The sequence below is a fragment of the Pieris napi genome, chromosome 16 (assembly GCF_905475465.1).
Source record: "Pieris napi chromosome 16, ilPieNapi1.2, whole genome shotgun sequence".
Classification (NCBI taxonomy): domain Eukaryota; kingdom Metazoa; phylum Arthropoda; class Insecta; order Lepidoptera; family Pieridae; genus Pieris; species Pieris napi.
The window spans coordinates 5,369,808-5,658,165 of NC_062249.1; the positions used below are offsets into that span (position 1 = coordinate 5,369,808).

The following is a 288,358-nucleotide window of genomic DNA, read 5'->3' on the forward strand; positions in this document are numbered from 1 at the left end:
ACACAACACGTCAGATAAATGTAAATGCGGCTTTAGATTTACAAGGAATCGCTTAAGTACAAAGCGTATTTTTAATATTCTTAGCTCGTAACCACCGGGCGCTTCAAATTTTTGATACACATATTTGACACTACAAGCAGTGTTGGCCTAGTGGCTTCAGCGTGCGACTCTCATACCCGAGGTCGTAGGTTCGATCCCCGGCTGTGCACCAATGACCTTTCTTTCTATGTGCGCATGTTAAATGCTCGAACGGTGAAGGAAAACATCGTGAGGAAACCGACATGACTTAGACCCAAAAAGTCGACGGCGTGTGTCAGGGACTGGAGGCTGATCACCTACTTGCCTATTAGATATAAACATGATCATGAAACATATTCAGAAATCTGAGCCAAGACCTTAAGAGGTTGTAGCGCCACTGATTATTATTTTTTGACACTAATTTATTTTGCGTAATAAAGTAGAAAAGTCGAGTTTAATTTTGAGCTAGCGTTAAGTACTGTTAAATCTTCATCAAATATTATATTTATTTATATTATAGAAACAGTGTGTAGAAAGAAGTGTTTTCATAAAATCCTGTTAGAAATTCGTAAATACATATATATTTGTAGATTCGAAGCTAACAAGAATTACATTTATTTAATCATTACATGGTTTTAATCCCGCTACTTACTAATAATTTTCGTGTTAAAAGATATTTGAAATGAGACTAAGCTACTTGTAAGAAATATTAAATTAAGGCGTATAAGATCTTGTTAGACCTATCTAATTCGACAAAAACGTTTTTTTAAGTAAGAAAAAGTGACCTAAAAAGCACACTTGAAATGTAAATCTACAACAACAATATGCCTACCGCGTTGTAACAAGATTCAAGCGTAAAAAAACATCAGCCAAGCACGTATCGGTCTCTAAGAATGTCAACAATTTCCAACTAGCTTTGCTTTGAATAGATTTTTTTTTAAAGACAGTTCACACCAATTGACCTATTCCCATGCTAAGCTGGTGAAGCTTGTGTTATGGGTACTAGGCAATGGATATACATACATATTATAGATAGATAGACATATAAATACATATTTAAACACCCAAGACCTAAGCACAACACCAAATGCTCATCACATCGATGTTCGTCTCAGCCTTCGCAGTCAGGGGTACTAACCACTAGACCAATGAGTCGTCTAATAATAATAATCTAAAATTGTATTTTAGATTGATATACGTTTTTTTTATTTAGACTAGGTTTCCTATCCTTAGTACCATTTCAAAGCAAACAAACGTACCAATCATATCGGCAATTATTCCAGGCTATTTACAGAAAAATTTGAGTGCATGAAGTGCAAAATACTTTTATAGAATGATCTTTAACAAATTTAATATAAATAACTTAAGTTAATTTAACTCATGATCGTAATATAATTGTTGAACCATGAACGGATCTCTAAAACTGTGCAGAATTTAAATATCTCGGCCCAAAGAAGAATTATTGTTACATCGTTAGTGGCTCATTTCAATCCAAAATACAGTTTTTATATTCTAATGAAGTTCTTATTGAATTTTTTACGTTTTCATCGGGTTTTTTGAATGATGCAAATAAGTCGGAACTTTGAGGATCGGAAGTGGATAATTTGTGTCACATGTGATATGTTATAGTGAAACAGGTGTTGCGCTTTTTTATTTACACAAAAATTATATTAAAAATGTATTTTCAACATTCTTTGGTATGACGATGTTTTATGTTATCGCTTCACTTATGTATTGGTACATTTATTGACTTTCTCCGTGATAAGCGTGATTATTACCAATTGCTAATGTTGTGCAAGTATGTATGTGTGGCAAGGTATGTTTGTTGGTCCTAGGTATCATTATATGATGATACAATAGATTACATACAGCCTTGCGATTCTGTCACTCACTTCGAACCTCGAACTCTCACAGCGGTTTTCGCAGTGGCGGTCGCGCTCAAATCAGTCGTGAAGCAGTTATTTTATGATTTGGCATTCTGATAAGGATAGGCTAATCATTTACTTCCCAAGATCACACACACGCGAAAAAAATGTATCTGAGCTTTATCAGTAATAAAATTGACTAATTTGCTAGTATTATTTCTTCATTACCCGATAACAGAGACAAAATCTTCTACACATTCATTCAACATCTTTGGTATACCTTAAGTAATATACAATCAGAAACCTGTAACACTTGCTTCTTTACAGGTGAATACCGTGTCGGCCTTAAGTTCAACGAGCAACACATCCCAGACTCACCTTTCAAGGTCTACATCAGTCCAGCAGTGGGTGACGCCCACCTGTTGGAGGTGGCCCAATTCCCTGATTCAGCACAAGTGGACAAACCTACCCAGTTCTACATCAGACTCAATGGGGCCAAGGGACAGCTCAATGGCACTGTGAGTAAACTGTCTTGTTTAGTTAGAATTTACTATGAAAAAGAGTTCCGGTTTTTTCATACATATAAGATAACAGTTGTGTTATTGTGTTAGTTAGGCTGTAGATTTGTTCCCCAGTATACTTTGTATAACAAAACTTACTTATTAGGAGTATCTGTAAAGTATAATATAACTAAAATGTGGATATTAACAGAACCTAAACGTCTTCTGTATGTAAAAATGTCTGATATATCATTGCAAAAAGACGATGAAAAATTCTTGACTATAAAGTTTAACTCTTACGTAGTAAGTTGAAATTTAAAAAAAAAATGTTCCTATTGTAACGGATAGGATTTTTATTGATAGCATTGGTAGCTGGAAAACACAGTAGTAAAGTGCTCGTGGTTTACCTTAGTTGCTCGGTAAATGTCTGAATAATTCTCTGTAAACTGTACACGAATAAAGCTCCCAGGATTTGCTATGTATAGGGATTAACACGTGTATCGCCACATTAAAAATGTATGCGGTTTCAAATATTCTTTCCGCAATTCCGCGATTGTTCGCCCAAAGTAGGGGTCAGTTGATTTATCGTGGGAACATGCAATGTTGTATTAAAGATACAGCTTAGTATACTGTAAAGCAGCTTTGCTTGCTTAGGTCGCTAGTTCCTAAACAATTACGGTCTCAGTACAATCCTCAATATCTACTGAATAGCCTTATCATTATCGTGTTCAAAATTAAAAGTATTAGTAAGTACAAGTAAGTATACAAGTTTTAGAAACTAGTTGAACCATAAATAACGTTTATAAAGTATGATTGTCTTTGTATATATAATTCTACTGTACGTGTTTATGTAACTAAACTCCTCTTAAACGGCTGGACCGATTTGAATGAATGTTTGTATGCGTTTTGGTCAGCCCGGCAGATGGCGCTGCAGTCGGTACTTTCATACTTTGTTTAATATCCTAATCACTTGATCGTCTGTCGGGTACTCTAGTAGTCTAGTATAATTTTAATATTAAAAAACCAAATCATTTATTTATAAATTCCTATTGACTGAAGGATATCGCTCAATAGCGTTAAAGCTGAAGGTACGTAATGTTCAAAACTATAGTTGGTATATATATTTTACTTTCTTATATGTGAAAATAGTTAAACATTTTAAAATAATTATTTTTAATCATCAACACTGAAATGTTCCATCCTATGGCCCATTGTCGGTTATCGGACCAATTTTCCGATTATACAACAATATATCACGGGTATTGCAAAAAAATGTAATAAAACATCGGCCGCACGTGACCACAATATTTCATATAATATTTTATGAGTTGCCCGATGAATATATGAAAGTTTCGTGATGCGTTATTTAATATGGTAACACTTGTGACTGGCCAGTTACTTGATTTATTTCTTTCTAAGGGTCGCAGGTTTGATAAAAATTTTCGCCATTTGAAAAAAACATGCGACCTCTAAAACAAATGAACATATAAATCCTCATAGAAAAAAAAATGTAGAGGAAATTATATTTCTTTTCATTACAATTTTATTGCTTTACGAGTAACATAAGCAACTTACAATAAATAAAACTGCTGCAAAATAGAAATTATGGTTAAATAAATTCTTCACGCCCATTGAATGTTTAAAGTCCATACAATAAATTTAAGTGTTTGTTGAATACATTGGACGTCAGTTTAGAGTGATTTGATGTTCAATTATCTAAACTAAAATGAAAATTTTCACTTAGTAATTGGTGGAAAGTTGTAGAAGAATTTGTATAAAAAATGAATATTACACAATTTCATTCGGTCAAATTAAAATATTTTTATTGCAGCAATGAAAATATTAACTTCGTGTTTTTAACATATCTAATAAGTTTATATTTTTAACTTTAATATTATAAAAAGTGTACTAGCATTAAATGTATCTAATATTACCGTACCGAATTTAAAATTATACATTTTAATAAAAAATCGGATAATTTTATGTGCCATGTCTCAATTCACTTCAACCTATGCCATTATTATTAGCCAGATTGCTTTATAGCACTTTTAGTTTCCGTAAATAGTTATAGTGTCTTCATTAATTATCAAATGTGCACAAATATTATGTTTTTGGCTAGACGGCCACGGTACGGTCACCACCTATGAGTTATTAAATGTAAAGGTACTTTATCTACAATTATCTTTATACATTTTCATACTATAAAAAGTATTTTAGAACCGACAGAGACCTTATGTTTTATTTCTTATATATATATATATATATTAAGTATATTATTACAGTAATCTCCCAGGCCAATAGAATCAAAAAATAATAAGTTCAGTTATATTCTTAGGATATCTTCGATTGGTATATGACGCATAATTCTAACTTAAAGCGAATTATATTTATATTATTTAATAGAAAATTAACCTATATTTCCGAAAAAGTAGGTTAATAATCAGAATAAAAGATGTTTTATTGCGTAATTTTAACCTTCAAAAGTTAAATGCATAGTGATGGCTATTAATAATTATGATAATTATAATTTATTACGATAATTAATAAGCATTTAAGCGTATAAGAAGGTCGAAGTCTAATGCTTTATAATTGTAATATTTAATATTTATTACGTCATGGTATCGAATATTTTATTTAATATCTGGGTTTAGAACTGAAAAAGGTGATATATGAGAAAATATCACCATTTTCTGTAATAACCTGGGAGTCCAAGTCTAAAGAAAACTAGAGTGTGGTATAAAGAAGAGAAGTCTTTTTCGATGCAGAATAATAGATAAATTTATTTTCATTTAAAGAAATCTATTAAGCCGTTTTTGATTGTTTTTTTTTTATATATAAATTAATATCCCCTCTCTTGTGGTGCGGGACCTTATTTTATACATATATTTTGTACTAACATATTTCCTAATATATATATCCAAACATAAAAATACATATATTACTACATATTTATATTTTATATTCATGGGTGTTATCACCTCTGCTACGCTCTTGTTGCAGTGAGTGACACATCTCACTACCCTACTGCAGAAATCTTCCAGTTGCGATCTGAAGTTTCTTAATATATTCGGTAAATGCTCGGTTGTTACCTTTATATCTATTTGTTGCTCGAGATCGCACCTGGAGGCTCCAAATACAGGACATTCTATATTGAGATGTATCACTGTCTGACTTGTTTCTGAGTCACACGTACACGACGGATCTGACTTCAAGCCAAATCTGTGCACGACGCAGATATTCAGTAAACGCCCCATATCCTGTTAAGATCTGCATCATTTGTAGGCTAGGTCTTTTTTTTTGTTTTTTTTTTATTGTTGCAGCTTTCAAAATAACTTACCCATTTATCACAAAGTAATCTAGACTCCTCGAACGATTTGTTTTAGGTGGTCTCCCCGTCAGGCAAGACGGATGACTGCTTCATCCAAAACATTGATGGGGACCAGTACTCCATCAGGTTCATGCCAAGAGAGAATGGAGTTCATAACATCAACGTGAAGTTTAACGGAGTTCACATACCAGCCTCGCCATTACGGATAAAGGTAATAAACATATTGTGCTCACTTTCGTTTTAAAGAGTCAGTGTTGCTAGGAAGAAACTCCATCACTTATACGCTTAATTCACAAATGTATAATGCAACAATAAGAAAATTCTATATTTAAAATAAGATTAACATAATGGAATATACTTTTTATACGTTTTTAGTTTGTTATTAATATTTTTTTTGTAGATATTACTTTAGATTAAGGTTCTATATATATTTTTTTTATATAACATTTGGTTCTGCACTTCTCGCTCGCATCATGTTTCTGTTTTTTTTTAGTTTTTCTCTTTAACTAGGGTTACCTGGAAGAGATCGCTTATTAGCGATAAGGCCGCCCGTTGCATCCCTTATAATTTTTATGTATTGTGTTATTTGTGTTTCTTTTATTTTTATTGCAACGAAGTGTAAATAAATAAATCAATAAAAATAAAATATAAATAATAATTGCAGATAACTGTATTTTAATAATGCAGAAACTAATCTAAGTATTCTGTTTTGATATTCCGCGGCCCTGTAGACATCAGGGAGCTAGAACAAAAAGAAAGAACATTTCTACGTCTATTATGAAAATTATTACGTTTCCCTAATAAAATAACAATATTTTCTTAAAAGAAACACATTCTTTTATTTTTATTGCAACGAAGTGTAAATAAATACTTGATAATTAATATGTTTTTTTTTATTGTGACAGGTCGGCAAAGACGACGCTGACCCCGCTGCAGTCCATGCTCACGGCACTGGTTTGGGATCAGTTAAAACTGGTACGGGTTGATTTTCATTAAAAATTGTTAATGCAAATATACCCCAACAAATCTTCTTGTTAGTTGCGATTGCAGATATACCACTTATAGAAAATTACCTATCAATTGTTAAATACATTTTTGTCGAAATGAATGAATAAATAATACCTCAATTGGTATCCAAACAATTGTACTTTACCGCCGGGAATTGAACCTCCGACATCAGTACTTATAAAGACTGTGTGTATGACATGTTAAAACTTATCCTTTTTGGCTTTTAACTCCTGTATTATTTAGTTGCCCAATCATATAAATGAAATCTTTGATATCATATAATTTTAAGAATATCTTGACTTGGTCAATTGTCAATTAATATTTCCTATCAGGTGCCAAGACCGACCTGATAATCGACACATGCAACGCTGGAGCTGGTATCCTCGCTGTCACCATGGACGGACCTTCACGTGTGGCCATGGATTGTACTGAGGTGGAAGAGGGCTACAAGGCAAGTCATAGTTTATTCATGAAATTTATCATTTTAAAAAGAAAACTGACATTAAATTACAATACGATTTTTAATTTTAAAATGCAAATGTGGGTTGATTGATGACATTTGCCGTGGATGCCCCGGAATAGGTCGATAAGGTTGGGAAATACCTTTGTCGTTTACTTTGACTATATGGACTATATGTAGACTTCATATATTTCGTACAATTTTTTTTTTCTTTTGTTGGACAAAATCTTTGCCTTTGCCGTAGGAGCAAGGGTGAATTGCGCACAAAATCTATTGGTCCACAGCCGTGATTACTTGTGTCTTCAACTATTAGGCCGAGAATGCTCCTGCTCCATTTTATTGGATTATTATTATAAGGTAAACCACAAAATTATCTACATATTCCGGGGCCTCGACGCAAAATTAATTGGATTTGAACTACAAAAAATCTAAGTAAATAATTGGTTGTAAAGTCTAATGTATGTATTTATCTATTTTACTGCTTGGCGAGGATAAACGGAATAACGGTAAGAAATAAATACTAGTTTACTTAGTTTTAAATAATTCACAATTAACGGTAGTTAAAAATTGGTTCTATTTTGAATGAATGATTATTTTGACCCTGACTACTGGTGAGAATTGAATGTATAATGTATATGATTATGATTTTTTTTTTAATTTATCAGGTGAGGTATACGCCATTGGCTCCCGGATTCTACTACATGAGCATAAAATACAATGGACATCACATTGTGGGGTCACCATTCAAGATCGAAGCTTCAGGTATCTTAACTTTAAATAACGCTATTATTTGCAGATATTAGTATTCTTATAGCTCATATTTATTATTAGTATTGACAGCCCGCCGCAAGGTACCGCATGTATTAGTTCACATACATATATGTATAGAGGATGTATGATTTTTCTATAATCTTACTACATATTTAAATAATAATAAATGTTTAGCGGCGTAGTAAAAGTCTAGGTCTCATCTAAACAAAACCAATTCGTTGTTTTTAGTTCATCTGTACTTTTAGGCAATTTAATTAGACGAATATATAAACCTATATTTGATCCAGTAGGATTACGATTACGATATAAGTTACTAGTTATATCTTTCTTTTAGGTGAAAACCTAGCAGAAATCGGCGCTCAAGAGACATCATCAGTAACAGTAGAAACGGTTAACAAAGTAGCTAAGGCTGGACAGAAACAAGGTCCGGTTCTGCCACACTTCAAATCTGACGCAACCAAAGTTACTAGCAAGGGTATGGGGCTAAAGAAGGCGTACTTAAACAAGCACAACCAGTTCACCGTGCACGCTGGCGACGCGGGTAAGAATATTGATAATTTTTTACAAGTTTTTATTTGTTGAAGTCTCCATAACAGAGGAGATTGTAATTTCGTTCAATCTGAGCTTTAGAAACTTGAAACAGTTATTAGTTCGCCGGGTTCAAAATGTGATTTTTCAGTTCTTTTTGATATCATTTGTTTATATCGTCAAAGTCAAATACCCATTCAGAATAATGCTTAAGACTAAACGTGTAAACATGTTAATCTTCCACTCAGTGGCGTCACTATACCATCTGAGGCCCATGGCAAATTCTTTTGATGGAGCCCTATCAATAAAAATCGACACGTTGTACTCAGTTTAATTTTAATAAACTTCGAGAATTTCAGCGTACGCAATTACACGTTGTATATGTCCCACTAATGGCCAAAGGCCTCCTCTCTTAGGCGAGAGGGAACGGACTGTAGCTAGCCCAATACGTATTGGAGACTTCACATTCATCCTTAGAACATAATATCTCTTGGTCAAGGGCCCTCTTGGGTCGGGGGCCCTAGCATTTTGCCAGCCCTGCCACCCTATTGTTACGCCACTGGCGACAGCGATCCCGATGCCGACGTCTTTTGTATGCAATTTCCAATGATTGTAGTATCAATGTTGCAACCCTGGAATTGCGTGAAAAAAAATTGGGATAAGGATCGCTGTCGGTTTCGCTCTGGGAAGTAACAAAATAAGGGATCTTTCTGGGCTGGTTTGAACAATTGATCTCCATACTAAAATACTGTCGGATATAAATCAATTTTCATATAATAAGATTAACTTACTGCTGCATTTTTTGTTATTACCACACATTACATTTGAGTAGGTAATACTTATTCTATAAAATCTTTACAGGTAACAACATTCTATACGTCGGTATCTACGGCCCCAAGGGTCCATGCGATGAAGTCCAATTGAAGCATAAGGGAAAGAATAACTATGAGTGCTGGTACGTGGTCAGAGACAGAGGAGAATACATAGTAATTGTCAAGTGGGGAGATGACCATATTCCTGGTTCACCCTACAAGGTAGAGGTCTAATACACAGAATATTCAAAAGGGCTACTTGAAAATGTAGCTTTTTGTGTACTAAGGTTTAAAAGTCTTTTTTAAGATGGCATTAAGATATGGCTACAGTTTTAGGTAGCTCTTAAATTTGATTGTTGTGTATTTTGACATGTATTGACGTATGTAGATTTTTCCAAACAATTGTATATCAGCGAAATTTAAAATTAAAAGTACTTACCAAAAGTAATTGAGGCCAACATCACGCGGTGTTCCCAGGCGGTCACCCATCCAAGTACTGACCGCGCCCGACGTTGCTTAACTACGGTGATCGGACGAGAACCGGTGTATTCAACGTGGTATGGACGTTGGCAAATGTATTGTTGATTATAATATTTATAATATAAGATTTAACTACTCAAGGTATTATTCTAATTTGAATATCCTTTTCGGGAAAAATCTGCGCACGTCAATAATATTCATTAGATTTTTTTATAATTTTTGTTATCCTATGTTTTTTGCATAATTATATTCAAATATAGCTCTTTATTTATTAGTACATTCGAAAATGCTATTATTACCGCTTATTTTATTACTTATTTTTTGTATTCAATTGATTATAATTAAGATTGTATTTTATGCTATTTTAGCCAAATACGCGAGTCTTTAAAATTTTAATTTATATGATTCTCGTTTAGTATTAGGGCGACTAAATGACAATACATATAAAGTATTATAAATATTCCTTTTATACGTAAGGTAAGAGATACAATAATTTATTAAAAACTCTATTCCAATTTCAAAACAGATTTTCTATGGATTTTTCTTTAAAAATCCTTTGAGAGAACTGGAAATTCGTTTATTGTTTTTGCTAGAGGTCGTTTCCCATTTTAATAATTACTAACAAACTATTGTTATATGACCTTATATCATGACCTTAAGTTATTGTGTCCTTTTTAAGTTAATTGATGCTTTCTTGAATGGTGTGTGAGTTACCTACGTAGGTAGAACCCTTATTGTAAATACCTACTTTAAGTTCTATTTAATATTTTGCGACTGTTAACTAAATAAATAGATAAATTTCAATTATGGTTTTATTAAACTTTCATGATAGTAATAAAATAGTAAGCAAAACTTCCGCCCGACTGTCGATTCAATCCCCCAAATACAACGTGGTCAAAAAATTATCAATAAAGGAGACGTAAAAATATTACTTTTATTTAATAGAATTAACTATTTTTAATAATTGTTCCAAGTAATTATTTCACTATTAATTATAAGATGGCGTTAGTTGTATTTCAAACTCGTTACACGTTGTACGATTGTTGTACATTCTTCTCAACAGGTGGCGTTAATTCAAATTAGTTTAATTCATCAATTTCTTCTAATGGACAGTTTGTCATTACATTCCAACTAAGTAAAGTAATAATATTTGAGTACATATTATTCCGATTATGTACTGCTAATTTCAAAATCAGACATAAAGATGAATTTAAATAAGAATTTATATATATTTAAACTAGTGGCAGGGGTGCTAAAAGGTTGGTTGAAATAAAATCACTGACGTCTTGGCATAATTGTATTTAATTTTTATTTGATTTTAAGTAACAAAAAATTTCGTCCACTTTCATCTATAATCATAAACGGGAACGCTAGACAAAGCGAATTTCTATCATAAACGAACTTACAAAAATATGTAATTAATAATAATAAGTTTACACTTAACTAAAAAAATCAAATACAATATCACATTTCTACTTACAATAGAGAGATATTGGCGATGTTTCCCTTAAACCGATTATAAAAACGAAAAAAAATTTATATAACTCTTGGTTTAATGTCATGTACTTCTATACATAAGGAGTGCTGCGCTTACTTATAACAATTCGGAAGAAACATATTGCTGCAGTTAACAATAATAATTTGTACAAGAACTTAACATTAGCATTTGGCTAAATTTGTGACATCGACAGCGCAAGATTCCCAAGGAATAAGCCTGATCACAAAAAACCACAACCTAATCTAAAATAGCAAACCAATTAGACGATTTTCAAAAATACTCCCCAACCTTCACATTTCCTATCACATTTTCTTTACCTACTACTTGATTCACAATTCAAAAATCAACAATTTCCTCGTATACGTCAAATTAATCTAAACATCAACCTCGAATATTAGACAAAGTATCTCAATACCTTGTCTAATGGACAGAGTCGAATTATCAACTGAAAGATACCAACATTAAGTACGAAAACTAAACAATTTGAACAAATACAACCATGTCAAAACCAAATGTTAATGACACTGAAGTAATATACAAATCATTGATCTTAATATATCGTCTAATATAATTGAGCATAAGCATTTTAGACTTAAAAGTGTCAAAATGTTAAGTCTCCTCAAAAAATTACCTCGTATTTACAAAATATATACAAATTGCGGTCACAAAGGTGAAAAATCAAATGTTTTGGCAACCTGTCAGATCACATATCATACAACGCAATTAGAAAATGTATTCAGCCTTCAGTAAATTCAACTATCTGTAAATTCATTTAAAGTACCTTCAAATTAAAGAGAATATAAAATTAATCCTTGTCAAGTAACCTTGACTAACATTAATTATGACGAAAATAATTCTGTATTAAATTTAATAAAATCTTTAATTTCTACGGATACATAACACTGAGCTGAAGGAAGAATACATTTTCTTAAATAAACTAAAGTGCGAAAGAAGAAAAATAAAGCTAAATAAGATTATGATCGATCATAGTAGGAACTGAGTGCAGAAGTGATGTCTAGAGAGATCTGTACGGCTTGAGAGCCATAAAATGCAATAACGCCCCAGTAAGGTCTATAATATACTCGATACCTATTGTTACAGGAACTCTGAGATTTTGTTGATAACATTAAACGTTCTTAATATAGAACCAGAATTGTGCATTAGATTTCTATTGTACACAATAAAATAAAATTTGTATAATAATAATCAGTACGAATCGTAAGACTACAGGACAAAATGTGATTATAATTCACAGGACACCTAGAGACAAGAATATTATTATGCTCTTTAAGCAATTTTATTATGCGTTTATATTAATTTGATTCTATTATAATATACTTTTGCATGTGGTATTTCTGATCTACCTTTGTTAAAGATTAGTTTTCCTTTAAGCATCAGTGCATACTAAAGTGCTTCTTGATTTTTGCTTTTTGAAGTGAATTAGTTGATTTTGGTCTGATATTTCATATTTAAAATCGACAAAAAACTTAATAAAGAAGCACCCTAGCCTTTTCCCCCTTTCTTCAAATTACTTACAACATAACTAAGTACAACCATAGACTCTGTATAGATCTGTGCTTTGACGAGAACTAATCATTAATCAACAAAACTGATTCAAATGACGAAATCGAATCCCATAACCGTGTTATCTACACAAATTCCAGAGTATTTATACAATATCGATATAAGTCTAAAATTGAATTCCGCCTCACTAACAACACGTTTCCGTATTTTATACATAATACCACTGTCATGGAGAGCGTGATTCTAAATACTTTTAATAAGATTTTGTTTATCTCTAATAATACCGTCATAAGTATTAAATAGTACCTACTAGGAAATCGGCAAGATCTACTGTTTATCTTTGTGAGAGAGGGCGTGAGGAAGAATGTGTTCCGCTGGCAAGAGAGAAGGTTGATGTGCGTAATTTCTGATCTGGTGTAGAGATATCAATTGGTTAGGGAATGAATTGGGCTGTTGTTTGCCCTGCTGGAAATGGAGGGGGTCGTATAAGTAAGGTCGTGTCTGCAAGGCGCTATGATGAGACAATCCATTCAAATGCGGGGCCATAGAGTTAATCGGGGTAAACGCGGAATTAGCTGCAGAGACAGGAGGTTGAATACGATCGTCTTGGCTCTCGTGTTGAGCGAACAAGGCCCTCTGCTGCTGCAGCTGATGCTCATGGTGCTCCTCGGCTTCTCTTTGCTGATGATAACCACCTTCATCAGACATGTGCGCCGCTGAATCCGGGCTAACTTTCGGCCAGTATGGATGATCAGCGAATGGAGCCGCTGTCGGTGCAGCCGCTGCTAGGGATCTATTGAGCCCGCTCAGACCCAAAGCAGATATAGGTGGCCGCTTATCAGCCCTTTCGGCATGTTTGTTCATGTGCTTACTTAAGTAAGTTTCTTGCGTGTAACTCTTTCCGCAATACTGGCAAATATGTGTCTTGAGATGTTTAGACTCTTTGTGCTTAGGAATGTGCTCGAGGAGGTCCTTCTCATGGGTGAAGCACTTGTAACATGAGTTACATTTGAAAGGCTTATCTGTTTGGTGGCAACGGCTGTGGCTTTGTAAATTGGAGAGCTGAGAGAACGCTTTGGTGCATCCAATTTGAGTGCACCTGTAGGGCTTATCGCCAGTGTGGGTACGAATATGTTGTTGTAGGTGAGAGAGCTGAGTAAATTTACGTTGACATATTTCGCATCTGTATGGTTTGATACCCAGATGGATACGCGAATGCTGCGCAAGATACGAGGAGTTAGCGAAAGCTTTAGGGCACTGGGTGCAGCGGTAAGGCTTTGCCTCTCGGAGATGTATCTGAGTGTGAAGCTGCAGGTCCGCCTTTGAGCCGAACACCTGAAATAAATGAAAAAAACAACGTTAGAGCTTTTAAAGTAAACAGATAAAAGACTACGTTAAAATAAATTTTGTTTACATGCAGAATAGAATTACATCAGTTGTGATACGAAAATATACAATTACATCATGCATGGCTACTAGTGTATAATATTGTCACGTTCAAAGATTTTAAAAATTCATCATTGGATTCATCAGAAAGTGAATTGTGCCCTTGAACGACATCCGCGGGGAACCGGAACCAATTGTACTTGTTTTGAGACTTTTTATTTACTCAATTAACTAACGCGGCAATAAACTCAGGATGCCACCTTCACGGAGTTTTTCACGCACCTTGATTAACGTTTTCAATGTTAATAATCATCTAAGCAATTTACGTTTCATCTTACGTAATTCATATAACATTTTAAGTTTTGAATCCATACAATATATTATTACTAATCAGTATCTCCTTGAATGCTTTTAATGTTATACCGCTGAACGTTTTCACTTTGTGTATGTTATAATATCGGAACTCTGCTGATTCAAAAGGTTGTTTAGGTATGCCATCGATACTTATTGTGATATTTCAAATTAGTTTCTAAGTTAAAAGTGGTGCGTCATCCTATCGATGCTCTGTTCGTTGGCCGACAATGAAACTGTGGACCACGTTCCTTAGAACGTCGCTGCCAAAACAAGAGGAATTTAAACGTATTAACTCTCTCACTAAAAACCAATCCTTATTCAATTTACGAATAGAAGTTAAATTAGAATATCAAATCTAAGTGCACTTTATTGATATTTGTTGAGCAGTCCGCAGTTTAAACGTTGCTTGATAGACTAAAGACTGCTACAGACTTTGAGTTCTAATCTTCTATCGTTAAAGGACATTATTGAGAATTTAGTTAGTTTCACTAATGCGTCTGTTTACTGGAGCTGTAGGATTCGGTAGCACGTTGAATGACTCGTCAAAATACGAGACACGATCGCGATTGGTCACACCCTGAACATAATTAAAGTTTGGAGCACTATTTAATGGCATGAGGCTTGAAATTCGAGGTGGTGGCTGACTTTTAATGGGACTTCGTGAAGGATTCATTCTAGAGGAATCTGTGTTAAATCGATCTACACTTCCGCTCGATTCGAAATTGTTTCGGTTAGAAATTGTCGATTCGATAAAACGAAATGAAGTTGTTGTGTGCAAAATTAAATAAGCAAAAAATAGCAGACAAGTTCGATAATGTTTAATAAGTTTTGGTGCACATTAAACACTTATTACGACAGGACAAAAACATTTAAGCGTCAAAATAATAAAACTCGAGGAGGTGTTAGAGTAGACACATGATTTGCTAATGATTTAAAGACAATCAATAATTCACCTTAAGTTATAAAAATATTAAAAAATCTACCAATTTGAATCCTACTCTCTACTCAAGTTATAGTTACTTAAATATACCAATTTACTAAGCTTGCTAATAGCTAATATTCACATTTTCATTGAGTAAGAGTAGTTTGAGTGGTTGCAGGATTTTAGATGACTAAAGATTGTCTTTAGATCCAAATCACCAACCTCATGATCTGAGGAAGCCAACAAGCCCCACTCAGTGGGATTGGTAGCACTCCTTGGGATTCCATAACCAGTTTCTGACTCCGAAGAGTCGGAAATTGTCTTTTTCCGTCCACGTCTTTCGCCTGGTACCTGATTGATGAAGTAAATTTTGGAATATCTTGCCAATCGTTTGTGATAATGATGTATGGAGAAAGGCAACATGATATGTATGAAACGCAATATTCTAATAGAAATTGTTCGTCCTAAGCTGTTTTGAAACAATACATCCCATATGCAATAAACAAACGTATACTAAGTCCATTTTTTGTTGACGTCCTTAGTCACCCCCAAGCAGTGCTTTAACCGTGACAAGAGTAATCTGAGGGCGGGCGGATAGAGGATCTCAGGGCGGGCGGAAAGATTGCGACCCTCGGTCAGGGCACGGATTAATGTTAATATTAAGCACTAGTCATTCATTATGACACTTTAAAGTGACAGGAAAAATGGACATCGGTTGGCCCTTTGAGAAATGAAGGGAAGATATGTCCTGAAGAGATTATAAAATTAAATAATATAATATGCAGATTACGTTATTCTAGGTTATTTCGAATAATTGTTTTTGATTAATTTTAAACACAACAACTAATAATTAATCATATCCAGTCCGGTAACATTTAAACACACAGAGGATTAAAAAAAAATTCACTTATATACTGACGTTTATAATAATTACAATAGATTTTAAAAACTGCATTAGAGATTTTTAATCCAGTTTCGAGAGTTGCACGTCTCATTTCGCACCACAGTTTACAAGTAAAGAAACAAAATTAGCAACACATTTCGTTAACAAATTGTCTAAGCTTTTTTTGCCAGATTTTGTTTGAGAATTATTAATAGTCAGACATACATTTTGTTTATCTCAGAGGGTCAGATTCCCTCTAATAAGGACTTTTTGCGGATTTCAACAAATTTCGCGGCTTCGTTTGTTTTATCTCTTACGCTTTCCCCAGCTTGAATAAAGCGTAAAAGCCTAACGTTTTATGTATTTTTGGCTGTTACTTTTTAATTATAATTTTAAAAATACTTTAGAGCAAGAAAATATACATAGAAAATATGTAAAATAAACTACAGCAACCAAATCCAGATTAAGAAGAATAGATACTAGAATAATTATTTTTTTAGATTTTCTCTTTAACTAGGGTTGCCTGGAAGAGATCGCTTATTAGCGATAAGGCCACCCGTTGCATCCCTTATAATTTTTATGTATTGTGTTATTTGTGTTTCTTTTATTTTTATTGCAACGAAGTGTAAATAAATAAAAATAAATAATAATTGCACATTACTGTATTTTAATAATATAATTGCAGAAACTAATCTCAGTAGTTGATATTCCGCAGCCCTGTAGACATCAGGGAGCTAAAACAAAAAGAAAGAACATTTCTACGTCTATTATGAAAATTATTACGTTTCCCTAATAAAATAACAACATTTTCTAGGATTTATTACAACTTTATTAGGAGAATTGTACCTGTGTTGTTTTTAAATGTTAATTTAACAAAAATATTTGCAAAACATATTATTTGTTTCAAAACCAGTTGCATTAGAAATTGTTAAGTGCTTTTTTTACTAAAATAGTTTAAACTGGATTGATGTTATAATTTAAATTAAACATTTTTAATTATGATAACAACTACCCTACATATATTGTCTATGCTAATTTAGTAATTAAAAGATAACAAAACAGTAAGTTGCTATCCAGAACAAATAATTAACAGATACAACATATTTACTACAATTTTTCATTTTAAAAGTTAACAGTGAAAAAGTTAAATAACATTTAGATTAATATTTTTATAGAACAGTGGGCAAAGGGGCAGGAGGTTCACCTGATGTTAAGTAATACTGACGCCACCCATGGACACTATCAATGTCAGAAGGCTCGCGTGTGTTGCTGGCCTTTTAAGAATAAAAGAAAAAAATCTAACCATAACTACGAAGTTTTTCAAATTTTTCACGTTAATAACTTTTTTATTTTATGTATGTTTGTCTAAGTTCCTGATTTGTTGGAGTTTCAGTTGCTTCAGTTTTAGAAGATAGGGTTTTCGTACTAACTACTAGTCTATCACTATTTTATATTGTTTAAAGTACATTTTACATAATAGCTTATTTTAATGCATATTAAATATCTAATAACTACCTCAATTATACAGTTGTAATCAGGCGATAATAAATGCAGAAGACGAATTGAAAAATGTATTAAAACGACAAGACAGGAAATAAAGTGAAAATTCAATGTTCTATTTGAATATTTTAATTGGAAAACGAACATAACATCGTTTATTATGTATTATTTCACCTATTTGTTTTAAGGATAGCTAGCAAAAAACTGCATTTAACAAAGTACATAATAAAGAACCATTTATGTTACCATCATAAATTGTACTTAGTCTCCAATATCTGCATTGTTTCAATTTCTGGGTCTATTACTAAATATTTATACACATCTATATCTCGAACTAAACTTATAAAATATTTTTGAAGTTATACTTTTTTAGGTGCGTTATGAAAAATTGATGAGAGTGAAATTTTACGATGCGCGGGCACCGTGACACAAAATTAACAGAATGAAGTAGCCCACGGAAGATGCTACGGCATTGGACATAATTTAAAAACAACATTCGAATAATAATAGAATTTAATGTAAGAGAATAATAATAAATATTTATATATTTAATTTTTCAAATGTAAACTGAACTTTATTGACTATAATGACTCCTTTTCTAATCTTTGATTATTTAATTGTAATTAATTATTTGCATGCAATCAAAAACTATTTTTAATAATTCCAAAGAAGTATAACTTCTTACGCGCGTACATAAGTACACGCACCCTTTTTTTCATAGAGAAGAGTTGGTCGGTGACACATATAGATTTTTATGAGATACCGGTTCGTCCTTTTTGCTATTAGCGAAGAAGCAAGTGCTAATTACACAGATAGAAAAACGTAGGACCAAAAGTTTGAGGGCTTATATCGTTTGAATAAAACAAAAGTTGGAAAGAAAAATCAACAACCGTCATCCGCCTACACCAGGACAGCGTGGTTCATCATTCACATCCTAGGTTAAGTCTAGTTGATTTAAATAAACAAGAAACCTTATACCACATTAATTTTCAACGGATGTATTTTAACTGCTAACCTTAACCTACAACCTTTCCAACCTTGAAATTAATTTAAAAATAAATAGACATCTTCAAATTCATAACCAACAATTACATTTTAGTGCTATTGTGTTCAAGTAATTAACTTTGAAAATCCGGTTTTAAATATTCAAGTTAATTATATTTTCGATGATTTTTCGTTTAATTCAAGTACGTAGTGAGTTTGTGAGATAATGCTCGAAACATTTTCAAACTTCCACACCTACTTAAAGTTATTTACCGATTATAACAGGGGGCAAATGGGCAGGAGGCTCATCTGATGTTAAGTGATACCGCCGCCCATGGACACTCAATGTCAGAAGAGCTCGCGAGTGCGTTGCTAGCCTTTTAAGAGTTGGTACGCTCTTTTCTTGAAGGACCCTAAGTCGAATTTAATTAACGAATGCTAAACATAAAATAATTAATTTGAAATTAATTAATTATTTGCGTTATTGTAGACAGGGTTATTTATTTGCAAACAGCAACCTGTGTTATTTATTTACTGTAGAACAATTAGAGCACGGTTGGCCTAGTGGCTTTAGGGTCCGACTCTCATCCCTGAAGTCGTAGGTTTGATCCCCGGCTGTGCACCGATGGACTTTCTTTCTATGTGCGCATTTTAAATTAGCTCGAACGGTGAAAGAAAACATCGTGAGGAAACCGGCTTGCCTTAGACCGAAAACGTCGACGGCGTGTCAGGCACAGGAGGCTGATCACATACTTGCCTATTAGATTAACAAATGATCATGAAACAGATACAGAAATCTGAGATCCAGACCTAAAAAGGTTGTAGCGCCACTGATTTATTTAGTAGCACAATCAAAAATTTGCATAATTATGCGCTAACTCAAAAAAACATTTTATCCAACTAAAATGCTTTATAGTCACATTATAAGCCCCTAATGGTTTTAGCCTTCATTAGATTTCTATAACCCTTATTATATCATAAATAAAAGTAAAGGCCTTAAATACGACAAAAACGCCAATGTCACCAACCATGCGTTAAATATTGTCGCAATTCAAAAAACCGAATAATCTAGGTAAATAGCGAGAAATCGGTCGATTACTTAATCGCAAAACTATCGATTCGATATACAATAATCGAGTTAGGGAAATAATTAAGAAATATGTGTCGTAGTCTTTGATGCACATTTATTTTGAAAATTATCAACGTTCAGTTTCGTGTGTAACGAGAGTTTAAATTAATATACACCTATATCACACAAAAATTAAGTAAAATCTTTTAGTTGTAGCAATAAAAATTAGAAACGTTCATTGTTTAACAATCTTTGTGTTCTTGTGTTTAGTTACATACTATACAGTCCCTACGCAGTTGCACTTTGTGATTTTGCGATACATGCTGTCATTTCTAGTACGGGATTTCGTGTTATATGCAGATGCAGAGAGAATAGACAACATAAGAATGTCTTTAATAGTTCGAGTAGTCTATGACACCACACGTCAAACTCGGAACTTGGAATGTTCTCAATTCAAATTTTTAAATCGAACGCCACGGGCGGGAAGCACGTGTCAAATGAAAAAACGTTATTATAAAGTAACCGTTTTCCGCCACTTTGCTGTAGAGAAGAAATGACCAAGACCCACTTCAAATCCATGAAATCTACAAACTAGGCATGCGATAATAATCTCTATTGCTCAGATATAAGATCTGTATTAGCCGCAAATAGTTCAATCAGTTTTTTCCGCTTTTGTCACCCAAGCGTCGGATAAAAAGTTTTGAAATCGTGCACCAGAATAAAAAACCCGTTTAATATTGGCATTGACGCCGTACTGCGGATTTAAGCGTGAAAATTAGTTTTAAAACGTTAATTTTACGTCGCGAAGTGCAACACGTTTCATCTTTTGACTAAATTCGTGAAAGAATGTTTTAATCTATAACCAATACCTTCTGATGGCGGCTTCGATAAAAAGACACGAAAACAACGAATAAGAATTCTGTCCCTGCTTTGATGTCTGTAGATTTAACACTGTATTTACATATTCGAAGATACATAAAAAAAGGAAAACTACAAAAAAAATGCTGTATCTGATATGTTGTCTTATGCCTTTACTTTGTATCTACATATCCGTAGAGATATTAATATTAAATTACAAATATGTATGTTTATGGTTAAAAAAAATTGTGTTTGTAATATATTATTTCTAAATTACTAACCATAAATATTAAGGGAAATTATAACACAAAACAAAATTGGATCGATGGATCCCATCGTTAGTTTCGGTTCCAGGATCCATTAAGATTTCCGCCCGGTGTCCTGAGATGCGCGGGAGCACTGAACTCATCAAAAACGAGAGAGCTTTAGCGCCAATCATCGATCAACGTATTTTGCACTTTAATACAATAAACGACGGTACATATTTGCATATTTTTGTAATAAAGGCTTCTTTTTTGTATGAAAACAATATTGATTTTAAAACCAGGAGCATATAGTTGAAAATTGCTTGACGAGTTTCCTATAATTGTACGAGATATCCATTAAAAGCGGGTCAAACGAATTTGATATCAATGTGTATGAAAATATGGTCTTCAATCCCAATTAAATTATATAATTTTCGCAGAATGTGTTGAGATTGTTTGGTATCACTCATTTTTATAGTGGTTTCGAGATAATGGTATTGATTTACCACTAGGGTATCTTTAGAAATCTGTTATAGTCAGCATGATCCCAGGGCTATGCTATTACAAGTTTAAAACTAAAGTATGAAGCTGGCTATATTGGAGTAAGAATATCTTTATGCATTTTTATATTAGCCAAAACTAATTATTATCGCATAATAATGGAAGTAGTATTTTTATTTGTGTTGTTTTGGTACCTATTATGACTCTCGGGGACTACAAATAATTTATTACTCGTGTTTTGGTTCAGCTGATAGCCAAAGAGCATAATGGTCTCGTCTAAAAGGTTTTCAAAAACGAAACGAAAAATAATATAGTTTATTAATCTATTATATATATAATCTGTTATTAGAAAATTATATAATATACGATATAATAAGTATTACAGTCGAAAGTTGAACTTGACAATTTAATATTATATTAAAGAAAATAAATAGGTATTTATAACAATACGTATAAGATGAATCTCATATAGAAAGCTAAATGATACGGACATGTTGTGTTATTTTTATTATAAATATTTTTTTAAATCTCATTATATAATTAATCGAATTTCGTTCAGTTTTAATAATTCAATTTTCTTGTACCATTGTATCTGTGTACCTAGCGTTGGCAAGCTTTCATAAAAAATATATTTGTTAATAACCTAAAACGTATATTATGCAAATTTTAATAACACAATGAGAACAATATTTTATTGTGTCAAGGTATTAAATAATAGTATATTTATATAGATAGTATATAACAGTGTAAAAAGTTGGGGTATGAAGATTGGGGAGTGGACAAGGGGCAGAGGGTGACCGATGCAGATGCTGTGATGCACACCTGCCGTTGGGCGATCGCTAATACGAATATTTAGAAGCTGTATTTAAAAGTGTTAACTTTTTATGCTTGCCGAAACTCATGTGGGGTTGTAGCGTCACTGGTTTATTTGTATTTTAAAACTATGCTGTGATCGCATTCGCAAAATGTCATGGAAAAAACGGGCAGACTTAAAAAAAATATTTTTGATGTAACTAAGTTGGTAACTGTTCAAAATTTGACCTCAAAGGTTTTAGGTTCAAAGTAATAATTAAACTAATATATATGTAGGTTTAAGATTTAAGTTTAATTCATAAAAATAAATGTTAATTAAGTAGAACATTTTCCAGCCAAAGTCTATAAAGAGTGAAATCCCACGGATATTAAATATTTTTCATAGCATTCATGAAGATACTAACAATAGCATCATAGTCCAGTACATGAATAGCGAAACACCCCCTAAACAGATGCACAGAATCAACTAAGCCAATATATAGAAATCGATAAATCATCGAATTTCAAAAGCGTTGCACAATTTGAAGGAAATCACAAAAAGTTTCCGTGGATCCGTAAAAATCGTTCCCACGGGATGTTAAATAATTCTACCGTTGAAATACACACTCTATTTCTATTATTTATAGTTCAATATTGCTTTGCGCAAACTAGAATCTTTTGAGATAAACCATTTTAGTATGCAGTTGGCTTGAACGATATGCCGTCGAGGTAAGGTCGTATTTTGTTTGGTTCCTCGTCTGTTTTGTCAGGTGTCACCTGCAGGGTCGTGAGACAGGTCATAACATCCCTCTTAGGACATCCTGTTCGAATTTCTTTGACATTTCGCGGGAGTTTTTTGGCTTATGCAATTTTAACTTCCTGCTAAAGTTACGCCCGAACGCAATAATCAATCCACAATCTCAGATTGAAATAAATCTGAGATCAGACCGTGACAGTCGATCGATTTCCTATCATCATTTTGAAGGTATCTTTGAGTACACAAACTAAATAATAGGTGATATTTACAAAAGCCCTGACCCTAAGAATTTGATCGCGATCCTTCGGTTCGTATCGCAGTGCTATAACCCCCGAACCCAACAATCAATCCACAATCTCAGATTAAATTAATCTGAGATCAGACCGTGACATTCGATCGATCTCCTATCTGCATGCCAATAACCAAACCCTACGAAGACAATCCATTTTTGGCGACGGATAAAATTCTCTTTGTCGTCCCAAAGGAAAGAATGTTCAACATTAGGTTAAGATCTTTCTGGAATTTGCTGTAAAGGCCATACTGAAAGTTAAGTAAATAGGTAGTAGTGTTTAATCACCCGGGTTACCAATACCATATCCGTAAGTTATTTAATACCTCCGACGACAACATAGTCGGGGAATTTTATAGAAAATATTTATAATAAAAATAAAGTATTATAAAAAATTTACTTAAAGAAGCATCTAGATTATTTAATTTGAATAACTTTTTGTGAAAGTGTATGTTATTGTTATTATTTTTATATTATAAATTGCACAGCATTTTTCGGATCAGAAATGTAAATGCTAATTCTCATAAAACACTATACAATTCAGTTCACAATCATGGCATACTAAAGCCTGAATCTTCTCCTCCCCACTCTAGTAGAAGAAAACATTTTGACTTAAGCATGACCTTGTCTTTAGTACTAGACCAGATGTTGAGAGCTAATAAGGTTTCCGAACAGGTGACATTAATATGGGTCAAGATGTGCAAATGGTTGGACCACCGTGATAAAGGATGCGCAATTTCATGGGAGACTGCTTAGTGTTGAGCTTTTGGCAGGATACTGTAGTTCTAGATTTACAGATGTTTAAAAGGCTTCTATCACATCTGGATAACCTTTTTTAGTTAATAATAACAGATGTATTAATTGGCTTCCTTAACATTTGGTGTTTGGGCCGATGATTTGAGGTTTTCAAGTTAAACGAGCTGTGGATAGTTTTAGTAATAAATAACACACTCTCTTTACTTATTAGTACTTAATAGACTTAAAACATATATTGAGAACTCATTTTAGATTGGACGATTGTATGTTGTCAATGTTTTATAAATACTTTTATATTATTAACTAGCTGATCCGGCAACGTCGTTTTGCCATGATTATCATTTATAATAAAAAAATAGGGGTTGATCGTAGAGGGATGAAAGTTAGGGGTTGTATGTATTAAATAAAAACAGAAAAGAATATCTAAAAATAAAAATAAAAATTTTAGGGGTGGACTACCCTTAACATCTAGGGGGATGAAAAATAGATGTTGTCCGATTCTCAGACATACCCAATATGCACACAAAATTTCAATAGAATCGATCAAGCCATTTCGGAGGAGTTTAACCACAAACAGAATTTTATATATTAGATATATAATAAAAGTTATAGTTTTTAATATTATACGTAAATTTCTTTTGCAAATATTGGTAACAACAACATAGAAATTAAAAAAAAAATACTTTTAATATATTTTTTTATTACTAAGACAGCAATATAAATAATTTATTATATCGTTACTCTATTACCCCATGTGGTTAATGCTGCGGAACGAAAAGCTTCTTTAAGTTTAAATATATCACAAATAATATTGATATTATAGTGAATTTTGAAATATGTGATATTTACGTAATTTATATTTTAATGTAGTATTTGTTAATTTTCAATTACTTTTCGAAAAAACTCGTCACAACGTTTCGCGAGCTGATTAAAATTGTAAATTTAAAATAAATTACTGTAAAACTGCATTATTTATTACAGTGTTTATTTAAAAAAACACTTTTCACATTGTAATAAACACTGTAAATGTCGAATTACCTATATTTACCCCATTTACATTACATAGAAGTAAGAATATAACTGTCACTTATGTCCTAAGTTTAAGTTTTTGTGAGAAAATAAATAAATAAAGAATTTACATTACATACCCATCGTTATTATATATTATGTAGACTGTGACTATCATCTGAACTTGTAACATAGACTACAATTGTACGTCTTTCGACTTTGAAAATGGAATACAACCGTCCATCCCCAAGCCTTTTCTAGAATGTATAAATCCTTAATATGTTTTTATTATACAAAACATTGTCATAATCTAAGGATTATATACAGAGCTACTATGATATATCATTATAAATGTATGTAGAATGAATTTCCAGGTACTGAACTATCAATAAATTAAAGGATAGATAAACGTCTTGGTGTCCGAATGCTTATCTATGCTAATTAAGGATTGAGGGTACAAATTTATATGTTACCCTTTAGTTTTGACCTGAGAAATGCTAGGAGAAGACATCACTTATGACGATTTAACAATATATACAGATGTCGCACGAAAATATTTATTATAATTCAACATCTCAAAAATGCAGACTACAAAATATAATGACCGATTAGTTAAGAAGTGTTTTGAGGTAAATAAACGAAATTTTTAGGTAGGTAACGATTGGATCTAAAGTTGGTATGTATTTAATTCTTTAACTAAAAAGTTTCGACTATAACTCTGAGTAAGATTAGCTTTGTAAACGTATACATTTGAATAACGGCCAAAACTATGTTAAAATTGTTTAAATATAAGTGTTATTGTCATCCCCGAAATCGATCCTGCGACCCTAAAATTATAATTTATAGTTCAAACTAACCCTTTGGCGTAATTAATTTAACCCTAATGGCAAGTGCAGGTCTCGCCTACAAACCACCAAGTCATCGGCTCTGATGAATTTATCGAACTTTCGGGGTTCTTATGTATCATTTACATTTACTATATTATAATCTCACATCGACTTTTTAATCACGAATCGAACTAAGATCGAACGAGGCGATCACCGAGGCGGGGAAGTTACTGATAAAAATATTTGATGATCTCATTACACTTCAGCTACTTATATGATTATTTCTTATTCTTACAGCTAACATAAATTATATATATAATATATATGGATGGAAAACATAATATATACAAAAAGGTTTATTTATTTATTTACACTTCGTTACCATAATATAAAAAATCATACATATAAAAAACGAAAAAAGCAGGTTACATTAGTGATTAGGCAACGGGCGGCCTTATCGCTAAGAAGCAATTTTTTCCAGGCAACCCAAAGGTTCAAACATTTACAAAAGGAAATATCAATAAAAAATATTTTTTAAATTAAATACTAAGTAATAACAAATTCGGCTGTTTTGTGTGTTTTACTTAGTTATTCAACGTTTATAGTTATTTAGGTACACACACAGTCTTATCATATAGGAAATAATCCTAGACGTAAGTAAAGTTAATGGAATCTCAGTTAATTCTCTACGTTTTATATTAAATGCAGCAAGTGTAAACTATTTTAATGCATTCGAGATTTATTACCGCGTTATATAACGTATGCTTGACGTAAGATGATGCGCGCACGCCGCGACCGGTACCAAAACTGCTTGGCATTGAATTTTACAAGGTCACGCTAAAACGGCACGTCACAAATGCGTTGATTTTAAATTAAATTTATGGTAAATCTCTGAGACAACTGACACAATGAAATAATTACATTATTTTATTTATTTTTTTAGCTATTTGATTAATTTGTATAATAGGTTATGTTTATAAAAAATCAAATGGTTCTACGTCTACACCTTAGACTGTTGCAGTTATATTATAAAGGTTATGTAGCAATCTGCTACGGCGTAGCACAGTGTTATCATAAATATACGTATATGTAAATAAATCTATATAAAATTAAATATGTTGTTAAGCAAAAAACTCAAAGACGGCTGGACAAATTACAGTTATTTTTATATATTCCTTCAACGCTGAGAAAGGTTTTTAAGGACGTTATAATTGGAATAAATACACGGAAAAACCTAAAAACCCGTTTTTATTCCGGAAAAGGGAACAGTCTCTATGCATAGAAAGATGTTCCATATGTTGGTTCGTAGCTACCAACTAAAAAGGTAGGCTAAAAATCATATTAATGGAAAACGAAGTTCTCAAGGGCGCAGAGGCAGCTTGCTTATAAACTGAACAACCGACTATTTTCTCTCTGTATAGTATGACTGTCTAATATTTAGTCTTGACTATGACTTGTAGTCAAGTTACTAGAAATATTAATACGAGTTAAGTTATTTCCCGTTATTCACTATAATTAGATTACTCATTATTAACATATATATCTTAATCAATGTAGCAGTGGAAATTTCCACTCTGAATGATTTTTTTAAAATTATGTATAAAACTAAGATTGCACCATTTTTGGAAGCAAAATATATGTAGATAAGTTAAATAATTTATTAGAAATATTTATTCATCGTGTTTCTGCAAATATTTTAATATGGTAGATAAAGTAAAGTATATATTAAAACATTGGCAAATGCTTCATGTTTATTTCATCATAAGAAGAAACTGGCTTTTGGGTTTCTAGTTTCTAACAACTATATTATAAATTAGGTTTTGGTCTAGGTAGATTAGGTAATGAAAGACAATGACATATCCATAAAACTAAAAAGAAAGGATTACAAGTCATGAGTTCTATCATGCTAGCATATGCCTACTAAACATGGGGTTTAATTAACACTCTTTACAAAATAAAATAAGTGTATTTATAAGTCAAATTAAATTCAACGCAAAAATGCCATTTAAAAGACTGAAATGGAAACATAATAAGAGAACAAAGGGAAAAATGGACATAGAAAGAAAGGGATATGTTTCTGTTTGTTGCCTTGTCTTACCTTGCTTCTCTTCTCCTTCCCAAGGATACTAGGGAAGCAAGGGAAGACAGGTGAGGCGTTGGGAGGACGACATAAGAAGGATAGCTGGGGTAAATGGTATGGAATGGAAACATCAACATGGCGATATTTGGAGTAGGCCTTTGTCGAGAGACAAGCTCATTAGTTGTAAAAGTGAAGGAATTTTTGCACCTTTGTCTTTTTATTACCCAAATGAGTCGAAACCATTTCGGTACAGAGAGATAAAATGGAAAGATCGCTTTAAAATCTATCAAACGATCATCGTGTACAATCATCAACTAAATCAACAAGTAATATTGAAAACCCAATCTTAAATAGATACCTTTTTATTTAGTGGGCTACTCATATAAAAGCAGATTAATTTAAGAATGATTAGAATCGTTCAAAGTGACACTAGACAAAACAGTATATTATGGTGATAATGCTCAATATTTTCTTGGCCAAATATACAAGTTCTTTTGACTTCATGACAAGAAACCGCAGTAACTTAATATCGTAAAACGATAATATGGTTAGAAGAATGTATCTACGAAATGTGTTGTTTGACCAACAGTCATTACGTTTGTATTTCTTTATTAACAAAAAAAGTGAAATACAGGACAGGAAGCGAATCAACCTCAAAACCTCGCTGTCATCAATATTTTTTCTCTGTTTGACAGTTTCGTTAACAAAGACTGGGCTTGGTTGTGAATGACTTTATACTATGCATTATTTTTTAAGTTTTTTAGTTTAATTGAAGTGTAAACTTCTTTAGCGGCGTTGTACACTTTTTTTTTGGAATGGGTAAAAATTTTTAAACTCGCGTCAGGACACGTGACCTGATAGAAAATTCGTAAGACGGATGGAAAGTAGATAGCTGGCGCGGCGTATTAAAAAAAATATAAATTGTCATGTTTGTGTACGATAGCGCAATAAATAAATATTGTATTCTACCATATAAATGATAGTATGTACTTTTATACTGATAATTCTTTAATTATCAGTATAAAATTCGTGCAAAATTATTCCCTAACCATTCCAAAATATCAAAAATGCACAACGTTAATATTCAAGTTTTCACTTCTGCCGGCAATCCCGGAGTGCAACCCGTCGTTTTTTTTGTGTAAATTATTTTGACATATGTGTCAGAATTGAAAATTGATAATATTTCAAATAATATTATTGAATAAACATTTATAGATATATGTAAACATATACATTTTCATTTAAATTCGACTAAAGAATATGATATATAATGACCAAAGTAATGGTTGCCCGGAAGATACCGCTTGAAAACGATAGGCCCGTTGCCCTCCAATTATTTAAGTGTTCTTATTTTAAATAAACCTCCTGTTGTACGACACAAAGAGAAAAACCGCTTGTACAACTACTGAGCGCAGATATCTGTGCGCTTTAGTTTTACATAATTTTTGACAGGTTATCCAGCAATAGGCCCGGTTAGTTTAAGGAACACGAAAACACCAAGTCACTCGGCCCCGGAATGCCGTGAGTAGCCCACGGCGTCTCAATAATTATATCACGAATATGAGATAGGGGAATCGCGTGACCAGGCCACGATTAGTATAATTACGTTACGGCCCAAAATGGTGCATTATTTCAATTGTTTGTGTATTATGATTGCTGTGGAGATGTCAGATTTTTAGTCTCCGATACAAAATGTTAAGTCATACCACAAAATGATTTGCGTATTTTATAGGCATTTGAATTTGTGGTATTTAGATGAACGTTCTAAGATTATTGAAGATATAGCACCGCGGGAATGATTATTATAGTCTTTTTTTAATGCTCACAAAGATTATTTTATCCATCATTATTTTTTATTAATTATTTTATTTTTGATTAATACTTCTTTTTGATACATGTGTCTTTACTAAGACATGGAACATTACGACCTAGCCTAACTTAGTGTCCAATAACGCTACTAACAGTCTCTATTAAAGGCAAGACACCTTGTTCTTGTGTTTTATAAATTAATATGATGATTCAAACAATAATAAAATGACAAATCTGGTGCACGGTGTGAAATACGTGCAAGATTGTCATATCAATATGTTAAAAGAATAACAACGTTAAATCCATAAAAGTCAACTGTTTTTCCAAAAACAAAAATGAGAACCAAAATGTTGTTCAAAGAAAAAAGTCGTTGATATTTCTTTAATAATAAAAATATTGCATTTATAATGTACGTACACAAATATGATATGCCCGAGAAATATCAACGTAACGTAATAAAACTTTTGACAATCGCGTATTATATTTCTCTATTAAACTAAAAATATTATTAAGGCACTTAAACGGCTACGTTGCTTTATATAAAATACTTGGAAGATTTAATTTGTATTACGCAATCATATTTATAAATCCAAACTGCCAAAACGACTATGTTTATAACTACTTTTGACTAATTACAGACAATATAATAACAAACAATTTGTTTTAAACTTTGATACAGCCTTACACTATACCTGTGGGCAAACAAACTTACATAAATATTGCTTTATGGAAAATTAACTTTATGCCTTGAACTTACAGATCAATTTCGGTTTGAGCAACTTCAAAGATATTTTGGTAAAAAAATCTACGTCCGTAGATGACGCAATACCTAACATGCTAGTAATGGTTGGTGTCAATCAAAATTACAGAGTAAATTCGGTTGTACGTATACTCCGAGAAATGCCAAACCATTCTCGACCTTATCCCTATCAACTCAGGGACAAAGTACTGGATTTGGCAGCAAAAAATAATATGAGATTCTAAGAAACTCGCATCAAGACGTTAGCTAAAGTATTATTATCTTGTTTTATTTTTATAATTTTCGATATGATTTGCTTTACTACTAAATTTAAATTTCGAATTTTTAAAATATTCATAAGTACCAAATACAGATTAATCATAAGCGATTATTCAAAGCGTTATAACCTAAGATTATAACATTGAAAAGGCCAAAGAAGATTAATTACGGAACATAAAATTGCTATTCATTATCATATTAGTAATAAAAAACCTAAATTACGAAAAACAACGTGTACCTGTTATGTAACTATTAATTTCGTAAATAAAATACCTATCTACTCCTTTTTAATTTTGCAATCGATACTAGATTTTATTACTCTTTAAATACTTATTTGTTTTTCATTCGAAAAGTCAATGAACTCATAAAAAAACTCTAATTAGATTAATATGTTGATACAAAAAATATTCAAATGACAAATCTGGTGCACGGTGTGAAGGCCAGTTACGTTTTAGATTGTCATATCAATATGTTAAAAGAATAAGAACGTTAATTTTGTAAGTCAACTGTTTTTTTTTTTTTCAAAAAAAAAATGGACCCAAAATGTTATGAAAAGAAAAAAGTAAGTAGTTGATATTATTTTAAAAATCCTTGATAACAATATACGTACGTACACAAATATGCCAAAAAAAGAAATTAGAACAGTTATCTTTTCCCTACGTCAATATATAATAAAAACTACTAAAAATTAATTGCAATAATTAAAATGTGACTAACCAAGTAAAAAACACGATTTCGCGCGCAAATCGGTTGCGCTGAGCGTCCGTCGAGAAGCCGAATTCGATTCAAGGCCGCATTCCAATTTCAAACCATTGTCAATGTCACCATTCGGAGCACATGACAGATGTTGTTTTTGGCGCGTAAGCGTAATTTTTAAAAAGTCTAGCGCTAATATTATGAAATATGCAATAGGTGTATCATATAATAGTCAAAATCTTATTAGTTTTTACAAGTATTCTCTTTTAGGTAAAATTATGTATGTAATATTCAAAATTTGTATTTCAACTGGTTGTGACACAATTTTGTTATCTAAAAGTCGGCTGCTGAACGGAAAAATCAGAAATTTAAATCATACGTATAAAAACAAAGAAAATTCAGATTTATGATAATTTGGGAGCATCAATTTTAAGGTCATATTTTTCTGTTACAATAAAAATCTTTTTTCTTCGTGCGAGTAATTTTTGTATCATAAACTAATCACGTTATATAAAAATGATACTGTTTATTATTTTATCATAACCCACTGTAGTTAGGGAGTTTTATCGAGACCTTGCTAATAGGTCGTGGTCTCAACTTATCGGTAGAACTATTCGTATAAGACACGGAAGGGTATATTATTTGATAGCTTAAATGTTTAGGTAACAGAACCCTTATCATTTAAGCATTTGTTGTAACACAACCTCTTTAGTCATGTCTTATTTTTTTTTTATAAACCCTCATCTTCAGTAACTGAAGATAACAGGAAAACCGCGTAATCAAAGCCAAATTTAATTTTAATTAATAACTCGAAAATTACCATAATTAACAAGCTTTACGATAAGCATCGTCCCGGAACAGCGAAGCATCATTCAATCCCAAACGGCGCAGACGCTAGGTATTGTCCTATACAACCTCCAAACGACCTGCCACGTGACCTTCAATTGCAAGGTCTATCGAAGTTAGGTATGATGAAGAAAATATATTTATAATTTAAGAAGAAAAAAGTGAATTCTAAACAGCGCCAAATCAAATAGATCATTCAACTTAATACAGTACTGATAAGATCTTATTAGATGATCTGTTTAGGAATCATTTATTGTTGCAATAAATAAAATAAATATGTTCATGATACAATTTTAAAGGTCAAACTAAATATTAAAAAGTTGTATTAAACAAATAAATTATCTACACAAACAGTCACACCTAACACTCGAAAATCGTTGAATTATTTTGATAGTGCGCCTGAGCACTCTCGAACATAAAGTGGATATTCAAATTAACTTTAAAGTTCGTACAGCGTATAATGATGTCTAGTTAGAAATAAGTGTGGAATAAGGAAGTACTCGACACGAATACATTAGGTTTGTTGCCGAAATAAAGAGAATGATTTGATGATAAAGCGCTACACGGAACCACGTTTGCGTCGTGATCTTCACAAAGATTAATAACGAACAATGCTAAGCCGAATATTAAAGATGACGTCAAGATGAAACTTCCGAAGTGTTCAAGGATGGTTTTCATTAACTCTAATTGTAACTAACCTTCTCTTCTTGAAGACTCTGACCCCCATTTTCTGATAGCGGCGTTGATGGAGCACTGTACCCTTTCGGTCCCTCGTCGTGCGGTGTCATGTGTCGCTGGATGTCATTCTCCTGGTCGTTATGACCTCTTAAGTCTTGAAGACCATTTTTGAATTCAGATAATCTTAAAACGGACGGTTTAATTTCTGGCATGTCATCGGGATGTTCGTATCTTCTTAAGTCTGTTAGGTTCGCTGCTAAATGTCTGTGCGTGTCTAGAGGTGGAGGCACTCCTATAGATCTCAGGTGTTCTATACTTCTATGGATATGCGAATAATTATCGACAGGAATTTCCGCCATTAGAGGCGAGTTATGATAGTCCAGTCCGCCATCAGTCCTGTAGTCGATTGTCCTTCCTTCCATCATCTTTTTGGCTTTTTATTTCTATCTAAGTACTTTAAATTTTCAGTATCTACGTATTTGGCACTATCTTATAAATATAATCTGTCACAAAATCCTGGTACGTTTGTTTGTCATGGAATATTTCGAGATCTTCCGTTTAACTGCAAAAATATTACGTATTTTCTTTAATAATATAAAATTCAAATTAGGAATAATTTATTCGAAATGTTGACTATTTTTGAATATGCAAACTGTAGGTACAATTGCGGAGGAAATGTTTTAGAATAATTGCGATTTAATTTGAAAAGTTGTCGGACGACTCTGTCCGGTTGTTTGTCTATTTAAAACTAGATTTGAAGAGTAAAAAACTTAGTTTTTTTCTGAAGCAGGTGACGAGCAGTCGCGTAGGTTGTGTCAATGATCTAGCTCCTAGCCCACATGCCATATCGAATAAGGCTTTGATAATCACATTGCATGTACAGACGCGATTATATGAAACTATATTATTTTTCAATGGTGTGATTTTATAGTCTTATTATTTATTAGGGGTATGAAATGAAATTTAAAACTTTGTTAGCTATACTGGATTGATTTGAAATAAATAGTTTTGATATAACTTAAAGGTTTTTATTATTTAGAATTAGAATTCAATGTTACTTTTTTTTCAAAGAATAATTAAAAAAAAAATACTTTTTTTCAACGACATTTTTTAAAATACATTTTGTTCGTATTTTTTTTATTTAGGCACACTTTTCTTTATGCCTGTACTTTGAATGTCCGCCATACACGCCTGTCAAAGATAATAATTGCGCGCATAGAATACAACAACGCGTTGTCTTTAATATAATCCTTTAAGCGATTTTTGACCTTATTTTCAAAATGATAAAGGACTCTTTTCTTTTATAGCAAGTAACATGATATTAGAGGTAATTTGGTGATGCTTTGTACTTGGGGGCCATAGATTAGACTTAGATTTGTATACAGGTTTCGTAGGAAGTTCTTAAGTTATAATGGGCACTTTGAGTAGTAGGCACCTTCTAGATATGAATTTCAGATAAGAGTAATTTAGCGAATAACTTAAGTACTATGTTGGGGTTTGTATTAATTTAAGTTGGCTAAGACACTGCTTATTACAATATAATATACCGATTTATTTTAAGATTTAAAATATTACTTTGGAAACTAAAAAGAAGAATAATAAAGAATTTATTCATGTATTTTTCATTGTTGGCCACTTTAAATGCATTTGGAAGATTTCGCGTCAACTGAAGCGACAAGGTTATCTGACAATAAGTTTTTGTGGGATTTAAGTAACTTTGTCGCGATTTGTCATTCAATGAAACATTTAAAGATTTATCGACAACTTAAAATAGTTTTGCTGCCACTAAATTTTGCTTATTAAATTACTATAAAATCACACCAAATTACAGTTTTCTTTTTAAACTACTTAGCTAAAACGTTGATACAATTTCTTTTCATTCTACATATATAATGTAGTATCAACAACATTTCGAATAAATCAAAAGTACAAATTAATAAAGCAGTAATCGGTTCCCCCTTTATTATTATATCTACCGTTATCTCTAAACAAATAAACTTTGAAGTAACATAAAATACATTGCAGTGTATTTCCGTATTAAGTCTGGGTCTCAAGGTCAGACAACCGGGGACTCGAAGTTACATTCGTCTTATCGAGGGAGATAGGTATTACGTAAAAATTCCCTCTCCCCATGCCACCCTCAGAAGGGGAACCGACAACCACTAATTAAAAAAAACTAACATACCTCTTATTTCTATCAAAAAATCTTCAAAACACCAACTTTATCACCATAATAAATCACAGTTTGTTCCTATCTAAAATGTCACTAAATATCACATTAAATACAGGTAACACTAATGTCACAACACGTAAGGCAACTGTCCAGCGATATCGCCAAAATATCTATAAAAATCCACGTGTTCCCGGAAAATAAACATTTAAAAAAAGCCGGCACAAAAACGTCCTGCCTAGCCCCGACGAGAAATTATGAATGCCGAGCGTCGTTGCTAGGATCCAAATTACGAGATTTTTTTTCGCTTTCAATATTTTTGTGTGCTGTGTTTTTATTTGGTTTATATGTGGGTAAATCCACACGTGATTGATGCTGTCCCTGTCCCACGCACCGATTTGCGCGTGCACCGGCTTGCAGTTGAGATAACTCAAGACATGTGCTTCTACTAGCCGGCGTTTCTGAATATACTTCGAAAATAAAAATTAAATACAAAACAGCCGCTCGACCGACTTTAGAGCGACGCGGCAAAAACGAGACTGAAATTCAGATCTATAGTAGAAAAAGTGAACTACACCGAACGAGGGGTACACTAACACATAAAATGAAAAAAATTACACGGACGCTAACATCGGCACAGGAGCTTAAAAAATCCGGAGTGGGGATCCGTCTATTCTATTCGCTTGAATAGCGGCGTCTCGTTCTAGCGGCGTGAGGCCGCACGCACACAGAGACACGGTGGTTAAGCGAAAAAAATGTGTACACATTTTTTTATAATTCACGATTTTTATGTGTGTAAGTGGGCTCGGCGCAAGCGAGATGGCAGCCGTCCTGCGCCCCGAGGCTCTAAGTGGGAGCGGGAGGGAAGACGTCGCCACGTGCTCGTCCCTTGGTATTAAATAATAATTAAAATGGCTACAAGACCGGCGATACGAGATACTGTTCGGTAGACGATTTTTTGGCAGAGCTTTTGCCTTTTTTGTTGAGCTTTTTGCGGAATCACCGCGAACGAGGTAATCCGCGATATAAACGGCTAAATGAAAAAATATTCGGCTGATTGACACATAATTTAGTGAGAAATGCGCGCGGAAACTCGCGCCGAATAAAAAAACCAAGGACGCCGCGCGAAAAAGAAGTTATTGATTAAAACAGAGCTTGTCATTGACCAGACGCAAATGAGGGTTGTTAATATTATGCAGCGGTAGCTAAGGCGGGAATCGATCTTGCTTTTTTAACTCTCCGTGACATTAAAGACGCTGCGAAGATATACGACTATGATAATCGAATCTTTATTACGGCATGAGTAGTGACAACTTTTTGAAAAACTTAAATGATAATCGTTAAAAGTTGTTTACGAATATTTCGTTCTAAAAATAATATTACATGTTTAATTGGATGTCATTCGAAATGTCAATTTTAAATTGTATTTGCCTACACAGTAAATATATATATTTTAACAAATTTAAATGTAAAACGCCTAGAAAAATCACAAAGCCGCTTAATGAGAATTTTGTTCAATTGGGTTGGGTCACGCACTTGGTTTAGTTAATACGTTTAGCTTGAAGCTTTTAGCTTTGATTCCCGGAAAGATAAAATATATTTTAGTAAGACCTAGAAGGTCTAAAGAGGTACTAAAATAGACAGAAACGTGTCTATTATGGACTAGTTGATATGATTTCTTTTTCATTTTCTCAAGTATTAACACTTGTAAAAAACAGTTCCACCGGTTTTAAACAGCTTTAATTATCACAATTACGGAGTGTACAAGATTATAGGTGTCGCGATGTTTCGCGTGCTGTACAGTATGGTCACGAGATGATTAAACTAAAAAATATTTAAGAGTATTATAACTTTAAGCCCGAAAAAGGAGAACATTACGGCAATAATTTTTTAAGATTAATATATGATTTTCCCTACCACGGTTGCCTGGAAGGAACGCTGGATTGCTATCCATTGCCCTGTTAATTATTAGTTTCTGGTTTACTTTTGTTACAACGAAGTGTAAAAATAATAATACCTAATACTATATATAGTAAACTAGCTGCCCCCGCGGACTTCGTTTCTCCTTAATGCCAGCCTGGCCTACCTTTTTAGTATATACCAACATGGAACATTTTGCGATGCTACCCCAGATACTGTTTGGTTTTCCAGAATGACAACTTTTTAGGTTCTTCTGTGATTTTTCTCTGTATAAACCTCAGAGTTGAATCATAAGTTTTAAATTAACAAATAAAAAATACGGGTTGATGGTAGAGGGGTGAAAATTAAGGGTTGTATGGATTTTTATATGTTGTATCATAACACCCCGGACACCCCTTATCACTTAGGGATTTGAAAGATTTTTATTTAGCCGATACCCAGACTTACTGAGAATTCATAAGAATCAGTCGAGCCGTTTCGGAGCAGTATGAGAACGAACATTGTGACACGAGAATTTTATATATTAGATAAAGATTCACAAACTTAACTTCTTAACAAATTCACGACCTTCCCTCCCATATGTCAAAATCTAATATTTTTAGATATATCCGCGGGATTGAAAATTAGCGCTAAGTTTCTGTACTTAAGTACAGAAGTAAATTCAATAGCTTATCGTTACATGAAACAGGTGGACAGTTAAGATAATGTATAAAATTATGAATATAATAGAAAATGCACGTAATTATACACAACCTATCAACGGGCAGATGTCCAGGCTATTGAACTGGGGACAACGATAGGGTTAAGAATAAAAGATTGACATTGACACTTATATTATGTAGCTAAAGAATGGTTGTGGTTCGAATTGAAAATGATTTATCGAATAAAAGGAATTGACCACGGGGCACTTGTTCAGCACTACATACGATTTTAGCAAGTGAAACGTTGGTAAAAGAAAGAGTAGTTCTTAGATCTTGATTCGATTCAGAAAAAATTATAATTGTTTCAGGTTGAATTTATTTTATTCTTAAAAGGATTGTTAGAATGTAGTATTTTTATGCAGACTTATGTATTGTTATTTTAAACTTTTTATGGATATAAAAATACTTGCGTATTATAGAGAAACAAACCCACGAAACTGTCACCAATGACATATTGAAGATTATGCACTAAGCATAACAGTTGAATATTGATCAATCTCATGACAGTTGTTATAATGTTTTAATTTAAAAAAATGTTATTAATGCGCTCTCATTCAGTAAATATGCAGTGGAAAACTTATATCTATTTAACAATAAGCAATAAGTGTCATATCAAAAAGGATTTTATAGGCATATACAGTCAAAACCGCTTACGACGACATCGTTTGGAACAACATACCAGTTATATTGACAAAAATCAAAGGTCCCGGCTGAATTCTATAATCTATTGTATTAGATTCTGACTAAAACGTCATCGGCTGTTACGACTATCGGTATTTACGACCACTATGAGTAGTCCCTTCGATGTTGTTATAACAGATTTTGACTGTACTTATAATTAATTTATTTGCACCGACTATTAACAACACAAAGACAAGATAAAATAATCATTACCATGGTTTATCTTATTTTAATAGAGGAAACGGACAGGAGGATCATCTGATGTTAAGTGGTACCGTCGAACATAGACACTCAATGCTAGAGAGCTCGCGAGAGCATTGCCGGTAAGTTTCTTTTAACGTTTAAAGTGACGATTGTTTAATCCTAAAATATAAAATGTTTAATATTAACTACGGTAACAACCAACAACACTTACCGATTTCCAAAAAGCCATTAAACTATACGAAGCAATAAAATAATTTGTTCTATTTCACTTATTCCTTAACAATACTAAAACAGAAGTAATAAAAGATAAAGGTGCCGTGACATCAAAATGGCCGACAGAAACGTGTTTTAAGTAATAAAATCGAAAGTCAAACTTTTGCTTTTTAATGTTTTATGATAGTTACATTTATTGTTTACTACATGTTAAAAAAAAAGTCTTACTTAATATGTTCGACCGTTTAAAAACAAAATTGAAATAAAGATACATTTATTTGATTAAAGAACACAACATATAAAAGAAATACAAACACAATCACTTTAATCAAAATTGGGCCCAACTTAGTTGCTGAAACCAGCAATACCTACTGATTTTCACTACAAGATAGTGACAGCTTTATACACTGAACAAAACAAAAATTTAATAATTTAAATAAAAAATGAAATTATTTAAAACAGACTATAAAAATTATTTTAATTAAAATTTAAAAATATAGAAAAATATTTATACCACTCAGTTTTTTTTAACGGTAAAAAATTAACTTGAATTTCATCTTAATATTTACCATTTATAGTTGTCAAGTGAGAGGAAAATAGTAATTCGTGAAACTTTAATAAAATATGTGTTCTCGTCTGAATCTGCGCTATAAATTCTTTTATTAATCTTAAATAATCATAACGTATACGTACGTATACGTATAGTAACATATAATTTATGATCCTAATGATGAGCTAAAACAATTGTTACGTACTGATAATTTGCATTATCAACGGTGGTCAAGAAAAAAATTAAAAATGTCTTTAAAAATCAATTCAGGATAAATGCTCAAATTAAATTTAATTTTCACTGTAGTCAATAAACACTTATTCAAATAATGCATACAATATTAAAAAACGGAATATAATCATTTTTATCATCTCAAAAATCACAAAAAACAATGACATTTTTTTTTAAATCATAAAGGGTTGTCAAAACTCAATTTCATTCGTCCTTCAACAATTGTATGAAATTATAAGTAGGGTTGACGACAATAAGTTTTTTATAATCACCTGTTTTGGGTGCGGAAGTAGGAAGATAAGAGTAGGTATTGTATTTGGGAGCAAGTGTTCAATCAAAATAGATATTTGAATAATGAGATCTTCTTGTAAGATTTAAAAAACTGTTGAATTCGGATGCCTCCCACACTGAACGCGGAAGTGTATGAGTAACGAATATTAATAAAAAAAATAACATTGTTTCATATTTGCGTTATAAATTTGGTTTGCTTTGATTTTCAGTTGTGGAATGTTTTATTATAATTGCCTCACACTTAGATTATAATATTAGGTATATTATACTTATTCCTATTAACTGGTTTTATGGATTTTTGTGTTTGAAAGGCCGCTAATAAATATCATAAATCTAGGCAACTGAATTCTTATTTATTATAAAAATTATTTATATAACTAACTTCAACAAAAAAATTCATGTTTCGTGCACCTCTTATGCTAGTTAGGCTAAGTATGATAAACGTTGATAGAGCCCATATATGCCCACAAATTGCGCAATCGCACTCCTTTTGTTCAAAAGTCCTTTAGAAAACACCTATATTTTGTTTGTATTAAAAATAAAAATGATGTAGTGATATAATAAAAGAAGGACCTCAATACCATCGTAAAATTATACCATGGGATGGCTATTTTACAGCCAGCAAGAAAAGCCACGTGTCTAACTTGTTCTATTAAAAAACTGGTCTAAAACACCACCATTCGGTAGCATTTGATGGACCCTTACAAAAGTGAACAAAAAAGCAATTGCACGAAAAAACTTTATTGCATGTTTCATAGAAACTTTCTCTTTCAAATTTTTTGAGACAAAAACCTCTTTTTATCTGCCGAATTAAAAAAAACTATAAAATCCTTTTGCGTTAAATGAAAGGGTATACAAAACAAATAGAAAAACGCCGCACCAGCTGTTTTAATATTTTTTATTTAATAATCTATGCTCTTCCTGCCGGAACTGGGCGCTTTTTAAACAAAAAACCGGCTAAGTGCGAGTTTGAAGGAATCATTATATTCTCTAATGTTCTATATTCAAAATATTACCAATATTACGTATACGTATAATACGAATTATCTACGTAATTAGTACGAGAAAGAACAACAATTTTAATATGATTTTTATAATATTTTGTACGACATAGAGAATCGAACATTATTTGGAGTTAATAAATTAATACTATATTTAATTATGATATGTATAATTTTATCACTAATTAGGATACTCTTTTACTGTAATAAAACTTGTGATCAGGCAGAAAGTAAACACGAAATGTCGCTACTTAGGATTAAAATAAAATAAATTTAAAAATTTGAGAATTGAACGCCTTAATCTAGTAAAATTTAATTTCTTTCTAAGACTGCTTTGTTTACTAGATCACAAATTTGAATATGAAAGTATTTGTGTGGGTTACAAATTATAAATTAATATGAATAGTAATAATAATGTGTTTTTAGGAGTCTCTTTATAAGGTAGCAGAAATTTTAACTACATTTCAATAGAAATTCATAATCTCCGCAAAAATCTCCAAGTGGTCATATTCAATTAACTGTCTCGAAGTTAATTTTGAAATCGTCATAAAATCTAAAACAGCATCCGTCCATACACAGCTTGACGCCAACGCCAAGCGAACCCTTATTTTTTTCGTCATCCCTTAGAAATCTTCAAATTTCTTTACCTGCGTATCTCCATAGCATTAATTACTTTACAACCCTTGTCTTAGATATTTAAACTTCGACCATACAGCCGTCATATAAGGTTCAATTTTCGTTTAAGGCTAATTTCAATACGACATTATAGAACTCAATGTGGCATATAACATCTTGTACACTACCCCCTAATGTTTCAACGCATTTTTCGCGTAATTAGCTAAAGAATTATTAATTCTAACTCCTGTTAAATAAGACTTATTTTTCCGTAAAGTGTTTGTGCATTTAATTTTGCCATAAGTTGGGATTTTGTTTCCCGTAGATTTGGAATTTATTAGATTGATGGTCGACTTGTGACTTCAAGAACAATGGATAGTACAGATGTTTGACATGTTAGTGTTATTTATTTAAAACGTAGACCAAAAGAAAAAAATACTGCGATACTTATTTAAAATCCCAATGGCACGATTTAAGTAAATAATTTTACAATGATATATTTTAAGGTATAAATTACATACAACATTAAGGTACACCTGTGTAAATGTATTGGAGGTTCTAGATTCGACTCCCAGCAAAATAATGGTTTCGAATTGGCACAGAAGGCTATGTATTATGTATTTGCTCACACACCAACCATAAATGCCAATGCCGTGTGAATTGTAAAAAAACAGAGATATTGGTTAGAACACAATGCGTAATCAAAAATCGGCTTTTGTCAAAAAACGCTTCTTCTACCAAGCACTTGTGTGCACTTTTTAAATGGTCCGTTTTGTATAGAATTCGTGTAACGTCGCGAATAATAAAATCTATTATATTTTTAACAATTCCATGATAGTGATGTAATAAGGGAATCGGGAAACTATTATCACATATAAGCTATATTTTATGTCAAATTTGTCTCTATATTGTACTTTTTAAATAAGCTGATTTAAGTGTGTTTTCTTTAAATCAATACAGAATCATATTATCTAAACCTGCTCCAGCGCGCTCCAATTCAATCTTTTGGTCTAATCTTGTGTAGGCTATAGTAGGTATGGGCTGCTAATTTGAGCCTATATTAGTCAAATTTAATTTAGATTCGTTTAGTATTATAATATCAATGATAAAGCTATAACAATTTTATAGCCACGGTTTCTGTTATTGAATTATTAATGTAAGAAAACCAAAGAAATTAGACACTAGAAAATAATAATAATTAAAAGAATTACTTATAAGATTTATGGTTTACCATGACAGTTTTTTTACTCATAAGTTAATAGTGTTATTTTTCAGAACGTGTTTACTGTTATGGTACATAGTTCAATACATAGAAATTCTTTAAAATAATTTATCGGTTCAGTAGTTTCGAAGATTACTAACATCGAAATATCTATACTTATCTATTGTAGCGTTCGTAAACTAGTTTGTATATGAAAGTCACGGTCACTGACAAACAGACCTCCACATCGCACTCATGTTACTAACCGCTTTTGCTACTGCTAGCCAAATATTTATTTCGTATATAGGAACTTGCGTAGGTACGTTAGCTGCTCATGAGGAGCATAACATTTGTAATAAAATCATTAATATATTATAATTACGTACTCGAATTAAATTGTTCAAAAGTTAGCTGAGATTTAAGACAATGGAATAACTATGTACATACTGATTAATTACAGAAGATTCTCAAAATTGAATTATTTAATATTTAAAAGTCTTGTAATAAAGTGTGTGAAATGATATTTATAGTTGCGACTTGGTATGATTTCCGCGTGCCATAAATGTGTCAAAATTGAATATGGGAGTCACTTAGGGCTAAGTACCGACTCTGGATCACACCCTAAACTATCAGGTTGTCTTAGGTACCAAACGGGTCCTTATATAACTTTCGGGTATTGTATTAAGGATAGGATAAATAACATATTGAATAATATCCGCGTCCCTTATATTCTAGAAGATATTTGAAGTTGGTTAGATTCAACAAGTAACAAATAATTACTGTGCACAAAAAATCGTCCATGATTCAATGATCAGAGCCTCCAAGGTCGTCAAGATTCGGTGCTGGGTGAATATAATTACTTTGATGTATAGTTTATATCTTTAAAGTACTGTACGTACATAGCTCAGACAAAATTAATTTGAAAGGTACATCGAAGACATATTTGTAAATTTAGAACATGTTACCTTGGGTATACGATAAATTACTTTGTATATACAAATTACAAAACCGACTGCATAGTCTATGATGGGGCATTGATTAAATTTTAGATAGTATTAATTTACCAATTTTTAGTAGCATTATTAAGTATACTATAATTGGTAAAACATGAAAAAAATTAAATCGCAGGTTAGTTTGTCTATGCCCTAAGGGACATGCTGATCGCAACATATTTTTAATATTTACTGCTTGAAGTAGAAATATTTAATTTTGTTAGGTATATTTGACTTTCGTTACATTTTCTATCATAACTTTGAATTGGTTGTGCATATTTGGATGTCCCAGTTAGGAAAATGGCTAAGACTAGATTAAGTTGTATTCATATTTTTTGGAATTTGTTTTTAATATTTTAATTTCAATCTCTAATGATAAGAAATTTTTCTATTGTTTAAATTAAATAATTTTGACATTAACAGGTTTTTATATTTCACCCTTTACGCAAAAATTAATGAAAAAGTGTAAACATTATAAAAACACCTTACATTTTGAAGCAAGTCTGTAAAAAATACAGCAAAAACCCCCCTCACAATACTAATGTATAAATTTTTTACATTTACAAAAATGCTAGATTCTGCGCGCACGCACAGGCAGGTAGACGATTTCGGGGTTCGCAGGTAGAAAAAATCTTTTGATCTTTTGAAAAAAGGTTCTTTTATACAACCCACCCTCAATACTCCTACAATTCCTTGACTATGATTTAAAAACAATCTTGATACTTTAGATATTATTAAAGTAAATATAATTATATATAATATATATATATATATATAATAAAATAAAGATTTTTTCTCTTAAATAATTTAGGGAATCTCCTATGCTATGTAGCTATCCTACTAAAGTTTATCACAATCCGTTCACTCGTTTAGAAATGCAACATCTATTTGTGTACTAACGATAGTCTGATGTAAAAATATAGTGTATTATTTAGGGCAAACTTTTTTTAGGTTAAGTTATACCGCCGCCTATGGACACTCACATTGCTAGAAGGTTCGCATTCACGTGGCCGGCCGTTTAAAAATTGGTACGCTCTTTTCTTGAAGGACTTTAAGGCGAATTAGTTCGGAAATACTTCAGTGGCCAGCTGGTTCCTTAAAGTGTATATTATTTTCAAGAAATACTGCTTTTTTTAAAGTCTTTATCTTGCAGTCAGTCAGCTAGATTAGAAATACTGCTAACATAATAAATAGAAACAGATCGTGATAAGAAATATGAATTTTTATAAGAGTTTAATTTTAAAAGTATCAATATTACCAGCTCCCACTGATTTTGCGAGGGTGGGAACAGTATGAAACATCGCATCCCCTGCGCGCGCGCATTAACGCACACATACGCACGAGATTTATCGTCGGACACATTGTCAGTTGTAGGTGCGGTAAAATTGCATTCTCGAGAATAGACACGCATTTTAGATAACTTGTTACGATGCTGCGGACCTTATAGTTATCAACAATCATTCCACTCTTAAAAATAAGAAATAAGTAGTACGAGTATGGCAACACGCACTAGAAATACACAAAGAAGTGGGACAAGCTCAGGAAGTAATTAAACTTGCCTAGACAATGAATAAAATATCATTTCCCTAATTAATGCGAAGTAAGATACAATATATTTACCAGCCAAGATTTCGTCGAGTTATATGTTTAACTGCTCAGTAATCAGCCCAGCAAACACCCGTTTGCTAACATATTAGCAATTAAAAAATAATTGCTAAAGAACACATATTATATTACACGAAGACTATAACACTAATCAATCATCAATTTTCATGCTTTGTTTAATTCAGTAGGTACAAAAAATGTTTTTTTGCACGTGTTTAGGCTCTACATATGAACTGCTTTTATATGTTACGTATACATATTTACATATTAAAATAATTTTTTGTAATATCAATGTTATATCTTCTATTGTTATTTCAAATATTTTTTTTATTATTCATAAACATGCAACCTGTAAGTAATTCTTATTTTGTTAAATATAAAAATATTCAGTTACTATTATTTTTGTATGGACTAGCTGCCCCCGCGAACTTCGTTTCGCCATAATAAGAGAAAAGTATTTTTTATTTTACCTTTTTTAGTAGCAACATACCAACATATAATTTTGTTATGCTAGCTACCCCATAGAAACTCAAACTCCGTAATTAAAACTAAGTATTTACAACAACGTTAAAAAAATATTTTTCCAATTTTTCTATTCATAAAATTTAAAAAAAAAGTACTCGTATCTGTTCATCCATCTTCGAGTTTTGCTTTTAGCCATATACTTTCTGTATTCTAACATATAAACAAATTTAGTCTTAATACATGTAAACCATTAATTAATCGCTTAAAATTTTATTGATACCTAGAATAAGCTAATAAGCATGTTTTAAAAACAATGTGCTTCTTTCCTCTCAAAAGAGTCGAATTATTAACCGTGACCTTAATCACGCTATAAAACTTCATCAAACGCCATAATTTATTGACACATAATGAATTCAAATATTCAACATTTGCGTAAACGTGTGTAGAATACATGACCATAACCTGACCCAATACATTGACAAAAACAACTAAACAATCACAAAAACGGACGTTTAAAATTCAAACGCGTGCCAAGAAAAAGTCGCTTTGCAAAAACGCTCATTGTAGACTTTTTGTTATGTCTTTTTGCCCCCGTTCCTCAAAAAAGATGAGTATACTATAGAACCCGTTAGGAGTTTTTGTCTTTCCGCGGGTTTTTTTTTATTATTTCGATTGCATAACGCCAGGTCAATCGATATCGGTCAGTATTCAGATGTTCCGCTCTGAATTAATGCCATATCATGAGAGTCTTGGCTGTTCGATAAATAAGCTGTGATTTTGAACGTGACTCTCATCCCTGAGGTCGTTGGTTCGATGCCCGTCTGTACGCCAATGGACTCTCCGTCTATGTGCGCATTTAACATTCTCTCGAACGGTGAAGAAAAGAAGGTGTGTCAGGCACAGGAGACTGATCACGAAACATACATAAATCTGAGGACCAGACCTAAAACGGTCGTAGAGCCACTGGTTTCTTTTTTTTCTTAAGTAACGACGTATAGAATCATATAAATAAATTGGTAAGTATTATTATTAACCTATTATACTACTAGCCGACTTGTAGGGTTAGTATGTTTCGTTGTCCCTCCCTCCTCTTAATCTTGCAATTCGACTACTTATACTAGTAAGCTACAACCTAAAAAAGAAAAAGATGAAGCCTAATACAACTGTTGCTATATAATATTAACTATTATTTTTCGCAGTAATAAAAAAAGAATTAATAAAATATTTAATAGCAGTAAATACATTGTAAAAGTCTATAAAAATCATGATATCGGGTTTCATGAATCGATTACCTATACTAATAGAAAAATAGAAGCTAGAACTTTACTGTCTTACTCTCTGGCCCTTAGATAGAAAAACTCATGAGAATTCATGACGTCGTCTGAATTAATGTACTTAAAAGTAAGTACTAAAGCCACGTTGCTATGATTTTGAATATAGAACTAAGTGTTCGAAAATCGAATGTGAATTTTGACAGATGGGCTAACATCACGGTTCTAAGATGGCGAGCGGATGCGTGGGCGCAACAGGTGTTGCCATGTGAACGTTTTTGAGAGATTTTTTATATCAGGTAATCTGGCATTGCGCTATTTGAGAGCAATGGGAAGATTTTGATTATATACGTAGTATTAATTTAATATGAAGAATAATTTAGGAGATTGCGTATTGCTGTTAGTAAATAAATTACTAGGTATACCTATGAATATACACTTCATTATAATCAATTAAAATTTAGCGTCTTAAGAGTAAAACAAATGGCTATATGAATAAATTAATACTATTCTTTGGCAACCTATGAGCCGAAATTTACATACACTTAAATTTGTAAACGATTTTTAAAAATTAATTTACAGAAATAATATTAATTAATCTTAGTAAATTATATTAGTAACTGTGGTGTGAAATCTAAACTTAAGATTATGATGTTAAAGAAGATAAGCGATTAAACGCGCGAATCTCAAGAACTGGTGTAAATTGTTAAAATGCGATACCTATACCTATGTCTATATCATATATACAATCAAATTAAGTAAATTTCGTGTAATAATAAAATGAAATAGTGGGGATTCGAGCTATTTTATAGTCCAAGACTGTCAAAAGTTGAAAAGTCTGTGTAAAAGTTTTGATATTTGATTCATATGCAGTGAAAGATCCTGCAGTGATCTGAATCAAATTTTTAAGTAAAATGACGTTTTCCAAAGCGAATAGTTAATGTGTGCGACACATCTGGTCGACACTTGCCTAGTCTGCACCTTATTTACGAATGTATAGACTAATATGGGTAAGCTTATGTCCATAAGGGTTTTAAAAATTAGCCAAAGAGGTTTTGTGTAAAACTTATGCTTTATGAAACCATATTTTATAATCTGAATTGTATTGTAATATTTGGTCACAAAAGTAACACGAGTTTGTTTATTTTAGACTCAAGCACACAACTTACAACTTCAACATTCATAATCAATAAAAAAAATATCTGTGTTATGAAAATATAACTTCTGGGAATCAATTATAGAAAGTCACAAGAACTTTGGTTTTAAACGTTTCCAATACTCGTACATACAGTATTTGCAATATTCTTAACCTATATAATAATTAAAAATGTATAATTAGAAAATTAAAACTAATTTAACAAGTTCCTACCTTGTTGTTAAATTATATTAAAAAAACGTTATTTAAAGGTTTAATTTAATTTGTGATAGGTATAGTTTTGACATGTTACAAGTTTTAAAAGTTCTTTGCATGTAGGGACTCTTGCCAACTTCTGAGTCCCTTGAGTTCATATTCTTATTACTAAGCAGTGTTGATAGCTACGGTTTAATTTACTTGAATATTTTTTTATAGAACAGGGGGCAAACGGGCAGGAGGCTCATCTGATGTTAAGAGATACCGCCCGCCATGGACACTCTCAATTCCAGAGGGCTCGCTAGTATTTTTTAATTGGTACGCTCTTTTCTTAATGGACAATGACTTCAATTGGTTCGGAAATACTTCAGTGGATTGGTGGTGCGCGGCAAAACATGCCTTAAAAAACGCTCAGTTGTGGAACAACTGTATTAGGATAGATAGGTAACGTATCCACACTAAAATAACGTAAATAAATATGGAAGCAGTTAATCAACGCACAAAATTGACGGCAAAGATTTGGTGCATTTCTATAGGGGCAGGAAATTTAAAAAAATGTGATTCTCGTTAGTTGAAAGCATAGAAATCGGAATATTTTAAATAAATTATTAATACAATTGTATAGTCATAGTATATGATTATAACAAATTATTAAAGACGTATTAAGTATATAACATTTAATGCGTCAACATAATGAATACATTATTCTTGAAATTTTAAAATTGTTAATTTTCTTATTTTAATTCAAGGCTAGCAGTACAAAGAGCCTTTGAAAAATTTATTCAAAATTTATGAATTTAATTATTTTAGACAAAATTTTCAAACTATGTATATTGTATATCTGCTTTCTTTTACATTACTTGACTTTCTTATACATTATTGATTAATAGACATGTAGTATCCTAAATTTTTTTTCGAATCGAGTTAAATTAATGGCAATAAATAAACAATGGTTGCACCAACCACTACCTTTTAAATAAGGGCCTCAGATTTGTTTTTGAATGCAACGGCGCAAACAGGCATGAGACTCACCCGATGATAAGAGATAGCCCATAAACGGCATAAACACTTACACTGACACAAGTGCGTTGCCGGCCCTTGCCTTTCTGTATCTGTTTCGTCAACTTGTTTTTTTTAACATTCAGGATGATGATCAGCCTTCTATTCGTGGGACACAACATATTTCCTTCTTGCAATGTGTTAATTAGACAGTAACAATATTGTGCGTGGCCGGGATTCGAACCTACCACGTCAGGCATAAGAGCCGCACGCTGAAGCCACAAGGCCAACAAGCTCTAACAAAATTGAAGCCGCTGGAAACAAAGTGCTACCTTATCAAGGGCATAGAGGTTATAAATAATATTAGAAGGTTAATTAATATCAAAATTACATAGCGCAATTTATTTAAAAGATTTATATGATGATGTCATAACTCGATACAAGAGTTACGATCATGATTAAACGCCTCTTGACTTGAAAATGTTTTGAAGACTACTGGCACCCTGTTACACAGTAACGTAACAATCATTGTTCATCTACGTTTCCTATATAAGAAATCAGGTATTAAGTAATAATAGTTGGAAAACGAGTAAGGTTTGTATGTCATGTTGGTATTTTTAGCTCGGCCTTTTTTGTTTTAAATTAATAATAATAATAATGACACTTTATTCAAATTAGAAATAAGGTTGTGACAAAATTGATCTAATCCTACTGTCCACATTTTGAAGCTATGTTTATTTGGGCAATGAACAAGACACGCTTTTCGAGAATGACCTTCAGTAATGGAGAGGCATCAAAAGAAGAAGAGGGAATAATATATAGGCTACTGCAAACCTGACAGACGTTGTCCTGTACACACGTCAAATACTCACACAAACAATTTCATTGAAATCGGTTAGTGGATTTTAATTACAAACACACGCACAGAATATTTATATAAATAAAGATTTATTGAAGCTCGATGTCTTAATTCAGTTGTACCTATCAGTATTTTACTAAGCCAAGAAATACAATTTCCGAAATGTTAGCTTTTACATGTTTCAAGACAGTGTAACCAATTCTTAAACGTCAGTCCAACGTAAATCTAGCTGTCAAACCATTTTTTCTGTATAAAGTTTGACATTTTTGACAGCGCTTAAGACGTGATGTGTCTTGAGATACGAATTAGAATAAGAACCTTAATATTTTATACTTCGGTGTGATAAGGTTTGAGTGCTGATGACAGACACTTGTAGTAGAATATTATTTAGTGTTAGTACACGCATACATATAGATCGTGAGCTCAGACTCGATTTAGCCAAAAACCTGCCAATAGAGTGACCACATATAGCTATATTATAATAGCTACATTTTATTTAAAAGATGGCGGTTGGGTCACATGAATCATTTATAAAAAAAACTTTGAATTAATTTATTTTTTATTTATACATGTCAATGCTTCAATCTTTTAGGTATGGGCCTCAGATTTTTGCACCTGTACCTACCGTCATCATTTCTAATAGGCAAGTAGGTAATCAAACTTGTGACACACGCCGTCGACTTTTTTAATTAAAGGCCAGTTTCCTCACGAAGTTTTCCTTCACCGTACGATCTATTGTTAAATACGAATACAGAAAGTCTATTGGTACACAGCCGGAAATTTTATCTACGACCTCCTTGTAGCCACTCCGCCAACACGAATCTTTTGATAAGTAGAGTCGAGTAGGCGGTTATTAAAAAACATATTTTTCTTAAACAAGTAATAGAATATAAATGATAAATGGTCACCCTACATAAACACCTAGCATGGAAGCACATATTATACTAATGCCTACACGTCAATCACTTTGATTGGACTCGCAAAAACATTATATTATTAGTTCAAATGAGAATGCTGTCGGAAAATTCTATTGCAAATTAGATTTCGACTTCGGCATCCTGTCTTTTGATGATAATTCTTAATTTTAACTTAAACTGCAACATCATAGAATTATATATGATGAACAGAAGTATTCACTAACACATGTGTGTGACGTGCATGTGTGTAGCAGAACTTAGAAAAATAATACGGGTAATTATTAATACTTAGTATTCCAAATAAATAGTTTAACGATATTTTTACTAATACCATAGAGATTTTTAAATCCAATAATAAGTAACGTCTTATGTAGCGTCAAAGTCAAGGCCGTCGTAGATTAAAAATGTTCACGCAAATTAAGATTCCAAATTCGAATGTTGTTCTCTATGATTTATGATTTTGTACAGATTAAAATCTGTCGAAATATGAAGATTTCGTTATTAAATTTGGGAAAATATTCGGCATTTTTTTAATGTCTTAATGACGGCCATCGTGGTTAGTTAGGATAATTTTATTGTAAATAAATCATATTATTAGATAATATGTGTTTCGTAGAAAAAACTTTTTTTGTTCAGATATTGAATCGTCAAAACGGGACGGTTGATACATCGCAAATTATGTTTATGTCTCAAGCTCCATTGGACTATGGGAGTTCACTATTTTATTCATAAAGGTAAATCACTAATAAAAAATAGATGCTGGCGATTTAAATCCAATGACAATTAAAATCAAATAGACATTAAATGTTTTGTCTCTATCACTCTCACACATGCGATCACACTTAAACTACTTATACTTGAACGTTGATTTAGACTGACTTAAAAATAAATGACTTTATTAAATAATAGACGTTTATTATACTTAATTAATAATACGTGCGAACAGTCGGAAAAAGCGATAGAAAAACCATGTAAACCAATTGCGTGAAAACGAGTTAAATATTAGTCATTTATGTTAAAAAACCAGTCAAAGGACATTGTATAGGCACAGTGACCCAGAAATTTGTAAAAAGTGCAAGAACACGTTGTGTAAATAAAAACTATGTATTGTTTTACGATTTAGTAAAGGAGCGTTTTTGTATGTCAATCATTTTAAGTAGTGTCTGTAGTGTAATAAGCATTCAATTTTAAGGAAACTTTTTTAAATCAATAAATCACAATATTGCCTCTCCATTATTGAAATTCAATAGTTTCAAACAATACTTATCTAATTAGTCTAGCTATTCAAAGGGGGAACGCTGCCAGTATCTTCGGAACCTTGCCTAAATGACTCCTTTTAATAATATATTTTAGTTTATGTTAAGGTTAGTTATATATGTATTACAGTACATTATGTTCCTATGTTTCTAATTTGGAATGTGAAAGAACCATTAAATATGTGCTTATCTAATATTAATACACAGACTTATTTCTTATTTTTGATAGTGTAAAAAAGTAGCTTCCTACTCTTAAATCACGCAACGGATTTTAATGCGGTTTTCATTAAGATTGTATTTATAACAGAAAGTTACTTAAAACCTTTATCTAAGATGGGTGATAATATTATAAATTCCATAGAAATATTATTTGTTTCTATGTGCTAAGTAATAACGTAAATCATGCATTTAATAGTGATGCGATTTTGAAAGAGTTCTTTAAATCTAATGCAAAGTAATTGTAAATGATTATTGCTTTCTTAAACTAAATCCTATTTTTTTGTAATATATCTTATATATATATTATAATGAATTGCGTTTGTTTCGCTAAAACTCGAAAATCATAGGACAGATTTGGCTAATTATGATCTTGAAATATTAGTAGAAGTTCAGGAAAGGTTTAAACGATGGGAAACATAAATAATAAGGAAAGAAAAATTCTGAAAATGTCAATTAAATTTTTCAATAAAAACTTCTTAGCTGGGATAATTGATGTCTTTTTAGCAATAAAAAACTGTCATATATATATGTTTGCGTACGCCTTCAGAAATTTGTGTTTCATAGCTGTAGTATGAGCTCCGATGTCTTTGGTCTGTTTTAAAATATGTATATATTCTATATATTTCGTTGAAAGTAGCGTAAAAAACCGAAGTAAATATAAAGGAAACTTTGCCTAGTTTTATATGTTTGCTTTGAGAAAGTTTTAATATGGCTTAATTCACGATGGACCAAAAAAAATCACGAAGAAGAAACTTAGGATAGAACATTGGAATATAGTATATTTTTTATATATAAGTATATAACCTATACCAATAGAAATTGGTTAAAACCTGTCCACATTAAATAAGCACCAAACTTGCAAAGTGCTAATAACAAATGCGGAAAGCAGAAGCCGGAAAACCTCTAAGCTAACCAAAAGCTAAAAAAATATACTTAAAAATGCACCTTATGTCAATGAGCTAAGTTCTAAAATACTCTAAGCTTGTAATGCAACACTGCGTAATGAGAAATGTTTTTATATATCAAAACGTAGTAAGCGACGTCAAGTGTTATTAGATCAAAATTTTCTTTAATCTCATAGTAATTGAGTTTAGAATACATTTTATAGTGGCGTAAAATCTGTGATGTAACGTGTCCGTTTCAAGGTCAGAATAGACCGAAAATCAGGTTTTGCCTCCCTCCCCTCTAACGTCGGCTGCGCATGCGCAGCGTCACTTGTGTGTGTTGGTGTGGCAGGAACGTCTATTGTTTAAATATATTAAAATTAGAGATAACATATTCTATAAATACATATTATTTATTCATAGCAAGATTTACGAATAATTTAGATTATGCTCGAAAGAGTTTTATTCTATAATATTTAGTATTTAAAGCAATTAACACTTGTTATTGTTTCTATAGCTATTACAACACGATTTAGGTCTACCACTGCCAAGTTATCCTGTCTCACCAAGAACGGCAACTGCGGTGTGACTAACTATACCAAAGACAATGAAAGATGAGAAATAACAGAAAATAATTAAAATGCTTCTATTTAAAAAAAACACTTCATACTCATTTGACTTTCCTGTATATAATTAAATATAATAAAAGTAAAATATATTAAAAATCCTTAGAAAAATGTACATTTAATAAGCCAGAATCAAAAGAATCATTATTCGTGGCGTGCAACAAAGTAGAAGAATCGCGTCTTGACGCACACAGATCTATTTGGAATTCGTCAAAATATTCGAGCCGTCGCGGCCACATGGCTCATACATCATACTACCGTGTGTGTGTGGGTGATGTTATGCGTGTGTGTGTAGAGGCTATTATTCTTCAAGCGCGCTGATAGTTATCAATATTATGCCAATAAAATTTAATTCTATTATGTAATTCATGTTATGTGTATGATACTGATTTTCTATTATTTGAATTCAGACCAGGCAAATTAAATTTTTTTCTTGATAGACATTTTAAAAGTGGCATTTTAAATTTAAAAAATCTTACATAACAGGTTTCTATTTCCCTGGAGATTTTTTCAAAACTAATCTAATGTTATAAATCTAAAATACCTCTATCTTTATTTTACATGTATAACCAAAAATATACAATCGATAATAAGGTTTATAAATATTGTACATATTAGATTTATTTGAAGGGTTATAATGAAGTAATCTGTGTAATTAAAAACGATATATAAAATAAAGTTAAAATATCCTCGATCACATTATAAATTTGATTTTGTACAGCTCCTAGTACATACTTTCTATTTTGTATAAATTACACTTTGAGAGAACAATGTTCAGTTTCGTTGCTTTTTCTATAAAAAGTTATTACGGATTTCGATTGGAAGATTTTAATACCGGAAATATTTTTTTAACTTACAACTATGTATGAAAGAATTGAATAAGGTTCCTATGGAAACTATTCGTCTATGTAGCGCCATCTATGATAAAACGTTGGCATTAAAATATTAAGTTCCGAAGCTCGCCAGCAGATGTCGTTTTACGTAGATCGTTTCATGCATAGATCAATAATTAAGTCTAAATACTTACTGAACTCGCCATTTAGGATTTTTAACATACCTGTAAAAAGAAATAAAATATATATAAAAAATATGATATTATTTTAAATATTCTTCATATAAACTAGATAATTTTTTATATTGAATTGCAAGGAAAAATAATTTATCGACAGCCAACAGCGCAGATAAATTCGTTTTTTTGTAATACAGTTAAAGGTTTTATTACCATACCATAATATTTATTGGTATGTATATGATATTAATGATATACATACCAATAAATATTCAAATATTATTATTTATATGTAAAAACTATTAAATGCTCTGTACTCGCATGTCATATATTCCCTGAAATGCTAATGCTCTTTTTTATGATGCCAAAGAAATACGTTAAATTTCGTTGTATACTTATAAAAGTATACATATATATAGTATACATTATAATATGTTGTATGGCCAACTGTGAAAATGGCATGAGTAGGAAATATTTAATATTTATAAAGCGTTAAGTAAAATATGCCTTGTGTACTCAATTGATTAATGACCTGTTTATGCATACCTAGATTAAATGCGAACTCGATATTATAACATCGATTAATTACACCGGGTGTACCCCGGAAACACAGCATTCCCACATATTAAAAGGGCCTAGATTTGCATACGTTGAATCATTAATTTTTTCCTCTCATTTTTTATCTCTATTCACCCCACAACCTGAATTGATCTAACACAATAAGACGCTATTAAAATAAAAGATTAAGTAGTATCACTAATTTGCATACTCCGAACCTGTGAGAAAGGAGTACCACAGGGGAAGACAGTGGGACCACCACTTTTTAATGTATGCAAAAACGGGGAGACAATGCAAAAATTGTTTTTATGTTTATCAGTCACCCATAGAAGCGGTTTTTTCACTATTTGTCTTTTACTTTAACTTCGCACGGAGATTTGCATATCCAGTTCCGTCCACCCTTCCGCTTCGCGACTGTTTTGCATATTAAAATTTAAGACTGTCTTTTCGAGTGTGTGTGTTTACTTTGAGCTTTATTTTAAGTAAAGCGGAATTTTTAATTTATTTCATAGAACATATGGGGTCAGGTTTTTTCTTTAGTGTATTGTGAGTGTCATTAGCGATGCTTTTGCAATCGTGTGAGACGTTTTTGGATGAATCTTTAGTGAATAATTGTCTTGAACAAGGAGTTGGTCCCCACAAACAATTCTTTTGTATGTCTAATTGAATTCCGGTTTTGATGCTCGTCATCGTTGATTATTCTTTGTTTGATGAATATTTAGTCGGAGTTTTTTACCTGGTGCTTTATTTTTTATTACGGAACAAAACATCTGCTTGATCGTAATTAAAAAAAATCGTGAGAATCGGGGTGAGGATGTCCGTTTGCATTAATTATAAAATCTTTTATGAGATGATTGTTCTTTTTAACCGTCACATATAGTGTTACACTTTTGTATTGATTGTAATTGTGAAAATTTGAAATTTTTGTTTCCGAATTTCTTAAAAATTTTAAATAGCAAGTTTCACTGGCAGGGTACGTATTTTACATTAAGTGCATTTAATAATTACGTAGTAAAAATAGTTCATAAATTTTCATTAAAAATAAACGACAATAAAGATGAGTTTTATGCGTAATAAAATATTAATTTATGATTTCATTAGGAAAACATTTAAAGGTGACAGGTGTCCGGACTTATAAACTATAATTAAGTGACATTCAATTAACAGGACAATAACGTTAGTATTCTTCGTGTTATAACCGTTTTAACTGTTACGGGTTTACTGATAATTAATACTGGATATAGTCATAACCTGAAGGTCCTGTGTTCATTAACCGGTGAAACAATAATTGGTAAGCACGGAAGTCTAATTTCAGCCGAAACATTGTTAAGGATAGATATAGAAATGAGCCACATGCGCCTTTGGAGTCTAAAGTGACTTAATCACAAATTAGTAAATTATTGCAAAATCGTACTATTATCGTATTATGGGAATTGATAAAGTTTTATATTTTTTATTCAATGTCACCGAAGTCTTACTAATGTTCTACCTTAGATAAAAGCATAAAAGTATATTTTTTTGGATCACATTTCTACAAGTGAAAACAGTAGAAAAAATCCTAAAGTCATTAAATAAACTCCGTAACTCGTTTCCAGTAGCAAGAATATTTGAATCATGAAATGAGATGCAGACAAAGCCAGACCGGAAACAAATCTTGTTACTCAAATAAAACCACATTTTTTCATTGTGGTCAATACAAAAACTTCAATCATACTAATCGCTCCCCGATCGATATCTGAGCACGCGTCGATAGATCAATAACTTTATGAAACCCTTTCTATTGTGAAATATAATATTTTATAGAGCAATTGTTACACAATGTAATTGTACTAATGTGCGTATTGATTGTGTTGTCAAGATTTATACTTTTGTAAGTTTGTAACGAATATATGCGTTAGACCATTAATATTATGCATTAGACCGATTGATTTTAACGGCATACAATTTTAAAATATTTTTTAATCTCATATTTATAATGTTTTGACTTAAAAGAAATTCAAGTTAAACTTGTTTGATAAGTTTTTTTCTGAATGTCTAAAGTGCTTTTTAAAATATATCATACATGAAAAAATCGTGCCATTATTTTTTCTATTAATTAAAATTATAATATATTTTATTATTAAGTAGGCAAGTGTACAAATAGTAGATGTTTAGTTACGAATATATTATCAATCGTAATAATTAAAAAAATAGATTTTGGTATTTAATTGAATAACGATTTAAAAATTATACGATTTCGGTTCGGGGTGTATATGGTCTTCAGAATAGTTCAGATTTTAAGTTTCGTATTGAATTTTAATTAAGTATTGGGCATTTTGAGAAAGCTAGAAGTACTCTACGTACTTCCAAGCTCTATAGGCCCCAATCATTTGCTGATAATTTTGTTTGAAGTCATGGGCTCGCTAGTTTGATAACACTTCACGCCTAAGGCAATTAAAAGCTAGACTTCCCATGCAATAAATCTACAGCTGTTCCGCAAAATCGGATTATAATCTTTGGATTTCTTAACCCTTCGATAGATCTCAATAGATCGTTTTGTACCTTCACCTATTATAAGATTATTGAGTATTGATGTATTGTGGAGGGCGCGAAATGGTTTAAGTACCTCTTGTAACCCTTTATTGTGCCGAAATGTTTGGACAATTGTTGTTTAGATCACATTCGCGGAGATAACTTGAGATGAATTAGTAGGAAGTATTCCGTCAAAGTCTATCTTAAAAATAATTAAAAGTGATAAATAATTTCACTTATTAAAATTTGTTTCAGTTTCTTAATTATAATTATAGTTACTATGAGTATTGAGTAAGTTATATTGTAAATTATTGATATTTGTGTGTATTTAAGATTTTCGGTGACCTAAACAAATTTAAGTCCTAAACAAATGAACGCTAACTCTATATTATCTACAAGGCTCTGTAGTCTGCAAACTTTTACGGGACCTACACTGGTTTTGGATTAGGAATTTATAATACATTATGAGTAATATTAAGGCTTTTAATCAACTAGAGTTAAGTCATAGTGATGACAAGTTCATGTTACCAATGTGCGTCATATTCATATATATCTATAGATTTATTAAACTTCGTACTTTTCCACCACATTATTAATTGTCTATATTAGAAATTGACTATAGAAGAAGCATCTGTCTCTAAATCGTCTTTCCCATACCACTAGATGTTAATCCATATTTCCATATTCCGTGCCAAGTTTTACCAATGACAAATTACTATTTTAGGTTCTCACAAACCATCTGCACATATAGGTAATGTTTTATTCAATAATTGACAAGCATTACAATTATTATGCAAAGTAATGCATTATGATTGTGCATGTTGACATAATACCATCAATCTGTTGTTTGATTTATCTTTAGGGATGTTGGAAGTCGATAACATTGTATCGATATGGAGGCTGATGTGAGTTTAGAACCTCATTTAATTTGTGTAAGAACTGTTTATATAGCAATATATACGAGTAAGTAGAGTGGGAATAGGCTTCATACAGATGACTTGGTGAGGGTGGAGGGAAGGGGTTCGGATCCAAAGCGCGGGGATCCGGCCATACTGGCTATTTAGGGGAGAGGTCTATTGCCAGCAGTGGACGTCAACAGGCTGAAATAAACGAACAAACAGTGGCAATTGCAAGCATCTATATTATATTCTGATGAAACTTTGCCGAAATCGTACTGGAGCTACTAAAGCCCTTTTTTCATTTGTCAAGGGCCAAGTAAATATTTTTTTGTAGTCTTGTAAGTATATTAAAATTTTCTTATCAATTCGTTATTCTATCGACTTTTTATTTATCGTACTAGAACATCACTGGGATCTGTATTATAATGATGGATTGGCCTCACAAAGACGGATTCGCACCGCAACGCCTATTAGCGAACAAAGGTATTGTCATTTAGATTCTGTGTTTAACCTGCACCCTTCGAGGGACGAGAATAGAATCTTAAGCTTTTAAAGACGTTGGCTCAGTGGTTAACGACGGGGATTACCCGGCTGATTATAACCTGTCCGTAAAAGTCCCAACCATATTTAAAGCTAATTACGGTTATTATCTTATGATCTCCCAATTAGGGAGGCTTTATTCAATGGTATATATATATATATATATATATGTAAATATATGTTTTGTATTACATTTATAAAGTATCGGGACCTACTATTATAAAAATGTTTCAAAAATATCTTCTATTGGAAATTAAAAAATATATATATTCCAAAATGAAGTAAGTGCGTGTTTTTATAAAGGCATATAGTGCCTAGTAGTCAGATTTCCCAAGACCGTATGGTCTAGAAGTAAATGTATATTTATTTTTAAATTAATATGATTTAATAAATTTTGTTCCCTTTTTATTCATAGGACTCACTACTAGCGCCTAACAAAGAAAAGTAAGTCTTAATTTACTTCTTCAAAAAAGTTTGCAAGCAAACATTATAAATATTTATTTAACAAACAGCTAATTGTACAAATTAATAGGTACTTGAGCATGAAACAATTTTGTAACATAATAATACATTTCGTAACATTTTAATATGTTACGTAATAGGAGGCAAACGGGCAGGAGGCTCACCTGATGTTAAGTGCTAAGTAAGTAAGCCGCCCATCGACACTCACATTGTCAAAAGGCTCGCAAGTGCGTTGCCGGCCTTTTAAAGTTTTATACGCTATTTTTTTGAAGTACCCTAAGCTGCAGGTTTTAGTCCCAACAACTCTGTACAAAAACGCATTACGCTTATTACGTAGTGGTTGTGATGCAAAAATTTGACACCTACCTTCTTACTAGTTAAACACTGACGGCTGTAAGAACGTAATGGAAACGTAAAAAAAAACCATAAATTTTTTTAATGAAAATATCTTAAAGAATATTTATTTTAAATTAATATTGTTTACAAATTCAATTTGATTTCATTGTGATGGCCACCTAAAACAAAAATATATGTCACAATGTAAACACCGTCGTAAATTGTTGATATAGAAGTTAGGAATAACATTGTTTTGCAATCTGATCTTCAAATTTCTACGAAAATTACAAGGAAATAAACCCCTTAAAGTCTTCACGTGGTTAAATAAGAGACCGCAGGAGACCCAAGGGACTTAGTGGTTTGTAAGTAGGTCGAAGAAAATACACTGAGAAATCATATCGTACAAGAGGGATTTGAAATAACAACGAATTTTGATTCTCTTTTACTGTACTGTTTATAGAATACGCATTAAAAATAATGCCAATCTGGAGATAGGTGTTTTCGTCGCTAAAGCTCGATTGGAGCAAGTCACGCTTTTTAAGAAAACTATAGCAGCTATAGGATAATTTGCGTAAAGGTTTCAAAGTGTATATATTCATTAGTACATACATAATAAGTAAAATTATAATTATAAAACTAATATCGACCAATTAATTTAAAGTTATGTATGTAGCTAACATAACAATAATAGATAAAACAGTACGGAACTGTCAAACTGTTTTATCGACATTTGCGTAACATTAAACAGCTTCAGATGTTTTAATATTGACGTTACTGAAAAACGCACCAATTGTAGTACAGGTTTCATTTGTATTCTAGACGCATTTTTGTTTTGTTGAACAACTATTCATTTTTACCAATGATTTATATGCTTAGTCGGTTTATTCTGTTCTAAATTATGATATTATCAATCGGGTTATAGGATCATTTAGCCAAAAGGTGGCGCTAGCAACATTTTAGACAAAGCAGTGAGCACTGCATTGACACGTTACAATTCAAAGTAACTGAAACCTTGAATATTAAGCTTATTAAAACCAGTTATAATTTATTTTTGGTTAGTTCATAGCTAAATTGTACAATAATTGAATTGATTGAATGTGCCTTTTATATCTTAGAAAGCCGAAATAATTTGTATTTCGCTGAGAATCGAATATAGTTGTAACTTATGCGTTACTGCTTAGCCAGTAAGGTGGTGTTAATAGATAGATATAACAAACTATATACATTTCATATTTTAATTTTTAAATAATAATTAAATGTTAAGTGTCTCATTGTTTATCAGTGCATCTAGATAGACTGTAACGGTCTTGAATACAGATTAAATGAATATTTTCAATTGCATGCGCTGTCTAACGCTTGCTTGGTTTCTGCGGCCAGGGAACAAGCGATTTGTTTATTAAAAACTAAACACTAAAAAAATATATTAATAAAAGAGTCATAGTACATTATAAAGATGTTGAAACACCATACAAACGTTTAAAATATGATAGAGAAGAAAATATTTTCTTGATGAATTCGCGTTTTCTCAAATACACAATTGTATCGGGTTTCATATACAATACTTCTATATAGGTAAATAGAGATGGATAAGTAATGAGTGCACTACGTACCACATGGCTATATGACACATTATAGATTTTGCATGACTGAAAAGAAATGCTTCAAGTCGAAGAGACGACACTGATACAAGTAAGAAATTCGACCAAAGGTTGTTCCAATCTGTAATTTTTACTATATATTACACGGATAAGGTCCAGTCAAACCACAAAATTATTTCAATAATTGGAAAAGATTAAGTTTCAATAAGCCCTTTGCGATGATATTTAATTGTTTCGCAGGGCATCATTCATCATGGCATTACTTATTACATCAAATATATAAAATTCTCGTGCCACAATGTTTGTTCTCATTCTCCTCCGAAACGGCTCTTATGAAAAATCTTTTTATGCATATTCAGTAAGTATGAGAATCGGCTACTATCTATCATTCAAACTAGGGGTATGAAAGTGATAAGGGGTGTCCACCCAAAAAAAAATGTTATTATGTGGCATTAAAAATACATACAACCCCTAATTTTAAACACTCTACGATTATCCCCTATTTTTGTTTTTAGATTAGATTTAGATGGTTATTTTTATTGATCTAAAAAATGTTTCCTGGAAATAATACACATGGCAAAACAACGTTTGCAGGGTGAGCTAATTGTTTATAAAAATATACAATTATATTAGGTATAATCTGTAGACACCACACTACACAACTTATGAGCAATGTGTATTAAAATCGCCATTTTAATGCCCACATCAAGTACTTTCCGTGTCAAGTCTTAATTGCGAATGTGCGTGCATCTCCCACCTGCCAACACATCGACTTTTATATTTTTAATTATTATTTTTGTATTCGATTATGAATAAAATGTGCACTGTAGGGCTCATATTTTTTAAGTTCATTAAGCATTATCGAATAAAAGATAAGGAAATATTATTAATTTATTTTGCGAAATCGTATCAACCGTATAGCTTTGGTTCAGATAAACGGTGTTTTAGTCTATGTGTATACATTTATTATTTTGTTTTAATGAAATATCTTGAAATTGTTCTTTGTTTAATATATTCCAAGGAAATTTTTGAAAAACCCAATATGAAACATTTTAAATTTTCCAGATGTAAACGGTCACTTCGAATTAAGTGCTTACCGCCGCTTGTGCGTGGTGGTACACCTGCAACACCAGGAGGCTTGCATGTTGGTACGCTCTATCTTGAAGAACCCAAAGTAGCTTGGAAATACCTGGATTGCTAGTTCCATAAAACGGTGATGCGCGGCAAGAAGTGTCTTTAAAGCGCTCTGTTATCTCACATTCGTAATATCACACGAACACCGGTTAAAAGAACACTACCTATATGACAAATCAGTCAACGCTTTTGTAGGTGCTAGTTGGAGAATTCATAAGTATATATGTTGCAGCCAACTAGCTTAATTAGCCGTTCAATAAACAGCCTAGTCTCTTTACTAAACAGCGCTTTTTAACTAGCGGCCTGAATTATATTCAGCCGTAGCATTTGATACAACTTTTGAATTGATTTGATTGAACGTCTTATTAAGCTAGTTGGCTACGACATATACACAACGCAGAATACGTTTTCTAATACGTGGGCCAAAGGGTGGTCAAAGTACATAAAATAATTATATTTTAAACTACGCAGGCCTTATCAAGGTCGCTGACAACCTTTAAATAAAACCTATTAGAATCAAGAAATCACAGTAAGCAATATTTTCAGAGATTGGTGGTCCTAAATCGAGGATAAGCAGACGGTAATCACTAGGTATTTGTCTTGTCTCATACTGTCCGGACAAATCTAAAATAGCCATCAACACCCTAAGACCATCGCCTAAAGCACTTCAATCTACTAAGATTCAATGGAAAAAATCCTTATTTCCTTACTGTAAGGTTCATGTTAACGGGCATTGGAGGTTTATAAAAAAAACCTTTATTCAAAGACAATAAGGTGTATTATTGATTGTAAATGTCAAGTGTGACTAGGGGTGATTGCTGTCAATTTGTTACGAAATAAAATACGCATCATATGTTCGTTTCCGAAACATATGACATTTTATGGTGGTCATTTGCAGATTCTGGAGTTAATTTATGTTGAGATAGACAAGAATGTTTCTAGAAATTGTACATTTACTTTTATAAGAAACAGATTGCATAATAATAACATTCAATTAATGTATATATCAATGGTGTAAATACGTTATACAGCTTGATGTAAGGATACAACCTTGTTTATTTTCAGAAATTAGGAGCGTAGGAAAAATTATATTTACTAATCGCCTGCGTGACTATATGCCCGAATCAGATAATTGTTTCATTAGGGCACGGAAAGTTTCATATTGAAAAAAAAACCAATGGCGTTACAACCTTTTAGGTCTGAGCCTCAGATTGCTCATTTGTTTTTCTTAATAGGCTAGTAGATAATCAGCATTATATGCCATTGATTTTTGGGTCTAGGGCATGCCGATTTCCTCGCGATGTTTTCCCTGTACCAGCGAGTGTTAAATGCGCACATATACTAAAAAGTCAATTGGTGCGCAGCCGTGATTTGAACGCACGACCTCATGGTTGAGAGGAAGGCGCTCAAAGCAGTAGGCCAATATATATCGCTATAGAAAAAAAATACAATACACCCACACATTCGAGCCATAATGCCCATCTATAAGTGTTACGAGCAAGACACCACATACAAATTTATAATAATATTTGGTTCAATAAAACTGTCTCCTATCGGCGTCCATCAATCGACTCCTCAAAGGGCATCAACGCAAGCGCCGAAGACGAAATGAGGAAGAATTTTGGGCGACGGGACATGATAATTAAAAAACAGTTAGTTCTTAGGGCTACATTTTTGGCGACCGTCGGCCATTTCTAAAGCAGACCAGGCGTTGCAAACAATTTAGAATTCGTTTTTATATAAAATTGTCTAGGTTTTCCAGACTTTTATAATTAGTGTAACGTATTTTAATTTGATTGTTATTTATGAAGGCAAACTTGTTAAACAGTTAAAAAAATAGGTTATTTAGTAAAGGACGGACTACACCGTATTATTTAAGAATATTTTTTTAAAGAATAATTAGGAACAGAAATTTCCTTAGGTTCTTTGGTTTGATAACTCAAACATATGAAAAGAAATTAATTTCAAAAGGGCACCCATTATTCGTTGTGAGTCAACAAATTACATAAGTTAACGGACCTTTTTTATCGTCCGAACTGACAAAAGTAAAATATTCTTCAACTAATCTCCTAATAAATCTCTTATGTTTGTTTTATTTAGTTTGTGAAGACAATATCGTGTTTTAGTAATAAAGTAAATTTAATATAATTGTTAATAGAAGATACTAGGTAAGCAATAATTCTAGTTCATTTTTTTATGTCGTAACAAATCAGTATTTTATTCGCGGATATTCGTACTTCCAAAAGTTGCTAACCCCTGATTCGGCAGTGCCAAAGCGGGAGCCCGTCTCTGGAATGCGAAAATTTACACAAACGCAATAAGTATTAGCCGATGCGACTTTTTGTCGGCCGACCGACTTTCGTTTCGGTATTCGACATTTTTGCGATGACATTCCAGTGCTACCGTTTTGATTAAGCGTGATTGTTTTTTTAACGTTAGAAGGTCATTTTATGGCATAACTAGCTGATACGCGCGTGGTTTTATTTATTTAATTTGAGTGTAACGACGGAAAACTTCAGGCGTAAGATGCAGCCATTGTTGTTCCGTCACCAATAATAATTGCAAAGAAGAAATATATTACATTTTTAAATTCTTAATCTAGTTTATTTTCGTTTATTATTATTGTATTTTTCATTGATGCGTATTGTGTTTTTGTATGTATGTCGTGTGTTCTCTGTATGTGTCTGTATATGTTTCGTTAATGTGCATTTTGAAACATATAAAAAAATCTTATGATTTTTTTTCTGAATTAATAAACGTACTAAATCTAATTATTTTTTTTTTATTATGAAGCAGGGTGTCTAAAACTTTTGCAAAAACTTTTAGATTTATATATATTTTTGTAAAGAGTGCGTTAGACAGCCCTTCGCGATCTACAATTTTTTTATTATGAATATCGATAATCGGGAAACAAATGCACTGATGCTTAACTAACCGTCAACACAAATGTAGACATGATATCGTGTAATTAATAAACATAATTTAGAAATACTGATTTGTATGAAAATCGTAATATAATGAACTAAGTTTCGTGCCGGTACTACGGTATATTTTCATTTAAAAGATACTAGAATACTGTTTAAAAAACTTTATTCGTAACAGTATTGATTTGATTGATAGATGCAGATTATTAAGATTTTAAATTTGGAACGTTAAATTTATAAAGAATGTTTGAAATTCCCTAAAATCCCTATTTAATTAATAAGATCAACTTAGGTTTTGAAAATGTGGCGATGAGCAAAAACGTAATAGAGAATTAATAATTGCGAATGTGCAGGATTAAGTACAGACAGAATAACCTAATGCTCACTTCAAACATAAGTTGTTATATCGTTATGTTCTATAGCCATTATTGTTTGTTTTATTAGATAATTATCACAAGCGACATTTATTGTTTATTTTAAATTTCGAATTGAATCGTTTATAAACTAAGTTTTGTGCCCTATTGTATAAATAACCAATCGCTAAACAGCCGCTGCCAAAAATGTTCCAACAAATTCAATAATATTATAGAAAAACAAATGACTAACGTTTCTTTTATCCATACGTGGCAGATATTTGAATTAAGAATGCTTATTTTAACCCATTAAATATATATACCATTTAAAATAATTTAATTTCACCCGGTGAAAGATACAATCAATATAAAAAGTTAACGTATAATCAGATAATATCGTATTGTTTCACTCGGGAAATGTAATTAAATAAAATTAAAAAATTATATTCAATCGTTTCTGCGAACCGTACAGTTGACGAATTGAATTTTGATGAGTGACAGCCGGCCGGCTCATTATCATTTTGCCATCGCCGCCATCTTGCGTTAAAGCATTTACGATTGTTTATAATTTATTTGTTGATACTTATATTTTATACTTTTAGCGGCATGTTTTTTTATTCCAATATAGCAGCAGTGTCGGACTTGTGGCATCGGCGTGCAACTCCCCATCCCTGAGGTCATAAGTTCGATCCCCGGCTGTGCACCAATGGATTTCTTTCTATTCTTTCTATGTGCGCATTTAACATTCGCTCGAACGGTGAAGGAAAACATCGTGAGGTAGCCGGCTTGCCTTAGACCCAAAAAGTCGACGGCCAAAGACCTACTTGCCTATTAGATTGACAAATAATCATGAAACAGATGCAGAAAGCTGAGGTCCAGACCTAAAAATGTTGAAGTGCTACTGATTAATATTCCAATATAGCGAGTTTTATTTATGTAATACAAATAATAATAGTTTAAGATTAGGATGTTAATAAATATTTGTATGGTATTTTTCTAGTTTATATAAAAATTATATGGTTTGGACGCATGTTGGAACCAGTTGAGTTTACAAGAAGCTAGCTTTACGGGGGAGCTTTCTCAAACTTACATTGTTAATTACATAATAACGATCGGATGACTTTTTGAGTTAACTAAGAAGTAGCTTTGGTTTACAATATATCATCTCTGGGCTAAAGTATATTTAGGTCGAAGTATCCATACAACGCCATCTTGTTTTATGCTTAGACATCAGGAGATAAGTAACATTCACCTAAAGAAACGCAAATATTTTTCGACTTGACTTTGGAAAAATTGGCGTAATTTGCCACTCTTATGTAATTATGTCTTCAAAAGCATGAAAAATTCTCTAAATCTTAGCATTAATCACACACCTGAGGACACATTTTGCAGTGATACTTCCGCGCATGTGCATGTAAGGGCTGTAACTTTGTTGGCCCTTTTCCCAGGGGTTGTGGGACTACAAGAAGACCGCTCCCCGTATTCGTGCCCCCCACGGGAGAAGACGAAGATGACCCTGAAATTTAAGGTATATGTGTTTTAATGTTATATCCATTATCATACTGTTTATATTTAAAGTGCTTACACGTTTTGTTTATAAATAAAGTCAAAAATAAAGGCCTTAAGATGTTAGGCTAGCATTAAATAATTCAGCAGTAAATAGAAGTTCATTAAACTTTATGGATTTATTCACAACACAAAAACGTTTTACTAAATTTTTTAAAAAAGTTACACAATGCGACGGTCTCTAATTAGCTATCTTTTTCAGGAAACTTTAATTACAAGGATAATTTTTTTACTAGTGTAGAGCTAGCCGCTATGAATTGAACCCAATACTTTTGTATATTAACAACTAAGTCACAGTACAGCGAGGAAATGCTGCCAGTATTAAAGGTTTGCCACAGGGACCAAACATTTTGAATTTGTTTTATTTATTTTTAATTATTATTACTATATAGGTTAAGAATATTATAAATACTGTATGTCTGTGTTGGAAATCAATATTTATCATAAAGTCACGGTAAGGTAACATAATGATCTATTAGGCAAATCAGTTTTCTTATTCGTTTTGAATTTGGTCCGTATGTAGTATGACAAACGTTAACGTAATAATATAAGTTCAATCTTACCTGATCGTCCAGGCCCCAACCCAGTTCCATACAGCATCTGGCTCATAGACTGGTGATGTCCCAATCTGTCATCAGTCTTCTGGTGCACAGTTCCGTCACCTGTCGTCATTTTGGCCTGGAATAGGAGGAAAATAAGGTTACGTGGGAAGCATTACACATGTTAAAAATAAATATAGTAAAATATAACATCATAGAACCCGAACGTGTTGAAACATGTCATTCCTTAAATAAAATATTTAATACTTGAAATTAAATTACTTTAATTCAGTTTATAGGTAAGTCAAGCAATGCCTATCTGTCCTAAAGACATGAAAGCGATAAGAATTATCCAGCAGGTTTCGGTCCTTTTCCACTGATGGACTGAGTGGGTCATAAATAAAACTAAGCATAACATATTGTAGCAGTTGAAAATTTAAGAAAAAATCATGTCATGTTGTGTCATCATAAAGAAAGCTTAGCGGAAGCTGTCCTGCGATTCTGTACTGCACAGCGGTTTTCGCAGCGGCGGTCGCGCTCAAATCAGTCGTGAAGCAGTCATTTTACGATTTGGCAATCTGATAAGGAGGGAGCTTGTAGTTTATTGTTTAGTTCGAAAAGTGAGTTACAGAATCGCAAGGCTGTGCGTCAAATCAAGTAAGTATTCCATTACATCAAAATCAGTAGTTTAGTATCTGTTATGTTCCAAGCCAATCCGCTGTTTTACACTGTCACACAGTAAAGCACTCGTGCTGCTGTTACAATAGAAAATCACTCAGCACCAAAGTAATCGTCTCAATTTGGAACAAAATGTCAAAATTATCTTTGTCTCCCTCTCATTGAAAGTACGCGGTTGTACAAGTAAGTAGCATCACAGCATCTTTTCCGTATACTTTATTATATTTCATAACAAAAACAATTATTTTTACGTGCTAATTATATGTAAAATGAAAGATATATACAATTAAACTTAAATTACAAATAATTCAATTATTTTAGCACGACTTCGTGTTATAATTATTGATCGGTCGTCAAACAACGGACGAGGTTTAGAATATATTACAAAATGTTTACTATCTGCCTGTATTTGACTTACATGTATCTAAACATAGCTAATCTAATTTGTTCTGAATTACATATCTCAGGCCCTATACCTGGGATTATTCCCTTTCCAACTACAGCGCCGTGACTTCTGTTTTTATCATCAATATATATACCTACCTACCTATGCATAGTCTTAGGCCTACAACGCACTAGCGGCTGGCCGTGATGCGGCGTGCCGCTGCGACAGGCCGCAGTATATACGGTCTGCCGTAGCGGCATGCCGTATTCCGGCTAACCGTCCCTATTGCGGTCCTATTGCGGTCTGCCGCAATCGTCACTCGTCAGTGCTTCTAGAAATATTACAAATTCAAATTTAATGACGTGGAATAAGTGATACATGTATCTTATGTTCCATAATAAACATATTTAATTTTTTTATTTTTTACTCTTTTAAAATAGGTTTAAAATTTTTTGTTTACATTTGTTAAATAATTATATGTGACGACGTAGGTAGGACGGCTAACCGCGCCGAGTGCGTGGAGGGGACGCGGCGCGCCGCATCATTCAACCGGTGCGGCTCGCCGCAGCCCCAGATCAACCGGAGCGGTTGACGGTTGACCGCAAGTCAGTGCGTTGTTATCGTGCGGTTTCATGTAATAATCGATGTGCGGCCTGCCGCAGCGGCACGCCGCATTGCGGCCAGCCGCTAGTGCGTTGTAGGTCTTAGAAGACCTATCATCATTTTTTTTGGATAAATTTGGTTTTAAGTCGTTTGGCGTCCAATTTGGTTAATCAGTTTAGGTTTTAATAAATGTGGGAGTTCGGCCCTTAAGCAATTGTCACTCTCCATATTTAATTCCGTCGGTGCTCACGCATTTACCATTTGCTTTCAGTAATTTTAAGACAGTAAATAGATTATTGTATAGCTCTCAATGTTATGTACCTATAACTTAAAAAAAAACGTTTCAGAACTCAGTGTCAGGGACACCATGTTGAAATATGATTGATTATACGTACAATCAAATACATACAATAATAATATTATAACACCTATATACAAAACTAAATAAATATACCAAGTAGATAAAAAATACAGAATAATAAGTAAGAGCATTGTTACTATTTTATTTGTGCTTTGTTGAACCGCCACAAATATTGGATTGATCGATTTTAATAACATTAATTTACTATATTGTATACTGTATATAGTAAAAAGTTGGTTATACGGAAGCTAAACGTAACCCTTCGGAGTCAAAGAGCGATGATCAATAACGATCAGTTACAAAGTTAAATGAAACCCCTTTAGCCCAAAACTAATATTTTACATAAGAACAATTGTAATTTAGTGTGACCACGTCGCGACAAACCGTGCGTTATTAATGCATCTCGGACGTCCGTTAAGTTATTAGATGGTCACCCTAACACTGTTTTGATTTATCGAGGGCTGTCTGAAATTGGTCAAGTGGTAGTGAAGAGCTTTTTTGTCCTTTTTGACCTCTTGAGAAAAGTTGTAAACGCCGACAAAACACTGATATGGTTTTGGAATATTGTGTTTGTTAAATTTTGTAATCATTAATGATAAAGATTTTATCCAGTAATGATTAAGAGTTTAATAAATAATGATTAAGATTTTATACAATAATGATAATACGCTTTGGTACCTATAATTTTTAGTCTTAAAAGTTGTATTACTAATATAATTTGTTTATTGTATTAATTTGATAAAAATCTCAATTATCTTTGAATTTAAATACACATAGTTAATATGTTAGTAGAATTGTAATTGTCAAAACACATAACTATCGATATTCACAGTTGAATTATGCTCTGAACGTACTATAACACTAGATACAGACAACATTAGTAAATCATGTAAACAAACCACAATACCGGTGGAACTACAAATTAATTTATCAAAGATAACGCCCAAAACCGTCCCAGAATTTAATTTAACTGATCGAGCCTTTAGTTTGCGGGAAATGGGTTGAAACTGACCATTTTCTTGAAACGCATTTATCATACATTACGTAAACCTAAATTGTAATGGACTTATCTTAGTAAACAGAATTTTACTAGAAACTTTTCCTCTTTAAATACGTACCTATTATGAACCGCTTTGTGAAGCAATCAATGTGATAAAGCAGTATTTATCTAATTAAGACTTATAGGTTAAAAATATATTTTACTTTCATACACAACGGCTCGGTCAATTACGATTATATTTGGTAAGGAGAGAAGTTTAAGCCTTTATTTTTATTTTTATTTAGAAATAATTTAGATGAATTAAACGTGTTGAAATGACGCCGTGGAGCGGTCTTGCGAGATCTCCACGTGGCCGAATGGCAAGCAGCAGCGAAGATCTTAAAAGCTGGCGTTCTCTTGTTAAGGAGGCCAATACATAGCGGGATTGTAGTTTTCGTATAAGTGATTGCGAATAACACTGTTAAAGTATACAATATTTGAGTAAGCTGTCTAAAACATAAACGAAAACAAATAAGTATAATTTTATTTTATCAAATAAGTAAATTTTCTCTTTGCACCTAACATTGTACATCCAATATAGGAAAACTTTAAAAAGATTGAAGTCGTAAAAGAAAAATATCGTGTCAACGTCCGTGGAATCTTTTAAAAAGCGCCATCTATCGTTCTTAATAGCAAATTTTGACATAAACTGCGCACGTAACCAACTTGTTTTTCTGACCCACTTTTGCATTTTAGGGTTAAAGGAACCTAGTTTATGTGTGAATAAAATACAGTTAGTGTCTTACTATCTTCTAAATGTTTGACATTAGTAGTTTAAATTCTATGATTATTAAATTCCAGTTAACAAAGCGTGAATAAATAAACTATATTCGTTAATATTAGTCATAGTCGTAGAATAGTGACGGATCTGACATATAGTAAACTTTACGCCCTGTAAAGTTTACTATAGCCATTTCAAAATAATATAATCATGTTAGTTTTTTTGTCATAACTTTTTTAATTCATATTCTGTTATTATGAAAATTGGCATACAAGCCAACAAAAGGGTTTGTTTTAAATAAAAATAATAACATTAAATTACACAGTTTTCTAGAGAACTTGCTTCTATGAGCGTCTATCAAATCCGTCACTTTACCGACTGTATGTTATTAATTTGAAATTTAAAACACATGGATTTTTTTTAATGTAACCGTAGATAATATTTAATCAATGTCGTATCCAAATATGATAAAAAGTGTATTTTGGATTTTTTTCATATCCGACATTGTTCTACGATCATGACAAACTTTGTGTGTTTTTTTCCTTAAGAAAAAAATGCGCTTGGCTAATATCTCCTACTGTCAAAAAAAAAAGACAATTTTCTAGGAAGTTAATGTGGATTGTCACGGTTTTCTATAATTTGGTAATTATATTTCATTTAATCGTGACACGTTAAATTATTAAAGTTATTAGTATTAGAACACTGATTACGTTCTACAAAGATACATCTTTTAAGAGAGGCTTGTATTGGTTGATTGTGTATGAATTGTATATGCTTAATTTATCATTAAATTAACCGTGTATAATATTATTTAAATATTTCTATGTAACGGCCCAAGCTCAAGTTTGGGAGTGTCTTATAATGTATGAATCTCACCCCGGGGGGCCAATTGTTTGACAAAGAGTCTCATTTGCAATCTGTCGCTCTCAGGAGCCGCCCTACACGACTCACACTTCATTTTCTATGCATTTTATGCTCCTCATTTTGAAGGTATCTTTGAGTACACAAACTTAATAATAGGTGATATTTACAAAAGCCCTGACCCTAAGAATTTATCGCGATCCTTCGATTCGTATCGCAGTGCTATAACCCCCGAACCCAACAATCAATCCACAATCTCAGATTGAATACAATATGAGATCAGACCGTGACAATTGATAGATCCTACCTGCATCCCAATAACCAAACTCTACGAAGACAATCCATTTTTGGCGACGGATATAATGCTCTTTGTTGTTCCATTTTACCGAGTTTTCACTCATATTTGATAATCAATATAAACCCAATAAAGTAAATAAAACCGTACAAATAACATTAAAATATACATGTGTATTTTTAAAACATAACAAACAGTTTTTTTAATTATTTAAATAACTGGTGTCAGTTAAAATCTGTTAAAATAATTAACTGTTGAAATCGAGCTTTCGTCAACTGTCATTTTCATACAAAGGTCTATCCACAGACACCGATACGACCTCCCATGGATTGCTTGTATCGACAGATGGCTAGTACAATCCGTCGATTGGTTATTGGCACACTTCTTACAACATTTGGATTAAGATTGCTATCACAGATGGTGGATTATGGATTGAGATAGGTTATTGGGTTCAGGCGTAAGTTAATAAGCTAGTCTAACTGCATCAACATATATTATGTATGTATATAGAGTGGCCTCAGTTTCCGCACTTAGACGCCGATTTGGTCCGTTGTGCGTTAAGGCTGTTTAATTGAGCCATCCTAGCTACTTCCAGCAAAAAAATCAGTGGTGCTACAACATGTTTAGGTCTTGGCCTCAATTTTTTTTTATTTTTTTCATGATCATTTTTAAATCTAATAGGCAAGTAGGTGATCAGCCTTCAGTGCCTGACACATGCCGTCGACTTTTTGGGTCTAAGACATGTCGGTTTCCTCACGATGTTTTCCTTCGATTATTTTCTTCAGAAAATGTTAATGCGCACATAGAAAGAAAGTCCATTGGTGCACAGCCGGGGATCGAACCTACGACCTCAGGTATGAGAGTCGGACGCTGAAGCCACTAGGCCAACACTACTCTGCTCTCTACTCTACTCGTCACTTTGCAGGAGCGACCTCACGGCTCCGAAGATTTCTGTTCGTTGAGAGCCACAGCCACATTCCAACTTATCACATACACATCTACATCAACATATATTAAAAAACTATATACTAATAAAGCTAATTACTGTGTAAAAATCAATATCTTTCAGTACCATAATTCATGCCAACGTAAAAAAAAACATTTTCTACCGTGCTTTTGTTTCTACCGTTTCTACAGTGACTCGCTCACCTCATAGCCTTGTTTGATGGCCATAGCACCCCGTGGTCGTGACCACGCGGCGTAATCCAAACCATCTTTCTGTTGGCAGTGCTGTTGGACAAATAATCCATTTACAGAGGAACAGACATATGTTCTACCAAATATTTTGAATTCAATATTCGTATGGCAACGGATAACTCATATTAAAAGTCTAATTGCAACGTTTTAAGTAGTCAAGTTTATATCACAGATTGTATATTATAAAAGAGAATGAGATGAAAGGGTTTATCCAAATAGTGCATATATAGTGTTTGTGAAAAAGGATGATAGTTTTATTTTATAGAACAGAGGGCAAACGGGCAGGACTCATCTGATGTTAAGTGATACTGACACGCTCGCGAGTGCATTGCCGGCCTTTTAAGAATTGGTACGCTCTTTTCTTGAAGGACCCCAAGTCGAATTGTCGAATAGTGTTTTAACATCGAAGTTAATGAAGTTAATAGATAGTCAACAATTGACAAATTATACTTCAAATGTACTTTTAAAATACTGTTATTGATAGAATACTATATGTGGGATATATATTTTTAAATGCATTTCCAGGGGCAAATACTCTGCTTATAGCAGTGTGTTTCATTATTCTTAGAGGTCCCGAGATCGCTTCCCAGATAAACAAAAAATATATTTAGAAAGCCTTTATCTGTATCTCTTATTAACTTATAAAAGGCAATTGTATTAATATTATTAATAATGTACGTTTTTATAACTCTCAATACATATCTTATTTACATTTTTATATAAAAGAAACTAGACCCACTGAGAAATATTCAAAAGCTAAGGAAAATAAGCTCGCGAAGATTTCTTATGCTCCAGTTAAATATTTGAATGAATATGCATTTTTAATATTCTCATACATTAGAATATTATATTATAGAAAATAACTCGGCCGTGTCAAATAAATTAAAATTAAAAAATATATGTTTCATCACTAATTTGATTGAAGTTTAAGATGTAGACTAATCATAATAAAATTGCAATCCAAAATATGTATGAAATAATGATTGTTTTACTATCAAATCGGAAAATAAAATTTAAATATTGTTTCGGAAAATTCAAGAAAAGAAGCCTCTCTAAGAAACATACGTCTTTCCTGATTTATAAACTAAAATAGCCTCTTGCGAAAAAAACGTGCGCCTCAGGAAATCACGTTCTAGGGTCGATATCAGTTAATTAATTTGAATTGTCCGTCCGTCAGTTTTAATCGTTTAAATTAGAACGCGTGAAGTGAATTCTAGTAATTTATTTCAAACAAACACGGCCAAACAATAAGAAGTGGTCGGCAATATAGAAAGAATATTTTTTTCTTTCTAATTAAGATTCAGTCTGAAAAGGAGAATTCGTGTTAGTCTTAAGTCCTAAACAGTGGTAAAAAAGTAGGAGACAAGAACAGAGTGTCTCCCCTTTAATAGAGACTATAAGTAGTGTTATTTGACACTTACTTATGTATGAATAAATTAGGTTAGACTAAAATTACTTATTAGTCTTAAGTCTTAAGTTAAGGCTAGATCGTAATGTTCCATAATGTCTTAGAAAAGACTCAAATATTACAAAAAAAAGTTACAAATGCAAAAACCTAATAATGACCTCTTGCCAAAATCAAAGTTTGAATTCTTGGACATGCTTTAGTTTCCTTTATCAAACGTTCTATCGCAATAATGAATGTTCGTAATAATATTTATTGAACAATTGTTATCTATTTGAAATTTGTTATAACACTATATCGCTATAAAGGCTTAGTGCGTCTGGCGAAGGATAGAGAACAATAATTTCATATTATTGAGGATCTAATGCCCTCTGTGTTATATCATACAGAATATAGAGAAAAACGATTTTTATATCCATGACCCGGCTAACATATAAAATGTTGGTCCTAAACTCGACCCTCCCTATCTAAGAAATAGGGTTAGAAAGAGATCACATTGACGTACGTGTGTGTAGGTGTGCAGGTCGCGGAGAATGTGTAGAGTCGACCGTAATGTTTTTTTTTATAACTATAATATTGTTATGTATTAAGAGTATGTATGATTGAATTAAATTATTACGAACAGTAATGAAAGAACATTTTCCTATAAGTGGATTGCATTAAACGACTCAGACTAAAGGATATAATAATAAAAATAGTACATTTAAACAATATAAAATTCTGAAGCTTATTTATCAAATAATAATTTGAAAACTCTATATTGTCTCAAGAATTGACTTAGCAGTATTGCAATCATTCTATTATTAAAAAGAATATAAAGATCAAGACGTCTCCACAACTTTTGTGTTCTCAAGAAAAACCCACGACGCTAGAATTTTTCTTAAAGTCCCATGTGTGCAACGTATGTATGTGTGCCGTGTGCATGTGTGGGGATAGTAAAATATTATTCTGTGGAGTCTAGAAATAACATTGTATGGATAATCAATAACGGAACATTTTTATGAGCGAACCTGAGTTTTGGGGCAGGTTGTGGCTTCGAAGTTTAAATTGGCACAATTCTTCACGAAAATTATCCGAACATTCTCGAACGAATCGCCTAGTTTAATCACACTTGCACTTAAATTAACTTGGACAAATATGAGTGTGGTTTTTACGTAAACAGCTGAACTTATTTCGACGACTTTTAGATTTATACCGGTATTCTTTCTGTAATCGATCTCAATGCATCCACATAACCTTTACAATTCGAGGATGTGACTATAACACATCAGTCACCGTCAGACACAGAGCCGCCCTAACCAATCATTAATATTTGTGGGGTGAATAGACTTAATTTCAAGACTTAAAAGAATCTTCGCATTTACTATCGTAAATTTCCCGAATAAGTATCGAAATAACCCCAATGTCCTGTCCATTTGTCTGTATTAAAATTCATCAATTTTTTTTTAAATCGCGAAATATTGGTATAGTATCTAATCATGAGAAACAATGGATCCAGTTTTATTATAATATAACTATTACAAATAGCTTAAAGGACTCTGTGGACAATTTGTGAATGGAATGTATTTGATAACTTATTGATTATTTATTTTATCGTATAGTCAAGGAGAATTAAGGAGTATTAGAAACAATTAGGAAGACTGCTCGCTCGTACGATGAAGGAATATTGTGAGGAAACCGACATACCTTAGACCCAAAGAGGAAGAGCAGGCACAGAAGGCTGATCACCTAGTTGCTAATATACTAAAGAGGGTGGAAAGCATACAATTTTAATTCGTTAAAGTTGTTTTTGTATTATTAATACATAGAGAATATATTTATTTTTAATTTGGGTTTTACCACATGATGTGAGAAGGAATCGTGTAAAAACCGGCTTGCCTTAGACCCAAAAAGTCGACGGCGTATTACAGGAGGCTGATCACCTACTTGCCTATTAGATTGACAAATGAAATATATACAGAAAACCGAGGCCCAGACCTAATATGGTTATAGCGCCACTGATTTGTTTTTATGACAATAAAAATTCAATTAAAGTGTAGGAAGTGCTGATTATTTAACGTTGTTGAATTTAGACGAAGATAAATTACGATAAAACTTTTATGTATAACCTTGCCGTTTTGGATTCTATAGTTTATGGAAATACAAAGTTAAAATAGGTAATAAAAGCGAAACTTGCACGCCTTCACGGTTATCTCCTTTGGCGAAAAGATGTACGGCGCCAGATTACGAAACATATTCTACTTTAGAGAGGTTCCATGGTATATGTATAAATATTGGTACAGGAGCTAAGGAGGGACAATTCCGGAGGAAAGTAGATAACAGAAAAATGCCAGAACAATACTTCTATATGCCTGGATAGTATCGTGTAATAAAACTGGCGATATATTTAATTTAGACCCACCAAAGGCAACAGATGAAGAAGTAGAAAAAGAATATAATTAATAAGTATTCATTAAATTGTAATGCAAAACAAAAGGAACACAAATATGCTCAATTGTTTCCTAAAAATGTGTTATTTTTAAAATAGTCTACAACATTATGTTCTATCTTCTTATAGTGCCTCCTTGCGAAGGTTGGCGATCATCATGGCTATTTTAATATTGGATGCCGCGCTTCTAAACAATGACTTGGTGCTTTGACCAAACCATTGTCTTAAGTTTAACAACCAGGACGTGCGTCTGCGGCCAAGTTGCCACTTTGCCTTGTATGATTAGTTGAAGGAGCTCGTATTTTTGGAGTTACGTATAACGTGTCCGAAATACTCAAGTTTCCTTTTCTTAACCGTCATAATCACTTCTTTGTTCTTCTGCATTATATAGTTTGCATAAATTCCAAGTACCTCTATTCCCTAAATAATTTCACCTCTGACTAACACGAACGAGAAAGATTTACAACTCAACTTGTAGTTTAATAGCATCTACGTTTTTTCTCCTAAAACTCTCGAAGTTTTCGTTGATAGAATGCCTTAAAATGGTGGCCAGTAATGATCTTTTTGACGTTTAAGTTATCATCCCCTATTTCGTAAATCGTTAAAGTCCGTCCCATGAACGTCACTAGAGATAGTCTGGATTTGACATTGATGAATTTGTCCACATTACAGTTCGCACCCCGACTTTGACTGCAATGGAGAGTCTAAAGGTATTTTTAACAATTGAATCGATAAAGTTGTTTAAGGCACACATAGCTTGATATGTTATAAGTATTTTTATTATAATTGAATAAAACAATTCAGAATAGAAAATAATTTATAGGAATGTCAATAACATGTGTCTATAAATAATAGTGTTACAAGTAAATTAACCTGTCAGTAAAATAAGCATTATATATTTGTAAATCAATTGCTTATTTAAGCGTATATATAATATATATATTTCTTATCTTACGCCATTTCTACTTTTGTAGAAAAAACGACACTAACAATAGCAAAAATATTTAATACATTGAAAGTTTTATTATCTAGTTAGAGAAAAAATTATTTCTACATAATTTAAGAAATTGACATTTTTTATTTTAAACTGTTGAGTATGCTGTTGAACTTCAGGGTGTCGGTTTTTTTGTGACGGTGTGCGCGAGCATCATAAATAAGTGATACCGCCCGGCCACCCAACGACACTCTCAATTCCAGAGGGCTCGCGAGTGCGTTGCCGGCCTTTTTATATATTTCTAACCGGACAAATTTAACTTAGCACTGAATGTCTAGCCATATAAATTTATTAATTCTCTTTCCTATGTAAACCGAAGCATTATTTGATAAACTTTTGCTTACGCTGAAGAGAATAGAACAATAATCGAATTTTATAATTCAAGATAGAATCGTGTGTGACAGTGACGTTGACAGATTCCCGGGGGATTACCGCGTCCGGGCGGGGATTACCCGTGTCCCAGGGATAAGCGGATACCAGCTATTGCATCTAATGATTGAATACTTAAGATTTAAATGATATTAAAATGCGTCGTGTGTTAATTTCATTGTACTAGTCTGTTGCGATAATTTAATGAAAGGTATAACATATAAGCTATATATTTTATATTTATTTACTAAGTAATTTATCTACTAAATTTACTTTTAAATTAACATTGTAGCAATAAACCTTTGTTATCATTACCTATATGTATTTTTATATTAAGTACTTTAGTGTAGTTTGAAGTTCGATATCGAATTTTTAAAAATGTTTATATTATTTATGTTTAGGTTGTCTGGAAGAAACTGCTTTTAGCAGTAAGACCGCCCATTTACATCCTTTGTCTTTATTTATAGAATGATATTTCTCACTTATTTTGTATTATTGCTAAGTAAATAAAGTGTTATTATGTATTATTATTATTTACATGTCGAACGAAGACGTATTCTTCATCGGTTTATGGATGAGTTTAAAAAATACAAGTCTAGTTCTAAACCTCCTTATTGTGTAAGTCAGCGGTAAAACCACGAAGAGTGAGGCTACTTGGGAATTATAAAAACAATAGAAGGAGATTTTAAAACCTAAGACATTTTCAGAAGATAATTGAGCCTATTTGTGTCTAAGACTTATGGTATTACAGTAATAATAAAATAATGACAAGTTTCAGTACATAACTGATGTGCAAGTATTATAGTTCTGTGTGTTCTCATGTTGATATTGTTCACAATAGTATTTATGAATTTAAAAAGGTTATTCGCGTAAAGACTTGCAACCTGAATAACTTAATTTTTTTGTCATTAAATGTAATATGTATACTATACCTATGTAATGGTTAATATTTAGTAAACCAGCACTGAAGATGCCACTAAAATGCTGTGCACAGATGTAATTGGACTTCAGGTTTACAAATGTTGTTTAGTGTGTAATAACTTTGTATTTCATCAATCTGTTTTCTGTTTTCTGTCCAAAAGTGTAAAAATAAAAATAAAAAATAATTTCCATGAAAAATATTTAAAATGCAGTATTAATATGCCTTCAAGCATAGATGTGCAATCTTATTTATTGAATAATAATTTTAATAGAATGCAATTATTATGATGTACTGGTTATTATAACTACAAATGAATGTTAGACAAACTACAATTACTTCAGACACCGATCCCAGGATGCAAGAATATTTATACCCAAATTCTTGGGTATCAAAAAACTCTTTTGCCAAAAGGAGAAAAAGAGGTTACCTTTTCGTTACTGATACAATATAGTTTTCCCTGTATCAATTAGCCATTGACCGTGAATAGACGCTGAAATTAACGTGATGAGTCGCTCTGTCGGTCTGTCTGTTCTAAGATGGATGGTGTGAGGGGCAGCTATGTGAGGCGAATATTCTTGTTTGTTTAGAATTCGTAGTTTAGTTATTCGATTAGCACAATGTAAAGTACAACTTACGAACAAATGCAGTCCTAATTTTAAATGATTGTTTTTCTTGTTAAAAATGAAAGTTATTTCGCCGCGTCTTTTTAAACGTGTTTCGTCGTTTAAAGCAAGCTTAAAGCTATTTATAAAATTGTAATAGTAAGGTTAGATGGAATGAACTAATTTTATATGAGAAGCAATATCACTTTCCCCAATTCATAAATATAAATGATTATATATGATTGTGAACACTTGCGACATACCTATGCCCAGACTATCCTTCCACCTCTATATATTTCGAGTAAACTGTATTTAAAAGCGTACATCAAAGAGCACTTGCTTATAAAACAAATATTCATTACCTTGTTTAAAGTAAAAGCTCTATCAAATCGTGTTAACACTGTTACGAAAATGTCAGTATAGTTGTCAAAACGTCAATTATACTTTTTTAATGAATATTAGAACAAATTCACCGTAGCAAGTCCGCACCTAAACATAATTATTAGGTAGCGTTTTCCGAACAATTTGCGATTGTATCATTCCGCTAACTTAATGATGGTGCAAGACATTTGTTTAGTGTTCCTGTCAAAACATTGTTTTCGTTATTTTCTTTATATTTTGTCTTTGTATTGTTTGTCTTATATATTTTAACAGCTTTAATTTATATTTTATTCAATATTTTTATTTATAATTTTTTATCTCACGCAATTCCAGGGTTAAGTCATCAGTACTATGGATATTGAAATAATTAAAATTATTTTATAAGCACAAGCTGGCGCGGCGCGGGCGCAGAGCAGGCGGAAAATAATAAACAGCTCAACTAGAAGAGTCTTTCCTCCCACTATTTTGTTCCCTTTGGACTAGAGACTCTTGTGACGTGTGGTTCAACTGCACAGTTACTAATTCAAGATTTAAGTTGCCACCTGGTAGATAGTACCAGTGATCCCAGAGTTGGTGCTTTCCTCGGTCAACTTATAAGTGTCGCAAAACAGCGAGGAAACAGCATTAATAGTACACTGCCACAGAGACCAAACTTTTTAAATTTGTTTTAATTTTCTATTTATCCATTTTGAATTATTATTATTGTTATTACTAATATTGTAAATCAGTATTCACAATATTTGATAATGTAAAATACAGTTATTTTACATTATCAAATATTAAAGGAGATAATTTTTGTAGTCTTTAAAGTCAACATTATGAAATCTTTAAGGATTTTTTATTAACTTCCCTAAACCGCTTGACTAGTCAAGTACTATTAAAAGTCTTAACAACATCTAAATCTTTTTAATTCGTATTGTCGAAAACACGACGACAATCCGACAAAAAACTAAGAAAGAAACACAAAAGAGTAGCGGTAAGTTCTATTGAATATAATCAAATGAAGTTACCTTGAGGTGTAGTTGGATTTAAAAGTGTTAATACTTTGATGTTAATCATCAAGCATTATTTCTTTATTTATACTAAGTGAAGTATGTGGAATAATTCCAGCTGTATATATGACAAGCCAAGTTTAGAAAGCTCGAGTGCATTCAGGGCCTTTATAAGGTTGTTAAATTTTCATTGACTATGCTTGTTTTAATAAAACTTATCTGGACGGATCATATAATAAGAGAAAAGAAGCAAAAATTCAACACAAAGAATACCACGAATGGAATAATTTAGAGATCATTGCCAAAGGGCAAGTTGTAAATAAATAGATATTCGTTATCGATAGATAATAAGCATAATAAATATAATATTGTTTTCGGAACATATACTTAAAATTTAGCATGACAGCAAAAAATCAAAATCAAAATCAAAATACGTTTATTCAATTTAGATGCTTCTTAGAGCATGCTTATGAATGTCAACAACGTTTACAAAATTCACGAAAGAGCAGGGCTACGCCATCAAGTACGCAAGCAAGTAGCAAACAGCGATATAGACTGTTTATTTTATTTTATATATATATATATATATATACTAACTATCTAAAAACGATAAATATTTTATTTCCACAATCCTTTACAAAGTCTAAAAGATTTCTGACTATAGTAATTAATGTAGAAACTATCATTAAAGCAATAGATCAAATTTTGCATTTCCTTACGAAATAGGATACATTGATTTATATATGCATCCCATTAACTTATTAATAAATCGGAAGTGCCCCACCTTTTGTAGTTGCAGCAATATGTATTGCTTAATGCTTTAATGCATATTCAAATATTTAAAGAGAACTTTTAAAACATGTTTCACTTGCAAGAAAATGTGTGCTTTCAAGACAAGCTCGATACTGCTTGATATTTATTAAAATAACTTCAAAAATATTTGAGAGATGTCAAAATAATGACTTTTATCCAAAATATAATGTGCGTTTAGTGAAATTTCCTCATTAGAGAAGATTTGAAATTTTGAAAGTATACTTCCAAAGGTACATACTAATTAGCATTTCACCAACAAAAATGATAAGCGAATAGCTCGTTTAAGCAAGTATCAAAATTGTCTAATCCATTTAACCCTTACTCACCCCTGCTATAAGACGGTAATACAATAAGATTTACGTCCCCAATAATAAGTCGTTAGACTATATCATACTACCGTACATCAAAATATTGTATACGTTGATAATTTATCGGTTAATATTTTTTAATTTTTTATTAACATGTCTTCGTGTCTTTGTATTTTTGTTTTAAAGCCGTGGGGTCACACGTATTTTTAAAAAGGGTGAGGTGGTTAAAAAAATGATTTATTCGATAACATTTTTATACGTGAAACGTTCGCGATACATTCATATACATTCAGACGACTCATTGGTCTAGTACCCCTCACTGCGAATCCATGGGTCCCGGGTTCGATCCCCGGCTGAGACGAACATCGATGTGAGCATTTGGTGTTGTGCTTTGGTCTTGGGTGTTTAAATATGTATTTATATGTTTATAATATGTATGTATATCCGTTGCCTAGTACCCACAACACAAGCTTCACCAGCTTAGCATGGGACTAGGTCAATTGGTGTGAATTGTCTTTAAAAAAAAATCTATTAACAGAACTTATATGTTAAAAAAAAAATTATGATGTATAATAATTAATCTCTGATAATTTTACTATATTACAGTGTACACTTTATTTCATATTTAATAATCCAATCCTGCTATTTACAAAAGGAAAGAAAGAAATTAAAAAAAGATTTGGTCTCTGACGCTTTAGTTCTAATAGCATCCTGAAAGCATTTCCTTCCCAAGCCTGTAGGAGAAAACTTATGCTTAAGCATGTTTGGTAAGTTACATGCTTATATTTCTTTAATATTTCCGTAAGAATTAATATAAGTTATATAATAATATATAGAGCGTGTGTTTTCTTGGTTTCAAAAGAAAGTCAATAAAAAGTAATCTTTAAAATCAGAGTCTCACAGACGTGCTATAAAAGTATATAGGACATCACCCAGCGGACTCCAAGTTTTGCAAAGGTGAAGAACGAAGCAATAAAATGACGAAACTATTTTATTGTACTAGAACGCTGCTGGAGTATAGATTTTAGTTTGCGCACGTCTTTTCATGTAGATATAAAATTTTATACGAAGGTTTCTTACGCAGTTTTCGAACCAATAATATTTCTGTTACTGGATAATATTAAGTGAGACTGCTGTTTCTTGCATCCTTTATTCTTTACATTACAATCTAACAATTTAATTATTTTATATCCAAATTGCTAATCCATTTTAACCTTGCCTAAAGGGACTCCTTTTAATAATATATTTTAGTTTATGTTAAGGTTAGTTATTTATTTCAATGTATAATGTATAGAATTTATTAAATGTGATTAGTATATATATATGTAGAGTTGAAAATCTACAAGTCATAAAATTATTAAATATAATCATAAAAATGGAAAAAAAATGCTAACCTATATATGTATATATATATAGAACATAGTTGGGTCAGCATTTATAACTTGAGAACTGATGGTCCGATTTTTATTTTGTTGGATCTGATAGGATAAAAGGAGCGGTTCGGTTTTAATGCTTTCGCGTAAATTGGTAAGTTATGTTATATAAAAATATTTATTAACAACATATGTAGTTACTAAGATCGTGACCTTGAAATGGAGGTGGTGGGACATATATGGGTAATTCGCGATGCACCCGAAGGCGCCTTGAAGAGACCAGAACAACTCGCCTGACGAAACATGCAGGCTGCAAATGGATTGGTGGACAGCTGACATAATGTTGTCTATGGTTTAAGTACCGCAAAACGTTGTAATTGAAGTTGACCGGTCGAAGTGTTTGTTGAAATTGATCGTAATAATTTTAAATTAATTTTAAAATCATAAATATGAATCGACGACTGATAATTTTACAATTGTTTTTTCCGTGCCAGTAAAACCAAGAACTAAATATCGAAGCGTGGATAGCAAGAAGAATATTTAGCAAATAGCTTCTTTGACTCTGAATAGGCCATACAGGAAAGTGATAACATAAAACAATAGGACAAAGCGCATTATCGTTTACAATAAACAAGGAAATTAGAACGCTAGGGTGTCCGCGATTAATCCACCAAATTAGACTTGTCCCGGCCAAAATCGATTAGGGGCCGAAACTTGGGGCAATTCGCAACGACTACGTCTCAGCCAAGATAAACACGCTGGGCTTTTTTTCGCTACGGCAAAGACATTAACCAAGGATGCCCGGTGACCACACGTTCGGCGTTAGGCGGAATAGGATTTGGTGTATTCGGAGAAACTATTTTAACGCAAAACGTTGCTTTGATATTTTAATAAAGTAATTGAATAGTTATGTGATTCATATAAAAAATGCATGCCTTCTTGTTTAAGAATTTTCTGTCAATGTCACAAATCTTCTGAGATAATGTTTATTTTATTAAACATTACATTTTATTAAAAAAAGATAATTATGAATGAAGTATGTGAAAATGATATTTTATATATGAGAATGAAAACCTTGTCTGGTCTAAGATTTATCCGTGGATATCGTAAAAGCTAGCCACAATAGTGAGTGTCATTAGACCGCACGAAGAGGGCGTCATTACGGCGATGAGTAGAGCATCCATTAATCTTCCCAGACCGGTCTCCCGACTGTCAAAATTGTGGACACCGTGGATGTGTGATCGAGCCATTGTTACTTCTTGGACAAACCAAATGGTTAATTTACTTTGTTTTAAGGTTAATTTAACTGAGTGAAATGGTTTTGTTACTGAATACAATGTTATATTATTTCAATACAAGGTTACTGAAATATATAAAAACTTCTACCATTTAATAAGTACTAATATTGTTGCAGTACTTTTATTGTATGAGATTAAATTAATTGATTTTTTTAATCAAACAGAAAAGCCTGAAACGGCTTACAGCGTAGACATTAGAAGTGTATAGCATTTTCACAAATTTCCTTTCTTATTGAAACGATTGTTTCACCGGGAATCGAATCTTTAGCAATCAGCATGCTAAATGTCGGCGGTTATTTAACAAATTACAGATGACTTAAACTTAGTAAGATACAATACAAATGCCCGCAGGACTTTTGCGTGTACTGCATCTGTCTTGGAAACAATTAAACTAATATAAAAGATAATAAATGCTTATTAAATCAAGCGTACAATTTTTTTCAACGCTTCCACATTCATTGATGATTATGTATGTAATTTGTTTGAGGGCTGATACATTTTGGTAAGATAAAACGTAGTGCATATAATACAAAGGGTTGAAGAACAAAGCTTTTGTATGAACGATTAATTCTTATTCAAATATACTCAAGGGAGAAATCGATTTTGACGTTTCGTAATTAAGACGCTAAATATAATTGTTAAATTTTTAATCGATTCATGACGGTTGACTGATTGCTATTAATCTTGTGTGTGAATTTGAATCTTTTTGTAGTCAATACTATAATATGTATAGTTTATTTCGCATCCGATAAAAGTGCGTTTTCCTCTGTATTCTACGAAAATCTTAATAATGTAGAGCAACGAGGATTTTACAAACGACACCGGTATCTCAAAGTGTTTCAATGGGCAAAGCGGGGGATGTTCTGTCCCCTCAATGTAGCTAAGGACACAGTCTGTTTTATGCCAACCAACCTATATATTGTTTTAGTATGAGACGCCGTTCTTACGTAGATTATTCGGACTTGTAATTGTTAGTATATAAAAACCCATATACGACCTTTGGGTCAATCGTAACCACTGGTTGCTTTAGGTGTCTAAAGTAAATCTAACCTAGATAGTTTTGATTTAATTAAAAGCGACAAAGGGTGACAATCTATATATATAGAAATGTTCTGTTGGTTTGTGTACGCTTCAAAAACTCGAAAAGCTCTGCACCGATCGGGCTGAAATTTTAGCATGATATATAATCCGTATCAAGGGTGGTTTTGTGATGTATTTTTTTTTTCCACAAGTATTGCAAAATTAAACTTATATGAAATGTATTCTTTGTTTTGTTTCTCATTTCTCAACCATTCAATCACAATGTGCCTAGGCGAAGCGTGGCGGGGTACAGCTAGTAAACTATAGATTATAATAAGAAATTTAAGAAATATAATGACGAAAATTAAATTTCAGATCCCCAAATCTAGAATTTTTTGGGATACAATACTTGTATTATAAACCAAGAAATCAACAAAATTTCTGATTGTGCATTAATCTTAGATCGCACAATACTACCCTAAGAAAGGCGTTTTTTTGACTCATCAAAATATCGTTATATCAGAACAATGACTCTATTGGCAATTTTTTTCGCGTAACTCAGTCAACATTGAGCTGTATGCGGTATTGTTAGTAAGTGTGAAGGGCCAGTACACATGTTATTTATTGATTCTTCGTACGAAGGGTGTAAAAATCACCAATCTTCCTTCCTTTAGGAAGACAAGATAAACGTTTTAAACATATCGTTCGTTTTACTTGCGTTACTGTGCTTACGTTTCTTGGAGTAAGAATTCCTCTAATGGTAAGATTCTGAAACGAAACTTAGCGCTTAGTCTAATAAATAAAAACAAAAATATATTTAATTTTGACATACAGGAGTCATTGTTAGAGCATTAATTCTCACACTTAGATTATTTTGTATTGCTTTATAATAAACTAGTAGACTCGGCCAAGCGTTGCTGTGGCTAAGATTTTTGTTATATTACATAGTAGTCAACTATTCAAGAGAAACGGCAGGAGAACACCAATCCACCGTGCTTTTTTGGTGGTTATGGCATTAAATTGTAGCTTATGTGAAACGTTGGTATTTATTTTGATAAGGATCAATATACGATAAGGAAACCTAGGTACGAATGTGGCGGTGGTATTTTAATATTTTTTTTTAAATAAAATGACGCTTATTGTGACGTAACTATAAAAGATAGAGACATGCTGTCGCGACATTTTTTATAGATAGTGATGTGTCCTGAAAAATGTTAGTACATCATTTTATTCTATCATTAATAGTTTTCGCAGCGGAAGCGATTGAAGGAAGTGTTTTGTTTATTTTTTTACACCTTGGGTTAGATTATTCAAGTTTTAGTAAGCATCCCTATTTTTTTGAAAATGAAACATAGCCTATATCTCGGGAATAGTGTAGCTTGCCAACGGTGAAAGAATTTTTGAAATCGATCCAGTAGTTTCGGAGGCTATTCATTTCAAACAAACAAAAAATCAAACATTTCCTCTTTATAATATAAGTATAGATAAACCTCCGCTTTTGACACACGTAGTCGTATTGGATTTTCATATATGGAAGTCATACTATACGCTGTCTTTTCTCTGACTCTTTTTATAAGTCATGGGTTTCACGATATTTCGTCGTACTAGCCATTGTTTACGGTGTACATTATAGAAGAATCTATTTATGCATTTCCCAGATTCGAATATATGAACTACGACTTACATCAATAAGTGGGAGAGGTTTTTGGACCTATATGTATGTCCGCAATTGAATTCGATATTTTCACCAGTTTTATTTAAACAACGCATGGAGACTAATGATTGAGATTGTTATTTCTTTGCAAAATTTCAAGATTGAAATTTGATGGAAATTCGTATAAAAATTTAAGCTTTACCCAATAAAAGTAGAAATAAAATATAAAAACAATACTGTGCGATAGACGCCTTTACCGGTGGTAATAAAAGCGAATAAAAACGCAATTTTTAAAAATATTAAAAATTAGTAGAAAAGAATGTGAGTCCGTGATGTTCCGATTCCTTGGTATCATAAACATACTTTGTTTATTAACACGCGTATATCAGAGTAATAACTGTACTAATTCACGCGAGATTCGAAAGTTGTCAATCAGAATCTGTATGATGAAGTAAAGAATTTTAGCTAATTAATCTTCTGGCATATATTGTTTATGGAAGGCACAATGCACTACACAAAAAACAGCCGCTGTAACTCTTCTCTAACCCATGCATATTGGTACGCTGTTTTTTGGTACAAACATTTTGAGGCTTTTTTTTATACGCTTTATATTAGCTTCACCTGTATGTATGTATGAAACCGACTCCTTCGGACTCGATTTTGAACCACTTTTAACGGAAAGATTTAATTTAAACTTTGCGCACCTGTCAAAGATCTATGACAATGCAATAATCCGAAAAAAAAATGAAAAAAATTTAACTAAAAAATAGATATAGGTACGAACGATGATAGACGAAAAATATAGCACAGAGCGATTCACTTTTTAGTTTGATGTGCTTTAAAAGCGTGTTTTTTAGTTTTTTTAAACTATATTTATTTAGTTTAGTTTTCTATATAAAGCGTGTGTTCTAGTTTTTTTAAACTATTATTTATTTATTTCTCTCTTAGAGTAACAGTGTGGTTATTTTGTATAATATCAGTTAAATCCATACTTTTCCTTAGCCGTATAAATGTTGTTGCAATATTATTACGTAATAGTATTATGCTCACTTTGATAATAGGATATTTTTTATATTTAACCATTTCTTTGGCCTCAAAGAAAAGGCCTTTTGTATTTTGAAAAATGTATGGGTTTGTGTCATACGGGAGTCAAAATCGTCAAAGTCTAGTTTTTGATTAAAGGGTGGGATTAGTAAGTTTCTAATTACCTTTTGTTTTGTATGCCACTAGTTGTAACGTTTATAGTAGTGTATATTGATATACTAATCAATAATGAATTAAGCGAAATATAATTTTAAACATTAATTTAAAAGTAAGTTATTTGGCTAATGGACAACGTTAACTGATGCGTGTAAAGTAAAATAATTTTTTTTAGTTAATGATGACAATTTCAGAGGTTCCAAGATTTTCAAAATACTAGCTTCCGTCGCCTACTTGATCTTATACTTGTGCAGTGTGGGGTTATTAAACATAAAAAATCTACACAATCTATCATTTCATGAACATTTATTAGCCGACAAAAAATTGCTAAAGCTAATATGGTTCGGTGAAATATTAAAGATAAAATTTTACAATTTCATAAATATCAATGCAGCAACTTGAGTATGAAGAAAGATACTGTCTCTCCAACATCGTAGGTATAGTACATTCTTAAATTGACGCAAGTTTAAAAAAAAACACTGTAAATTGTATTCTGGTACAAAATATATTATAGGTAATAATATTATGTTGAATGCTGTACATTTAATTATATGTAAACTTATTCCTATATGCATCTTCCATATGAATCTGCGTGATTCTTTAAAATAAATTTCCCAGGATTTAAATAAAAAATCACAAATTAATGATGTCATTAGTCGCTACCCCATTCCCATGATTATGCAAAAATTCTAAAATCAAAAATTAATCACATCAATATGATAGTTCCTAATCCGACACACTTCATTTCAAACCAAAATAGGTCTTATTTCATTCACATAAGGTTTTATATCTATAAAGAATAATAGAAGGGTAAAAAAATTGCATAATATAGTCCTTATTAGCTATGGCAAAGAGGCTACTTTATCGGTTACATTATGCAGCGTTAATGATGCGTTTAGAATTAAACTAGACCTATTTAGTAGGCGACACGCGATTTTTTTCAAATGATCCATTTCGTTTATTTGCGTGAGAAATTGTCAGTTAAGCATTTATAATTTCATTCACGTAGAAGAAACGATATTTTTAGCGCAGTGATATGGTACGAATACCTTAACAGTTTTTAAACTAGTGTAACTTGACGACTCATTGGTCTAGTGGTTAGTACCCATGACTGCGAATCCATGGGTCCTGGGTTCGATCCCCGGCTGAGATAGATTTGGTGTTGTGCAAGACCCAAGACCTAAGTCTTGGGTGTTTAAATATGTATTTATATGTCTATCTATCTATAATATGTATGTATATCCGTTGCCTAGTACCCATAACACAAGCTTCACCAGCTTAGCATGGGACTAGGTCAATTGGTGTGAATTGTCGTTAAAAAAAAAAAAAAAAACACTATTATCAACATTACAAAACGTACCATCTTCTTAGGAACATCTTCGGGACATCTTAGAAACAGAAACGAAACTTAGCGCTTTTACTGCCGTGTGCCATTTCTAATATTTTTTTGACATTATACAAAAAATACACGTTTGTTTAGTCACTTCACTAATTCTTCGGCTTTTGTAGTCGGTTAAAAGGACTGTTTTTGAAAAAGGAATAACCAAGAATAAAAAAGTGTTCCTTTTTTAAATATATAAGTAATTTCTATAGACCTGCATTTATGTTCTGTTTTTAATTACTTTAAAAGTGTTTTTCCTTTTCTGGCGTACACGTTTTAAAATAATATTAGTAACCCATTAATGTAGGTTACTAATTAGTTCTTCTTCTAGACATCTTATGTGTCCAACTGTCCATTCTAACATGAAACCAAGGGACAACTTTATAATTTTGAATTATTATAAAAATATGTTCATAAAAATTGACAAAACTACTCCGATATTAAAACGCGGTTACGAAACCAAAGCTCAAGAAACGTTTAAGTTTAAATCAGGTAATTGGTAAATTAATTACCCATTTAAATACAATTTGTAAGCTATGTTAAGAATAAATTAACAAGTATTTAACCGCCTGTATTTAATAGCTAAGTTAAACTTCGCTGTATGTAAATGTATATTATAATGCGGCAATTAACTTCAGTTACGTGTTAATTATAGTTTAAACTGCAGTTTAGCTTTAAACAGTGGTTAGTCTAATCTGATAATTTTAGCATTGTTTTTATAAGCATAAGAAATTTTTTGTATATTGTAAATTAAATTAAACTAGGATGGGTTCAATTTCCGCCGGAACTATAAGATAATATTAAGTTAAGGTAATTAATATTAGGTCATAAGTCCTTTTATTATGTATTTAGCTTCAATGCAATGTTTAATTAATTATAAGCTAGCCCCCGCGAAATTCGTTTCACCTTAATACATTTTTTTTAAGTAGGCTCTTTTCCAATTTTGCCCTCTATACAAACCTTCCTTAGAGTTTACGAAAGTTCCAGCCGTCTTCGAGTTTTGCGCGTAGTAACATAGTGATATTTTCACGGTTTTCTTAAACCTCATTAGATTTTTTTAATTTGTATTAGTCCACATATTTACAAATATAGTCTACCTATTAGTAATTTCCTAATTTACCTAATACTCGTAATACCTAATAAACATTGCTTATTGGCGTTGTATTTAACAAAATAAACTAAACATACGCCCTAAAAGAGGCAGTTCTAAGACTCTTAATGTAGAATAAAACTTAGTATAAAACCACTATAACAAATATATTATGACGTTCGAATCTACTCAGTATGTTGGTACATCTAATCTAAAGCGGGCCATAGACGTACTGCATGTTGCAGTCAAGACCGACTGCAACATGCCGTTTGCTCAGGAACTGCTTGAGCGGTCCGTGTATTGCGAATATGAATTTAGTATGGAAACTGCAGATCGCCGTGCAGCGACCGCTTAGAGCAGTCGGTATCGGCTGCAACATGCGGTCCGTCTATGGCCCGCTTTAAGGTATCTTTAATAAGACTATAGTACTTACATCAACAGCACCATTATTCCAGGGGGGTAGAGCGTAGTGGGAGGGGTCATGACCCCCTCCCATATGTTCAGCCATCACCGACATCCAGTGTACCAGGCCCTGAGCGCCGCCACCACCAGAAGTGCCTAATAGATTATCAAAGAATTAATTCATAATTGTTTCTGTCATTGTCTGAATAGATATCTATCTAGGTCTCATCATAAAAATCTGTGTTATTGCAGCGTTTTAACTATAACTATGTGGACATATCTTTGTCTGCTTAAATATAGACATCAATTATATATATACGTTTTTGTTCGCCAAATTGTATTTATGCTGTGATGAACAGATGATCTGAAAATCAGTCAAGATTATGAATAATATTCGTCTGTAATAACGTGGTGTGATTCAGTATCTATTTTCCACCAGTAATTAATTAACAGAACAAATAAAAAAAAAATCGATGAATTATTGGCTAATTAATATGATTGGAAAAAGGACAACGTTTATGTGTATAAACAACATACAAATACATAAATTACTCCTTCATACTGCTATCGTCGAGGTTAAACTCCCGTGTAAATTACTGATCAATCGTGATTATTTAAAATAAAATGCATATCTTTCATAATTGGCATACGAAGCGATCAACTCAAATGGATTTGCTTTCATTCGTGTCCCTGCTTCAGTTTAACTTGTACTTTTTGAGAAATTTTGTCTTACCAACTCATGCCTAATAAGAAATAAAACTTACTAGAACACTTACCTGTGGGCACACTGGTCTGTTGCTGTTGCTCCTGCCCCCCACCCCCCGTGACTCCCCCTCCACTCCACACGAAGGCTGATGATGCACCCGCCTTCTGGAACAATACTAGTATTAATTGTTTGCATCAAAAAATGTGCTAATTGCCCACACCACCTTGCGCGAAAGCCTCTAAAAACCAAGTCATTAAGAGGCTTACATTTTTCAACACATTATAATTCCAGTACTATACTATAGTATGCATTAATAAAAACAATTAAATTTCGGCTCCAGCTAAAAAGCAGACGGGTAAAATATTTTGCACGTAAAACCGATTTCTGGCGTGGCGACGCGTGGCCACGCTATATGATGGTATATATACAGTCTATATGCAGTAGTGTGTACGGTGTATGTATTTCGAAGTCACTGATTAAACGAATTAAGTAGTCACGATTTGAAATTAATTAAATAAATAGTCATCGTTATCTGAAAAAAAATCGTAATATTTTATTTTATCATTATGACATATTTAGTTCCTATCACAATTTGTTCTTTTCTGAATATTACTTTTATAAAATAATGTCGATGTTTCACATCTGCCAGGCGTCCCGTGACGGCACACATTTTTTGATTAAGTTTTTGATTTTTTAGGAATAGTTTGTGGACAAAAACATGGGGAAAATGTTAAAACTTATTTTACTTAAAACTTATTAGATTCGCTAAAACCAAATATATGAAGAGAAAAGTCTAATAAGGAACTGTCAAATCAATACTAATGAGAATGAGAGGCTTATTAGTATTATATACTAATACAATACATTATATATTAATAATATAGTAGTGTAAGTTTTATGTTTTAACAGTTGAAGGGAGTGTTTTTGTATATATTAACCTTTTATTTTTTAACTGTTTCTCATATTTTTTACATAGAGTTACCTCATCCGGCGAGTCAGCAGTTCGTTCACCATTCTCATCATCAGACACTTCGAACCCGAATCCATTAGAAAACAACATATTTCTCGAATACAATGAATAACAGTCTGTAACATTTCTTCGTCTCTTTCCGAGTGTCGCCAAAAAGCTTTTGTATAATTGAGATGGTAATAAAAACGGTGTCCTAGCATTTTGGAAGCCATCTTTAAAAATATTTTGATTTCTAAACGGATTAAAGTCAAAATCTGGTAGGAATTCTTTCTTAATGTAGTCAGCAACAGGATTCAATGACAGTGTATTCTCAGAGTAATCTAAAGCTGTGTTCGCATTATCATTTGAATTTTCTACATCACTTGACTCGTTTTCGTCACTGAAAGCTTCGGCGTCCTTATCTTCATTAAAATCTTCAAATTCTCGCTTCATTGGGAAATTTTTCTTTACGTAAATATTAGATAGAGTCACAGACATTATTGGCACTCGCACTTATTCTAATATAATCTAGTCTATATTTAAAAACAAAATAGATATTTCTTCATTAAAGTTTAGGTAAGTATAGGAACTATCGTTGGATTAGGAGGTGGCTGGACCGTAACTGAAATCATTTTATTCATATTGAGGTTGTACAATCTTCACCCGTTTCGTAATTTCTTATAAGAAACGGTTTCTATTTGGTAATATTTATAGGTATCGGATAACGTATAACAAAGTTATTGATTGCATCGTTGTTGGAATAAAAACGAGTGATGGTCCGGCGTGAGCAGTGCAATATAACACTGCATCGTTTAAAAGTTGTAAGCAGTCATAATATCATGTAACCTTTAATTATAAACCTTTATAAAAATAAGCTCTGCAAGTTTTGATCACAGTCCATCATTTATAAAGAAAGAAGGATTTTTGTTACCTTTTAATACTTAAATCGAAGCAAGAGTTTTGGTTTTTAAGATTGATAAACTATATTTATAAGGGCCAAAACAAAACCAGATGGATAACTCAATAAAATTGTTACCTCAAGGTATTACAAAAAACTTAGTTCTATCACCATTCTATCTACAATTATTTTTACTATATAATATATATTATATAAATAATAACTGAAAACTGATATCGGGTAACTTTGCCTCATCTACAAAAAGTTCAAGTATTATGAATCAGCCCGGACATTGCCAAAAACTGATAAAGTTTCTTAAGAACTACAAAACTTTTCCAATTGTATAATTTTATATGATTTCCATATCTAAAATATTTCTTTGAAATAATTATTGAAAATTTTTGTATGAATCTACATAAATAAAAATGAATCGTTGCTAAAAAAATATGTTGCTAAGCGCAAAACTCGAAGACGGCTGAACCAATTCAAGTATTTTTTAATATGGAATATATTCAACACTGAGGAAGGTTTTTATGAAGAGGAAAATTAAAATTGGTTTTATTCCGGAAAAGCGAACAGTCTCTATGGCGTAGCATAGCAAAATGTTCCATATGTTGGTATGTACTAAAAAGGTAGGCTAAGTAAATCATATTAAGGCGATACGAAGTTCGCGGGATAATAAAACTAAATTAAGAATCTTTAAGCGACATTTAGAAGAAACTCAGATCCTAAAATAAAAACATCGATTGCCAGAAGTAGAGTAGGTCGTCTGCACTAAAATACCTTTATGCTGGGTGAAATAGATATTGCATTTCACTCATAAAAGCCGTTATTCAATTTATAATTTCAACGTAACATGAAATCTTAGTATTCTCTCTAGTATAATAGTCTCTAGTATGGCGTCTAAGCCATTAAACATTTTCTGAGAATTAAAATTAACCAGATATTTGTTTTTATTTGAGTTGTTTTTTTAAGGATTAACGATTTCTTAAGCCCTTCTGTATAGCTTTATATAAAAATAGGCTCAAACTATTGGAATTTGCTAAATGCTTCCTTAAATGAGTTGTTAACAAATTAAATTACGAAAGCAAGAGGCTCAGTACTAGGATATACTATTAATGGATAAATTTTAACAATAGCACTTTTTATAGTACATTAACAGTTTAAATAAAAAAAAATTCTTTGTTAAATAGATAGCAACATAGCTTAGTGCTTACAGTTTTAATAAGCAAAGTAGGGGTTTTCTTATAAGACTAATATATATTTTTATAGGTATTAAAATCTAACATGTAACAGTACTATAACGAAAAAGAAAATTTTCCTGTATAATAACTAAACGGTTTTAAAATCACGTGTGTGACTGTAATCATGAAAAGCAATGGTCTACGATTTCATGAATATTCGAAAAAATTAGATTACGTGTTATCTTTTTATTCATAAATGGTTTTTAATAAACGTTTATAATTTTTTAACTTGATATATCCGTATATAATTTACGACTAATCTATGAATGATTCATGTGAGTTTAACACACACTTATTAACGATCTACAGAGACAAAACGCGCACATCTAAACACTCATTAATGCACACATTTACATCACTGCCACGTGCCTATTAACGCCAACGATGCAATCAAATTGTCGACAATCGACATTAGTCCATCACTAATTTGGCGCGTAAACTAAAACGCTTTTTGACACTTTTGAATTTGAAACGCGCTCCGAAATACAGGTGAAGAGTGTTTTTAATTCGAGTAGATTATTCTTATTAGATAGTGTTTTAAATTTATTTTGTGAAGAAATTGAATTTTTAAGAACGAGATGTCTTTACCGCGAGGTATTCGCTATGAAACTCTTCCCGAGAGGTTGGTGCAAGGAAAAGCATTTCCACAACACATGGAAAGTTTTCTTAGACGCGGCAGTGTGTTAACGTCATACATGTATGCATCGTGATTGCACTTATGTGTGAGCGTTTGCACCTGTGTGCGTATTTTATGACTCTGAGTGCATCCCTTTCGAACTGCATGCAATTTATATGTGTGTGTTTTATTTTTTTTTCTAAACGGCTCGGCTTCGTGTATGCGAGCGAAATTTTCTTGTAGTGGTGCTCTGTTTTTTGCACTGCGCCACGGTATTTTCGCCTTTATCCTTTGCTTAATAAAGGTAATTTTTACTTGTTGTTTTTAAATGTATTTTTCAGTTTTATATCGGCGATATGAGAATCGCGGATGGAAAGAAAATGTAAGGGGAATAAAAAAATGCATGCATCGTACGTTTTCAGGTAGACACATTTTTCTTTAACCCATTTATAGATAGATGTTTTATGTGTGTGTATCTAGGAAGGAGGGGGGTGGAAAGGGTTGAGGGGGACATATAAAAATGATAACGCATCGCAAGACGGCTGCTTTTATGGTTTTTCTTTATTTTTAAAGGTTTTTTATTAAACCGAGGAACGTTGAGAAATATTATTTGATGTCTGTGCTTGTCTATTCGTTATAGAAGATATATTTATACATTGTGGACTTCTAAGTTCTTGTAAGCAACGTTATGAAGACGTAAATTTTCAATTGTTTTTAAATTTATTTGATCGCCACTTTTTATTATCATCTTTGAATGTAAATTTAATTACTGTAGTTACATTTTACATAGTATAGTAATCGTGTGGGACATTGGACTTTAGATAAGCTAATTTTATATTACAGATGAAATTTCTAATATAATATATTATTGTATGTAATTATTGTTTTATAAGTGAATATTGTGTCAAGTATTGTATCTACGTGTTCTATTAATATTTTATCATATTCATAATTCGTTCTTTGCTCGAAAAATTTACCTATAATAATCTTAGCACTACTAACTTTTTAGTTAAAATTTTTCTAACCACTCCTGAAAATATTTATTGCGAAGCTAGTGTCTATATGGGTTATAAGAAAAGTGTTAAATTGACAAATATATGCATATCAGCTATTGTTCTGCCAAGACGCTGTTCGACCTAGAAAAATATAATAAACTATGTGATGTTGGCGTGATGCATGCACTATCTTTCTAGACTTTGCACGGATTGATTTTTTTATGATGAAACATCATTCAAACGACTCAAATTTGGCTTGGTGGGAAAGATTGCCACTTAATTAATTCTTTGATATAATGATGTTACTCTGAAATCATTATACAATATCTATATATTTCTAGCTTGGTGCTTTGTTCCTTGTATCAAGAAGTGGCTGGTTGCAAGTGTCTTAAATGTGATTTAAATAATTCCGAACTATGCAAAGTTCCATACGTTAGACAATAATTAATTATAAAACATATTCAATCAATAATTTAACCGACTTCAAAATATCGAAGGAGGTTATCAATTTGACCTGATTTTATTTCATAGCGTACTTCCAAGCTGGTACATTAATCCCCCAATCGAACTATACAGCGTGTTCAACCTATTGAGTCACCGTGACCGCTATACTATTGTCACAATATCATAGTTAAATACAAAAACATACTATATTAATTAAAAACGACAAGCTTTATACGAAAATACATCATTATATTCACATATCAAAGAGATGTTTTACCTTAAAATATCTTTTGAATATAAAATTTGTGAACGAAACTGAAGAAAAACTTGAGATACGGAGGTAAGATATAAAAATACAGTAAAAAATATATAAAGCAACAAAAATATATTATTCTCAAGACGAGCTCGCACACAGGTGGAGGCTGCATTTGTGTGCATCTGTTCGTAGAGAAATGAATGGAGTCGAATAGTATTATAGAATTTATATTTTAAACTATCGAGTCGGTATAAACGTATAAAAAAAATATGTTTTTATGGTGTTATAACTTGAATAAGTATTGAACTATAATAAAACATTTGAATTAGTTTAATACAATTCCTGTAACCACTAAAACCAGACATCAGACCGCATTTAAAGAAATAACTATATATATTAACTTAAAAAAAAAATTGGCTACCGGCTCCATAGTTTTCTGATATGGAATATTCGTAGAGCGCATCAGACGTATGGTGTATGTGTGCCGTGCACCTTCTCGTATGAAGTATTGACGTTGATATTAGAAATGAGCACTAGACTGGATGAGCCAAAATTATTATTATTAAAGGCCAAATTCATACAACACGAATGAGTATTTTCTATCTTATAAGAGTATTTTCTATCTTACAAGAGTATTTTCTATCTTACAAGAGTATTTTCTATCTTACAAGAGTATTGTCTACATATGTTTTGTTCAGACAATTTTTTGAGTCTGTTTTGTGATCTGTCAAACTATATCTTATGTCCTATAAACTGTTGAGTTACGGAGGTAGTTAAGAAAGGTATTTATACATTATGTAACTTATATAAAACGTTTTTATTGAAACAAATTTTTATATACAATAGAATGTGTTCGTATCAACAAGTTGAGTAAAAACATTTTATTGATTTCTTACTAAGGTTTTGTATTGTAGTGAATCAAAAATCATATTAAAGTAATTTAAGGTTGTCTTGTTTTGCAATATCTGTGTTACACACACATATATAGCTTGCACATACATCGTGCAACTCATATCGCACTTACTACATTTTCGTTCTAGAACGACATAAACACTACTGGGCAAATTAAGTTTCCTATTTCATAATTTTTTTTGTGTGTGTTTCATAATGTGTCATCTAAAAAACCACTAGCCCTACATGTTTAGGTCTGGGCCTCAGATATCTTTATATTTTTTATGCCTGATACACGCCGTCTTGTTCACACACTTTTTAAATCTAAGCCAAGCCGCTTTCCTCACGATGTCTAGACAGAAAGTCCATTAGTCCACAGCCGGGGCTTGAACCTACGACCTCAGGTATGAGAGTCACATGCTGGAGATACTAGGCCAACACTGTACAGTTTCTTCTACAGGCACTAATAAATTATTTCTAAGAACAAAAAATATAGTGTCTATAATAAGGAACTTATGGACCTTACTATCACCTATCAACACCTTTTAATTTTCGTTAAAACTACAGTATAATCGAAAAACCTAAGTCTTTTTTTTATAGAATAGGGGGCAAAGGGACAGGAGGCTCACCTGATGTTAAGTGATACCGCCGCCCTCAGACACTTTCAAAGCCAGAGGGCTAGCGAGTGGAATGCCGGTTTTTTATTAATTGGTACGCTCTTTTCTTGAAGGGCCCTAAGTCGAATTGGTTCGAAAATATGCCAGTGGGCAGCTGATTCCACTTAGTGGTGGTGCGCAGCAAAATCTGCCTTAAAAACGCTCAGTTGTGGAACGACGGACGTCGAGGTGATCGGGTGGAATTTCATTTTAGGTCTCGACGTCTGATGTCGAAACTCAGCTGCAGGTATTAATCTGAATAACTCCCCTGAACATTCCCTATAGTACATGCGATAGAAGATGCAAAGAGAGTCCACATCACTACGCGACACCAAAGGATCAAGCCGCTCGAAAAGAGTTTGGTCGTCAACGAATCGGTCTTAGTTGAATACGGTCAATTTAAATTTAAAAATGAAGAACAAAACATATACTAATTAAGGCCTATTCATTTATGAATATGTCTGTCAAATATTTATAATGTGTAGACTAGATGTATGTATCCCAAAAATATTTATATAACAAAAATAAATTCGTTTACATTTCTTTGACGCCGAGTGTATCCATAGAGCCTCGTACGGTCAGAAAATATAAAATATTCTATGAATTTATTTCAAAGGATTTCAAACAGCTGAAAATATCGTACCAATCTCACGTAGGTACATTTCGATTTTTTGCTCTCCTTACTTCTTGCTTCCAATTATGTGTTTGTGCATTTTTTTCGGAATAAATATATATATGTATATTGTATAATATATATTGGATACTATATTTTTATATGAATAATTAAGTATACAACATAATATATTTTATAGGTATTAATTCTTCATTATATATATATAGGCTAATATATAAGAAGCACTGTCTCTATAAATTTTTTTTTATTAACACTACGTTGTAGTAATACAGAAAACAGAACAAAAAAAAAAAAAAAAACAAGGCAACTGGCGGTCTTAATGGTTTCGACCTATATCTTCCAAGCAACTACATGTGAGAGCAAGAAGTGCATGACATAAAGTTACTTAGAAAAAACTGCAAAGCAATTTAAACATGTAAACAGTCGAAGGGACAATAATAAAAAATAGAAATAAGTATGTTAAAAAAAGGTTTAGCTTTATGCCTTGCGTTGCTATGCGTTTAAGTTTTCCGGGATCTAATACTACGCGAATAAAAAAACTAAAAAAAACTTTTGTTTTCTGTAAATTCTTAAGATTATTCCTAAATATTGCTTTTCCGCATCATAATCATGATATGACTGTTGATAAACATCATGTACTTAGAGTCAGAAAAAACGCTTTAAGAAAGCGTATATAGCCTTTGAAATATACAAATATATACCTTTTTTAAACTATAAATAAATAATTATAACCACGAAGACAATAAATATTTTAATACCTTTTCTTCAGACCGTCCGCGCCATTTTTCTTGCTATAACTTATAGTTTCGGATAATGCATTAGAGAACTTCTTTATGGAATAGAAAATTCTCATATCTATGTATGTACGGTATTTTACGTGTAATGTGCTATACCTAATGTATAACGTTGAAATATGTATATTCTCGTTAAAACAGTAAGTAGCTAAAGTATGGCTTTTCTTGTGGGTTTCCACAAGAGGGGTGGGGGGGGGTCTTGCAGTTTGAAAATTTAAGTAGGGAAAGGATATTTGGACTGATTTAGTTTTTGAATATAATGAGGTTACATTATATCAAAAACTAAATCTTCGTTTCGCCGTAAATATTTTTCTTACATAGGCTACTTTTTTAGTATCTAGCGCGGTATCACGCGGAGGTTTGCCTCCTATTACATAAGAAAAGGAACATTTAGCTATGTTACCCTATAGAGACTGTTCGCTTTTCCGGAATAAAAACCTAAGTATTAAATAAAACATTTTTTAATGCTTTCTCTTTTAATTTTTTTCTCATAGTTCAAGGAATAAATTTAAAAAAAAACTCGAAGTAGTCCAGCCGTGTTTGAGTTTTGTGCTTAGCAACATATTTTGCGATTCATTCTTGTTTATAGCAAGAAAAATCTGTAGTGGAATTTAAATATATTATTGACTTACAATTACAGCTATTACTACAAAAGCTTTGGGTATCCCTATTTTATGTCTAGGTATATTACCTAAACCTCAAATAAGCTCTCATGTAATTTAATTAGTACACATCCTTCCGCGCAAAATATCAAAACGCACCCATATCAAAAACCAATTTCATTCAATATGAAACCGACAAATCGTATCTAAATTGGAACAGGGCGTAATATCAGACTCCCATCAACTTTAATCTTAAAACAAAATTCTAAGAACCACTCCATTAGGCTCCATTCAATTTGGCCAACAAAAAATCCGCTGTTTTATAATAACCACTGTATTACGCCGAACAATCATCATTAGCCTCCCAAAACAATATAATAAAAATCATTAAAAGTATACACTGTAAAAAAACGGAAGCTCGGATGCGGAACGAATTTCTGTATTAGTTGATAGTGTTTTGTTTTTCTTCACTGTCTCTAGTGTGGCTTATGCCAGCTTAAAATGTTTTAGATAAATTATTTCATTTGATTTCTTGCACCCTTGACTATTTATAATAATTATATCAACGGCACCGTTTGAATTAATATTTAAAAAAATATTTAAAAAAAAAGTGTGTGTGTCAGCTACGACGCACGATTGGAGTTTACTCCTTACGAACGATAATTATGATATATATCGTATATAATATATCGAATAGAAAAAAAGGGTAAATGAACGCATCTGTTAAAATGATAAGAGAAAGTTACATATATCTGTAATTATTCGGATTATTTATATTACTTCAACATACTTTACATAAAGTATGTTACAAAACAATATAATTTAGTTTTAATTTCACTGACCATTACTATTGACAAAACTCTATGGTACGCTAGACAATCTACTTTTATTTTTTACACCTGTCAACACTGACAATGTTGTAACGTGGCTGTCAAAACGTGAATTCAAAATAGAAAAGTCTATGTAATGTATTCCATCTCATTCTTTTACACGTTCAATCCTACAGATATATATGTTTGTCTCTTTCTACATAACGCCTCAACTTTTCTTTTTACACTTGATTTTACTCATTAAATTTCCGTACCGGGCCTTATAACTCAAATCGTTTCTTAAGGAGTAAACTCCAAAAAACAAAATACCCCTAATTGTACACCTTCGTTTATTGGATTTTCAATGGGTTAAAACCTAGTCTATTGCACTAATCCAACTAAAACATTGATCAGTCTCTTGTCATCATTGCAAAGACAATTTGTCAGAAGAGACGAACAAACCTAGTTTAAAGACTGGTTATGTTATAGGCCATAGCATACTTTAAAAATTCGGGTCTATAATGATAACGTTACAATTAGTGTTACATTAATTACTTATCAAAATAAAGCCTTTTTAAAGTCTGTTCAAATAATAAAGAGAACAATGTATTTTCTATTGTATTGGATCTTAAAAATATAATTTACGACTCATAATATTTTACATATGCATTGTCAATAACTGAGGAATTTATGAGTTGTGTCCAATTTTTGTTTGCTGAGAAAATGTTTGATTATTAAAAGATTTTTATATTTGTAATAACTGTGTGTGACCACACTGACTGATTCCGGGATTTTTTGTACTGAAGATAAATTGTATTATAGACTATAAATTAAGATAAATTTCAATATATTTAGAGTTGAAACAAGTTGGCTTTATCGTCCAAGTCAAGTTTTTTATATTATACTTCGTTTCGCCTTAAATTTTTTTTACTTAGCCTATCTTTTTCGTGGCTACATGCCAAACATGTGGAATATAGAGAATGTTCGTAAAGTAAAACCAAATGTTAAACGACTCAAATACAAGAATATTTCCTCTAACTTCGATTTTGTTCTCTTTGGAGAAGAGAGTTGGGCTGTGGGGTTCAAGTCTACAGGCGCTAATTAAAGATTTAAGTTGGTGCCATAACGCACCAACGAATAAGTATCGCAGTACAGCCCTGCGATTCTGTAACTCACTTTTCGAACTCACACAGCGGTTTTCGCATCGGCGGTCGCTCTCAAATCAGTCGTGAAGCAGTCATTTTATGATTTGGCATTCTGAAAAGGTGGGGGGTTGTAGTTTATTGTTTATTAACAGAGTTACAGAATCGCAGGGCTGTGAGGAAATGCTGCTAGCGTTAAAGGTATATATACATATATGAAAATTTATTAATTAAATTATTGATTTTTATTTTTATTAAATTTATTTTACCAGTTACCAACAGAATCCGATTACAAAAAGTACCGTTTTGTATCTATTAATTAGAGATAGATATCTTTGGAAAAGCCGATGAAGAAACCTGTGACCTTACCCACTAAATAAGTGCATTTAAAGTCAGTAACAACTTTAAAACATATGGAAGGAAATGATATGCTATATGTTAATATGTGTATGTAATCAAGGACCGCATACCAACTGTTTCCCATACATAAAAGTATCGAGATTTAAATTTATTTTTCTTTAAACAAATAAACCCGTCAACATTCCATAACACAATAGAATATCGAAGTAATGTTAACCCAACACACGTCGGTTTTATTATCAGTAGGCGTTGACCCATAAAATACACTGTCTGGGTGACCCTTTATGGTCTCATCTCATTTGAAATTTGTTACAATATGAAGTCTTTGCATACTACTCTATAATTTTAAAATATACAAAATATATTTGTATTCTTAAAATATGATAGAATTTAGGAGAACTGTAACTAAAATACTTTTTGACAATTAAAATTGAAGAGTATTTGTATGTTAGACGCGTCAATTTGAAGAATTTGTGGTTCAAATTTAATGTGTTAGATAGCCGATATATTGATGAAAGTCTTATGATATCATGCTAAGATTGAGTGAACACAGGTCAACTGCGGGACACAGCTAGTATAACAACAATTTAACCCATTTTATCTTTATTCATAAAAAATAATACAGTTTCAACCAAAGTATTCATCTGTCTTTTTTCGTCAGAGTGTAAACACGATTTGATAGAAAGAGACAAAAGTGTACTTTACGTTGAGTGCAATTACACTGATTTAGTTTTCATGAATATTAGGTTAGTCTATACAATTATAACTAGATTTTAATTTTTTGAAGTCTTGCATCGTAATGGCGACTTTATTGCTAATTTATGAGGTGTAATTTACTATGTACAAAAAAAATTAAGTCATGATACATTTTGCTTTGATGGTTTGGGGCGTTTCTTAAGGCAGTGAAACCAGCTGTCCACTGAAGTATTTCCGAATCAATTCGCTTTAGGGTCCTTAAAGAAAAGAGTGTACCAATTCACAAATGTCGGGCAACGCACACGCGAGAACTAATTGAGCATTAAATTTTGTTAATTTTCTTCATTCAGTTAATTCTCCAATAGAGACAATATAACCACTCTCAGTACGGCTGTAATGACCTCATTTCTGTCAAAACACCCAAAAACCTTGCTTTAAAATTAAACCCACCAAAGTATTATAATTAATGGCGCTAGTGGGGAAATAAATAAATACCGTAATTAAAATCGTGTATATTTCTAATACTGGAAAACGCCATCTTGCCGAAATTTTAGGAAACTACTGCAGTCTAGATAAACGAAACTTAACGTGAGCTTTTGGCACAATATCTTCGTATATATGTCCTTTGGTTCAAATTAAAATTTAGTTATATATATTATGTGTCATATTGGTTATTTTTTTTGGGAAATTGATTTAATACTGTTAACTTTACACTTATATACTACGTACCTATAAGTTACTATGTAAAGTGTTTAATATGTATTGTGTAATTCGTCTTTATGTCAATAGAATTAATCTAGAGCAATGATTATGTTTAAACGTGTATAAACAACACAAAAAGCAATTGAATACAAAAAGTCGTTTATAGCCAGAAATATACGCATATGATTTCTAAATAACATTATGTGCAAACGTTTATCATAATTTATGAGGCACGCGATACCCAAACACGCATAATCAACAGGTGTCTATCCGTGCTTAACGACAATCCATCCAAATAATTCACTATACCTTGGTCACATCTTCGAACGTAACGTATCCATCACACTCCACTAAAATAGTTCGAAATTCAAACACAAAACGCACATTCCATTTTCCCACCGAAACTAAAACAACATAACCTTCGAGAAAACATTTGAACCGAAAGAACGTATGGTTCTATCAAAAATTTAACTCCTTCAGTCTTGATACAACCCGTTTCGCAGGGAAATTAAGTCGATACGTAATTAAAAGTGGCACAACGCACACACAGACAGGATCGACATAAAAATGCTGGAGAGGAAAAAAAAGTATAGGTTTAAAATTTGCCCGGTATAAATTTGTGTTTTTTTCCTTTACCTACTTATGTATAGCGTCATGCGCAGTAAAGGGTTGGATATAAGCCGGCGGATTTGAATGGGTCCCGTTTCGGTGATAACCCTTAGTTGGGAGGACTTTTTAATTGTCTAGGGTTGTATCTTGAAGAGAGTATTTTTTTCGCCACTATGCAAAGCGATGTGGTGGAGTTCGAACGTGGATTCTGTTATAAAATTGAGTGAATGACCTAAGACTGGGTTATAAATTACTCTGGCTGCTGATCGGCTTTGAATTTTTAGGACAAAGGATTAGCTATAACCCACAAAATAAATTAAACAATTTCCTTGAAATTATGATAAACCTATTCGTATACATTTATAGTAACTCAAATTTAAGATAAAATATTAAATTTTTATGGCAACAATGATTAAGTATACATGATTTCTTAATGTATTTCATACAGAAGAGACCAAATACTTATTGTTTCATATAAGAATTTTAACTTATATTTAATATAGCCCTGGCTATAATATAATATAATAATAAATATTAAGATTATAAAAAATATTAATATTAATAACAGTAATTATTTTATTTGTATTAAATTCCCAATAAAAAAATAAGTACCTATATATTTCATAAGGCAAATAATAAATGTCCAGTCCCTTTTTGTCTGATACGATTTCACTACATTTAGTAATGTACCGCCATCTAGTAGATTACTGCGGAAGCTGTTTTTCAGCCATTTTTTCAGCGGTACAGATGTGTAAGGACAAAAAACTGTGAGGGCGCAAATTCTTATTAAGTTTTTCGAGAATGTTTCTGCATTTTCCTGGCGCTTTCTTTCACGTTACTAGAATATTTGTGTACCTTGAAAATGGGTACGCGTTCGATTATATATGTCAACGTAAAATTGTAAAAACCGTTAGATTGTAATCTATCTCGCGAGATTATAAACTGTCGAAAGATTGTGAACCTCAGCTTACTGTTTACAATTTAACGTATTATTATTCGGTAGATTGTACTACACTAACTTAGTTATCATTCAAACTTCTTTGGTCAATTACAGATTAATTTTACTTCCCAATAATTTCATATAACTACCGAATAATAATACGTTAAATTGTAAGCAGTTCGTTGAGGTTCACAATCTTTCGACAGTTTATAATCTCGCGTGATAGATTACAATCTAACGGTGTTTACAATTTTACGGTGACATATATACTGAATTATAAACTTAATAGAATTATTTTTTTAAATTTAGAACATGTTCACTAAAATGTAGAAGCTAGTTTCGTAACTGCTCCTGATATTAATCGCCCCAGATGCTGGGCGGGCGGCGAATGTCAAACAAAAAACGCAATTTTTCATGATTTCCGCCCGTCACTGTCACCCTCGCTTTACGAGAAACTGCAATATCTTAAATCTTAACCTATATTCAGCAGTTGTAGGGGCTTGGGGCTTTCGCAAGGAAAGATTGTTGCTGTAATGTCTAACTTAATAGCAAATTTTATATCGTTAATTGTATTTTTTACAAATCTACCCTCATCGCCAAATTACGTTCGTTTAATAGATATTTATTTAATGCACAGTAAGATGTGTGTGTGTCACTTTTGCATTATGTAGTTCTTGTATTGAAAATGAGTATGTGAAATTGTTTTGCAATTTTGTATACACTAAATTGTATTATAAATTATATAGCAGATGGCCTAATGTAAGTTTGGCTTAGAAGCTTAAGCTTGGGATCCTGACGTCGCAGGTTTGATCCCCGGCTGTGCACCAATGGACTCTCTCTATGTGCGCATTTAACACTCACTACGATGAAAGAAAACATCGTGAGGAAATAGGCATGCCTTAGATACAAAAGTTGACGGTGTGTGTCAGGCACACACCGCACCGTGTGTGTGCTTCTTAGAAAAAACAAATAATCACGAAACAGATACAGAAATCCCAGCCCTAGAAGGTTGTAACACCACTGTATTTTTTTTGACACCAAAATGTCATTGTTCGGGTGTTTTGTGTGATGGTGTGTGAGTGTATGTACGTGAAGGTGTATAGGTGTGCTAATTATGCCGGTATTAGCGCAATGGATTTTAATAGTAATTCTACTGAACCATTTGTTATTTGTCACGTTTCTGTAAACAGATATTGACTCAATTATCTATCTATCAGATATCTATATATCAGAAAAGCGTGTCAGCTAATTAGCTTCCGTAAGTGGTTTTGCTTCCTCAATACACGTTATAATATAAAATTGGGATTAGCCCAAATGTATTTCCTAAATACTATAGAATAATTTATTTTCCACACAAATATATATATATATATATATATAATTATATAATTACTAAATATTATTATTTTTACTATGCAGGCTAAGAATAATGTAATATATATATATATATATATATATATATATTACATTATTCTTAGCCTGCATAGTAAAAATAATAATATTTAGTAATTATATAATTATATATATATATATATATATATTACATTATTCTTAGCCTGCATAGTAAAAATAATAATATTTAGTAATTCAAAATGGATAAATATTACTACTACACTGCATACAGGTTTTAGTTATAGTGAATTAGTTTAGTTGTCACACTTTACATATCTATAATATAATATTATAAAGAGGAAACGTTTGATTTTTTGTATGTTTGTAATGAATAGGCTCCGAAACTACAGGACCGATTTCAAAAATTCTTTCACCGTTGGCAAGCTACACTATTCCCGAGTGATATAGGTTATGTTTCATTTTCAAAAAAATTAGGGATGCTTACTAAAACTTGAATAATCTAACCCAAGGTGTAAAAAAAAAACTTCCTTCAATCGTGTGCGCTATTATATTGAGTAGTGATAAAACTATTAATGCTAGGTACAACAAAATTATGTACTACAATTTTTCAAGAAACATCACTATCTATAAAAAATGTCGGGACAGCATGTCTCTATCTTTTATAGTTACGTCACAATAAGCGTCCTTTTATTAATTTTTTTTTAAAGAAAAAACTTTTTTTTATTAAAATACCACCGCTAGAAAAGGCTCTTTATTCGTACCTAGGTATTGATCCTTATCAAAATAATTACCAACGTTTCACATAAGCTACAATTTAATAACCACCAAAAAAGCATGGTGGATTGGTGTTCTCCTGCCTTTTCTCTTGAATAGTTTACTACTATGTAATATAACAAAAATCTTAGCCACAGCCACGCTTGGCCGAGTCTACTAGTTCACGATAAATTTAAGACCGTATTTGTTTGTAATATCCCTTTAAATACATTCAGAGTACTATTAAATTTAGGTTGATATCAACATGAAACTAATCCACAACCAAAAATTGAGGTCTCTGTTTACACTAAGCAAAAGGAAAGGGACAAGTATAACATTCATTTCGTTTATTAAGTCGTTTTTATTTGAGCGGCCTTTGTAATAAATAAAAGTATGGATTATTTATACGCCGCTATAAAGCTTGCGTCCAATAAATAACTATATTGATGTTAAACGCAATTGAAATACAGTCAACGCGTGCCACATTTTCCATTAGATTCTTACCATTCATAATATATTATTCAATTATACCTTGGTATTTAATATTTAATTCTTATATTATTTTTATTTTTATTCGTAAATCGTCAAGTTTTAGGATTTGATCAATGCTAATAAGTTTGTTTCTGCGTTGTTTGATAAAACTCAAATATAAATTTCCAAATATTCGCAACTGAAAACAGCTTTAATTTTAAGAGCGTGCTAATACATAAAAGGCTGGCAACGCACTTGCGAGTCCCTGGCAATGTGAGTGTCTATAGGCGGCGGTGTTACCTACGTCAGATAAGCCTCCTACCGGTTTCCCCCTTTTACAAAAAAATCTATAGCCATTAAAACATGTAAACCAAGCTATTTTGAAAGTCATATAAAACTTGAAATATTTGTAATACCAGTCTTAGTATTAATTAACCAGATTACCAATTACATATATGTATACATATACATTATAACCCAAATACTTAGACCTATTATGTCCTACACAAACAACTATTAATAACATTACCATATTATAATATGTTCTTTTACGGTATTTATAATAATAATCATATAAATATGAATAATTTCCCCATTTTTGGACATTATAGAAATTCTAGGATAATTTAAGGCTTTTAGATTTAATCTACGTATATTTCAATATTTGTAATATTTATTACTGAAATGGCTATAGCAAGGCTGTGTCTGAGAAATTTCACGCATTTTATATGTTAATATAGAAGCCTGGCGTCGTTATGTTTAAATCACCAATACTGTGTTAGATCTAATTATAAGATTAAGTATTAAAATATGATAAAGTGGAAATGGGCAGGCCACATGATCAGGGGAAAGGACAAATGGAGTAAAATAATCACACAATGGTACCCAAGAGATGGAAAGAGAAAGAGAGGTAGACCACCAAAAAGGTGGGACGACGACATTATGGCCATAGAAAGGCCAGAATGGAGAAGATTGGAGGAGGCCTTTGCCACCTGGCAAACGGACACGCAAAAGTGGAACAAAAGAACAATCTACGAAAAATAAAGAAAAAAATACTGTCATGTCCGAAAGAGGCTATAATAATAATAATTAAAATATGATAAAGCCAATATGATTTTTAATGTAAAACTTAAAATTAAGCATCGACTCTGAATATAAATTTGCCTATTATTACATATGGCTACTCGTAAATCTGTCAGCGTACGTACGTAATTTTTATACATATCATATGCAACCATCGAAATTATCTCTAAAATTTTAGCTATCACGTTTATATTTAACTATTATAAATATAAAGACTGCCTATGTATAAATCAGTTCGTTAATAAAAATTTAAAAGTATCCTCGTTGTACTGCGACACTTATTCGTTGAGCGAGGAAAGCACCAGCTCTGGGGTCACCGGTACTATCTACCAATTGCCAACTTAAATCTTTAATTAGCGCCTCTGCACTTGAACCCCACGTCCTAAGAGTCTCTACTCCAAATAAACACCCTTTTTAAAATATCCAATATCAATTGAAATTTAAAAACGAAATAAATTCAGTTTCAAGTGACAGATAATGACGTTATCACCATTCGTTAACTCGAACACTCCGTAAAAGGAGTTTATTTAGCGCAGGTCGGTATTTCCGGTCGGCACGTGTCCATATTGCGAGCGTGAATTACATAATGCATATAAGTTACAACGATATAACTTGTGATATGTCTGGTTATTTATGAAATATGTTAGTCGAGATTAAGGCAGCGTTAATCAAAATTAAATTTAGTTGAGAGAGCTGTAATAACATTTTTCTTATAATTTAGACGTATCTGACAATAGTCCGGTCAATCTAGATCAAAAAATGAGAGTGAAGTAGGTACATAGAATTACAACAAGCTGAAAATCAGTAAAATTCTTCAAAACATAATTGTAAATAATATTTAAAAGTTCCCCATCATTCCCGTGTATGGTTTTTTTTTATTCAATGGCAAAGGTCAAAAAAATGAGTTCGCGATTTTCAGCAAAACGGTAAGTTTTATCATAAAAGTACAAAAATTGTAGATCATAAAATTATCTATTAAAAATATACTTTTTTACCTACAAGCCACCGTTTCTGAGATATAACGATTAAAAAAGTTATAAAAGTTGTTAACGTCATAATATGCATGACTACGCCACGTATATAAACAATCAATCAATCTATTGTATCTGACAATACAATGCACTTAACGAAGTTATAACGATACCAGTTGGAACACGGGCCTACGTGTTGATTATTATAAGCCCCATGGTAATCAATGAGTGCTCAAGTGCCCACAACGACGGCCTACAGTGGGTTGTTCCTAAATCTTCATAAGTTCAAAGGCAGAAATAAAAATTTGAATTATTCTATCTTTGATACCCAGGTGACGTCATCAATAGGTTCCTTAGTTTCGATAGTTTGCTGAACTATCAAATGTATACGTACGAAAACTCAAAATCTGCTTCGAATACTAGGTATATCAAAATTGTGTGTGTATAGAAGTTTTAATGTAAAGGTGAAAACTTATACTTAAGTAAATTAATGCAAATGGGGCATGGGGAAATATAAATTCGCCTATTTCAGTGTTATCTTTAACCAAAACAAATATTTGCGGGAACTAATCTCAGGAATTGTGGAAAGAATCCTTTCTGATCGAAACAATATTTGTTTTGTAGACTAGAGATCTGGAGATTTATAAAATCAAATAGGCACACAAATATGGCTGCACATTGTACTTTATATACTTGAAAGCGCATTTATCTATTTATCGTATAGACAATTATATTCTTCACTCCCTCAAACGATTCGTTTATCTTGATATATCGGGGACTCGGTGAATGTCATCCCTAAAATACTAACAGTATTTTTTTTGCGCGGTGTTAAAAATTCAAAATTCAAAAATCATTTAATCATTTTGGTAACACTTTGTACACTTATGACTTGTCTGTAAAGAAATACATATAAATGCTTCTAATTTTATATTTAGTGCCAGTTCTCAAATCAAGGGCGTAGAACGGAAGAGAAGAACTGGCAATAAACTCTCCGCCACTCTTTTTAATCGCCATGTTTTTTTTTACACAACGTTTGTAAGGAGCTGCAACCATTAAACCATGTTCCACATGACATCTTAAGTAATTAATAATAATAACATAAATTAAAAACAAAGAGTTGTCCTCTATCAGCAGGAGGCATGGTGAAATAGGAGCACGCACTTACATTCTCGTGGGAACAACACGCAAACACATAGTCGAAATAATTAACATCACCGCATACACGAATTGAAGTACGACCAGGCACCAAAAGTAGCATCCGTTCTCGAGTATGACGCATGGCCAGCCATCGGCCCCCTCGCCATATTTTAGGGAGAGAGACAACCCGACGCATGGACGCCGCCACAAGCAGTGACATTTAAGCGAGCATGACGATCCTTGAAATGTGGACTTGGCTACATAAGAAAATAATAATAATACTGAAATAATTGGATACCACATGGATCACGGTTTGTAAAGATACATCACCAATTCAATAATCTGTAAACCAATAGGTACTATGTGTTGTTTAACAAATGATGTTCAATGTTCATATAAAATTTATTTGAATTACCAAAATTTCGATATCTTAAGGCTATCAAATAACCATCTTCAAATAATAGGTTATGTCGCTACCATAATGATACACAGTTTTGACATTATTCATGGTTCTCTGGCCTCAGCTAAGAGTAGAATTAGGACACAGTACCAATAATATATTTTCTCGGTTCAAATAGTTTAGTTCTTTTATAGTTTGTATTTTTAATTTTATGGTTGTCACTGTTTATTGTATCTACTTGAATGCGCTGGTCGTATTCATTTATAACATATATGGACGACACCCATTTTTATATTTTTGTATGTATGTCAATTTATATCATGTGTTTGTCCTGATTTTGTGGTCTTAATACATAAAAAAAATAACAGGTATTCCAAAATAAAAGTATATGCCTGGCCAGCAACTATTACTACTTCGCCGGGAATCAAACTCCGCGTTACACACGCGTTTCAACTTCAATTCGAAGGCCTTCACGAATCAATAAACTCTCGAGAATAGCAAAGGCGTCTTTATTACTTTGTGTTAAGATAGATTTTTCAATTCACAACACTACCTTTCCGTATAGGTTCGCTTTGATGATTATGCTAAACCCATCGATTTATATTACAGGTAGCGATTTTATCTAACATTCATGATTTCTTTAATGGCATATTGTGATAGGTAAAGTTTAATATTTAATAATATATAGTGCTGTAAATTTAATAATAAGAATAATAGTTATTCATAAAAGTTAAACCAGCTTTATTGAACAGTCTAAAGCTTCCCAACCTTTCTTGGGCCATTCCCCACCTTAGCCTAACTAAAATTTTAATTAAAATAATTGAATTGTACAGTTAAGAAACTTAAATGATAGGTTAAGAAGAAATTACTAGGAAATGATTAACGAAACACAGTAAATTTTCAAAACATATAATTAAATACTGAGATTCATATTCCAAATAATTTTCAAATAAGTCCCCTTAAAAATCAAATTGCCCCCCTGTGGGGCGTGGGCCCACGTTGGGGAACACTGGTCTATAGTATAGTTAATCAACTGTCTCTGAAACTCAAAGGGACGAGTGAGTATCTCTTACTTTAATTACAGATTAAATGTCATAGTATTATTTAAACCAGTATTTCCAGTCAGGAGTTTAAAATGGAAAAAGAGTAAAAATCATAAACACAAAAAATCTAAAAATACTGTAACCGATTATGTTTTTAGAACTTTTTGCTCGAAAAAGTGATTGAAATTTTTGCGAAAATTAAAGTTTAATAGATTTTTGTTGAATGGCTTTGCTGATGCGTATTTAATCCGCAAAAAGCTCAAATGCACAATAAACTTAACGGTCTGTAGAATAAGTTTAGGCATTTTTTTATTCGAAATTAAGTTTATCTTACAGACGCTTTGACTGCGCTGCTACTATTAATTGGAGAAGGATCTTTTGAATGCTATTTGAACTTGTATGTAAAGTGTTACAAATGGTTTCTTGTCTTTTATCCCCAAAATCGAATTCGGAAATTCCAACCCAACATGCACCTGAAATACTAATTGGCAGCAGAAAGCGCGATATCCGTTTTATGTACAAATACGTCTCGTAGTAATTACGACTAGTGTAGAAACTGATCGTAATTGAGTAATATGGGTTGTTAGATAAAAATTTTGCTTTTAGCTAGTTGCCGTGTACACTTGCCGTACTCCCCATGTGTTGGAAGTTGATTAATGACGTCACCACTGAGATGTCGTTAGGGCGATCATTTCCTCAAGCTCCCATGTCTCTCTCATTTTCCCTCATTTCTTTATACGATTTTCCCGTTTGCTTAATCTTTAGCCAATGTTTTATCTATTCTAAATTCAAATATCTGAAATAAAATTTCAACTTACTGAAGCTTTGACTGCGCTGCTACTATTAATTGAAACACACTTTGTATGGTACATTCTTAACATACATGGAAAAAAATATTAATTTCAAACTATGCGCCAGTACATACATTGCGTTAACTGCTTTCTACAATTATTTAGATAAAAACTCTGGAACTATATTGACCTAGTAGCTCCTAATATCCTCGAAGAATCCTAATAAAGAAGATTCTAATCCTACAGTAGTATTTTTGAATCACAGGTGTGTTTGGATTTTTCTTTCTGTCAGGTACAGAATGGTGATCACCTTACCGTACCTTGCGTAGTTAGAAAAAAATATCAAGCAACAGATACAGAATTCTGAGGCAAAAACAGTGGGGTTTTTTGAAGAACTTAATGTGAAAATATTTAACAGAAATATCAGCCCTTACAACTTACTTACTTTTAAAAATACCTAAACAAATCTAAGTTATGCCATGCCGAGGTATTTACTTAATAATTTTATTATCTATACTTAATTATAAAGAAAGGTAAAGAGGGTTATTGCATTGGTAGTTTATGAACAGTGGAGCTACTGTGTAGTTCCCCTTGCATAAGAGGAATCTAGTTACTATAATAGTTGGGTGCAACACCACAAATTGCATTCGGAAGCCACAGAAGCTATTGGCTTTACGATCACCGGAATTGTGTCCATCAAATAATGATTAGCTTTTTTATAAATATACAAATATTATTTGGTACACTTTAGTTATTATTTTGATATCTCTATAAAGCGATTCGGATACTTAGAGGTTTAAGAATCATTGTTTGTTTTTTGGATATTACTTAGGTTAATGTATTATAGGATATGTATATTTAAAAAAATTCAATTAACCTAATACATTTCTTTAACTGTGGAAAATAAAACTACCATTTGGATGGCCACTTGCATAAGTGTACAAATTTTACTTAAATGAATAAATAACTTTCGAATTTGAATTTGTCTAATTAATTATTTGGTTAACTGGACTTTTTGTCTTTATAATTTACTTTCAAATAAAAATTACATTTAAAATTTATTTAAAATCGTTATAACATTGCCTTAATATGGTCAGAATTGTCTCCATGGTTGAGCTCACCCCCGAGGTCTCCGATACTGTCAACCTTTCATATTCTTCTAGTATAAGATCAAAATAAGTTAAAATATTGCTATATAATAAATATTAATTCAGCCACCGTAATATCAATTTATCGCTCCAAACCATCCTTGCATAACAGAATTTGAATGACAAATTTTTAATCTAAGCCCGTGCCAAAAAAAACTCGGACCTGCATCGAAACTGTACGCACGGCTGCGCACGATTCACCACGGACGGCATCACTCATCTATCTCTCTTATTTTTCTTATAGTAGGCTTTAGGGCTGAAGTAATAAATGTTTAGAGAAATACTTTTCCCGCTAAAACGTTTGATAGAAGTAGTTATCTTAAGGAGTACGCTTGAATAGCGAGATCAGCAGGAATCTGTACCACATTGAACTTTGGTATTATCTCAAATATGACTACAATGTCATACAGTACCTACTGGAAATACTGAACATACAAACATTATTCACATACGCCATTTTATTTGTGGGTTATAAGTTCTTTAGTACAGCATCCTCTAGACAGCCCTATTTTCTCGTAAAAACCGCATTACGTGAATAATCTTCTTGTTAACTGTTGATTTTAAGCTCCGGTGAATGACTCTTGTCCATTCATCGTTCAGTGAATGGGTGATCTGACAGGAAAGCGGACAGGTTTAGAAAAATCTAACAAAAAAGCGATGGCACCTGTTTAAGAATGTTTTTTTGAATTATAAAATAGGTTAATCACATTGAAGTTGGTGTGCGTAATTTAGAAGTTTGAAAGTGACTTTTGGAGGTAAATTATTTGTAAGATATTTACAAAATGTCTTCCTTCAATGCTATGCAATTTAAGGATCGATTCCGATCATATTTCAATATTGAGTACCAACCACAGCAACACAGTAATTTATGTTTGTAACGGAAAACGGTTTGTATGTTAAAAGAGTTACATTGAAATCTCTTTCTGTTGCTAGAGTACCTACTAATTGTTATCTTATTATAGAGTAATTTTTTCCGTGTCAATCCAGAACACAAAGACTAATCAAAATTTTATAACGTATAAAAATGTAGTAAAACATTTAATCCTATATCAGAATTCCTTATACTAACACATATATTATATTTTTCCAATTAATTGTTGTACACACGTCAAAGATTTGAACGCCTCTTTTTCTATTAGATACATTTAAGAAATATACAAATACTATATTTAAGCAAAGCCTTATAACGTTATAGTTCCGTCGTTGTAACCGCATTATAAAAACGTCGTTACCATGGTAACCCGACCGACTACTTTAATAGGTTTAGGATGTACTTTAATCCACATTTTATAATAAGGCATTCTCAACTCATCAAGCGGCTTACAGTTATTTAAACTGTGATAAAATTCTTGCCAATCGAAGAACCTATAAATTATTGCAAGGCACTGTTAATTATGGTGCATTACTGGTACGATTAACTAGAAACCATTAACATCCTTTTTTGTTATAAAAACTACTAATTGCAAAAAGTGGAGTTAAAGAAACTGAGCAAGAAACTCGTGTGTGAAGACTTGGGCGTTTAGCATAGACTTATAAGGGGGTGCTGGTGTATTCACGTCACATTACATATTAGCTAGTGAGCCAGAATCTTTGCGCAAAGTATAATATTGGTAAACATGAGTTGAACCGCTGGTACACTTGATGAGCAGTGTTGGCCTAGTGGCTTCAGCGAGTGACCCTCATCCCTGAGGTCGTAGGTTCGATCCCCGGTTGCGCACTTATGCAATTATTTCTATGTGCGCATCTAACATTCGCTCGAATGGTGAAGAAAATCATCGTAAGGAAACCGGCTTGCCTTTAACCCGAAAAGTCGACGGCGTATGTCAGGCACAGAAGGCTGATCATTTTGCCTATTAGATTGACAAATGATCATGAAACAGATTCTGAAATCTGATGCCTAGACTTAAAAAGGTTGTAGTGCTACTGATTTATTTTATTTTCATAACTATGTTCACTTATGAACGTCAATGTTCCTTTATGATTCTCGTATGTCAAAAACGTGTTAGAACCTTACCTATATGTCAAATCAATTACATTTTTGGCAGAGTAATTCTGAGCGCAGAGCATCGATTCGGAATCCTAAGAGAAAAAATTGTGGTAGAAATCGGCTTTGATGATTTATTTTAGAGTGTCAATAATTATTTATCTCTCAGATTACAAAATAAGTTCATTGGTCCCTTCGCAGTGATAGTATATATATTTTTAATAATAATTAACTAATTTATTAATGCTTCATGCTCCTGCTTCAGGAAATGTGTAAACTTTATGTCTGACAATAAATCAGAGATTTGTGTGATATTTGTTAAATTACTTCTATTTAGGCATTGTTATTTTCTTTTTTGTTTTGTGTTGTGTAATTGTTGATTGCTGTATTTTTTTCTAATAAGTATTCTGTTTCTTGCCTGATGTTATACTTTTTTACTATTGTAATATACAATTAATTAATAAGGATAATGTATTGTATTAGTATATTTTCTCATGAAAGTGAATATTGTAATGTTAATAATGATAAACAAAATAGTTCAAATTAATTTCCATACGCTGGTCACATGGTTTTACTTGTCATGGTTTGATGATCATTCATATTTCTAAGAATAAGTGTATCTAAGACGCACAAAGCTAAAAATTATAGATGATAATATCGTCATTGTATTATAACATTTTTCCTGTTACGATTACAATAGAAATAGATATGCAATTTCTTAAATGGTATAAATGTTTTTAATTAAATTATAGATTTAAATTAATTGCATTTTCTAAGGACATGGTACAGTTAAAGAAAGCTTTGATTAATTAACTAAAATATTTCAAATATTTAAATATATTACACATAAACCATAAATTACACATTGAAGGTCACATTGGATCAATTAAAAATTAACTTAAACATAATAAACAATATTTTGTGCTGGCGTGTATAAAATAAATAAATAATTTATTGAGTGTAAAACCAATTATTATACTTGCTATTATTTTTTCTTTTTTTTCTTTAAATGATTATTAGTTTATGTATAACCTGATCTGACTGACGATTTTACAAAAAGATTCTTGTATATATTATCTATCTATCAATATAGTTATGCTTAGATAAAGCCAAATTCAAATAAAAAATTTTTTAAACATTAAAAGTATATGTATAAATACAACAATGATATTAAAGGTACTTTGGAAGCATATAATTTTGATACTTTCTTTATTAAATTATTTTAAGGTTAGGTGCTGATTTTTTCATTATATTTTGAAACAAATTAAAATCCTATCACGTCTGTAACCTTTACTAGACAATTATGTGTATGGAGTGAACGAACGACATTCCATTCATCGTCCGTTCAACTGCAACTGAGCTAATGATCTGACATTAAATACGGATACGAGTGATCTGTAAATACGGTACTTTCAGATTAGCAATATTCACATATTACTGAATAATCACAATTTATTATTTATTTTATATTAGTTTGATATTATAGAAGACTCGTTGCCTTTCTTAATTGACACGGTTTCTGTAAAGGCAAACCATTTTCAGCATTTCAATACATGAAATTTTGACTCTCTTCTCATTCAAGAGATCAAAAATATTCTGCTATTTAAATTACAGTATGAAACAAGGAATAAATTAAATTTATTAAGTTACAGCTCACCACCAGTTCTCACTTCTCAGTTCAGAGTCTAGGATACGTGGTTAGTGAAAATTGTTTGGTGCGCATAAATTATATTATTATTACGTATAAAATATTACGAATATTACGAGTATTTGACATGACGCCTGTCGGGAAGGTACCACTTGATAGCGGCTAGGAAATTTATTTATTTGCTCTACAGTATTGCTACAGCTACTCACGAAACAATATCCAAACAAGTACATTGTACACAAAAGCCACAAACGGAATACACATTCAAACATAAACAAAGCACAGTTTCACCTTTTTATATATATACGTATATATTTAATTTTTAAATTAACATTATGAATGTTGCCGAGGAACTATCAATAAAATTAAGAAAGCTTTGTGCTGTCACTTGAACAATTGTTCTGTATTGTATGAAGCTTGGACAGTAAAAGAAGATAGCCGCCGGCGCTTAAAAGCATTGAAATGCTTTCGTCGCATGCTTCGTATAGGCTGGACCCAGAAGGGCTCTAAATGATGTTACTCAGTATTATTATTATTTTTCTTTGCTACTGAGGCACAAACTAGCTGCTGTGGTCTCTGGCAGAATGACCAGCGCTGTGGAACTTTTTGCTCCTCAGCATAATGCTGAACCAGGGCCAATTACAACCACAGCACACACACATTGCACACTTGAAGCGAACCGAATGGCAAAAGGGAATTTTTAATTTTAACGTTTATTGTTTTTGATTTGTTGTCTTATTTTATTTTTTCTTTGAGTATTGTTATTTTGTGTGTTTTCGTATGTAATAAATGTTATGTCTATGTCTATCTTCTTTAACGAACGCTAGGCCACATTGTCCGCGGACCCTGGCACTGAGACAGTATAAATACAGTATTAGTTATGCACGACGACGTTTCCACTTCATTGATTAGGCGCTTGGAACAAGATTTTTTATGTAACCTTTATTTGGTCTCTAAAGCTCAATTGATCGCCTCCAAGAATGCAAAGATGAACCTCTTATGCGGCAATTTGGCGCCCGAGGTGACTTCCGTGGGTATTGCTTACCCGGCTCTTGGGATGTGGAGGGATTACCTGGAGTGAGTCCCGCAAACACGTACTCTGTAGTGCGGGGATGCGTTAAAGCTTTCAAAACTTCCATCTTGGATTAAAATGAACATTGATGTCTTTAATTAGGCGATAATACTCCAACAGAGAAATTAACGTTCAAAATTAGAAAAGGAAATCTAATTACTTATCCAATACCTGAGGTGGTTAATAAAAAAATCATATTATGTCAAGCTGTTAAATTATTATTTATTAGATTACAGTGATAGACGTTTCTTTATCTTATCTTGTTAGATCTATTATATTGTTAAAATAACGTGTTTATCGAGTCGTTGGATTCAACTACGGACCTCCTGATCGTAAAACAGTTGGTTAAACCAATAAGATGAGTGGACCTTAGAATATGACATTGCATAAATGTAATTATAGTTATTGTTAAAATATATATTAATACCAGTCATGGGGACCACCATTCTTTTTTGGTGGTTATGCCATTAAATTGTAGCTTATGTGAAACGTTGGTACTTTCAACACAGCGCCATCTGTTAGAATTGTGACTATCAAATAATAAACAAATATTTTGCAATAAAATAGTGTTGCGAGTATAAATTGAGATGTAAGCTATCCTATCTTTTAAGTTGGATCAAACTACACACGATGTGAAATTTGATTGATATCGGTTCGGTAGTTTAGGAGTCCATAGCGGACAAACAACGTGACACGTAATTTATATATATTATATTTAAGACTTCATTTAATGTGAAGTATTTATATATCAAAAATATGACCAAAAAAGCGCTATTAACATGCAATAATAAATAGATCCACCCGATAAACAACCAAGACATTTGAAAATGTTCCTGCTATATAAACGTAGTTTGAATATGAAAATAAGTAAACGAAACAGTAGGACACCATGTAGTATGAAAATCAGTATCTAGACCAAAAACACGCTGTTTTAATAAGATGTAGTTAAACATATTGCAGATAGCTTAGACATTTCTCGTGTATTCCAAATATAGCTACCTACTTCCTATATAAAATATTAATTAAATCATTTATCCATTAGATTAAGCTTAAGTAATACGTCACCATTTTTAAGAAAAGAAGATGCCTTCTATTACTATAAATCCGAAATCTTTATTGTCACGGAGCAGTGTTGGCCTACTGGCTTCAGCGTGCGACTCTCATACCTGAGGTCGTAGGTTCGATCTCCGGCTGTGCACCAATGGACTTTCTTTCTATATGCGCATTTAACATTTGCTCGAACGGTGAAGGAAAACATCGTGAGGAAACCGACATGTCTTAGACCCAAAAAATCGACGGCGTGTGTCAGGCACTGAAGGTTGATCACCTACTTGCCTATTAGATTTAAAAATGATCTTGGAACAGATTCAGAAATCTGAGGCCAAGACCTAAAGAGGTTGTAGCGCTACTGATTTATTTATTTTTACTGTCACGGAAGTCAGGTCCAGTAGGGTTATACGCTGCGCGTAACTTACTCAAAGCAGTAAAACTAATAAAAAGCAAATACTTATTATTAAAATAAATCTTACCTTAATAGGAGGCGCATAATCCACTGCCATCATACAATCACTATTAACTCCAGCTTCAGTCTTAATCATGGGTGGTCCATGGTATAGCTGACCCATCTGGTGGTGATGCATTCCCCCCTCCCCCCGGCTATACCACGTGGTATACATCCCGTAATTATCACAACAGTCGCTCATAAATGCATTTTTTCTAACAGCTTCTTTAACTGTTTTATCGGTTTTTTAACCGATTTTTTATATTCTAACGTTTATTGTATTGTCCGTAATCGCATCATTGTCGCACTACACTAATTGTTAAAGGCACCGGTTGTCTAGTTAAAAAATTGGCAATATCTGAAAAGAAAAAAAACTGTGTTAGTTTTCGTTCTGCAGTTGACCTACTGTCGTTTCTTTTCTATGGCTACTAAATTCTTTCATTAAATGTCTTTAATTTATTGTAAGATTAACCAAGAAACTATACATTAAGAAAGACGATAGATGATATTATAAAAAAATATATTATAATCTGCTAGAATAGCGAGCGATAAGTATTGGTATTACAACTGTATTACAATTACGACTTCATTAATAAACGGACGTTTAAAAGAGTGATAAAAACATTTATGATATAAGAGATTTTATAAAAAATGTTTTTAAGTTTCATATGTTAAAGTAAAGTTTTCAATATTATTCTAAGAATATTAGCCGTGGTCATAGCTCAGTGTTCTAGTCTTGGTAATCAATGGAAGGGTAGTGATTTTGCTGACATCTAGTCATTATTTTATGCATTTTTTAATTATACTTTACATATTATTATATATCTATAAAAAAAATTTAGTTTAAAATAGCTGTTGTAGTTATGGAGCTGCATTTTACATATATTAATTAAATACCTAATAATATATGTTTTAATAATTATTAATGATAAAATGTCAATTTATTAATTTATAATTAATATTATAATACAGTATTTACAATTTTCTTAACCTACAAAGTAATAATTAAAATAATTAAAAATAAATAAAATTAAAATTACAACAAATTTAAAAAGTTTAAGTTTATTTTTATTTCTATAAAAATTAGTTACTAAAAGTAATGTATAAGCGTAGCGTAAGGTTTCACTGATCCTAACAAACCCTTTTCTCCCCTTCAACATTACAAAACTATAAAGATGTTTAGGGATGTCTTCTAATATGAAACAATTATTTTGTTAGGAAACCTAATCGAATACTTGTAGGTTAATGGTTCTTATAATCAATTAATTCACCAATGTCTATCTCTCTTACTCATAACCGTCAAATATATGTTAATTGTTTTGTCCTTACCATTCTTACAACACATTTCAAACGAATGAATGAACAAAGCATTTGAGCTTTGTTTATGAAAATACTTTATGCGTAATTTCAACAAAAAAACAGTAAAGACAGCGCATGCTTACCTACAACAACTGACAGCCATACTATCAAATACAAAGTGTATTATACGCACATATACCCATTCACATACTCACACATTCACGCATACTTCTGGTCTTAAACAACTTTTGTTGATTAAATGTAACTTTAAGACTACATCAGTGGTGCTACAACCTCTTTAGGTCTTGGCCTCAGATTTCTGAATCTGTTTCATGATCATTTTTAGATGTAATACGCAAGTAAGTGATCAGCCTCCAGTGCCTGCACACACCGTCGACTTTTTGGGTCTAAGACATATCGGTTTCCTCACGATGTTTTCCTTCACCGTTCGAGCAAATGTTAAATGCGCACATAGATAGAAAGTCCATTGGTGCACAACTGGGGATCGAACCTACGACCTCAGGGATGAAAGTCGCACGCTGAAGCGACTAGGCCAATTCGCTCGAACGGTGAAGGAAAACATCGTGAGGAAACCGGTTTGCCTTAGACTCAAAAAGTCCACGGCGTTCGTCAGACATAGGAGGCTGATCACCAACTTGATTAACAAATGATCATGAAATAGATACAAAAATCTTAGGCCCAGACCTAAAAAAGTTGTAACGATTATTATTATTACACCACGACAGTCTTAACAGAAAAAAATCGATTCAACTCTTTAAATAACAAATTTACTTTCGCATTTAGAATGTTAATAGGATCTTCATAAGACTAAAGCCTTCATTCCGTATAAGCTGCTATCAGCTAGTGCAAGCTTGGCAGGTCATTGACCTCGTACCGCCCATGCCCCGCCCAGCGCAGGCCCCGCCCACGACCAGGTAATTAAATTATCTTAATGTTGTTAAATGAATATTATGGTTTTTAACTAAATTTAATATTTAAAAGCACTTAAGTTAAATGCACATAGTTTAATGCACATAGAGTTTATATATTAAATTGAAACCATCAAGAATAAAGCAATATATTATCAGTTCTTCATAAAATCTGATAGTATTTTGTAGTGTCTTTAATTATTTAGAGTTAAACGCTATATTTTTAATTAATAACGGTGTTGGCTATACAAAAAACTATATAGATATATGTATATTTCGACGAGAGTGAAAAGACAAGTTCAGTGCGGATCCATTGTAGTAATATTGTAAATTAAATAGTTTTCTTTACAACGTAATAAATTACTTCGTATTTCGTCGTATGTCCCTAAAAATCTTCTGATCTATGCTTGTTTTGATTTAAAGGGGGTATTTTAAAAAATGTTTCAAGAGGAAGGTATTAAAACATACAATGATATAGATATATACTTTGACTGACTGACTTTCTGTCTGTCTTTTTTGCTTTTCTACACGCGGAGGGAGTTGCGGGAAAAATTAAGCTGAGATATCTGGTCAGCTCTTAAACTATTTTAATTATAAAACAATTAGCTTTTCAGTTAAACTAAGTGACCGAAAAAACAACGAGCGTTTAACTTAAACGTTATTATTAAACAATTGAAGTATTAACGGTTAGTTGAATTGGATAATTGGTTAAAAACGCGCCGGTAAATGGGGAGTTAACTGAAGTTATAATAAAAAAACAAAAGCACCTTTTATATAAAATGCAACATTAATAATTTTTGCAAGTTCATGGTTAAATGATAAACATACACATCGTTTACCCTGGTAACAAAGTCGTAAAAGCAAATTTTTTTTTTCAGGAATAATAAAAGAATACATATAAATATATATATATTTAATATCAAATGAAAGCTATTTTTTTTCATACTTGACGATTTAAACATTGTAGTTATGTATTTAGTGTAAATAGTATTATGACATCGGTGAAACAGGATATATTATTACCATATATTATTACTATATTCGGTTTTAAACTGTCGCATTATGTGGTTAAATTACTAATTAAAACTATCTTTATGGTTGTTTCTATCTATTGCAGGAGAGGTAAAATTGGGTGAACGAGTATTGCTAGCATAGTGTACAAAATAATTTCCGTAGAATAAAGACATCCACGTTTTTTATATATGTATAAGCAATATGTCATGTATTGACAATAATTTTTTATTATTTATAAACAACATTTATAATCATTTCGGTAATGTATGATAACGTATACATAAGGTAGGAACAGCTTTGAATATTTAAAATATTGTGTAAAGGTACCTACATTAGACTTACATTGGCACTTAGGGGTGAGATCCAAGATTCATAGGAACACTATTGCAATAAGTAAATAAGTAATACTATCTTAATCCTAACTAATCACTATCCAACCACATGACCTCAACGTCCATCGTTTTTCAGTGCACCACCGCTATGTTTTTTTTTTTAGACAATTCACACCAATTGACTTAGTCCCATGTTAAGCTGGTGAAGCTTGTGTTATGGGTACTAGGCAACGGATATACATACATACGAGATAAATACATTTTAAACACCCAAGACCTAAGCACAACACCAAATGCTCATCACATCGATGTTCGTCTCAGCCGGGGATCGAACCCGGGACCCATGGATTCGCAGTCAGGGCTACTAACCACTAGACCAATGAGTCGTCAATCTGTGGAACTGTCCGTCGAGGTATTTCCAATACGACTTAGGGTTCTTTAAGAAAAGAGCGTACCCATTCTTAAAAGGTAGCAACATTCTCGCGAGTCGCGAGCCCTTTGAGATTGAGTGTCCATGGGCGGCGGTATCACTTAATATCAGGTGAGTCTCCTACCAGTTTGCCCGTTCTACAAAAAACCAACAAGGCACCGCTTAACACATCCTTCGGTTCTCACACTCAATATTAATTCCTGCCGTGCGATTCTGTAACTCATGACTGTTTTACGACTGATTTGAGCACGACCGCCGCTGTGAAAACCGCTGTGTGAGTTCGAAAAGTGAGTTACAGAATCGCAAGGCAGACTACTTTACTATTTTTATATTTTATATCTATTAACCTTTTTGAAATTAGTTGTTCCTGTATAGATATGTGTTAAAAGATTCAAAGTTTGAATAGTTATGATTTTTCAATCGAATATGGTGACATGACGTAGGAATTCATTAGGGGCGAACGGGCAAACTTATGATATTTTTGGGTTAAATTGGACTGAAGTTGACTCTAGTCCTCTTAGACTTTATGTAAATGATCCGATCCTCCGAATTACAGACTGCCAACTTTTTAACTTAGCTATCTATCATTGAAAGCATTTCTTAGAAAAATCTTAATATCGTGTTTATGCCGACTTTTATGTTGAATTCGAGACATTATTCTTTGCAGACAAACATGCTAAACTACATTAGATTGTACGAACGAACGAACGTATACGTACTTACGTAGGAACACAACAAGCTATTTCTATATGATAACTTCTTTATGCATTTAGAGTGTCCCTTGCAAGCCCCACATAAATCAATCAATAATATCAATTTATAATTTTATAAATTGCAATACGCACGTGCGTTATAATTGCATAAGCATTAATAAGATATTTTTCTTGATAAAATTATCGTTGGAAAAATAATGTAATTTTATTATTAATGTTAACAAGATCTGTGCCTAGCTTCCTAGATATTACGTTAATACAGTCCAATAGTTTCGTAAAGTATTATGAATAGACTATACGAATACGTACCTACTCGATAAAGTTAAACTCCTTTGTTTATTCGTATTAATTATAGCTGATTGCTTGTGAATTGCACTCTCTATTGAAGTAGGTACCTACTCTTTTGTCAAATTGTGTTTACGCTGTGATGAACTTCTTCTACCGAACTAACAGGTGACTTTAGTTGAACGGTGTATTAAAACGGATTAATTATTTCAGAATGATGGGATATTTTATAGATATTATTATATAATTTTATTATATAAAACACGATTTGGTCTGAGAAAAACACGTACAGAAACTCTGACGGATTTCTTTTTACATAACATATACGTATTTACAAATGAAAATTAATTAATCAATAAAAAGGTGCTACTAATTTTCAAGCTCAAATAACGATTTATTTAAAAAAACATGCACATAAAATTGTGAAGACTTTTTGAGGCCTGAGCTGATTTAACGATAAAACAATCTTGCCAACAAATGTTTATTCGTCCCTTCGGCTAATAATTAAAACACTTAAAGTATTAGTATTTTAATGTGAAATGCCATGCCTCCAGTTTAGCAGCCAGCGCAATAGTTTTCCTATTTGAAGACGTATTGTTATATTAAAAGATCTGATGAAATTTGTGTCTTAATCACGATATAATGACGCTGTTTTATACTTCGAAGCGCATTTATTATCCTACTATTGCTTATGCATTGTGAAGGTTTGTATAATATTCAAACAAAGTTATATTGAATATTTAAATTAATATATTTTCATTTGTATATTTATAGCCGTGCTCCAGATTTTACACATGAACTTTTGGACATATTGAAGATCTCAAATGTCCAAAGGGATTACGGCTGTCTCTAAAGGAATACTTTCAGGACATTTTACTACGTGTATGTGAAACATAAATTTCGGTTCCAATAATGCATGAAAGAGACGATTTGATTTCATATTGAATATAAATCGTTTTATTATGCGTTTCGGAGTATTAATTTCGACTTTTATGGTTGTGCTGATTATAATTATTCGCTTATGTTATATATGTTACATTGTCGTGTAATGTAATTTGATTTATTTGTCTAATTATGTCAAAATCTGATCTGCAATTTGTACAAATCGCTTATAGGGTTGCCAAAACAATGTCAATTAGATAACACGTCTAGCTAATATAAAAATATATAAGCTATAGAAAAATAAAACAGGAGGTAAAATTTCACTTCTGAAAAGTCTAAACAGTCCCGTGCAGAGGCTGTTCCAGCGTAGAGGAATCGGTAACCCAGATAGTCCTGGAATACGTGGCTTTCTAACCAACAGAAATCCTTGGAGCAGTGAGGTCGCTCCGTGAAGCCTGCGAAGTTCCCATGAAACGTTTGAGCTTCTAGAAGGAGCTGGGCTGGCTTAATTAGCAAGACCTTTACGCACAACGGACCAAATAGGCGTCTTAGCGAAACTGATCCCCCACTCCATATATACAAACAACTCTAAACATGTTCTGATTGAGATAGCTAGTTAAAACATGCATGTTTGTTATTTGCACGCCTGGTTTTATATTAAACTAGCTGACCCTGTGAACATCGTTTCGCCTAATAGTCAATGAATGCGCAGATGATATTAAAATTAATTCTAATTACAACAAATACCTACATCAACTGCAAAGATTAGCAGTTTTCCACAAATCATAGACTACGTGTGATGTCATTTGAGTTAAATCATTTATAACAAATTAACGGCAAGATAATTGTTAATTGACGATTCCAAAAACAAAAGAAAATTGTCCAGCCGTCTTTGTTTTATTTATATATATTGTATTAGAAACTGACGATGTATGTTATCCGCACTTGCACTTCACACTCGACAATACATAAACCATTTATTGGAGGCTGACAATCTCAGCAGTGGATGAAGAAATGAATGTTTGTATGTTCAAATTCTACCTATCTCTATTTTACATTTATTTAAAATTATTATTATGTTTGTCAAGTCGCAATGATTAGTTTATAATAATATATTCAACATATAAAGTTTTAATCATACTTGAACAACGGTTGAACTTCGTGAACGGGATAGTTTTAAAAATTTATAAATGTAAGGAAGTTTAATAGAGTTAAAATTATACCACTTTTGATTCTGTGTAAATATATTTTTAAATACGTAAAGGGCAAGTACATACTATAAATGGGCAAGGCATAGGTACTTTAAATTTGTCTAATTAAACAATTTAGGTACATCGTTTTAATCATGGATCTTTAACATATAATCCATGGAATTCATCTTAATTATTATAAATGGTAACAATCAAATGCGATATAATCTGTAGGTCGATTAGTTTTAACAAATAAACGGCGATGTAATGAAGTGTAAGTGCAAGTGTATACTACAGTACTGTAAAGGATAACATCTTAAGAAAACCGGCCGCCGTAAAAAGTTGACGTGAGTCAGGCACAGAAGGCTGACTATTAAAAAAATGATCACGAAACATCTAGCCAAGACTAAGGGTTATAGCGCCACTGTTTTTTCTAAGATTGAGGTATCATTAAAGCGCTAAGAATTATCATTTGATACGGGTTCTTTAAGTTAATTTTGAAATCAATATTTTAATATTATTTATCACGTCTTGAGATTTTCTTAAATCAAATATTCTGTTCCAAGTTTTTATACTTTTAGTTTATTTTCCTTTTATACTGGTTATCATTTACTTAATCTACGCCTTAATCTTTTAAACAAATTTCGATGTCAATTCAAGCGCGCTATTGACAACTGCTAATAAATATTAATTGCAAATTTAAGATTCCTTGTTTGTACTGTAGTTTGGGTTTATATAATATAAGTAGGATAATTTTTAAACGATCCAGTATGATTATTACAACATTACTTATTATGTGCTGCACGGCGTAAAGAGATTCGTTTCCTACATTTGTTTTATTAATGAAACAGACACAGATATATATTTAACCTTAACGGGTCACACATATGTATTAAATAGTATGGTGTTTCTTTAATACATTTCTGTGATTTTATAATTGTCTGTTTCTGACATAAGCTGTGTTTTACACTGCTGCAAGAGCTGTATCAGCGTGTTAAACCTGGGGTCGTGCGTTCGACTATAGAACATCGTATTTTTCTGTGCGCAATTAACTTGTACATGGTGAGGAAGTCCACTTTTTTTTGTAGAACAGGGGGCAAATGGGCAGGAGGCTCACCTGATGTTAAGTGATACCGCCGCCCACGGACACTCAATGCCAGAGGGCTCGCGAGTGACCCTAAAACCATGGAGGCAACTCTAATAAATAGCTAATTTAGTTAGCCAAGGTATCACGTCACAGAGTATATGTATTTTATCAAGGCGAAAGCCTCAAGGACTGTGCAAAGCGAAAGCCTCTAAGTTATGAAACTGTTTTAAGAAATCCTCTTCGGGATTTTTGATATCAATTAAATATGAAGTAGTGTCACGGGTTATTTAAATTGTTTAAGCCACGCTTCTTCTGATGGCTTTGATTTAATTACCCTTTAATATATTTAGTTCTTGTAGTAGCTTTGTAACCTATTAAGTCTCATCTCTTAAGTTAGGTGTCTCTGACCACGAGGCTACATCCGATTTGAAACCTTCTCCCGTAGTTATATATGTAAGTAGTTTAGGTAATAGTCATCCTTAAAATAAATGGTTTTTCGTGTCACTATTGTCACTGTCATTGTCAAATATATGTAACAAGACATTCCTTATTTAGTTATAATAAACCCACAAAGATTATAGACTAATATGGCACCCAAATACATATATATGTTGATAAATTAGATTAAGTATTTACCTATTTTTAAAAAATCCACATTTACCTCCACAACACAAAACCATAATCACAGCACTAATCACTCTATAAAAACAATAAACACGATATTAAAACCGTAAATATAGAAAAAACCGGTATTTTTAAATTTTTTGTCGCATTTTTTCGTGCAACACGCGACAACCCCGCGCGAAGGCTTACGGTTTACTAAAAACTGAACTGAAATATCATGGGAGGCATGCGTACGTGCGAGATAGATATAGAATTTTCCACACATTAGAAGGAGACGGGGCATCGCTGTGTGGGCGGAGTTGTGGGCGTGGCCTATATACATATACCGATATATATGTTTTTATATGTATGTGAGTAGCTTTTTGCGTCGAGTGCATTGTCTTAGGTTTTTTTATTTGCAAATGGTATAAGATTTTATAGATACCATTATAAGTAGTGAATTTAAAGTTATTTTTATTACTAACCCCGCTGGACATCTTTCATATTAATTGTTAATTTATTTCTTCTTATTTGTTTTAATATGAGGAACTTTTCAGCATTGACTTTGGGTTTCACAGTGGCCTTTTCAATGAATATAATAACATGGCCACACAATACTATTCAAAGAAATATCGAATGTTGTTTTTTTCATTATGGATCTAGGGGTTAGCGTGCGACTCTCAAACCAAAGGTAGTCAGATCATACCCCGACGGTGCAACCCATTTCATATGCGCTATTGTAACTATGGCGTAGAGCAAAAATCTAAATATCACAGAGTGCTGATCACCTCCATCCAAAACAATCTTATGAAGATCTTATTTATGGCCATATTATCTTTTGATAAACAATATAAGGTGCCTTCCTTACAGTCGGTACCTACCTACAATTAGGAACAATGAACAACTACCAACAATTCACCAGCAGGCTGTTTAGGTTGGACAAAGGCAAATTTGGGAACCGATTTTTCCTACCTCATAGAAATAAAAAGATTTCTGCATGACGGTTTTCTGATGTTTTACAGAAGTCTGCAACAAATTTTGCCGATGAATTTCCCCTGTCACTTGTCACACGTTCGGTGTAGTATACTTCCATATTCTAGAGTTACACAGGGAGCGGTCAAGTATTACGTACCGAATTTTGGGAGGGGGGGGGGGGGTTGTCCTTTTGTAAAACGTTACGATGCGGGGCGGGGATTGAATTACGCGTTATTGTTAATATAATTTTCTACTTACACCACATAATAGTAACTAAAGAGTCACTAAGTGGTCACGAAACGTTTTACTAGACTTGGGAACAGTACTGCACTTGGTTAGGAAAAACGTTACGGCGAGTTACATGGGGGGGGGGGGGTTTAAATAATCTCCAAAAATTGCGTTACGTAATACTGGAACGCTCCCACAGTAGTTCGCGGCCCTCCAACCAGTAATCGACTTCTGCGCCCTTAGCTCAGTGTATTTCCCTCTTCACTCTTCCCCCTATCAACCTATACATGTCAGTACTACAGTATACAGTAAATTAAAACTTTGTGCTCAAAATTCAAACCCAAAAATTATTTAACGTGCAGTTGAGAATTGCTGGATTATAAACATAATCTATATCAATTGTACAGACAAGGGCGGCAATAACATCACAGCCTTTACCTTAAAAATGTGTCCACCACTGATTAGAGAGCAATACAATGATGCATATAGATCCTAATGAGGCTATTAAAAGAGCCCATGGAGCATGTTTGCCTCAAAACTGTCCACGACTTGGTATCATTAGGTTTAGGAATACATAGTTTTGTTTGCGATTGTGAAACTCATAAGATCCACGAATACTGAAAAAAGGCAGTTATTCTCCGTTTGCAAAAATAAATTTAGGTTAGCTATTATTAGTTAGGTAACTACTACTATCAATTAGACGACCTAAAATGGCACTTTTAAACGTTAAATAAAATAAAATAAGTGTTTCATTGCTCAGACATTTATTAAAACATCCCCATTAGAGATAAAATCTTCAAAGATAAATTAAATCTGAGACCGTGACCCATGTAGGGCCACCAAATCAAATCAATAGTTTATTTGCAAAGAAAGTGGTACATTTAGATCGATTAATTATAAAAATCCGCACCATATAAAAATATGCATGCAAATGTCGTATGTATTAATTTTTTAGTTATCAAAGTTATGGTGTAAATACTTACACTATAAAGGCACCTTACCTTTAAAAATGAATTGACCTTCCCCTTGAATGCATTACAGAGTGATCTATAACTTCTAGGAAGGTGATTAAATAGTTTGATAGCCATGGCGTAACAATTTTTTGGTGCAACATACAGGCACCCACAGCCGTGTTGGATCCCTCGGTATATGAACAGGCAAGTTTCTTGAAATGTTTTGAACAATTTTGGATGTTTTTTACAGTATAACTGCTTCAAGGATTTATAAACTTATAAAAATGGTATACAGCTTACAGGTCCAACGCCCCTAATACGTATTTTTTTTCTGAATAATAAAAACTATATTCAGATCTATCGAATTTCCTCATAAAAAGATACCTACCTGATATTGTTTTATGTGTGTGCTTTGTCAGAGCACTTAGGAACAAACCTTATAATGAGCTTCTGAAAGCACTTGATCTTACTGATTTAGGAAGTAGGCGATTTAGAGGAACCTATAAGAACCCATTGAAACCTATACTCCTTAAAATAAATAAATGGCGCTACAACCTTTTTAGGTCTGGGCCTCAGATGTCTGTATCTGTTTCATGATCATTTGTTAATCTAATAGGCAAGTAGGTGATGAGCCTTCTGCGCCTACAGCACGCCCTCGACTTTTTGGGTCTAAGGAAAGCCGGTTACCTCACGATGTTTTCCTTCACCGTTCGAGCGAATGTTAAATGCGCACATAGACAGGAAGTCCATTGGTGCACAGCCGGGGATCCAACCTACGACCTCAGGGTTGAGAGTCGCACGTTGAAGCCACTACTGCTCATCTATCATATCCTTACTGGCCGCTATAATGTCCAGGTATTGAAAAGCTCTTTATTTTAAGTGAAAACATACATTTGAGGGGTAGTTCTTTAAAACCGAAGACCGCTCAATATAACACAAATCCCCTAATGAACTTTCACCTAAATTGAGTAGTGGCTGACTGGAATAGGTTTTCGGACAATGTAATTAGTGCACCCTCTTTGAGTTCTTTAAAAAACAGATTGGATAATTTCTCCAAAACGGCAAATACAAACGCATAAGCTTTTTAAGCTGCTAGTGTGTTTATCCATATAATACTTATAGGTAATACGAGATGTTATGACTAGATTTGAGCTTGATATAGGAACGTTTTATATGAACAACAATTTGTAGAACCTATAGGAAATATTGTCTTATTATATCAAACCAAAATTTATAAAAAAATGTAATCTAATTAAAGATAACATAAAGCATAAACCACTTGCTCACTTTAAAAAAAAATCTTACATCATTATAACATAATCTCCAAAGGTGTAAATATTTAAACACTTTAAATTTTAAAACGTAGCATTCAAAAAACGAGACATAGTTCGCGTTCAGTCTCGATTGTAACTCTAGAAGTAACAGTTCCTTCAGAGGCCCTTCCATCTTTAACCACTTGCTTAGAAACAAAAATTTCACTCTGGATCAAAACTTTACACATTCATTTAAAATATTAAGCGACATTTTCTAAATCTGTCTCATGCAAATGAAACCGAGAGAATTTTTCTAGTGCAACAGTAGTTTAATTATAAAATTGTAAGTGTTATATAGAAATACGTCAAGTACCTAAAATCATTAATATGTCAAATGGAAGAGACTTGACCACGATAGGGAATCCTAGTGTGGGGGGGGAGAGCACAATTTCTTAACTAACTAAACATTATTTATATGTGTAATATATTTTTCTTTACGTACCTACAAAAGTCACTGTCAAGAATTAAACTAGTACTGCCCTACGATTCTGTAACTCACTTTTCGAACTCACACAGCGGTTTTCAACGACTGTATGAGTTCGAAAAGTGAGTTACAGAATCGCAAGGCTGTTCGAAAAAGTTAAATGTTCGTTTGAAACGGACGAAAACAACAAGTGTGAATTGGGTAACACACTGGTATGTCTCGAAACAAAAAGCTTTTGATAAAATTATTTTATATATTTATTAGCTTATCCTATAGCTACTTATTATATATATCTAAACAATTACATTATACGCAAAAGCCAAAGATAAACACACATTCAAACATAAACATAACAGTTAACAATTATTATTAAATAGTTAAACAAAAAAATATAAATATAATTAATGTACGATGCTTTGATAATTATAATATGTTCAATATAAAAGAGTAATAATAAAGCCATTCTATCTAATAAAGGATACCATTTTACATTATTTAAAAAAAAATTAGTTACATTATCTGTCTAGTGATAATTTGAGTTATAATCTGATGATATGCAATAGGAACATGACTGAGTTGCGTAAATAGTTCGTATTAGACCGAGGAATTTGAAATATGTAGTTAGGTGTTTTTTATGTAATAGGAGAGAAACGGCAGGAGGCTCACCTGATGTTAGGTGATACCGCCGCCCATGGACTCACATTGCCAGGTTCGCAAGTGCGTTGCCGGCCTTTCAAGAATTGGTTTGCCTATTTTTGCAGTATTATTATTATTTCCTAGATCTATAGATACATATTCTATTTTGTTTAATAACACACAAATATACAGTATTTACAATGTACTTAACCTAGGTTACATAGCAGTTTTAATAAAAAAATGGATTTAAAACGGAAAACTAAAACAGATTTAAAAAGTTTGGTGCTAGAAAATAACATTCGCTAAGCGAGGAAAGCACCAGCTCTGGGGTCACCGGTACCGACACTTCAATGCCACAAGAAATCTAATGGGGAGTATTGGGATGTCAAGTTTTAGAATCCCGATTTATAAAGATTATCATCCCAGCTCCTTTGAAAGTTGACGTTAGAAGGCAAACTCTTGGTCGGATGCTAACCACGCATATCTCTCATCTGTTAAATCCGCAATATCGGTTGAAGCGCCTCTGCATTTTCTTTTATAAAAGGAGTTATGTCAACTCATCCTTTCGCCCACATATAGTTTCCGGTGAGCTTTGAAACCTTTTTTTAAACGTCCTGTTTAAAAGGCTTCTTAGAATCGCGCTAATAATTCCTTTTCATATCACCATTAGCCAGTACTACATTTTTGTCTGCTTGCGTACCGTCTTTTTTAAAATCGCATTTATCTGTACACGCACCGAAACATTAATGGTAACGTGGTAACAAAAATAAAGATTACAGTACAGTGCATTCTTGTGGTTATTTCATTAATAGTTAATACATTTAAGGCACGTCTTCTGTGCCTATTAATCCAAAACAATTAGTTCCCTGGGATTCGAACTTCCTACAGGGCCTTCTAGTTATACATCATGTATGTGTGACCTACTTGCTACTTGTTACTGATCTTCTTCTTCTTATAGTGCCATCTCCTAGCGAAGGTAGCGATCATCATGGCTAGTTTAATTTTGAATGCCGCGCTTCAAAACAATGACTTGGAGCAAACCATTGTATTAAGTTTTTCAACCAGGACGTGCATCTGCGGCACAATCTCCTTCTACCTGCCACTTTGCCTTGTATGATTAGTTGAAGGAGCTCGTATTTTTTGGAGTTACGTATATCGTGTCCGAAATACTCAAGTTTCCTTTTCTTAACGGTCATAAGTACTTCTTTGTTCTTCTGCATTCTGTCCAGCACGGTTGTATTTCGTATGCGGTCTGTCCAAGATATTTTAAGCATACGTCGATAAACCCAGATCTCAAACGCTTCCAGTTTTTTGGACATATTCCCAGTCAGCGAACAAGATTCTACGCCGTAGAGCAACACAGAGAAGACGTAACATCGCGCAATGCGAGATCTAAGCTGTAAATTTAGGCGCTTGTCACAAAGTACTTTTTTTTAGTTTTGAAAAGGCATTCTGCGCTTGTTCAATTCTGCTGCGGATTTCGATGCTATGGTCACCCTTTTCATCAATCACTGGGCCTAGTCTATTTTCGAGACACGTTCCAAGGTCTGATTGAGGTGTATATGTTGCGTGAAAATCTCAGGTGTTCGACTTATTGTCATATATTTTGATTTTTTCGCATTGATACTAATACCAAATTCAGAACTCACGGCGGCAACTGAATCGACTTAAGTCTGTAGACCATCGAGGCTCTCTGCGATTAGGATCGTGTCATCAGCGTATCTTAAGTTATTCAGCAGTTTGCCATTAATTGCTCTGCCATGTTGACAATTATCTAGTTACTGATCTACACCATCAAAGACGCATGCGCAACTAATGAATTGTTTTAAATACTTTAGCCTTATATCAGAAATACAAAATATATACATTATAAATATTGTTTTTCTTAATCTATGGTAAATGATTCTGTGTGCCTACGGGCAAAGGCCTCCCCCATTGTCCTCCATTTTTCTTTATTGTATTCCAATCTCGTCCAGGTTTTAGTCTTTCCAGCCATTTCGATGATTTCATCGGCCCTCCTTTTAAATGGCCTACCTCTGTTTCTTTTATGGCCTCTAGGTTGCCATAGTGTTACAATTGTGCTCCATTTATCTGCTCCTCTTAAATACTTTAATTTGACATGAATAATAAGCTATTTTCAGGCATCGATCATACCATAGACGAGGAGTAGCACATATGCGAAGCCTCAATCTATTAACTATATAAATGTACTTAATTTAATGTCCAGAGGGATCCTTCATCGCAGCCCCACAAAGCTATTAAGTATTTTGTCAATATTATCTTGAAAATAAGTAGACGTATGAAAAGAATCTAAAAATTTAGGTAGATACCTTAATAGGACCAGAGGTGTTAAGTTAGAAGTTAGCGCCATGTTTCCACATTGTAGACATATTTTATTACAAATTAAATTTTTGTGTACAGCATTTTAAGTGTTCAGTACTTATGTACTTATATACTCACTTAATTCATTTATTACTTCATTTAATAATAAATTTATTTAAACCTAAACATAACAATCAAATATACAGTAAATAAAATTTTCTTTGGTAATAATTTTCTGTGGTAGTGTACTTTTAACGCTGGCAGAATTTCCTCGCTGTAATGCGAATTGCGATACTTATTCGTTGAGCGAGGATAGCACCAGCTATGGGGTCACCGGTACTATCTACTAGGCACCAACTTACATCTTTAATTAGTGCCTGTGCACTTGATCCCCACGGACCAAGAGTATCTAGTCCAAAGAGAATAAAATAGAAGTTGGAGGAAAGACTCTCATTTGACTTCATTTGAGCCGTTTATTCTGCCTGCTCTGCGGCAGCCCCAGCTTTTTTGCTTGTCCCAGGAAAGTGTGACGGGGCTAACTTATGTACTTATGTATGCTCAAAATATATTACTGGTAATTAAAGGGTAAAATAAAGCGCCATTCCTAACCAAAATATTACAGTTCTGAAACCTTAAATATCTTAAATCTTTTAAAAGGTTATAATTAGTCATTAGTAATCAGAGCATTCGCCTTGAAATTCCTGAACGAAGGAATTTTATGCTAAATTTAAAATTTCAAATAGGTATCGAACTCTTCGAGTTCCAATTTTCAAATTTGAACTTGGAACGTCCAGTTCGGATGACGCGCAAAAACTGACCACGCAATGCCGCCCGTCATCTGCGCCGAGCAGAGATGTGTATGGAGTCGTTATTAAATCAATATATTTTGACGTAACAAATGCCGAGTTGCTTCTCTGTAGTCTGAATTACAAATGGTAAGATATAGACTTTTTTATATTGTTGATAATTATTTCTTATTAATTTAATATTATTAAATTATTTCAGAAATATATTTTCAATTGTGATACACTTAAATGTGTTATAAATAATCACCGTTTCCCATTTTTGGAAGGTAAAGGTAACATTTAAAACAAAAATTTCCCTATACTTATTACAGCTTACAGCAGCCCTTGATTTGAGAACTGGCAGTAAATGTAAAATTAGAAGCATTAATATGTATTTATTTACTGACAAGTCATAAGTGTACCTTATGTTACCTATGTGATTTAATTATTTTTTACTTTTACTTTACTTTAGCTATTGTTTCTATAATTATTATCTAACGTTATTGTTAGAATATGTATTTTGTAACGCAACCAATTTTTAGTTTCTAATTTTGTCAGGAGAGGTCCTTTAGTTACTTCTATTTCTTTTTGTACCAAATTTGAATAAATTGTAATCACCAAATATTCCTGTTATTACGACAACCACGTACATTCTAACAGTCATATAAACATATTTTGTTAAAATTTTCTCAAATTAATAGATTTTGTCTCTACTCCTATCTATGTTCGTCAGAAATATGCCGCCTAGCCAGACTATGCGCAAAAAGGGCGTCCTCACAAAACATTTTATCACATACGCGACGAAGACGACAACAGCGCACGCCATTTTAGTAAGACCCGCGCATCATTCATTCATTAAGGAAATCTAAGTAGATTAATAATTTTCCTAAAGGTGTAGGGATCAAGTTATTATGGTTCAGGTTTAAGAAAGGATTATAGAAAGCGATTCATCCTTGTTTATTGTTCATGCGTGAAAGAGACGGAAGGATGCATCAATATTATGTTGATATGATTGACGTAAGTTGCACTATTGATATTTATGATTTAGTAAATGAGCCTTTATAGAACTAGCTTTCGCTCTACCTTTATAGGAAGAGGCGTGACTCCAAACGTCGTATAAAATTTAATTGGAATGTTAGTTACTCGTGACGACATTATTTTCATACAAATTAGACTGACGTTAGGAGTTCACTTCTGGCGCCAAATAATTTTGTCTATGACCTCTGGCATAAAAATGCGATTAGCATTCGATCGATCACTTCCAGGCAACACATGAAAAATAAAATTAAATAAAATAAGCTCAAGAAATTCAAAACTACAAAAGATATAGATATAATTTAAACAAAACCATGAACCATAACTTTGTAGTTATGATGATACAATGTCGACAAGAAATACTTGTTGATAGATGTAAAGAAATATAGAGAAGGAACTAAACGAATAGAGACAGAAACTGAATTTCATAGCCATTCTCCATATAAGTTTGATGTGTTTAATGATGTAAGATTCTTCTTACATGTCATAGATCCTTCGAAAAAACACTTGACAATCGTATAAAATGCGTTTGAAAATCTTTGACGTAAACCTGTCGTAGGTATGTAAAATATTAATTTGAAAAGGTTCCATGTCTGCATTCACTTACGTGCATAAATAGAGTGAGCAATTATTTTTTAACAGCTATGTTCTCACAGCCCCACAATGGGGCAAAAAGGTATCCCACGATATGCAACTTTCGCCTGATTATCAATCGGGTCGTTTATATAACTATAATTGTAATTTCAGTGTACAGTCAGCAATAACACAGTGAATAGGTTACACATAATGCTTCCCGTTTTTTTTTTTTTTTTTTACTTGGGGAAATGCATTACGCATACCCCACCGCGGCGCGACTGCTTAGTGCGGGAGGGTTATGTAGGACTCGCGAATGTGCATACCCACTAAAACCCCAAGGTGCCACCAACAATCGTCTTAGGCGGGATGCGGTAACAGCAGAGCCTTATCCGCTTAATGCTTACCGTTAAACCAACCATTAAAAAAAAAATTTCTTTGTGTAACAGCCTTCATTATTAAAACCCGGATGTCTTTGGCTTGATGCCTAACGAAATTATAATCGTATCCGTCCAAAAATTAATTAAAGATATTTAAATATTATTCCAATCAGTTCAATGTTCATTCAATTTCAATACGCAGAACGTTACGACTCCTTGTAAAATCACCACCAATAGGTATACAATACTCATAAGTGATAACATTTACAATATTTTAAGAAGTAAAATTACAAAAGTCAAAGACAAAGTCAAAATCATATACTTAACACAATGTATACTTATGAACGACAAAAAATAAATACATATTAAATGCTTCTAATATTACATTTAGTTCTCAAATCAAGGGCGTAGAACGGAAAAGAAGAACTGGCAATAAACTCTTCGCCATTTTTTTTAATTGCCAAGTTTTTTGTTTCACAGAATGATTGAAAGGAGCTGCAACCATTACACAATGTTCACGTGACTTCTTAAGTAATTAATAATAATAAAATAAATTAAAACATAGATTTGTCTTCTATCAGCAGGAGGCATGGTGAAATAGGAGCACGCACGACATACATTAGGACTATAGTGGACTCGAGCCTGATAGGAATCAATGAAGGCTTCTAGAAAGGTTGTAGAATTAATTGATCAAGAAAAGCATGAAACTAACCCTGACTAGATTTCTAGATGCTCGAAGCATTGGAATCTAGGCCCAACCAATGCATAAATCTATTTTATCTTTTCAAGTGATAGTCCCGAATAGATTACAGGAGTAAAAAGACATATTTGAAAAGGGATCCCATACAATAAGATTTTACTCAAACGTCTACGGCATATTGCCGGTGGTATAGTCGATCCCGTCCCGAGGCAGTCAGGAATTATGGTAAATTATCCATTAATAAAAGTGCATTAGATAGTGGTCTGGATGGTTCTATTGTAGCCTTTAATGTGCATTTAAAATACTTGTAAAATCATATTTATATATTCTTTAAAAGCTGACACGGCTATGAAAGATGTTGGAATGATATTAAAGTATTTTACATAATTTTATATGTATTGTTTAAATAACAGTTTGTGTGATAATATTGCTAAGACTGAAGGCCAAATATGTGTGCAGGCCACATCAGTGCTTGAATTGCAGATATTTTATAAAACAAAATATTATTGTAAATTATTAAATAAATATATATAATCGACTTAAAACCGTCCAGTGGTTTGACAAGTAAACTATGTATTGTTATTATTTTTAATTAGTCACTACACTTTATACACAATTCAACCTTATAATGGCCGTACCATACTTAATTTCATAGATATTATTTATCTAAATCTTTTCTTCTTTCACAGATATTATCTCTTTTAGAAGGTTGGCGATCATAATGGCTACGTGTACCTAACCATGTACATATGTCAACGTTAACAAACAATCGAATACCGATTAAATACGAAATAAGATCACATGCTAATATAACTTCCTTCATAAACCATAAATATATGCAGACAGCTGGATACTTATATCTGTTGCTTAAGTTACTAAGTTACGTTTTCAAAGGTAGGATTTTCAATACTTTTACTAAAGAGATTAACATCTCAGTTTTATACGAACAAGAATGGTTAGTAATTTCGTTTTAAATATATATAAAGATTACTGTATATAAATCTTCTGTGCATGTGTTTAATTTCAATACATGTGTGAGGTTGGTTTATAATGAATGATTTTTTTGTGTGTACAGGACAACGTCTGTCGGGTCCGCTAATTTATCATAAAATAGAAACATGTGGCGCTGCAACGCTCGTTCTTATATTCAGATTTTGGCATGTTTCTTGATTTCTGTTAAACAAGTGACCAACTCTTTCTCCTGACGTCACGCTGGTTTTTGGGTCTGAGGCGTCACGATTTTTGTATCAGCATACCAGTGTTAAATTGGACACATATAATAACCTATAGAAGAGATACAGAAATAAGACTGATATATTGAGCTACGAGATTTAATAATCTTTTGGATTTAAGTTTTAACATTTGTTCGTGTAATACCAAATTTTGTTGACACAAGGATACGCGCGTTCGTAGATCGCCGTGTCGCCATTTTGAAGACCTATTTGCGATATATACAATAATTTTATTAAACAAAATGCTACAAGTTTATAGCAGATACTGTAATGATCTGTGTAATGTAGAAATACCTTTTTAATTGAGTATTTAAATTAGATCGCTTTTGGTCATGATTATGTTTACATCCGCCGATTACCTAACAAGCGCTAACTATTCGTCGTATGCGCAGGAGTTAGACGCTCATTAGCCAATACATACCTACATAACAAAAATTGTTTTTTTAATTAAAAATCTTAACTTGCTAATGTCGCATGACATCTAATGTAAGTCCTTCAACGAGTCGTAGACTGTTAAAATACGGAAAGTCGCATATCTCAGACACGTTTTGCGTCGTAATCGATACAGCTTATTGCAGCTTATATTGATGGGAAAAATTCAAGGCAAGGGACGGGCTGGAAGAAGTCGTGGTTGTGAAACGTGGACCGGCATCACATCCGCCGGGGACCTTTTTAGACTAGCGCAAGATACCCGGCAATTCAAGTTGTTAACAACCTTTAGTAATAAAGTGGCTTTTGAAAAACAAGAACTTGCTAAACATAAAGGTTATTATGAAAAAAGTAAAAGCAAAGGCTAAAGCATACAGGCTCCGAATATGATTTTGTCCCATTCGGTGTCGAGACCCTTGGTTCGTGGCATCCTAGCGCTATAAGGCTTTTTAAGGAAATAGCAAAATGGTTAATCGACATCACAGGAGACCGAAGAGCTGGCAGCTACCTCGGGCAAAGAATTAGTCTAGCTATTCAAAGGGGGAACGCTGCCGGTATCTTCGTAACCTTGCCTTAATGGCACCTAACCTTGCCTTATTTTGGTTATTCTATTTTAAGGTTAGTTATTGTTTTGTTATATTAATTAATGTAAAACATAAAGCCTTTCTAAGTACGATTTTAAAGCGTTACATACTCTTTATGCAACTGGTACTGTACGCTACTATATTCAATACGGCTCAAAGGTGTTCCGTATCCTAAGTCACGTTTGAATCCTAAATAACTATTTAGTTTATATGTTGGAGAGGTACTGTTAGAACATAAACAAATAAATCAATATCGCTACAACCTTTTGAGGTCTGGGTTTCAGATTTCTGTACCTGTTTATGATAATTGGTCAATCTAATAGGCAAATCAGTGTGTGCCTACCGAACGCCGTCGACTTTTTGGTTCTACGGCAAGTCGGTTTCCTCCAAAGAAAGTCCATTGGTGCAAAGCCGGGGATCGAATCTACGACCTCAGGGATGAGAGTCGCACGCTAAAGCCACTAGGCAAACACTGTACTCTTATAGCCATACATATTATATAGGTTTCTCAGAAAACGTGATATAATCAAAGTAAAATGTACAGTAGTTATAAATTAACAAACCGTTGGTAATTCCTAGCGTAGAACCGTTAAGTATTAGAAGTTAGATTGCGCAGGTCGAACACTTTTGACCTTTATTAGCACCTGTTTTTGCGATAAACGGAATCGAACTACATAACTCTGAACAAAATGTCAATGTTTCCGCTTTAATAGATACTAGATTACTTGGGTATATTTTATAAAATCAGGACTGGGAACGGCGTGGAGTCGTTTATTACATCAGAACAATTTAGAGGTTTATTTTAGTTGTGAATTGTTGGGGTCTACAACAGGCTTTTCTATTTAAAAAATTAATTAATAAAAGCTACAGGGTAGTGTGTTTGTAGTTATTTTTATTAAAGTCTTTAGATAAACTTGCCGCAGTCTGACAGTTTTCGAAATACGGAGGGAATAAAAAAGATATTGGATTTGCGTTCCCTAATTGTCATTATTTCTTATAAAATCTGATAAAAGCCATGAGGCTGATTGCAGATGGATTAAAAAAAAAGTCTTTAGATAGATTTAATACAAGAAATATAATGTACACTTGTAAATGAGTACCTACTACCAACAGTGAGATCATATTGCTGGAATTAGTTATTAATTTTTTGAAAAAAACAAAATGGACTGGACCTACATGAAAGAGATGTCGTCATAAGAAATGATGGACAGATAGACGTAATAGAACTACTGGGGAAAAACTGGATGAAAGTTACTCAAGACAAAGAGATAAGGAAAAATATGGAGGAGGAATACTAAAACACTGGCAGAACTAACCTTAATTTATAGAACTAAGGAACTAATATTATTAACTTGAACTAGGTAATGTAAACTAAACATTTACTGTATAGACGATGGCAAGCGGCCGGATGGGATGTCGATGATAGCTTGGAAAATGGGACGAGCTTTAGTATGGGATGCTACTTGTGTGGTCACGTTTGCCCCGTCTCACCTCCTTTGGACAAGCAAAAAAGCTGGGGCGGCCGCAAGCACGCAGAAAATTATAAACGACACAAATATATAAGAGTCTTTCCTCCAACTTCGATTTTGTTCCCTTTGGAGTAGAGACTCTTTGGCCATGGGGTTCAAGTCTAGTGACGCATATTAAAGATTTAAGTTGGCGCCTGGTAGATAGTAACGGTGACTCCTGCTGGTGCTTTCCTAGCTCAATGAATAAGTATCGCAATACAGCGAGGAAATGCTGCCAGCGTTAAAGGTACACTGCCACAGGGACCAAACTTTTTAAATTTGTTTTGATTTTCCTTTTAATAATTTTTATTATTACTTTGCAGGTGAAGAAAATTGTAAATACTGTATACTTAATTGAAATTAATAAAAGTATTTACAAAAGAACATTACAAAATTAAAAATAATGACTCTCTATTCCATTTCTGTTCCTATCACGGTTCACAGACTAACGTTATTGTGACTGCTCACGCTATTCTTAACATATTTTAAAGACATTTTCATACATGACATGACATAGACGTAATCCTAGGTGTATTACGAACGATTAAAAAACTAAAAGAATAGTAGTAATGTAGTGGGTGTTTCATGTTGGAGTGAAAACGATTTTTTAAATTTAATAGAAAGGTGAAATGTATAGCTCTTATCTATCTATCTATCTAAATAAAAATGAATTGCAAGATATGTTGTTTAGCGCAAAAATATAATATATAGAATAAATAAAAATGTTCTCTGAGCTGAGTAGTTTTTTATAGAGAAAGAAAAATAAAATTAAGTTTTATTTAGTAAGTACATAGGTTTTTATTCCGTAAAAGCGAACAGTCTCTATGGAGTCGCATAGCAAAACGATCCATATGTTGGTATGTAGATACTAAAAAGGTAGATTAAGTAAAAAATCATATTAAGGCAAAACGAAGTTCGCTAGTAATTGATATAATCTAAATAGATAAAATATAGTAGCAATAAAGGAGCGAAAAGCCAAGTAAGAATAAAAAAAAATCTAAGATTTTGTCAACCGTCGTGTATCATATTTGTGAGTAATTATAACTCGAGACACCTCAGAGAATATACGTCATAAATAATAAACCCATTCTGATACTTTAAACAATAGCTAGAAAAGTTATGAGAAAATATTGCTTTCTAGTCTAATTACTACACTTTGATATCAGGCTTTGCTTATTATACGTATAGATGGTATAAATATGTATTTTTATTAAGTGAATCATCATCATCAATGGCTATATCTCCCCTAGTGGGCCTTAGCCTCCTCAAGCACACCATCGCAATATATACAGTGGTTCCCGCGTACAACTTCGAATCCCTAGTTTCGAGGTCCTTGACAATTTGGCATTCTGATAAACAATAAACCACAAGCTCCCTCCTTATCAGAATGCCAAATCATAAATGAATGCTTCACGACTGATTTGAGCGCGACCGCCGCTGTGTGAGTTCGAAAAGTAAGTGAGTTACAGAATCGCAAGGCAGCTATCGCTTTTAGATTTCGTCTATAGAGTCTGGCTAATGAAAAGCGCGGCAAATTAAAAAAAAAAGTATTTATTTTGTGGATTAAACTTACTTGATACTTGATTTTATTTTATTATTTTTACATTGATAGTACCTAACTGTATTTCTATGAAATTAAATACTATAAAATAATAATAATAATAAAAACTTTATTAATGACTTGGGTTTGCGACAGAAATCATAAATCGCTAGTCCCCACACTAGGGAGGCCCTGTGTTGTGGGTTACTAGAAAACAATTATTTCGTGGTACATGTAAATTATTAGTCTTTTACTATTGATACTTTAAATGACACAACTTTATTCGGAATAATCAAATCCTGCGCAAGAAAGGAAAGTTTTCAAATAATTAAATTATCTTCTTTCATTAGCCAGACTCTAGTAAAATGAAAGAAAACGCCGCATTTTGCTTAATTCTATTTCGTCATAAGCGTGTAGTCTATTTACAAGTAGGTACGCAACACTGTCGTACTGTTTAACGTTTGGCCCACAGGTTCTATTACCACTTATTACTGTATAGTGAAGAAGAAAATGCGAAGGCAGAAATAAGAATGTGATTGGATTCAATCAAGCATAAAAGAGTCGATTTTTTTTAAACATACCACTTAATATGTGCAACTTGGTACAACTTTGACTTGCCGTGTGAGCGACAGAGGTCGCTATAAAAGTCCTTATTTTATACGAAGCTTTGCAACTTCACAATTATAAAACTCGTTCACATCTATGTAAATAAAACAATAATTAAATAATTTAAAAATCCCTTATAGCAAAAACTATTTTCTCACCCGAGCGTGGCAACCACAGATAATTAATAGAAAAAAACAACATTGTCTATGGTCCATTTAGTTTTTCACAAGGCGCGCAGTAATTATAAAAGTTCAATAACTTTTTGCTTGCATCGGTTAGACGTTTAGGTATTTATGTTCGTATCTATGAATAACGGTACGACTTAACAATAGCACGTCAGTTTTTTTTATATAACAGTGGCCAAATGGGAAAGTCTTATCTGGTGATAAGTGATATTGTCGCCCATGGACATTCTCAATACCGGATTGCGAGTGCGTTGCCGGCCTTTAAAGTTGATCTTAAAAACATATTGCAATACAAAATGAACCGTGACGAGGTCATTTCAAATGATAGTTTCGATGGTGATTTCTCTGCGTCCGTATATTTAATTGAAGAATTGAATTTAAGTAAATATTTGTATTGGAAATGGGACGTTTTGAAATTTATAACTTAATTATATGTTGCTCTGAACAACTTTTGTCGATTATTAATTAGTAAACAAATATTGTCATGTTTCATTTTGGCACAATCCTAAAGTATAAAAAATAATATAAATATGTCTTTATTTTTATAAGGCTGGAAAAAGTGAAAAAGATTTAAAAACATTAGTTTTGAGGTAAGGCTATAAAAAGGCAAAGGCAAAAAGGTTTTCAAGCCCCGTCCAAAGGTACAATAGTATAATTTAATAATAAAATAATAGACATAATTTTTCAAAATTTATGTAATATCATCGATTTATTTTCAACACACAAATATACAGTATTTAGAATATTTTTAACGTACATAATAATAATAATTAAAAATGGATAAATAGAAATTTAAACAAATATAAAATGTTTGGTCTCTGTGGCCCCTTTAATGCTGGTAGCATTTCCTCGTTGCGATAATTATTGCTTTTTATTAATTAATTTGTGGTCTACTTCTTTTTTTATGTGTTTGTGTAACTGAACGCCTTCTTTTGGACAATCGAGTCTGTTACAATAACCTTGCGCTGTGAAACCGTGGTACATATTTGCTATAAAACTTTTTGACAAAAAGAAAAGAGCGTACCAATTCTTGAAAGGCCGGCAACGCACTTGCGAGCCTTCTGGCATTGTGAGTGTCCATGGACGGCGGTATCACTTAACATCAGGTGAGCCTCCTGCCCGTTTGCCTCCTATTACATAAAAAAAAAAAACATAATACCATATTTTTACCAATAATAACAAATCTTAAATAAATTATACCATAAGGGTGTAAAGTAAATTAAACGTTTTTTATATAATTAACAGAGAACCGTTAAAATTAATATTAATGTAAATTTAGAATTAATTTAATATTAACCTTAATAAATATTTACCCATAGGGAAAGCATTGTCATATTAGGGTTAAAAACAGCCTGTATCAGGGAAGACGTGGACCTTTACTTCGTACTTCGCTCACTCCAGTGAGCTTCCGTCCTGCCCTTCAAGCGATTGCAACTCCGCGGCGGCCCAAGCCGAGCCCTTTCGTTAGTCGCGAGAAAATTCCAACCCAGATAGGCTTGTCAAAATAGCCCTACCTGAGCCGTCAAGGCCCTTCAGGCAAACAGCGACATTCCATTAAAAAAAGGGACCATAAGGCCTTTAGACCAGTCAGTAGTTAGACTGGTCAAGGATCCTCTGTATAGTTTGGAAGAACTCCTCGACAAAATCATTTGTGTACGAACGTTATTGCATTAACTTAAATCCTCCTTTGTCTCTTTCCTACAAATTTTAATAATACTATAACGAAAAAAGACAGTATGATACGGTGTAATTAGACTGCAGCTTTTAAAATTAGAGAGTAACTACTGAGCAGTTTTGGCTTCAGCGTGCGACTCTCACCCCTGAGGTCGTAGGTCGATCCCCGGCTGTGCACCAATGGACTTTCTTTTAACATTCGCTCGAACGGTGACGGAAAACATCGTTAGGAAACCGACATGTCTTAGACCCAAAAAGTCGACGGCATGTGTCAGGCACTGGAGGCTGATCGCCTACTTGCCTATTAGATTGAAAAATAATTATAAAACACATGCAGATCTGAGAAAATGACAGAGAATCTGAGGCCCTGACCTAAAAACGGTTATAGTGCCACTGATTTTATTTTTTTAATTTACTAAAGTGCGGGAAACTTTAAGGTCAGAAACAGTATATTGAAATATATATAATAAAATACCTGACTTTATGGCAAGAACGTAGATAGTAGTATAACGAAATGTTAATAAGTATTATTAACGTTGGTATAATAAGTACATATAGTAATTCCTAGCAAAAGAATAATCAGTTGACCTTTCCGCCAGGAACGCAAGCGGAACGGGGAAGCAACTCGTATGCGTTATCAATTATTATTATTTATGTTGCAGGTGATCATCAAATTCAGACTTTTGACAAAGATATAGTGTATTAACATTAGTAGAAAGAAAATTATTACATATTATGTTAGCATTGGGATTTTTTTAAATTTATAAATCTTAAATTTCATTTATTTGCCATATACCTATGTATGTTTAGAGCATATTAATTCTTTTTAAATATATGTTTATAAATAAATTCAGCACTATACAAATAAGGTTATTTTCAATATCCAGAGTCAATCAAAATATACTAACAATCAAAGCCATTCAAATTAAATTAAAATAATAAATAGGTATTTTATTTAAATAATATCTATAGCAAAACGTTGCATTTTTACTACTATTCCAGAAACGGTAATTTTAACAGTGTCTATTTTTACCCTGAAACAGTAACATAACTAAATATAAGGCAGCCCCCTATTGTGGAGTGATAAAGAGCCGTCATATCAGATGCAACACGCGAACATACAACAATTTTACATATTAATATGACATTTAGCGATAAAATCCTTTTACGGTAAAAGTAAGAACCGTTGCAATTTGTGTAAACAGTATTTTAATTATAATTAGCTATCCGAGCTATTGCAACTCTATAGCGTGAGGTCATGCCTTCAAAACCTCAATAGATTTTTCTTTCTATGAAAGCATATCACTCTTGTCCAAAGCAAACACTGATAGGAATTCAGCATGTCTTTATGTCAATGGGATGTCAAAAAATCGATATGACGCACTCGAACAGAAGGCTGATCATCTACTTGCCATGTGTCAGTGGGTCACCCAAATGGGGTTAAACCAGGGCTGGGGTTTAGCGCTGGTAGTCAGATTACTCTGGGGTTTACTCCATAAAGAAATGTAAAGTAAAATATGAACTAAAGTAAAATAACATTTAAATTACCTTGTATTGTTAAGTAAAGTTCTTTAATTGTTACTTAGTTTAAAACTATTAATATTTCTATCTTAACTATCTGGCTATTTCATAATTCAAGAACAGATGCAATCTTAATCTATAATATTTATTGTAATGCTATTAGAAGCAAATAGTTTTATATCTAACAACAAACACCAAACAATTATAGTTCAATTACATAATATATTATTAATAATAAATTAAGACTTAAGGTCGTATAAAATGATAGTATACTAATAATAAAGTGATTAAAGAAAATTATCTTCAATCGCGACACGCCTTCAACGCGCCGGCAATTTTGTGATTTCAGATAAACTTAGTTGAAAATGAGACTCGTTATGCCTTTTTATCGTGGACTTTTATCGTAAATTGTATAATTATTAGATTGCAAAAGCTTCCTTCTTAATAAATTCACTTCCATTTGAATTTTAAATAGAGTTTTGTTTGTAGCAGTTGTTTGTTGTTGGTTCTATAAAATTTTGGTAGATTCATCCACTAACCGGTACTCTTTGAAATGAAAGCTACTGCTTTTAAAGTTATGATTATTTTTTATTATCACTGTTGTATTGCATTCTGTACCTCAAACGTAAAAAAATATTTAGTTAACATTTCATTCTCTGCGAACTCTGTGTTCCAATTAATGAATAAACATAAGTGTATAAGTGCCATCTGTTGACATTACTAAAGCTATTCGAAATTTATTTTGTTAAAAGCGCCATCTAGTAATTAATGAAAAGGTTGCTACATTGTTTATTTTGTATGTTATTCATTAGTTTGTTCAGTTGGCAGCAGATGGCGCTAAACAAAATATTTAAATATATGTTTTTATTTATTGAAGGGAGATTTGAAAGTTATGATTTTATAATTAAAAAAATCAATAAATATATGTTTAATTTACAATTATTATCTAAGCTACCACCCAAATTCAGTAAATTACATTTGACTGAATTTGGGTGGTAGCTTAGAGTAGCTTTAAGAGTAGAATGTGTATGTCCACAAAGTACAATAATTACTTAATAGATGTCGCTTATAGAAGTGTATTCAACGCTTATATAATTTAAGTAGTTATCTAAGAAAATTCAGGAGTTTTTCATTGCAAATGAAATTTTTACATATAGACAGTATATAGTGTGTATTAAAACCATGGTCTTGCTGATTTGTCCTAATAATTTAGCTCAATAAAATAAATAAAAAACCTGAATTATTTCGTATTTTAATAGTAGGTTTTGTATTTAGTAGGTAATCCTACTGATAGAATGCACTTTATGGTTGCTTATTATGCAGATATATTGTATGTATTATGTTTTTATTAGTAAGAATAAAATAAAAACGTTTATGGATATGTTGAATTAATATTAGTGTAACGATAACAAAAAAAGGCTGTTTTGTACAGTTTCATAAAGCAGTCACTAAATCATTTCTTTTTTCAATTTCTTTTTGACTGTATTGTATTTTAGCGTGACGTGATTGGGAAAAAATAAACACAATAATATGAATCATGTTTTTATTTTTTAAAATAATTATAGCTAACCGTTTCGGCAATAATAGTTACTATTCTCGGTTTAATGACACATTAAGCATTCCACGTTGTTAAAATAATATTAAATTAATGGGTTAATATTGTTCGAAAGTTTAATTTAAAAATTATTAACGTTATAACACTAAAACTTAACTTTACAGTATGACTATGAGTCGAAGAAAATAATAACTTCTATAAAAAATATAATATTTAAAAAAACACATCGGAGCTTAAAGTAATTATTAGTTAAACATGGCATCGTATTTAACACAAATATTATAAATAACTCTATACAAGAATAAAAACTAAACAAAAGAAGAGTCGTGCAATTTTCCCTACAAAATGGTAGATTTTTCGAAACTGGTATCATTATACCTAAACATCAAGGTAACACGTCACTTCCTAATTTATACACAATTTATTTAATAGCCAAACGTGATTTTGACATCTAAACTAACGCCTAAATACATAGCCGAATTATTTTAATAGGTACAATAATTTTGAATTTTTACAAACGTTTCCATTCTTACACGCCAAAAAGTGTTTAAATTTTGTATATTCACGACATTTAGAAATAAAAAACAAGGACTAGAACACACCGATTGGGATAGCAAAAACACTTGACAAATTTTCCTTTTTAAAATTCAACGCAAATGCCCGTGTGACATTATTGAGTTTAGCGGCTAGTCGCAACGTTGTAGAGAAATAATGCGCTGTTGGATGTGTTTTGACATTTCAAAAATTTCGCCAAAAGATCAAAATAAACATTCACAATACCAACGTTATATTGACGGAATCACAGCTTGGTTCGAAAATATTTTTATCTCAAAATGATCGCAACACTAAAGGGTCATAGCCCATAAAACACCGATACCTATTACATTTAATTACTTTTTTTTGTTTTTTTTTATTTCGTTGTCACTACTCAATGCGGAGTTTACACTCCACATACTAATGGGCCCGTTTATAAAATACTGTCGTGTTTTATAAACGGGCCCACAATCACATTACATTTATTACTATCTTAAGCATAAGAATATATGTATTAACTACTATGTGTTATGAATTGAAAACCTGGTTATCCTGTCTACACTTAACTTACAAATACTTGTATATTTGGCTAAATATTTAAAAATAAGAGACAAACAGAAACTACAAAGCGTAAATCAAAACGATAACAGTCAATAAGGATGATTAATAAAATCAACAGCAATTTATGATTTAAAAACTTAACAAAAACATTGTTTTAGCGTTGCATTTTGTTCTTAACGGAAACAATGCAACACGTTTAACAACATTAAATAACATTAAAATAAAAAATGTAATGTAATCGCAAGTTGGACGCGAGTTTTGTCTGTTATGATTGAAATATAACTTTTATATTAATTCTTTGAAATTCCTCATTGCTTAATTAATTGTATATTATAAAATCATTATACGGCGTTACCTAAACTTTTAGCTGTGATCGAGTCGAGATTCTATACAATTGTTCTTTTTAAATATGGTTTTGATCTTTATTCATAACAGACGGTAAATTTATTCTTCATATGAGACAACAGAACTGCTTCATTTTCCGTGAGATTTTAATTTGTATTAATTGTCAAAATGTCGATTTTAAAGCAGTTTTATGAAAATATAACGTCTTAAAGTCTAGTAACAAAATGTAAAAATATTAATCGTATTAAGCCAATAAAATTAAAAATGTCGCGACCATTTCTCAATAAAAACGAACCAACAGCGCATTTGTAAAAACAATACGGAAATACTATCTTCCATATTTTGTATCAACATAATCCAGTACTATTGTAACTAATTCAAAGGAAGGGAAAAATGCGAATTCGGAAATGGAATCGCATTTTTCCATTCTCTTGACAGCAAGCGATATTGATCGCGATATACTGTAATTAGGCTTATTTATTGTACAGCTTAACTATGGAATTTTATCGTAAAATAAATGTAGAAAAAATTTCACATTTTTCACAATTTTTTTTTCAACATTAAAAAATTTAATTGTCAAAAACTTAAACATAACTCGGTCAGACATGATCTGTTATAACTATTCCGTTTCGATGATCACAGAAATTATATTTGAGCCTGCGTCCTTGCCTTTATCTATAGTTATTGTATTTTTGCCGTCTAAAAAAATCTTTAAAAATTTGTGTATTTCGAAAATATATTATTTTTTACAAATATCGTTCGACAAAGACGCAAGCTCAAAGCTTTAGATTTGAACACTTTTCTGGAAACGTAACTTGCTCTAAATATCTAATTTAGGATTCCTGATCCGTGCTTCATTAGTTTTGTACAACTCACACTCGTGAGTACTAATGCATGTTTAATTATAACTTTAAAAATACCAAACGTCCATAAATTTTTCCTTCTACTAAGATCTAAATTTAAAACAATACAATTTATACAATATTCATAGGAACTTCTTTTGTTGTTATATTAAATTTATTTATATATTAAAATTTATTGAGGATTTTTTTTACATAAATAGCGATCCGTTCGTTAACGGATAAGTCAGTCGAAAATTTTCAATGTATTATTTGTATAACGTTTCCTATTTGATTCATCGTCGGATATCCTGCTCTTATACATGTCCTTAACACTCCAAATGATAAGTATAATTCGCCGAAAAGTTTTGTGTATCTAAATGAAATACATAATTGGAAATCAGTTATTAAATCAAATAGTTAATAACCAAAATTCACCATATAAACAAGAAACGATTTGGGCTATTGCATTGTTTTTCATTTTTACATTGATACAGTGACAGTTTGAATTACACATTAATTCACATTAATTATGTAATCACTGCCTTATACCAATATTAATTCAAGAATGAAATAATTACGTACATTAAATCAGTTTACTTACCTTACCTAGTACGATTATAAGTAGAATAATACGATGTATAATTGTAAATACGTATAGTCGTATGTATAATTATACAAACGCCCTTAATTATAATACATGATGATAATATTAAAAGAATATTCGGCAACACTTGACATTCTTGTTGTAAATTCCAAACTCATTGCCATTTCGGATATCTCCCAAAACGGAATGATTTTGGAATTTCGTTGTAAACTATAAATCTATTGTTGCAACTGGAAAGCTGCTGAAAGCAAAATGCTTCGGTGATCTGTAAAGATCGTGTGGGCTATTGTTTATTTAAAAATATGAATATATAAAATAAAAGTGTATGTTCGGGCTTAATCTGTATCCATGAAAGGATGTCTCATGTCAAGACTTGTCAAAGTAGTGTTAACATATTCCATATATTGTGTACGTCCTGTAGACTCATTTCAGTGAAAAATTACTATTTTTCAACTCCGAAATAAAGAAAAATACGGCAGTCTTGTAAAACATAATTCATATGTACATCTATACAAATTAAAGTGTAAATAAAGGTTACATTAAAATAATAATTAATATAAAATAAAGTATTCTTTTAGATTATAAACAGAAGCATCAACATTATGCATATATACAATTAATCTAATATGGCATTAAAAAATAAAATTAACTCTTAGCAATTGATAAAAGATTTAAGAAAAACAATTTTGAAAACAATATTGTGCGATAATTCTTGACTAGCATAAGATGTGTTATTGCGAAAATATGAAATAAAAAATTAGATTAATATTTGAAACTAGAAATAGATGGAAATATTGCAACGGATATTGCGACTCGCTAAATGCGAAAGAACGTGCTCTGTTTTGGCACATAACCTTTGTACCTAATCAGCTAAGCAATAAAGCTAAAATAAAATATACTATTAAAATAAACAACATTAACCAATAAATAAATTTTGAATTGCACTGATTTCGTCATTTATCCTCTACATCTAATTACTTGCTTGGGCGAGTTTTTGTTCCATTTTGTTCATACTTTTTATTTAGGTACATTTACTTTTATATGTACACAATAATCCTTTAAACATTCTCTATATACACCAGTAGTCTATCTAAATTTATTTAATATTAATCACTGTTTCAATTTTACTCAACTAATTTATAGTTAGATAATTTTGCACCCAAAAACAATTTATAATCAATTGCAAAAAACAAATCACCAACCAGAGGCGATTTCACGCTCCGTCCAAAAAAACCGTTCAAAAATATACGAAAAATCTTAAAATTTTCCATTAGATTACTTATTTTAGCGACGAGAAATCGCATCGGATTAGTAATAGCTGAAATTTCACGGTTGAGGGTTTTGTTGTAGGTGGACAGCTTGCTGCGCGGCTTGTTGTGCTGCTTGTGCGGCGTGTGCCGCTTGAACGGCTTGGGCTTGCATGTGATGTTGTTGGACTGCTTGTTGTGCTGCCTGAGCCGCCTGAGCTGCTTGGGCCGCTTGAGCGACTTGTGCCGCTTGGGCCGCCTGGGCGACTTGAGCGGCTTGTGCAGCCTGCGCAGCTTGTTGAGCAGCTTGGACTGGAGACGGTAAATTGAAGCCTAACATCCTCGGATCATGTAATCGTAACGCTTGTTCAAATCTTTGTTCTCGCGCGATTCGGAACGCTTCTACCAATTCAGGGGAAAGCTGTCCACTAACTTCGTTTGGTTGAGGAAACCCTCCATTATGTCGTAAAGGACTAGGGTTCTCATTGTTATGGCCTGCAGCGGCCTGAGTCACAGCCAGTCTTAGTGCTTCAGCTTGCGATCGAAGCAATGCTTCAGCCTGTTGTATACGTATTGCGGCTTCAGTCGGTGCGGGTGGAGGTTCTGGTGTTTGAGCTGGCGGTTCTCTAGCCAATTGCTGTCGCATTGCTGTTACCAAATTAGCTGCAGCAACTTGAACAGCATTAGACCCTTCACCAGGCTGTGCCATCATATTTGCTGCGGCAGCTGCTATTGCAGCTACTCTCTCATCACCATACGCCTGATGGCCGTTGTTTGACCGTAGGAGATCTGATAGTTTGTTCACAGCCGCACCGGCTTCGGAGCCAGCGGAAGAAGATAGTCGGCCATTTGATGATGAGTCTGAATGGGCTGGTGATGGTGGTGCCAAATTAAGTAAGCCAGAAGCACCTGCCGATGCTGATACGGCCGCTAGGATGTCTCTTTCTCGCCGTTCGGCTGCAGCCCTTGAAAGCACGTACTGAGCGGCAAACTGGTGTTTCGGTTCCATTCTCATATGCTCCATGTGGGAGAGGAGACCTGAAATTTTTTGTGTTTGCAATGAATATGTGTACTTAGAAACTAATCTTTCCTAAAGGATGATGTCATAACAATCTATTTGATGGACTTTGTCAATCTAGGTTTATTATCTATTTTATTTATCGCGTATTTTGTACGATGTAAGTTATTTAATTATTTTTCCATGTAATGTAAACATCTTATCAGTTGTATGCTATTTTATTTGATAAAACCAAAGCACAAGTAGATATATTTAATGATGCAATGGAAAATTTTGAATTAAGTATTTTATTAGATAGATGGGTTTTTATTTGTACTTAAGAATATTCTTAAATGATATTAATTTGGCATGATTGAAATATATTGTTATTCAGGATTTTTTTTATTATTTATTAGGTGAGCTTTCTACATTCTGTTTGCTTCTCGTTAAAATGTATCACGGTCAATCCAGCAGGTTATAGCTAAACCTCCATAATGGCGATATCAAAAATCTAAACTTACCACTTTCATGGGTGAATACGGCCTGACAAACAGAACAGGGCCACATTCGAAGACCACTAGTCAATTGTGTTTCCGGGTGACAGGCGAGGTGCTTCCGCAGCGATCCTTCATTGACGTAATGTTTTCCACACACGGGACACGGATGGTTTGCAGTCCGCCGCTTCGCTATATAAGGATCAATAGGTTTAGCTTGCGCTGGGTACGGTGATGTGGCAGGTGGGCCTACCATAACACCAGGACAGGAGAGGTTAGTGGGTTAGGAGGGAGAAAGAGAAAACAAACCAGTTAATCTCTATGTTAAACCATTTGACGGGACGACTGCGGTTCGTAAAACTTAAGTGACTTTCTTTATATATAGTTTAATTGTTGATTCAAAGCTTTACAGAAACGCAGTCGTCAAACTTACTCTAATAAATAAACAATAAAACAATCGACGAAGAATGTTGAAATCTTCAGCTATAAGATAAACAAAACATGTTATGACAACGAACGGTACGCCATCCGAAGAATCGTCTAAAACAAGAAATGTTTGCAAAACATCCAACCCCTCTAATAAAGACGAAACAATAACAGAGATGCTACAAATGGCGTGCCTCTTATACTAAAACTAATTATCTATGGGAACGATACGTTTCTGGTGTGATTTTTAGCCAACACCCCTCATGGCTTTGTGCCAGTTGGAAGCTTTTTCGTATCATTGTAAAACGGTAACCATATATTTTATTCAAGACAGTAAAAGAATAGATAGCGATTTAACAAACTTCCAGCGGCTCAACTTACAAGCTAATAAATCTCTTCCGTGGGAGCGAAGTTAAACATTCTAAATTCAAATTCTAAAAATTGACATTCGCTTCTAAATTCAAGTTTTATTTCACTCGACGAAAGAGATCGCTTATTCTAACTTAATTAACAAGAAATGTAATCTATGGTCATAAATGACATTCCTTCTGGCGCGGAATAAAAATGGCGTCCAGAAACTTACTGGCAACGCCGCTTGCGTTGGGGTCCTTGTGTGTGTTCTTCATGTGTTCTACTAGGGCTTCGCCCCCGAATACCACTTTTTGGCATATGGGGCATGGGGTGGCTGTAGCGCCTCCTATCATGAGCGCCGCATGTTGCTGCAAAACACCAAGGTGCAGCTGAAGCTCCTGTTCCACCGGGATGGCGTGGGCATAGTGGAAAGATTAGCAACATCGCAATAACAAATAAATACAGTCGAAATTGAATTTTGAAATTAGAATAATGCATAAATTAAATATAACTGCCAAAGGGAATTTTGTATTAAGAACGAGAATTTTGTGAAAATAAATTAGCCAATCATGATAACGTTGAAAGAAAATAATTTAAATAAAAACGATATTAGCTAAAAATAGCATATGCCTAACAATTGTACAAATACATTGTAATTTATATTTTATGATAAACACTGGAATTTATTTTATTAATTCTTATAAATAATATTAAATTCTTAAATTAATATAAACGTGTTCCAATCGTTGTACTCTGTCGTCTATGGCTGTAGAAATATCAATCTGTTTGCTTACTTTAAATACACTTTTTGAAACTGGAATGAAAATGTATCAATGGCTATTTGCCCTGAAAACTGCTGCATAATACATATGCACTAATAAAGGTCTTGAAAGAATAGGAATCAAACTATAAATATCACTAGCCAATGCTCGCAACTTTGTTTAATTAAATATATCCTAAAAAGTAGCCAAAATTTGTCCCTACTGTCGTTAACGACTGATTGGTTTAACCAAGAATAATATCATAAATGTTACAAAATTACATTGCCTGTGGGCAAACTCCCAGTTAGATTGTTGGTTTGACGTATTTCTCTTTTTGAACATGTCCTGTGATATTTTGAGTATTTTTGAAGTTATACTTCTTTTGGCGCGATAGGGAATAATGATGAAAGTAAATTTTTACGATGCGCGCGCTCACCGTCACAAACAACCGACACCCTGAAGTCAGCTATAGTCAACATTTTAGTTTTTCCTATTGTTGGTGTCGTTTTTTCTGCAAACGTAGATTTTTATCTTGTTACGCCAAAGGAGTATAACTTCCAACGCTTGTACATAAGTACACACGTTTTTTTTTAATTTTATAACAGGAAAATCCTCATTATAATTTAAAATTATTGTTTTGTAGATTAATCGAGTTTAATTTTAACTAGACTTACCTTGGCTGTATGCGTTCGGAGGCTACTTTCCGTAGCGAACCCTTTTCCGCAGATATTACAATGGAACGGCCTATTTTTGGCTCTTTCCACTTGGGCATCGTGATTCCTAAGGTGCTGTTGAAGATTTGATAGCTGGATGAAGGCGCGGCCACAGTCTGGCAGGTGGCATTTGTATGGTCTTTCACCTGAAGACAAAATCATAACTTAAATATATGTTGATAAATGTCAAAAAGTTATGAAAAACAAACGTTTGCCGGGTCAGCTAGACCCGGCAAACGTTTGTTTTGCCATGTATATTATTTTTAGGATTTTTTTTTAGTTCAATAAAAATAACTATCTACAATAATAAAAAATAGGGGTTGATAGAAGAGGGGCTAAAATTAGGGGTTGTATGTATTTTTGTATGTTATATCATAAAAAATAAAAACAAAACAAATTGGGGTGGACTTATCCCTTATCACTTAAAGGTTTGAAACATAGATAGTAACCAATTTTCAGCCTTATTGAATATGCATAAAAAAAATTATAAGAATCGGTCGAGCCGTTTCGGAGGAGTATGGGAACAAACATTGTGACACGAGAATTTTATATATTAGAAGATATAAAATTCATTAGTTCATGAAGGGGCCGATATATTACAGAGTAGGTACAAAAATACATAGAAAGTGTTTCCTCAATAACTTTGTAAATATATAGTCAAAAATCATGCAGTTATTAATTTGTTTCCTTAATCAATGTCAATCACGTATTTTCTATTAAAAATTAAAAAAAAATAATTTTGGTTGTGTATATGTAAACCGCTAATAATATTTAAGAGGTAAATGGCAAGAAAGCTACAAGGCGGTGATTGTGGGTCATAGATAATACCGATACTTATAATATTAATTAAAAGTAAAGATTGATTGATTGTGCAGTAAAAACTAGACGAGACCACTTTGGTCTAGATTATACTTTGATGGATTAATTATATATAAACTGCTTAATAAGATATAATACTTTAAACTGCGTTTAATAATCACAATTTGACAGCGGCGGAGTTGCTTGTCTATTCTTCTTCCCCTCTCTTTTCACTTGATTTGGGAAGTGATATGTAAATTTATATTCATTTTTGGAAATTAAATTTTAATAAAATAATTTAAAAAAAAGGGATTATCAATTTAGTAATAGCTGTGTATCTAGTCTGTTTCATGTCATCTAATTTTGGCCTTATAGAGTTTGGTCGTGAGTGATGACGCAGTACCTACTCTTTTTTCTAAGTATGTTTTAGAAAATAATTTGTACAGTAATAACCAAGTAATTGAAAATATTAAGGCATATAATTATAGTGTGCCATTGATTACATACTTTCTAGAAAGATGAGAAATATAACTTGCCAACAGATGTCGCCACGTGTACAGAATTAGGCAAAACTCAATTATTAACAAGGTTAATTGCAATTATCTATATTATAATATAAGAATTATTTTAATAATAATTTGCAAACATAGACTACTATACTACACTAGATTATATAAAAATTGTTATCTATAATAAAACTCGTAACAGGAAACTATAGTTACCAAATTGTACCATTTTTTTTAACTTATAGTCAAACTTACTTTTTCTATAAAACTATCTAATTTAATGACACTAGTTCAAGATAATAGATAGTGGTAATATGTATATCGCACCTACCAAGTACGCAGGCACGTCATCAACCATTGACCCAGCGCAGCTCAAATAAATTTACGCTCGTTCACGGTCAATTTTGCGACCTAACCCAACTTTATTTTTAAATTAACGACAAATACTTCCTATATGAAGTTTAAAATTTAAATTTAGAACGCTTCCGTATGGGTCAACGGTCATGAACACGTGACGTTCAAACTGACCCTGTTCCAATTTTAAAATTTCTTTTTCTGGGCAAAATGACAATGAAACTTTTTGACGATTCATCATTGATGTAACAGTTCATTCGGTTTAAAGTATTACAGTAGGATCGTTTTTTGCAATCTGTGTCATTGAATGATAACCTTCGTTCACCGAATAACCCGAAAAATTAACCACGACCTAACCCAAGATGACCGCAGTTCCATTTTTAAAATAAAACCATAATAAAACCAACGCATACTTTTAGCCTGTACTGCAAGCAAATGCATAGGTCAACGAACGCACGCACACATGCAAGTTGACACGCGCAACACAGCCATACGTAGCGTATCCCTACACGACTGTCTTTTGAATGTGTTAGTGTTTTTGCATGTTTGTGAAGAATGCGTGCACACATGGACCCATAAAGAAAGATATTGTAGAATTATTTCCTACTATAGATGCAATAAGATATATTGGTGGTAGAATTATATAGTTTATCGCGCTAACGGTCGATTGCTATATTTATTGGCGATAAATGGAACGTCGTATCTCTCGGTTCGAATGCATTCGAAATTTAAATGTTTGAATTTTTCTCGTATTTTACTTTTTTGAACTAGTTTAGAGACGTTTTAGTCATAGACCAATTATTCAATAAGTTATATTTTTTAATGGCGCATATTCATTATAGTTTGTACACATTCTAATGCAATTGAAATTATGACAATGAGTTATCCTTGAGTGGCCGTGTTCGTGTTCTAAATGTCAGGTAAATATCACTTATAAAAAAGCAATTTAAATACAGTATTTACATAGAAACTCCTTGAGTAAAGTCAAAACACTTCATAAATCTAACGGCGCAGCTAAAGAGGTTCTAAGAGACCAAGCAGAAACTAGAAAGTATGAATAATAGGTAACCCACTTTCAAAAAACTCGTATATTTCAACATAAATATATAATCTATTGAATGCTTAGTAAATTTTGGCTTATATATATTTTTTTAATTAATTTTATGTAGGTAAAGTATAAATTTATCATGTTAGATACCTTTATTGTATTAATGTATTAACTTTATTATGTGAGTAATAGTAATCAATTAAAAAAAACACCAGAAGTTTAAGCTTAATAGATAACATATTAATTATTTTTCCAGTCTAATCACAATATTACAGACAGTAAATAAAAAATATTTTAAATACATTACAGCATTAATACATGTTATAGTATCATATAGTGTGTATATATGTTTTGAAAAATTCATATAAGAACGCATTTTCTCACATTCAATGAGAAAGTTCCTCATTAAGGTACAATTTCAAAAATCGAACCTCATCTAAAACTTCCCGCGCACAGATTAAATCTTGTCTATGGGCAAATATTTCTTCCGGGTTCACCGTTCTCTATACTATTGTAGCCGACCAACCATTTTTCAAGCCATACAACCTACGCGTAAAAGTCACCACTCTAATAAGACCCCTCGCAATTTCTAATAATCCTTTTAACCCTTTAAGCGCGCGCCGGTTTGAGAGCGCCGTGGCTCACCGTTGAATGGTCGGTTGTCTATGGTTATTTTTGTTATTTCTCTATGAATAAATGTAAAGGGAAAGGCGTTTGCCTTAGCACAGTTTGTCAGATGTTGCCAAAGGATGCTATTCGGTTAGATTGTACATTTTATCGATTTTAATTTGCTAATATATTTTATTGGAGCATTATGTTTTATCGTAATTTAGTATAACTTAATACTCAAAGAGCATATTTAGAAACTACTTGTCATAATGTTAAACTGCAGCTGTCGGTAGTAGCTAAAAATTTTGTTCTATTTTTATTATTAAAAAATATCCCTATTTGTAAAAGTATTCTATGAAAAAATTGTGTCATTAAAAATACAGGAAACAATAGTATCTAAGTCTCGACGGCTAAAGCCTACGCATTCGATTTACATACAAAAGTACTTTCCTAATGCAACCCGGCCTGCGTAGGATTCAAATTCTTCATCCAACATTACTCTTGTGCAAAGGGTTAGTTGTCTATGGAATTTTTAAAAAACAAGGACACTTTTCTATTTAGAGTTTATATTAAGTATATTGGCTATAAACAATAGAAGGCATGTTAGCGATTGTTGGTCTAACTATGGTCGACGAGCATAAATGAAAAATTAATTTAAAAAGTTGGTCAGATTAAATCGATTTTAAAACACGACGCGCCGACAGTGCGCTCGTTACGAATTTATTTTTGAATTTGGAACGCGTCTTACGCGCCATTTTGACGTGTATAACGAATATTTCTTGTATGTTTTCTCATTTAATAAGGCGTATGATTGGGATTGGAAATGATTGATAGCGTATGAAGCATGTAGAAAAACAGTTTAGGACTATAACTCTAGTACTGCTTTGCCTGCAAAAGTAATATGTTATATTAATCTAAAAACCAACTGAATCTAAACATATTAAATTGCGTGTATAAAATTCTATGAAAAACTCCACATATGTTTATACTGTCTCCATAAATCTCATATAGAGAAACATTTTCCATGCAATAAAATTCGCAAGCTGCATTCAATAAAAATTCGTTAATGGCGTTCGAAATTCGAATACAACAAAATGGCGGCGTGCGTCAATACTCTATGCCCGCCCGACGCAGGTGGAATACTATTATATTTTTTTCCCCCCGGGGTGGGGGATAGTTAGGGATGCGTGTCCCCTCCCACGTGGGGTGCGGGCGGCGTCCAATAATTTAAATTTCGAAGCGCATTAATATGGAATTAATTTTATGCGTTTCGATATTGGCTGATGTAAATTGTTAGTGTGCGTATAGTGGTCAGTTTCATGCATACATATTTAAATTGAAGCTGAAAATCTTATTAAACACCATGTAAATAAAAAATTAAATAACGCTGTTAATTATAAAACATTTCCTGTCCTTGGAGACATTAAAAAGTTCTATTGTGGCAGGAAGAGCAAGAGGAAGTTTTACATAATTTGTCTATTTTTTACCAAGCTAAAGTAAGCTATGGATTTTGTCTATGATTCTTTTCAATAATACCTAGTATAGCAGGTCTAATTGAAGGTATCTAGTCCTTTTCCATATATTTCCTAAAGCTACTTTCCTAATCCGTTGCGTTGCATCCATCTTACAAATGATTTAAAAATCTTAATATATGAAACAACCGAAAATTGCCCCACTTCCATTTTAACTCGATAAAAGTACGAAATGAAAACATTTTCGCAAGAAATCGCAACGATAAAAGTAAGGAAAAGTTTTATCTCGAATGGATTCCACTGGTTTTTTCCTGTTAAACTTTTTTTTTTAATTTTCACCGCAGTGCTATCTCGCGAATGCTTCAGTGGTCAAATAAAAACTTAAGAAGTGTTCTGAGACTAGGGAAGGAAGTGGAGACTTTGTTACTTATTATTAAGTAGGCGTTGGTATCTGTGCTTGATAATATAACAGAGCTTCTTAATAGGAAAACACTCTTGAAATTAATACCGTAAAGAATAGAACGTTTCGTTTTAATTATATAGTATACTTATTATATGTAGTGGCATTTATTTCATGTATCATTCATTCAATATTAATTCACTTGACTTTTGTTAGCAAGTATATCAAGGAAGTAGGTACAGCATTTCCCAATAACAACCTTTGTTTGTGTTATAGTTGAAGAGGAAGTGGGATTCAACCCACACCAGAATCTCTGCTATATAGAGACTAAGTAAGAAATATCCACTATAATCACCTTGTTTCATTCTATCGGGGCCTCAGCGGCATATCTATTACGCTTGTAACCTCCAGAGTAGTACACGCTACATAGGAAGTAGGAGATGGGCATATCTTCTCCTATTTACTCCACGTCTTTTAATCTCCCAATAACTCTATCCAATTCAAACCGAAGCAAGAACCTGGGGAATTCAGAAACGATACTTAATGTCTGGTTTCTGAATCTTACCCTTAGACACTATGCTTTGCAAACGTCGTAATTAAATAAAGTCCTCTCTATGTCTTTCCTGTTTCCAACAGTCAAGTTAAGAAAGATAGCCAGCGAACTCCTGAAAAGGGTACACGTTCCTTAGTAAAAAGATTGCAACGGGCGCGAGGGAGTTTCGACAAGAAAAATGTAAAAAGAAAAGTGTTAGTTTTCTTCGAAGTTGGTCCGTCTGTGCGCTAGGGTTACCGCTAATGATGTTTGGTTTTATACCTTTTTTACTCTTGAAGTTTTAAATGAAATGAAATGCTATAAAGCATTAAATGTTGTTACGTTTTTTAGTTCGCGTTTGAAAATATGATACGATACTAAAACAAAGTCCTCTAAGATGTCCCATAGAAAAATATGTTTTAGACTAGGCCCTAAAAAGTGTTGAGCTTTGACTGCCTTCAAGACCTTCAAGTTATACATTATACGTTACCAGCAGCAGTAGAAGTAAAAAAGGCTACAATTAACAAAAAAACAAACGACAATCCGTTGTAAAAATGAAACCGTAAATGACAATTTTAATTAACAACAGGGCCGTAACATGTATTCGACATGTGCTTAGTTATATTTTTGTTTTGCATAGAAATTATAAGGACAATTTTCTGTTTTGCCAACCTTAGTGAAAGATCGTGTGAACAGAGGAAGGTTGGCGTAGTTCAGCGACTATTTTTATTCATTTCGAGACGGTTTAAATTTAAAAGCGCTTTACATCCACTTAGGGATTAAAATTTATATTTAGTTTTTATTTGCAATTCTCGCTTTGAATTTTCAACAATTTTAGAACATGCATTAGTGTCTATGACAGACGCTTTATCATAATATTATTTGCAAGAACATGGTACAAAAATGTTATGGTGGTACAATCTAAAGTTCGCATATTCTACCACACATATTGGCGAGCAAATTTGTCTTAAAATGTAGAATAGAAGTCACAATTACATTATGAGTCATACGTTATATTCAATTCTTATATTATATTATCATAACATTATTAAAATATATAATTACGTTATAAAATAATTATTAATTATATGTATATATAAGAAATTAATGTAACTTAGTTTAATAACTCAGAAATTGACTTGAAACCCCAAAGATTGGCGTTTACATTTCTAGTTCACTTCTTGTATTTTACCCTCGTTTGGGGTTTCTTTTTTTACTTTTCCATACTAGGATTGTCTGGAAGAAATCGCTTGTGAAATAAATAAATTTCGACTTGATCTTTTAAGTCTCGATTTGAGGCCTTAGGCTTAGGTTTAGGTTTTCCTTATCCTAATATTTTCAGAGCGTCAACAAAATAAATTATTTAAACTTACATGAAAAATTAATCTTAAAATAATGCCTTGTATGGCACCGGAACTTCCGGAAACTTCGCAACACAAATTTAAAAATAGAACTGTCTCAAACTCAAGCTATTATGACAAAATATGTTGATGACCGTTAGAGTTACTATAACAAAGGGTTATTATAAATTAACCCTAACGTTAACCCTTACCTGAGGGTCCGGTTGTCAATCTGTATTAGTTTTAGTTCACAATGCGTTTTTAATTATTATTTTTGATTCGTTTGAATTTGGAACGCGTTTGTTTTAATAATACTGTCATATATTTTTTTAATAAAATACTAGTAGCATTTTCATATTCTACATTATATTTGCAGTAATATCCAGATATATGATAGTATGGATCGATCAATAGCTCTATTATCATTTAGTAACTACTTATATGTTTACAGTATTTACCTATTAGAAAGAGAGAGAGAGAAAAGAATCTTCACAGGCGAGCCACAGGCTGGTTGGAACGATTATAAAGTTAAAAGGGACCAGAAGTTATAAATTGATTGAATAAAGTAAACTGTTTGTCTAGACGTTACCTGTAGGTTGGCATACATTAGAATACATGAATAATTATTATTCCTTCAGTAGGACTCCATAATTTGTACGCACAAACAAATGACCTGTATTGCAAGGATGCATTAAAAACAATATTTGCATAGGTACCTATAAGCAAGAATGTCACAATTTTACTCATTCACTGAGTTTCTTCTGCGTTATTTAAAAGTCAAGTGTCATATGATAGAAAAAGTCAAAGAACTATGTGTTTTAAGAGAGTCTTTTATAATTAAAATCGAATCTTCTACTAGATATAATTTTGTAGTCCACGTTTGCAAAACTTAAACCATTTCGAGTCCAAAGTGTAATAGGACCTCGCTTCGGAGGTTTGTGGAACTCACTTCATGTCAGCTATTGACTCTAGGATTCAGTGGAATAACCAATAACCATACCACAGTCAACGAAGTTCCCAACCAAATGAATTCTACTGTGCAATACACATATAATATTTATATGAGAATAACTGTTTATATGCAAATTCGCTTTATTTATTTTTTCAAAAGGTTTTCATTTCTCTATAAATGTATGATTAATGAAACTCAATGTGTTTCTAAAATAATAAGAAACAATTAGGGTTTATTATTTCATAAAAGTTCCTAAAAATTTAATCTAATTGCTTAATTAATTAATATTCCGACAATGTTCTAACAAAAATACAAATGAGAAGCCAAAACTCTTTTTCCACAGACTATCAGACTCTCAATATTGCTTAAACCGTCAGTTTTGACACATAACACATAGTTAACAATCTAAAAGAAATATAATGATTTCCCTATATTATGTATTAGCTTATGAAGCAAAGTTCGGCAAAGAACGCGTTCTACAATATTAAATTTGAAATCTAATTTCCCTTACAAAAATACCTTAAAAGATGTAATCTACCCAAAACACCGTTATAAAACATCACTTCTCGCCACAAAAATTATAGTCGGGATAATAATAGTAATAGCGGCATATGCGCAAGCGCCGAATTGAATTCGTCACAATCGGTCACTTTGAAAAAACTCGGACAAAGGAAGCAGGAAGATGATACCTGCCAAAAATTTGCATAATAATAGTATTGGGCTATTTTAGGGACAGCTGCGCATAACCCTTTAACCCTAAGACAATTTATTTTTTATTTCGGTCACTATTATAACGGACAGTATTGTTATCAATGTTTTATTTTTGGGTGCAGTTTGACATGGGGTGTCTATGGTGTGTGAAGTATTATTTTAATAAATTAGGTTTTATTTAATGAAACCTTTTCATAGACAACAGAAATAAAGGTAATTTATGACTCGTAGATATTATGACTGGTATCGCAGATATGAATCATACCTTTTTTAAATGCCAAAACCAAATTTTCATTTTTAATAGACTAATATTAGCAAGTGAAATAATGGAAGTTAGTGATCCCTCCCGCCGCCAGTTGTGTGATTTGCTCAAAAACAAAAAGTGTTATAGTGCATTACCTATATAAATACGTTAAAAATACCGTAGGGAAGATTTAAGAAAACAAGTGGAATGTTGGAATAAGAATAACATGTGAAATTAAATGAAGGAAAACAAGTGAAATTTAGTGACCGAAAATAAGTAGTAATAATAATAAAAAATTATGGTATTTGAATACTGGTATTTAGGATAATTAAGGGACTCGTGATAATATTAAAACGTAAAAAAAACTGTGATAAAAGAATTTGGCTTATGTATAATTTTTGAGTAAATAATAATGCAATTCTTAGACAAAGCCATAGATATATCTTAGTTTACAAGTTCGCACCAATTACCACCCCACATTCGAATCACAAATTGAATTTTAATCACCGATTCTTCACTCACAATGCCCCGCTAAGAATGCCAAAAAATAGAAAATGGCTTTTCTTCGATCAGGGTGGCGAGCAATTATCTCAAGTGTCTTTTGAGTTTAAATTAAGTGAAAAAACTTGAACGTTTTTCTTTCGATATCTCGATCTTTGAATTCAGAAGTTGAAAACGATTGTTAGATTTCTTTTAATTAATTCACTTTGCACAGTTATGTTCGGGATTGCTTTAAACTTTGATATTTGTTAAAATCTATGGACGTAAACGATTTTTTATATTTCAAATATGTTTATTACGCTTCACTGGATAATCAATTAAAAACTTGAAAATTCTCAAGCGATATAATAAAGATAGTATCAATTTATTTAAGGCGTGGCCGGCTAGATCGGAAGGTATTTACAGTTAACCCTTCCCACTAACAAAGGTCAGAAATGCCCGCACGCAACGAAAACCAGGCGTTATACATCTATTTTTGCTAAAAACCAGTTGTGCGGTATTGCACGGTCCCGTTACTTCTGATGCAACTTTTGATGTCTATAATATAATGGTACATCTGATTTAAGGTTTATGAAACTAGTGAATTGGCTTAAATACGCTTAATGAAAATCAAATTTTTATATGTTCGAAATTTGAATTTGAAATACTCGAATTCTATTATTTTTGGCCACGGGCTAAATTCTATTAAGCAACGAGGTTATACTGGCTTTATTTATTTATTACTCCACATCATATATAATGTATTTTCTATTTTATAAGTTACAATCTTTCTATTCTAAATATATAACAATTATGGTGAACATACGGCTTATATGTTGATACTAATATTGAAAATGCAGATAGTATAGTTGATGATCATTTCTCATTTGGTCAAGCAATTTTTTTATTCAGTGTTCTTTTCCAAACTTCTAACTCTTCGTAAAATCTACCCCAAGTAATATGGTAAAATTTAACAAAAAGAAATTTTGCGACACAAACCCCGTATTTGCATAAAATGCCCAAACACATTCCCATTGTTAAATAATTAAATTAAAAAAGTAAAGACACGCCATCTTTGTGAGGTAATTAAAGAAACGGTTCCGAGGTAAGTGGCAAGTTAGAGAAAAAACAAAAGGAATTCAAAAATAGAATTGTTTTGTCTTTCGCTTTGTCTACATTTAATTTCGAATACTTTGAGATTTTCTTTTGTTTTTACTAACTTAATTGGGAATAGGTGAAGCATAAGCTTACGCTGTTATATTTTTACCCTTATCTTTTGGTAGTTGAATTAAATTGATATAAACGACTATGATTTGTAAATTAAACTAGTCCATTAGTGTATAAAATTATGTATACATAATAAATAATTAATTTTTTTTACATACAAGAATGAAGATGAGAGGGATTCTTATTATTAGGTGTTTTATCCAGTATTAAAAAATACTTATTTTTAAAGGAAGGTTACATTTATTATCCGTAGTTTTTTAATAATAAAAATCTGTCTCACTTGAAAAGTAACAGTTTAAATACTTTATCTTGTACAATTTATTGTTTATGTTTAAAAAAGTACACGCACCGCACCTGTTACAATCAGATGTTAAGTTGTAAAAAATCAGTGCATCATTGATCGGGGATTTCCGGTTTTTTGGTGATTAACTTTATTGAGGAGATGTAACCAGATGTTACTTTCGGTTATTTCCTAAATTCACTTGCATACATTGTTAAGGGAACATTTATAAGTATAATATGATAATATGGTTGAAGAGAACTTCTTTAAATTGACTACGTACCAAGTGTTACCAGTTTCTTCGGTATACCAATATTAGGTATTTTTTTCTACGAAATAATATTTTTTTAAGTTGTGTGGAGAAAACTGAAACCCCACACTACCAGTCAGCAACGCTGAAGAAAATATAAGAATTCCAGTTACTGGATGTGGAAATACAGATGCGCAAACAGTAGTGATCCTATTTGAAACATATTTTTTTTCATATAAATATCTTTGCGAAATCTTTCTATTCAGCGGGAAGCAGTAAAGTCTCAAACAGTGCATTTAAATGAAAAGCAGGAAACCTGTTTTTCTGCCATATTGTTTAGCGCTCATTATACCTTGCGATTGTGATGTAAAACCCGCCATCTTTGTTTTGTCGTGAGCGATTTGTTACAGTTAAAAATGGAATGTTTTTTGTTTAAATACTGTATTGTTCTTAGACAGTAGATGTACGCAAATACGAATGAGTATAACATCTCCTAGTTAGGGTATCTCAGCCTTGGGTTTTATGTATATATTTGAATTGTAGAAAGTGCGAACTTCGTAGGTGTTAGGTTATAGTATCATAATGAAGTTGGGCTACAACTCGGGTAATTCTTATGTTAAGTGAACTAGTAATGTCTGGTTTAGATTTGTATGTCCACTATACCCGTGACTCTAGAGACCAGTTTTTGGGTTCGATTCGTAAGATTTTTATAGATTTTCGTCCAATGGAATACGAGTACATACAAAAAACTATAACAGGCTCTGCTCGCATGGCATCAGAAGTTTGTATGTAGAATCCAGATTCTATATTTAAAATACTGGTGGTGATTGCTACGAGCCGTAAATGTATAAGGAACTCAACAGTCGAATTACTAGTTACTTTTAAGCCACTAGGTTACTCAAAATATCACAAAAGAAACTATCATTAACCTCTTAACCATCAAAAGACAGGAAACACGCACCAAATGACGCAATCAAAACCAAAATTACAAAAAGTAAAACAAAAGAAAAAAAAAATACAATACCATCATATTAACAAAGAAAACAATTAATTGTAGATATTAATTATAAGCTACTTTGTTTTTATGCGAACCCTTTTGCCATATGGCTGGGGTACTTTCATTTTAAATCTTACCTTAATCTCTTATTGTTAATGTATTGTCTTATTTTTATACAAATTTCACATTGTAATACTTTTTATTAATAAAACAAAAGACAAGTGTAATTATTCAATTAGTAAGTTGTAAAGTAGTGTTATCATTTTCTAAAAATACGTAACCTTTGAACAACAGTTACGTATAAAAAGATTCCTAAGTAATTACGTCATAAAATTTGTATTTAAAGCGGAAATAATAAAATTCAAAAATCTTTAGCAAGTAAAATTTCATTATAAAACAGACAATTAAAAGTGAGCCCACAGTAAGTCCGATTTAATAACCAATCGAGACACCTCGTGAAAAAAGATGGGACTTCGCCCCAATATAATTTCCTAATCACTGGCCCGAACGTCCGGTGTTAAAAAACTGAGGCATCTTTTGAGGCTGTCGTCTTGCCATTGAGAGAAAAAGCGGATACGCCTTTATGTTTGGAAGGTGTATCCGATTTTTTAAAGCTATCGACCAAGAATGTTATGTCCATTAACTCACTGAGATATAGCATAGGATTTAATCGTATTTAAAAATGAAAACTAAGTAAGTATGTTAAGTAGAATTTCAACTTTTTTTAAATTTTAGCTAATTAAACTGTAAGACGCGTGATGTGGTAATAATTAACATAAAACTATGCATACAATTTATTCTGATGTAATCATAATTATAAATTGGAAGAATTTTTAAAACCTTTTTGAAAATAGAACAACAGTAGTATTCTTTTTTTCGTTTATTACGAAGCCTTGTCCATGTATTTCTTGAGAGCGTCATGTCAATATTTACTTGGGGAAAAGGCGGCAAAAAATAAATTAGGCGGGAGCTCATTTTAGCTCAAAAATCTTACGACATCTGTGGCCCCGGGTGCTTCACAAGGGGGGCAGAGTGTTTAATCATCTTTTGTCTATGCCTATGGGTATACATTATAGACCATTATATTACCATTTGTGTTTCCTCAGAAATTAGATCGACAATAATCTTAGAAAACGGATAGTTTTTGGTAACGTATCTTTTATTATATTAAATGTTATTTTATAAATGTTTTATTCAATACTTAGTTGTTACATTAAGGGTCTGTTTCACAATGTATAGATAAAGTACCCAATAGCTATGCAACACATAAATTATTTGGAAGATAAATTGTGCTATTTGACACTTCATCGGACTCATACTTATGATGGACTTTATGTGACGAATAGTGCTATCTGACAGTCGTGAAACGCAACAATAGTGTTTATAACCTACCAATAAGTAATAAATAGCTAATTTGGAACTTATGTGGAACTTATCCGTACATTGTGAAACAGACCCTAAATGTTGGTTTTTAACAACCATTATAAGCAAAATTAAGTTACAAAATTGCCACTACAAATGAACGAACTCGTGAAAAAACAATTTACATTTAAATAAATCAACAATCAAGAAAACGGAGCTTTTGAAAACAAATTCGTCCATTGGAAGACGTAATTTCCATGATTGGTCCGAGTTCCCTCCCTTATCTTTTTGTGATTTTTTTCATACAGACGCTTCTTTATTCAACCCTCAGAAAGAGGGCATGGTATTGTGCGACAAATACACTTGGTACTTTATTTTGGCTGCAGAACTCTTAGTTACTTAAAAATTTATAAGAGACATGATTAAATACAAAGACCTGAGTTGTTTTTGTTAAAACTTGTTTGATATTCTATTTATTTTATATGTTTTTAAAATAATACTGTATTTTTATATTAAAATAGCTCTCAACGCTTTTACAGCGTTTTAAAATGTGTCGAAATTACAAGACAATTGTAAAATTTCAATAGTTTTTCGTAAATTATTGTTTCATACGTCATTCTAAGTTAATATTCAAATAAAGATTCAGAAAAAAGTATCAAAGCATTTAGTCTGTGAACCGAAGCCTATTTCGAGGTGAGATGGAAAAAAGGTTGTTTCGCGTGATCGGTTTTTATTTGATTTGAACAGTGTTTGCTCACAAATTAGCGAGCCTCGGTGCCTCTGAGATTTTGTTCCGTTTTCATTATCTCACCATGTTCTATTTGACATTTTACTTGTTGATAAAGATTTTTTTAAAGAAGATTCTAAATATTAGTAGTAATACATTTATGGCAATTAATGTGTGTAATTGATGATATCTAATAAAAGATTTAAACCGCTGAATTTTGGGGCTACTGAAGGTCACCTTAATAGAAAGTTATCGGTTCGAATTTCAATTTATTTATTTTAAAAGTTGCGACTGTAAATTCCTTTGGCGAGAAAGAAAATTTGAAAAATACTTTTAACTTATTGATAACAGAACACTCAGAAAGAAAAGCAAGGGTTATTATTGAAAAACAAAAGAATGGCGGCCGTCAGTTGTTTTTTAATTAATTTTAAGTGCGCGAATTCTGTCTAGCGATCTTTATAGGTGGATTGTTATTTCAATGAATAATTTAAAATACTAAAATATTTTTGTGTTAAGTGAAACATCAAATTCTATAACTATTACGCCATTCGTGGATATTTTAAATATGTTCATTGATTAAAATTAATTATTTTAATAATAACTTTAACTTGGAATGCATTTCATCATAAAGTCAGATAATTCAACCAAAAATAAATAACTTGGAACAAGCAACATATGCAAAACAAAAGTATGCAACTCAATTTAATTTCAGACAAAAATGTATGAGTTCAAATTCAGTTTTACAACAAGCTTCGGAGTTAACAATGGATTTGGACAGCAAAAAGTTTGTAATAGTGAAAATTTGACGTTGTTAAATCGTACTGTCAAATTAGACTCCATTAAAAAAAAGTTGAAATGGAATTTCACATTCGAAATTTAAATGTTTGAAATAGTAAATTGGCAACAAAATGCCCGTGCATTTATTGATATTAATAAAACTGTCCACTTGTTATTTTGTTTAATCTAGCTACAGATAATATGTTTAGCTTTAAAAATGGTCTCAGGACTGAGGTGCAGATCTGTGTCAACTAATTTGAAAGAGGAATGAATCAAACATAAAAAACGAAACATGAAAAAGCTTATTGCATACATAAGTATGCACGATTTCTTAAAATCGTTAAGCACCTTTATTTTAGTATACTATTATATAAATCAAAATGAATGCTAGTTTAGTACATAAGAAAACCCTTCTAGATTCCCATTGGGATGGATTTCTTTCACCCGGACAAATTTTTCCATTAAAAATTTTTCAATGATAAGATGGATTACGTGCTTGAGTTACGTAAATTCCCCGAGGGACTAAACTTCATTATCCCCTCATTCTTGGGGTTTGGGGCTTACCATAAGTGTAGGTAAAGGATGAAAAATGGCTGACTTGTAATGCAAAAATTATGCTTTAATTATAAAGTTTAAAATATCATGTAAAATATTTACAATCATATTGAAATCTATTATATTATGTTACTACACGTTATTTTATCTACATTAATATTATGAGAAAGAAGGTTTGTTTGATTTACATAGAATGGACTCCAAAACTACCCTTAATTCTTGAATACTAAATTACAACTTATAGGCTATAGAATAATTTAAAAACCAAATAGAGCAAGTCATGTCCTACAGTTATAAAAAAGGCGTTAGTATTTACAAAAACGTCAAAGACAATATATTATGTCTAATTTACTGACAAAAATATCCGTATGATTCTGGGCCTAAACGCAACCTATAGAAGTATGGTAACTTCTAGAAGCTTAACGGAATGGTCTAGCTTAGATAAAAATTACAAACAGGGGCATTACTTTGTAACTTCCAATACCGATAGCAAACCCGACGTTTTTGTATGAATTCTGATGTAGTTCTGTCAGTATTCGAGGATTGAACATGATAGATATACACTATCTTTCGGTCAGATATATGTCTCTCTATGTACACCACTAAAAAGTTTATTTATCAATCCCTAAGCATATTTGTTATGCACAGCAATTTCCAAAGTAGTTTTAAATCGTATGAACGATCATTCAAGACATTCTTTGGAAAGCAATTTATTTATTAATTAAACTATATAGTGTTAATTATGAATACCGAAAAGTAACAAACCTAATTTAAATGATACGGTCAATTAGGCTAATTGCTAAGCAAAATAATGTATGAGTCCCGTGCATATCGCTTAGTTAAATAATTTAAAGGAAATGCGTTTGTGTTTACCGCAACAGCGCGGTTATTCGCAATATCCAACACTAAATATTATATTGAAATATTAATGGGACGACCATTTTGTTATACAGTGATTAGAAATAATATCCAACTCTGCCCGACTTTGTTTAACACATCAATATATTAAAAACTCTTAATGATCTGAGAAATGGGGTAGAGCGTAGACAGATGTAAAAAAAATAAGGCTAAATTGTTGATGGTCAAGAGTAAGAGCAAATCAAAAATGTACAAGAATCACTATCGAATGGGATTCACGAGAAAAGAGGTAGAGAGGATTTCCTCTCATTTCATCATCTCTTCATTTGAAGAGATGATCTGGAAACCATTATTGTGTGGCTATATATAGATAGAAATTAGTAGAAAGAGCTAGAAAAGCTAGAAAAGTGGCTGTGTCTTTTGGTCACAGGAATAATGAGACTTTGATGATGAGCTTTTTTTAAATGGTATAAGTGTTTTGAGTCAACAAAGTGAGAAGTATGTTTTTGTCTATATGTTATGCATATAAGTCTACCACTTAAGTAATATACTAATATTTTTTTACCTACCCATATATTATCAAGTCAAGATAAACAGAAAAATGGAGGAACAAAGTATAAAACTGGTGCCCAAGGTACAATAAGTGGAAGACAATTTAGAAGGTGGATAGATCAGGTTTTGGAAACATCAGGTACATGACAGAGAGAGGCATATTGCAGACAGAAACGGCAGATTTGAAGGAGGACTTTGCCAGAAAAGAGCTTCTAGGAATTAATGAGGTGATAGTAACATAAATGTAATTAAATCTATCAATCAAAAGGTATAAAAAATAAAAGGTTATTATTATTATATGGAGAACTTTACTATACGAACACAGTTAAATATAATTTAATGGCAAGAAAGGTACGCTTCTGATATCAAATTACCCGATAAATTCTACTGAAATTTTACATATTACTTTCGTATTCATTGAAGCGTATACAATTCCTTAATTTCACCCTTAAATGAGATAACTTTTCGCATTGGCCAGTTTTAAGACAAATCTTAAAAGTTTTTACTCAATTTTAAATAAATCCTATTTTACAAAATCCGTACGTCTGTATTATTTTTAGGTTTTAGATATAAGATAGCAAGAAATACCAAAAAAAAAGGATTTTATGTTTAGTCTGAAGGCTACGGTAGTTGTAGCGGACGCCACAGTATGTATCAAACTCCGATTTCTTATTTTGAAATCAATATAGAGCAAGTGTATTACATAATTTTGAGAGTACTAAAACGTGTTGGTAAGCTGGGGAACCATAGATTAGAAACCATAGGTCAATAACCTACATTATACATCTATATAAACAGTACCAATATATTATTCCTTGTTATTTAACTCGAGAAAAGTCGTGGACTATAAAGACTATGTATGAGAGATAATTTCTTTTAATAAATAAATATAGTCTATAAAGTTAAATGATCGACCAAATTGTGATCAGACAACGATAGTACCAAGGGATTACATTAATTAATATAGTAAAGCTTTGACCAAAAATCGCGAAACTATAATGCAGCGTGACATACCCACCCCACTTTGGGATACATAAGGGGTGGGGTGAAAATCGATAGAATCAGCGACGCGATGACTGCCGGACCAACCATTTTGACTATATACATTTTATAGTTCACATTATGTATAATGAGATGCGGTACATTATGCCGAGCTTACGTTGATGTTGGATGAAAAGAATTATATAAAATGGTTTACGTATAAAACAAAGAAAGCTAAAAACAAAACACAATCTGCTTTTATAATATTAATACGAATATGAATTCCGAGAACCTCGTGAAACAAAATACCTTAGTTAATATATAAATTTTAATAATGTGTCGTCTTTCAGTTTAAAAGAATACATTGATAGACAAAATGTCACTGATAACTTAATCCTAATTATGACGTAATTGGAGGAATAAAGCCAAGAATTAACTTAAAATAAATTCATTAGTTGAAGTACGTAATAAAACACACTTGATGTAATAACAAGTTCCAATTTAAATATCATTATTATATTTACTTAAAATGAATTTAAAATCAAATTCACAAGCCAAAATTACAGTGCATCTAAAATAAACTAGAATTAATAAAACATGAACGCATCGCGGCATACGGAATACGTCTTTGGAATTCCAAATTTAAACTGACCGCCCATTATAAAACAGATCGCATCGAGTTATTTCCCGCGCGAAAATAAATGAAGATTATAGCTGCTAGGTAGAACAGATAAAAAAATATTGTAGAATAAAGAGATATAGATTATATTAACTCAATCTACTTGTAAAACTGACATTGGTTTAAATTAAGAATTCGTACAAGGAAAGACGTGGTTTGTAATATTTTTAATATATTAAAATTTCACTGTGCAACACAACTACAATAAGTTATAAGCGTCCGCTATATAAAATAAAATCGTAAAACCTCTGCTTAATGATATTATTAAATAAACATAAAACTACATTAGCAATAAACAACTTAATGTTAATGAAATAAGCAATCGTTGCGTCACGTTTTTATAACCACATTTATAGACAATTTATAGTTCCATATGTCAGACAACTTTTATAATTAAAACTACGCGCGTTCCATTGGCCGAAGTTTCCACGAAAAAAAACTGGCTCGACCGTGTACGTGAAAAGCGGGAAAAAAAATTAGCCAATGGCCAGCTTTAGAGCGCGCGGCGGCCAATCCCCGCGTGGCATTCGAACGTAGAATACGTGTTAGAGAAAAAATTCGTTTACGTGTTTTTCCGATGGGCGTTACCGGCATTACTATGTGCATAATTCTATTTCTAACTTTTTTCACACCTACGTTAGTTTAAATTTGCTTGTTTTTACGCGCTCTAAAGGTTAGCTATTTGTTAGCCTATTGCGCAAATATAAACGAATGTTTTTGTACAACATCTATTAAATTAAATTATACTTATGGACAAATTACAGTGCGAACGCCTTGTATAAAATCTTATGAGCTTTTGTTGAGCAATTATTTTGTAGCCACCAGAATTGCTTATAATAATTTGTTTTAATAACGTTTTATAATTACGTAAAAATTTGGTATTTTAAAATTTAATAAACGCGTTATACGATAACATAAAAGAAATGGTTTGAACCGATTTACAAATGAATAAAAAATGTACAGACTACGAAAATGGAACATGTTGTCTATTCCCACGTTTTTTAATCGAACAATACTAAAGTTGCCAGTAATTAAATATTTATCTATGGTTGAATGATTGGTAGGTAGTGCGTAATGAGGTTTTTTAATTGTCATTATTGTCAGTTTAATGTCCACACATGACAACCTGACGGAAGGTGGTGACTTTGTGACATTTTGCAAGGTCTTTAATTAAATGGCAATTTATTCAAACGAAGTGACTTTTTGGTGTGAACAATTTATTTTACTTGGTATAGAAATATAGTATCCCAACTCATAATATAATATATATTATAACATAATATAATAATACTTACACATTCCACAGGGAACATAGGTAAAATTAAATTTATTGGAATATTATTATTAGAATGGTTTATAGATTTTTTTATATGTTAAACATTTTTCAAAAAAAACGTGGTATATTTAACATATCAACATCTATAATACCAACATTATTTTGTTTGGATTGTTCAATAAAAAAATATTATGAACATATAGGTACCTCCTTAAATATAAGGAAAGCCAGGCGCGATCTGAGTAAATAAAATAAAGCAATATTTACTACTGTAAATGTGTAACATTAATAACACGACATATCAAATTGTCGACAATTACCGAAGCCGAAGAAAATTGTGGGGTGGACTTGAAAAACTCCCTCAATAATTTGTAGTTTCGAGAATTCTTTGTTAGAATTTATGAAAAATAGATTCCATAGACAATCCTAGTATTGACATTACTGTAATGATCCTAGCTTATATAAAAAACAAATATTGAATTTAAAAAAAGAATACTTCACAATTAAATATGGCGGATGAACTAGCATTTGATACATTTGGTACACTAGAAAGTGCATGTTATGACAGCTGATTATAGTATACATATTCTATTATTATCTTTTATATATTGGGAAATCGTACCTTATAAAAACCTCCAAAAGTAGTTAAAGATTACATAAAAAAAACAATTAAAGCTGGATTTTACAAACGGTCAAGATAAAAACGTCAGGTGGCAAGTTTCTTTGAGATCTTCCGCTTCGCAGAGCCAAAACTCGATATTAAACTCCTCTCGAAAAGATTGGCTTGGCTTGACGTTTGTTACATAAGCTAAGGGTTCCGTATTTAAATAAAATCGTTGCATGCTAACAACGCATTAATGTTAAAAATTTAACTTAATAGTGTAACAAATTATACGTAGAATTAAATATGACAACATCGCAATTATGCAGTATTAATGAATTTATTTAAGGATATTTTTTATATATTTCTTAGAAAATAACCACATAGTGACAAAATAGTTAGCCTTCATATTAAATGCAATATCCCATAAAGCATTTATAGCTATTCCAAACTAAATAACGCAAACGGTTTAGTGCAAAATGGAGTTAAAGTTACGGTAAAACTTTAGTTTTTACCACGGTACCCTAAAAAGCCAAGACAAAGACTGTCCGAGTGAAGAAAATATTTCACTAATTTACAAAGTTTCATCCCTTTTGAAACGTTTAAAAAGTTTTTATTAAAAAAATATCTCACCTACAAACCCGTCACTTATAAAAAAGATTTCCATTTCTTGTCCAAAAGTTAATTTATGAGTATTCAACAAATTTTATTATCTGTAGAAAACCTACGTAGTCCTTGCAATGTAGAACTTGCAAGAGTTGGAATAGCGGAAGGAAATGTAATTTAAATATGGAACTATTTCTGTTTTTTTTTTTTTTTTTTAAACTTGACGTTTGTCCAAATAGGTATAATAGGTAATTTAATACAGACTACCATATATTTTGTCGATATTACAGTTCTTATAGTACAAATATATTAATACGTTCGGCTATAACAAAATGTTGCCAACAATAATAGAAACTACTAACCTGTATGTAATCTTGTGTGTTGTTGCACATGACTCAGCTGCTTGAACCTTCTATCACAGTAGGAACACTTGTACGGCTTCTCTCCAGTGTGGACCCTGATATGCTGGACCAGCTGGTGGTTGGAGCTGAAGGACTTGAGACACTGCTGGCACTGGTGAGGCTTGACTTCCCCTCCTAACCCTCGCTGGAGTTCTCTCGCATGCATCTGCATTGCGTTCTTGTGCATGAAGATCTGAAAATATATGGCTTTTAGTTACATCATCCCTTTGTATGCAGGGACTTGGTAACGTCTAGAAATCTATTGCTCGGTTATTGAAATTTGTATGGATAAACTAGATTTTTAATTAAGTAGTGAGGAGAGCTTCTAACACTGGAAATTGATAATAAGATGGATTTTGTAGGAGCGTCTAAAACTTGAGTTAAATCGAGGGTAGTATTAAAATTATCTAAAGTCCGATAAGAACTATAAGCAGGAGCCAGAACTTTCCGTTATTTCTGGATGTCACTTTATTTTACCCAAGTATCTACCTACCTACTTCCGTCTCTAAGTTAAGGTACATTACCCTAAAATACACTAATAATATGAACATTTGGAAACTATAATTGTGCAATTAATTAACACAGTTAATAAAATTGTATCAACTGAGGAAGGAAAAAGTAAAAAAATATATATTTTAGCCGGTGTCAAATGGAATTGTTTGTTTCCTTGTAATTTTTCTGTTGTACATACTAATTTTGTGAAATTAAATTGCTTTACAATAGTTAATAAATGCATTATTTTAGACACGAATCTCACACTTAGCACTCTAAATTAATTAACTAAAGTCAAAACTTACAAACAAAAATTGCTTTCACAAAACATTTTATCGTCAACTTTAAAATTTTCCAAACTTAATTATTCTACTTGAAACTTTTAAGTTGAGACAAAGAAACATTTTTGTTCGCTTTTTGTATTACGTAATTTAATTAATTATCTACCTTAGACAGTGAAAATAAAACATTTAGTAGCGGCAGTATTTTATAAATTTCGAAAAAATAACTTTTTTATAAACTGTCATATATGTATATAAAAAATTTTCAATGATACGATCTGTGGTAAAGGCGCCAAAGATGGTCTAGACACTGCACTCTATGGTTATTATAAATAACATAATCTATGCCATTATTCTTACGTTTATGTATACCATCTTATAAAGTAAATCAAGTTATTAATAGCATATATATTTGTTTAGAATGTTTTTGCTTCACAAAATCGCATCAAATTACCATGAGTAAGCGCCATAACGTGTGAGTGTTAGATTTCACAAATAGTCCTATAATTTAACCCCAAAGAAATAATGCATCGCGATATGGTTAAATTATACAGACTTTTGATTCACTGCCAGTTTTCATAATTATTTTTGTTATTCACACTATACAAGTCGCATACACTTGCAAGACATTGTATTGTCTTTTGCATTCTAAGCTCATAAAAATTGTATCAGTAGATGACAGTGCAAAGAAATAATACACTGAAAAAAATCTTGTATCAAATTTTTCTTCAAGGTACACTTCAAAAGGTGGCGCCAGATAACAGTATACCTAACCAATATTAGTTTTTTATTTGTTTTACATCTATTATACATCAATGCAAACTAACCAATTATTGTATGGATTAATAAAGCTTTAATAATAATACATCTTTAATTATTTATAATAGCTATAATCAGCTGTAAACAAGTTATTTTAAAAAATTGTCTATTTAATTAATAGGTTTTTAAATTAACAACTTTGCTATTAAAACATTACTTAATTGTACTTTATACCGACGCTCAAATTATAAACGATTTCTTTCAAAGCTTATGCAATATTAAAAATTTAAAACAGGGAAATATTCATTACAAAATATACGAGTCAGTTCTAATCTTCTCTAACTATACGCTTAGCTATATTTATTGAAAACCCCCAGTTTCTTGCGATTGCAAAGAAACGACTTTCGGCACGCAATCTGTACACTCCAAGTCGTAAAAACAGTAACGTATCACTGTTATTTTTCGTTAAGTAACAGTAGAAATTGTTGAGACAATCTATGTAAAATGCTACATAATTACAAAAAAATCCTTCCTCATTACTAATGTGTTGAATACAAAAATTTTAAGTACCTACCTGTGGTAATAAAGCATTATGAAATAGGTTAAAATCCCACATATCACTATACATTTTTAGAGACGTGTGTCACTAACCAATGCCCCATGAGTACTATGATTAATTATTTTTGCCCCAGTTAAAGGAAAAACTTAGCGTAAACATTTATTAAATCAACTTAAATGAACTTTATAAATTTAATTATCCGCTTCCTGTCCTAATCACTTTATTTTTCAGTAAATAATAGGGAAAACCAGATTTGTAGCTAAATGTGGCTATTTTGTTATTGTTATTTTCTGTAATTTATGATTGGATCTTAATTAACAGAATTGTTCTTGTGTCTCCCCAAAACTACAAAACAGAGGAAAATATTTTTATGAGGTAAATTCCCTTTATTTGTTTTGGGATCCCAATCCAAGTTTTCCTAATATAGTTATGTTATTTTTAAATGTGTCGTGATCAATTTTAGTAAATTAATTTAAATTATTAAACTTCATAGAACCACGCCTTTTTTAATTAATATTTATGAAAATCGACATAGATGTTTAAGAATAAGCCGACCTTTTTTTAGACTTAGTTTCCTTTCTTATTGGTTTGTATTAATTTGGCCTGTAGTGTAGCCCTTTCACGCGTGCTAGAAAGTGGAACTAGACGCTTTGATCACGCAACGAAGAAATTGTAAAGAATTTATGCTTTTGATACGGTATGATGCGGGGTCTAAGGTTCAGAGCCCGGAAGAGAACGAATACTTGTTAATGGTGTTGCTAGCTAAATAAATATTGGTTGTATACCTAAGTACATTTCTAGGTAAGCTTTTACGTAACAATATTATTTTGATTAAAGTTTTTAGAACGACAAATTATCCTAAAATATAATGATACATATATTCTATATATCGTTTTTAATTCAATATAGTTGTCATTATCATGTCAGTAAATACTAAAAAACTTGTCATACAACTTAAAAAAATCGGAAAAAGTAATAAAAACTAAACCTCATTTGTTATTTAAAATGGAATCATTTATAAAAATCCCCGCTATGATCGCTCAGCGCCTCCCTCAGTAATTAGCGACGTAAAAAATTAACAGCTTTAGGTACCCGCTAGAATTTTAAAAGAAAGCTATATTTAAAAATTTCTAGCATCCTTCCAGAAGGTGCCCCAGCTGTGATCGCTTATGGCCGAGTTTGATTCAGAAGGAGTTACACCACAAAACGCATTGAAGAAGCTGCCCCATCAACTGGGCCGCGGAGGTTACGGTCATCTCATCATGATGATGACATCATAAGTGTAATTATTAACTACCGATTTTTGAAGTGAAACTTCTTTATCGACGTATGGGAGAAATTTTGTAGCAAATCGTCACGTTTTTCGGTTACGCGCCATGTTGCTTTTTGAAGTCAAACTTCTTTATCAGCGTTGGAAAAAATTACCGTAACATTTTTCGGTTACGCGCCATCATTTTCTTGTCCCTACCACGGTTGATCCGAAGAGATTCGAACCCATTAATAACAAAAATATAATAACGATAACAATGATAGTAATAATTCTATTACAATTGATGAAATTCTGTAATAATCTTAGTAGTAATAAGTTAAAATTAAGTAATTGTATTTGTATATCTATGATAATAAAAGCCTTTTGTTAAACTTTATCTAATTTAACTTTATTTAACCAATTTCTCTAAAGTTGCATGATCATTTTTCGTAAAATAAGGTCATAAAGAAGTTTCACTTCTTACGTGTGTACACCTAGTACACGCACACATTTTTTTTACTATAGAAATTGACTTTAAATTTATTTTATAATTCCTTGCAAGTAAAGTTGTGTGCACACTGCACAGTGTTTGATAAAACACGCCTTTACACCCCTGGGCTGTGAAATATGCGGAGGCTATAATTTTTCTCACAAATTGTCCGGCGAGCGAGCATTAACGCTCTATTAAGAAAAACGGCCCGAACCCTTCTTCACTTTAACAAGATTTTTATATCGTGATCAAATGGAATTTTTTGATGTAGCTAAAAGGAATTAGTTATAATATTAAACATATTTGTCTGATCAAATCAAGAAGAAAAAGTTTTTTATTATAGACAAAATAAATTGGGATGGAAGGGAATTGTGGACACTGCAAGTGTTAAAAATAATCAGTGGCGCTACAACATCTTTAGGCCTCAGTTTTCTGAATCTGTTTCATGAGCTTTTTTAAATCTAGTAGGCAAGTAGGTGATCAGCCTCCAGTGCCTGACACACGCCGTCGACTTTTTTGGTCTAAGACATGGTTTAATCACGATGTTTTCCTTCACCGTTCCAGGAAATGTTAAAATGCGCACATAGAAAGAAAGTCCATCCAGCCGGAGATCGAACCTACGACCTCAGGTATGAGAGTTGCACGCTGAAGCCACTAGGCCACTACTGCTCAGTGCAAGTGTTAAGCATACTGTATATAGCGTATATAGTAAATGTTTCTGGTATAATACCAGTCACATACCAATTAATCATTCAATCTAATTAATCAATCCTCCGTTACACAATTTTTGTCCTTCACCAAATGTTAAAAAATACTCCTTTGAGTCATAATAACCTAAAAGTTTTTTACGTTAAGCGAAAGATGATATCCTAAAAAATATTAATCATACATAAAATTGTATGTGACGGCGATAAAATTACTAAATACTTGACCCAGTATCGGGGTCGGGAAAAGTTAAAAATGTGAAGATAAAAAAAGAAACAGCGTCGTAAAATGTCGCGACCTCAACGGAAATTGAGTCAAGTTCACAATGAAGACGTCAGTGTGTAATGTAAAAATTTATATCGTCTTGAAAATAAAATAATTTATTTAAAATTATCTTAAGTTAAAGAAATCTGTATGTCTGTCTTTTTTTTTCTATTATAATTATGCACTGGTCTTAGAGTCGAAACATAAGTAATAATAATAATAGCTGATTAATATTTTTTATTTAAAGCAAATGTCTGCAAGGGTGTTTTTATGTAAAAATCTATGCGTTTTTGACCTTATAGGATGTCGGTCTCCTCGCGTTTTCTTTCATGGTTACTCATCAGAGAGATGGTAGGGGATGGGACAGACGGAGAATGTTCGCCCGTCTCCCACCACGTTGTCCACTTTTTCGTTGCCATATGGATTTTCATTGTTCCAGAAGAGCGTGACCACAAGGGCTTCTTTGATGCGTCGTTTTAGGGGACTTATACTTTGGTTAAAAAAACCTGGGTTTCAAATCCTCGCCCACGGTTAACAGTCTCAATGAATCATACACTTATGGTCATATTGTGAGGTTACAATACTAACAATAAAGTAATTTAAACAATATGTTTCAAAAGACTGATTTGCCAAACGCACAGGTGTGAAACTGTCAATTAGCTACTTATCACTTCCCGTCACACCGGCAATTTTTTAATAAAAGGGGTGTAAAAATAGCTAATTACTACGGTGTAAAACAATTAGTTTGACTTACGTTATGGTGTGATAAACTGATTTGATTGTTATAATTATGTTTTTTCTGTATTTTTTCAAGGTTTTTGTTTGAGATTTAAAATTCAAAAATCATTTATTCATATAGGTAACAAAATGTACACTTATGAACGTCAAGAAATAAATATCATTATTTTTAATCGCTAAGTTTTTTAGACAATGTTTGTATAGAGCTGCAACCATTACACCACGTTCCACATGACATAATGCGAAAATAAATTAAAAACAAAGATTTGTCCTCTAAAATAGGAGCACGCACTTACATTCTCGTGGGAACAACACGCAAATATATCGATACAAGTTTTAGCGTTTTATTTGTAGTTGGAGGATCCTTAAATATCGAAAATAATCATCGATGTACCTTCTGAAGCCTCTAAGTGTAGACCGATAATTAGAGTAATTGAGCAACAAACAGAAATGTAGAAAGATTAAACCGAAATCAATACCTGTGAACGTTACATTAATAATACATAGATATTATATACTTCTAGAAATGCATGGATATCTACAAAACTATTAAGTAATTTTGATAAATTTATGAATAAACATATACACATATTAAATTTAGCACATGGAAAGCCCAAATAGATTTACATTACATCATTATCATTAAATTCCAACAATATAGATCAAACTGAATCACTTTTTGAAGTCGGATAATAAATATGATTAAATGTAATAATTGTCTTGTGTAGTCTTCTACGCCCCGGTTCAATAAATACCAGTCGTTATAATTACGAATCGTATTAGTTGAAAATAAATGTGTGTCAAGTGGCCCTTCGAGAGAATACTAAAACGTATTTGGTTTGTACCAATTGTACATATTTTTGTCGTAATGAAAACGGATTCACGGGCACTAGCAAGTATCTTTATAATACTGATAATAAAAATAAATAACAAGAATCGCAATATCTTTAATATAAAAATGAGTTTTTATGCCAGTTCAAGGCAGTACATTACTCATCCATATCTCAAACCTTGGACTTTCGTAAACAATACGTAATATGAATACAATAAGCGAAATGACTTAAAAATAATAATTTACTTTTACTTATTAATTCCCAACACCACTATGGTCCAACAGTAACAACCCATAGAGTGGTCTACTGTTGTTTTGACCGCTTTTAATTACCAATATTCATAGAGAGAGCATAAAGAGATCCTTAGGGATTAAGGTTTTATCTTTTGTGGGTCCTTACTATCTAACAACACATCTGTTTAAAGTATAAAGTCTTATAAATGGCTTATTATATCTGCGACTATTTCATTGATTTTTCTTAAGGCAATTTATTCAGCCATCTGTGATTAACGTAGTTGATTTCTAATTTCGAATATGGAAAGAAAATTCTTTTGGCTTTTTCTTTTTCTTAATTTGTGGTTGCTATATATAGTACAGGCAAATTTCTGTATCTGTTTCGTGGTATCTTTTTTCAAATAGGCAAGCAGATGATCAGCCTCTGCCTGACACACGCCGTCGACTTTTTGGTTCTTAGGCAAGAATGATGATTTCCTTCACGAGCAAGTACAATACGCACATAGATAGAAAAGTCCATTCGTGTTCAGCTGATGTTCGAACCAACGGTCTAAGGGAACTAGGCGAAACTGCTCTGTGGTTAAGTACTAAGGTTTAAAATTAGAATTTTAATAATACGCAAACAATTCAAGGAAATGCATAAACATATAAGTGTCGATAATATTATAAAAACATAAAAACATGTTTATTTCCTGCACTTAGGCCTTGGCTGTATAACTTTTATTTATATAACACGTTAGATAATGCTTTAATATAATATTGGTATTCTTATCTTTATTCTTATTTACTTTAAAATTGTTTTATTCTTTGGTTAATTTTCTATATGTGCGATGTATGTAGAGCCATTGATAAATATGTTTCTTCTTTGTCTTTTTAATAATATGTATTGTCTATGACTTAGCAAGTATATTGTCATTCCTTTTTACGAACTGAAATCTAAAAATATTCAAGTTGATATTAGAAATTTATTTATCTACAACCAATAGAGCAATACTTTGTATCTATAACATAACTATGACATATATCAGTGTAACTAGATAAAAACAAAATCAATGATTATAGGATACTCATGGAATGTAGGCTATCGAGCGAGAAAGATATATCATGCCCTCTCAAAAGATAACAATCTACATCTACCGCCCACGAGGTAACTTCCTATAACAAAACTTTAGTATGCAATTAGCCACTTTAAGTTGATAATTATAAAGATGCTTTTTCCAAACACAAATAGTCACTTACTGCATTTCGTATATGGTGAAGGGTTATGTGTTTTTTATAGATAAATTTAATTATAAAATAATTAAATTTTATGTAACTTTAATTGGAATTGTAGCAATTTAAGATGGAGTTCTTTATGTTAACATCAATTTGCGCTTCATTAGAATTTTCAATTTGACTTTCACATGGGATCTATACTTGACGATTCGTTAAAAAAGCGGATCGTTATCACGAAAGCATGTATGTAGCAATTAATTCAAATGCCTAAATTAATTATACCTAATTATTTTTTGCCAAGTATCCAAATTAAGAAGACCTGTTTTTTTAGAAGATTTTCATTATTTATGGAAACCATATTTGATCAGAAACTTTTCCATTATCAACAGCTAATAATCGCATATGATGAATCCGTGAGATTGGCTTTTTAGTTTATTTTATAATTTTTTTGTATGATTTTAGATTAGGGTTGGCAATTCTTGCACTATACCCAGCATATTTATTTTTTATTTTTTTCCTTACTAGGGTTACCTGGAAGAGATCGCTTGTTAGCGATAATGCCGCCCGTTGCATATATATTTATGTGTTATGTTATTTGTCTTTATATAAATGTAAATATATAAATAAACAGATAAAAATTTTGCCTCATAGGCTCTAAACTTTGAATCGAATAGGATAAAGCTAATTACTAATTGAACAATGGCGATATTTAGATGCTGTATATTTTTTAAATTATATTTTAACTCGCAGTAAATTAGATATTGAGTCAAAAGCATCATTTTCTTGGGGCGTTTTAATTTAGCAATACTATAGCAGTAATATGATAAACATGTTATTCCCCAGTAAGAAAAATGCTGATTAAAACCTTAGACCTAAAAATACTACGAAAATACTACCACTGAGTAATCGCATTCCTTCACACACACAAATATAACTCACACATCGATACACGTGCATGTGTGCGTGGGATAGAATAAAAAGCGTAATAAAGTACCGACACTGACCTATGTCAACAAACGGAGCGCGCTCGTGTGCGAAGAGCAAAGATGTATAGAGACTTTCATAAAAATATATTCGAAAGTACACTCATCCAGGTTCCATATTCAAAATACTAGTCAGTTTACCAGTATAAATAACAGTAGGTTATAGAAGATGAGACCAGCACGACCAGCTTTTTTAAATTTAGAATCCGGATACTACGTCAAGACCGTTATCGTCTCAAAAATATTTTTTTTATAATCAACCAGTCTCTGTCAAACCAATTCATTAAATTAGGTTACTCCTACCATAAACAATACGAAAAGCGTCTCCTTTAGCTCCTATACGGCTTGCTATATAGAACATCAATCACTAACAACTAGTTTCAAGAGAGATACCGTTGTTTCTATATGAGAGATATTTGACAATTCTCAAGAGGTCTTCAGATATAAATTTGAATACAGATCAAAATTTTCTTTAATGATAGATAAATTATATTATAAAAGTAACTTTAAATTTAACACCATTTTAGCTCTTAATTAGATGAAACTCATTTAAAACCCCATTCTTTTCTTGAAAAATATCTTGGCATCTCTTAAAACTAGGTAAAATTTTCTCTACAGCTTAGTTGCCGGTAACACTGTCCCTGTCAGCTTTACTATGAGTCACCCATAATAAAAATTGTATCAGAATACTTACTATTCCTTTTTCAACTACGTAGATATCACAATTCGCAAACAATGACAGCGCATTGAGATAACCTCATTTCTTTCTACGCACACACACACAGCTTTAGTGTATCCATACATTTTAGTTTTACAGGAAGTATCGAGTTACGTGAAAATTGACACAATAGTACGTGTAAATAATATTATCATATTTCATCGCACAATGGATAATAGAAAAATGATGAATTGTTTTACATAGTAAATAAATATATTTTCTGTTAACTTATTTAATATGTACTTCGATAACTTGTAAACATATTTTTTTTTAAACGCACTGTATACTATATATTTAAGGTGTAGTATATTCATGCAATTACTCTAATTTAAATGAAATTATTTCCAATTCAAGTAGATTTAAGGTAATGTGACCTAACTCAGTTTTTATAGAAATCTAAGAAACTGAATATATCTTAAAAATATATAAAGTGTAGTAATTACAAATCCTTTAATGTTATACATTACTTTCCTTGAAAAGTAAAACATATAATGTGTGGTCACCGTTATAAGCATCTAATGGGACTGTCACGTATCGTAATATAAAAATTATACACCGAGCGAACGTAGAGTAATGCAATTTTATCTTTGAGATTGAAACCTGAGCTTTTAAAATGATATATAAAAACTTTTTGCAAATTTATATAATATTTAAACGATAATGTAGACTATATATATTATATTTTTTTTAATGTGTGATGTAATAAGAAATGCGAGTTCTTATCTCAGTAGATATTAAATAAGCAACAAAAAAGTCCAATAATAAATAACAAAAACTTTAAAGACTTTATTGAAGTAGTTTAATTAATATTTATATAAGCCGTGAAGGGCGCCATAACTCTGTAACAGCATAACAGTACTAAATAAAAATGTACGTGTTAATTTTTTAAACAATGGTGGCGTAATAGTGTTCTAGACTAGAATATTAAAGGTGTAGGGTGACTACGAACAGGAACCCAACGAGCACTTACAAGAATAATTATTGACCAAGTTTTAATTATTACTAGTTCAATTGACCACGTTATAATTATTACAAGTTCAATTGACCACGTTATAATTATTACTGGTTCTCCCGCGTTAATCTCAACCCCGTAGTATTTGACTTTATTGTTGCTGAGTTACTTTTAAGTTTAATATCTCGAAGACAGTCATTAATGTCAATTATTGTGGATACATATCAAAAAGTTTATAAAAAAACCTTCGTAAATAATGCATAATTAAAGAATATAACCGTAAAAAAAGGTTGTAGTGAGTCACACTCTAAATATGTTTTTTTATATAATATATTCCATCATACATGATTTTTGATCATTAACATTTCGCAGCAATTGCAACGTAAGCTCTCATTAACAAAAAGTCTTTATAAAGTCTAAAAATATATACCCTTTGTGGAAGAAATATGAATCAAAACGTCAATATTTTTATCAGCGTTATAAATAATTATTGATTCTTAAAAGGCGAACGTACCTTCAGGGCTAACTGATAAGAAAACAAAGGACTATTTTACTTTAGACTTAGATAATGTCCAGCTTTTTATATAATAAATTATTAGTAATACGTAAATTGAGTCGTAGTATAAACATAGTTGACAATAGTTTACGTAACGTGCAATTATTTACTACACGCCCCGTAGTAATATTTTTCTAATACTGCGTCAAAGCCAATTTCTTTTGCAATACAGTGAGGAAATGCTGCAGCTTTAAGATTTGTCGAGCACCTAAATATCATTGAAGAGATTTAGTTTTACAGTTATTTAGGTAGACCTCTTAAGGACCGGGTCTCAGATTTCAGAAACATTGTTTTATATGGAACAGGTGATCATTTGTTTTATAGGCAAGTAGGTGATCAGTCTTCCCCTGAGACATGCTGTCGATTTAGACACTAAGACTTGCCGGTTTCCTCATGTTTTCCTCCACAGTACAGGCGAGTGTTAAATGTGAATATAGAGAGGACGTCCATTGGTACAGCCGTGTTTGAACCTATAAACTTAGGGATTGTGAGTCGCACGCTGAAGCCATTAGGCCAACACTGCTACAAGCCTGCCTTGCGATTCTGTAACTCAGTTTTCGAACTCACACAGCGGTTTTCACAGCGGCGGTCGCACTCAAATCAGTCGCAAAGCAGTCATTTTACGATTTGGCATTCTGATAAGGAGGGAGTTTGTAGTTTATTGTTTACCAGAATGCCAAATCGTCCGCCGCTGTGAAAACCGCTGTGTGTGTTCGAAAAGTGAGTTACAGAATCGCAAGGCTAGTAGGTTAGATAGACAGCGGCTCATTTAAAAAATCTAAATCTAAATGTATATGTATATTAGGAAGACAATGCCATGTACGGCTTACCCTAGTAAGAGCTGGTATTCTTTTTATATACAGCTTAGGCCTTTTTCGGGTATTAATTGAGTTGCGTGAAAGAGTTAGCAGTCGGCCCAATGCAGTGGGTTTTTATTGTATTTGTTATTCTCTGTAGTCTGTACCTACTTGTAACGTTTAAAATCTTATTATAGTTTTTTTGTAATTATAATTTATAACCTATAGTTTCCTCATAAAAAAACGAAGAAAGAGCCCGTTATTATAATCTAATCTATAAATACGCTGCATCGCACTCGATTGTAATTTTAAATAGTTTCATGCAGTATGCATGCGTACCCGGGTCACGATCAAAGCTATGAACTTGCATTTTTACATTGATTATTGTCAATGCTTCTGTCAAGTGACCTCATACAAAAATTAAAGACTCTACGTCGATTTAATACTAATTAAGAATACTAAAAAACAGGAAGTTTTTGAAACAAAATAAGTATTAATTTTGTCGTTTACCACAATATGTGTATGACATAATTCCAAGTATTTCAGTTGTTTAGGCAAAATTCGTTAATTAAATCTTATTATTTCAATTTAATAAACCCTAAACTGTGTTATCATAAACGGACAATTGTCCAATAATTAAAGTGTGTGGTGAACTTTAAAACAAACACGAGGTATTTCCTCCAAGCTATCTGTGGTTTCTAAAAATATGCCATAAGTAAGGGAAATAATAAAAGCGCAGTTCTATCCACGTGCTCCATAATAAAAATAAAGTGGGAGTCTGCAAAACGAGAGGGGTCAATCACCTCCCTAACCTAAGACAAGCACGCACACAAGCACAGTTTGCGTATACACGCACACATAGAAGAACACTCCTACATGGAAGCGGCGCGCGCGCCGAACGAGTTTAGACAAACGGAAGAAATATTATTCTCTTTTTAGGTTTGAGATTTTGCGAAATTTACATTTTATCAGCTTAATGGTGTGCTTAGTTATGGCGCATTTATTATGATTTAATTGTGACTTTTGAGTAAATAATTATAATTCAAAGTCTTATCTTGAGGGACGGAATTTGTGATTATAAATAATAACTAGAGAGTAATTGAAATGTAAGAAAAAGAAATGAGAATTACTAGGTAACACACATATCCCCTCCAAAGTAGAGAAGTATGTCTTTTACTTTATAGATTTAATTAATTTTGTTTTCCCTTAAAATAATTCTTAGAGTTGATTATACTGCAAAAATAATTAACTGATAGTAGCTCTAAAATTATATTATGTGACATCGTACACAAATTAAGAACCATTGTTCTAAGCAAAGCGATGTATAAAAAATATTTAATTAAAGGAAATTATACCGTATAGGTTCTAGCTATAGATTTCACAATCGAGCTATGAAAGAGAAAGGTATATTATCTATAACAAAAATGTGTATTTGCGAAAAATGATATCGTGGAGTCCATTGCTCTCCGTGTAGGTGTGTGCGTATCTTGACCTACGACAACGATGTGTATGTGTGAGTGTTGCGTAACTTACTTTTTTATCTTTACATTTCATTGTTACATGATTGAAATTCTGTTTTAGTTTGGGAATTATCAATTTTGGGCTAATGTTTCACTGTGCATTTGCTGGAATACATAAAATAACTCTTATTAAAAAAAAAGTGTACTACACGTATTGGTTGCCATATAATAAGAAATGTGAATTGTTTAAATAATAGTATTATAAAAATGCCTGAGAACATGGTTGAGATGCGCAAACTTGCTCCAATTAGAAGAATATTTAAATATTTATTTTCTTGTAATCTCGGTTGCTTGTAATAGATACTTTTTTATACATTTTGTTCAGGGTAACAATTCATTGACACCGCAGATTTGTTTTCTCGTACTATTTTGTCTTAGACGTTCTTGTTACAAAATTTGCAAATTTCATTATGAATCACCCCCTTAATATTGTATTTAGTGTGTGTTTTGTGCGTGCTGTATTTTTTGTGTTTGTGAGAGGCAAAGTAGACATTTACACATACAACATTACCGTTGACAGTTTTCGTTTATTTCAGTTAAGTCGAGGATATGTCGAGGTACAGGGCTAATTATTTTGTTAAAAGAAATTGTGTATCAAAGGTTACTGACCCGTGCCTTGTGGTACTTAGGTAATATATTAAACTTACCTCCTTCTTTATCTAGTAAATGCCTTTTATATAAAATAATTAATGATTAAAAATCAAAACGTATTGTTACGTAACGTACGTACTTTTTATAACGTATTGTTATAAATAGAAAATTGTATGTGATTTGCAATTACTTCCATGAAAAGTTATAAGCATTCTGACAGTTCGTATTATACGTTCCGTTGGATATAGGAACTGGTCATAAAATATGTACAAGGGCTCTTTTGAAAAGCATCTTTATTTCGGTTCGGGCGACTCATTATATTTTTAACACCCGTTTTGCGTAGCCTTGGGGACGTGCAAACAAAAGAAGTTTATTTTTATATGGTACGGCCATGCAGAAATTATTTAGTGAAATTTCTAAAATGTAGCAAAGAACCCTTATATATATATGTGTATATGGATCATGAAATAGTATTGAAATAATTAAAAATTAATTAAAACATATGATATACCAAAAATTTGATGTATGTATATTCTTACAAAAAGGCACTAAATGTTTTTCGTAATTGTAGAAATTGCATAAAAACAATGTTTAGAAGGCATCTGTCAAAAACACTTCTAAATATATAGGTACGATGATTATTATCAATAGACTAAATTCCTAAATGTTCCTGAGCGAAGCTTGAGTAATCATATCTTTTTGTGAGAGAATTTCAAATAATATAATTCATCAGTTGCGTTTAATAAATATTATTTATAGAAGAGCAATGCAAAAGCCAGCTTTCACCGACGCCATCTGATTCCCAACTTAAATCGATAAAAAGTTAGCTGTGTTCTATTTTCAAATGCATTCCATATTTAACTAAATAGAAAGTGCGGTTTAAAAAATCAAATGTCACGATTTGACATTTACAGTGCGCATTTACGACCTTTTTAGCTTTCACCCAGCTCCACAGATTAATGATAAAGTATTTAATTAGACAACTGTACTAATGACGCATAAAACTGTGTCATAACATCTGTTTTTGTTAACAAATGTGATTGTTGTATTAATACAAAAATCTCCGCCTTTATGTAGGATTAACTATATGGGTCAGTAGGTTAGGCGTATTTTATAAAATCTAAGTTTAATATGTGCGATCGGAGCTGAGTAATGCTTGAGACCCATAAAGGTGATTTAAATAAAATGTATTTTAAATACATTTACAGACGCTATAAGGTTAAACAATAAATATAAAATTTACCTGCATCGATATCCTAGAGCGATAGAAACTTGAACATTCGTATAAAATTGGCGCATTTCACTCAAAAACATAGCACAGATTAAAACATTCAAATCACATCCCGGATCACTTGAATTTAGAACGCGGCATAAGATACTTTTTTGTTAGTTGCAACTAAAAACGTCTGTTTACGTCAAATTTAAAAATGGAATACTGCAAAAAATCGTTGTGCACTCAGTCCGTGCCGTAGGCGTTCTGTTTATAAGTACTATAGTGACTTTAGAAGCATGGCATCGTAATGCACTTATGTGTAGGTACTCGCTAAGTTTTTTATTATAGCCGTTTATACCGCGGTGCCTTTAGTTCGAGGCTCGCATGCGACGACCAGAATGAACGCTCTTGATAATTTTGTTACGTAACGAAATGATGTTCGTTTTGTTTTCATGTTAAATTGCAATATGTTTGCTTGTTTCGTTTTTGTTTGACTTAAGTTGCGGTTTAGGTAAATTCAATTGTGTCTATGTAATTTAAAGATTTCTTTGATTTATATTCAACTTTTAGTAGAATCGGTCGTATTTGTATAAGATTTGTTTACCAAAATGTATATTCTTTCTCAACCTTGTCACGGAGAACTCTAGAACATTGATATAGGTAGAATAAGTGATACAGTTTCGTATGTATTTAGATTTTTTTTTAATAATGTATCAAGATATGTTGGTCCTCCTAGGCGATAATACGTGAAAAAGAGACAGACATATCCACCGTTTTTCATCACATGCACCGGTGACGTGGTTTTTTCGCGAATACTTTTTTATAACCAGCCGTATTTGGGCTCACTTGACATTTTTATAAGTCTGCTAGGTGGTCTCCAATATTCAATGAGAAAATAATAAAATAATTTACAGAATGTTTTTATGTAGTAGTATTGAAAGTATAAATAAAGTTAATACAGCGTGAAGGCTCATAATGTTACGTGTTTGGAATTTTACGATTTTTCATAACTGGTTGTTAAAGTTTCTTCATTGGCAAATTGGAAAAACCAATACACGGTTTGTGAACAGTAGATTCAACATCCGAATCTCATCAGAGGACGTAGGTTCGATCGCCGGCTGTACACCAATGGATTTTCTTTCTATGTTCTCCATTGTGTGCATTTAACATTCGCTCGAACTCTGAAGGAAAATATCCTGAGGAAATCGGCTTGCCTTAGACCCAAAAAGTCGACGGCATGTGTCAGGCACAGGAGGCTAATCACCTACTTTTCTATTATATTGAAAAATGATCATGAAATAGATACTGAAATCAGAGGCCCATACCTAACAGTGTAACAAATGTTTTTTACATATCTAACCGGTTGTGTGCAACAGAAAAATTATATATTGTTAATTATATAATTCATTAATTTATACATAGGTACTACTAATAAATTATTTATTAGATGTTTTATTACATCGTCACACACATTATTGCTAACTAAAAACTTTTATTACACTTAACATTACCAACAAGCGTGTAATAATTTGATGACATATTGAAAAGAAAAGTACTAAGTCCTAGGTCTTTAGCTCACTCGTGCGGCAAACGTTTAAATATGGGGGTCCGTCAAATGACTTGTCATTTTAAACTGTGGTTAAACCGCCCTTTGATACCGTATGTTTTACTAAGTTGTCTCTTAATAAAATCATTAGAGTATTAAAGAGTATAATAGAGCAAAAATTTGTCACACAATTTAAATTGTCAAATCAAAAGTCTAGGTTAGACCAAACAATTCGAAAGTTTAATGAAATTATTTGGTAAATTTGTCGAATCACGCCTCCACTTTTCAGCTCCGATTTTTTTTCTATCGTTTTTTACTACTTGTATGTAGTAAGTACTAAAAGATTTTAAGAAGGCGCATGGCTTTGGACCCCTTAAAAAAATTATATAACTGATGCTATGCATATATAAATGATATTGTCTCAGTTCCCAATTACATTAGGTTAGGTTAGGTAAGGTTAAAGTCAAAAATTTGTACCTACCTTCATTCATTCCACAAATTATGATATTTTAATTAACTTCTATGGGGTTTAAGAGAATGCGTTACCACATTATTGCATGGTACACCATTGCCGAGTGTGAAAAAAAGTAGAAAAAAAATTGGAGCTGTTTTTAAGGCCGTGATTCGACAAATTTACCAATTATTTAATTTGAATTTCAGTTTTACATTATATGTTTTGAAACTATACCTAGTAGTTTATTCCTATTGCCTATTATTTAAGTTTCTTAAGTGAGCAATTCAATTTATTTATTATTAAAAATTTTATGTGCATAGGGGACATAAGAATTTTAGAAAAGCTAACACAACAATGGTTTGGGAACACTAAGTTAGAGTTTGGGTTTAGAGTGTAGGTAGACTGTGGATATTCTGTAGTCTATCTCATGAACAGCTTAACTACATTAGGGTTACGTCAATGTTAATATTACGTTTATAAACCTCCACGCAATGAACACAAATTGGCCACCACAGTCAGAAGTGTGGAGTTTCTTTCCCATTCTTCTCCACACGAAACTACCTTTTGGAAGGGGCAACTAGAATCATCTTTATATTTTTTTTTTTGACGTTCAAAAGTGCCATTTTAGATGGTCTAATTGAAATAAACGATTTGACTTTGACTTTGAATTAAAAAAAAACGGGATGAAGTTTATCAAATTGTTTTCTGTGCTCATAAAATTTCATATTTACTTGAGCTGAAAATTCATCTCGGTAAAGTCCAGGAATAAGCCAAGGAACAGAATGGGCTTCGTTAGCATCTTTTAATTTCAGCTAATTTTTATCTTCAAGTTGCGTCTTTTTTCTGAAACGCGCCATTAGCTTGCTTGTAGCGCGCTCCGTGCCACTTGATACTTAATTAACGTAGATATATTTTTAGCAAAATTTATACAAAATAGTAAGTACGTTGGAGAAATTTTCACTTTACCATGGAATCTCACTGACATTCATAAATTATTATGTAACTTTATATATATAATTCCACTGTATGTGTGTAAGTCACTGAACTCCTCTTAAACGGCTAAACCGATTTGAATGTTTTTTTTTGTATATGTTTGGGTGGAACCCTGGATGGTTCACATTCAAAATTAACGCGGCAGATGGCGGTGCAGTTGGTACTTTCATACTTTGTTTAATATCCTAATCGCTTGAAATATCATGCAGGACAACGTCTGTCGGGTTAGGTAGTATAAGTCTATATTAATTATTCTCGTAGTTTTTTTTAAATAATATATAAATTGGTTCAAATAATTGTGTGTGTGACATAGAGTATACTTTTATGTCGATGGTGATGCTAAATTTTATGTTTTAACTTATAAAACTTAAGAATGGGTTATATTATCAACATTAGATGGAAATTTAATAACTTGTATGTATTAATGAATTGTAAATTTAATAGTTTTTTTTTAAATATTAATTAATTTAAATACTTAACGACAAAATTAGTGTGGGAGTGTCTTTTAGACGTAAATCTAGAGTATAACTGTATGTCTAAGGTGATGCTAAATTTTTATTGTTTTAATTAATAACATATAATAGTATATTGTAATCAAAACATCAAAAACGCAAACGCTAAAAGTATCACTTCGTCGGGTCGAGGTATGTTAAATGAATCTAATTTTTCCTGTTTTTCTCTTATTCCGAGGGGCGCTCCGACATTTTGTAGTGTTTGTGATCATTTTAACCTTAAACGTTTTCTGTCATGTTCCCGCTTTTTAAATTGCTCCCTTTTTTACTCCCACTTAGTATTCATTAGCTAGTCATATTGTTAGAACGCTTCTATATTATTTTTTCATTTCTTTGTATATTACCTTTTAACACATAATGCTCATAGGGAAGTGCAATAAATGAGCTTCATTTGAAGCATTGAAGTATGAAATCGAATTTGTTTAAATAAACTAGATTCCGAATTTCTAAAAATATTAAATGATATTTTGGTTATACTTTCTTATTTTAAAGCCTTGATATATAACTTCTTTATTATGTTTAAAAACAGTAACATAAGTTATATTTTATGTAATTATAAAGTAACAACAGTATTCGACAAAAGCATCTCATTAAAAACCACATTTTTTTCACGAGGAAGGGTTTTTTGTCATAACTCATTCCTCGGAAATGTTTTTTGGCGAAACTTGAATATTTATTAAGCAATTAGCGGTGAGCTTCTCACGGAGGACATTAGAAAACTTTCTTATTGCACATAAAAACTGCTTTTTTTGGACACCTGCTCGCTACTGAATATTTTAAGTTACAGACAGTACGTCATTAAATAATTCCTAAACGAAAACAAAAGAATGGCGACATAATATACACTAAGCAATTTCATTATATCTTGTAACAGATAAATTATATTTGTGTCTGTGTAATCTATGTGTTTTTAAAAAGTAACAATAATTGCATTATTATAACAAGCTGAATACAAAAAAGAAAAAATATATTTAAAAAAAGAACGAATTAAAAGGGGGAAAGAGAAAAATGTGCAAAACGTTAAAAATTAGATTCTAAAATGAGTTTTGACTGTTACATCTTGTCGAGATGGTAATTATGAAGAGTGACCGGGGTAAAACTGTCCAGGAGAATGGTTAAAAAAGCTTAATGACGCTTTTAAACTTAATAGCTTTTAAGCAGAGTTGATAGGGTTTTTTAGTATCGTTGATTTTTAAGGTAGAGTAGAACATTTTAATAACGATATCGAAAACGCTTAAAGAAAAATTAACATTATTTGATACCTGTAACATTAAGTACCTATTTAAAAAATAAAATAAAATAAGTCAATGGCGCTACAACCTTTTTAGGTCTGAGCCTCAGATTTCTATTGTGATCTGATTCATGATAGTTGATAATCTAATAGGCATGTAGGTGATCAGCCTTCTGTGCCAGACGCACACCCTCTTTTTGGGTCCTAAGGCAAGCCGGTTTCCTCACGATGTTTTCCTTCACCGTTTGAGCTAATGTTAAATGCGTACATAGAAAGAAAGTCCATTGGTGCACATCCGGGAATAGAACCTACGACCTCAGGGATGAGAGTCGCATACTGAGGCCAACACTACTCAAAGTACCTATTTATACTAAGTTATATGTATTTTTCAAATGCATATTTAATTAATTCCTAATTAAACAAGTTAAGCTTTATGGTTACTTATATTTGTAACCTAAATGTAAGTTTACTGATTGATTAATATTGATAGAATATATGGATTAGTTTTCAGAGTTTTATCACATTTTTAAAGATTACATAATAATACATACTAGCTGATCCGGCAAACGTCGTTATGACATATATATCATTTATAATAAAAAATAGGGGTTGATCGTAGAGGGGTGAAAATTAGGGGTTGTATGTATTTTTTAATGCTGTATCATAAAAAAATAGAAATTAAAAATTTTGTCTAAAAAATAAAAATAAAAATTTAGGGGTGGACTACCCTTAATATCTGGCGGGCTGATTTGTGAATCTAAACCATTCCCAGATCCCCTTGAAGACACACAAAAAATTTCATCAAAATTGGTCCAGTCGTTTAGGAGGAGTTCAGTCACATACACACGCACACAAGAAATATATATATTAAGATATTTATCACATTTTTAAAGATTACATAATAATATATACATTTTTAGCAATCTCTGTGTAAGTTTCTTAGTAAATTTACTTAAACGACGCATACAGTGATTCACTCAAAGGAAAAACAAAAAACAAAATGAAAACAACTGTCCCTGAATGTCAAAAGTGTCTCAATATCGGAACAAAACAATCGAAATTTGAATTTTAAATACGCGGGCATTTTGAGATTTTTTTCTTTTGAGAAAGATAATAAATCTTTTCGCAATAACTATAAATTCATTGGGGATCGACATGCAAATGCGAGTTTTTTTCGACAACACGTATCAAGTGCTTTAGAACAAAAACTATAGAGAAGTTAGTGATTATTATTGATTTTTAAAAATACAATATTGTTTTAACGCAAGTAAAATAGTAAGAGTAATTAAAGAGAGAGATAGATATAAAATCACTATGGAAAACACTGTAGAACATTTAAAAGTATTATAAATCTTGATTCAAATTCGTCGCATACGCATACGTTGTACGGTACAGTATTTTTCGTACGTCAACTTTACTCTTCACACTCTTCTGTACATTTACCGAAATTATTAATTATTTAAACTCAGGACTCCGAGTCAACGATTTAAATCTTAATACATATATAATAAACTACGGTCTCTATACAATAATTTTTAATTATACACTGATTTTAGTATATGTTTGATATGTTCACACACTCAATATACTAAATCAATTGACTTGGGGTCAGATTGATCATTGACACGTTTGTGTTTATTGAGTTTGTTTGAGCGAACGACTGAATTTGTAATTTATGTAACTTTTTAAAGTTTTAAAATGACTTTTATGTCTTAACGATTCTTTTTTGTTTTATTTAATATATCTTTGTGCTTGCACAATAAAATCATTATTTCTTTCGTTTGAAGTTATTAATATTAAAGATCAATACCTAATGTTTCGATTATCTGTTAATTTAATTAAAGAAATAGCTAAGAGGTAAGTCGACATCACAGGAGACTGAAGAGCTGGCAGCTACCTTGGACAAAGAATTAGTCTAGCTATTCAAGGGGGAACGCTGCCAGTATCTTCGGAACCTTGCCTAAAGGGGCTCCTTTTAATAATATATTTTATTTATTATATTATTGTTTTTAAGGTTTTTAGTTTTAGATTCAAGGAGGCTGAACTATGTTCTTTCAGTTTATTATTGTGTAAATTGTAAATAAACTTTAGAATAGCTTCTAGCAGGAATTCAATTGACGTTCCCAATTATTATTTTTATATATTGGTCTTAGTATATAAGCTGTAAAGTGCGACGTCCTGGTAGACAGGAAAACTGTCTAGTTAAGTTACCACCACACTAGTATAAACTGTTTTTTCTGATTATGTAAACAATAAATAAAAAAATGCGTAAAGACGACTCCGCACCACTATTTCCGCGGCGTAAATACAAAAGTATCAAGTACTCGGTATGGTTCAGTTTTTATTTTGCCAAGTTCCGCTCAACGTCCGACTTTAACGTTTTTTCATGCACCTGTGCCGTTTCTTGTACAATGTAATAAATGTAAATGGCGCTTTGTTGCTTATAAATGGTGTAATAAAACATGTATATTTACTTATTTAGATAACATCGTTAGGGGTAGAAAATCTTTTTTGAAGCCATTCTATATTCAAATCTATAAGAACTTGGTATTTTACTTTTTGTATTTCAATTGTTTATTTTGTGACCATTGACAATTGTTACGAGACGCAAAATTTATATATTCCTTAGTAATGTTCTTGCTTTTGATTCCCTAAAACGACCGGTAGGTATTTATGTTTATCATACCATTCTATGTGGATTTATTTAAATCATTGTGTGTTTGTTTATAACTCTAAAATTAATACCTAAGCTGGCCCGATTTTGATGAAATTTTTTGTGTGTTGAAATTTTTAGTGGATTCTAGAACGGTTTACAATTTCGTTTTTTGTTGTTTTTATAAAAAAAATTGTATCTAGAAAACCTATTAGACAGCAAACATAATAATCTATTACTTGTAGATATAAGTCCATATTATAGATATAAATTTCTAAGTCAATTTTTAAATGTATTTGAGATAAGGAACTACTGTATCTATGGTGTATGATGACGTCACAGAGTGAATTACCTACCAAATAATTACTAAATAATTCATGTAGGTACTCGTGCCGGATATGATTGCGAAAATCCGTAAAATTTCAATGTACACTTTGACAATACAATAACTCAAAAAATACAATGCAGATGTACCACTTCCTTACCACCTTGTACGCATCTGCGAAAAATAGCGCGAATCTCGATCGGAATAAATTGTTATCGCCGCGGGCGCATTCGTGCTATGTACAGGTTAAATTAATACAATAGACCATAGATTTTTGTATCCGCTGCTAGGTCTTATCGGACTTCCTATATTGCGTTTAAAGGGTAATTGTTTGATAGAATTTAAAAAAAGAATATTGGTTAAACCAATACCCCACATGTGTTTTGGTAGCTTTGTTAAAATTTACATATTGTTTAAATCAACATAGCTACCGCTACAACGTTGGTGTGTTACCAGAATTAATAATTTATTTAAATATCCATAAAATAATTTAAAATGTGTTCTTTAAATTAATTAATAAAATATAAAGTCATTTCAACTCCAAAAAATCATAAATATGTCTTTCACGTTTGAATTTAGAATTTTAATGACAACGAAACTTTAGAAATCAAGTTAAAATGAAATTCCATTTAAAAAAATCTTTATCTTTTTTTGAATTTAGAACTTTAAACAATAAATTAGGCCAATAAAACCTCTTTCTATTTTGTTTTTATAAAAGAGGTTGTATTAATTCTGGTTACAAACCAAATGTCATTGGAAGATAACGATACGCATTGAAACAGGTGCCAACTCACTCGTTGCAGGGTAGACCAGCATTCTTCCAGGGTTCGCTCGCTGATTGCCTGACCCGATCTCGCTTGTTGCTGTTGAACGAGACACATATTAATTTTATTGACCACTAAATAAATAAATAATAGCGGTAATTTTTAAGCGACGGAAGACTACAACCACACAATTTCAATATTATTATGTAAAACATTAAATTTAATATAAGAACTTGTTCTTATATTTGAAATTAGTGAAAAGCAAACCCAAGCAGTGTTAGAACTGTTTTATGTTGAAAAAAAAGAAATTAATTGAAGCGAAACTTAGTAAAGTTTTAGAAAACGATTACACTGCCAATAACATTATGGGAACTCATTTGATTTTATTGCATTTGTTCTGACGATTAACGGAGTTGCTAGCTATGTTAAAACTATAAAAAACCATGTCACGTTAACGCTTGCAAACAATTTTATAGGCTGGCAACACTTCATTTTTGTACTAAAATATTTTTTCATACATTGTCTTGATGCGTTTAATTACCATACAATAATTCGTTCTATATTTGAAACCATAATTATTGCTTTCCAATGTAATTAATTTGCAGTCAAGTACTAAGTACTATCAAATGAGTCACCACATGAATAAAGACAGAAAAATAATTACATCAATATTCAGGCTATTCAGGAAATTTACCAATGCGAAGGGCAACATTGAGTTTCGATCGCCGATCGGGGCTTCCCCTGTAGGCGACTGCTGAGGCTGCGTGTAACAAAACCGGTGTTATTAGAAATTATAGTAAAAATCGGTAACTACGTCTATGGATTATTAGCTAAATACTTTAAAAGTAATAGAACAATGGTAATTTTCTTATTTTGTAAATATCTGATTCTGTCAGACCCAAATAAAATCGGTTTAGTGCGTGCCTGATACACCATCATGTATTTTTTTATAATATTCTATATATAAATATCTTCGTGAAATTCTTCAGTGTATAATGTATATTCAATGTATCAATTTATAATATACTCTATAGATAAGTTTAACACTGTTAGTGGCATCTAAGAAGCAAAGGTAATAAGGCCTAGAAAGCGTTAGAGAATTGTCTAAGTACTATTCTATTAAAAGAACTCCAATAAACCAAACATGCATTCAAATCATATTCAAAGTAACAAGCTATACTATCACCCAAGAATTTATTTAAAAAACGAGAACTTAAAATAATAGAAAAATCCCAGAAACAAGCCAGTTGTAATGTATTAAAAGTGCGCGTTCTAAATTTAAACTAAATGAACAGATCACAAGCCATAGACAAACTCAGCAGACCATAGAGAAATAGTATTTACATCGACATTATTGAGTGAGGACAGTAAATTTACCAGCGCAAACGGCACAAGAGATCGTTCGCTCATCGTTGAATCTGCTGATGGTGACTGTTGTTGCTGTTCCGTTTCAACATATGATGAAGAGGCATGAAAGAAAGAGATACAAGATTAGATTTTTATCAGGCTTTAGTTATGGAAATGATTTTACACAAGTAGACCTAAAATAAATGAATCTATTTCCCTGGTTTTTGGCCTAGAACGCATGTTCTTTGAAAACGTGTCTTTTACTTATATAGAAATCAGCCATTTGCATATTTTATTTTTATTATTTTGTTAAGAAAAATATTCAATTTAACTATTGAGCTAAATGAAATGAAATCCCGCTTATAATAACAAAAAACAAACTAAATGTTATGAGAGGAAACTCTTGAAGCGACATCTGAAGTTTTAATAAATCAAATTTTAATTAACCGTTCGGTGAAAAAAACCAACCACAAAAGCGCAACTCCGCGTCGAACCGTTAAATTTGTTAGAAAAAATCGATGAATACGAAATTCGAACTGGATATAACCGGTTCTTATTCAAACAAAATTTTTAAAGACAAAAAAAATGGAACGAGCAGATTTGCTGTAACAAATAACTGTCAACACCCCTTCCGTGAAACAATGCGCGTTGTAGAAATTAAAAAAAATAAAATCACAATAAGTCCCTAATCCGCGGTGCCGTGGGAAACAGACAAATGCAAGGTGAGCGAATCCGAAACTAATTTAAAAAGTAATATTCTTTTGTCTTCAATTCGAATTTTAAATTTAAACTTGCATTACTTTTAATTTTAAAAGTTCACGTAAATCTAATATTTTAGATTTTTTAATATTGCAAATTAACTTCAAAGAAAACTATTAACTAAATGTCAATGACTTTTATACAAAACAGACATTTTTAAAAATTATTTTAACGTTTGAACAGTTTATAAACAAATAATTTAAATCAAAACCGAAAGAAAAACTTACCGATAAAGCATTAAATTAATTTACGCATGATTTTCATAAAATTATGTCAAAATTTAAAGCGTTTCATAAATTATTGATAACGTAATAATACGTGTAAAACCATGCCATATGTCCAAAACAAACATTTGTTTAAAACCGAAAAACGTTGACATGTTGATCACATACTAATACAGAAATAATAGAATTATCACTGATTATCGTAATTTACATATCCTTTGTAAGTACCGGATACGACATAAGGACAAAAACGATTTAATAATAAGTTTGACGCCCGGCCCTTAACCCTTTAACAAAAGTTTTACAATATGTTGTGCTTCTTGTCTTTTTTTAAGGAAGCAAGGATCTTTTTAAGACCACGTAAGGTCAGTCTATCGATATAACTTGGGGATGGTAGACGTTCGAAATTTAAATTCTTCCGAGGTTGTTTGTACTTCTTTGAGGTTTGATTTTGGAAAATATTTGTAATCGGTTTTTCACTTTTGTTTTTAAGGTAATGTTTGATTTCTTTATAATATATTATTTCTAGATTGAGTTTAAAGTTTCTTTTGCTTGTATATTATTTTGATTAAATGCTTTAGACATTTACATTCTACTTATACCTACGCTATTGTTTCGTGCAAAAGAAAAAATTAAAATATTTAAATTAATTAAGTTACTGCGATAATATTATCATTTAATATTTTTTTTGAATTAAAATTTGACATTGTGGCTTTAGATGAAGTATTTACAGGAAAAACGACCTACACAAATCCTACCAAAAAATAAAAAACTCACCTGTATTTCACTAACAAGTTTTTCCGTCATAATCTTGTGGTCAGGAGTAGGTGGTGGTTGCGGAGTTGGAGGTGCTGGTCCTGGCTGTTCCTCCTGAGCTGGAGAGCTCGGTCTACTCCTGTTCCAAAAGTCCTGCATTTTGAACCTTTGGGCTTCACTTTGAATTGCGGGTATGTGTAGAGACAGTGGGGCCGCTCGTAGGTCTAAGGCACTACCCCCCGGGGAGGCCTCGTTACCTTCAGCGGCAGTCATCTTAAACGAGTTTTGGAGCCAACTTGTTACGAAGTTGTCTTCCTCCTTGGGCGCCTCCAGGAGGCGAGGGAACGGCGGCTCGGCGCTCGTCTCGAAGGCGCCTTCGCCGCCGACACTCTCCCCTTCCTCAGCAATTTTTGGAATTTTGGCCTCCCTCGGTGAGTCCTCTACCTCCTTCCGGTACTCATGGAGGTCCCTGTACCTCTCCTGGAGCGCTAGGGATATGTTCTCATTGAAGTACTTCAACATTAATTCCGGTTTCGGTCACAGAATCTGCGGAAGATAAGAGCGTGTGAGTCGCGGAATTTTTTCGCGAAAAGCGGAAGACCACTTCGAGGCGCGGGCGGGCACCGACTAACTTCTTGGTGGAAAACTTGGGATCGCGGCGGCTTCTTGCGGGGCGGGGGACGCGCGCGCCTCGGGAAGACGCCGCTCCAACTAACAAGATGCGCCGCCCCCGCCTTAGACGAACTGAAGAACATCCCCTCCGTCGTCGGGCGCCTGCGCCCAGAGTTTTTTCCGCGGAAAAATGCGTCCGGTCAAGGAAAAGACGCCGCGCGGAGCAACGGACACCCCCGGTCGGACCTCGGCCGAAATAAGAACTATCTAAAGGGCGCGAGTGTAACCCTCTCGCTCACACGACCCCTGCTTCGCACCCTTGTGTTAGAGCGGGACGGAAGACGTATTTTTTCTAAGCCGCTATTAGGGAGGAAATAGAAAAGAATGCCTTTCTTTGTGATTTTTTTCTTGCTCTCTCTCGCTCGCACTCGTGGCAATTGAATGGGGTGTTAGCGCGTATTTTTAAGGATTTCTTTTCGTTCCGCCTCTTGGGCTCTTTAATTTTTTCACGTACAGGCGGGGCTTAGATTATGGGGTTTTAGCCAACGAACTTTTTAAGCGTTTTGTTCATTTTTTACCTAGCTACGGAAAAAATGTGTTACACCCACTGACCGATACAGTACCTACATATTCAATTATTTATTTAGTTACTGTCTTGGAATTATATCTTATTCTTAGTAATTAGATAAACGGACGGAAAAAATAAATAGAGCAATACGTCATCAATACACTAACACAGCAAAGAGAGACAGTGATCTTAACACAAGTCAAAGGTTCCTATCGAAGAGCTGTTTTGTATCTTTAACCATTTTCTCTTACATTTGATTTTCTGCGTAGCTACCCCCCACTAGATGGCGTAGGGCGCTACGACATATCTACGAGAATACTTAAAACTGGTTTTATTCTTATCAAAATTGAATTTGGAACATAATATTTGTTTTAACGTAATATAATGTTCTCGTAAATATAATGAAATACGAAATTATTATTTAACTTACAAGGACACATTTAAAAGTATTTCTAAGATACTGACTATAACAAAGCATTTATCATAGATACCAAGCCCACTTTGCATAAAAATGCATTATAACATTAATAACCTAATACATTTTAAAATGAATCATATTCATATTGTTCATAAATGTGTTTAAATTTTTTCTCCTATGAATTCATTTGATTTCATAATATAGCTATTTGCAACCTAAATTATAAGTTTTTTGTTAGTAGTAATATTTATTGAGTTACATTTTGGACCATCAAATATGGTTTAATAAATTGATATATAAGGAGACTATTTGAAATGAGAACTGAGTTTTGACCTGATTACCATTTTTTTAAAACCTATATCAGCTACTTTTGTTTTATTTGCAATATGTATAGACTGATATTGATGAAGAGATTAACTTTAATGATTGCAAGTCATTACATAAACAATGATAGTTAGGTGGGGCGGTGGGTGTACACAGTTTTTATGTCACGGTACATGGATTCGATCAAGGCGGTGCTTACAATGCAAAGTACTTTATCGTAATCGCGCTAATTAGATGTTTACGTAAGTATACATTGTAGGTGGCGCTGTATAGAATTTAATTAAATATTTAGTATATTATTTTATTATTTACAAATTAGGCTAACAAAATATTTATTATAAAATTAATAATAGTTTAGTAGTAATAATTATAATAGTGGAGTGGTGCTACAACCATATTTAGGTCTTGTCCTCGGATTGCATTTGCTTTGATAAATAGAAAGTTCGATTGAATATGTTTAAAATCACTCAATCATTCATCAATCACAGCTATTCCAAATAATACGAATAGTGAATATTTAGGCTGAATTAAATACTAATTATTGTGGGTTGTTATCTAAGTTGTCACTGACATAACAACCTAGGTTGTTGCAGTAGTATGGGTCGTAAGACAAATGTGATCAGTTCCTTATACATTTATAGCAACCCTAGGTTGTTGGTGAAGTCAAAAAAAGATAGTGAAGATGGTTCCTTCTGTTGCAACCCGTAAAAACGTAGAAAGCATTTATTTCATACAATTTGACTTTCAAGAGAACAAGATTATATTTAGATTTAAGTATATTTCTACTTCGTTTAGCAAATGTCCATTTTATTATTACTACAGGTCCATTTTATGTTACAGGAGGTAACTTAAGGTAACGGGAGGTAAATTAGGAGGTTATGGAAAACATTAAAAAAATTAGGCGTTACAACCATTTAGGTCTAGGCTCCAGATTTCTGCCACACCGTCGTCTTATTGGGTCTAAGGCAAGCCAGTTTCCACATTATGTTTTTCTTTACCGTAAGTGAGTATTAAATGCGTACATAGACAGAAAGTCCATTGGTGCACAGCTAAGAATCAAACAACTACCTTAGAGATGACACTTAGATTGAAACTACAAAGCCAACACTGCTCTATGGTACACATAGCAGAGTTGAAAAAGAGTATTATTATATTATGTTATTTTATTAATTATTGAAGTTATACTTCTTTAGGCACGTTATGAAAAATTGATGAGAGTGAAATTTTACGATGCGCGCGCACCGTGACACAAAATTAACTGGATGAAGTTGCCCACGAAAGATGCTACGGCATTGGACATAATTTAAAAACAACATTCGAATAATAATAGAATTTATGTTACAATTAATGTAAGAGAATAATAATAAATATTTATTTCTTTAATTTTTCAAATGTAAACTGAACTTATTGACTATAATGACTCCTTTTCCAGTCTTTGATTATTTAATTGTAATTAATTATTTGCATGCAATCAAAAACTATTTTTAATAATGCCAAAGAAGTATAACTTTTTACGCGCGTACCTACATAAGTATACGCACCCTTTTTTTAGCAATGTAATATGTTGGAAGCCTTTTGAATGTTCACGGCAAAGTTAAATTTCAACCAAAGATTTAGAAAATTTACTATATTTAAGCAAATAATTTAGATGAAAGGGATTCATATTAAACGTTATGCTAGATCAACTATTTTGGGTTTTTATTGTTAACTTGCGTATGCGCATGCCGTGGAACAGACAGCTGGCGATCTGTCCATTGTTATAACTTACGTAATATCCTGCATACTTTTAACTGGACTTTAGATATTCAAAATCTACCTCATATAGCCAAATGGTCTAATTGTATTTTGGCAGATATTTTTTTTAAATAAAATATATATTCTGTGTATTTTTAAACTTGTAAAATGGTTTTGTTCTTTATTAAAAGTATTTTATTATGAATGTGTTTAATATTATTAATTTCCCTTCTTTAAGGGTAAATTTCCGGAAATTTCTTCCATATTCGATGACTTCATAAAACTACTAAATTGTATGGTTTCACTGCATTTCCAGTGTTATATAGTTGGATATAGAAATTATGACTTTTGTATCGCCAATATAACGCCAGTTCATCAATACAATAAAAATCGTTTTCTAGCTTGTCATCAGAAAATCTCTAACGTGGATAAGATCTAAATAAACTATCATGTTACCTGGTATAAAACCAAAAATAAAACAACGTAACAAATGCTATCGTAATCTGTTCCGCCACTTGAAAAGATCAAATTGACCCTTTTTATGCAAATTGTCTATGTTATTTTTTGTCTTTAACCGGTTTGTATTCTATGACTATTGTCTATGGGAATTTTGATTTTAAGATAGAGGGTTGATGTCAAGGATTTTTTGCTAGATCCATCGTGAGAATGTTGTCTCAATACTTTTGCTGTTGAGTGAGTTATTGTTAAATATTACACTGCCTTACTTACACTGAGTTCTGAGTTATCTAATAAAAATTGATTTAATAATAATTAAATTAGGAAATCAATTGCACCGTTATTAATTTAGTACTCGTCTCTTTTCATCACATCGTAAACACAATTTGATAGAAAGAGTACATAACTTAAATATAGTGTTAAAAATTTGAATGATTTTGATTTTTATAAGTTCAGAAGATCCCATAATTCTCGGTATCTAAAACTATTCATTCATAATTTTTCTATAGGTATACATGCGAATATAATAAAAATGCATTCCTTTTAGGCAGGTTAAAAGATTGGAATATATCAGACGAAAATATACCATAACCCAATTTTTTCCGTGCGTCGCACACCCATTTGGGGGCAATTTGATAGTTAAGGGGCTAATTTGTAATTGTCAGTTTTTCATTATATGTTTTAAAATCTACTTACTGTGTTTAGGTAACAAATTCCAAGTAATTAACACTTATGACAGTAATTCGATTTTAGATATTAAAAATTATGTATGTTACACAAAACATAAAATGTTAAATTATCCCAAACTTGAATCAATTCCGAAAACTATGTACAGTAAATTATAAACCGTTCAAAAAATTCCAAACATTTAAAAATGTAGACAAATTTCCTATAACTTTGCGTGAAAGGGGTTAGATAAAGAAGGCAATCCAAAAGTTGTAAGCATTTGTAGCAAGGGACGTAATGACCGCGCGCACGCACTGCGACCTATTTTTAACAATTTTTCGATTAGGTACTAGTTCATTGAAACTATGGAGACGGTATTTTAAAGTATCGTTTTCAGTATTTATTGATTACTTTTGCCTCGACTGTAACGATTTGCTGTAATAAAGATATAGTTGGGTATGTTTAAATAATACTATATTATCAAATATGACTGACTGGGTTTCTGACTGGCAAGAAATTAAAGATTTGTGTGTTTCTTTGTATATGTTTTTATCTTGTTTTCTTTTTTGTGTAGTGTTCTATTTCTTAAATAATTTTTCTAAATTAATAAATAAGCGTAATTTTATTATACCTTTTAGTGTATATTCAACTTCTAAACTTTTATTATAGGCACCAGTTTTAATCATATAAGTCTGATTTGAAATGCAAAATTGTGAAAACTCAAATAAATTTTATAACATTACTTTATAGTAAATAGGCTACATAAAGCTACGTTCAAATATAAATAAAAATGTTCAGTAAATAAACTCGTTTAGTTAACATTAACAATGTTATAGTAATATTTTGTACATTATTGTTACATTTATTCCTCACGTTTAACAGTCCTTAAAAAATAATGTTTTATAGACATTTTAAATAAAACTATCTATCTATTTACATATCCATTGTAAACCATTTGGAATTATAATTCTATTAAAATAGTTAAGGCAAAATAAAAATAAATTTCGTCTTAGTCTATCTCCATGTTATAGGAGCCAGTATTGAAAATTATTGATGATGCTATTCCGTGACTGACAAACGGAACTACCGATCAATACAGACTATAATGACAATTGACTTCTTTTTAATTTTTAAATTTGGAAAGCGACTATACTTTTATATTCTATAGTTTAATGTATATCGTATAAATAAATAGTTTGAAAAAAAATGTTTTCATTTCATGTTTGAACTACTACTCACGTATTTTGTGGTGCGATTTGACCACATATCAATAATATTAACAAACGGCCAATTTGTGGTCTTGAATAAAAAGTAAAATATAGACCTAAGAAATGTTCTTAAAAAAACAACTATAAATGCACCGTTTATTTAATTACGGTTATTAACTTAAACATTCGGTATTCAAAAATCCACACTTAATAGAAAGAACAAAAAACGTCCCCTCTAAACCAACCGTTAAACAGTAGCACATTAAACAAAACCGCCAAAAAAATGTACAAAAAAGTTCTAAACACCGCGTGTCAAACGTCAGAGTTCTAAAAAACATGTTAATCTTGACACATTCTAAAAAGCATCACAAAAAACCGCCCCTTTGCTTATCCACCAATAAAAAAAAATAAAAAAAAAGTTGGCCCGTTCGATGGTTCATAAAAAGAGCTAATTGGCGCGTGGATACATGCCGTGGGGTGAGTTTTTTGTGACAATTAGAAAGGCGGCAACACGTTCATCCAACAATTTGTAGATTACTGTTAGCACTATAATTTACATGGGTCGGTAATTTATGTTTGTTTAATATTGAATGGTTTTTATGACCCTTTTAAAACCTTTATAAAATTCAGGCTGTAGATGTTTCAGTTATAAATTAACATTATTATATGTAATAAGGTTATAAAACAAAATTAGTTATTAATTATTAAAACCTATTTTCAACAATTATTCATATTATGAATTAAAAATCAAATAAGAATTTGGTAGCTACGAAGCATAAAACTTAATAAAACTGCGCAATTCACTTATCACTTTCTAAAGATAACAAACACGATATATTAAAAAACATACCTAGTATATTACACCTTTGAACACCACATTAAATTCACCACTATATAATAATTCTCAAATAAAACAATTATGTAACAATGGAAAAATTTTACCTCTTCTTAGAACAACCACCCCGCGCGGACGCTTAATAAAATTTCCACTTAAAGCAGTACTCATTATCTTTTTTCTAACGAAAAAACACATTTTATCCAATCACCGCCTTATGATTTTTACGTGCATTAGAAAATTACACTTTAATTTAATTATAATAAAACATAATTTTATTAGCACTTATTTTCGTGTTAAGACTTTAATACTCTGCTGTGCACTTCTTGGTCTACTTTATTGGTTAGGGATGGGAAGCTTACTAACGTTTAGTCGACGTTGGGCACCATCGACTATTTTAGTATCGATTTCACTAGTTATTGAAGCACGTGAACATATGACAAAAAAAAAAACAATTAATTTGCAAAAGCAGTTTCTTCTAATAGTATAGGCAAAAGTATATTGAAATACAGAATTTTTTTAGTGTATCTCCATAATGCATCCCCTAATTAGTAAACCAAAAATCACTATAACTGTTTTAACTTAGTACAAATCTCTCTTAGCAGGACAGCGTAAACACAATTTGACATAGAGAATAAGTACTCGTAAAAAGAATCCAACAAGACTGTTTTATCTTATATGATGTTTTTGTGTCCAGCCCCAAGGAGGTAAGAAGATGCCAATATTTTAGGAGAATAGAGTGCTTTTTGTTACCATAAATAAACTTCCCTTTTGTACGTAAGCGCACAAAAATAAACTGTGATATACAACCAATAATGATTATTTAATCGGTTAATAAAATATTGTTTCGAACTTGAATGCTTCAAGTAGACTCAATAATCGGTTTTAGTCCACAGACTACGAAGAAGAGGACATCACTACTTATGCATGTGTGCGTTATCAGTGCCTCTACGTAAGTAGATAAAATTTTGAAAAATCCTCAACTTTTCCGCGATAACCCCGCCCGGAGCTGGGGAAAAAAAGCTTTGTGATCTATCTATAGTCACATTAAAAATTCATCACAATTTTTTCTGATTGGATTTTTGGAGATCGCCTTCTAGTTAGACTTGGCAACTGCTGTCTGCTTATATTAATTATGTTTAAGGTACTTCTTTATTACGAAAAAGATGGAAGGTGGATATTTCTTTCATTGTTACTTACAATTATGGAAAAATGATTTCGTGGGTAGTCAAGTTTAGGAAAATGGTAAATGAAAACATATTTGTCGACGACCCACATAATAACTTTATGATATCATAGTGAATAAAAAAATTAGTACCTAAAAAAACAAACGGTTCTATTTGTACCAGATATCTATTATGTATCTGTCTGACAAATATTTCTGCAAGTTCAAAACTCCATGTAGAATATGATGGTACCTACTGACAAGTTCCTTGTGACGTAAGAACAACTTTGCCGGGACTATAGATGGAGCTATCTTATAAATAAACAGTATGACCGAGAAGTATTTATTATTTGCAGTTCTTATCAACGCTCTACGTGCAATAGAGTTCTTTGTGAGAGTCTAGATAAAGCTGTCTATTATATGCGCTAGGTTTTATATTGCACTTATATGTATTGTGCAACTACTTGCTTAGGTATGTACTATATTTTAATTCTACTTTTAAAAATTGTTTATTTAAATGATGCTGTCAGTATGACATATTCAAGCACATTTGAACCAATTATTCTTTGAAAATTGATGTCAATGTTGACATCTAGCACGATTAGTTAATAGTGGGTATTATAATGAGTGGAAACCTGATTAGATATTTTCGAATTGAAATTGCCCGAGGATCTTTCAACAAAATGAAGAAAGTTTTGTCACTTGACCACTAGACTCCGACTCCGAGTTCTCCTTACATATGGCCAATTGTTCTGTACGGCTTGAAGCTTGGACAATTAAAGAAGATAGCCGCCGGCGCTTAGAAGGATTTGAGATGTGGATCTATCGTCACATGCTTCAATTAGGCTGGATCCAGAAGGTTCTTAATCGAGTTAGAATGTCGAGGAGAAAATTTATGTAGAACATTAAACAACGAAAAGTTGCGTACCACCGCCTTCAATCAATTATAATGGGTAAAATCCAAGGTAAACTGCGTGTTGGTAGAAGGAAAAAATCATGGCTTCGCAACATTAGGGAGTGGATGGGTATTGCGACTGCGAAAGAGTTGCTGCATCTGGCGCAGGACAAGACACGCTTGAAGAGACTCCACTACCAACCAACCTCCACTAAAGAAGAAGTCGATTGTAATGAGAGAGATATTTAGGCCAACGGTAAATGATTTTTGCAAATACAGTTGCAATAAAATGTTCGTATTATAAAGCAAGGTATTTTTCAATTGAATGCCATATGATTTATTATGCGCGGGCGCTGCGAAGGTAGTCTTCTAGTCAAGATCTTATATTATTAAACTATTTGTGATTGCAAGATGTAAAAATATATGTACAACTATAAAAAGTTTACATTGATTTCAAATGTTTTAAACCTCAATTTTTTAATTAAATAGCTATTTAGTATTTAATAACAATTTTTTTTAACTCGTTCATATTTTCTAAAATATTTGTCTTCAGCTTAAACGTAGTTATCCCGGCCATTAATTAAAAACAAAACGTAAACTTTTTTCAGAACACCGTCTGTATTTTAAACTCTGGGCATTAGAAAATGGAGCTGATAGCGCAGAAAAATAAATCAGGGCCCACGCACGCGACCTAGCACAAGAAAGGGACAAAAAAGCTAGCAAGAAAAACGCTCGCGAGTCTAGGGCTGTCTGTGGTATGGTCTTAGATTTTTATAATTTAATTAACATGCTGTAATAGGAGGAAGCTCCTAGTTACAGTCTTTAACCAGATTTAATTAATAAGTGATGTAGTTTTTCTATAGAAAATACAAGTATGAAAAATCTCTTTTTCATATAATCCTATAAATTAAGGTCAAACATTCCACCATTATGGGTAAATCTATAGATATTTAGCTCTTAGTAAAAGGAATTGAACGTGCAGATAATAAGAACATAGGAGCTATATGTTTCATAATCAGATAAACAATAGCTTAAAAAAGCCCTTGCAATTCAAAACTAAACACTAGAGAATGCCGGATTAATTAAACAATAACTTCGCCAGCCCTAAGCAAGGCGAACGACCTGCGAAAAATAAAACGAAAACATGCGCTCGCGCACATGTGAGCTAAAATTTTTTTCTTCCCATCCCTTTCGCGTACCGAAAAAGGGCTCGGTGCCTATGTGCGAAAGAGACAGATGAAAAGAAAGTCTAGTTCAGTTACCTTTGTTAGTGTGCTGTGAAAATTTTCTTCCTGTTTTGACTTTGCATTTCCATTTTTGTTTGACCATTACTCTGCTAAAATTACTTGCGTGCGCTTTAATCATTTTAGTTTGTCAGCTAAATCGATTTTATAATATGTATTAGGAACCGTGGGTCTGTTAATCACATATTATTCAATGCTATTCCGCAGAAGTGAGCAAAATATCTTTAGAGATAGATACAAATACCGAATTCGCATACTGAAATCGCTGATAGGAATGTAACAGTTGTAGAAATGTGTGCCCGGATTACAAGACTGTATTATATATGTATGTTTATTGGTTTTACCACGGAAGTGCAATGCCTGTTGGACCAAGAATTGTTTTGAGTAGAGAGGAACAGGAAGTAGTTGACACTATTTTAAGACAGGTAATTGGCTCTCAAATTCCAGATCTTTATCAAAAATATCAGACGTATTTATTACTAATCATAGACTAACAGATAACCACGTACCTACCAGTCATTATAACAACAACAACGCGTTGAAATAACGAACAGTATTTTGAATATAGAACTTGGGTGTTAATGGTTTACATAAATTACTGTGTACTAAGGTAAGATATAGTATAGCATCAGAATTCTAATGATGGTCATAGATTTAGGTCTCAGTACCTTTTTAATTGATGCCTTTTTCTCGAGCAACGTCTAGCGGTTCTGTTAAGGGGAAGAATGTTCATAGTATTGGGTTACTGGACAGGTATTGAATTTATTTTTACTTACTTTTAAGGTTCCTGGATATGTTTATTAAATTGTTTTACCGAAGAATTAGTCGTCATTTATTGATTTATACGTATTTATTTAGTACTATCAAAATTTTCTTAGCTACATATTTTAATCTGTAGTCTAATTCAATTTAAAGGAATGAGTAGTACCTTACTTTGCTCTCTTACTATATTTTTCCATAATTCTAATATTGTATATTTCAGATAGCAGTACCATGGATTCAGCCGTATATTATTAAAATGTACGTTTGGATAAGCGTATAACACTAATTGTAAGTATAATATTTAACATTTAAATTTCATAAGTTTGTATTTCAACGTTTTTAAAAAGTTTACAGATTTTTCTTGTCTGCTGTCAAATGTTTTCCGAAAAATCACTTTTTAATTTATTAGTATTAATAAATTTAAAAATTTAATCAATATTTTTGCATTAAGTTTTGACACTGTGTTTCTTTTGGGCAAAAATTTTGTTTGCCCTTATGTGGATAATGTAGCGCACTTTACCTACTCATGAAACAGTTCTTCGATAAAGCAGCTTCCCCTTAACAACTTTCTTAACTAACACGTCTCGGCTCGGTTTAAATTGATGGCAGAGTCGTAAAATTGGTGCAAATTTTTATTACATCACTCTGCTTCCTTACTAGCTCGGTAATTGGCTCGTTGAAGCATTTTTAATACGCTATGACTAAACGGCTGAACATATCACATAGATCTTAATTAAGTTAGGAATTACTTTAATTCCAAGGTATTTCTATTAAGATCTCAGGATAAAAGTTAGGTTAGGTCTTTATTATTTTTGATGGTAACGATAACTAAGGTTAGCATATTTTAAATCAGACAATGCACACATTAACATTGTACAATAAAAACTTTACACTAATTGATACCAATAGGTACATTAGTTGTAATAATTATTTTTTGACAAAGGATAGATATAATCTACCTACATATTTTAAAAGACAGATAGCTGATTCGCTATCATATTTATTGTATATAACAGCCAAGAATTTGGCTAGACAACCTGCTTCTATTGAGCAGGTTTTAGTTAGTAAGACCTTGGAAGATATTCCAAGAAATAGTATATCTAATTTAAATTAGACACTAAGACAACAGAGAGTCTCTCTGGCCTAGAATTAAAAAGTAAGCTAAGTAGATTTAAGAACAATACTATCAATCTGGTTCACCAAAATATACAAGGCATGAAAAGTAAATTACTAGAAATTGAGATGTTTTTGATCAGTGAAAAGGTTGACATACTGTGTATTACAGAACACTGGTTAAAGACATGTGAACTTATGTTCAATTTTTGTAATCATCAGATTGGTAGTTCGTTCTGCAGAGGAAATGCAATACACGGTGGCTCATTAATATTGCTTAGTAAAAAAATAAAATTTAAAGAAAGGAAGGACATAGTGAGCCTCTCTGTGGAACGCCTTATAGAAGTATCTTGTGTGGAGCTGGAGCAATTTATCATTGTTAGTTTGTATAGCCCTCCTTCAGCTCAATATGATAGTTTAGAAAAAATATTGGAGCAGGTTCTGTACAAATTGCAAAAATCCAAGAAAAAATTAATCTTTAGTGGAGACTTTAATGTAAATTTGCTTGACAACTGTAGTTCAAGTAAACGTTTGCTAAATCTGTTTAAATCATATAATTTAATTAATACTTTTATTGTACCAACTAGGGTAACAGCCACCACGGCAACATGTATTGACAATATCTATAGTAATATAGTTCCTCTCAACGCCTGTATTATCAACAAACTTACATCTGACCACTCTGGTCAATTGTTTGAATTTGAAATACTAAAATGTAAAGATCAAAAAAAGAAAATATGCACAATTCCTATAACAGAGGATCGGTTAGATAGATTTAGGAAAAATTTGATATTTAAAATGCCATTTTTGCGTAGTAACCAATGCCCTAATAATTTATATAGCACATTCTTTGATTCATTTATTGGTGAATTCAAAAATGTGTTCACTCCAAAGACTTTTTTGGTCTCGGAGAAACCTACCTTTTGTGACTGGGCAACTCCGGAGCTACACAAAAAAAGGCTAAAATTGTATGAGTTGTATGATGAAAAACAGTATAATGACAGTGAAGAATTTAAAACTTATGTTAGGATATTCTCAAAAAGTTTTAGGCAAGAGTGTAGAATCGCTAAGGCGAAACACTTAAGTCTTTGAATAAACAACAGCTCTGATAAGATAAAGGCTACTTGGAAAATTATAAACGAGGAGACTGGAAGAACCTCCAGAAAGGATACTGAATTCAAAGTGAACATAAACGGCAAAGTAATTAGTTCCGACCTCGAAGTAGCCTCTGCATTTGAAGAGTTTTTTACTAACATTCCTTTAAATACAACCAGCGTTTTAAATTCTTCACCATCAGCCGCCCTTTTATTATTGAAAAAGAATGTTCCTGTATGCAATCATAAGTTTGTATTTAGCCGCATTAGCTGCAATGACATTATAAAAACATTTAAACAGCTAAAAATAAAAAAAACTAAAGATCTTTGGGGTGTATCTGTTTTCATTTTACAATCAGTAATCAATACTATCAGTTCAGAGTTGGCTATAATATTTAATGAATGTATAGATTGTGGAGTCTTTCCAGACCAGATGAAGATAAGTAAAATCACACCGTTATTCAAAACGGGCAGCACTTCGGACCCCACAAATTTTTGACCCATATCTGTGCTGCCGGCTTTGAGTAAAATCTTTGAAAAAATCATTCTTGAACAATTATTGACACATTTTAATAATAATAAAATTATGCATAGCCAGCAGTTTGGTTTTACAAGAGGTCGCTCCACAGCAGATGCTGGCATTCAATTAATTTCCGAGATTTTAAATGCTTGGGAAAATTCTCATGATGCCATTGGAGTTTTTTGCGACTTATCAAAGGCTTTTGACTGTGTCCATCACGAAATCCTAATCAAGAAACTTCAACACTATGGCATTGGCGAAAGGGCGCTAAATCTTGTGGAATCATACCTGAGCGATAGAATTCAAAAGGTAAATGTAAATGGAGCTATATCACAGGGATCCTCTGTTACTATGGGAGTACCGCAGGGCTCCATACTTGGTCCCTTCTTATTCCTTGTCTATATAAATGACCTGCCATTTCTTGTAAAGGAGCTTCACGAGATAGTACTGTTTGCTGATGACACTTCGCTTTTATTTAAAGTGAAACGACAAAATCCATCACTTGATAACGTAAACAGTGCCATCTCCAGTGTAGTTCACTGGTTTAATACAAATAATCTTAAGTTAAACGAAAAGAAGACAAAATGTGTTAAATTTGTAACTACAAATGTAAAAAGTAGTCATTCTCAAATAATAATTAAAGACGAGGAAATAGACTTTGTTGATAATGCGGTGTTCTTGGGAATTACTTTAGATAGTAAACTCCAGTGGGGCCGACACATAGAAGGTCTTTCGAATAGGCTAAGTTCCGCAGCGTTCGCAGTTAAAAAGATACGCGATCTTACGGATGAGAACACAGCAAAGCTTGTTTATTTCAGCTATTTTCATAGTATAATGTCATATGGTGTTATTTTGTGGGGTAATGCAGCTGACATTAAATCGATATTTGTAGTGCAAAAGCGGGCTATAAGAGCGATCTGTGGGTTGTCCCCACGGGAGTCGGTCCGAAGCAAATTGAAGGAATTACATATTTTGACTCTGGCAAGTCAATACATTTATGAGAATATTTTGTATGTGCGGAAAAATATAGATATCTTTAAAAAGAATAGTAGCTTCCATAATTATAGTACTCGTAATAAAGACAAAATTAGCGCACCAACCAGAAGGCTGCATAAAACGAGTAATTCTTTCCAAGGCAATTGTATACGTTTTTTCAACAAAATCCCTAGTGAGATACAAGCGTTGTCAATAAATAAATTTAAATCGTACATTAAAGTAAAACTGCTTACTAAGGCTTATTATAATATAAATGAATATTTAAACGATCCTAGTGCTTGGATATGAGTTGCTCCAGTATATATTATAGGTAACACGACTGAATCTCTCGGCTGCATTTCCAGACTCTGGGGCGATCGTCAACATCCACGACTGTTTTAATGTAAAGTGGGAACAAACCGTGATCCATGTGGTATCCAATTATTTCAGTATTATTATTATTTTCTTATGTAGCCAAGTCCACATTTCAAGGATCGTCATGCTCGCTTAAATGTCATTGCTTGTGGCGGCGTCCATGCGTCGGGTTGTCTCTCTCCCTAAAATATGGCGAGGGGGCCGATGGCTGGCCATGCGTCATACTCGTGAACGGGTGCTGCTTGTGGTGACTGGTCGTACTTGAATTCGTGTATGCGGTGATGTTAATTATTTCGACTATGTGTTTGCGTGTTGTTCCCACGAGAATGTAAGTGCGTGCTCCTATTTCACCATGCCTCCTGCTGATAGGGGACAAGTCTTTGTTTTTATTTATGTTCTTATTATTAATTACTTAAAATGTCATGTGGAACATGGTGTAATGGTTGCAGCTCCTTACAACCTTTGTGTAAAAAAAAAAAAAAAAAACATGGCGATTAAAAAGAGTGGCGGAGAGTTTATTGCCAGTTCTTCTCTTCCGTTCTACGCCCTTGATTTGAGAACTGGCAGTAAATGTAAAATTAGAAGCATTAATATTTATATCTTTAATGACGAATCACAAGTGTACATTGTGTTACCTACGTGAATAAATGATTTTTGAATTTTTTTTTTTTTTGAATAAGAAAATTAGTTAATAATATATAATAGTTAGCATTAAGAAAATCTTAAAAGTTTACAGTTAACATACAGAAGTAGTTTTTACATTTTTTCCTATTGAAAGTACATACTCGAACCAAGTTAAGTGTATCGAGTACTCGCGATATGCCAAGCTCTAAAAAATTACACAGCTATCATTAAAATAAACGAGGGGACAAGCTTTGGTCTTGCCCTTAGATATCTGTATGTTTCGTGATCACTTGATTTTTTCTAATAGGCAAGTGATCACCATCTGTGCTTGACAGACACCGTCGACTCTTTGGGTCTAAGACATGTCGGATTCCTCATCATGTTTTTCTGTACACAAGCGAGTGTTAAATGCGCTTATATACGAGTTCATTTCTGTATAGCTATTCGAACCAACGACCTAAAGGGTGAAGGCACTGGGCCACTGCACGTCACAGCTATTATTGATTCATATTTATTTTATTTATAGAATCTCAACTTATACAAAATTCACACCAATGCGTAAACATCATTCTCGTTCATCAACATTCGACAACAACTCGACACATATAACGATAGCGTCATCTGATGTTAAGTGATACCGCCACACACTCAATGCCAGAGGGCTCGCGAGTGCGTTGTCGGCCTTTTAAGAATTGGTACGCTCTTGGTTTTTATTATTTAATATTCTCTCATAAACTTAAAACTAGACAATAGGTAGAGACATTTCATTAAGGCATCGTTTTAATTTATACATTGTATAATTTATTCCCTCATGAATCAAACTTGAAACCAGTCTGATGTGTATAGGTATGCAGTACGGATAGATATAACATTTTTGACATTGTTCAATACACAATCAACTTTCGAAAAACATTAACGGACCTAAGACGCAATCACGGGTTTTCCACTTATAAAAAAGATATTAAAATTTTTCCTCACATGTAATAGAAAAATGATAAAAACATAATAACGTATAGTAACGGGTTTTTTGTTACATTAGAATATTACAGTAATACGATACGAAGAGAAAAAACAGGTTGAACGGGGCACAGCTTGTTCTGTTATTAAATCCTTTTTAGTTATTGCGATGTTGACTTAGATTTATATAAAACTTAATGGTTTTAAGGTTTTCTTGGAATTTAGTTATCAAATTTGTATTCCAATTAAAGGTGCAATCGTGGAGCGGAACCTACGGAAAATTAACGAATTTACATATTTAAGGTTGCCTACGAGTGCAAGTGAGAACAATTGGAATACATTTAAAAAAGGTAGATTTAAAATTGAGAAAAAGCAGTGTTGGCTTAGAAGCTTCAGCATGTGACTCTCATTCCTAAGGTCATAGGTTTGTGGAAGGAAAACTTCGTGAGGACACCGGCTTGCCTTAGACCACACGTCGTCGTGTGTCAGGTACAGTAGCCTGATCACCTAATTGCCTATTGCAAATGATCATGAAACAGATACAGCTATCTGAGGCCCAGACCTAAAAAGGATGTAGCGCCACTGATTTAATTTTCGAAGTGATGAAAGTTCAAAGAGTCTATTCGATATATTCACCGGAAATTAGCCAAGACCCTAGATTAATATATATGTCATTTAGAAGCGCTTTCCCTTTAATTTATATAGGCGATAAGACCTCCACATTTTAATTTAATAAATAAAAATAGATTGTCTAACTAAAAAACAAGATGGCGTCTATCGTAATAATGCCATTGTCTCAAAACTGGTAGAATTTCGGTTGCAAAACTGCGCCCGCGCGAGTTGACTCACGCAGAAATGTAGGGGGGACATCTAATAAACGCAAACATTTAAAACCTCACTCTATTTTATATTAAATAAGACTCAAAGTTGAATGCCAGTGGGTTGAAGGTTCTATTACGAGTTAGTTTTACGAAATCACTAACATGAGAATTCGTTTTAAAAGCGTTGTTCGATTGTACAGGATTTTAAGGTATTTAGGCTATTCTTTAAGCCGTGTGATAAAGGTGATCTTTAGAGCATAGATAAAGTCTAGATTACAAACTAATTTTATACGCGTATTTGTCTAATATCACCGAGTTATGAAAAAAAATTGCCGAATTTAAGTTTCATATACCAATTATCTATTTAAAAAAGTTTTCTCACGTTCTTATATTTAAATCTATTAAATTACGTTTTTGTTAATTATTTTAATACTTAATTTAGACTTTTTGACAAAAAAAATATTTCTAAAAGGTTTAGTGTGTGTTCTTTATTTTTTTTTATATTTTTTGTCATTTCAGGTTCACTTGGTCAATTAGCGGTTGATGAAAATGGTTGCTGATAGTTTTTATAGGAAAAAGGATGCTAGATTATAAGCAAAGGTAGAATCTATTAGAAAATTTAAATTATTAAATATTTTTACTAAGTAGTAACAGTTTATATAAACTAACTATTTAACGTATATGTATATTAATTAAAATACTACACTGACTTGTTACGTTCTGGCTGACATTTCACCTCAGATATTCTTACTTTTTAGTCTCATATCAAATTTACATAAAAACTTACGTAATGAAACACTTCATCCGAATAACAGCCATAGAAAACTTATTTACAATGCTGTTCAGAAAAATTCTAAGTGCTCTAACTAAAGTACTCTTACATCGTTCGTTATATAACATTTATTAATTGCATTTAATCAACACGAAATACATAAGAGCTGGGCTTTATCGCGATTGTTTATTTGAATTGACTGAAAGAAGGCAATCTGGTCTTCGTTAAGCGTAGAGCATACTATTAGTGCGTTATGTAATTTATTTTATATCATTTGAAAGCTAAGGTATACAAGCTTTAAGGAAATAGACGCTTTATTTATTGAGATTTCGTTGTACAACGTTGTACCTACTTAAGGGTTTATTGGTACTTAAGTGAAAATACATTTAATTTAGAAAGTCAACGTAAAAAGAAGACATATATATGATTTTAAAGCAAAGTAAAGAACCACTATAATGAATTAATTTAAATTTCCTAAATTTGTCTATCTATAAACCTCCTCTTTTAATTAAATTAACATCTTAATATTATATACAGGACAGGGGACGCTGGAAGGTTCTCAATTCTGAGGCCAAGAGAGTAATATTATACACGCTCGCCAAACACAAAAATATTTATAAAATTATTTATATTTCTTCTGATTCATTTGTGTTCAGTGAAACATTACTACGAAAAAAAGTTACTACGGTACTTTAACTGTTCCTGTATTTATTAATCCCTCAATACATTATTTATTTATTTATAAGGTTATTTAATTAATATATTTTACGATTTAGTAAAAACTGTTTTTTTTTTAATTTAAATTATTGTATAATATAAAGCGGTAAAGCCTTATAGACAGTTCCTTTTCCCATTTATATTGTTAGTATTATTCGTATTGCAAATACCAGTTACACGTACAATGTATTCCGATTTGAACTATCAATCATATTTGAGTCGATTCATCAACGCATATTGTATTCAATTCTATTGCGAAATACAAAATTTTCAAAACGCTTATATGTTTCTTATAAATGCAATTGCTTAATATTTTATTTATTAAATGTGTGGGTAGGTAGGAGAGATTTTCTCAAAAAAGTAAGATTATTCAGGTAAATTTTTGTGCTTTTAAATCTAACATCAATAAATATCTACCATGAATAACCTAACACTTAGATAAAGTTTCCAATCAAACTGTATGAACTAAGCTCAATCGTTCTATTTCTGATGTTTAGATCTTGTAATGCCCGTTGCAATTTTATGCACAAATTCACTGACCGACGCCGGATGGTGCGCCATTTTTATATTTTAAATTTAGAAGCCGAATCGCAGGAAACCGTTCTATTTTTGAATTTTATTCGTCTAGGCGTGGTTTATCCCCACCTCGGGAAAAAACCGTTCTAACATCTGCTTTGAATCTGTAACGCACGAATGACAGCCAATGTAAATTTTGAAGATTTATGTTTCGAACATTGTAATGTTATTAATTTTAAAATCGTTTATGTTATTTAATAAATAAATCGTATCATAAACACTTACACACACACGCGCTTTAGTTATAGTATATTTTATTTTTGATGTCTTTGTAGGTACATAATATACAAACCGGGGCATTTTTTGTTAGTGAATGTTAAAGAAAAACCTAGTTTGAGCAATGTGAGTTAGTGACATACAGAATGTGGAATTAAATGAATTCCCGTTTCTTAAGAACTTGCCGCGTGACTAAATACTTATTCCAATAAAACATTTCATTTATTAATATTTCTTTCTTGTTTAGTATATTTTTAATCATGAAAAGTAGACATAATTGTTTAATTATAACCAATAAATAGTTATTTAACGGCTATAGGAAAACCTAAAACGTTATTATTAAAAATGTGTATAATTTTTTAAGTCCATCTATTTCGACAATTAAATTTAATAAATCTATCGACAGTGAAACAAACTAATTTAATTCTGGTAATAATTTTTTAAACACTTAAAATCTTTTTTGATTTAAAAAAATATTTATATACATAGTTTAATATTCATAAATACAAGTGATAATTAAACAGGTTTTTATCCGGTTATCTAGGTTTTAAGATTTATCATATTCGCGTTAATAAATGATATTTTAATTAATTTGAATGCGCATGGTGTCATTTTATAAGAACAGATTAGTTAGTAAATGAACTTCAAATAGCTAAAAGCGGAGGTTTAAATTACGACCTCTAGTCCTAAAAACAGCCGCGAGAGACAGGCACAGGTGGATGGCTTATTAAGAAAGCAAGAAATTCCTTAAAAACACACAAAAACCTTTCTTAAACTAAAGTTTTACCTATTAAACTATCTAATAATGTACCGTTCGGAGACACTTATTAAAATTTTCTATGATAATTTTCATAGTAGATAATGAGATTAATCCTTTAAATATTATTATATATAAAACTAAAATATAAACATATATGCCATTAAAATAAATCGGGAGAGCACTTTTAACTTAATACTTTTGGCTCAGCTCCAAAGAGAATTAACCTATACATACAGGTTTTAAAGATATATGAATACCTACGGTTTTTAATCTAGGATAGTAGCTAAGCCCAATTTTGCCTTTCTAGACGTAATGCTTTTAATGATATGTTCTTTCCTGTTTTATATAGAAAAAACGGAATATCAAAAATATTTTTTTTAATTTGTTCTTAAAGATCTCGTTTAAATTATCATATAGGAAGTTCTCACTGTAAAAATGGTTTCTATAATTCTATTGCCAGAGGTGTAACTCTAACTGTCAATTATTTTTTGTACTGGCTCAGAAAATGTAACAATCAATGTTTAAATTATAGAACTTATTATTGCTAATATAAATTAAATGATACATCACATATCCAACGTGAAAGGGATCTACTTTGTTCCGTCTGTGGAGTCTTTACTACAATTTTTGGAGCGCTGAGGAAAATATATAGAACAAAGCTTTTTTACCGTTTTCCAATGCAATTCTTTTTATATCGAAATGTGCGATCTCATATTGCAGCCAAGTGCAGTGGGCGAATACAAAAATATCCACTAAAATTCAAGGTTGCTTCGTTAAAAATAACGCAACGATTTCGCACTGCACTCCGATCCAATGTCTGGATTTCGTCCGACTTTATTAAACCAATATTTTATAATTCTTAACGCTTGTCTATGGGATCTGATTGTTTGTATAGTTGCATGCGTACGGGCTAAGTTTTGCTTTCGTTGTAAACTATTGCTTGTAAATATATGAGGATTAAATATAACGCTTAATTAAGATTTAACAGTCATATGAGGTTGAGGCTTGGTAGCCCGTTCCGTACCTACATCAGCCGTATTTATTAATAGATCTAATTCTTATACACTGAACAGTGTTAGCCTAGTGGCTTTAGCGTGCTTTCATCCCTGAGGTCGTAGGTTCGCTCTATGGACCAATGGACTATTAGTCTATGTGCGCCTTTCACACTCGCTGATACGGTGAAGGAACATCGAGAGAAATCCATCATGTCTTCGTTTTAAAAAGCTGACGGCGTGTCTTAGAAACAAATGATCATGAAACAGATATAGATATCTTGAACTAATTTTGGGAGTTTTTCCTTAATGTTTAGTATATTAACTATACCTATTACTATACTTATTCTGGACTAAAACAAAAACTTAAAATCTCTGCAAGTTACTTTACCGGTTTTTAAATGAATGGGCGGATAATATTTATAACAAGGCTTTTACATAAAATCTCTATTCTAATATGCTCCATAAAAAAACTGCACTTTCAATATATAAGATTATTAGATATTTATTAATATTTTTGAACATTCGCCAATTCGCTGACAAAAAACTCACACACATAAACATTGTCGGTTGGATTGGCACAGTTCTACAAATATATGTTACATTTTCATTTTTCTTCGGTCTATTTTTGCTTGGTTTTTATCCCCTGTTTTACTGCAACGATATAATGTTGATACTTTACGTTAATTTTCAGGACTTCGCTAGATTCTTGGCAGCATTGAGGACTACCTTTCTGGCAAGGCAAGGTGCTTCGCAAGCTATAGCAAAAAAATGATTTTGTAGTTTAAACCACTTGGATCACTATACCATGTATATGTGTTTAAGTAGTCTGTTCTTAATGAGGTCCAATTGGCTACTTTATCACGAATTGCTTGAATTTTATTAATGAAGTTTAATTGCAGTAGCATTATAGATTATATTAGATATATTAGATATAAAAATTAGGAACGTAATTTATTTCTGTTTTGACTATTTCGATATTTAAATAATACAAGACTTAACCTCACCTATAAGAAATCAAATACTCAATCATTTTAGCAACTAATACACGAGCTAAGTATAAAAATTCTAATTCAGTATACATTGCCTACAATTTGCCAATTATATAAATTTAAATGGGCGTTAAACATTTGCAAGTATCAAAATCATTCAATTTCACATCACTCCTTTGTGTTTTTTGGCAGTGCAGCCAAACATTGGTTTATGTGATGCATCCAACATAATGTGCAACGAAAAATGGCGGTGCAGACAAAGAAAACAAACTTTCAGACTTTTGTAGTTTAATAATATTTATTTATAATCTGAACACATATATTATTAGAAATTCCAATACTTCCATATCGCAATTGTTTTATTATTTATCATGGCACCAGGGCTTTCACTGTTTAAACCCAAAATGCTGGTTGTTTTTAACGCCACGGCACTCTTAACAATATCAGAAACCCTTCAATTGCCTCCTTAAACATTTCAGACATTTCGGAGCCAATAGACGTCGCTACAACGGTAAGAGACCGAAGATTTGCGGTCCAAGAATGGGCTTTGGTGAAATGCCACTATTGTGGTCACATTAGTCCCGACTCATTGTGAAAAAGAGTCTTATCAGTGAGTATCAAACACAGATATTAAATAAAAAAACTACAAAACCAAAGTCAAAACTTGACTGTGATTGCTGGCATAACACAAGCTTGGCTTTATAAGAGAACTTATGAAAAGCTATACTTTGACTCAAGTGTATGACTAACAAAGAAGGTACATTTCGTTTGTAAAAACATGTATGAACAATGATGTTTTGATATTAAACTAAACGTTGATTACTGGAAAAAGCGTAACCATTGTCTAGTTTGTAAACTATGACTGGACTTGCTTAGTTCCTTAGCATACAATTTCTATACAAAAACCAAAACGTGAAAAAAATAGAGTTAGAAAATGTGATGGCAAAATTGCGGCCTGATACAATCCTGGATACAAATATCTTTACTACAGAATATCTCAGAGTGGACGGGGGGGTCAGTCAGTGGAAAAAATGTTTGGATTGATCAACCAGGAGAGATTGGAGAGTGACAGCCGACCTTCAGTACTTGGCACCGTAAGAAGAAGGAAAATGCTGGAATAATAACATGAATAATACTATAAACACTAGAGTTTGTAAGTATGGATGGATGTTTGTTACTCTTTCACGTAAAAACTACGGAATGGATTTTAATGAAACTTTACAATAATATTGCTTATAGATCAGAATAACACATAGGCTACAATTTGTATTGTGTGAATTTTCCAAAATATCAAGTAGGAAAAAATTTACCATCTGCGAGCCATTCTTGCGTGCGTTGCCAAAACCGCTAGAGTTACACATATGTAATGTATGATGGAAACGTTTATCTTAAATAGTCCACCACAGTAGGTATATATCTATGTCTTATGTGTAATCCATTATAGCCAAAATAGTGAACCATTGCTACAATAAAAATGATAATTTGTTTCAAATGCACATTTGGTAGTAATAAATTGATTCCTCAATGAAAATTAATAGATACTTTTATCGCTTCAGGTATTTAAAGTAGATAAAATATGTCACGCTACATCATTTGGATACATATTTTAATCCTGCACAGACGAAGTCGCGGGCACCAGCTAGTATGTCAATAAATGCATTAATCTATGCCTTTAAAGATTAAAGTATAAATCTATATTTCTAATCTGGGCTAATAAGGCTGTGTAGGGCCGTATGCAAAGCGCAGGTAAACGTGTCGATCTCATTTAATTGCATTCGTGTTTTTAGATTTTGTAATTAAATACTAGTTTTATTCATTTCAATATTCTTATTTTCCACTATGCTAATTATCTATATATCAATAATAAAATTGTACCTGATCTGTAGATGCTTGAGTAGGGTAGAGTATTTTTTACTCAAACATTTCTGTGTTGAAACAAAGTTCGTTTCAAAATGTTCTATAAATTCTGATACTGCAAAGTTTTAACGTTAATTGGAATTCAAAAATATATTAGACAAAGGAAAGGACTATGTTTATTCTTGTGGACACATTTTTGAAGTTGGAGCTTTTTTTGCTACTAACTAAGCCTACCTGATTACGCTCTTTTAAATAACTTTTTTGATTGATTATAATGGATTGTATAAAGAACTTTCTATAAGTTATAATTTTTTGAATTGTTAACACACATCGCTGAGAGGTTTTCCAGTGAAGAAATGATGAGATTAGAAGGCATAGAAGCTCTCACCACTGAAAAAAAAACAAAGAAGCAGAAGGAAAATAAATACTTTGTCCTGTTGGTAGGTTACGGGCTATTACCCAGATAATATTCCAGTTTAGTAAAAATCTAATATAATTTTAAATTCTTGAAGGAGACACAGATTTTCGTACATAAAAACAGTAAAATTGTTTAAAGGCGTTACCATCCCATGGCAACCCTCAGGCCTCATTTACGTCTTATTTTCATTGATATATTTTTTTATAGACAAGTATAACCTTCTTAATCGGACAGAGGCAGATTCTAGCTCACGTTAGCATTTTTGTATTGCAAACAATACAAAAATCACAGAACGAACAAGGGTTTATTGCAGATAGAAAGAAATTCCAAATTTAAACCCCGTTTGGATTGCACGATATAAAAATTGAAAATGGCATACCTACTTTAGACCGTTTTCGTTTTATAAAACCTTATATTACAGCACTAAAATAATTTTATGTTGTAATCATCGCAAAATCTAATTATAAAATTAATTCTAACACACGTAGGATTTTATTACTGTTCTAATTACTGCGAACCAGTACTATAAAGTTTTATCGTGAAATCTTGGTTCGATTCCCGGTGTATTAACAGTTTTTCTGACGACGATAAAGTATATGATGCAAATTTGCATTAAAATACGCCGGGCTGTAACGCATATGTGTTTCCATTGTTAATTTTTTTATTTTGTACGGTTTTTAATTTTCAATGTTATTTTTTTAATACATATATGCAGTTAAATTATTATGTGCTTGTATTTTTCTTAATGTGTCTCAGTAGTCCTAATAGGTTGTATTAAGCAGTGGTTAAAGAAATAAAATATAGTTAAAGTAATTGATAAAAAAAATTTATTTAAATACTGTTTAATAAGTTTTTTAATATGTATAATTAAATACGAACTTATTATTTAAAAATATTGTTTAAAAACTTAAGATCCGAAAAAGACTGAATTAAATAATTTAAATCTAAAAGAAATTTAAAACTGAGTGGGTATCTCTATTGTCTCTTGAGATTGGTGGTTCTCTATATATTTATGTATTTCGTACTCCTACAGCTAACACAAATTATATGTAACACAAAACTATTACACTAAAGATATATCCAAAGATAGAATTCATAATGTAAACAAAAAGGTTCACACATTTACGAAACTTAAAAACAACTATTGAGACTGGAGGCCTCTGTCGTCCTTATAACTTTGCAAATACATTAAAAGTGAGTGAAAAAATAAGACTGTCAATCTATAATTGATTGTTTTTTGTTTCTTTAATAAATCGTAATAATGTTTGCCTATTGAACAATTGTTTTATTTTTAATATTCTCAAGATTAAATGATTTAGAAAAAAAATCTCATCACGTTTAATCTACTGTAAAAGATTCTCGTGCAACAATGGAAACGTGCGTTTGTCCTCATCACACATGCTCCATCCGTACAGCGAGTAACATATTGCCTTTAACATCTATTACGCAACATTATTATATTACGTGGATCTTCGGATGATTTATATGTAAACACTGGATTAGCACGCTAAATAGATTCGAATGTCTTACATTTATGAAAAAAAACCTCATATTTAACCTAATTACACCGTTTGACTAAAGTACTCTTTTGTCTCTTTTTATCACAGCGTAAACAGAATTTGACAGAAAGAAACGAAATAATGTCAGTTAAAAAGTAAGACTGATTGATTTTTTAACGGGTTATCTATGCGAAGTTAGGTTAAATATAACTTGCCGATTCTTACCAGTAGATGCGATTTCTAGGTCTCATTTATCATCATCAAGATTCAAAGTCAAAATCTATTAAGAAGTAACAATTAATATTTGAAATATAATTTATTGTATAGGCTTAAAAGGTTTCGAAAGAAACTCGATAAAAAACTGTCCAAACTGATCAGAAAATTCGAACAAAAAATATGTAAACATCCACTTTATAATAAATAATTTTTGGAACTTCAATTCAATATAAGAGTTAAGCCGATCTTAAGCCCCATTTTATATCATCTAGTACTTCATTGGTAACTATTGTTTATTACATGTCTTACGCCATGTAGAAATTAAAATTAAATTAAATTCTTCAATCTACTGCTCTAAACGAACTGGAGTTGCTGAAGTTTCTATATAGAGTGTCAAAATATGCTGCAAGCTGAAATGGTGACAAATGAATGACCATGCTTGGCCAACGTTAACAGCGTTTTGACAGTTAAATTTTAATATATTTTCAAAAAACTATGAAAAAAAAAGCTGTCAAAGGTTTCTTTCTTTTTGCTCTTATTGTATAAAAAATTTATTTAAAAATTTGTAGCTACTACCGTATCTATACAAAATATTGTAAAAACCGTTTTAAAAGAGTAAGTATGCAATATCTTGCCCATTCTTCTCCTTCTTTCTTCTCCTTCTCCACCTTTTGGAAGGGGCAAATTGTAATTTTTTTGAATATTTTTAACTTTCAAAGTGCCTTTTTAATAGGCCTTTTTAAACTAATTGAAATAAATTATTTAACTTTGATGTAATAAATTAATATTTGTTGTGACTTTTCTTATCATTAAAACCTCATTTTTTGGCGTCTCAGTAGCTAATCATAGACTACATATAGTATATGTAGTCTGTAATAGTTAATCTCGTTTTTGTTAAAACAGAATATGAAAATATTTTCAAAAATTTATTTTCAAGATTATACATTAGTTTTGAATTGAATTTGTGAATAGAAAGGCAATGTTAAGATATTTAATTAGTGATACCTATCATTTATGTAAGCATCCGCCATCATGAATAACGCTAATAACTTCATTTAGATAATCTTAAATTTTCCATTTCTTAATATAACGTAACGCAAATTACAACATAAGGAAATATCAATTCTTAAAGTATATTTCTATATTTTAATAAATCTTATATATTATAAACAATAGACAGCTATAGATCTCTAGAAGGTAGGTACTTAATTTCAAGTTACAATTAACTAATTAACCGGAAATAGTTACAAACGATATATTCTTAATTAAAAAAACCTAGAAATCGTTTGCGGTTTCAGTGTCGTACAGGATAAACTAATATGCTTTTAATTAATAATAAGCTTTATTAATCCATTTTATTAATTTGTGTTTTTCCTATTTCTGCGGAAACTATCGGATAGTAAACATAAATATGCCTTTAAAACATATTCCTTAATTAAAATAACTTCATAAACTAGATATCAAAGAACTATAGCTGTTCGTAGTAAATTAATTTTGCAACTAACAGCTTGAACAAGACACAGGAAGTAAAGATATTAAGACTGTAGGTATGTCTTTTAAATAGATTATTCCATTCTCTTAAACTTCCGGTTTAATTCCGTCTTTGAATTTAAAAACTAAAGAATAAACCACTAACCTTCTCTTTTTAACATACACAATCTATATTTAAAAAGTCCGTATTTATCACCGCGTCCAGGAACGCGCGCCAAAATCCTTATCATAAAAATTGCACACACTTTTTAAATTTCGCGTAGGCCATTAATTTTTTAATTTCACGGAAGACGAGTTCAACCCCTTTTCGCGTTCTAATCTGTCACTTTTCGGCTGCGCATTGTCAATGTCACATTTCAAAAATTTAATTTAACTACCGCGCCTGCGTTTGCGCGTTCTCAGAGCAGTGTTCTTAATTTGAAAATTTCGAAAATTGCCAATGCGTTTTCATTGTTTTGCGGCGTAGTGTTGCGCGCATGCACTTTCAACACATTATGATCTAACACTGGCCGACTCTCGATTGCAGGAACATACTTATTCTAAGTCAACTTACATTCGTTCATATTTGCCTGCGGGACCTAGGGCTGTGCTAGGACTTAGAAAATAAATCATCCTTATTCATTTTCCTTAACCCCACGTCAAATGTAGAAACAAAAACAACTTTTGAAACATTTAGCAAGCAAAGGCTAACTAGAAGAATATAGTTATTTAATATTTTATTCTAAAATAAAACAACTAGCTACGTTTTAGTATAAAGAAAAATACCATGTTTAATAAAGGATTTTTTGATTAGTAAAATATGATTTAAGTCTAGATAATAAATGAAATTATATATCCATAACGGGCTAAAACGTAATCACTTGAGCAACCCTAGTTTTCGCAGTACAAGAAACGTCTTGCATATAATAATATGCCTTAGTCTATATCAAGCGCTTAGGAGCAGTGAAGCTATTTATAACTGCTAGTCTAGCAGCTAGTTCATATGTGAAAATCACTGTGATTGATCTGACATTATAGATTTTTTAAAGCGTTAAAATTCGAGCTAATTAAACATAAGACGTACGAAGGAATTGTAAACATTATGGTGCAGTGATTTCCCTATGATTTTAAATAATAACTAATCGCGGTTCAATTTAAAAAACCGTTAAAAATATCTAGAAGAAGCTTCTGGAACCCCGTAGTTTTGACAAGTGAACATAACCCAAGCGAACTAAGTCTATTCCAGAACCCGGAAATAATAGTTGTAAACTTCATCTACAAACAACCCTAATGTTATTTGAACCCAGGCACAACACTATTAGTTGTATGCATCGTGCATTGGCCTGCAACGCAGCCTCACATATTAAAACGTTCGAATCAATTGCAAACTTTCATTTAAAAGTCACTTTAATTTTAGGACAATAGAGTTCAAATTCATTTGACAAAAATTCCATTCTTAATGCATTTTACTTTGCATTCTTTTTAAGAAGCTAGTTCTTATAGTTATTCACTATGAATTTTAGCTAGGTATGTACTAGGTATAGAAAGAAGTTCTTCTCTGCTTGTGGGCGTTCGTTTCTAGGACGCGTAGAAATCTTTAGCGTTTTGTAATTACTGTTATTGGTACGTATTGGGAAGAATTAAGGCTGATAGATAGGGATTAGAATTTAGGTCGTATTTTAAGTGAGTTTAATTAGAAAAGAGCGTAATTGTCGTCATGTTATATGAATGAGATAAAATTAATAAGTTAACTATATTTTTAAAGCAAAAAGAGTAGAACGGATTATTATAAAAAGTCTTTTCGAAAAAAGATCATAAAATTAAAGTTCTCCAAATATGATTTTTTGGTTATGTTTTAACATAGTAATATATAAAAGTTTATGGTTATTTGAGCTTATATTATTATATAAATAAGGAAAAACATAAATGCATTCTAAACCTAAAAAAGTTATTTTAAATAATTTGTTAATTTATTTCGCACTTGAGTTCCAGTTTTTTAGACAATTATATTATTTACTTTTTATATTGAATGAGATGCTGGTTGATGTCAGAGTCTTTGGCTATCCAACAAGCTATCTATCTAACATTTCTTGCAAAATAAATCTGGTGATAATCGTGGAACAGTTCGCTTTACTAGGCATTTCCTTTAGCGTACTAGCGAACTGCGGAATCGGCTCTCAGTAGAGGTTTCTCAAAGGAGGTACGCTATCAGTGTATTTAAAAAAAGAGCGTATTCCTTCCATAAAGGCCTGCAACGCAACCTACTAAAATGTGTGTCCATGAACTGCGGGTGGCTTTATAGCCGTCATGTAGGCACCCTATTTCTTAAAACAAAATGTATTTATCAAATTTTTTATGTTTATCAAATTTAGGTATAACTAATATTAGCCTAAGAAGGCGGTCTTAAGATAAATTCGACATATTGCTATCTCATTTCATTATATGCAAGTAGATAAGGTAGGAATAAAGCCCTGGCCAAGAAACTCTAGTGAGATAAGAAATGTAACTGAATTCCAATTAATTAATACGGGAATCGGAAGAATGTAAGTGATCTAAAGGACCATGTACAATATTAAATATGGAGCTGAGTAAAAATTGTAAGGTATGGTGATTTGGTAAAGATATGAAGATATTGTATGTATAAGAGAATGTAAAAGAAAAGACGAAACTATTGTGCGCTGCGTGCGAATGTGATTGGTCAACAATATCTCTAGAGATAATACGTCATAGAGTTTATCCAACAAGAATCAAACGCCACGTTTCATCTTACGTCTTTTGTTTTATATTCATTCCTTAAAACGAACTTCATAAACATATCGTTATTGTGATTCTGTTCTACAAATTTCCTCCAAATGTACGGTCATAATATTTAGTATATTTTGTATGATTGTAAATAAAATCAAACACCAGAATGTACGTTATTAAAATTCATATACCTACTTTTCATTAGTATTATGCGTGGATACCTTGATGAAACTTGGACTGTTTCCTAACTAAACGTTATTTTTATACGATTATGTTATGACATTCAGTTTTAAAAAAATGAGGACCAAAACATACACTAACAAACTTTAGCACACTATTAAATACAAATATCTGCTTTTCTGATAAAAATAAATATATTTGATGATCTTAACTATAGAGACAATGTTTTATATGCATGTAAACTTAGCGCCATAAAACTACTGCAGAATACGATCACGTCAATTATAAAAAATTAGACTAATTCTCAATTATAGACCGCGCAAAATTGGTGGCAGTGGGTTCCAGGGGAGGTCATTGGCTTAATGCTTATACTTCGCCAAACACTGGCACTCTTTTGGATCCTGGACGTCTCTTCGCATTGCCATCAACCCCATAAGTGTCCCTGTGGCTTTGAAGTGCAGGCCGTTTTTCTCGCCATGCCGTGCTCACCGACATACGCCACTGTCTTGCCTCCGTCAATGTTTCTGCCATTTTGGAGCACGAAAGCTGGCGCGGCCACAGAGCAGGCGGAAAAACTAACGTCTTATATTTAGAAGTATTTCCTCCAATTTTGTTTCCTTTACACAGGCGCTAATTAAAGATTTTAGTTGGCGCCTGGTAGATAGTACCGGTGACTCCAGAGCTGGTGCTATCTTCGCTCAACGAATAAGTATCGCAAACCAGCGAGGAAATACTGCTAGCATCAAAGGTACACTGCCACAGGGACCAAACTTTTTAAATTTGTTTTAATGTTCTATTTATAAATTGTTATTATTATTACTATGTAGTTAAAGGATATTGTAAATACTGTATATTTGTGTGTGGAAAATAAATAAATAAGACTAATTAAGTTCTTATAAATAATGATGATCAATATTTTGTATATTTTGTATAATATATTGTATATTTGAAACTATTTAATTGCTATTAATTTTGGATATAATTAAAAGTTGGTAATTTTATCCTACTGTTATCTTTATGATTTCATGCCAGCTTTCTAGATACTAGATCATAAGATTAACTGCTACATTTATTAATGATTAAGAAGAAATCACTTTTGGTTCGAGTCTAGAATAGAGTTCTTCACGGATGTTGGTAGTAAAAACCACTATGATAAGAATTTTTAGATGCTTAGCATTTTTAATGATAATATTTAAGAAAACTAATCAATCAAGTGTAAAAGAAGCTTTAGTAAACTTTCTAAGACTCTAAAACCCAATCTTGCAGTATTTACTGCAGTGAATATTATAAGTAACTTTTAAATGCTTATGTGAGATGAGGTTATTTATATTTTTAAATAAGAGATGTTAAATCGGATAAAAGTCATATATTCTATTAAATTATTACAATAACTCAATTAAATATGGTAATTATTCAATAATAAAATTCATTAGGTAGTAACGTGAATGTATTTACTCTTTATTTTCTATATCTTTCATTATATATGTAGTCCTAGTCCCTATACTAATAATTTTTCAGTCTTTTTAATCGGCAGCTCATGTCTAAGCGTCGTGGTCTTGCTGACCCCACTTAGACAGGAAGACAGGAAGCACATGGAGCGGACTATCTGTTTCCATCGGTTTCTGTCCAGCGCCTCTGTTATGACGGTCTACTCTTTTGAGGACGATGAGTCTTTAACTTGATCAGTCGATCTGGTTGTTGAACGGCCCCGTGATCTTTTGCCTTCTGTGATACCAACCACGATCAGTTTCTCCAAGTTCTCATCGCCTCTGCACATTGTATAATAGATTCAAGATCTCAAAAGCAGATTTTTTTTTTAAAATCCGGAACAACAATCGCTTTTCTTCTTAAAATTGTTGAAAGGAAAACTAAGAAGTTTTCTTTTATCGAAACTCCAAGTTGAGAGTAACAGTTACACATACAAAAACTGACGATTCAAATTGTCTGCAATTTGTCTGAACCCGGAATCCAAAACCATAAAATTGTTAACCATTCATTGTCTAAGAAATAACGGCTCATACAAATGTATGCAAAACACGAGTGGACACGACGTAATGTAATAAAAGAGATTTTTCTTTGACAAAAACATGCGTATGCGCTTAATGGTGTTAGAAAATTGACGCGATGCGATTCAGTATGTTGTGATGTGAATGATACTCTGCTAATCTTTCACGCCATTGATTAGCGGAAACTTCTGTAGTAACGATAGTTTGTTAACACTTCTGTTATTCAAGAATTGCCGATTGATTTTGATTCCGATTACTGAGCCACAGAGTTGTCTAAATTATTCTTTTTTCTATGACCCTGTATTTAATATAATTGTTTCAGGATTAGTATCCTAATAATTAAAATGTCTATATCTCACAGTAATTTATAGAAATACAGCGAGGAAATGCTGCCAGCGTTAAAGGTACACTGCCTCAGGGACCAAACTTTTTAAATTTGTTTTGATTTTCATTTTAATTATTTCTATTATTACTTTGTAGGTTAAGAAAATTGTAATTACTGTATACTTGATTGTATTTAGTTATTGAATTTATAGGTGAGTGTTAATGTAGCATATTGCTTTTTTTTGATTCCAATAAACTATATGAAGTAAATGATAAAGATTTTTTGTTATATTTTTTTCTATCGAGCATCAGTTCAGTTTTATACTTTCAGTTGGGGAATTTGGATTTATAATGTTTTTACGTTTAATCTGGTAAACTTTTATGTATTATTATAATTATAATTTGTCCATTAACACGTTCACTGCGGCAAGTCAAATAATAATATTTCATCAGGTGCGGCGGCGGGCCAAAATGCGCCCCCAATGATATTTCCGCCGGTGCGTGGCAGGTCTTTCTAGACCCAACAGCACTAGGATAGATTAAATTGCTATAACTTTGTGGAAACATAATGTATAAATTTTTTTTTTATATTGTTAGAATGACCTTGAACCCAACTTCCTTAGGTTTGATTCGCCCCGGGATCTGGCAAACAGGAAATAAGAAATAAAGCAGGAAAAGCGGCAGGCCGATATCGACCTGAACCGCACTAGAATGTATTTTTAGTAGTGATGGGACAGAGAAATATCGAAAATAAAACAGAATTATCGTAAACTCAACTCAAACTCAAAATATCTTTATTCAAGTGGGTAACTAAGTACACTTTTGAATCGTCAAGTTAAATTAATCGTAAATTTACATTTACTACTAAAGGAACTGAAAAATTTATTTATTTACTTGTCTTGGAAACAGAAATACTTTTTATTTTTCTTAGTGGAAAATATTTCTTCACTGCTGTCACTATCACTGTCAATAACTGCAAGGCGAATTACTCTATTTTCCTAAATTTGTATTTTTCTTGTATTGCTTGCCATCGTTGATAATATCGAACGCTATGTTAGATCAGTTAGATAGCACAACACTAACTGGTCGGGCGCGCGCTCTGTGCGGTATCGGGTCGCCAGCTGCCTGTTGGGTGGGCGGGCTGAAATAGGCCCACTGCCGCACTCAGCGGATGCAAAGCAGCGTCAGTGCGTGGTAGGTCGATAAAAGCCTGCCGTTATATTTTGATGGGGAAAACCTACAATTTTGACCGCAAGATGAAATATATATTTGTCCCTGTCGAATTTTTACAAACACCTGAGATAATCGTTACGCACCAGCGAGAGGGACATAGATTTCTTCGTCCGCACCAGCGGAAATACCGCGGCAGGCTGATATCGGCCTGTTACGCAGTGAACGTGTTAACAAATACTTAGTCTGGTTACTTAGTGAAGTTTATTTCGTAAATTAGTTCATTTTAGTTTTTATTATAAATTAAAAAAAAATAAATCGTAAGTAAAGCAACATTCTTCACGTACGCACACACGTTGGTAGTTTTTACAGTGGATTCTTCAAGCTTGCAAACGTCACATTCCGATGTACAAAACAAGAATATTATCAGGTACTTTTGCTTAATCATTTAATAAAAAACAAATAAATATATTGCTTTATTATAGACTGTAATTTAAATGTTGTAATTATAGCTAATTAAGATTTTTTTTTCATTAAACTCTATTCATATACCAAGATGTCGAAAAACTTAGCTGATTTGGATTTTGGAATAGTTTATCTTCATAACTTCAAAATCGTTTTATAAAAGAAATGAGAATCTAGAATATTTCGTGTTCATCAAACAGCAAACTAAAAAACGATTAAAGATTAATAAAAAAGGATATAACCTAAAACGCTATTTCCGTTCAAAATGGTCGTTCAATTACAGAAACTATACGTCTAGTTGGACAGTGGCAATAGTTTACGTTTACCGTGTGAGTAAGCTTCGACTCGCTCTCATGATGAAACATCAGTAAATGTTCAAAATAAAACCTAAATGCATTAAAGATCTTTATGCAACATCATCGAAAATTTAAAACTTAATTTCATAGGTGCCATAATGAAAACCCATCAACGTTGTAAGGCACGTCATAAATTTCCCCCGTTCCTGATAGAATTTAATACAAAATCCACCGAAATCCGCCATATTGATATATACATTTTTTCCCCCCACGCCCAGCCTCCCTACATAATTGAGCGTTGTGAAAACTATCACATTGGTAAATGACGGTCCCCCTTCCTCCCGCAATTTTCCGACTACCCGCAATCAATAATTTGGCTGGGCAATGACTGCGATGACTCAGGCATGCGCATTGCACCCCCCAGAATCATCGGCAAAACCTGAACTTGACTTGACGAAAACGAAAGTTAGGCGAATGTTTCTATGCCATTCTTGGCATTGGATACTACACACGAGGTGTCGTTTACGCTTCAAGAAATTTAACTTTGACATAGAAATTCAAGGGCGGATTTTTTCGGGTTACTAGAGATGTAGGAAAGCGAGAAAGACGACACAAACGTAGAAAATTCAAATGAAGACAATAATTATATAAGTAAAGACGATAATGTATTTAAAAACTTGCTTAATGATGATGATAAAATTATGTAGGCGGATCAATTGAGTGCTAATGAAGTTGATAGCTACGCTTCGGTAGCCTTTGCGAGTGCGAGAGAGATAGAAGCTGGAGTTAATTTGGAGCCGGCTGAAATGGACGCTGATTATAAATTCGAAATTACCCACATTGCAATAACTATAAAACATAATATTAATGTAAGAGTTGAAAAATTTGACTTACCTCAAAAATATCTTCTATATAATATAGAAGTCTGCACGTAGAGTTAACTTGCTCGTAGAAAACTTCTTGCTTATGTTATCTTCCAGATTTTAGAATTATTTCTTCTTTGTATTGTCTTCATTTATTGTATATATCCGTGAATTTGTTATTATTTTAAGCCCGTACAATTTTATATAATATGTAAAATATTACAGGTATAGAAATAACAAAAACATTTAACTAAGTCTTAATATTAATTTACTTTTAATTTTGTACTATTAAAGAAATCTAGAATTGATTCAACAGGTAGGTAAACAGTTTTAATTTAGATTTTTTTGTAACTTTTTGGCGTAATTTATCTTACCCTTTTACTATTAATTTAAGGCCAATTTAAGGCACGAGAATTTGTTTTTGTTTCAATTTGTCTTCATCTTCCGTACAATCTGAATTGGACGATGAAATTGGTCGAATATTTCCAAAACTTAGTGTCCGAAAGTTTCAAGTATTACTTAGCCTTATAGTAGTCCGAGTATTTCACTAAAATTACTTTTCACTATATATATGGAGAGTCTGTATATAAAAATCAATATAACTCAATCGTAAAGTCCCCAAAATAACCAGGTTGTTTAAATGTACTTAAAGAACTGAAATGTTTAAATTCTCTTTTCTATTGTTTCTTTGTAATAACGGTTGATATAAACGTAAAACTTGTTCTATTGCGAAAAAACGTGTTTCTTTATCGTCAAATGGCTGTTGCTGTTATTTGGTTGTTTCTAATTTCTCCTTTACTATAAAATCTTGGAGTATTTCAGCTTTTTGCGCATTTAACTTAGTTTGATCTGCATTTAGAAATCCATGGTCTTCTTCGTCTTCTTCCCATGGGTTTTCTGTTTCTTCTTAAATTAATTTTGGCGGCTCCTCCTGGATGGTTGTGGATGTTAGTTCAGCCCTTTCACAACGGATCCAAGTTGACCTGCCTTTCAGTTGCCTTAACGCTAGTTTATAGTTTACAAAATGAAACCGGTGTTTCTTCTATGGTCTGTTCAAGTGTTGCTGATTACTATTGATTATGGAATCACTTAAAATCTATGATGATTATGTGAAAAAACTGAATAAAGTCTATTGCGTAAAACTATCTCTTGAATGTGTCAGCGGGCGGCGATGACTCGAACGCATGCGCGCGAATTTTCGAAAAATTTTGAAACCAAAAGATTGGTATTTGAATTTTCGATTTTTTTTATTTTAGGCCGTTAGAAATTTTTTTATTTTTGAAAGGATTTTTTTTGATGATTTTTTTGCGCGGTTAGGGTTTTTTTTCGCGTTGCGTAGGTGTTGTACACGCGTCGTCATCAGCCTCGCTGGGCACACTGTCGGAGGATTGCATCGTAGCTGCAATGGTGGAGTGCAATGATGGAATGGGTGAGGGGGTACCTTCCTGTCGACCCCATCCCAATGATCCACGTACACCTCGGAATCATCAAATAATGATTTTGTGTTTATTATAAAACTACATAGGTATATAAAGCTCGCGAGGAAGGAATTCAATTTACAAATTATTCGTTTGCTTGTGTGGGTTCGTTTAGTTTAAACTATTTGTTATTAATTTCTAGACAGGAATTATAAACTTGTGATCGGTTTAATTATTATTTCATTAAAATATGTTGGTGAACGGTTTCAAAATTACTTAATATGATTTTAAAGTTTCCATATAGACTGTTATCGTGGTCTTGATTGGTATTTTAATAATTATCTGGTCATTTTGTTTCGCAATGACGTTTATTCAAATTATTTAAAGTCTATGAAATATACAAAAATCTATAAAATCTAGTGTCACATTGAAAAATTTCATTAGCTCAAGAACAAGATATTAAATCAATTAGCTTAGTGGTCAGTAATTTAGATTATTGTTTCGAACATTATTGAAACCTAAATTGGGTGTACTACAATCATCGTCTATAATTACATATTGAGATAATCCCTATCATGAAAGGAAATATAAATTCGTAAACTTGAAGGTATGGTTATTACGCCCTTCTTTTTCTCTATAATGTGTAAAAATATCGTAGTTTTAATATGCTTGCATAGATTTTGCTTATATTAAAATCAAACCAATACGAATGAACCTTGAAGATAATGTAAATACTTTATGTATGTATACCCCAATAGGTTATATGTACTATATAATAGCGATGTTTTTCTGTCTATTTAATTAATAATAGTGTTGAGCTCGTTTTTTTGTCTATCGCAGAAATATAAAGCTTTTATTAAAGAATTTATTGATTTTTCATTGAAATTTATAATTAGAATATTGTATCATTCGAATTTATAACAGTAAGGTGTTGGTCCATCTCTTTTTATATATACAAAATTCTGAAAATATTAAGTACTTAATAACATTCACTAATTTACTACTAACTATAATATTTAATATTAAAAATGCCATATAACGGTAGAAAACTATAGTTATTTTAGCCCCTGACCTACCCTAACACATAACTAACCCTATTGTCTACGTTCCCTATATACCCCTTGTGCCGACCGCGCCTGATCACGTTAAGAACGCTTTTCCCATAGCAAGTTTTTCATTTATGCCGCAAAACCTTACGTAATCGCTGAAGACTGTTCAAGGGTTATTAGATTGAATATGGTTAGGCACGAGAGGCGTGGGTCAAAAGTTAACAGAATTGTTCGTAAGGTGTTGATTTTTTGACACATCGTGCTATTCACCTGAGACATGAAGTTACCTTAATAAGTTTTTAAGATTTTTATTCATTTTTCATAAAATACAGCCGCCACCGAGCCGGCCATTAATGGCCAACGCCATACTAAGTACTAACTTTTTATGAATTAGAATTAAATTCTTCTCATTGCATCGTGTTAGTAGAAGAGCTAATCTCATCTTAAGATTTATTCTCTTTATCGCCAATTAGACTCTAAAAATATCTGAAAAGTCGAGTAAAATAGCATCTTCGTAATATCACAACTTTGAATTTAGAATCGAAACGAGTGATTGTGCCTCAAAGGAAGCGCAAACCGATGGCTAAAAAATTCAATTGTCCCATAACCCAATGGATTTTCATATATTGCTCTCCGCCATTTTGAAAACATTAATATATACATTAACATTTTCGCTCACACAGATTTCAGAGCAATCTGGCGATTAACGTCGCGCACACAAACGATACATTATTAAATGTTCACCGGTCACGCCTCCGATGCTCATCAGCTCGAATCCTTTTAAAAAAGTCTGGCTGGAAGTGTTTCACGGTGGTACTAAACTTCTGGGTACTCTTGGCAAAAGAAAGGGCTAGCATCATCTTCTCAAGTTCACTAACAATGTCAAAATTCAAACAATCACGAATTAGACTTCTTCGTCTATGAAGGACCAACATTAGTTCATTCCTCGACTTAACACAGCATTTAAAATTGTAATTCGTTCGAGAATTCTTAATGGCGCAGTAATAATTGTTTGTTGGATTTTTTTAATAAATAGTTCTGCACATAAGATAAATAACTAATTTAAAAGTAACCTAATTTAAAAAAAAATGATATTCAAGAGAAGAAAGTATCCAATAACAACAACAAAGAGTCTCTATTAAAAGGAAGATATATACTCTGTTCTTGTGTACTATTTTATCGTTAGAATTAACGATTTTTCTTCCATTACATTACAATTTTTATAGTTCACATTTGCTTAAATATTCTTAAGTTAAAATCATGTTAATTCTAAGGTAGTTATAGGTATACCTTTACGAAAATCAAATAAGCATATCTATACTATTATTTTTATTCTAATATTATGTCGAAAGCAATTTCCGTATACTCCTCCGCTTTTAAAGCAAAGTCGAAAATGATTTTAAACTACCAAACCTACAATCATTCACGCTCGAACCACCAATCCATTGAATACAATATCCTTTAAAGCCTACAGACAAAAGCAATTTGACGGCGCATGATTGGACGAATGAATTACAAAAATGCCGGACACTGAAAAATGTCCGTCCCACCCTCGAGCCGGCGTTAATGTAATTATCGACAATTTTGTATAAAATACCATGTGTGTGTATGTATTTTATAGTGGAGGCGCCCCCCTGGGGGTGGGGGAGTCATCATGATGACTGCGCAGTTAGAGTGAGAGGGCAACAAAAATCTATCTAGGTTCTAGGTATTCTCCCCTCGACGTTTAATATGGGTAATTTTTATAGTGCTTGATGCGTCGAGCCAATATTGCGTATAAAATATTATTCTACGAGATTTATAGGTGGACATTTGTCTATATTGTATGAAAAACTATGTAAACAACTAAATATTAAACTATGTATTTGATAGTCTTATTCCGATAGATCGGTGTAACACAAAAATACCAAGTAAAGCCAGATAGAACTATCTATAGACAAGACAATGATTTTTTTGTGTTTAGAATAATATAATCCTATATTAATTTTTATTTATCGTCAATTGTTTCAGACAATTCAGTAATGTTTTCATTTGATGTTCAGTTTCAGTTGATAAAGTGAATTTTTGGAAGGATTTCAACAATTTATCTTTCATATACCTTTTTCTAATGTGTTTTAATATTTTAATAATTTCAAGCAAACCTACAGAAGAAGAACCTGGCCACTAACGAAATTATAATTGAATCACAGAAGAAAGGTATAGCAATTGCGTTACTACAGGAGCCATACATCGGCGCCAGAGGTAGGGTGAGGCAGTATAGGGGGGCTAGAGTCTACCAAAGCACCGCAAAAAACGAGGGGGTTGTAAAAGCTGCGATAGCAGTGTTTGACCACGACTTAAAAGTTGAACAGTACCCCGAACTTACCACAAACAATATTGTGGTGGTAAAAATTCACACAGGTGCGTGGGAAATGGTAGCCGTCTCTTACTACTTTGAACCTTACCCCAAACCCTTGGTGCCATACCTAGACCAACTAGTTAAAATCAAAGGCAAATTTAAACGCAACTTAATTTTTGGAGGAGATGCAAACGCAAAAAGTGTCTGGTGGGGCAGCTCAGTAATTGATGAAAGGGGAGAAGATATGGCTGCAACACTGGAGCAATTAGAAATGCAAATTTTAAATCAGGGAGACACCCCCACATATTATACCATACGAGCCAATAAACAATATACCAGTTTTATAGACGTAACGGCTTGCACATTAGATATGTTACAAAAAATTGAAAATTGGCAAGTAAATCAAAACTTAATTAGCTCTGACCACAATGCTATTACCTTTACAATAAAACAGAAAATAACAAAGAATAACACAGAATTAAAAACAACAAGGATATATTATACTAAAAAAGCTAACTGGACTAATTTTCTAGAGAAAATCGGTCAGTTACTTTTGGAAAATAGAATAAATCAACAAAACGTAGATAATATAACCGATAAAACAGAGTTAGAAGACATTATAGCAACATATATAAATATTATAACAGAAACCAGTAATGCCTGCATACCTAAAATAAAAAATAAATCACTCCCTACCATACCGTGGTGGACCAAAGAACTGGCAAACCTTAAACGGATAATGGTGACTAAAAAGCGTAGGATTCGATGCGCTGCCGCGGTTCGAAGACAGAAAGTGATAAAAGAATATCTAGAGGCTAAGGATATATATGAGAAAGAAGCAAAAAAAGCACAGATTAATAGTTGGAAAGAGTACTGTGAAAAACAGGATAAAGAAGGAGTCTGGAAGGGGATATATAAAATTATAAATAAAACCACTGAGAGGCATGAAGACCTACCGCTAAATAATCAAGGTAAAACTCTATGTTCAAGGGAGTCGGCTGAGCTACTTGCAGAGGTTTTTTATCCGCGCGATCAAGAGGAAGACGATGATCAGGAACATAAGAAAACAAGACAGCTCGCTGAAACAGTAAATGAACAGGACCATGATGACAACCATGATCCTCCATTTACTATTACTGAACTCAACATGGTGATTGGTAGCTTTGACTGCAAAAAAGCACCTGGATCAGATGGCCTCACTCTCGATATTTGTTCACGAGCTATCCTGCGGGATCCGGGAGTGTTCCTATCAATGGCAAACAAATGTCTAGAACTTGGATACTTCCCGAAACTATGGAAAGTCGCAACAGTAGTGGTTCTCAGGAAACCTGGTAAGGATGACTACACGAGTCCAAAGTCCTATAGACCAATAGGTCTTCTGCCCGTGATGGGAAAAATTCTAGAAAAGTTGCTTGTGTCTAGATTAAAATGGCATGTGATACCCAAACTAAGCCACCGTCAATACGGTTTTATGCCACAAAAGAGCACAGAAGACTCCCTCTACGACCTTGTCGGCTATATACGAGACCAACTAAATGGGAAAAAACTGATAACGATAGTTTCCTTGGACATAGAGGGCGCCTTTGACAGTGCCTGGTGGCCAATGATACGGGTTCGGCTGGCTAAATTAGGGGTCCCGATTAACCTGAGAAAGATAATAGATAGCTACCTAAAAGAAAGAAAGGTTCAGCTAAAATATGCGGGAGAGGAGGTAAATAGAAATACGTCGAAAGGATGCGTTCAGGGATCCATAGGTGGCCCTATACTCTGGAACCTACTTTTGGATCCATTGCTGCAAGAAATGGAAAAAAAGGGGTACTATTGTCAAGCCTTTGCAGACGACGTCATCATGGTGTTTGTCGGAGAATCAGCATTTGAAATAGAACGAAATGCTAATGCTGCTCTTGCCTATGTAATAGATTGGGGTACCAAAAATAGACTCAGATTTGCTCCACAAAAAACCCAAGCTATGATTATAACTAAAAAAACAAAATATGACAAACCACATTTGAAAATGGGCGGAGTGTCCGTGAAACTATCAGATGAAATAAAAATACTTGGTTTGACTCTCGATGCTAAATTGACCTTTAATAAACATATCTCCAATATATGCAGGAAAGCAACAAATATTTACAAACAATTAGCAAGGGCGGCGAGAATTGGCTGGGGTTTACACCGAGATGTAATTCATATTATTTATACAGCAGTCATCGAGCCGATAATCTTATATGCGGCAGCAGTCTGGGCTCCAGCCACTAAAAAGCTAGGAATTAGGAAGCAATTAAATTCAGTACAACGAAGCTTCGCGCTGAAGCTCTGCAGAGCTTACCGAACCGTATCACTGAATGCCAGCTTGATCCTCGCTGGACTATTGCCCTTAGACCTTAGAATCCAGGAGGCCGCTGTGCTATACGAAGCAAAGAGAGGATTATTTCAGTCTGAATTGGAAGGTGACCTGGAGCAAAGAGTATCGTGGATGAATATTCCTCACCCCTCCAAAGAACCTGATATCAAATTTATAGCCTATAGAGAACAAGAGCGTCCTAGAACAGATGCACCGGCAGTAAAGATATATACGGACGGAAGTAAAGTAGACGAATTGGTCGGTGCCAGCGTTTCCTTATGGAAAAATGGTGCCGAATTCGAGACTTTTAAATTGAAACTATCTTCATGCTGTTCCGTGTATCAAGCTGAACTGGTGGCTCTTCTTAAAGCGACTCAAAGGATCCTTTGTCACCCAGAAACAACCTACGGCGTATATAGTGACTCCCGAAGTGCACTCGAAAGTGTTGCGGGTGGTCGCTCTTTCAATCCCCTTGTAGTTGAAATTCGTAAGAACATAAATAAAGCGCATTTACTCAACAAAAAAATTGATATTTTTTGGGTTAAAGCGCATTCGGGCATGGAGGGGAATGAAAGAGCAGACCAACTAGCAAAGGAAGCTGCGCATCTAGAAGAGGCGCCCGTGTACAATAGATTTCCCATATCGCATTTGAAGAACTGTCTACGTGGAAACACGATAGAAAAATGGAATCACAGATATCGAGACGGTGAAACAGCTGCAATAACCAAGTTATTCCTTCCAAATGTTGCTTCGGCCTTTTCGATAATTAAACAAATAAAACCAACGGGATTGATTACTCAGATGTTGACAGGTCACGGTGGCTTCTTGTCGTATCTTCACAGGTTCAGGGTTAGACAAAGTGCTGCCTGTCCTTGCGACGATGCAGCTGAAGAGACAGTGTTGCATGTTCTGACCGACTGTCCCATGTATGGATACGACAGGTATAACGCTGAGCAAGCTATGGGCATGAGGGTAACGGAGACGAGTTTGAAGGGAATAATGCTCAATGTTAGGTTGAGGGGCATCTTTTTGGGATTTGCTGTGAGGGTCATGCAGGGGGTTGTCAAAAGAAATAGGTAGTAGTAGAGTAGTAATATGGTAATAGAAAGTAAACATTCGGGTTACCAATACATTTATGTAAGCTTTTTAACACCTCCGACGACTATATAGTCGGGGAATAATCTGGAAACGTTTAAAAAAAAAAAAAAAAAAAAAAAAAATGTGTTTTAATAATAAATTTAAAAACAGGTAGGAGTCTTTTGTGTTTAAGAAGCGTTGATTTTGTGCCGTGAAGTTCCTCACGATGGTTTCCTTTGCAAGCAAGTGTTAATTGCGCACATTGAAGGAATAAGCCCTTGGTTCAACGCACGACTTCAGGGTTCAAAATCGCTCGCTCAAACACTAGACTAACACTGTTCTAGAAGCCTATGAACTTTGCTTATGGTATAGCTTGGTAAGTGACAAGATTGTTTAAAATCAGACGAGTGTTTACGATGAATAATCAAATGTTTCTTCTCTTTAATCTATACTAATATTATAAAGAGGAAAGATTTGATTTTTTGTTTGTTTGAAATGAATAGGCTCCGAAACTACTGGACCGATTTCAACAATTCTTTCACCGTTGGCAAGCTACACTATTCCCGAGTGACATAGCGACATGTTTCATTTTCAAAAAAATTAGGGATGCTTTCTAAAACTTGAATAATCTAACCCAAGGTGTAAAAAATAAACAAAAAACTTCCTTCAATCGCGTGCGCTGCGAAAACTATTAATGATAGAACAAAATGATGTATTACAATTTTTCAGGACACATCACTATCTATAAAAAATGTGACAGCATGTCTCTATCTTTTATAGTTACTTCACAATAAGCGTCCTTTTTTTTATTAAAATACCACCGCTAGAAAAGGCTCTTTATTCGTACCTAGGTTTCCTTATCAAAATAAATACCAACGTTTCACATGAGCTACAATTTAATGGCATAACCACCAAAAAACCATGGTGGATTGGTGTTCTCCTGCCGTTTCTCTTGAATAGTTTACTACTATGTAATATAACAAAAATCTTAGCCACAGCAACGCTTGGCCGAGTCTACTAGTATCTGAATATAGGTAAAGTTGCCTTGTAGCTTCGACTGAGTTCTGTGCTATATTCAAAATGTACTATATATAATAAATATACATATATATGTCTAAATAAAATTAGCGCTACAACCTTTCTAACCTTTTTCTTCCAAATCTCTGATATGATTTCTGATTGATTTCTGTTTCTGTTTCGTGTCCGTTTATTGTGTAGGCAAGTAGAGATCAGCCCTCGACTGCCTCACGCCTTTTTGGGTCTAATGCCGGTTTCCTCACGATGTTATCCTGATTCGTCTAAACTCAGCGTTATAATGAAGATGTAAAATAATATTTTAGCAAGGTATAAACCGAACAGGGGTTTCACCAGTTTTGCTTTATTTTTTTAGAAGGCATTTAAATTTAAAATTGCAAGAAACTCTGTGCAGTAGTTTTTGAGTATATCGTGTTCTGACCGACAGACAGAGGACATAATATTTACTATGTAATATAAAAGACATATACTGCTTAAATTTTGGTAGACTGTATTTCGAGAGCTAATGCATATTTCTCTCATCGTCAAGGCAATGTTCGTAAGAAACGTTTCTGTTCGACCATTTTTTACGAATTACTTTGCAAATCCTATTAATATATTGTAACCTATCACACTTACAAAATGACGACTCATTGGTCTAGTGGTTAGTACCCCTGACTGCGAATCCATGCGTCCTGGGTTTGATCCCCGGCTGAGAGGAACATCGATGTGATGAGCATTTGGTGTTTAAATATGTATTTATATGTCTATCTATCTAAAAAAAAAAGCATGTCGTTGTCTAATGGATAAAGATTTTTCAACCGCAAAAACCTTATATAAAATTCTAAGTCTCATCAAAACTAATCTCAAAGTAATGATAGGGACAATTATTAAACTGTATCCTTAATAAAGATGTCTTTGTCCTAAGCGCGACAAACAGTCCCTTGTTTCTGTTTCGGTGCAGAGGAATCAGTCCCACATAGTCCTGGAATGTGTGCCTGTGGCTTCTCAACGAACAGAAATCCTCGGAGCAGTGAGGTCGAAGCCTGCGAATGCCCAGAAACTTCTGAGCTTTTGGAAGAAGCTAGGCTTAATTAGCCAGGACAACGGACCAAATGAGTAAGTGAGTAAATTAAGTCCACACTACACTAGTTCACATTATCTAAAACAATGATATATTATTACAATATTATTTATTATTTAACATCATAATTTATAGCACTCTGTTTTCAACAACAAAGACGAATTGTGGCAAAGCTTTAATGGCACCGTTTTTTCTCTGGCATTCAATTTCAATTAATGATGGAAATTCCAGTGAATCTGCGAATCCACAAGCGAATATTTGTATGTGATAAATTGATGTAAACGCCTGGCGTATTTCTTCCGCAACCGTATCCAAAACTTGAAATTCCGATCAATTGGCCATAAGATACCGCAGCACCACCACTGTCTCCCTTAAAGTACACAATAGTATAGTTCTATTAAGATACCTATGTTTGGCAATCCTTGTTTCTAGTATGCTACGCCACCTACTAAGTCCTCTTGGGAATCTATTCAAACGTAAAGTGCAGGAATAATTGTATGAAACTACAAACTATCATATTATATGTAATTGTTATTTTCCATAGTTTCCATACTTATTTATTGATCAATGAGCTTTTAAGTATGAAAACGCAACCTTTGTATTTCAAATGAAAACTTTTATGATGAGATAACATAACGTGGATGAACTCTTTCTTAATTATTGTTTAGTTTGATACAGGGTTCAATGACCGCTTCCTTCGTGAAAAACAAATTAACCTTTAACATGTAAGATTTAATATTAATTGATTTCAAACTGACTTGACAAGCATCTCCGTCTTCAGCGCCAGCACAAAACATTGTGTTTGTCAATGTATTGTTATAGAAGGAATTCTGAATTTTTTGACACTCCTCTAACGGTATAATCTCGATCTTCACTTGTTTTAGAATATCGTTATAATCCCCCTGTAATAATAATCAGCTCACCTCAATTGATTAAATTAAAAAGATAGAATAGTAGTAGTCTACTCTACGACTCTACTCGTAGTACACTCAATTTAATCTATATATATAAAAATTAAACCCGTTTTCCGTTGTCACAACATAACATGAAAACGGCTTGACTGATTTGTCTGATTTTTTTTAATAATATTCCTTGAAGTACGAGGATGGTTCTTACGGAGAGAAAAATAAAAAAAAATTGAGTGAAAAAGTCTAAAAACAACACTTTTCTATATTCCCATTCAAAATATTCGTAATAATATTTAAAGGCAATTTGAACTTTAATACCATATCATAAAGTTCAAGTGTTAGTGGAGGGGTTCCGGGAAGGTAAATTTTTATTTTTTGACATAATGTATTTGTTGTATTATCAACTTTCTTTTTTTATCTTACTAGCTAGACCGGTGTCCCGAATAGCAGAATAAGTATTAAAAAAAATAAAGAACCGACTGTTAGGCGGTACGATGTTCGCCAGGCCAGCTAGTTACTATTTATAAAAAGTCCATTAAAATTTTTAGAAAACCGGAAATATCAACAACATATAAAGTCATAGCTTTACCTTTTCCTTCGAATACCCCCAACCACTGACAGAAACGTCGCTCCCACATACTCCATGACTAATTCTAATAGACCCTACTTTCCTTCCGAAATGTAACTCTCGAAATAGTTCTAAAAGCTGCACGTCATAGTCGAATTCATGACGACGACCATACAACGGATGAACGAAGTGAGATTTGACGTTGGTTTTGGAAGATTTAAGTCGAAACTTACTTCCAGTCCTTATGAAATCTCTTTCTCTGAAATTATTTTAGATGTTAATAAAAGTCCAGAAACACTGTAACAGTAGGGTCCAGATTGATATTTCTCTTAAGCTGACTCTTACTTAAACGAGACAATAACATACTCCCAAAATATCTTTACTGTGCGAGCAGTATCATGCGCACATACAAAAATAAATTTGTTATTCCCTGGGAATAAATGCATGACCTCAGAGATGCAAGCCCTACGCTTAATGACTTGGCTAATACTGCTGTATTACAAAAATATTCAGTTTAAATTGTTTAGTATCAATAAGTGCCTAAAAGATTATAGGAGCAATTTTTCAGAGCGTTGTTTTCCTCAGTTTTAAGGAAATAAACTTTTACTTAACAGCTAATTTCATTCAATGAAGTCTAATTACCTATTCACATTTTTAAGTAATATTAAACTTCTCGAATGACCGAGTAAACTTTATTTGATTAAACAAACATTTTCGATTTTTTAACTATTAGAAATTATTCCTTTCAGCTCTTAATTGCTAGATTCATTTCCAGATATAGAAAAATGTTTGCAACATTTCGTTGGACAGGGTTGCAGGTCTTAGTCACGCAATAATCTATGGACCATTATCAACGGGCAAAAGTAACGACCAAAGTATGTTGATCCGCCATTTGTATCTGTTAACTGAAAACAATGTTTCGACAGAGATATGAATCCAATACTTTCAGGTTAGTAACCACATTACTACTGAGCACCGGCGGTGTTGTAATGACTTAGAATATTCTAGTAAAAAAAATAACTACCCACAATGTGCACTAGTCAGCAACCATTTCACATGTATTATAACAGCACCACAAATATCACCATAATTTGCTTGATATGGAGCCCTGTCTATGGTAATTTTTTGACCTCCTAAAATACTGTTTTGAAATAATAAAATGCGTTTAAGAATTAGAAATAAAGACTAGTGACTAAGTACTCGTGCGATGACAGATTGGTCAAGATCTATATGGCCATTCCATATGGGAAAAAAACTGGGAAGATGAAATAAAATATTAGCTGGGAAAGAACGGAAAATAGTAGCGAAGATGAGAGGCAAATGGAAGAATTTGGACGAGGCCTTCACTCCTTTGGAGGTCTGATATTAAATACAATAATAACATTAACTTAATTTAATCCTTATAACACTCGAATTTAGGCTATTTTTATTTTATTTTATTTTTACTCGTGCCAAACTAAACACGTTTAAAACCGCTGAACTGATTTCAATCAAACGTATGTTCTACACTGGCTTCGTCCTGCGACTCTCATCCCTGAGGTATAAAAGGTTGTAAAGACACTGTCTACGTACCATGTATAAAATACATATTATTTTGTATAAAAAAACAATTTGAGTATAATACTAAAATTATTTACTACATATGAAATTTTTATCAAAATAACTAACCAATGCACTGCTACCATACGAAGTACGAAAATAACTTTTGTTAACATTTGTGATAGCAAACACATAAAACGGACTGCAATTTTCCAATAAATACCCATTTTCTCCACCAACACGTGTATAATAAAAATATAAGAGTGAATTTAAAAAGTAGACAGTATAATAAACATGATCAAAAAAGTTTAAAAATTTTGAAAATATCAACATGGTCTATTTGCTTTTGATTAGAACATACGCACAAACTAAAAGCAAAGTACAAATTTAAATAATTATAAAATTAAAAATACAAGACATATTTAATCGAAATCGAGTCGTGTTATTTCTTTCATCCAATGTCGTACTTTCGCCACTTTGCTGTAGACGCCAAAGGATCCTGGAGTCGCGCAACCATAACCAAAAGATACCATGCCCAGTAATTTGTCATCGTGAACTGCTGGACCACCAGAATCACCCTGTATGTACATTAAATAAATATATATAATATTATCTTTACACAAGTACAACACATCAAATAAAATCCTTGCTGTCTCTAGCTGAAGACGATAACTGCGTAAGCGCTTATGAGCCTTGCGATTCTGTTACTCACTTTTCGAAATAATAAACAATAACCTACAAGCCTGCTTTACGACTGATTTGAGGTCGCGCTCAAACCGCTGCTGCGAAAACCGCTGTGTGTACGTTCGAAAAGTGAGTTACAGAATCGCAAGGCTGCACCCAAAAACTGTTGTCACGTAAATAATGTAATAAGTCTGCTTTTATATTTGTTAAAGAAGTTACATTTATATATTATATGTACTAAGACTATAAAGGATGGTAATCGTAGATGTTCGAGTTATGAACTGATTCTGGAGCTAACTTCAGAGTGTTGTTTTTTTTGACACTGTACGAGTGTCAGTTTTTTGTGACGGTGTGCGCACTCATCGTAAAAAATTACTCTCATCATTTTTCCCTATCGCGCTAAAATAAGTCTTTAAAAAAAAATACCTGACAAGCATCTTTCTTGCCTTCTGTAAATCCAGCACAAAACATTCTAGAAGTTAAAGAACCTCGGAAGTACGGGAATGGGACGTGTTGGCAATTTTCCTTTGAAATAATTGGTACTCGCACTGCACGCAGCACATTTGAATATGGACCCTAAAATAATATACAGTTCAAACATAGTTGTTAAAGATTACAAAAAAATATTAATATTCACATGAACATAAAAATGTAGTGGACTCATTAATTCAAAGCAAATGTTTTATGGACTTACATTCTCCTCTGTATTTCCCCAGCCCGTGACGGTGACCACTTTACCAATCACCATGTCCTCTATATGGGCTACTTTTATTGGCTGAACGTTTTCATCAAATTTAAGAGGCTCAGATAGTTCAAGAAGCTGGAAGTCGAAATCGAAAGGATGTTCTTTGGATTTTGCTCCCCATAATGGATGTATGTAGTTACGCTTGATTGGTACTTTCTTGCCTTTGTTCAGATATTTTGATCCAACTCGAATGTACGGTTTTTTCCTAGGAACAGAAAGCGTAAAATGTATAAATTGAGTACAGGGACATAGTTAATAACAATTGCGAAACCTAATCTCGACAGACCCTTGAGACTTCAAACATTATTTTAAGATAAAGTCATCTCCAAAGATGGTTTTAATCGAGTAAGTAATGGTATTAAATATAGAAGATATGACGGCTCATTGGTCTAGTGGTTAGTACCCCTGACTGCGAATCCATGGGTCCCGGGTTCGATCCTCGGCTGAGACAAACATCGATGTGATGAGCATTTGGTGTTGTGCTTAAGTCTTGGGTGTTTAAATATGTATTTATATGTCTATCTATCTATAATATGTATGAATATCCGTTGCCTAGTACCCATAACACAAGCTTCACCAGCTTAGCACGGGACTAGGTCAATTGGTGTGAATTGTCCAATTAAAAAAATATATATATGTCAACATTGCGAAGGTGGTTTATGTATGCCTCTTGCTATCCTAATGCCTAATCCTAATCCTTCATTACTTACCCACAATGTCCAGCTGTTAAAACCCATCGCTTGTCAATAATAGCGCCGCCACAATTCGTTCCATACGCGGCGTGATAGGGATACAAATTTATATCTACTTCAAACCCACCAACAATTTTATTATCTCCATATAAGTTATCGAATCCATTGTGTATTCGTTGAACTAGTTCCCTTGTATACAAATCTTTATCTTTACTAAAATCAAAATTGTCTATATCTGGAAGTTCTGTTGGTTCGTCATAGTTTTCCAAATCGAGTTTAAGTAGATCCTCATTTTTATTGTGTATCATTGGGATTCTAAGTATTTCTGCTGGTTGTTTTGTGTTTCTTATTTTGGGAATTGGTATTACTAGGAGGTCATATTCTGTAATACAATAAAATTTATTAAACTCTGATGTATTACACAGACACATTTTGTTAAGACATAAAAAGTGTATTAGTAGTATTGTCTTTTATTAACATAACTTTTACACATTAAAAAAAAAACACTTTTTAACGGATTTAAGTTATGTTATGTAAGCTATGTATGAAAAAGACAAGCAATCCGCGAAAATAGAGGACATCGTGAGTCATTTCTGCAAAAAACCTTCATCTTTTAGTCGATGTCAACTCCGGGGAAATAAATACAGATAATATAACTTTTTCTACAGCTGTGATACTTTTTGGCATTCAACACCTTTTGGCTTCAGTCACCGTGACCATATACGCTGTAAAGCACGCGAAACGTCGGGAAAAATTTAAAATTATGTAAAATAATTATAAGTTTATAATAATACATTCCGTTCAATCCGTTAAAAAAGTGTTTTCTTTAAAAGTGTAATTGTATTTATTATGTCAGTTAAATACTTAGTAAATTAAGACAATATCTCTTTTTCACACCGATAAAATGGCTGGTATATTCATATTGAGTTGTAATATTTTCTCCTCATTTAAAAAAAAATAATTAGTCTCTGAGCCCCGTTTTAACAAAACTACTTTTATCATAATAACGTATTTTTATAACGTATTTAACAGAAAAAGATAGTGTATAGTAAGATTGTTTGATCAAGCATTAATGAGCAGTGTTGGCCTAGTGGTTTCAACGTTCGACTTTCATCCCTGGGTCATTTCGATCCCCGGCTGTATTTTATAAAAAAACTTGGCGATTAAAAACAGTGGCGGAGAGTTTATTGCCAGTTCGTCTCTGCCGTTCTACGCTCTTGATTTGGGAACTGGCAGTAAATGTAAAATTAGAAGCATTTAATATACAGAGTGGTCAAAAAGTCGTAGATCAAACGCAAATAGGGGATAGATGAGGACATCAGCTGCAAAACATTGTTTTACGGGAGGTCTCTAAGCTCAACCCCTGCAGAGTTATAATTTATTTTGCGTTTTATAAGAAATTTTTTTTTACTACTTCTTGTCAAAATTCGAAAAAAACTACATCCTGCATATTTTTCATAATATCCACTAGATTGGTACTGATGAGTTCTTGCGTTAGACATACTATTTATAGTTGTTTATTGAGTGTATTTAAGATAATATTAAGTTATACGATATAATTTTTTTTCAAATGAAAACTTTTTATTTACTTTGGATCCCACTGTTAAAATATAATAAATTGTAACTCTGCAGGGGTTGAGCTTAGAGACCTCCCGTAGAAATTTTTTTTCCAGCTGATGACCTCGTCTATCCCCTATTTGCGTTTGATCTACTTACTTGCGATACTTTTTGGACATCCTGTATATTGCTTTTTTGACGTTCATAAGTGCATTGTGCTACCTATATGAATAAATGATTTTTGATTTTGATTTTGCACCAATGGACTTTCTGTCTATGTGCGCATTTAATACTTGCACGGTTAAGGAAAATATAGTAAGAAAACCGGCATGGCTTAGACTTAAAAAGTAGACGGTGTTTGTATGGCACAGAAAGTCGATCACCTACTTGCCTATGATCACGGAACAGATACAGAAAACTGAGGCCCAGACCTAAAAAAGTTGTTGCGTCATCGTACATGTTAATTAACGAAAAAAAAATTTCACATGCTTTATTAGTATTTAGACGACCATATTATGTATGTCAATTCGCAAATTAAAGTAAAGTATTTCAAATATATTTTACCTTTTAACCTCACAGATTCGGTACATAGTAAAAAACCAATTAAAAAATATCTGATCATACTTCCACGCGTGGTACAAAACTACGAGATTATTTACTTTGATCAATTTCATTTCGTCGTAGTAATTTACCGTGAAATTAACAATTTGTTAAGACAAAACGTACAGAGACTTTGTGATTGCAAGGAAAATCACGGATTTTTCCATTGGCAAGGAAATGCGTTTTCGATGTGTGGTACCAAATGTCTTATCACTTAATGGTCAATGATTGCACGTGTAGGTATACGTATGTGTAGTGAATTTAATTAATATTGTAAACTTTTCAGCTATTGCCGACATTATTATTTTTTATTGAAATATTAAAGGAACATAACGATATATTTTTTATTTTATTTCTTGTCTCTTTTATAATTGTCTTAACTTACGTAGTAATAATAATAATATTTTCTTATATTCAAACTAGTTATAAAAATCTCATAATCTTTCGTCTAGATATCATCATTAATTCAGATCATTGCACAGTCATATTTAATTTAAGGTATATAGTTTTGTTTCGTGGTTAAAATTTAACTATTTACACAAACTCAAAAACTTTATTCATACAGGAAACCAAGTAATATTATGAATAAGTGGAAACATGATAATTTATATTAATTTAATATTGTTAGTGTTTGTATCAGTGACATCTCTTTGCTATTTTATGAAGTTTTAATTATATTTGATTTCGATCAGCGCCACCTATTGGATATAATATTCTGTATAAACTTGACGATAATCATAATATGCTTATTGCATTAAGTACATAATAAAACATAAAATCAACAATTCAAAGTTATTATAACTTTTAAAATATTTGTTTTAAGTGAATGATGTTTTATACCTTCAAAAATATTAATCGCTAACGAATGCTGCGCCATCTATCGGGGAATAGGAGTACTTCCCAAATGTAATTAAAGTCACAATTCTTATTAGAATATCACAATTTTCAATTAAGTACTTTCTTTTCGAACGTAATATTAAAATGATTTTATGGAAATTCATTGTATAGTTTCAAATCAAGACACTGATAGCGCCACTTTATAGAATACACTTTGTACTAATTGCGTAAAGATATAATAATAAAAATGTAATTCTAATACTTAAGAGATAATGAGAATAGCTCTAAGTCTCGGATTTTTTTTCGACATGTTTTATGTGAAAATATTTTTTAAGTCTATTGCCATATGGTATTTATACTGGTTTGTTCAGACATCTCATATTAAGAGATCAAACAATATGGCGTCAATTTATTAAAAAAATCAATCTATCCATAAAAAAGAATATTCAAAATTTATATCACATTTCCAAACGACTGTACCAAATTGTACAATTCTCTTTTGTGATCGTTATTGTCACACAGGATTTGTATAAAAGATAATTTTAAAAATCGCACAAATCTTTCAAAATTTAGCAGTATGTTAAGAATCACAATTGTTCGTTGATAAACAAAATCGCGTTATACATTTTGAATAATTTATTAGCATCGTAGACTAAACTAAGTGTGTGAACTCAGACTTCAGACTTCAATCACGGTATCGTTGGGTAAATTTTAATCAACTTAAAAAGTAGTTTGACTCTGACTGGACTGAAAACATGTCCAACCCCGTCTACAAAGAAAGTTTCCTTGTAAATGCAAATAACACTCCGTCGTACTGTGTAAGTATGTTTGTGACAAAATCAGAATGTCTGAGGTAACATTTATTCATAGTCGAGTCTTGAAACAAAAAAATCTTATTTTAATATATGGAGAGAGCTTGCGTCTCGTTTATCGCTATGTCTCTTATGAAATTTGTGACAATTATACAACCTACGTTTAGTAAGAAATATATTTAATTAATTTAATATATATAATAATACAAAACCTTTTATTTATTATTGTAAAATTACTACAAAATATACTGCATTGTAGGAATCACACAAATGTCTGTCGATATCGCTATTAATAGTTTAAGAAAGCCGGCGATCTTGGTTGGTGTGATCTTAAATCTGTTTGTATGAAATAAGTGAAATCAAATTAATTAAAATTCCTGTACAAAAATTGGGTCTTAATTCAAGCATGGATCCAACTCTCACTCACACTAATTTGAAATTTTTGTTTTTAAAACTGTATGTTCTGTACCTTTGTTACCAATGTTCTAATAAAATTACTGTGTATGTATATTGTATACATACACATGTGTGATTTTTATTTGAATTCAAGCCCTGTTCGCTATAAACTAGGCGAAACTTCGCAAGCGCTATAATTTTAAACTTAGAACAAATAATTGTGATTTAATCGTATAAAGTGAGTATTTTTAAAGTTATAACTCAGATAATAAATACACATTATAATATAATGGGCTTATTATATTTTATTACATCTTTAAATAAAACTTCTTTAAGGGATATATGTATTTTTTTATTATTTAATAAAAAAATACATATAAGGATTTAATAAGGAGTGCTATACAGGAGTCGTAGTAAGATACTAATAAAATATTATAATATTAAAGCATATACATCCGATAATTCCATATAAAAAGCAGCATTTACATTAATCTCATGAACAGTAATTAAAATTTTAATCTTGAATTTAACTCAACTCCCGCGACCAGCTTGCGAGGTTGTGATATACCTAGTAGCTTTTTACTTTTTTAAATTAAATAACGATAAAACATTTAAATGAATTTTGCATAAAGTGTATTTTCTTACCACGGCATTATGAAAAAATACGTAATGAGTACTAGCGAGCAAAAGAAAATATTAACTTTAAACGATTGAATACATCTAAACTATAAACTAGAAAAACACTTTTTTACCGAATTGAAGTTATGTATTATTATTAATTTACATTTATTTTACATAATTTTAAATTTAACAGACGTTTCGCGTTCTTTACAGCGTGCTTGGTCACGGTGACTGAAGACAAAAGGTGTTGAATGTTAAAAAGTATTACAGCTGTAGAAAAAGTTGTGTTATCTGTATTTATTTCCCCGGAGTTGGTATAAAAGATGGAGGGTTTTGGCAGAAATGGCTCACGGTGTCCTCTATATATGAATATAAACAATATTAAAAAAAAATACATAACTTCAATCCGACAAAAAAGTGTTTTTCTATGTGTAAAAGTTATGACAATAAAAGACAATACTAACTATAAACTATTTAATTCTACGACGTTGTGGGCACCAATTAACAGTCAAATGAACTTAAAATCAAGAAGAACGAATGTCTTAAAGTATGATAAGACAAAGCCTTCAATAGCCTTCTGGTATATCATTTCAATCGATGAACCTCCCCAGGCCAGTAAATAGGGGGTGGGGGGGGTTGAATACATAATGAAATTCGCCCTACGTCCGTTAATCAAAACCTGCACAGCGCTGGAAAGACTTAAGAAAATGGAAATTTTCCTTCCCTCCTTTTTCCTGTTAAAAACCTCCCGAGGCGAGAGGAGGTTGGACAACCCCACTTTGAGATTCGTCAGTATGGATGTGGGCTTTTTTATAATAACATTGATTAGTCTAGAATATACTCACATCAAAAAATATACCTGCAGTAGATTTATAGGAATTTATATCAAACAAATATTAACACTAGCCACTAACCTAACTAGGGAACCTAAACGAAGGAGGATTAAATTTTGCTTCATAAACATATCTTGATACAAATAAATTAATAAAAAGAAAATTAAAACAAATTTAAAAGTTGGGTCCCTGTGGCAATGTACCTTTAACGCTGGCAGCATTTCCTTGCTGTATTGCGATACTTATTTATTGAGCGAGAAAAGCACCAGCTGTAGGGTCACCGGTACTATCTACCAAGCGCCAACTTAAATCTTTAATTAGCTCCTGTGCACTTGAACTCCAAGAGTTCTCTACACCAAAGGGAACAAAATCGAAGTTGGAGGAAAGACTCTTATATTTGCTTTATTTATTTTTATTATTACTTTGTAGGTTAAGAATATTGTAAATACTGTTTATTTAATTGTTTTGTTTAGGTTTTAATAAACGATTTACATATTTCTTGATACATCAATTATGTAAATAAATGTTTTATTTGCATATTGTCTCTTATTTCATAAAACGCTATACCTACTGCTGTATATCTTAAAATGCGAATATAAACAAATTAAATTTGTATATGAAATTTACTAAACATGACCTCATTATTATTATTTGTTTGCATGTACACTAGCTGAGTTCACAAGAGTTGCTTCCTATATTATTAGTTATAAGATTTAGTTATATAAATATATTTTTTTTAATTTTTTTTATCTAGGTTAATCGGTGTGGGCATAATTAATGTGTCGTTCTATCGCATTAGTAATAACTGTAAAGATAAGGAATAAATAAATAAATTAATTATAGCCATAGACCATAGATAATCATAAAAAGTCCCTTCCATACCAAGTGAAACTCTTGCCTGCATCACCCGCCAGCCGAATGCAAATTTTATAACACAGCCTTTCTTATAGGCATTGTCGTAAACTCACCCGTTGCTTAGCGCCGTTCTCGGCTCCACTCGGGGGGCCTCGGTCATTTATTCTGCGAGACGCCCATTTATAATGCCCTGGTACTTTGGATGAATAAATTGTATCTTAGGAGATTATCTGATCAATATAAGTTTATAAATAATTATTTCTTATACGCTTACTTCCTAAAATATGTCGCCATAGAATAAAAATGTGTGTCGCACTCTTGACAATCCTTTTTTTGGGTGTTATGGCCGCTAATATGATTTAATTATTGTGTGTGTTTAAATAATAATGATAATAATATAACCTATATAGTAACTTAAACCACAGATTTAATCAAAAAGATTTAGCGGCTAAAAAGGATCACAAATATGAACTAATTGTTTATTAATATTGTCTATTCTAAACAATAATAATTAAAACACGCACGTATTGACTAAAACCTTAAAATAAAGACTAAAAGATCAGTTTGAATCAAAAAGTGTCAGCCATTTTACTCGGTGTATATTCGCCCGTACCTGCCCCCACAGATAAGTGTAATAAAAGTTTCGCTAATGCGAAAACTTTGTCATTTTATCACCATACGTGATCTTGGCGTTTTGGAGCGAACTAACGTTTTTCGAACAAAAACTGTAATTGTCTGGCGATGGGAGATTAAAGACCGCTACTATTTGTTTGCGATTCGAAAATAAATATTTCTTTGCATTAATAATTAATAGACCTGATGTTATCCTGGATAGAATATACTTTTTCCAAATACCTACGGCACATAATATAAACTGTACCATAATTATGCACCATAAATACGATGAAAAAGATTGGTAACCATGGTAACAAATTTGATGTTAGCTTTGCAGTTTATATAATAGGGCTGTGTATTTTTTGTTATTTGTTAAAATGGATTATTAGATTTTTCTTTGACTCTATTCCAATAAAAGCTGTAAAACGATAAAGGTTTTATAAGATATTGAAAAAGTTCACAACATACGAAATCTATATTCAAACCACGCCTTATTGCTACGAGTCTATTTTTCTATAGAAAACACTTTTGACAGTTCGGTTTTATAGAAAAAGACAATTAAGTATATAGAAACTGGGAATAAATGTTGCAGAAATCACCTAAATTGAAAAATTTAAGAAAGATTGAAAAAGTTCACAACACACGAATCCCTATATTTAAACCATGCCTTATTGCTACGAGTCTATTTTTCTATACAAAACACTTTTGAGAGTTCAGTTTTATAAAAAACTACAATTAAGTCATAATGTATGTAGAACCTGGGAATAAATGTAGTAGAAATCACCTAAATTGCGAAGATCGCGATTTTATCTTAATCACTTAAAAGTCGGCAGAACGTAGTAATTTCGAAGACATCATCTAAAATTAGATAGCAATAAAGGAGAATTTTAATTGGAATTTTATGGTTACGGGTATATAGGAGATGATATTATTATTCCCTTTATTTCATAATTTATTCGCTTACAAAAATTTTATAATATCAAATTTCTATTTTCCGCACTCATCCGCGTCTTCAGTCATCTGAAAAAGAAAATCTTCTTAAAATAATTGAGTAACGTACGAAGAGGATGCAGGAGCATCTACAATTAAATGAGAACCAAAGGGGTAAAAAATCTAAACTAAAAATCTAACAGTACAAAATATATACATTATACAGTATTCAAGCGGAGTACCCTGATGTACAGCCCTGCGATTCTGTAACTCACTTTTCGAACTCACACAGCGGTTATCGCATCGGTGGTCGCTCTCAAATCGGTCGTGAAGCAGTCAAGAAAAGTCAAGAAAGTTCTGAAAAGGTGGGAGCTTGTAGTTTATTGTTTATCAGAATGCCAAATCATAAAATGACTGATTTGAGAGCGACCGCCGATGCGAAAATCGCTGTGTGAGTTCGAAAAGTGAGTTACAGAATCGCAGGGCAGGTCTCCCGAAACTTAGTTCAGGGGCTCCAATATCTGCTTAAAATGTAACTTGTTATTGAATAAAAAAAAAATATTTTTTTGTATTTTTCAAGACATTGATGAAGCAACAATTCAATATTTGAAGATCAAGTAGTAGTCGTAGTCTTCATTTCTGAAGGTGATGCCTGTCTTGAAAATCCCTAACCGATACGTTTGCTACCTTAACACCACTCTATCAGCCTCCAGGTTATTACGGATGTTGAGACCCATAATTGTCTTAGTTTGGTCAGACCTGTAGGCGATCAACCCCAACTTCTGCTGACATCTCTACCATTACCAGTTTGTAGAGACTATTTAGTTCTCTCCTGGCAATATGGCCAAAGTAGCCAAGCAGCCATTTGTAAATAATAAATGACTGTCTTGTGGTGATATTTAGTTGGTTGAGAATGGATGGTTCTTTTTGCAATCTATTAGCAACATTCTCCTCTATACTCACCATATCTCGTATGTCTATATTATTATATATATAGTGATTATATACTATATATAATAATTTATATATCTCTATAAATAAGAGAACCAAATATAATATTATCGGTTCCAAGAACGAGGACAGCTTAGTTAGATTTCTTAGATTGTTTATTAATACATCGATCGATTGTTTTATAGAGCTATGTTAGGTTTGTATCTAAATCTACATATATATGTAAATACGGCCGTATTTACATATATACCACCACCACAAAGTTCTCAAAAGGCACTTAAATCTAAAACTACAAAGAATAGTTCCTCTCATTAAGTTTCGCAACGGCATAGATTAAACCCTGAACGAAAGCTTTCATTTGCATAGAAATTAAAATTTACCTGAACGCTAGTGGACTCGGGCATACCTTTGACGCACTAGAAACGGTTTTATTTGAATATAAAGATTTTAACTTTACCAATATTCACTACCGTTTCAGAGATAAAAAGTTTGTATTACTTCGGATTTGTACTTTTGCTATCTTAAATTCTTCTTTTCATAATTCTTATGAAAATATTAATTTAAATTCAGATTGCTTATGATACGGATTTCTATGCCTGATTCACGTCGTATGTTTTTAAGTTATAGGTTTGCTCACGATGTTTTCCTTCTTTATATGAATAAGTGTACGTTGTAGTATTGTATTAACTCGCGACGGGCTTGAGAGCAGTATTGCTCTTAATTTTTTTTTTTAATTTTAATTATCAATTAAAACAAGAAAAGAGATTATCCTTACGTAAAATCAGAGACTCTAAAGATTTCAGTTGCAATTATTGTGCCCTTTAAGAAATAGTCTTATACAGAATTGTATACTTGAAACACTAAATATATGTAAGTAACTTTGATTTAACATGTCATATAGCATTTAATAAATATTTTAGAATCTATTATATAAATATAATCTATTTATAATAATAATATTCTATCTATGGTCGCAATTAATGTTACAAAATCTATCGCAATGTGACAAAGACAGCTTTCAAATGAAATACAAAACACTCGCACCTTATAAATACAAAAGGAAATTATATCAAAAGTTCTTAAGGTATTCGCAAAAGATATTTGGTAGAATTAAAACAACAGTGGCTGTGTCCCCCACTCACCCCGAGGGGTGGATCCGACCCCCAACCCAAGATGGCTTCTTTTAAAATAGGGTGGCCGGCAAGGCCCCTAAGAATAAAAGTGTGTCACACCTTAACGTCAGAAGTGGGGGTTTCTTTGTTGGAAATTCAATGGGCTGTTTTAATGACGTTTTTGCTCTCGCTAAATGAGGTTTTTTTATCTTATTTGGGGATGTAATAATACATTTTGTTTATGTGAACTTTTCTCCTATTTATGCTAGCTTATATTTGTTTTAATAAAGTCTAACGAAAAAAATCTTAACGAAATATGTACATTGTTCATGGTATGGTCTTTTATTGACATAACCTTTACACATTTAAAGAAAACACTTTTTAACCGGATTGAAGTTATGTTTTATTATAAATTTACAATTATTTTACATAATTTTAAATTTAACCAACGTTTCGCGTGCTTTACAGCGTGCGTGATCACGGTGACTCAAAAAAAAAACGTCGGTAAAATTTAAAATTATGTAAAATAATTGTAAATTTATAATAAATCATAACTTTAATCCGGTTAAAAAGTGTTTTCTTTAAATGTACATTGTTGTTCAACTTAGGTCAGTAACTAAAATACATACTTTTATTTTTTTATGAAGAACAGATTATTTTATAAAAAATCATAATTTTAATATAGAGATAGGTACAAAGATGACAGTATTTTAAACGAAAAACGAACCTTAAGTAACAATTATAACACAAAAATCTTATATAAATAGGGAAATATTTCTAACTAAACACGGTCTGTGGAATTTTCGTAGTAAAATACCAAAGGTGTTGTCTGTGAAAATAGCTGGGGTCCTTGAACTTCACATATTCGTGACTCGTGACTAGGTCAATGTGTGATCACATGTGACGTGTTCGTCGTTCTATTTTTGAAATATATAATTTAAATTTTATTAAACGTATATTAGTGGCCAGCTTTAATTTTACACATAAAAACACTAACCTTAAATGAATAAATGTAGGTATTTACCAAAAAATTAAAAATTATAACTTTTTTCTTATAGTATTTACAAAATAAATCTTAATATTAACTAATACATCCTAGATTCTTCTTCTCTAAAAATGAGTATTTAATGTTTATAATTGTTGAATTTTTTACAGAAACCAAAGAAGAGTTTAATTTTAAATTATTGATTAACTTCTGCAATATGTGTTCAACAAAATTGGGCAAGTAAAATTCAGTCTAAAAGCGCTATTAAATCCGCCCGCGGTATTCGAATGACGAATTGCGGAGGGTTTTTCTTGTTCCAAATACAAAATTTTACAAGCTGACATCTGCAAGAAAGAGGTTTGCAAACTCAACCTTTTTGCTTTGACTTACGAACGAGGTTGTTTTTTAAAAGAGGTTGTATATCAAGATTTCTCCCCGCTGTCTCTCAGTAGGATTTATCGTCTTGCACAGGGGTAGAAAAATAAGAAAGGGTTGTTTTTCCAGGGGGTCTTTAGAGGGGGGTAAGTGATTCAATTAAGCTGGGTGGAGCGCTGGAGCGATTAATTATGCTTTCAAAATTGCCGTATGAAAAAATGTTGGCATCATCTCAAGACTTGAAAAACTGCGCAAACTCATTTCACATTCACAGATATTAACGCGTTATTATAAATCAATGAAGTCTATGTATTACTTTGCGTTCTTTTAATAAATATTTGAAATAGGAACAGTAAGCTAAGACTATGTATATTGTATATATGTATATGATAATATTATATGCATCTATAAAAATAATTAAATTACTGAAGTTAATTGTTGCTATACTTGTAAATTATCTTAAAATGTTTCTTTTCATTATGACAGCATATATTATATATATATAGATATAGTAGATACTTTATTATTTTAATTTTAATTAGTTCTACTTAAAACGCATGAGCTTAAGACGAATTAAAAAGTATTCTTTATCCAAATTAGATTTTGAGTTTCATGATTTATTTGTTTTGTTAGAAAAGTGTAAAAATGTAAGCGCAAATTTTAAAAAGCATCTCTAGTCGAATTAAGCGGTATCAACACAATGACAGACTTTGAGCTGGATTTATGTTTTAAAACACAGCCTATCATTTTTCTAATAAAGATATTGTTATGCTTGTTAAAGTAATGGCGTCTGTATGTAGGCGATAAACTGAAAAATTATTGTTTTTAACCAGTTTTCGAACTCTTGAAAATGGTTCATTATTTTTATGTAAATTTACGATATAACGCATTTTTTTGAAGAGGACGATAAAATCTGGCCAAATATATCAAAAACGCGGGCCATGCGGCGAGCTGTCTGAATATAGACGAATTATGTTACCAAATTTAGTGTTTCTAAATTTAATTATTAACTATAATCATAAGTAATAATAATCTAGTGGCGCTACAACCCTATATGGGTATTGGCCTCCGTTTGCACCCGTTTGTTTGATCCTTTTTATGTCATAAACAAGTAGGTGATCAGTCTTCTGTCTAAAACATGATTTGAAACATGCTGGTTTCTCACAATTTTTTTTTGTTCCTGAGCGAGCGTTTAATGCGCACATAGAAAGTTTATTGGTGCAAATCGAACCTACGACCATAGCGATAATCGCACACTGAAGCTACTAGGCCAACACTATATATTATATATTGTTAACTATATGAAATTATTACCCTCACATATTATTTGTTAATTAATTCATTTTTATTAAACATTCACATAAACCAATAATAATTTTACTCTTCCAACTTGGCACTGTATATAATACGTTTATACCGTTACGTTTATACCCAGAATGGATTTAGGTACCTATAGAAAAAGTCAATAGTCCTAATAATAATAAGAAATAATTCCACCGTGACGATACTTCCTCGATTAAGGGGCCCCATTTTTTAGGGGTACACCCCTCAACCACCAGCAAAAGCGGGCCCACGGAAACCGCACTTGCTGTATACTTTCTTCAACAAACTCAAGACGGTGGGGGGTCAAAGTATAAAAGTCGCTGTAAAAGGGTGTTTCGAGGGGGGAAAAGAAGGAATAAATGAGCTCGTCCCCTGTTTTAAATTGCTAAGATGCGGGTGGTACAGTCTCGCTGTTTAATTTTGTTTCATTTTACGTTTTATTTCGCGAGACAGATTTGTTACATTTCACTGCTCTTGAAAGTTAATTTACTTACTAGTTAGCGTACACGTTTTGTAATGGATGTATTTTTATGGAATATTTCTGGTTAAGCATGCCCTTAGATCGATTCAAAGTCCTACAGTGTACCGATTTTTCTTGAATTGAAGAAGAAATTGGCTGAAAACCGTCTTAGACCTCTACCTGTAACAATCTACTACATATTACAGAAGCAAAAGGCTCACCAGCAAAAATCTGAGCTTAAGGCTCATTAATCATTATTTAAGACAAATTTGTTGGCCGTTGTAACAGAATATGCGAAGTTTAGATTGTACCACCATATATGGTACACATTGTACATATTTGTGTACCATATTTTGCAAATAAATTATTATTATTGGCAATAGTGGGGTTTATAGGTACATTTCTGCATATTATGATAACATAAAAACTAAAATTTGTTCAAAATGTTTTTTTTTTTTTAAATTATATTCACCGTAAATGTCATAAATATTATTAGAATGGAGTTTTACTTAGCGTCTACGAAATTATTACCATTACTTAGTCACACAATGCCTGTTTTAACATCGATGCGACCTACCTTTTCATTAAAAAAAAATTATTTTTACTTTTGTAAAATTGTACATATTGTTAGCAACTAATATTATTACTTATTTTTAAATAATTTCGTAACACGATGTACATAAATAACCTACTCTAAATTTTCTCAATAAGTGAATGTAATTCTTTGAAAATAAAGGATCTTTGAACCGAACTTATACTGTAGAAAATTGGTTATATATATTATACGTTATATATATACTTTAATAAAAAAATAAACACAGGCAATTTTATTAAACAAGACGTTGTTTTGTAGTATATATCGCGTACATACATGAAATAATAATATTTTGTTTTTTTACAGAAGTTTTGTTACTAGGAAAACGTTTATTGACACTATATAACTATTAAAATTAGCAAATTATTTATGTCATCTGATTTATGATGTAACTTAAAAATTATAATGGTCAATAACAATTTTCTGTATAAAAAAATAAATAACAAATCAGTGGCGCTACAACCTCTTTTAGTCAGGGCCTCGGATTTCTGTATCTATTCTATGATTTGTCAAGCTAATAGGCAAGTAGGTGATCAGCTTCCTGTGCCTGAAGTGCCCTAAATCAAATTATTAATTCATTGACATTTAAATATCTTAAAACTTTCTAATTGAATTTGAAGTAAGCTAATGACATGTTTTGTATTTTACATACATGAGGTTTAAAGATTTATAAAATTATGTATACAAATTCTCTAACAACAAATGATATATAGAAAAAATATTTATTGCCGTGCGCATACTGTAAATTCTAAAGTTATGAAAATTCTAATTTCGTACGATCTATCAAGAAATACTAATAATTGAAAGCAAAGGTTTACCTTACGTATCAAGAACAATTATTGTGAGATATAAAATACCCAAGCTATAATAAAAAACTCTGAATAGATATATTATTTACTTATTTATAAAACAATACATACTCCTTAAATGCGTAATTAATTTCTTCGATCACCCTCTTTCCCCTAAAGTTTTACATAAAGAGGGTCTAAAAATGCACTCAGACATACATTAAAAGATATAATTAAGGGGCCCGCACCCCTTAGGGAAATTCGCCTTCTTTTGACATTTTAAGAAAGGGTTTAAAACCCCCTTGAAGTAAACAAATTTGCTGAGTTGGAATTTTTGAATTAGGAAGACAGAAAATCGTTACGATCTCATTTGATGCAGGATCTTTAAATTTATATTTGAATTATTAGGATTATAGAACTTTCTTGATGATTTAAGAATAAATTTAAGTTAGGCCCACTTATGTTGTATTATTTTAGGTATCAACCATATTATCTACAAATTTAATCCAATTCCGTGGAAACATTGCCGCCAAAAAGAATTGAACTTATAAATAATATTTTTTTTACACAGCGTCCATAAACACTTATTTGAAAAAGGAATAAGTATTTAATTAAAACTTTAAAATAAGGCTGATTATTTTAGCCCTTTTTTTTAAGAGTAAATACTCTTTGCAAAATAAAAATTTGAATAAAGAACACGCGCTTCGTTTGTTTCAATTGGCGGTTAAATTTCCCATTGAAGAGGGACGTCAGAAAAACGGTAAAAGGGAAAAAATAAGGGAAAAGGCCAGCATTATCCTTGTTAATTCCTCGGCTAATTCAATTCACGCCTAATTCTATTTGCTGAGCAAAACGGAGAGGTGATAATTGTGGGACACTTTTTGCAAACGGTTTTTTTAAATAAGGGTTTCTTTTCTTAGGATAAACAGTTAATGGGCTGGACGTTGAGTATCTTTATGGCGGTTACTCTTAATGGTATATTTTAAGCAAGATTAATATTTGTTCGAAAAGACGAAAGTGTTTTTTGAAAACTTGGTAGGTAAAACAAATCCCTCCCACCAACTTATCTGTGAACTGAGTGGTAGCGCCACCGTCGCTTTAGTGTTGCAAATTAATAAAAGTTACCCGTGATTGGGTATGTCAGGTAAGAAACTAGGTAAACATAATTTTATTAAAACAATACCTAACATTGTTATATAATAATAAAATGGTAATATAAGTACTAAATAGTCTTCAAAAATAAGAAAATTAATGTAGGTAGATAAGAGCAGTGTTGGCTTAAGCGTGCGAATCTTATCCCTAGAGTCTTTCTTTTTCTTTTTATTTGCAATTAGCACTTGCTCCTACGGTAAAGGCAAACATCGTGAGGAAATCGGCATGCCTTAGACCCAACAATCGATAACATGTGTCCGACATAGAAGCGTGATCTACTTGTCTATAAAATAAAAGCGATCGAAGAAATGGCCATGCAATCTGAGGCCAAGACCATAAAGGGTTGTAGCGCCGATGGATTGTTTAATATTAAACATGTAAGCTACCTACGACACTCCGAATTGAATTCGTAGAACGTAATTCCAACATTGAGGACTACCTCAAATCTGACGTTAGACAAAGTTATAATCATTGTGATCGGCACTTTTGAGTTACGTTTCCCGCCAAACGTTGGAGCACAGTAGAAACCATTAACTATAGCAATCACAATATCGGAAAAAGTCACAATTAAAAATTTTATGAAAATTATTCTTCATAAACATCTTTACTTTTACAGCATATTAAATATGAAATACTTACTTTCGCTGATTGACCACTACACTCTAATGCAAATTTTAAACTGACCAATTCGTTAGATATCACTAACCCCTTAAACCGGTTGTGACCGGTTAGGGTCATTTTTGGATATTGTCTATTTCGACTGGTCAATCTAGTCTGACCCCTTCTTGAGGCAGCTGGCCAAAAACCTGTTTTTCACAAAGCATAGATTACGTTTCTATACGTGATTTTTAATAATGGCAACCCCTGTTTTTGACGTTTGATTGTAAAGAATTACATTCGATAAAATTGCTTGTATAGAAGTTTTTTAAAACCGTCTATGACACGTTCGATTTTTAAAAAATAATAAGGTTCGATAACCAAATAACGTGTGTTGAAGTTATGACATTCGATTTTTAAAATTATTTAAATGTTCGATGATTTGTATCTGTATAAAATTTATTTGAAAAATCTTGTATCGCTATTTTTACACATTTTGCACGGTTTTATTTTTAATTTCTAAAAATTATGGTTATATGTAATAATACTCTACAACAGACTTCGTGAGTATTCAAACAAATAATATATTTACATGGTAATAGTATAAGTGGTGTCGAGATAAATAGATAGTAAGTTATACATATTTGCAAAGCAAAAGAAAATACTAGGAAAACAAAGGATGTAAAAGGAATTATTAAAACGTATTCGCTGTTGTATGAAGGTATCATTAAATGTAGTCTAGCCTGTTATTAAATAGAATAAACGTAAACAGAAATGTTCTAGTGCCTTATATTATTTACACCATTTAATTTCTACAATACAGCGACGTATTTGCGGAAATTATAATTTTGTAAATTATGAAACAATATACATTAAGTAATACATAATTGCATTAATAAACATTCCTGAGAATATTACATGGCTATTATTTAGATAAACTTATTTCAATTTAATTATTTATTCTAGAAATACAAATACAGGTGTTAAAGAAGTGTTCACAGTTAAGAAGTATTAAAGTAATAGATACAAAAATATACTAGCTACCAACACATGAAAATACCCGGCTACTACTCCCTATACGGCACTCAAGCCATACATTCGATTTCTTAATGCGCAATGAAAAAACCGGCAATGATTGAAATTTGGACTTGGACTTTGGACTTCAACAAATATTGGATAAAAAAAGAAGAAAAATGCATAAATGTCAGATCTAGGACCATTTGTAGCGCCCTATATTCTATTTTTTATGTATCGATCCTTCATCTGCGGAGGGGTTCGTGCAAACTAATTTGATATTACTTACAGAAAAAAATTGTGTAATTTATTTTCTTTTAAAAAAATATAATAGGATTAAGTTTCATTTGATTTTGCAGGAAATATAAGGCTTTTATTATTATATTGCGTTTATTCGTGACGTAATCGTTATTTCTTGTAATACATCTCTGTGGCACACGCGATATTGAATATAGGTTTTTATCGATTTTATAAATCCAATTCATGACTGGTACCATCTGATTATTTTTACGACTTTGATGTTTTAAATTTATAGTCTGTAATATTTTGTATTCTCTTGAGCTTTTGGCTATGGAAATTTGAATCTATGAAACTGCATTGGCTGTAATTAAAATTGTAACTAGCCGTTGTACGGCAAATTAATCTAGTTTTAACAGTTCGTTAGAGGAATGTGTGACTTAAGATAGGAATAGGAATATGGTAGTATAGTCGCTTTTCATAAACATAAATTTCAATAAATATAGGACAAATGTCTTCCTTGAAGAATATGTTAAATTAATAATAAACTTCTTCCGTTATGATAAGTCTGTTAAAAAGCAATATTGATAATCTTTATGCTTTGATAATTGAATCTTAACAAAGTAGGATATACCCTAAAATCGATTTCTGATTTTAAAAAATGTCGCACCTGTTATACAATCTGTTTTGAAATTCGAATGTTAAAAATCAATATAAGAACTTTTTGTAACCCGTCACAGCATATGGCATTGTTTACGCAAATAAAAAATAATCATAGTTATCCGTGTGTCCATCTGTCTGTCCTTTTATTGGGTTTTTAATAATAATCGATTGCATAGACACACTTGAATAGCCGTGGACACGGTCAGTTGTATGGCGACCATGATTTATGACATAAATTGCAACAATATTTTTTCTTTAAAAACTGCATTGTGAAAACTGTTTTTGGTGAAACATAATAATATTATAAACGTTTTAAAAGTTAATTTAGTTTTATATATATTACAAATATACCTATACAAAAAATGTATGTAAAATAAATGGTATGCGTTGAATTGACAGTTATATTGACGGATGACACATATCGGAGATATTATTTTGTCATGGCTTTATTTTTAAATAATTTATATTTAGAAATCAGATATTAACAAAAAACAGAGGTGTAGTGACCGAATCTTTGTTAATGATCGAGATTGATCTTTGATTACCTAGCGTATTAGATAGGCAAATTACTGCTTATAGTTTGTAGTTTGATCAACTGAGTTACTGCAACATTTTGCTTCACGAAAAAAATCAAGATTCCCTTAATGTATGGTCACCCCATTACAACCGGTTGAATGCGGAACCGGTAGTGGCCCGTGGCCAGTTGGTCTGTTTGACCCTTTCTTGTTCTATTGTTGTAAGGAGGCAGCTGTCGTGGGTTAACAAGGTGTAATGATAGTTGCGACTTTAAAGTTGTTATTTGTGCCAATATTTTTTTTAATTTAAGAAATTACTTTTTCTGCTCTTTTTTGTGTTTTAGTAATAAATTTTTCGTGATCAAAACGTCTTATCTTTTGTTTTTACAATAGTAGTAAATAAATAAAAATTATAAGACTTAAAAGTTTGCCTAAAGAGATCGCTCGAAAGCAAAAGGTCCGTTGCCCTCATCAAAGTCAAAGTCAAACTTAACTTAATTCATATAGGTAAACAAGTACTTATGAACGTCAGAAAAGAAGTTAAATTAATTCTAAATTTACCTTTACTACCAGTTCGTAAGTAAAGGGCGTAGAGCGGGCAAGAAGAAGTGGCAAGAACCTCCGCCACTCTTTTTAATCGCTAAATTTTTGGTCATACAAATTGTTTTCTTTGATTAGTAATTGTTTTTTTTTTGTAATGTTTGTTTTGTTTTGTTCTTTTTATGTATGTCATGTTTGCCTTTAAGTGCTTGTCACATTCAAAATTGTATTTTGTGTCTGTTTTAACAAATGTGTCAGTGTGCCGAGCGATGGCAAGCTTTTTCTCAATTAAAAAAAAATTGTTCGAACTGGAGCACATCTATCCCAAGGATTAGGATCAATTAAATATTCGTCAAATTTCTAGAAAGCTTTATTGATTAATTTACGTTTAACGAGAGCTTTGAATTTATTTAGTGATAATTCTCTAATTTCGCTCGGGAGTTTGTTGTAAAAACGAATACAACTACAACTTAGTATTTGATATAAAAAATTGAACTGATTGTAACAAGTAGTTTTTTTTCGTATGTTATGTTTTGAACAAATGAGGTTTTTATTCGAACGCCCAATTACCTACTATATCATTGATAGTCGGTAGTAGGCTCCAAGTTATACGCTATGAGTAGAGCTTGTCACTATAAAGGAAGTTTCACAAAAGGCAGTGTAAGCAAAGGTTCGATATAAGGAAATCTAATGTAAAAATCTCCATACGAATACCTTCACGCGAAAATGTCCCAAGCATCTCGCCAGTTAGCGAACAATTCGTGGGGAAATTTTTAGTGTGACGTCACCCGGATATCCGGCTTGAACTATTCGCCGGATAACCGGTGTATATCTTACATTTGAACTGCGGTGTACACTCGCAAGCGAAAACGATCACGCTCTATCGATTGTCATTAACTTGAATTTAGAACATTATAGTTCTATCAAAGGTAATGATTTAAAATAGTTTTTCATATCACACAGTTTTTGCAGCGCACCGACAAAAATTCGTCGCAATTCTTAAAATTCCGGCAACGCGAGCTCTCTGGTATTGAGTTTCCATAGGCATTTTGGTTTGCTGTATAATAAAAAAACAATTGAAGGCGAAACCTTACATACTATAGGTAGGAATATAGAAGTATACGAATAAAATGTGTTTGAAGCTTATTTAGTTTATGTACTAAATCTACTAATAAACTGTCAATAATTTATTATTTAGTAAGTAATAATCCGACAGGACTCCGTAAATCATACAAGTACACTGACTCGTATTATGAGGCTGCAAGTAAGGCCAAATAAACTTACCGCTTTAGTAAATAATATCAAAATAGTCAATTACTACTAAACTCCCTAATTATAGCGCAGATAGTTAGGTACTTAGTCACTACATATTATGTATTATTTAAGCAAACGGGTTGGGACATTTATTTAACATTAATTTTAAAATAAATTATTATAAAATTGTAATTCAAAAATCATTTATACCCGTGACTGTACATTGCGGAAAGCAGTAATAATTCGTGGTTGTTTTCGAAAATTCTTAACGCGAACGTATAAGGCACTTCCGTATAAGAGATTGTATCGTACAGTCGAAACTGTACCAGAAAGATAAAATACCGATACGATGGAACGCTATTCTATATTCAAAATACTAATCTGAACTAAAAGGAAAGGAACTTTGGTTTTTACTGCAATTATTTTGAATTTGGAACTCGGACGAATCGAGTAGAAATTGGGTCTAACATTATCAAATATTGTCTTTTCCATATTTGAAATTTCGAGTTTGTGAACAGAGTATAAAAAATGGAGTTGTATTCGCAGACCAAAAAGTTGGAGTTGTATAGCGCCTTAACATTTTTAGAAATAGTTCTGTTCATTAAGTCTAGACATTCTTTCGGATTTATAAACTTAAGATATTAAATCACACATTACGATTTTCTTTGTATAATCTAGGTATCTAATAGATATGATGATATGCCTTGACCAGAGAACTCATCCCTATCTTTCAGCAGTGTGTAGGTGTTTGTCATAGCCTAGATTATTAATAGTTGTTATAATACCGTGGCGTTCCTACAACTGAACTTTACTTTAAGAAAATGTATAATTATACATTTTTCATTCTTCTTTATTTTTTTAATTAAAAACTAACAGAATGTTTGAAGTTATACTTCTTTAGGCCCGTTATGAAAAATTTATGAGAAAGAAATTTTACGATGCGCGCGCACCGTGACACAAAATTAACAGAATGAAGTTGCCCACGAAGATGCTACGGCATTGGACATAATTTAAAAACAACATTCGAATAATAATAGAATTTATGTTACACTTTATGTAAGAGAATAATGATAAATATTTATTTATTTAATTTTTCAAATGTAAACTGAACTTTATTGACTATAACGACTCCTTTTTCAGTCTTTGATTATTTAATTGTAATAAATTATTTGCATGCAATCAAAAACTATTGTTTATAATGCCAAAGAAGTATAACTTCTTTTGCGCGGACATAAGTACCTACACGCATCCCTTTTTTTAATGCTCTACCAGTATCAAAAATATTTTACCTGCGATTAGAGTGTTCAATCAAGCAAAGAAACAAAAACTTTATAAGGCTATCACAGTAGATTTACACCATAAATTAAAAAACAATATATGTACCTTGCATTTCCCGATATAACTCGCAAACGAACTGCACCCCTTAGAATTCACAACAAAGACCGTGCACTACGATTTAATAGACCTTGAGGTTGACATATGATACTAAAGATGTTACATTAACCACCTTTTCGTTATAAATTGAATATTTTTAAAACGTTTTTATCAATATATTCAATACTTTAATTTTTAAAAAAAAACTATATTCTAAAATAAGCTTTAATCACAAGATATCAGAGTTCAAAAAGGAGGCCAGAAATGGGAAGCAATTCTTTACGCTTTCGATAAGTATCGATTGGAATTTATATGAGAATCGGAAGTGATTTTTTAGCGAAATTCGTTTTCTTTACCATATGGTGTCTATGGTGTATCGTAAATCACAAATTTGTCTTGCTACCTTATCAGCCCCACTGTGGAGAGCTTTAAATTACCATTTTTAAATAAGGTTAAGCGATTGAAGCCTTCCTTTGAAATCAACACTTGCTTGTTTCGTTTTCTAAAACTCAAGGAAATTATTAAATTAAACAAATGCAGAAGTTTCCCTGGCCCATAAGTTATAATTGATGGGTGGTGGTATTTAAAATCCTATTCATCTAAATATCACAATATCAATATCACACAAGAGACTTTGAAACATATTGAAATCTTGCTAATTTCAAAAACCGGTAAATATATTATAAGATTAAATTCCTTATATTACAAACATATGTTATATTATATATATAAATTGATATGAATAGGATAAGACTATGTATATAGTAATTATATATTCGCTAAACCAATCTAGAACAGTTAGATTAAAATATAATTATAATACTAAATTATACAATATACCTTATCGTGCTTTATTATTGCTTTTGTTCAGTACTTATTGTAGCTACCTTGAAGTTGAAAGACGTAACAATAATATTGTGTAATAGTACGTTCTATGTAAGAACTACATCTCTTTTCTATATAAGAACTATTTTTTCATTTCAATTTGCTTAGCTTAGGTTACCTGTTAAGGAAGGTCTCTTCCTTACTCTCAGCTTAAGCACTGACTGGCCTAAAGGCCCGAGGCCCTTCATAAGCGCGTTTCAGGGTACGAACTATGACGTCATGGCAGTGATTGTAGCAGTAGAACAAAGTCTACTTCTTAATAATATCAAAATAATTCTTCTTAAAGTTAAGTAGTACTCCTTTCATTACACCATAAACTGTAATTTAATGGAAGAGGTAATATATGACGTACCTACAGCCTTGCGATTCTGTAACTCACTTTTCGAACTCACACAGCGGTTTTCACAGCGGCGGACGCGCTCAAATCAGTCGTAAAGCAGTCATTTTACGATTTGGCATTCTGGTAAACAATAAACTACAAGCTCCCTCCTTATCAGAATGCCAAATCTTTGTATTTAAAACAAAATACGAAGATTTTGATTCTGAAATAAGAACCTGATTTGCTTAAAACATTTATATTTATTGTATATTTATCGTGAGTGCTTTAAATAATATAAACAAACTTTTGTATGAATTATATTCTATACAATATTTAAAATATAAATGCGGGATGGTATTAGAAGAAATTCACACGAAAATAGACGTTTCCTTTTTCAAGTTTATACGGAACGAAGTAAATAATTAAAATCCGAATCTTAAGGAGGTCCATTCCCCCCAGAGCCGCCTCCACAGGACGCAAACTCACCAAGCAATGTAAGTGCAATTTAAAATGTAAATTAACGACGCAAAGAAGTTTGGGGGGACACCCGACTCTGTCTTAAAACACCCTGTACAGCCTACAAAACAATTATACCTATTCATGGAAATGTAGCTTCTAATGCCATTAAAGTAAGGTACACTTTTCTGTCCTCAAATAATCGAACATTATTTGTCGTTGCTTACGTTAGGTGTATATTTTTTGTACGAAATTCAGTCTTATTAAAATGTAATAAAATACATTTTTATATAACTTTTCAGAGCAAGTTATAGGCCGTTTCGAATGTATTTTTTATATTTCAGAGCACAAGAGATTTGTTTTACGAGAAAACGGAGACGGGCGGACATTTTGTAATAATAATGTGCTATAATTTGTTTTCTTAATTATTAATTAACAAATGGATAATTTTGCGGGCTACGTACAGGGTCACTTTAATGTGTATGTTTTACTGAAGAATATTTAAAGCGGTGACGTTGAAAAAAATTAAAGTATTTTATTACAAAATGAAACCTATTAATTACCTGAGTGTTAATGACTGAAGTTATGTGCTGATCGCCAAGCAATGAGGATTCTTGGTACATACTTTGGGTCACAAGAGAATCTAATGTTCATTGTTGGTTTTAGAAAAGTGAGTTGATACTTGCTACGCAAAAATATGATAAAAATGCAGTAGTGACACTATAGATATACATTATACTATAATAAACAAAAATTTTTTACGACTTTTTTATGGAGGATGACTTCTCTATAAATTATTTTTTATTTGTAAGAGGGTACTGAAACTCTATTCGGATGATGTTTGAAATGGTTACAAAGATCTGCAGGTCTGGTTCAATTAATCCAAATCCTGGCGAAATCGAGGCAATTATTTTAGATGTTGATGATGATGACATATATGGTTCATCACCATTGTTTTTGTGTAATAAGGCAGGTGTGACTTATTAAAAGCAATTTATTTCGTATTTTTTTATTGCCTAAACAATATAAACTAACTAACCCCTTAAGATAATTAACCTTAACCCAATATATCGTACAAATTCCTGTACTTGGAAACTAAATAATTTAGAGAAAACGTATCTAAATTTTCAAGAAGAATTTTCTAAGAAAAAACGTTCATTAAAAAAAACTACTACGATCAATATAAAAACTAAAAAGAGGTTAATAATTATTGTATAGCAATACTAAATATAACGTATTATTTTTATTTTGCAGTGACATAATTTAAAAGTTTTATTTTATAAGGCATAATAATTATAATGTTTGATAGTGGCTTAAATTTTTTATTTTCCTTCCTTACATTATTTTAGCGTCTCTAAAGTGATCACAATTAAGACTTTAAATCTGGTCTTCGATAATTACTAGACTCGTTACAAAATACCGAAGCTTTCGTTACTTAGAAACTTTATAAGCGGTAACTGGAGATCGACCGGGTCGTTAAGAACCTTTTTTCCAACCCCACGGAGGGGGAGGGGAGAAATGGAAAACTCGGGAAAATTGTAGCATTCTTGAGGCAACGCGCCGGCTCACACCTTCTTGAATAGGGGTAGGTAACCTTTGGTACAAACAAAACAATCCGTTTAATTTACGTAAAACAATTGCTCAGTCGCGGATAACTTATTGATCGTGTGTATAAATTACATAGTCGAACATTAAAATCGTAATTCAAGCTTATCATTTTTAAAGTCCTTTACACAGTGAAAATTCTTAGAAATTTCTAACAGTGTGACTGACTACAGTGCCTTTGTGAGTTTTAATTTTTTTATTATTATATTATTTATTTTTCATTTAAAAAAATATTTATAGCCGCACAGCACATTAACACAGTAACGTGTCATGTATCACGTTGATAATATAAAGTATAATTGTAAGATTGTAAAACAAACAGACACATTAGAAATATATACAAACGTAAAAAAGTCATATAGTCCTTTTCATGAAAGAAGTCCCCCAGACGCGGCGCTGCAATCGCATGATGTAATGTTGCCATTTATGAGTAAAAAATTTACCTATTTTATTTACATTTAGCAGATGTAATTTATCAAATAATATTATTTTCTGCATACTTCGATGAAACAATATTTCTGTTATGTAAAAAGTATATTTTTATTTACTTATATTAGCGGTGTTCTACCTACTTACAGGGAAAAGATGAGAAGATAGGGTAAAGAAAAGCAATACAATTTTTTATTCAGAGTTTTATTGCATAATTGTTGGGTTACAATTTTTTTCGAAGTACACGCCGCTGTTATACCTTCGTTTATAATTTTTGTTACAGTTTTCTCTGACACACCTGCAATTAAATTATGAATAATTAAAAATAATATTAACTTTAAGTTTATAATGCTCAAGTAATATGTAATATATGTTTTAATTTCAGTTACCTAGTTTCATCACGTTATGTATTTATTCAATTTTGTCGCAAAAACGAATTTATATCATAAAAGTCCCATCAATACAGCAAAAAATTATTAAATGGCAACTCTAAAAGGTACCTGTTATGGCGGCAACTCTCTTCCGAACATTGTTTAGTGGTATTAAAACACCTTGATTCTTATGTTTGTCTTCACAGAACTCTTTCACCTTTAATATCATTTCTCGAGCCGAACTTTTTACAACGTTTGGCATTGTAATCAATCTTTAAAATGCACTAAGCTAGTTAAAAAATCACTAAAATCTACCACAACAAACGAACTTGATAATATCGACGAATGACAACATTACCGACCTGTCAAATTTAGTTCCAAAAATCACCGCGGGACTTCTTTCATGAAAAGCACTATACATAACATATGAACACTGGAAATGCCAAGCCAGCTGTCAAAGTTTGACATGGTACAATGCTAGGCACAATACGCTACACGGATGCCTAGAAATGTTTCTGTCTGATTTATGTCAAACCAAAATAAGATTCAGATTCGTGACTTAGCGCTAGGATTTCCGTATGTAATAAACGCGTCAGTTTTGATCACGTCTCGTTTCTGAATCTTACGCTATTTTTTTACAACGTTGTTCACCCCTGAACTCTGTTCGGCTTGGAACGTAAAAAGGAGAGCTGTTGGACTCTCCCTCACCCACCCTCCTCTCCGGACAGCGATTCGTGGGCGCGGATTCTGTTTTATATTATTTACTACCCGTTACACTCGGATTTGTCCGCCATTTATACCTAACAACTCCATCTAAATAAAAAAAATTGTGCACATTGCGGGTAACATGACTAATGTCTACCCGCTTTAAATAAAATAATGACTATTACCAATAGCTCTTGTTATAAGAGAAGAGATATAAATATCGTTCTTGTATATACATTGTTGCTCAAGAATAGGCTGTATTTCTTTTAAAAAAAAGTTTGTCCTACATTGTTCGTATTTTTTTAAAGAGACGTCGTTACTACGGTCGTTATGTTAAATTCTCCAGTGATAAGGACAAAAATTCCAACTTTATATCTATAGA

At 32.2% G+C, this 288,358-nt stretch overlaps 3 protein-coding genes, 1 long non-coding RNA gene and 1 other non-coding gene across 25 annotated transcripts; all 5 read right to left on the bottom strand.

Moving 5' to 3' along the window:
- Positions 1 to 9,742: 9,742 nt before the first annotated feature.
- Positions 9,743 to 9,861, bottom strand: LOC125057606. The gene has a single exon (XR_007118229.1). It is a non-coding gene; the product is annotated as a 5S ribosomal RNA (ribosomal RNA).
- A 1,193-nt stretch (positions 9,862 to 11,054) lies between these two features.
- Positions 11,055 to 124,122, bottom strand: LOC125057267 (zinc finger protein rotund-like). 4 transcript variants are annotated; one of them, XM_047660854.1, is made up of 7 exons: positions 123,800 to 124,122; positions 94,250 to 94,340; positions 93,505 to 93,629; positions 74,794 to 74,874; positions 68,726 to 68,840; positions 67,970 to 68,112; positions 11,055 to 14,127 (listed from the first exon to the last, which is right to left on the bottom strand). In XM_047660854.1, exons 1-7 carry the CDS (start codon positions 123,971 to 123,973, stop codon positions 13,120 to 13,122), a joined length of 1,737 nt encoding a protein of 578 aa, XP_047516810.1. In that variant the 5' UTR covers positions 123,974 to 124,122; the 3' UTR covers positions 11,055 to 13,119. The 4 variants fall into 4 exon arrangements, with proteins under 4 accessions (XP_047516810.1, XP_047516809.1, XP_047516811.1 ...); XM_047660853.1 differs by having other exon boundaries at positions 94,250 to 94,343; XM_047660855.1 differs by lacking the exon at positions 74,794 to 74,874 and having other exon boundaries at positions 94,250 to 94,343.
- A 29,545-nt stretch (positions 124,123 to 153,667) lies between these two features.
- On the bottom strand, positions 153,668 to 247,135 carry LOC125057515 (zinc finger protein 358-like). 17 transcript variants are annotated; one of them, XM_047661247.1, is made up of 10 exons: positions 245,787 to 247,135; positions 209,877 to 210,401; positions 208,114 to 208,209; positions 207,434 to 207,529; positions 206,776 to 206,868; positions 183,105 to 183,336; positions 161,530 to 161,714; positions 160,327 to 160,492; positions 159,345 to 159,566; positions 153,668 to 158,864 (listed from the first exon to the last, which is right to left on the bottom strand). In XM_047661247.1, the coding sequence occupies exons 2-10, from the start codon at positions 210,375 to 210,377 to the stop codon at positions 157,906 to 157,908; spliced, it is 2,550 nt and encodes an 849-aa protein (XP_047517203.1). In that variant the 5' UTR covers positions 210,378 to 210,401; positions 245,787 to 247,135; the 3' UTR covers positions 153,668 to 157,905. The 17 variants fall into 17 exon arrangements, with proteins under 17 accessions (XP_047517203.1, XP_047517213.1, XP_047517211.1 ...); XM_047661257.1 differs by lacking the exon at positions 245,787 to 247,135 and adding an exon at positions 237,873 to 238,247 and having other exon boundaries at positions 207,464 to 207,529; positions 208,147 to 208,209; XM_047661255.1 differs by lacking the exon at positions 245,787 to 247,135 and adding an exon at positions 237,873 to 238,247 and having other exon boundaries at positions 206,800 to 206,868; positions 208,147 to 208,209.
- A 9,114-nt stretch (positions 247,136 to 256,249) lies between these two features.
- Positions 256,250 to 258,976, bottom strand: LOC125057480. Of its 2 annotated transcripts, none has more exons than XR_007118209.1 (4): positions 258,580 to 258,976; positions 257,577 to 257,814; positions 256,838 to 256,981; positions 256,250 to 256,449 (listed from the first exon to the last, which is right to left on the bottom strand). It is a non-coding gene; the product is annotated as an uncharacterized LOC125057480 (long non-coding RNA). The 2 variants fall into 2 exon arrangements; XR_007118210.1 differs by having other exon boundaries at positions 258,584 to 258,975.
- Positions 258,977 to 259,494: 518 nt separating this feature from the next.
- LOC125057349 (trypsin 5G1-like) lies at positions 259,495 to 263,486 on the bottom strand. The gene is made up of 5 exons (XM_047661002.1): positions 263,337 to 263,486; positions 261,234 to 261,597; positions 260,473 to 260,728; positions 260,205 to 260,354; positions 259,495 to 259,672 (listed from the first exon to the last, which is right to left on the bottom strand). Exons 1-5 carry the CDS (start codon positions 263,392 to 263,394, stop codon positions 259,517 to 259,519), a joined length of 984 nt encoding a protein of 327 aa, XP_047516958.1. The 5' UTR covers positions 263,395 to 263,486; the 3' UTR covers positions 259,495 to 259,516.
- Positions 263,487 to 288,358: the final 24,872 nt, after the last annotated feature.

Excerpts from the sequence above, each read along its gene's own strand:
- LOC125057515 (XM_047661247.1), bottom strand. The coding sequence starts at position 210,377 with ATGTTGAAGTACTTCAATGAGAACATATCCCTAGCGCTCCAGGAGAGG. Across the intron at positions 207,530-208,113 it reads CCTCACTCAATAATGTCGAT|CCTCAGCAGTCGCCTACAGG; the intron begins GTAAATACTATT and ends TGTTACACGCAG. Across the intron at positions 158,865-159,344 it reads CGTATTCACCCATGAAAGTG|GTCTCCTCTCCCACATGGAG; the intron begins GTAAGTTTAGAT and ends AAAAAATTTCAG.
- LOC125057349 (XM_047661002.1), bottom strand. The coding sequence starts at position 263,394 with ATGATCAGATATTTTTTAATTGGTTTTTTACTATGTACCGAATCTGTG. Across the intron at positions 261,598-263,336 it reads CGAATCTGTGAGGTTAAAAG|AATATGACCTCCTAGTAATA; the intron begins GTAAAATATATT and ends ATTGTATTACAG. Across the intron at positions 260,729-261,233 it reads TTAACAGCTGGACATTGTGG|GAAAAAACCGTACATTCGAG; the intron begins GTAAGTAATGAA and ends TTCTGTTCCTAG.
- LOC125057267 (XM_047660853.1), bottom strand. The coding sequence starts at position 123,973 with ATGAGCGACTGTTGTGATAATTACGGGATGTATACCACGTGGTATAGC. Across the intron at positions 68,841-74,793 it reads CCATCAAACAAGGCTATGAG|GCCAAAATGACGACAGGTGA; the intron begins GTGAGCGAGTCA and ends CTCCTATTCCAG. Across the intron at positions 68,113-68,725 it reads GTTGGGGCCTGGACGATCAG|GGTCATCTTCGTCTTCTCCC; the intron begins GTAAGATTGAAC and ends CTTAAATTTCAG.